This window comes from Dama dama, chromosome 20 (assembly GCF_033118175.1).
Source record: "Dama dama isolate Ldn47 chromosome 20, ASM3311817v1, whole genome shotgun sequence".
NCBI lineage: Eukaryota > Metazoa > Chordata > Mammalia > Artiodactyla > Cervidae > Dama > Dama dama.
Genome location: NC_083700.1, coordinates 88,227,582 through 88,488,690, shown reverse-complemented (window position 1 = coordinate 88,488,690; position 261,109 = coordinate 88,227,582). Strand labels below are relative to the sequence as shown.

The 261,109-nt window shown below is 42.6% G+C and overlaps 3 protein-coding genes across 8 annotated transcripts; 2 read left to right on the top strand and 1 right to left on the bottom strand.

The window, feature by feature from the left end:
• The first annotated feature begins 28,767 nt into the window (after nucleotides 1-28,767).
• TMEM61 (transmembrane protein 61) lies at nucleotides 28,768-42,477 on the top strand. Of its 6 annotated transcripts, none has more exons than XM_061121796.1 (4): nucleotides 29,286-29,910; nucleotides 33,751-33,819; nucleotides 36,252-36,436; nucleotides 42,047-42,477. In XM_061121796.1, the coding sequence occupies exons 1-4, from the start codon at nucleotides 29,896-29,898 to the stop codon at nucleotides 42,348-42,350; spliced, it is 573 nt and encodes a 190-aa protein (XP_060977779.1). In that variant the 5' UTR covers nucleotides 29,286-29,895; the 3' UTR covers nucleotides 42,351-42,477. The 6 variants fall into 6 exon arrangements, with proteins under 6 accessions (XP_060977778.1, XP_060977779.1, XP_060977775.1 ...); XM_061121792.1 differs by having other exon boundaries at nucleotides 29,292-29,910; nucleotides 36,252-36,601; XM_061121791.1 differs by having other exon boundaries at nucleotides 29,326-29,910; nucleotides 36,252-36,634.
• Nucleotides 42,478-53,339: 10,862 nt separating this feature from the next.
• On the top strand, nucleotides 53,340-64,577 carry BSND (barttin CLCNK type accessory subunit beta). Its single transcript, XM_061120023.1, has 4 exons — nucleotides 53,340-53,516; nucleotides 59,259-59,359; nucleotides 61,525-61,794; nucleotides 62,662-64,577. The coding sequence occupies exons 1-4, from the start codon at nucleotides 53,340-53,342 to the stop codon at nucleotides 63,071-63,073; spliced, it is 960 nt and encodes a 319-aa protein (XP_060976006.1). The 3' UTR covers nucleotides 63,074-64,577.
• Nucleotides 64,578-89,302: 24,725 nt separating this feature from the next.
• On the bottom strand, nucleotides 89,303-226,905 carry USP24 (ubiquitin specific peptidase 24). The gene is made up of 68 exons (XM_061121790.1): nucleotides 226,570-226,905; nucleotides 199,224-199,389; nucleotides 196,894-196,961; nucleotides 191,250-191,393; nucleotides 190,310-190,432; nucleotides 184,744-184,779; nucleotides 184,350-184,415; nucleotides 181,900-181,965; nucleotides 179,635-179,709; nucleotides 178,891-179,049; nucleotides 177,608-177,722; nucleotides 177,268-177,371; nucleotides 176,625-176,732; nucleotides 176,346-176,441; nucleotides 176,097-176,258; nucleotides 175,855-175,902; nucleotides 170,600-170,707; nucleotides 169,774-169,923; nucleotides 169,014-169,145; nucleotides 168,071-168,182; nucleotides 166,557-166,633; nucleotides 165,424-165,564; nucleotides 165,207-165,260; nucleotides 164,054-164,169; nucleotides 162,134-162,200; nucleotides 161,895-162,005; nucleotides 161,097-161,195; nucleotides 160,832-161,005; nucleotides 157,783-157,868; nucleotides 157,518-157,611; nucleotides 155,123-155,278; nucleotides 152,225-152,322; nucleotides 145,938-146,033; nucleotides 145,593-145,821; nucleotides 144,752-144,911; nucleotides 143,730-143,885; nucleotides 141,488-141,558; nucleotides 140,414-140,574; nucleotides 132,077-132,138; nucleotides 129,766-129,957; nucleotides 128,679-128,796; nucleotides 126,368-126,512; nucleotides 123,856-123,975; nucleotides 123,102-123,227; nucleotides 122,372-122,470; nucleotides 121,326-121,408; nucleotides 120,804-120,945; nucleotides 120,462-120,581; nucleotides 119,827-120,047; nucleotides 119,257-119,381; nucleotides 118,077-118,218; nucleotides 117,398-117,548; nucleotides 116,332-116,427; nucleotides 115,357-115,460; nucleotides 114,815-114,928; nucleotides 110,362-110,458; nucleotides 108,200-108,316; nucleotides 107,721-107,813; nucleotides 105,889-105,991; nucleotides 104,625-104,746; nucleotides 103,667-103,780; nucleotides 101,681-101,746; nucleotides 99,634-99,700; nucleotides 98,126-98,204; nucleotides 93,861-93,936; nucleotides 93,368-93,454; nucleotides 92,939-93,049; nucleotides 89,303-91,953 (listed from the first exon to the last, which is right to left on the bottom strand). The coding sequence occupies exons 1-68, from the start codon at nucleotides 226,888-226,890 to the stop codon at nucleotides 91,891-91,893; spliced, it is 7,860 nt and encodes a 2,619-aa protein (XP_060977773.1). The 5' UTR covers nucleotides 226,891-226,905; the 3' UTR covers nucleotides 89,303-91,890.
• Nucleotides 226,906-261,109: the final 34,204 nt, after the last annotated feature.

The window sequence follows — 261,109 nt, the reverse complement described above, 5'->3', positions numbered from 1 at the left end:
TTTACAGTTTGGCCATGTAATACTCTTTCTAAAAATGTGAGTCCTCATTTCTTGCTTAATGAATAGACCCTAAACAACACAAATAATTTTACTTATTAAGGAGCTCAGTAAACACCAGAGTTCTAACAAAGAGCATTTTATTATATTTTTACAGAACAACTACTGAGATCATTCTGGTCTTTATAATCAGTCTGAGGACTGGCAATGCAGAGAAATGTTAATCTGAGTTTTTGATAAATGGGGACATTCAGACATAGAGAGCTTGAGAAGACTTGCCTGATCAGTGTCTTAGTCTAGTGAATAGAGAAGTCCAGATATGGCTCCCATCTTCTGGATCTTTCCATCACTTGAATCTGCTGCCTTGATTATTATGTGAAACATCATTTCTTGTGCTTAGGATCTAGATATACAAAGTGGAAGCTTTAGAATAGAGTTTCTTGAAGTGTGTTCTGAGACAATCCACATCAGATTACTGGCTAAAATGCAGATTCCTGGATCCCACCACATCCCACTGAATCAAAATCGCCCCAGGTGAGGCCCAAAAATCAGCTTTTTTAAAAAGTCTCCAAGTCATACTTACACATGCTAACATTTAGGAGATTGGATTAAATATGTATTGACTCTGAAATGTCTCTAAGAATATTATCTTTGTTTTTAAATGAAGCCCTAGTGAGATTCTTTTTCCTTGCAAAGTGCAGCTTTTGCCTGAAAGTCCAGTTTATCTAGAAAACTATAATAAGAAATAAGATAACTGTAGTCTAGCTTCTAGATTATCAAGACTTTGCTTGTTTTATCACCTTGAGTGTCTTAAGAACAGTGAGCAGTTTTTGAAGTCTCCAGGACAAGACTTTAACTCCATTCTAGGGGAGTTGGCTTTCTTATGCTAGTGGTCAGTCATTCATTCTTTTGTTTACTCAGTCTGTCACTGGTGATGCTTTCTAACTCAAGCACCAGCAACAAGGGTGTTTATTCTCTCATGTAACCAGAAGTCCTAGTGTAGATTGATCCAGAGTTGGTTAAGTCATTGGCTCACTGACAGCTTGAAAGACCTTATTCTTCCTATTCTGCTTATTCTGTCTTTCCTAGGTTAGCTTCCCTGATAATGGCTAGAGTGGTCATGGTTCCAGGAGATCCATCAGATATAGCAACATCCTGGGGGGAAAAGGGGAAGCATTCTTAGATGGATATTAACCATATATTCAATAATTGTTGACATGCAGTAATTGTGCAATATACCGTAGTGAACTAGATACAGTTGTGAAGGATCTGGCAATTGTGAATCAGTGTGTTAAGTACTATGATAAGGAATCATAGGGTTCTATGGAAGCCCATGAAGAGTTGTAAGTATTTTATACATATGTGTGTATATACAGTTGACCCTTGAACAACATGGGTTTGAACTGTGTGAGTCCACTTATATGTGGATTTCTTTCACTAAATATATACTACAGTACTATCTGATTCCCAGTGGGTTGAATCTTGCATTTCCCTCAAATGGCTCATCATCAAGAGACAACTAAAGTTCCTATATTCATAAACATCTTCCTAGATATACCTCTGGGCCCATATACATATACATACATACATAATTCCCTAAAGGTCAACTCAATGTAAGCTTTACAATTTGCTTTCTGAAAAATGAACCATAAGCTATAGACATTTAAAATGGTTTCCTTATATTCCAAAGTGTGTGTGTGTGTGTGTGTGTGTGTGTGTGTGTGTGTGGCTTAACAGGGACTTCATGAGCTCCAAAGCGTCTTACCTAAAATATGGTTGTTGGACTGACAGCATAGAAATCACCTGGGAGATTGGTAGAAATGCCGAACCTTAGACTCCACCCCGGACTGACAGAATCAGAATCTTCATTTTAACAAGATCTTGTCTGGGGGAAAAGGGGACAGTTTGTCTGACAAACCTGAAAAGTGAACAGATGACACCCAGGCAACAATTTGGGGTGAGACTGGTCAAGATGGAGGAGATAGCCTCTTGGAAGGAAGGCCTTGGGCCTGGGAGGACCTATAGGAAGAAGTCCTGTGTGGCTGGAGCTTAAGGAAAGAAGAGTGGAGGAGGCAGGCAGGAGCCAGGCCATGGTACTGATTCTGCACTTCACTTGAGGGCCAGAAAAACCATTAAAAATTTCAGAGTAATATACTCAGAATTTTATTTTAACAAGTAACCTATAAACAACAATATTTCCAGATTTCGTTGCATCTAAGTTTTCTCTTTTTTGGCTGTGCCACACAGCTTGCAGACTCTTAGCTCCTTGACCAAGATTGAATCCATGAGTGAACCTCATGAGTGGTCCAATTACACAGAACACTTAAAAAGGAGAGAAATTTTTCTGGCAGAACAAGAAGAAGAGAAAAAGGAGAGGAATTGAGCACCTATTGTATCAGGTCAGGCATGACATCCATCATCTTAATATAACCTTCAAAACAATACTGAAAATTAGGCATTGATGTGCCCTTGATGTGTCAGTGTTTGGAGAGGTAAGGGAGCTGGACAAGGAAAATAAGGTGCTGGGCACTTGACCTTCTAAGAAAACTATCATGAACCAGGAACACACAACTGGTGTGGATCCTGGCTTTGTTCAATTTCAACAAAGGCCACAAGCATATAGTTCAACAGACCAAAGCACAGTAAAAGTTTTTAACAAAATAAGCAGTTTTCTGCCTCTCCCTTCCCATATCCAGCCCTGCTTTCTCCTCTTGCAACTGGACTGTGAGTTCCTGGAGACAACAGGCTGTTTCCTAGTTGCCCAGTGCCACAGAGCCAGTGTCTCCAAGTCAGCTGTTCCCCAGCTTGATTCTTGAATCAAATCATTTCCATTTCTCCCAACAAAATCAGAACGTCTCTTTAAAACTTATCAGCAAATTAAGTATCACTACAAAACTAACATCTATGAATCTTCGTTTAGTCAGTGCTCAGATCTCCAGTCACTCACCATTGGAAAACACCTCTAAAGGCAGATGGAAGTGTTAGTTGCTCAGCTGTGCCTGACTGTTGGTGACTTCATGGACTGTAGCTTGTCAGGCTCCTCTATCCATGGAATTCTCCAGGCAAGAATACTGGGGTGGGTAGCCATTCCCTTCTCCAGAGGATCTTCGCAACCCAGGGATCAAACTCAGGTCTCCCACATTGTGGGCAGATTCTTCACTGTCTGAGCCACCAGGGAAGTCTGGAGTAGAGGTTAGCAGTACCAGCTTCATTTCTGTAGTTCTGCCTCCTCCATGTATTAACCGTGGGCCAGTCACTTGACCACTCTAATTAAGTCCTGCCATGTGGTAAATTCCCAGTGAATATTATCTTATCATCTTCCAGAAGATAGGGGCAAATCTCTTTGACTGTGTTCTAGGCCTATGGCTTCATTCCTTGGCAGAGATAAATGGTCCCAAAGTCACAGTCACTGACTTAATGTATAAAATGAAACCACTGCTTTAATAAGCTTGGTGGTGTAACATTCTTTGGGCAATAGGTGAAAGCACAGGCAACAGCGAGATGGGGGTGAGAGGGATTACAGAGGGAGCAGGACAGCTTACACATAACAGAAAAACAGTCTGGGTTGTTTAATGAGGGACAAATGGTCCTTCGCTAAGCAGCCTTCCTGAGGGCATGGTTGTGGGCTTGACAGCTCTTTACAGTAATAGGTTGCTTAATAATCACTTGAAGCATCAATACAAGGTCAAATATGTTCTGAGTAAGCTGTTCAGCCAGGCAAGGAGGCGTGTAATGCCTTTTTAAAATTCCCCTGAGCTTAACTTTGGATGGCACCTCTTAGAGAAACTCAGTCTAAGCTCTCATATGCACAGGAGCAGTATGTCCTGGATTTTAGAAGTACACGGACCAAAAAGATGTTTTTAAAAATTGAAGACCACGACCAGGGCTGCCAACTTGTTATTTTGTGGTGTTGGAGAAGACTCCTGAGAGTCCCTTGGACTGCATGGAAATCAAACCAGTCAGTCCTAAAGGAAATCAGTCCTGAATATTCATTGGAAGGACTGATGCTGAAGCTCCAGTACTTTGGCCACCTGTTGTGAAGAACTGACTTATTGGAAAAGACACTGATGCTGGGAAAGATTGAAGGCAGGAGGAGCAGGGAACAACAGAGGAGGAGATGGTGGGTTGGATGACATCACTGACTCGATAGACATGAGTTTGAGCAGGCTCTGGGAGTTGGTGATGGACAGGGAAGCCTGGCATGCTGCAGTCCATGGGGTCGCAAAGAGTCAGACAGGACTGAGTGACTGAACTGAACTAAACTGAAAGAGACCCAGAAACAAACTAATGAGAGAACCACCATCTGTTGTTATTTTTCCACGAAAGGAGGGAAATTATAATGTCAGAGAAAGTAGGAAAATCAGTCTCAGACTAAGGGACCATCCTTCAAATTGAGCACATTTGGTATTGCAAAACTCTTGCTTGCTGCATTTCATGATTTTTCTGACTTTCCTACACCTTCTGGGAGCATTGTTATGGAACAACCAGGTGGACCTGGAATTTCGAAACTACTGCTTTCTGGAGCAGAAATTCGCCAAGTGTGGGCCCAGGCCAGCAGTAACACCACCACTTGGGAACTGGTTACAGGTGCAAAAATGCTGGAGGTAGGCCCAGCAGGCTGTGCTTTCACAAGCCCTCCTCCATGCGATGTTGACACTCAGGTTTGAGAACCATAGTTGCGAAGTGTTGCAGAGTCCAAACTCACTCTGCTCACTGCAGTATTTATGATATACAATAGTATACATGTTTTTCTTAGTCCTAGGCTCATGGCTATATTTTGCCCATTTATTTAATATAGGCCCCAAAGGTCTCTGCTTCGGGATAGATGGAGTACTTCCTATTTCTATAAGTTTGATAACACAAAACACGTAGGCAAAAACCAACAAAAATGACACAGATTCCAAAATCAGTTCCCAGCTCAGTTGTAAGGGTAAATAAACTTACCCTATAAAACAAATAAACAAATTTCAATCAGGCTGCCTACCTCCACAAGAACCAGTTCCCCAGTGAACTGGTTAGATCAGGTACAATCAACAATTTACCTCTACAACAGGGTATTCCAATCTAATTGGCTTGTCCCATAAAGGAAAAGCCCAAATTGAGGGGGAATGTCTTCCTGGTGTTCATACCTGAGTGATTTACCCTACATTATCAAGTCTATTAACTCATAACACAAAAGAGCACAGAAAACCACAAACAAAGGAATCGACCACTGAATTGGGTGGACTTACCCTAAGAAATCGAGTCCGTTGACTCATAGACATTTGTTGGTTCCTTGCTTCAACTGCCAAGTGCTGGGGCAGCTGGTACTGCTACAAGGAATCTTGAGGGAAAGATCCTCAGGACAAATGGTCCTGGCAGCTGCTAGACGTTGTTCCAGTGTTTCTTGACTAGGGAATGCTCTGACCAAGACTCCTGGCTGGTGTTGAGGCAGTCTAAGTGTGAGTTGGAAAAGAATTCCCAGACACAGAATATTGCAGAAAGGAGTGAGTTTATTAAGAACAAAGAGCAGAGATGACATGGGCACTGTGAATTCAGTGGGCCAACAACTCCTGACAGGCCAGGGAGAGCTGACAGTTTTTGTGGGTTGGTAGACAATTTTTATAGCCTCAGGACAAAGGAAATTCCTGTTGGAAGGTTGGCATTAGTTAATTGGTTAGGGCATTTTAGGGTGACTACCTGGGTGGGCAGGTTTGCCTGATTTGGGGTCAGGAAGCCTGCTTGTGAAGATCACAGGTGTTTTCGGCAATGGTTACAAAGGAGCTCAGTCAGCTTTGGAGGTGACCTTTGTTCTGGGCTCTGCTTCTGTGGCTTTAGTACAAGGGCTCATATCTGTGGTCTTAAGGCAGGATTCAACATTCACCCCTCTTTTTATGTATAGGCCAAATCTTTGGCCCCTCAATACCCTTCTCTAGTCTAACTATCTGCCTATGCTTGTCTTGGGTCATGGGGACCCAGATCATTAGGGAAAGGGGTGAAGACCACTCTGACTTCTTCCTGCTGGACAGGAGCATCATGGGGTCCTGGGTCCTAATACCTGCTCTCTGTCAGGGTGCATTTGTGGAGGGAGATGAGAGTTCATGGAATGACAAAGCAGCTTTTTCCAGCAGAGTCCATGTATCAGTCAGCTGATGTCATTGTTGTAACAGCATCTGGAATTGAGTCCTGTGAATCTGTTGGGAGGTGAACTTAAATAATGTGTTAATGATGCAGGGACCAAGCAATAAAGCAAAGGCTATTAGTATTAATAGCCCCAACAAGGGCAACATCCATGTTTATATCTGGATCCCCATAGAAGATAGAAGACTTGAGAGCCACCTGGGGCCCTGACCTACCCTCTGTTTTAAATCCTCTATTAATCTGATATTTGTCTTTAGAATTTGAAGGTCTTCTTCTACTTGGTTGGAGGTATTAATATATTACTAGAAGAAGCATATCTAATTTAGTTGGGCACAGACACCCCTGGCCTTGTCTGCTATCACGTCAAGAGCCCTCCTATTCTGTAAAACCACCGCAGCTAGAGAGCCTAGAGCTGACTGTTGTTCCTCAATGACAGCTAACTGTAGCCTTCCAAGATTTCTGGGCCATGTTCGTGAGATTGAGGATGTTCCTCTCTAAGAGGGCTATGCCTGCAAACCAAAAAAAAAAAAAAAAAAAAAATCCTCTAAAGACACTATGGATTATTTCAGGCCATTCAAGAATGGATCTGTCATGAGCATGTCCTCCCCAATCAGTGGCTCATCTCTGTCTCTCCTGGATGGGTCTTAGGGCTTCCTCGAGGAATGACCCAAGATTGGGAATGTTTCCTGAGGAGGGCAAGTCTTTTGCAGACATAATGAATGCCTCTGGAACCACAGCAAAAATTGTGCAGGTGCTCCTTCAGTGTGTGGGAAGATCTAGATATACCCTATTACCACATAGGAATGAAAATCTGGTGCCCGTTAAAGATACCACCATGTGGGTCCCCAGAGACAGGCCTTGACTTATTGGGGATCTTTCTCTGGAAATATGCTGCGATCTCAAGGCCTGGGACTATAATGGGGAAGGCCAAACTCTAAGGAAATAATTATCTATACACAAAGGGGAGAATGTGGATTCTGATTGATTATGAATGCAATGGGGAGGTTGGCATAATATACCTCTGAAGCTCAACTGTATTATGTTATATCTTGGAGGAGAACATGGTTGGGAAGATAGGCTAAGTCAGTGTCTGGTGGTCATACCTATGCCTACATATTTAATTCTCAGGGCCCAGCTGTTTATGGAGATGTGGTCCTCATTAATATAGTTCTTGGTTGCATTTTTCCTCAAGTTTCCCCAATATAGAGCGAAATTACCTTTATGCATACTGTATTTATTATCCTCTGACCAGGGAACCCATTCTAGACTAGTCTGATTAAAGTTGAGAGTATAGTCGCAAAGAGAATCATTTAACCAGACCAATATGGGTCTCCATCCATCCGGGTTTTGAAAACATAGTTGTGCCTTTCCTGAGTTTGGAGGCAGTGCCTACGTGGGCAGCTAAACCTGTGGCAAACGAGTGATGTCTAACTTGCCTTTGACCTCCATATAAAAGATAATCCGTCCCACGATATTGGCCTGACAGATTATGTAACTGTTTGATGGAGATAGAGAGGGCCAATAAATAGAGTACCTTTAGGTCTTGCATTGCCTTGGGGAAAATCCAGCAGTCAGTTGTGTTACTTAACTTTGCAACCTGATTTAAAGTGGGTGTCAGTGGATGGTGAAGATATGGAGAAGTGAAAGGAAGAAAGCAGAGTCCAGTAACTATAGCAGCGTCATATTAAGAGAACGGGAGGCAGCGTCCATCTTGTGACAATATGTAGAATGGAAGGTGGGCAAGCAAAAAAAAGGCTCAGGACATGTAGTAGTAGGCCTATTAAATTGAAGATCTGTAGAATCCAGGTTTAACAAGCAATGAACATGGTCTGGTCAATAGTACTGGAAGTCCCCTTGGAGGATTTTGTCCAATGTTAGTTGTCATATGTATTGTCTCTGATAGTGTGGGGGCTGTAGGTGTAACTGAGGCTCCTGGGAATTTATGTCTGTCCGCAGTGCCCAAAAGAAATCAAATTCAAAAGGCGAAATTGAAAACTGGTGTATAGGGGTTAATGGAAAGAACAGATTTAGTAGCCATCTTGAAGCGTACATTAGTATTCAAAGGAAGTGAAGTTATTGTTATTGGAGTCAGACCCATGCCACTTTTGAAATGCCTTAGATATCTTAACGAGGCAGTCCCTGGAATACCAGGGGACTGTATCACAGGGAAGGGCGACAAGTACCCAAAGAAGTGAAATTGTCCAACAAATGACAAGGAAAATAAGAAAGTTGAAAATCAGTTTTTCAAGATCGAGAATGTAAGATAAATAAAAGATAATAAAAAGATCATCACATGATCTTTTTTTAAAATTAATTACTTTTATTTTTGGCTGTGCTGGAACTTCCTTGCCACATGGGCTTCTAGTCACAGTGAGCAGGGGCTACTGTTTGCCGTGGTACGTGGCCCTCTCATTGCAGTGACTTCTCTTGTTTCAGAACACAGGCTCTAGGGCACACGGGCTTCAGCAGTTGTGGCACGTGGGCTCAGCAGTAGTGGCACATGGGCTTTGTTGCCACTCGATATGTGGGATCTTCCTGGACCAGGGATCGAACCAGTGTCTCCTGCATTGGCAGGCAGATACTTTAACACCAAGACACCAGGGAAGCCCCACCTGATTGTTTTTTGAAAAGGAGGTTGAGGACTTCCAGAGGCTCACAGCTATATGCTAGGTCCAGCAGCTTTTCTGCTCCCAGGGGTTTGGTTCCTCAGGGGAGGAGCTGTTTTCAGTCTGGATGTGTGAATCCAGCGGGGTGAAGCCTTGGACCTTTGCTGCTGTGGAGGTGCTCAGCAGGACTGGGTGTGGCCCCCTCCAGGTCGCACTTAGCGGTTTTTGATTCTGTGGAAGAGTTTTAACATATACTCAATTACCAGGCAGTAAGTTTTCAGATGTGTCTGTGAAATTAGAGTCTGGTTTGGGTCTTGATATTCCCATACATTTTTGAGAGTTAATCCTAATACTAGGAGATATTGAGCCAGATAGTGAGTTTCTGGATTGACTAGGAGATCTGTGCTCAGAAATGGCCTTCCATATAAAATTTCATATGGGCTCAGATGAGCTTCCCAGATGGCACTAGTGTAAAGAACCCAAAGTTTGATCTCTGGGTTGGGAAGATCCCCTGAAGAAGAGCATGGCAACCCACTCCAGTATTCTTGCCTGGAGAATCCCATGGACAGAGGAGCCCAGGGGGCTACAGTCCATGGGGTCACACAGAATCGGCTATGACTGAAGTGACTTAGCACACATGCATGCATGGGCTTAAATGGATCTTAGATGTGGGGGTTATTCGGGTCCTCAAGAGGGTGATGGGAAGAAGAGCAACCCATTGAGTTTGATGAGTTTCCACAGCCAGCTTAGTTAAATACCTTTAGAGAGTCTGATTAGCTCTTTCCATCTTCCCAGATGCCTGAGGGTGCTAGGCTGAATGGAGGGAGTATTTAATTTGTAAAACTTCACTTGTGCCCTGAGTTAAACTGGAAATAAAAGCAGGCCCATTGTCAGATTGTGGAGACTGTGGAAGTCCAAATCTAGGTATAACATATTCCACTAAGGCCACAGTGACTTCTGATCCTCTGTCTTAGCTGGAAATGCCTCTATCCATCCTGTGAATGTTTCTACCATGACTAAGAGATATTTGTAACCCTTGCAAGTGGGCATGTGAGTGAAGTCTATTTGCCAGTCTTCCCCTAGTTGATTCCACCACCTCTGGACTGATTGAAGTAATGCAGGAGGCCTTACAGCTCCCCCACCTCCCCCGCCGCCCCACCCTATGGTAACCTGGTGACAAACTGGGCAAGCCTGTGATACAGATTGGAAGGTCGAGAGGATTCCTTTTCCAGAGAAGACAGTAGCAGTTAATTTAAAGAGAGATTAGGCCTCTAGATGGGTGGCCTGGTGGATGTTTGAAATCTTCCACTGAGATGCTTCTGGTAGGAGGAACTTATCATCTGGGTATTTTAACCATCCTTCAGGGGTTAAGGGGAATCTCTGTTTTTTCCCTTCCTCCAGTTCTAGATTAGAGCATTGGGGTGGGGTGGCACTTAGATTTTGGAATCAAGGGAGCTTGTAAGGTTCTTTGAGCGGCCTTCCTAGCTTCGTTGTCTGCCTTTGCCTTGCTGTTGCCCTTGGTTACTTCTGAGGAGTCCGGTTTATGTGCCTTGCAGTGAAGGATGGCTACTTCTTTAGGGAGTTTGATTGCCTCTAGCAAGTTTAACCCTTCTAGCCCATGTTTAATTGGGGTATTATGTGTTGTCAGGAGTCCCCTTTCCTTCCAGATGGCAGCATGATCATGGACTACATGGAAGGCATAGGCTGAGTCTGTGTAAAAATATTGAGTCGGAGCCCCTTCCCCAGCTCTAAGGCTCTGGTTATGGCAAAGAGTTCTGCTTTTAGGGAAGAAGTAGAGGCCGCATAAAGTGGGCCAGACTCTATTAGTTTTTCTCTACTGACTGTGGCATAGACTGAGATTCTGTATCTCTCTTTCAAGAAACTACTGCCATCTGTGAACCATTCTGCATCCGGATTGGGCCAAGGCCTATTTCTGAGATGTGTTTTCACAGTGTAATTTTGTTCTAATGTTCTAGGCAAGGGTGTAATAGTGGAACCCTGGTATATGCGTTAGGCAGAAAAGTCGCAGGGTTTAATGTGGTGGCAGGGTCTAATTGAGATCCAGAGCCTTCCACAAAGAAAGCTTGGTATTTCTAAATTCTGCTGTCTGAAACCCAGTGATATGCTTTGGAATTCAGAACATCTAGAAGCTGATGAGGAGAAGGCAATGGCAACCCACTCCAGTACTCTTGCCTGGAAAATCCTATGGATGGAGGAGCCTGGTAGGCTGCAGTCCATGGGGTCGCTAAGAGTCGGACACGACTTAGCGACTTCACTTTCACTTTTCACTTTCATGCATTGGAGAAGGAAATGGCAACCCACTCCAGTGTTCTTGCCTGGAGAATCCCAGCAGCAGCGGAGCCTGGTGGGCTGCTGTCTATGGGGTCGCACAGAGTCGGACACGACTGAAATGACTTAGCAGCAGCAGCAGCAGACCCTGATGAGGAGTATAGACTGTAAGGGGCTGTCCCAAAGTGAGTTTGGAAGCTTCCTCTGTTAACAGTGTGGCAGCAACTAGGGCTCTGAGACAGGGAGGCCATTCCTGGGATGTTATATCTGAACTTTTAGATAAATGTGACACGGGATACTGGGATGGTCCCAGATATTGGGCTATTTCTTTCCTTTCATGGCTGAAGAGGGAAAAGGGCTTGGCTAAATCTGGCAGGCCTATAGCTGGGGCAGTGACAAGGGCTTCTTTCCTTTGTCTAAAAGCTGTTTCCATTTCAGCAGTCCACTCTAGAGGGAGGTCTTCTGGTCCCTTAAGGGCCTCATAGGGTGGGTTTGCTAACAGGCCATAGATTGGGATCCAAATTCTGCAAAAGCTGGTCATTGCCAGAAAAGTTATGAATTGCTGTTTAGTATAATTGCTGTTTAGTGGCTGGGAGGGCCATGTCTAGGATTAGAGACTTCTGGTGTGGGGCAATACTTGTTTTTCCTGGGATTCATATTAACTTCAGCAAAGTGACCCATTGGAAGGAAATCTGACCCTTTGCTGGGGGTACTTGATATCCTCATTCTTTTAAGTGTTTGAGACTAAAATGGTGTTGTTATCTGAGGTTTGTTTATCTGGGCTACAGGTCAGGAGATCATCCAGCTGTTGGAACCGGCAGCTTTTGCCTTCCAATTGTAAAGAGGAGAGGTCCTTTGCTAGTTGCTGGCCAAATAAGTGAGGACTGTCTGAACACCTGGGGCAACACTGTCCATGTGACTTGTTGAGAGTCTGTTTAGTGTCTTGGTCATTCCATTCAAAGGCAAATAGGAATTGAGATCAGGATGAACTGGGATACAGAAAAAAAGCATCTTTTTTTCTAGGACTGAATACTTTTTTCTAGGACTGTATACCATTGAGTTCCCAGTGGAATTTGACTCAGGAGTCCCTAAGGGTTTGAAACTGTAGGGTGAATGAGGATCACAGCCTCATTGATTGCCCTCAGATCTTGGACTAAACGGTATGTGTCATCAGACTTTCCAACTGCCAGCATCGGGGTATTGCATGGGGAATTGCAAGGAGATAAAATGCTGTTTTTGAGAAATTTAGAAATTAATAGCTGTAGCCTCGTTAAAGCTTCTTTCTTAAGAGGGTATTGTGGGACCCTGGGAAAGATACTGGGGAGGCATTGGTAGACCTGCCAGGAGTAGAGGCGCCCCATACTGTTGGAGGTACCTGATGGTAATATGGGGTGGAATACTGTCTGGAATGGATTCAGTGTTTAGAGCCATAGTTATTTGAATGAAAGATAGGGTGGCTTTGAGTCTCGTTAGAAGGTCTCTGCCTAACAAAGGAGTGAGACAAGCCGGAAGAACTAAAAAGGAATGTGAGAACAGGATATTTTCAAGGTAACATGGCAGTGGGGGTGTAAAACTGCCAAGGCTAAGCTGTCCATTTAATCCTGTTAGGAGGATCGGGGAATAGCGAGTGGGACCAAGGAAGAAAGTTACAACTGAATAAGTAGCTTCTGTGTCGATTAGGAAAGTTATAGAGGCCCTTGTCACATCCAGGGTTACCCAGGGCTCCTCTGGTCTTATGGGGACCTTTGGGGCCTGAACATTGAGCCCCAGGCATCGTCAATCGTCTCCCTCCAAAAGGTCAAGACCCAGGAGACTGTCTGGCTCCTTTCCTGGAATCAATGATCACTGACAGTGGCAGTGGGGTCTGAACTTTGTCTGAGGCATTGGGTCCTGTCTTGCCTTTGACACTGGGAATCTTGGGAGTCGGCCCACCCGCTTGAGGGTGGAAAGGACAGCTCTGTTTCCAGTGGCCACCTGCTAGCAAATAGGGCGAGGAGTACTGAGTGGTGGAATGGAGCAGTTTATTGAGTGTACCCAGGCTGCCGTCTATGGAGTCTCACAGAGTCGGACACGACTGAAGTGACCTACCAGCAGCAGCAGCCTGACCACATTGGAAACAGGGCATTGACAGCCTCTGGCCAGTAGAGGGCGCTCCCGGACTAGCCTGCCATGAGACGGGTGGGGAAAGAGCAAGAGCCGTCTACTGAGCATGCCTTTTATTTTTTTCTTCCTCTCTCTGTTCCTTCCTAGTTCTGCATGTTTCCTCCCTATTGTTAAAGACCTTAAAGGCCGTGTCAAGTAGTACAAGAAATGGTGCCTGGAGAACTTGGTCTAGTTTTTTCAGTTTTAGTCTAATGTCTGGGGCTAACTGGCTTATGAAAGGAAGCACAAGAATAACCTTTCCATCATTAGTTTCTGGGTCTAGCTATGCCTGGAAAAGGGTAGGGTTTTCAGAGGGGTCCTGAGTAAATAACTTCCCTAAGGTGAAAGTGAAAGTTGCTCAGTTGTGTCCAACTCTGCGACCCCATGAACTATACAGTCCATGGAATTCTCCAGGCCAGAATACTGGAGTGGGTAGCCTTTCCCTTCTCCAGGGGATCTTCCCAACCCAGGGATTGAACCCAGGTCAGATTCTTTACCCAGAGAAGGCAATGGCAACCCACTCCAGTACTCTTGCCTGGAGAATCCCAGGGATGGCGGAGCCTGGTGGGCTGCCATCTATGGGGTTGCACAGAGTCAGACACGACTGAAGCGACTTAGCAGCAGCTGCAGATTCTTTACCAGCTGAGCCACAAGGGAAGCCCAAATAATTTCCCTAAGCTTGCTGTAATTAACAGGTTTGATGACTGCTTTTCTCATGCCCTCTAGTGCTGGGTGATCAAGTTTGGTTCAGTTCAGTTCAGTCGCTCAATCGTGTCCAACTCTTTGCAACCCCAAAGACTGCAGTATGCCAGGCCTCCCTGTCCATCACCAACTCCCGGAGTTTATTCAAACTCATGTCCATTGAGTTGTGATGCCATCCAACCAACTTATCCTGTCATCCTCTTCTCCTCCTGCCTTCAATCTTTCCCAGCATCAAGGTATTTTCAAATGAGTTAGTTCTTTGCATCAGGTGGCCAAAGTACTGGAGTTTCAGCTTCAGCATCAGTCCTTCCAGTGAATATTCAGGACTGATTTCCTTTAGGATGGACTGGTTGGATCTCCTTGCTCTCCAAGGGACTCTCAAGAGTCTTCTCCAACACCACAGTTCAAAAGCATCCATTCTTCAGCGCTCATCTTTCTTTATGGTGCAACTCTCACATCCATACATGACCACTGGAAAAGCCATAGCCTTGAGTAGACAGACCTTTGTTGGCAAAGTAATGTCTCTGCTTTAATAAGCTGTCTAGGTTGGTCATAACTTTTCTTCCAAGGAGCAAGCGTCTTCTAATTTCATGGCTGCAGTCACCATCTGCAGTGATTTTGGAGCTCCCCCAAAATAAAGTCTCTTGCTATTTTCATTGTTTCCATCTATTTGCCATGAAATGATGGGACTGGATGCCATGATCTTCATTTTCTGAATGTTGAGTTTTAAGCCAACTTTTTCACTCTCCTCTTTCACTTTCATCAAAAGTCTCTAGTTGTTCTTCACTTTCTGCCATAAGGGTGGTATCATTTGCATATCTGAGGTTATTGATATTTCTCCTGGCAATCTTGATTTAAGCTTGTGCTTCATACAGTCCAGCATTTCTCATGATGTACTCTGCATATAAGTTAAATAAGCAGTGTGATAATATACAGCCTTAATGTACTCCTTTCCTACATGATCATGTAGTTTCTCCTAGTTCATCTGCCTGCTGGCCCCTAATCATTTGCCTGGTATCTATGTCCAGGATCTGCTCTTGGGACTGCAAATGCCCCTGCTGGATTTTCCCTGGGGTTTTGAGCATGCCCCTCATCTGCCCACATCTGGGCCAAGGCCCAGATCCTGGCCTTGTCTTCATGTGTACAACAAGCAGTTAGAATTATATGAATGTCCTCCCAGGTTAGGTCAAAAGCTATGGTAAAAGCCTGAAATTCCTTAATGAAAGTGGTGGGGTCCTGACGGAAGGAACCTAATTTGCTTTGAATATGTGAGATGTTAGACATGGGAAAAGGAGCATGGACTCTGATGATGCTCATGTCTCCATCTGCTACTTCTTTTAAGGGAAGTGTGTTAGAATCTGTTTCCTAGCATTGTGCAGTCTTTGATCTTGAATGAGGAAGGGAATGGGGCTTTCGCAATGATAAGGGGGTGGCTGTTGAGGAGCTATGGGGTGCTGTGTGGGTTAGGGTTGTAGTGGAGTTGGACAAGAAAGGTCAAGGAGTGGGTCGTCTAAAAGATCTGATGGAGGGAGAGATACAGAAGATTTAGGGGATAGGGCATCAACAGAAAGATACAGGTGATATGAGTCCCTCAGATCTGAATTCTGACTGAGTGCCATAAAGGTTTGAACATAAAGAATGGCAAAAGATATCAAGTTGGAGGACTGTGTTATAATTTAGTGTGCCATTAAAAGGTCATTTTTATGGTTCCCCATTTTGTACTGACTCCCAAGTTTTGTTGTAAAAGAATAGGAGCCTCTTCTTAACAAATTTTTCCAGTTTCTGAGATTACAGCCTAGAAGTGAGTCTGAGGGAGGTTCTCGAGACATAATTGAGCCCATTTTTAGAATGGGGGTAAAAAAAATTTTTAAATAAAAAAATAAATAAATAGAATGGGGGTACTGAGAGTTCACCGGCCACAGAAGGCATCCCAACGAACTCTCTGCATTGACAGGACACAGTGCAGCTAACAGCACAGATAGCCAACCATCCCAACAATCGCATCTAACAATGAGAGGTGAGATGTGAGCTTGTGACACAGAATGGCACAAACCATATGTTTAGGCATGTCTAGTCTTCCCAGGTGGCACAGTTGGTAAAGAATCTGCCTGCCAATGCAGGAGACTCAGGTTCAATCCCTGGGCAGGGAAGATCCCCTGGAATAAGAAATAGCAACCCACTCCAGTATTCTTGCCTGGAAAATTCCATGGACAGAGGAGCCTGGAATTGCAAAGAGTCCATGGAGTTGTAAAGAGCTGGACACAACTGAGCACGCAGGTACAAGCCAGTATACAAACCATACGAAAATGCTCCCAGCAGCGAGGGCAGGAAGGAACAGAAAAAGAGATTCCCAGAACCAAATGGGTGGCTCAACTTCAGACAATTCCCTGGAACATGGAAGGCTGTCTTTGGGATGACTCAGGGGCAATTCCTAGGCTCCTGTAAATTAATCCGGACCAAGGAAGGAAAAGTAAAAGTAGCAGAGAAGATAGGCTGAGGAATCTGTCCTGTAGTCCTGCTGGGAAGGCAGCAGCCAGGGGAGTGGGCTCAGTGTTTTGCTTGAACCAATATATACCTGATGTTGCACAGAAGTTGTCTTGATGGGGGCAGGTGCTCAAATAGCTTGCGCAAATAGCCTATTTGCCAGATGTTCAAACAGCTCAAATGAGGAGCCACTGCAGTAGATGCTGTCAGTCAGGACTGCCTTATCCTGTTATGGGAGTCTTCAAACAGCAGGTGACCGAATGAGGTTTTTTAAGTGCCTGACCTGTGCACGCACAATTTTAACTGGCCTGGTCCTCAGCTTAAGGGAGAAGGAGGGAAAAGAGGAAAGGAGAGCCCTCACCTGCTTGGGTGGCAGGTACTGGGGCACAGTGGGCAGTGGGACCTTTGGAACACACCAGAGAGTAACCCTGGCCAGAGTTCCTCAATTGCTACCACAGTCATTTGCCTGTTCACAGAGGGTTCAATGAAAAAGAAAAGAAAGAGGAAAGGAGGGTGGGGGAGAGTCCCCTGATAGTAGTCCCTGTATGTGCCTCCAGATGTTGAGGTAGTCTAAGCACGAGTTGGAAAAGAATTTCCAGACACAGAGTATTGCAGAAAGGAGTGAGTCTATTAAGAACAAACAGCAGAGATGATGTGGGTGCTGCGAGTGCAGCAGGCTGACAACCCCTGACAGATCAGGGAGAGTCCACAGTTTTCATGGGTTAGTAGCCAGTTTTTGTAGCCTCAAGACAAAGAAAATTCCTGTTGGAAGATTGGCATTAGGAGGTTGGTTAGGGCATTATAGGGTGACTACCAGGGTGGGCATGTTTGCCTAATTTCAGGGCAAGAAGCCTGCTAGTGATGATCAGAGGGTTTTTGACAATGGTTACAAAGGGGATCAGTCAACTTTGGAGGTGACTTTGGTTCTGGGCTCCACTTCTGTGGCCTTGTTGCCTTGGGGCAGAACTCAACAGCTGGCTAAGCCAAATTTGTTACCAAGTTCAAGCTTGCACTGCTCACTGCACAACAGACCAGTAAATCAGAGACTGAAGTGCTGAGGCAAGGAATACAACTTTATTTAGAAAGCTGGCTGACTGAGGAGACAGCAGACTAATGTCTCAAAACAACCAGTTTATCAGGGTCTGGATGCCCGGTTCTTTTATAGATCAGAGATGAGGGGAGGAAACAAAACAATGTTTATTAATCTTGCAAATATCTCCTAGAATGGCAAGCCTGAGGCAGTGGATGAATTAATTTCTCCCTTCCTGCCATCTGTAGGTGGACAGGGTCCTGAACAAAGGCACTTTAATTTAATAGTCAGGCAGACAGGCAGGGTTCCCTGAGGCAGGCCAGTATGATTATAACAAATGAAGACAGAAACGGCAACCCACTCCAGTATACTTGCCTGGAAAATTCCATGGACAGAGGATTCTGGTGGGCTACGTCCATGCAATTGCAAAGAACCAGACACTACTGAGCATGCATGCATAATAACAAAAGTAACAAAAACAAAGAAACAGTTCCAACATATTGTCAGAATTGACTTTCCCCCACAACAAAAGCATTCCTTCTGGTCTTTCTTTCTTTCTTTCTTTTTTTGGCTCTACTTTGTGGCATGTGGGATCTTAGTACCCAGACCAGGGATTGAACACATGACCCCTGACTTGGGAGCTTGAAGTTTAACCAATGGACTGCCAGTAAGTCCTGGAAGCATCCATTCTAGATGGATGGCGTGGATGTTCTCTGGAAACCCTCCAGTGACAGGACCCATCACATTATAAAGAAGCCTGTCCCAATGTGACTCACCTCAGGTGCTAAGAAACTCCTAGACAAACCTTGATGGTCCCAGTTCTGCCCTTTTGAGCCACCAGAATGATTTTCCTTGTCTCCTGGCATTTGACAACACAGTTTACATTTGAGGGTGATGATTATAGCTCTCTTCTCCAGGTGAGCACAGTCACTGCTCATCACTGGTCCTCACATGGCTTGATCTCTAGTCCTTTCATCAGCTTGGTCACCCTCATGTGAAGGCCCTTTTATTCTTATTATTAACAACCATCATTTATCAAACACTTGATACTATGTGCCACACAATGCCAAGACATTGGCTTTTCAATTTCATATAATTATCATCTATCACAAAATATTATCCTGTTTTTGATTTGTTTCCCAACCATTTACAAATGTAAAAACTATTCTCAGTTCCCAAGCTGTACAAATACAAGAGGTGGGCTGGACTGGCCCTATGGCATGACTATTAATGGATGGTCAAGAATTGCTTTTCATCAGTGAATGTGCTTCATGCTTTTGTTACTATCTGGAAAGTTTCCAAAACTTTTTCAAACCTTGTACAGAATGATTTGTAATGATATTTGGTGGTATCTAGGGGCACTCTGGGAGGGCGTCCCTGGTAATTCAGCTGGTAAAGATTAAGCACAGCACACAGCACAGAGGCAATCTGGAAACTCAACTTGGGCAGACTGGTTTCAGGAATGTTTTCCTGGGGGAGATGACCCATGAGCTGAGTTTTGCAAGATGAGTTGAAAGTGCGGTGCAGGGATGAGGGGCTACAAACTAAAATGTGAAGCACCCCTGTACACGTAAGGAGCTAGAGATGGCTAGAAATAGGTGCTGGGGCAAGCAGGCAATGTGAAGAACTGAGACTTGATCATAGCCTTGGAGACCAGGCAAAAGGCTTTATTCCAAGGCATGCGTGTGTGCATGCTTGGCTGCTTCAGCTGTGTCAGTCTCTTTGCAACCACATGGACTGTAGCTCCTCTGTCCATGGGAATTCTCCAGGCAAGAATACTGGAGTGGGTTATCATACCTTCCTCTGGGGATCTTCCCAACCCAGGGATCAAACCCAAGTGTCCTGCATCTCCTGCACTGCAGGCAGATTCTTTACTCACTGAGCCACCTGAGAAGACTATTATTCCAAAGCAGAGTCTTAATTTGAGGTCCACAAACTGAGTTTCAGAAGGTCTACAAATCTCTTGAAGTTGCATGCAAAATTTTGTGAGGATATTTATTTTTCTAGGGACGTCTATGCCTTTGATAAAATTCTCTAAGTTGCATGTGACTTCAACTTAGAAACAGGTGAACACTAAAATGAATGAGGAGCCATTGCAGTAGACACTGTCAGTCAGGAGGCTACCTGCCTGGCTTGGTGTTCCCCCTGAAGGTATACACAGGGATGGGCCCTCACTACCTGACCCCACTGCCTGGCCACAGTTGACTGGTCCGGGGGCTGGGGCGGGGGGCACTCACGCAAGTGACGGTCCCTGGGATTTTTTTAACCTAGAACCAAAAGTGGTAGATGGTGTTGATGGTATTAGAGGCTAAGTCTTGGGAGTGGCAGGTGGCCATGTTGCCCCATCCTGTGGAGGAAAGTAGCATAATTAGGAGAGAATGAAATCAAAATACCAGGAAAAGCAGAAGCACAAAACCTCAAGTGAGAATTTTGCTGGTACTCAAATCAAGGCACCTTGACCTCCACTCTTGCGCTTTTCACAGTTGCTTGAGATGATCCAATGTCCTAACATTAAATTGATTCTTGCCTCACCTAAATCACACTGAATTTTGACAAACAAAAGGATCTCAACAGAGGGGGATGACATGAACAGAGTTGAATGGAAACTCTAGCTGCCACAAAGGGGATGAACTGGACAGAGGAGGCAGGGCCAGCAAGGAGGCTGATGCAGTGTCCCAGGGAGCGATGAGAGGCCTGGGGCAGAACTGGCAGTTTCAGTGTGGAGAGGAGAGGGATGGGAGATGATTCATATTTTCCAAGGCAGAATCAGCAGACATGATTATTGATGAGCCATGGAGGGTAAAGGAGGAGAGGGGATGAGGATGGATGCTGGGGCCTCAAGAGGATGGTTAGGTTATGGCCACATGGTGATTAAATCCAGGGCAGGGTATCTGGGGCTTAGTGGGGAGGTTCTGGGCTGCATATGAAGATTTATCTGCTTGGAAGTAGTAACTGAAGCCATTGCAGTAAACCAGGTTGTCTAGGACAATATAGAAAGGGCCGAAGCCTGCTCTGCTCAATCCACTGTGGTCAGAGGACATCTGGTCACCCAGGGGGTGAGGGTCACAGACCTCTGCCCGGGGATCTTGGAGTGTGAGGCTGGGCTATATATTCCTTCTCCAAGGTGGTGGTGCCCTCCTCTGCAGGTAGTGGAGAAGAGGAAGCCCAGGCACACTTGATGAAAAAGCATGGGACCACACAGGTAGTGATGATCTGTGCCTTTTGGGAAGAAAGGGGGCCATCAGAGACATGGGCTTAGAGGGTGTGGAACAACAGGGCCAAAGGAGAGATCTAAGGTAACAGAATATCCCTACCCAGCCCAAAGGGGTCAGAGAAGCAGGGGAGCAGGTCGGTGTGCATGGGGCCATGTGTGGGTGGAACAAACAAGGACGGGTTGTGATGCCATTCTGGTTAATTCGTCCCTCTGAGTTTCTCCATCTATGAAGCAGGAATAATGATTGCTTTTTCTGCAGAACAGGTATGGAAATTAGAAATAGCCAATAGTTCAGGTATCCTTTGCCATCTGAATACTTGTGATGATGACCTACAAAACTGTTATGGAATATCTGTCTGATAACTTGGCTTGTGCACTGCTGACAGCATTTAAGTCATGGGTGAGCCCTAGTGAGAGTATGTGGTTGCACTCAAGTCCTGCTTCAGTCTTTTCTCCACAGAGCACACCCCCTTAGAGCATTGTTCAAACGTGCTGGGCATCATTGCTAGCATCTTCCTCACATCTTAAGTGAAAATACTTTCTAGGAAATGGAAAAACCTGGGACGAAAGTGGGTAGGCCTAAGTGGCTGCCTTCATTAGCAGAAAGAGCAGAAGTGACAGTGGTTGAGATTAGGGGCACATAAATGGAATGAACATGGCCATGACCATGGGCCTCTCAGCTGTGCCTGGGTCAGGCAGGCAAAGTGACTGTGATTACAAGTGAGTGTGATCATGACACGAGCAGATGTATCACATTTAAAAATTCAAGGAAGAGAGACAGTCCCCAGAGCTGTATAACTATAAGCCAAGGAAAAGCAAGCAGATGTCCACTGTGATTTATTGAAACGATTCATCTATGGCTTCAGGCACTGGGTCACAGCCATCCACTTTCTGAGCTTTAAGTGTCAAGACAAGAAGGGTATCCACTTGTTCCTTTGATGTGAATACACACTGACCTCAGGCAACCTTAACCTACCACTTACAGCTGCCTACTTCTCCTCTCACCTTGCAACTCACTCAGGTAACTTAGTAATCAATGTGTGACTTCCCTGGTGGTCCAGTGGTTAAGAATCTGCCTTTGCAATGCCAGGGACATGGGTTCAATCCTGATCTTGAAATTAAGATCCCACATGCCTCGGGGCAACTGAGCCCATGCTGCAACCACTGAGCCCGGATGATGGACCGAAGATCCCACATGCTACAGCTAAGACCTGATGCGGCCAAATAAATCGTCGGTTAGTGTGGTTACTCACACTGGCTTATTTTATTATGTTGAATGGTTCTTGTACTGGAATCATTGAAATATATCATTTCCTTATAATTTACATTACATGCATGTTTATTGAAAGAAAAATATGTTGTTGTGTTGTTGTTTAGTCACTAAGCTGTCTCTGACTCTTTGCAGCCCCATGAACTGTGTAGCCTGCTGGGCTCTTCTGTCTATGGGATTTTCCAGGCAAGAATACTGGAGTAGGCTGTCATTTCCTTCTCTAGGGGATCTTCCCAAGGGATGGAACTTGAGTCTCCTGCTTGGTAGGTGGATTCTTTACCACTGAGCCACCAGGGAAGCCCAAAAATTTGTATCCAATACTTCACAGGATCATTGTGTGTTAAGAACATCCAGTGAGGTCAATGCTTCATGTTAAATAGAGGTTATATACTTCATGTTATGTAATAATCCCGCGATTTGTTAAATAGACGTCCAAGAGAGTTTTAGTGACATTCAGAAAACTGGTCTTTTATGGTGGGCTCTAAATACAATATTAATTTTCCTTTTGAAAGTAATGGAATATAAGCTCCTGCTTGCCAAGTTTTCTCCAGCCATCAGGGGAGACACAGTGATTAAGGGGCCTTCAATTGTTCTGAGGAACAATCTGGAAGCTTCCAGAGTGATGAGAGGAGACAAACATATCTGGGAGTTTTTATTTAAATGATTTAAGGGATCTGTTCCCAGAGTCCCGGGAATGTCAAGGGCAGGGAGAGAGCAGATAAGCCACCCTCCCCATCTGACCTAAGCCTGGGAAGGGACCAGCCCAGGGTGGCAAGATGAACCAATGACTAAGGGAAGCCAGATCTCCTGCATTCAACATTGGTGCTTTTTTCCACCTCGCCAGACCAAAACTGACCTGGTCTAATCACCTCAATTACTGATGCGGAAACTGAGGTCAAAGAGAAGAATGACGTGACCAGGGTTACTTCACAGGCTAATAACAGATTTGGAGTAAAATCAGAGAATTCAGGCCCGTCAGCAGCCTAAGCTACTGTCAAGGGCAAGCACTCATTTAACTGTTGATAAGCCAGATCCAGAAAGGGTAGTGATTGTTTTGTTGCTGCTGGTGGTGTCCTCGTTTGGGTGAAGTCACTGAGCATTGACTACAGGAGAAAGGGCATCTTAGGGGGTAAATGGTGCTTTTGTTGGAATGGGCTGAGGGGGCGGTTCTTATGGGACATGGGGCATTGGTTGAGTGGGTGGGGTTGGTGCAGAAGGAGGGATTTGAGGCACAAGATGGGGCTTTTCAGAAATGCTGGGCTATATACCCTGAAGAAACCATAACTGCAGCACTATTCATAAAGTTAGGACATGGAAACAACCTAGATGTCCACTGAATGTGTCAGACGAGTGTATGTTCCTCGGTTTTTGTCTCGCCACAACAAAGATTTGGAGTGACGGACATTAAAGCCCCCTCAGCGTGTTATAGCTCTCGGGTCTTGGACAGACCATGTTATAGCTCTCAGGTCTCGAACAGACCGTGTTATAGCTCTTAGATAAATCAGTGTTATGGCTCAGTGTTACAGCTCTATTTTATTTAGAAGATAGCAGGGAAATCCATCTTCGAGGCGTGAGGGCATGTCGACCCAAAGACGCAAAGAGAAGAGCACCCCAGCACGCGGGAGAGAGAGAGAGAGAAGAGAGCTTTGGCTCCTCTTTTTATATGTTTCTCTCTCCCTGGGCCTGTCCTATGTAAATTGGGCCAGCCAGGAGTGCTGTTTGTTTTACCTGAGGTTCTCACTCCGGTCCTCGGACCTTCCTTTGTTCTATTTTCAGGGGCTTTTCCCTTCCAGGTCTTTCAGCCACCACCATTCTGGACTCCTTTTCCCTATTCTAACTACCTAACAAATGGATAAGGAAGTTGTGATACATATAAACAATGGAACATTACTCAGCTATAAAAAGGAATGCATTTGAGTCAGTCCTAGAGCCTATTATATACAGAGTAAAATAAGTCAGAAAGAGGAAGGCCAATATCATATATTAACCCATATATATGGAATCTAGAGGGCTTCTCGGGTGGCTCAGTGGTTAAGAATCTACCTGCAATGCAGGAGACCCAGGTTCGATCCCTGGTTTGGGAAGATTGCCTGGGAGAAGGCATAGCAACCCACTCCAGTTCTCTTGCCTGGAGAATCCCATGGACAGAGGAGCCTGTCAGGCTACAGTTCCTAGGGTCGCACAGACTGGGACATGACTGAAGTGACTAAGCAGCTGCAGCATGGAATCTAAGGAGATAGCACTGATGATCCCACTTGCAGTCAGCAAAGGAGATATAAAGAACAGACTTTTGGACAAGGTGGGGGAAGGAGAGGGTGGGATGATTTGAGATTGAAACAGATATATTACCATATGTAAAATAGAGAGCTAGTGGGAGTTTGCTGTATAATGCAGGGAACTCAAAGCCAGTACTCTGTGACAACTTAGAGGGGTGGATGGGGAGGGAGGTGGGAGAGGGGTTCAAGAGGGAAGGGACATATGTATACCTGTGGCTGATTTATGTTGATGTATGGCATTACATCAATGTTTATACCACAACATTGTAAAGTAACTATTCGCTAATCAGAAAAAAAAGAAAAGAAATGCTAGGCTACAGGGAGACGATTCCAAAAGATCCTCTATAGACCTGCAAAAAAAGCGCTGCATCTATGAACAGAGTCTAGGATTGCTATTAGACTTGGATGGGATTAGTAAATCCAATTCAGAGGAGGAGGGAGGAGACGAAGAGAGAATTAAGCCTCAGAATAGAGTCGAGAGCTTCAAAGGACTCCTGATTGTTTCTAGGTAGGGCAATGGAGACTGAGAGGGGACAGAGACTCGGCCAAGGCCACGAGTCTGAGTCAGGACCCAAAGCAGCCCCCCCATTCTGTGAGGGCAGCTCTCTTCCCTCATGCCCCATCTCAGCACACAGAATCATGCTCCCCACCGACAAGACAGCTTGTGGTATCTTTCCCGGGATCTATGGGAACAGAGGGAACAGCTGGGTCTTTCCCAGAATCTGCCTCCTTTTATGTGTCTATTCCCAGAGGTCAGCCCTGGAGTCAAGGCTGCCGCCAGCCCTCCATCCACAAACCTTTGTTTGGGTTCCCAGACCACATTTCCTCCCTGACTGGCGTGCATCTCCTCCACCCTTCAGGGCTGCTGGCCCAGCCTCAGCCTGCCCAGAACAGAGGCCCCAGAATAGCCCGGGGCTGGCTCACTTGGGCAGAAAATGCCTTCCAAGGAAGCTGAGGCCTTGAGGTTCCAATCCTTTTCTTACCAACAGACAGCATTTTCCTTTTTTAGAACATGAACTCAGTGGATGTGGCTCCCTGCCTCTTCATGAATAGACTCTCTCCCAGGCACAGAATTCCAGGAACCCACGGGGCCACCAGAGACAACGGCCTCTCAAGGTTGACTGCAGGGGGAGAGTGTGTCCCTTGTTGTGTAGCTGGAGAGGGCTCCAAGGGTCTGAAAACTTCATCCTGGCACCAAGTCTGGCCCAACTCTGGACCCAACAGGAATCTTGAGGATTTCCCACAACACCACTCCTCTACCCTCAAATCATCCACACTTATTCATTCTGCCCTTCATGCAACAAGTGTGTATCAAGCACCCACTATGTGCTAGCTTCTTTGAGGCAGTAAAACTTTTTGGACATATCAGATAAAACAGACAAAATCCCAGCTCTGAAGAAATCCATATTTTAAGAGGGCAATGGTTAAAAGAGACCTCTGCACATTCTTTTACATATATATATATACATTTATTATAATATATACATACAAAATAGGTTTAAATAAACAGAGCAGGTTTAAACTTAGGCCCATCCAGCACCAAAGTTCTCTATCTCCTGTCTCTGGATATATACCCACACACACATTATATATATTATATATAAATATAATATAATTTATATTTATAATATAAATACAAAATAATATATATTAATATATATAAATATATAAAAATATATTATATATTATATATATATTATAATAATAATATATATTATACATATTATATAATGTGTGCATGTGTTAATTGTTCAGTTGTGTTCAACTCTTTGCAACCCCATGGACTCCTCTTTCCATGGAATTCTCCAGACAAGAATACTGGAGTGGGTAGCCATTTTGTTCTCCAGGGAATCTTTCCAACCAGCAACCGAACCCGGGTCTCCCACATTGCAGGCGGATTCTTTACCACCTGAGCCACCAGGAAAGCCCTATATTATATAATACATATCATATTATATAATATATATAATAAATTTATATAATATATAATAATTATATAATAAATATATCCTGCTTCTAGATATATATTTATTATATATAATAATTATATCATATAAATGTATAATAAATATTACATATCACTATATATTTATATAAATAATATAACTATTAATATATATAATTATATATATAATATATATCCAGAGGCTTTGGTGTTTTATATATATATATATATAGAGAGAGAGAGAGAGAGCTTTGGTGTTAGGTGAACCTGAGTTCAAACCTGCTCTGTTCTCTGATCTTGGGTGGCCGTTTTAACTTCTCTGAACCTCAGCTTCCTTGATGCTAAAGTGGAGATAAAAAGATAAGAAGTCCTGTGGAGGCTTGGGAGAGGCACCACATAATTCTCCTTTGGAACACTGAGGAGACGTCACCCAGAGAAGGGAACCTGTGACCTGTCTTAAGGGAAGTGTGTGAGTTCACTGGGTGAAGCTGGTAAAACGGGAGGGCCTTTGTAGCAAAGATGTGGTATTGCGTTTGGGACACGGGGGACAGTAGTTCAGGAGTGGCATGAGAGGCGTGCAGGCAGTGAAGCTGGTGTCATTATTCTGAGGGCAGTGGGAGGCACTGAAAGGTTTAGGTAGGTGAGTCACACTGATAGGGGTGCTGGTCTGGAAGCTCAAGCTGGTACGTGATAGAGGGCAGACAGCCTGGGGGCAGAGAGGCCAGTGAGAGGTGGGAAGCAGCAGTCCAGGCCTCTTCTCCACTGAGGAGAGGCCAGTGTGGCAAAAAAGGAAAAATACATGTGGGTGTGGAAGACTCAGACAGATGTGGACTTCAGCACTTCCTCTGCCACTCCCAACTCCCAGCCCCCCACTTATTAGCTGTGTGACCCTCATTTCAGTTCAGTTCAGTTCAGTTGCTCAGTCGTGTCTGACTCTTTGCAACCTCATGGACTGCAGCATGCCAGGCCTCCCTGTCCATCACCAACTCCCGGAGTTTACTCAAACTCATGTCCATTCAGTCAGTGATGCCATCCAACCATCTCATCCTCTGTCATCCTCTTCCCCCTTCAATCTTTCCCAGCATCAGGGTCTTTTCGAATGAGTCAGTTCCCTGAGAAGGTATTAATATTTCTCTCTCAGCCTTGATGAATTAGCTGAAGTGGCAGCTACATGGGAAAAGCCCTGTTTGGTGACGTCTGGTAAGTGTGAGACCCCTCCCCCATACCTGGAGGCAGAAGTTGGTGACTGATTTTTTCTGCTCTGAGCTGCCCAAGGGTGCCAGGGAAAGCTTGAGGTTGATTGTTCAGAGAGGATCCGCAAGTATTCCCAAGCCTGCATGGTCCCCACAGTGCCTGGGCATCACAACAGACTCGGGGGCTAGTATCAGAGCCTCCAAAAGTAGGGGAGAGGAAAATGGAGCCAGAAGAGCTGGGCCAGATCTTTGGGTTCAAGTCACCATCCAGTCCCAGTCCCCTCTGGTCCTGGCCCTGCTCCAAGTCACATCTGCTCCCTGTCCTCAAGGAGGTCACCATCAACTAGGAGAGATTCACAGACTGGGGCATTGTGTAATGCAACAGCATACCCAAGCCAGCTCCTCATGGTCAAGGTCTTACTAAACCACTGAGCCCTCATAGCTACCTTGGGAAGGAGGTACCATGGTCTCCACTTTATAATAAGGAAACAGCAGCTTAAAGAGAAGGATAAGACCAGAGTCGTCCAGCCTGGAAGTGACTGAGTCAGAAAATCACAACCTGACCACCTCCAGAACCCAAGTGGCCAGCCTGGGCCAGGGGACTTGGGTTTCAGCAAGTTCAGGGGTGTGCCAGGACTTGATCTCAACATTATCAACCTGAGTTGTTACCCTGGGCTTCCCAGCAGGGAGGAAAAGGAGAGTCTGGATCAGCGAAGGGCCCACATCTGCATGGACCCAGACCCCTGCAGAACTGAGTTGGGGCTGACAGCTTCACGGCCTCCAGCTGTTCACTCATACCCACTGTGGGCAGGCCTACAAGGACAGCAAGAGGGGTGCTTGTCCCCACCTCCAGGTTAAGTAAAGTAAAGCTGAAGGAGGTCTTGGTTTGAGGTCTAACTGTCCCCTTGTCTCAGCTCAGCCTCTTGTGAGCTCTTTAGACTTGCACGGGCCTTTGCCCCTCTCTGAGCCTCAGCTTTCTGTCTGTAAAATCGGAACACTTACACACACCACACACACTGTGAAAATGAAACGAGATAACCTGTAAAAGGACCTCACCAGTCAGAGGAGTCGGTGTGCAGAGAACGCTAAAGCTCTCAGGTGGCATATTTCCGTGGAGATAAGGAGTTTAAGAATTAGCGGCCTGAACCCTGCTGCTGACCTGCTCTATGACTCTGAGACAGTGGTTTCCCCTCTCTGAGCTTCAGATCTCCACTGGGCAGGCTGCTCTAGCCTCCTGTGTCCCTGGGCTGGAAAGGGAGTTGGTTTCCATCAGCTCGGTGGGGAGTTCTAGGCCCCTGCTGAAGGAAATCTGCCCAGCCCCCTGGCTCGTTGGAACAGCAGGAAAAGACACAAACAAAACCCAGACCCCAGTCAGTCCAGAAGTGCCTCCCTCTGACCCAGGTGAATTTGTTGAGGTCTAACCTGCCTATGACTTTGTCCACCCTCTGCACATGCTGCTCTTTCAGCCGGGAGGCTCCGCCCCATTCCTACCCTCCACAACTCAGGAGTCCCCAGCAGAAGTTTTCACACACACGCTTCACCCATGCTGACCCTTCCTCCAGGCTCCTGAATCACTTGTCCACAATAATGCCTCCAGCCTGCACCCGTGAAAGGGCCGAGCTCGTCCTAACTCATTCAATCCCTGAAGACCTGTAGGGTGGGGTCCCAGCCCTCCTCTGATACAGGAGTGGGTAAGTTCAGAGAAGCTGCGTCACACGGTAGGTGGGAGGTCTTGTTCTCCAACTCCACTCTCATGGCCTCTCACCGGCTGGGGCAGTGACTTGATTTCTGTAGAGGCTGGGGAAGCGCTTATAGTCAGGCAGTTATTTCTGAGAACGCTTATCTCCTGGGGATGGGAGGGTTCGAAGGACCTGTGGCTTGCTCAGGATGCCACAGCCCTTTCAGACTGAGCGCAATGGCTCTTGGAGGAGTTTCGTTTCCCGTTCCCAAGCCCGCTTCGTGGGGCAGTAGGGGCGGGATGGCCCCCCCAGGACCGCGGGTTGCCGACAGTTCAGGGCCGCTGCCCCCACCCACTTCGCGCTGGGAAACCCCAACCCCAGCCAGCCGTCTCGCTGTTCCTTTAAAGTCGGGCGCGGCACCTGGAGCCACCCGGAGCCGCTCCACCCGGGAGTCTCCGCCCGTCCGGCGGCCGGCCCTGAGGACGCGGATCCGAGGAGAGGTGGGGCGGGCCGCGCCCCGGAGCCCGAGCGCAGGTTCCCCGCAGCCGTCGGCCGAGCCCTGAGCGGGGGATGGGGGTGATCATCACCCGAGTTGACAGCTAAGCGGGACTCCGTGCGCCCGTCAACGCCCCCACCCGGTGGCCGAGCCCTTGCGCGGTGAAGGGGGTTTGGCACCGCTCCCACTGGAACCGGGGACGGGACGGACGGCGGCGGACTAGACCCTCGGACTCGACCCGCAGCCGGACGTTAGCGTTTCTGCGGGGGCGTGGAGAGCAGGGCTGGAGGACGGTCGCCAGGGCCGCCCCTAACGCTAGGCGCCCCCAGCAGGCCGGAGGGACCGCCTTTCCCAGGTTCGCGCTGCCCTCGGGCACGACAGCCACCATGTCTTCATCCCTGGTGGATTCGTCGGGCTCCCCGCGCCGGGACCACGCCTGACTCGACGGCGCGATGACTGCGCCCAAGGTGGGTATAAACTTAACCAGCCTCCGCCCCGGCCACCCTCCCCATCCCTGCCCCCGCCGCGTCTTCAGGAGCAGCTCGGCTCCTCCTAAGCCAACCCCGCCGGGTCCCCTTCCCTTCACCTTGACCTCAGTGGTTTAGTGCGCAGAGTCTGGACACCCAAGTCTCCTCCTAACTGTGTTGTAACTCGCAGGGTGGCCTTGGGCCATGGTGCTTGGAGACTCAGTTTGCCCCGGGGTTACAGTGAAGATAGTTCGGAACACTCTTGTTCAGATGGTTTAGTTCTTTACAGAAAACTGGCACCTAAAGTTCTCTTGTTGGTAGCTGGGACAATAGGATATTATTGTGCCCATTTCACAAGGGAGGAAACTGAGGCATGGAGAATCTAGGCAACTTACCCAGTGTCGGAGCCAGGGTTCCTCCTCTGTCCAGCTGTGTCATTGCTTGCCAGCCTCCCATTTCATCTTCACAACTTGCTCCTCCCTGGGAGGCAGTAATTTGAGCTCAGAGATGTTGAGCAGCCTGATCAAGGTCACAGAGCAAACAGAGTGGCCATAGTCAAAGGGACATTATTTACCAACAAAGGTCCGTCTAGTCAAAACTATGTTTTTCCAATAGTCATGTATGGATGTGAGAGTTGCACCATAAAGAAAACTGAGCACCGAAGAATTGATGCCTTTGAACTGTGGTGTTGGAAAAGACTCTTGAGAGTCCCTTGGACAGCAAGGAAATCAAGCCAGTCCATCCTAAAGGAGATCAGTCCTGAATATTCATTGGAAGGACTGATGCTGAAGCTGAAACTCCAATCCTTTGGCTACCTGATGCGAAGAACTGACTCATTGGAAAAGACTCTGAAGCTGGGAAAGATTGAAGGCAGGAGGAGAAGGGGATGACAGAGGAAGAGATGGTTGGATGGTATAACTGACTCAATGGACATGAGTTTGAGCAAGCTCTGGGAGTTGGTGATGGACAGGGAAGCCTGGCATGCTGCAGTCCATAAGGTCGCAAAGAGTCGGACACGACTAAGTGACTGAACTGATAGAGGGAGTGATAACTCTAGCTGGTGGGAGGTGGGGGTGGTAGCAGCAGAAAGACTTCTGAGAGGATGTGGTGTTTGGCATGGGTCTCAAAGCGGGTTGTGAAATGAGGGCCCTGAGTGGGGACAGAGGGCTCCCCGAAGGGAGCAGTAGGTGTACAGGACCCCAGGTGGCAGGAACTTGGGTGCATGGATTGGAATAGGAGGGAGCTGGAAGGAGGGGGCCAGCCTGGCAGCCTGAGTGCTGGATTGGGAATGGCACTTCTCTGGGGCTGGACTGGGGTCATGCCCTCCAGGGCAGGGACCCCTTCCTTCCTTCCCCACTCCCCTCCCCATCAGGGTCCAGGGTGCACTCCTGTGAAGGGTGAGTAAACTGCCTGGAGACCACCTCTCTGAAATGGACCAGGGGAAACTTGGGTGAGGACATCCTGCTGGTAATCCATCAGATTATTATGGGCTTCCCTGGTAGCTCAGACGGTAAAGTATCTGCCTACAATGCGGGAGACCCGGCTCCAATCCCTGGGTTGGGAAGATCCCCTGGAGAAGGAAATGGCAACCCACTCCAGTATTCTTGCCTGGAGAATCCCATGGACTGAGGATCCTGGTAGGCTACAGTCCATGGGGTTGCAAAGAGTCAGACATGACTGAGCGACTTCACTTCACTTCACTTCACTTCATCTAGCTGTGCACTCACAGGTATTTGAATTAGACTCGTGTGTGTGTGTGTGTGTTAGTTGCTCAGTTGTGTCTGACTCTTTGCAACCCCATGGATTGTAGCCCACCAGGCTCCTCTGTCCATGGAATTCTCCAGGCAAGAATACTGGAGTGAGTAGCCGTTCCCTTCTCCAGGGGATCTTCCCAGCCCAGGGAGCAAACCCCGGTATTCTGCATTGCAGGCAGATTCTTTACTATCTGAGCCCCCAGGGAGTCAGAGTAGACCTGGGTTCAGATTTGGCATTGACCTCAGACAAGCTGTCACCCTTGCAACTCCAGTGTCTTCGAGACCTAGTGCTGTTGCAAGGATTAAGATGGGGGACACCTGTAAGTGCTGGGTGTGGTTCCCAGCCCCTGTAAATGCCCGGTACACACCAGCTACCACTATCATTAGGTATGCAGGCCAAAGGAGGAGGACCCAAAAGGAAGCATCCACTGTGGATCATGCTCATCTCTGACGGGCAGCATTAATGATATTTGCATTTTTATTCTCTTATGTGGCTTCCTCCTTTCCTCCACAATGAGGAACTATTGCTTTTATAGAAATTTAAAAGCATTGTAAAAGCCCATCATACAGAGTGAAGTAAGCCAGAAAGATAAAGACCAATACAGTATACTAACACATATATATGGAATTTAGAAAGATGGTAACGATAATCCTATATGCAAAACAGAAAAAGAGACCCAGATGTACGGAACAGAATTTTGGACTCTGTGGGAGAAGGTGAGGGTGGGATGTTTCGAGAGAACAGCATCAAAACATGTATATTATCTAGGGTGAAACAGATCACCAGCCCAGGCTGGATGCATGAGACAAGTGCTTGGGCCTGGTGCACTGGGAAGACCCAGAGGAATCGGGTGGAGAGGGAGGTGGGAGGGGGGATCGGGATGGGGAATACATGTAAATCCATGGCTGATTCATGTCAATGTATGACAAAAACCACTACAATATTGTAAAGTAATTAGCCTCCAACTAATAAAAATAAATGGGAAAAAAAAAAAGCATCGTAAGTTACCTTACGATGCAAGGGTTGACACACAAGCTGTATGCTGCTTTGGCAAAGTCTCTCACCTTCCTGGACTCAGTCTCAGTTCAGTTGCTCAGTCACGTCTGACTCTTTGTGACCCCATGGACTGTAGCACGCCAGGCCTCCCTGTCCATCACCAACTCCTGGAGGTTGTGCAAACTCATGTCCATTGAGTCGGTGATGGCCTCCAACTATCTCATCCTCTGTTGTCCCCTTCTCCTTCTGCCTTCAATCTTTCCCAGCATCAGGGTCTTTTCAAATGAGTCAGTTCTTCACATCAGGTGGCCAAAGTATTGGAGTTTCAGCTTCAGCATCAGTCCTTCCAATGAATATTCAGGACTGATTTTCTTAGGATGGACTGGTTGGATCTCCTTGCTGTCCAAGGGACTCTCAAGAGTCTTTTCCAACACCACAGTTCAAAAGCATCAATTCTTCAGTACTCAGCTTTCTTTATAGTCCAACTCTCACATCCATACATGACTACTGGAAAAATCATAGCTTTGACTAGATGGACTTTTGTTGGCAAAGTAATGTCTGTGTTTTTTAGTATGCTGTCTAGGTTGGTCATAACTTTTCTTCCAAGGAGCAAGCATCTTTTAATTTCATGGCTGCAGTCACCATCTGCAGTGATTTTGGAGCCCCCCAAAATAAAGTCTGTCACTGTTTCCCCATCTATTTGCCATGAAGTGATGGGACCAGATGCCATGATCTTCGTTTTCTGAATGTTGAATTTTAAGCCAACTTTTTCACTCTCCTCTTTCACTTTCATCAAGAGGCTCTTTAGTTCTTCTTTGCTTTCTGCCATAAGGGTGGTGTCATCTGCCATAAGGGTGGACTCAGTCTAGTCATTTGCAAAACAAGAATTTCTTTCCCTGCCCTGCCCATCTGCCTCAATTATGGTCAGATGAGATGCCAGGTGTGAAGGGGAACTGTCAAGTGCCAATACATAGGCGAGGGGTTACTGTTACCGATTGGCTGGGGGTTTTTTTCTTCCAGTTTTTCCTTCTGATAGCCTCTCCTCACTGTCTTTGGAGAGAGTGTAGTAAGGTTCTTTTTCTCCCCCAGAGAAAATGCCTTGAGCTGGAGACAGGAGGTACTTGCCCCATTGACAGATTCACAGGAAGATTACCAAAGGTAATTTACAAATGGCATGTTTCTATATGCTTCTGGTAGCCTGGAGGCTCAGAAAGATTGGGGTTTACTCCTCGAGCACCTCATTTAATGTATACATTTTCTTTTTCTCACTCACGTGTACATACACACACATACACACTTTTAAAAAAATTTTTATTTATTTTTTAATTGAGGGATAATTGCTTTAAAGAATTTTGCTGTTATCTGTCAAACCTCAACATGAATCAGCCATAGGTATACATATATCCCCTCCCTTTTGAAACTCCCACCCATCTCCCTCCCCATCCCACCCCTCTAGGTTGATTCTGAGCCCCTGTTCAGTTTCCTGAGCCACACAGCAAATTCCCGTTGGCTATCTATTTTATACATGGTAATGTAAGTTTCTATGTCACTCTTTCCATACATCTCACCCTCTCCTCCCCTCTCCCCATGTCCATAGTCTACTGTCTATGTTTCTCTGTTGTTGTCCTGTAAATAAATTCTTCAGTACCATTTTTCTAGATTCTGTATATATGCATACACACGTTTTTAAACACATCTGAAAACAAGCCCTTTTGCAATCTAAAGTCTCACCTACTAGACCTTGAACACTTTGCCATGTTCTTCAGCTCCCCGAGGAGTGTGTCTTTGAATGACTGCACAGCAGTGCGTCGTTCAAATGTACCCTGTTAGGCTGGGCAAGCCCCATTTGGAAGGCTGACCAGTCTTCCTGAGGTCTATGAGTCCCCGGCCCTCTCCTTCGCTGGCTCAACTTGTGGAAGAGGAGAGGGGGACTCTGTAAGTTTTCCTGGAGAGCATGCCCTCTGTATGGATGCCCTCTATATGGAGACAGGTCAGGCACAGTTGGAGGCTTATCCCAGGACACGGCTCGCGAGCTGCAGAGTAAGGACCAAAACCAGACTCCAAGGCTGGGTGCTGCAGCAGCTGGCTGTATTCCCTTCCCTCTCCCAATCCCTCCCAGCTAGGAGAGGGGCTTTTCACTCAACAAGGTTTATTCAGCAACACTATTTCTCATTTAGGAGAATCTCTTCAACACCTGTTTATGGAGCAGCTACTAGGTGCAAGGCACTGGGGGATAGAGGTGTAAACAAGGTGGGTGCAGACCCTGCCCTCAGGGAGCTTGCTGTCTGGTGAGGACAAGACAGGAAGAGAAGTCAGACAGACAGATACCAGCTTGGTCAACGAAGGCCCAGGGAACTCTGAGTTTAAAGTGTCCCCTTTGAAGGCTTCTCGGGTGAGAGTCAAGCTGAGCGTGGAGAGGACATTGATGATAGCAAGTTACCAGGGAGAGGGAACAGCATGTACAATGACCTGGATGTTGGTTTTGGAGAGATCCCTTCCTGTCTGTATAATCTGGAGCCAGGGTTCCTCCCAGGTGATTTTTTTCCACCGCCCCTGGGCATTTTGTTTTTCCTCATTGAGATAACACCGTGTGCTTAATTTGGCAACTAAGTTGGAAAAAGTCAGATATCATAAGAATTTCCCCCTGTTGTTAAATATCTGTGCTGAGCTTGATTTTTTTTTTAAATTAGTCATGAATATTCCATCTAGATTTTATGCCATGGTTTATTCACTCTTTTCCTAGAGTTGGACATTTAGGCTCTTTCCAAATTATGACCATTAAAAAATAAGGCCACAGTAAACATCTTTTTGGGTGAAATTTTGCTTTGTGTTGTGAATTTCAGCTCCAGGCTTCTCAATGCTCTTTCCCCCTAGCGCCTGTACCCGCCCCCGGTTTCACTGTCTTCCTCTGTCAAATGGAGATTTGTTGTAGCTGTTGTTTAGTCACTAAGTCATATCTTACTCTTTTACAACTTCATGGACTGTAGCCCACCAGGCTCCTCTTCCAGGCAAGAATATTGGAGTGGGTTGCTATTTCCTTCTCTAGGGTCTCTTCCCAACCCAGGGATCGAACCCAGGTCTCCTGCATTGCAGGCGAATTCTTTACCAACTGAGCCACTGGGGAAGCCTATCAAATGGAGATAAGAGCATCACCCTTTCGAGACTGTGGCCTGGGTGAAGTGAGACAATGCATAAACAGCAAGCCCCTCTCCTGGCAGGCCTGGGGGACCCCACAGGGTTCACTCTCCTCCGTCCCAGCCTGCAGGAGACACGGAGGGGAGTCTCACACACCAGGCAGATGAGGCCTCTGAGTCCTGGGGGGAGGCCAGGCAGGAAGGAGCCACACTTAGTCCTGCCAGGTCCCAGGTGTGGAGCCAGGACCTTGGGACACATGACCCGTGGCCTTCAGAGCAGCCCTGGAGAGTTGGGAGCATCACCTCCAGTCCACAGATGAGGAAACAGAGGCACAGAGGGGTCAAACGACCCCTCCGAGATTGCGCAGTGATCTCAGGCAGGACTAAAACCTACGTGTGGTATCCAGCAGGCCTCTCACAGGGCTCATTTCTTCTTTTCTCTCCTTTTCTGTCCAGACTTGTGACAGGGCCCGCGTGGCCTCCACCCTACGCTACTGCATGATGGTCAGTGGCACGGTGGTCCTGGTGGCTGGGACCCTCTGCTTCGCCTGGTGGAGTGAAGGAGACGCAGGCCCCCCACCCAGCCGGTTAGCCCCACCCACTGGATGCCCTGAGCCTGCGGCCCCCGGTGCCCTGCTCAGGTCGGTCAGCTTCTTCTGCTGCGGCGCAGGTGGCCTGCTGCTGCTGTTCGGCCTGCTGTGGTCAGTCAAGGCCAGCACCCAGAAGCTGCCTCGATGGGACCCATACCACCTCTCCAGGGACCTGTACTACCTCACTGTGGAGTCCTCAGAGAAGGAGAGCTGCAGGTCAGATGCAGCTGCAGGGAATGGGGGCCACAGGTAGGGCCCGGTCACACCATCAGGCATTTACTCAACAAACTCCCATGGGGTTTCTCCTCTGGTCTAGGCTTTACCTACGCTTTGGGGTCCTGGAGGCTGATCAGCACTCCTGAAAGGGTTTTAAGTCCCTTGACAGAGGCAGGCTTTGACAAATCAGAGTAGTTAAAGCTGTGAAAGAGGGCAGACGTGGGCCTATGGGACCATGGAAAAATCCAGGAAGGCTTCCTGGAGGAAGTGGCAGTAGAGATTAGCATGTTATTGGGCAGAGTAGTGTAGGGGTTAAGAACTTACCCACAGGAGTCAGACCCATAGGGATCCTCTCCTGGTTCTGTTACTAACTAGCTATGGGACTTCAGGAGATTATGCAACCCCACTAACCCTCAACATCTCATCAGAAATAAAACAGGAGTCATAAGAATGACAATTGTAGCAAATGCCTATAATGTAATGTAATGTAGTTGCATGGTGTTGAGTTGCTAAGTCCTGTCTGACTCTTTGTGACCCCATGGACTGCAGCACAGGCTTCCCTGTCCTTCACTATCTCCTGGGGTTTTTTCAAACTCATGTTCATTGAGTCAGTGATGCCATGCCATCCAAACACCTCATCCTCTGGCTCCCCCTTCTCCTCCTGCCCTCTATCTTTCCCAGCATCAGGGTCTTTCCCAGTGAGTCGGCTCATAGTACTTACCTGAGATGATGTATATGAAGAACTCAGCCCAAAGCCTGGCACACAGTAGGTGCACAACAAATGTCAACTTTTCCTCAAGTGGATAAGTTGGAGAGAGGTGTCTTAAGCAGGCAGAAGAGTATGTGCAAAAGCCCAGAGATGAGGTAGGGAATGGAGAAAAAATCTTACATTTACATAATATTTCTCATGTTTTTTTAAATCACTCCCTCCCAGGAGACTATTCAGGCCTTTTTTCCCTTAATCCTCCCTCATGGAATGTTAATACCACAGATATACTGTATATTTGGTCTGCATGTATATCTGTGCTTTATACATAAACACAGTATCAGCAAGATTCCCAGAACCAATTTTTACCCTGTTGAGAATGCATGTATCATACATGCTCTTGTCATGTACTTACTGTTTCACCAAGTGTCTGCTGTGCCTGCATATATCAGGGGCCTGCATGCACGTTCCCCAGTCCAGCCCACCTGCAAGGTAAGAATTACTATTTACAGAAAAAGAGGGTGAGGGTTATACAGCTAGAAAGTGGCAGAGCCTGCTGGCTGTGAGGTGTGCGTTCCCCTATATCACTCTGTAAGCACTGGATTTGCATGCACTAAGGGCTAAACCAGATATCCATGAGTTGGCCTGGGACCTGGGCACTCTTCTTCCCTGAGTTAGAGAGGAAAATGCATCTTGAGTTAAGGAAGGTAACCGATTAGTCCCTGCTACTGGCCTGTGGCTCCCTGAGGTCACAGACAATAGAGTGTTCAACGGAAGTCCCTTAGTCCGGTGGTCAGGCCTTGGTTTGACTTTAGAGGGAAGGGCAGGACCTTGCGGCCTCTTCACTTCTCAGATGAGAAACCTGGGTCTCAGAGAGACCAGTGACCTACCTGGTCACACAGTGAGTTATTGGTTGGAACCAGATCATGCCTCAGGGTGCCTGTCCTTCCCCGCCCAGCCTGACCTGAGCACAGAGAGTGGGTGTTGTCAATACACACAGTCGTGTTGACCCAACAGGGTCTGGGCCACAGCTGCATGTCAGGCGGGGGAACCCAGCCTTCTTTCCCAGCTGGGCCAGGGAGGAACTCATCCACTGCAGGGCACTCATGGCCCATCAAGTTCAGAGACCATGTCTTAGGCTCAGAGCCAGAGTGGCTTCATGTTGGGGAGGCTGCTTCTGCTAATGGCTCTGTCTTTTCCCTGGGGCTGAGCCGTCCTGGCCCTCCTACTGAAAGCCCAGCATCTGGGCCCCATGGGAAGGTCACTTAGCTGTCCCTGCCTCCAGCTGCCTTGCTGTCTGTGGGTAACTCCAGGTTAGAGACAAAGACCATCTAGGCTGATGACTTGGGTGGGCCCATTTCCCTCTTGGGGCCTCAGTTTCCTCATTTATTCATCTGCTTATTCTTTCATGCATTTCACCAACATTTACTGAGTACCTAATTCTGCAGGGCACTGATAATGAAGCAGTGGACGAAATAGACAAAACCCCTACTCTCAGGGGCTCCCGTATGAAATGTCAGCCCTACATGAAGTGCCTGGGTGGGAGGCCTCTGAGATCCCCCACCCCCAACCACAGTGAGAACAGCAGAAAAAAGCATGGGTCTAGTCGGACATATGGCTGTCAGTGTCTACTCTTTCCTAAGCTGTGTGTTCTTGAGCCTGTTACTTAGACTCTCTGAGCCATATCTAGTTTTTCCCGTCAATCCTGGAATTTTCCCTAGGTTTGCCGTTAGGCTCAAATGAGATGATACGTGGGGAGGTGTAGTTACTGCAAAACTCAATCCTCTTCATTTGCTTTCATTTGATGATGTACTTTCATGCCCACTGATTTAAGCCTCGCTGCTTAAAAGGCAATGTAAGGTCCATTTTACAGATGAGAAAGCTGAGGTATGGAGAGATTAGGGATCGGGTAGGGGAGGTGTGATGGTTGGCGTTGACAGGGGCTTTGCTGCTTGGTTGATGTGCGGCCCTAGTTTACCTGTGCGATGACTGACCAGGCTTGTCACAAGTGTGAAATGAGATTAGAGAGCTTGAGTGTAGGAGCAAATAGTGCTTCACCCCTGGTCCCTTTCCCCTTTCCTGACTATAGATGGTTGTCTGACTCTGCTGAATGGTGGAGAAGCTGATGCTAGGCTCAGATTGTCTGTCGCCGCCAGGCTCAGTGAAGCTTCCTGAGCACGGGGACCACAGCGGCCTGCCCGCCACACCCAGCTGCAGGGAGCCACGTCCAGAATACGCCATGAATGGGTCTGCCCCTCAAGTGTGTGATGTGGTCTCCCTGCCTTGGGCTTCATGTTTACCAAGTTTCTGGCTTTCGGGACCATGACTGTGGTGACCTGGGGCTGGGTGGGCCCAGCTGGCTAGCTGAGATGGTGTGAGGGCTACTGCACCTCTGCCCTCTAAGCAAACTTCCTGCTGTGGGCTGGTCTCACCTGGCAGCTATGACCTGCCCTGCCAGCTGTTGCCTGCTGAAGCAGTGCCAGGAGTACCCAAAGCCTGCCTCATGTCTCCTGGGCTTGGAGAAGTAGGGAGTGGCTGGGGCATGGCTAGGAGGTGAGCAGGGCAGGAGATGTGGGCTTCTGGAAGCCTAATCATCTGTATTTTCCTGAGTGTTGTCAAAGCATTTTCCATTTTCCCTTTCTCTGAATCTATAAAGTAGAAATTGTTATCCTCATTTTACAAATGAGAAAAAAGAGGGTCAGATTGGGTATGAACATAGCCTAGGTCACATAGCAATTGAACCTAGCTTGCCTGCCTCCAGGAGCAATATTCTTTGTCTGCCCTCGCAAATGACACTGTGAGTCAGAGGCGGGTGGGACCCCTTATCAGCTTCCTTGACCAAAGTGCCCCTGTATTATCTCATTTAATCTTCACATGGTCCTGTGAGGTCGGTGCCTATATTGTCCCGTCCCCGTTTACAGATGGGGAAACTGGGGCTCAGGTTAATAGAATGACTTGACTGTTTGCAAAAGTTTTCACTTTCATCTCAGGTTCAAAGGATTTGTTAACAAAATAAGCCACTCGTTACATACAAATAAATAATACAGATATTTATTAGAGAATTACCTAACTTATTTTCAACATACTAACATTAACAGGAAAGAGAAATAGACCAGAGACTACATCACCAAATTGGGTTTTGACCAACATCCAGACTTGAACAGCGCTGAGAAGTCCCGTGTCACAGCACATTTAGAGTCCCAATTGGGAAAGGGTCCCAGGCAGCGCGTCGGCTCTGTGTGTGAGACTTCAAAGAGTGCAGTTTGAAGTCCCATTTATAATCCCAGGATGGTGGCAAACTGATATCATCATCAATATGTGACCAAATTGCAGCTCTGGCTTCATGTTAATGCTGTTTATTTTGTCTTGTGAAACTTGAAATGTGGTTCAGCCTGGGGCTTGGTTGGCCACATCCCCTCTAGTGGCTCAACAATCCCAAGATTTCTCCCCCATCTTATCTATGGTGCTGCAAGTCTTGCGCTCATAGCAGTCATTCACAGTAGGGGCAGTGTCCAGGCAGGTTAGAAGCAAGGTCAGAGGCCTGCTCTGCTTTGTCTCTGAAGCCTGAACATGACTATTCATTTAATTTCCCTAACACTGACCCACGATCTCCCACTGAGAATGTGGCTGGGCAGGGAGCTGAACTGGCCAACGCTGTGACTCATAATCAATCCTAGAGATGCTTGGGGTGGGAAGGGACCTCCAGAATCACCTGTCAGCCCCTGTATGTGGCAGTATCTCCCCAAAGCAGAAGCACCCCAGACATAGGATCAGTGACATTCCTACCCCCAAGGTCCTGGGCAGGGAAGGAGCACTGACTCCCTACAGGTGATTCTCCAGGGCCCTGAGAGGACAGAGGGTCAGCCTCATTTTCATCAGCTCTGGTGTGACTGGGATGCAAGTGATCTATTCTTGGAATCTAGAGGGCAGAGCCTGGTCAGAAGAGCCTGGAGGGATCTCAAGTCCCTCCAGGGTGGTTTATCTAGGGGAGGTGGGGGAAAGTCACAAGAAAGCCAAGCTGCTCAGAGATAGATATGGTTGTCTGAGTAGATAGTGAGCTCCCTGTCTCTGGAGGTATGCAAGCAGAGGCAGTCACTTAGCAGACTTACCATATCAGGGCCTCAAGCATTCAGATGGGCAGGGGAATTGAGGTCTCCTATCTTGCCCTGAGCAGCTGCAACTCCAGACCTTGTAAGGGAGATTACAATAAGATGGAAGTCTTTCTCCCCATGGATCATCATTTAGTTTTTCAACAAACAACCCCCCCCCCCCCCATCCCCAGTATCAATCCCTGGACACTTAAAGTCAGTCCCTGCCCTAGGGGACCACCAGGTGGGGTCAGCGTCGTGACGGGGGGAAGAGTCCTGTGGGGGCCCAGAGCAGGGAGTGGGAGCTTGGTGAGGGGAGGTCAGCAGAGCTCTCCAGAGGAGACTCCAAGGACAGGTGGGAACTGATAGGGAAGCAGGGAAGGTGTGAGGGAGGTGGGAAGGACTTTCCCTGCATAGAGAATTGAGGAGACAGAGGGTGCGATGAGGCCGGGTGGAGAACTAACGGAATGGAGATCTGACTACAAGGGAGGGAGAGTACAGTCGAGGAGCTGAGGGGGCCAGGCGCTGGTGGCTGTCACGCTCCCGCTGTGTCTGCGGGGCCAGGGAACCCCGTAGCCTCCCTCCCCCCCTCCCTGGTGTGCATCGGGTTTTTCCCCAGCCCTGCTGATAGCCTCTCTTCGGTCCCTCTAGGACCCCGAAGGTGGTTACCATCCCCACTTATGAGGAGGCTGTGCGCTGCCCACTGGCTGGGGGGCTCTCGACACCACCTGCGTCCCCTGTGGAGGAAGACCTGGAGCGCAGTGCCTCGGAGGATGCCCTGCCTGGGGCTCAGCCCCCCTTGCCTCCACCCAGTTATGAGAGCCTCATCTTCGCTGCTGGTGGCATCTCTGGAGAGGCAGCACCTGGGGCTGCATGCTTCCTTGCGGGCCCTGTTCAGATTACAGAGGGTGGAAGTTCAAGTCTTCTAGCAGGCCTGGAAGCTGGAGACCAATGATGGGCTTCTTCTAAGTGTCTGGCCCAGTGCCCGGTACACACAGGCAGTCAACAAATACTGCTGAATGCTGTTTTGTTTTTTCGATCGCTGTGTAACAAATGGCTGAAAATAAATCCATTTTATGATCTCTCATGGTCCTGTGGATTGCCTGGGCCCAGCTGGGCGGTTCTACTGCCCTTTGTGTGTTGTTGGGGCTCCTGTCCCTGGGGCCCAGTGCGCCCACGATGGCACTTTCACATGGCTGGCAGTTACTGTTGGCTGTCAGCTGGGAAATATTCTTGTGCTGATGAGGAAATTGGGGCCTAGAGGCAGAGCCAGGACTGGCCCAAAGTAATGCACTGAGTTTTGGTTATACCAAAAGAACATGAACTCTGAATTCAGGCCATCTGCGCATGAGTTCCACAGGTACCAGCTGAGTGACTTTGGATGAGTGACCATAACCTCTCTCTGCCTCAGCTTCCTCATCTGTTAAATGGGAATTACAGAGGCACCAGCCCCTACCTTAGAGAGCTGAGTTTTGAGCATTAAATGAGATGATAGCAGGTGACATTATGAGATCACACTGAAGCTGCAGGCTCAGTGTTAACGCAGCAAACAATAAATGCAGACTTCTGAGCCCAGTGGCAGTGTCTCTTAAGTATGCAGTGATTGTTGGATTTTGTTAGTAGAGGTAACCCCCCTCCAGTAGGTGCCTCTGCTCCTAGACCTCCTGTGACAGGGAGCTCCACGCCTCTTCTTGTATTCCAGATATGATAGAAATGTCTGCTTCCAGAATGTCATACCCCATTCACAGATGAGAAAACTGGCCCAGAGAGGTTAAGTAACCTTCCGAGGGTCATTCCGCAAGCAGGAGTTCCAAGTCCTGGGGCTTAGTCAGTTTTGTAGGTACAGCATTCCCCGAGGAGCTTCCCATTTACCAGGCCAGGCTCCCTGCAGTTCACATCCTCAAGGTGTTTGCTACAGGTAGTGTCTCCATTGAACAGGTGTGGAAACTGAGTCTAAGAGAGGTAAAATCACAGAGAATAAGTTTTTCATGTAAATAAAAGTTTTCATTCAGGCCTGGTTGGACTCGTCTTTGGATCCTCCCATTTAGGCCTGGACCAGCTCGTTACCTGCCATCCCGTCTCCCTGCTTCTGCCAGGGTCCGCTGACGTCTCTTCAAAGTTTAGTGGAAAGTGTTAGTTGCTCAGTTGTGCTGACTCTCTGCAAACCCAGGGACTTGTAGCCTACCAGGCTACTCACCCACGGAATTCTCCAGGCAAGAATACTGGCGTGGGTGGCCATTCCCTTCTCCAGAGGATCTTCCTGACCCAGAGATCAAACTCGGGTCTCCATTGCAGGCACATTCTTTACCATCTGAGCCACCATGGAACTCCACTGAACAGAGTGAGCCTGATCAAACTCAGATCTGTGACACCCCTCCTGGGCTCAAAACCCTGAGTGGTTCCCAGGTCACTTTGAGTAATGAAATCTCTAATGAGGATGGTGTGGGTGGGTCTGGATCCCTGCCCTCGCTCTCTGCTGTAATCGGCCCTCCTACGGGCCTTGATTCCTGTCTTCTATCTTTGGAAGTTTTCCTCCAGGCTTACTTCTACTTCTTATGCTCCTCACATCTTTGTCTGAACCTTTCTTCAAGATGCCATCTTGAGCCAATCTGATAAAACTATTATTCCACCCAGCACCTTGCACTCCCAGCCTCCTCCCTGCTCTACATTTGAGTAACACCTGTCATCATTTAATATTTCACCTTTAAAAAATTTGTGAGTTTGTTTATTATGTTTCTACTCACCAGCAAGCTCTCTGAGAGCAGGGATCTTCTTGCTTCTTTCCTTTACTATTATATACACACAATATACACAATTATACAATTCCTTCACCTAAAGCTTAGAAACAGTGCCTGGCCTGTGGAAGATGCTCAGTAGATATTTGTTGACTGAGAATGAATCAAAACAGGTCAGCTATCCTGGTTATTCCTGGGCCCTCTCTCAGCCACCTGAGCCAGATCTTGTGGTTCTTCTCATGGATCTTGTGGATCCTCTCCCTTCCCCATCACCAGATCCTGGATCCCTACCCTGTACTCCTTTCTCTCTTCCTTGTGTGTGCCTTGTATTTCCTGCTATGATGGAGATGCAGGTTTGAATTCTGCCTTGGCCTTGACCTTTCTGTGGGACCCCGAGATGCGCAGGTGCAGGCACATGCGTGTTCACACGCGCACACACACCAGCTTTCACTGTGTACCTTGGGGATTTGGCTGGGGGTGGTGCAAGGGACTCATCAGGACCTCTGCAATTCCTATGGGGTTAAAGGGGTTCCAGGCTGAGAAGCAAAGCCCAGCTTCCCTCCTACCTCCAAACCGAAGAATTTCCCCCAGGCAGGTGAGTTAATGAGTTGCAGGTGTGATTTGGAGGCACCACATTTGCCAAGCAGGAGCTGGAAGAGGCAGGGGCTGGGGAGGGCTGGAAGACTGGAAAAACTTTTTCTATAGTCCTAAGTCATCTGCGTCCCAACTGAAAGTCCTCGGGAGGGGCAGTGGTTTGCTCAAGGTCACCAGCTCCTTGCAGGCCAAGCCAGGGCCATGGAGCCAGTCTCCTGACAAGCCAGGGTCCCTTCTGAGCTGCAGTGGCCTCAACTGTGAACTGGGAAGGGCTCAGGTTGAGCAGCCCCATGAGGCTGGGTCTGTCAACCCAGCCCCCAGGAGGCGCTGGTTCTCTTTCTGGTCTCTTTCCTCCTGGGCCCGGCTGACCAGTTTATTCGTCCATCCCCCAGAGCTCACCTCTGATGCCTGTCACCAGGCATGGGACATCAGAGACACTCTTGTCTCAGGCCTCACCCCCTCCTTGCACTGGGCTCCTCTTTTGACCTGGTTTCCTCTGCGTTGACTGGTGACCCCACCCCCTGGGGCTCACCACCTCAAATCAGTTGGAAAATTCCCTCTCTCTCCATCCCTTCAGCAGCTCTTTTAAAAAGTGTTCATTTTAATCTTTATAGCCCTAGGTTTCTGCTAGAGTCTGGTGACTGCCCCTCACTTCTACCATCTCCTTTTGCTTCTTCCAACCTGATCTCAGACCCAGAGGATGGATACAAAATGAAAATCCAACCCCGCTCCCCAGTGTCACTCCCCACATAACTCCCTTGGAGACTCCCCACTGGCCTCTGAAAGATGCCGGCTCCCCTGGCCTGACCCCAGTTCTCCTGCCTGTGCTTCCTCTCCTGCCTCCCTCTCCTCTGGAGCTGACAGTCATCCCTCCATTCCCCAAATATGAATTGAGAGCCGACCAGGTCTAACCCCTGGAGATCCAACAATGAACAAAACAAAGCCCCAAGCCTGTAGGAGCTCGAGTTCTAGTGGGGGAATTCAGATAAGAGGTGAGATTCATAAATTATGTGTAGTGTAATCGATGGTGCTGAGCACTATGGAGAAGAGTAAATTAGGAAAGGAGGGCAGGGGACACCTGGGGGAGGGGCGTCCTGCAGTTTTGGATGTCACACCAGAGAAGGCTTCATTGTGAAGCTGACATCTGCATATAGACTTGAAGGAGGTAAGGGAGGGAGCTGTGCAGATATCTGGAGAAAGAGCCTTCTAGATGGAAGGATGAACAGGTGCAAAGGCCCTGGGTGCTTGTGTATTCCCAGAAAAGCATACAGCCAGGATGAATAGGGTAGAATGAGTGAGGGGAGGTGTGGCAGGAGGCTATCTCAGAGCAGTGATAGGCTGGGCAGATTATCTAGGGTTTTATAAGCCATTTTAAGTCCTGAGTTTTACTCTGATAGGGAAGGGAACCATTGCAGGGCTCTGAGGAGAGAGGTGACATGGTCTAACCTGGCATTTGGGTTGGGAAGACTCTGTAGCCAGCAAGGGTAGAAGCAGAGACCACTTAGAAGGATAGACAAGATGGGCCTCAGACCAAAGTGATGGGCCGTAGTGGGAGTGAGTGGAATTCTCCAGGCCAGAATATTAGAGTGGGTAGCCTTTCTCTTCTCCAGAGGATCTTCCCAATCCAGGGATCAAACCCAGGCCTCCCACATTACAGGCAGATTCTTTATCAGCTGAGCCACAAAGGAAGCCCAAGAATACTGGAGTGGGTAGCCTATCCCTTCTCCAGCAGATCTTCCTGAGCCAGGAATCGAACCGGGGTCTCCTGCATTGCAGGCAGATTCTTTACCAACTGAGCTACCAGGAAAGCCCTCTGTCCCAGAGGCAGGGCCAATAGCATATGGATGAGAGAGAGGAAGTGAGGATGGTGGCCAGGGTATCCAGGTGGTAGAAGGATGGAGCTGAATGGAGGCGCAGGTAGGGGACGGGGGAGGATGATGCAGTGTGGGGGTGGTGTGCGCACAGCCTTTAGTTTTACCTCCAGCCATGTGTCAGTGCTCACTTGCCTCTGGGCCTTTGCACATGTTGATCTCTTTGCCTGAACTGCTTTTCCTGCCCTGACAGAAGAATGCCAGCAGGCTTCTCAAGAGTTCCTCCTGTCTTCTTTGGAGAAATGTTTGTTTAGTTCTTTGGCCCATTTTTTGATTGGGTCATTTATTTTTCTGGAATAAAAGATGCTCAACATCACTCATTATCAGAGAAATGCAAATCAAGACCACAATGAGGTACCATTACACGCCAGTCAGAATGGTTGCTATCCAAAAGTCTACAAGCAATAAATGCTGGAGAGGGTGTGGAAAAAAGGAAACCCTCTTACACTGTTGGTGGGAATGCAAACTAGTACAGCCGCTATGGAGAACAGTGAGGAGATTCCTTAAAAAACTGGAAATAGAACTGTCATATGACCCAGCAATCCCACTCCTGGGCATACACACCAAGGAAACCAGAATTGAAAGAGATATGTGTACCCCAATGTTCATCGTAGCACTGTTTACAATAGCTAGGACATGGAAGCAACCTAGATGCCCATCGGCAGAAGAATGGATAAGAAAGCTGTGGTACCAGCAATCAGAACAGAAAAAGAAGTAAAAGGAATCCAGATAGGAAAAGAAGAAGTGAAACTCTCGCTGTTTGCAGATGACATGATCCTCTACATAGAAAACCCTAAAGACTCTTCCAGAAAATTACTAGAGCTAATGAATGAATATAGTAAAGTTGCAGGATATAAAAGTAACACACAGAAATCCCTTGCATTCCTATATACTAACAATGAAAAAACAGAAAGAGAAATTAAGGAAACAATACCATTCACCATTGCAACAAAAAGAATAAGATACTTAGGAGTATATCTACCTAAAGAAACAAAAGACCTATACATAGAAAACTATAAAACACTGATGAAAGAAATCAAAGAGGACACAAACAGATGGAGAAACATACCATGCTCATGGATTGGAAGAATCAATATTGTCAAAATGGCTATTCTACCCAAAGCAATCTATAGATTCAATGCAATCCCTATCAAGCTACCAACGGTATTTTTCACAGAACTAGAACAAATAATTTCACAATTTGTATGGAAATACAAAAAACCTCGAATAGCCAAAGTAATCTTGAGAAAGAAGAATGGAACTGGAGGAATCAACCTGCCTGACTTCAGACTATACTACAAAGCCACAGTCATCAAGACAGTATGGTACTGGCACAAAGACAGAAATATAGATCAATGGAACAGAATAGAAAGCCCAGAGATAAATCCACGAACCTATAGACACATTATCTTTGACAAAGGAGGCAAGGATATACAATGGAAAAAAGACAACCTCTTTAACAAGTGGTGCTGGGAAAGCTGGTCAATCACTTGTAAAAGAATGAAAATAGAACACTTTCTAACACCATACACAAAAATAAACTCAAAATGGATTAAAGATCTAAATGTAAGACCAGAAACTATAAAACTCCTAGAGGAGAACATAGGCAAAACACTCTCCGACATAAACCACAGCAAGATCCTCTATGACCCACCTCCCAGAATATTGGAAATAAAAGCAAAACTAAACAAATGGGACCTAATGAAACTTAAAAGCTTTTGCACAACAAAGGAAACTATAAGTAAGGTGAAAAGACAGCCCTCAGATTGGGAGAAAATAATAGCAAATGAAGAAACAGACAAAGGATTAATCTCAAAAATATACAAGCAACTCTTGAAGCTCAATTCCAGAAAAATAAACGACCCAATCAAAAAATGGGCCAAAGAACTAAACAGACATTTCTCCAAAGAAGACATACAGATGGCTAACAAACACATGAAAAGATGCTCAACATCACTCATTATCAGAGAAATGCAAATCAAAACCACAACGATGTACCATTACACGCCAGTCAGGATGGCTGCTATCCAAAAGTCTACAAGCAATAAATGCTGGAGAGGGTGTGGAGAAAAGGGAACCCTCTTACACTGTTGGTGGGAATGCAAACTAATACAGCCGCTATGGAAAACAGTGTGGAGATTTCTTAAAAAACTGGAAATAGAACTGCCATATGACCCAGCAATCCCACTTCTGGGCATACACACCGAGGAAACCAGATCTGAAAGAGACATGTGCACCCCAATGTTTATCGCAGCACTGTTTATAATAGCCAGGACATGGAAGCAACCTAGATGCCCATCAGCAGATGAATGGATAAGGAAGCTGTGGTACATATACACCATGGAATATTACTCAGCCGTTAAAAAGAATTCATTTGAACCAGTTCTAATGAGATGGATGAAACTGGAGCCCATTATACAGAGTGAAGTAAGCCAGAAAGATAAAGAACATTACAGCATACTAACACATATATATGGAATTTAGAAAGATGGTAACGATAACCCTATATGCAAAACAGAAAAAGAGACACAGAAGTACAGAACAGACTTTTGAACTCTGTGGGAGAAGGTGAGGGTGGGATGTTTCAAAAGAACAGCATGTATATTATCTATGGTGAAACAGATCACCAGCCCAGGTGGGATGCATGATACAAGTGCTCAGGCCTGGTGCACTGGGAAGACCCAGAGGAATCGGGTGGAGAGGGAGGTGGGAGGGGGGATCGGGATGGGGAATACGTGTAACTCTATGGCTGATTCATATCAATGTATGACAAAACCCACTGAAAAATAAATAAATAAATAAAGGAAAAAAATAAAAAAGAAAGCTGTGGTATGTATACATGATGGAATATTACTCAGCCATTAAAAAGAATACATTTTAACCAGTTCTAATGAGGTGGATGAAACTGGAACCTATTATACAGAATGAAGTAAGTCAGAACGAAAAACACCAATACACTATACTAACACATATATATGGAATTTAGAAAGATGGTAACGATGACTCTATATGTGAGACAACAAAAGAGACACAGATGTATAGAACAGTCTCTTGGACTCTGTGGGAGAAGGCGACGGTGGGATGATTTGAGAGAATAGCATTGAAACATGTATATTATCATATGTGAAACAGATCAGCAGTCCAGGTTCCATGCATGAGACAGGGTGCTCAGGGCTGGTGCACTGGGATGACCCTGAGGGATGAGATGGGGAGGGAGGTGGGAGGGGGGTTCAGGATGGGGAACACATGTACACCATGACTGATTCATGTCAATGTATGGCAAACCCACTATAATATTGTAAACTAATTAGCCTTCAATTAAAATAAATAACTAAATCCCTCCTGGGACTCCATCCTTTCATTCCCGCCTTGGGCCACCCCCTCCCCAGTCTCTGCCTCTGTCTGCTTTGTGCACTTGCTGGACCTCAGATGTGTCTCAGAGTCTTTACCATGTTGTGCCCCGCGAAATAGGAAAGAAGGTGAAAGTGAAGTCGCTCAGTCGTGTCCGACCCTTTGGGACCCCATGGGCTGTATTGTAGGCTGCCAGGCTCCTCCGTCCATGGGATTTTCCAGGTAAGAATACTGGAGTGGTTTGTCATTTCCTTCTCCAGGGGATCTTCCCGACCCAGAACTCGAACCCGGGTATCCCACACTGCAGGTAGACTCTTTACCATCTGAGCCACCACCAGCCATCACGCTGAAAAACCATGTTCTCAGCTACCCACACCTCGGAGTGAGCTACATATAGCAGGTACTCAACAGGACTGACTTGGGGCCTCGTTTGAACCCTGGCTCTGCTCTTTACAGGCTCTGCGATCTTGGGCCGCTTATCCTGCCTTTGAGAGCCTCAGTTTCTGTCAAATGGGTGTGATATTTCACCGACCTGCAGAGGCAGTTGTTGAGATCTTGCAGGGACGCTGAATTCTGTAAACGGGGAAGAAAACAGTGGTTAGCGCGCCCTCTGCTGCAAGATGGTAGACTCTGCAACTTGCTCCTCAGGCTCACCCCGCTTTGCAGGGGTGGAAGGCAGAAGTCAGAGGCAGGTGGGAGGCGAGTGGGAACCGCGCATCACCCAATACTTCCAATGCGCTGTACACACGTGTCCCCACTTCACCACAGCTCTGTGAAAGAGGTTAGATTAGACCCATTTTCCAGACCACCTACTTGTCCCAGAGCTTCTTACTCTTGTCACTCCCAGCCCCCGACCTATTTTAAGGAGAGAAAAGGCGGAAAGGGGGTGAGTAGTGGAGAGGAAAGAAAAGATGGGGAAACAAGGAGAGTGCTGGGGTGACCAGGAGGCTTCTCAGGAAGCCCTAAGGACCAGATTCATCTACAGTGGGACTGGGGCTGCGCGTTCAGGTCCGCGTTCAGCCCCCAGTTCAGTTTGGGGAGATCTTTGGAGAGATGTCCCCGGACTCAGTTTCCTCGCCTGTGAAATAGGCAGGGTAACCTCTTCCGGTAACCTCACGGGGTTGCGGGACTCTGGCAAGACCTAAGAGATGTGAAAGCACCGAGCCAAGCGCGTGCTACGATGGCCACCAGGGGGCGCGAGAGGCTCCCGCTGGATTGCGACCAAGGAGACCTATTCCCGCCGCGGTGGACCCTCTCCAGCACCAGAAAGGGCAGGCTGAAGGCCCTCTGGGCCGCGGATTCATTTTCTGGGAGGGGCGTGTAGCTTCCCTTCTCTGAGCCTGTATAAAATTATGATAGTAGTGTTTCCCTGGAGAGTGTGTGCTCAGAAGTGTCCGACTCTGCGACCCCATCAGGCTCCTCTGTCCATGGGATTTTACAGAGAGGAATACTGGAGTGGGTTGCCTCTTCCAGGGGATCTTCCCGACCCAGGGATCGAAACTGTGACTGCTGCGTCTCCTGCATTGGCAGGTGGATTATTTACCACTGAGCCACCTGGGGTTCTGCCCTGTAAATAATCCCGGTTTACAAAGCGTTTTTCCCTCTATCATGTCACCTCCTTCCACAACCCCTGGGTGGTAACTTGATAGCACGTTCAAAGATGACAAACTCAAGGCCAGAGCAGAGCGGCCAGGCCAAGGTCACCCTGGGAAACAACACACGTAGATGTGACCCTGTGCCTTTCAGCCCTTTCTCCTCTCTCAGTCACCTCTCACTGGAAGGGTCACCTGAGTTCCGCTACAGGACACCTCCTCTGCAAACTGTAAAGTGCTGGCTGGATCTGAGGACTGGTGAAAGACAAACTGCTTCATAATGAAACGCCAAGGCACTGTGGGCAGTGACACCAGAGTGTATCATGTGAACATAGGTGTGGTGTTGGGAACCAGTACAGCCTGCGTTGGGGGCGGAGGGAGCGGGTGACAACAACAAACAGGAAGATTCCCCAAGCCTGTGAAGTCAGGATGCCAAGTGAAAGCCTTTTATCCTGCAACACCAACTCAGAGCCAGTTCAACCCCGTACGAACAAGTGAACGCTTTCTTTTAGAGATACTCTTGACCAGCATTTTCTTATAATCCTCTGTGAGAATCTGATTTTTCCCATCAGCCTCCTGCAGGACTGAAATTCCACCATTAGAATGTCATTCTTAGAAGGAGGGCATCTTCCTTCAACCAATCACACCCTAGAGGGGCACTGCTCACTAGAGCCTTTCATGGCATGATTCAAGACAATCCAGGGTTTGAAACCAGAGTTCTTGAGGGCTTGCTGCCTGCCAGGCACACCTGTATCCCTGGTGAAGTTCAGCATCCATCCTGAGCTTTTCGGTACCTCTGAAGTTCATGTGTCCCAGCTCATGACCAGTAGGCCCGGATGGATCACAGAGCATGGGAAGTGGGGCAGAGGCACCCAGGGAGGCCAGGCCTGGAGACAGACCTAGTCCTGCGAGTTGCTATTATTATCCGCACTGTAGAGAGCAGGAAGACTGAGGCACAGGCGGTAACTGGATCAAGACCACACTGCCCCACAGTAGAGGAGCCAGAACCCAAGCCAGGAAGTCTGTATGACCATCAGAGCCTGCACTTTTAACCTTTGTGCTACAGTTGGGCAGTTTCACCCGGGGATAATACTAGGTTCAAATGCCAACTACCCTGTCTTTTCTGGCTGTGTGACCTTGACCATATATCCGTGTCTTCATTTATAAAGTGCGGATAGTAGTGTCTACCTTACAGGGTTCCCTAAATGAGTTAATACGTATCACATGTTTAAAATAGAGCCCTGCATGCAGGCATCGTTGGTAACTAGTGGCCAGGTGAGCACATGACCTTGAAGAGTCTAAAATTCTTCAGGATTCTAAAATGCCAGCCTGTGGGATCCTGGAATCCCCCAGCGGCATTCTGATGTTTTTGGGCTGCAGTATTTACCTGCTTCCCCTGGCTGGATGGTGCAGGCTGCCTGTTTGCCCAGCTCAGCCCCACACAGGGAAATGAGGTGATGTCAAAGCCTGGGCTGGGGCCCAGTCCCTGGAACCTCCCCTTCCCTCCCTTGTGTCTCCCTCACTCGGATTCCCACACGCTCCAGAGGGCCCAGAGGGAAGGTGAGAGGAGTGAAGGTGGGGGCACGCAGCCACCTGCGCGTAACTCCTCCAGCCTGGAGAACGGGGTGTGCCCCGTGGCTGGGCTGGACCTGAAGGGAGCCTGCCTCACTCTCGGCTTAAGTCCTGATCAGCAGTGATCCCGGAGCGTCACTCCTCAAGTGTGAGTGCGTGTGTAGGTAGCTGGCTGGTTTGCTGGCGCCCCTCTGCAGGTGGCTCACAGGCCAGGCCTGGCCAGGCAGCCATGACTGATGAGAAGACCTTCCGCATCGGCTTCATTGTGCTGGGGCTCTTTCTGCTGGCCCTTGGCACATTCCTCATGAGCCATGACCGGCCCCAGGTCTACGGCACCTTCTACGCCATGGGAGGCGTCATGGTGATCGGGGGTGTCATCTGGAGCATGTGCCAATGCTACCCCAAGGTAGGTGGGAACAGTGGGAACAGGTGGGCTGGGGGCCAGGGCCCAGGAGGGTCTGGGGCTGTGCCTCTATTCCAGGCATCAGTCCCCCATCCTTCAATCATCTTGTCATCCTCTCCCCTTTACCTTTTCTTTTCTTATCTCCACTCTCCTGAGCATCCATCCATCTATCCATCCATCCATCCATCATGCTTCCATCCATTCCTTAGCATAAAGATTAATCAGAAGTCCCCTGAATCTGGAGCCCTGAACTAGGTACCATGGGGGAGACACTAGGCTCCATGTCTAGGTACCTAGGAGAACTAGGTACCATGGGGGAGACACAATCCAGGGTCTTGAAACCAGAGTTCTTGAGGGCTTGCCGCCTGCCAGGCACACCTGTATCCCTGGTGAAGTTCAGCATCCATCCTGAGCTTTTTGGTACCTCTGAAGTTCTATGTTTATAGTGGAGAAGCCTGAGGCTCAGAAAATGAGGTTCCCACAGCTCCTGGGTATCAGAGTTGGGATCAGAGCTCAGATGCGTGGTGTCTAAAGCATAACCTTCCTCAGGAGGACGGTCCCTGTGTCCCAGAGCTGCTGAGAGTTCTGAGCGAGTCAGCTGGAACCTCATGGCTTGGGCAGTGCTCTCTCTTTTGGAGTTTTAATGTACTCCTAGCCTAATGAGTGACTTAATGATGGGAAGAGCACTGGTTTGAGAGTCTTGAGTTCTAGTTCTAGCTCTGTTCCAAAGTCTCCATGTGACCTTTGTCTTTCTGAGCCTCGGTTTCTTTTATCTGCAAAATGAGGCCCTGGGCTCCTGTTTCTCCCAGCCTCATGGTAATTATGGAGAACAGAGAAGAGATGAACACTTTTGTGAACTGTAGAGTGTAATATTTAGGTGAAAAACTGTCACCCTTACTGCTATTGATCCTCCCAACAAACCTGTGGAATGGGCATATCAAGTGTAATCTTTTGGTGCCCAGAGAGGTTGAGTGGCTTTTCCAAGGTCACACAGCAGCTGGTCAGCTAGATCCAGGGAGACAAGGAAAGAAGCATGGATTCTAACTTGCACTCTGCCTCTAATTACCTGGGAGACTTTGGTTACGCCCCTTCCCTCTCTGTTTCCACGTTTGTAGAATGTGTGAGTCAGGAAGAGGGGGTGGGAAAGAGGGTGTATCTTAAGGACCCCGCTGGTCCTGCCATCTGGGGTTCCAGTTCCCAGGCAGCCGCCACCCCCTTTTATCTCCCCCTACCCCCCGCAGCCCCCTCCTCACCTCTCGCCTGGGTGGTTCTGCTGGGGTTTGGGAGGAGGGAGGAGGCTCCCAGGGCCTGGGTTAGGCTCTCCCAGCCCTGCTTCCTCCGCGGGCAGCCCCAGGCTGTCAGAGCGTTTATTCAGTGCTGGGGCGGTCCAGGCTGGTTTGTAGTCATTTACTGAGCAGTTTACAGTCAACCCGACTCAGTGCAATGCCCTGAGCAGAGGTCACCGGGAGAAGAAGGCCTTGGGGCCGAACCACCCACGTCACCACCGACTTCATCGTCATCCTCCCAATGAGGAGCCTGGACCCTGGGGGACGGCAAGGCGACGGCTGTGGGGGAGGACGTGGGGAGGGTCCTTCTTGCCCTGGCCCCCTTCACAGAGCTGGCTGTGGGCGGGAAAGGGGAGGGGGGCAGAGTGGCGGTGGGGATGAGGGAGAGAGATCGGGGACAGGGAATATTCTCGAGTATTAATGAGTAACTGTTGACGGATTCACGTGTTCCTGTGCTGCAGAGGCTGCATGGTGGGGTAGAAAGAGCACAGGTTTCAGCGTCCGCCGGGCCCAGACTCAGATCTCTCCTCCCTGCGCCCCACTTCTGTGACCCTGGCAGAAGAATCCCCTTCCTCCCTGAGACTTACATGGCCGGGTGGGAGGAACCAATACGGTTTTGTATGTGGGGACCTGGCATCATGCCTGGCCTGGAGTCAATTCGAAGGCGGCCATCTCAGGATCAGTGTTGTGGCTTTGAGCGGGTCTTTGTATGTGTCTGCAGGTATGCGAGCACAGATGTGGATGTGTGTTTCAGGGCCACAGGCTGTTAGGGTGGCACATTAAGGGAGAGAAGGCAAGTGTGTTGTAAACCAGGGAGGTGTGCTAGACGAGGGTCCCCTCTCCCACGTCATCTCACTGGAGCCTGGGCCACTGGAGCCCTCAGCAAATACTGATGCCGATCTTCCCTGCCAGATCCTCTCCTGCCTCAGAACCTGACAAATGGGAATTTCCTGGATTGACAGAAATATAAATATAAGGGAATAGAATTAGACAATTATGATATGGGGGTAAAGTAAGTAAGTAAAGTTGTTCAGTTGTGTCCCACTCTTTGCGATGCCATGAACTATGCAGTCCATGGAATGCTCCAAGCCAGAATACTGGAGTAGGTAGCTTTTCCCTTCTCTAGGGGATCTTCCCAACCCTGGGATCGAACCCAGGTCTCCCGCATTGCAGGCTGATTCTTTACTAGCTGAGCCACAAGGGAAGCCCGATATGGGGGTAATACCAGTGTGAATTAAGCTGCCCCTGTCTTTGGGGGACTGGGGGGTCTCATGGAGGAGACGATTTTCTACCTGCTGGGGAGGAAATGGGTTTCACAGAAAAGATGACTTGGGATTTGTAGGTAAAGTAGAAGTTCACCAGGCAGAAAAGATGAGGAAAGACATTCTGGGTAGAAGGAACAGGGTGAACAAAGACATGAGATGAAAGAGCAAGGCAAGTGGGTCGACGTGACTGGAGGGTGCGGGGAGCAAGGGAAGGTGGAGAGGGAGTGGAGCTTGGGCCCGTGGGGCCTGGATGCCATGCTGAGGACTTCAGACCCTACATTGTAGTTGATGGGACAAGAAGGGGACATGAGCAGCTTTGCAGTTCAGGAAAGTTATCAGGCTGACATCTGGGAGGAGGAGGTTTCAAAAGCAACCAGCCAGTGGCAGTGGCGGTGGGCTGGGGGGTGGTGCTCCTTCTCTGGTCCAGGTGAGAGGTGATCATCTCCTAGATTAAGACAGAGCTTGATCCCAAGGCTGTAGGAGTGGAGAAGACATTTCCAGTTCATCAAACATACAGTACCTGCTGTGGCTAGGTGTGGCCCTGGTACTTCCAGCTTGCTTACCTTATTGAATTTCCGAAGTAGACTTGTACAGATTTAGTGGTCAGCAGGGTTTCGGGCTTGAGAGGAGGAGGAATCGGGACAAATCTAGCTGGTGGGACAGTCAGGGATGCTGTGCTTGTTAACCGAGGTGGGGCAAGGAGAAGGATTGACTGGAAAAGCTGGACCTCTTTGCCTGGCTTCTGCTTCTACCCTCAAGTTCCCCACTCCCCACTCCCCACTCCTGCCTGCTCTGCTGGAGCCCAGGACCAGACCCCTGATTGGTGACTGATGGGTTGACCTCTCCATGGGCCTCCCTCCATCATCCCTCTGTTCCCTCCCTCTGGGAACTGCCCAAAACTCTGCCCAAACACAAATCTCTCTGTGTCCTCTCCGGCTGAGAACTCCTCCAGGGCTCCCACTGCTTCTGGATAAAGGCTGAATTTCTTAGCCTGGTGCTTTGCGGTCTTCATGGTCTCATCTCCCCTTCCCAGCTTCAACTCTGCCTGTCCCCCTCTCTTAAAAGATTTTGTGTTGTGAGATGCTCAGGACTTTCCTTCTCCTCCAGGCTTCCACAGTGGCAATGACAATGATGCTGTAGGGTGATAATGCTGCTGCTGCTGGAGGTGCTGGTGCTGATGGTGATGATACGATTATGATGTTGATGGAGATAATGGTGGTGATTATTACGATGAAGAGGAGGATGACTGGAGGAAGGGGAAGCTTCTGGGAAATACAGAACCATCTGGCAAATGCAGGACATATTTAGATGGAAGATACCCAGGGCCCTCCCTCATTTGCAGACATTTGGGGGAAAGGTTACTACTCACAGGTGTTCTAAGAACCCCTCCGGCTATCATTCCCTTCTCCCCATCAGGATTGGGCTTTGATGGTGCAGACGAGTGTCTTTCACTCACTGTACTCTGTGGGAAGGGAGAAAGGAGGCTGCTGCTTATGAACCTGGTATAACACTGGAAAGTGAAGTGAAAGTGTTAGCTGTTCAATTGTGTCCAACTCTTTGTGACCCCATGGACTGTAGCACACCAGGCTCCTCTGGGGCTCCTCGGTCCATGGGATTCTCCGGGCAAGAATACTGGAGTGGGTAACCATTCACTTCTCGCCAGGGGATCTTCCCCACCTGGCATCGAATCCAGGTCTCCCACATTGCAGGCAGATTCTTTACCCTCTAAGCCACCAGGGAAGCCCAAGGGTTTTATCAAATATTTGTTGAGGAAATTTTCAGTTGAGGAGAACAAGACTCAGAGAAGTCTTTGATAGCATCGAACTATGATTTACAGAGCAGCTACTGTGTGCTAGGCACTGTGCTGGGGGACCCCTTATGTATTACTTCATGGAATCCTCACAGCCAGGAGACAGGCAATACTAATCCTACTTTAAAAAAAAATTAATTTATTTATTTGTTTAAACTCTTAGTTTCGGCACATGGGATCTAGTTCCCTGACCAGGGATTGAACCCAGGCCCCCTGCTTTGGGAGCACAGAATCTTAGCCACTGGACCACCAGAGAAATCCCCTAATCCTACTTTTTTAAATTGTGAAATATACATAAACTAAAATTTACCACCTGAACCATTTTTAAGTGACCTTTTCAGGGTTAATTACATTCACATTGTTATGGAACCAGTTTCCAAAATGCTTTTCGTCTTGTACAACTGAAACTCTATACCCAATAAATGGTAACTCCCCATCCCCCCTCCCACCTATCTGTGGCAACCACCATTCTCCCTTCTGTCTCTATGAATTTGACTATTCTAGATACTTCATATAAGTGGAATCCTATGGAATTTGTCTTGTGACTGGCTTATTTCCTCAAGGTTCATCCATGTTGTAGCACATGTCAGAACTTCATTTTTTTTTTAAAGGCTGAATACTCTTCCTTTGTGTATATACACCACATTTTGTTTGTCTAGTCTTCCATCAATGGGTACTTAGGGTGCTCCCACCTTTTGGCCATTGTGAACAGCACTGCAAATATCTCTTCGAGGCAAACCCCATTTTACAGAGGATCACAGATAGGCTCTGGGAGGAGTGATGATCTGCCCAAGGAGGGCTGCTCACCCAGCCTCTCAGACCCCAAAGGCAGGGCGCCTCCTGCCTCATCCCACTGCCTCCTCTGTGATCTGCCTCCCCTCCACTGCCCCGTGCCCACCTGTGGTGTGGCACCTGCAGAGACCTCGAGATCCCGGAAAGTTCAGGTGTCAGGGCTGGGCACCACCTCACCCATCCCCTTCTCTGTCCTCTGTCTCAGCCTCTGTCGGTGCCAGGAAATACCTGACACCCATTCACCAGGTGTGGATGAAGGGCCTGTGCATGTCAGGCAGGACAAGATATGACCTCCCCCAGGGAAGGGGTGCTTGTCTCACTCACTCACTGCTGCCCCCTAGTGCCTGGAAGAGTGCCTGGCACACAGCTGATGCCCAGGAGTGTTTGCTGGGTGAATGAAGGGCAAGTGGGAGCAGGAGCCCAGAGGTCCAGACAGCCACCAGTGCTGGGCCCTCCTGTCAAACAGGGGGCGCTCCCTTGTGAGGTCTCTCTCCCAGGGTAGGTGGAGAGGTTAGGTCTGTGCTCTGGGGAAGCAGCAAGTACGAATGTGTGCGGGCAGCTTCAGCGACGCCTTCTCCCCTTTGCCCTGCAGATCACCTTCGTACCTGCTGACTCTGACTTCCAAGGTGTCCTGTCCACGAAGGCGAAGGCGCTGGGCCTGCTGGAGAACAGGCTTGCTGCCGAGATGAAGAGGTGGGTGCTGAGCCCTCCGGGTGGAGTGGAGGGAGGGAAGGGTTAGTGACCCCTCAGGCTGAGGAGAGTGAGGGGGTGGGGCAGGAGCAGAGGGGCAGTGTCTCCCCTCTGCTGCAGGCTCTGGCTTTACCTTCCTACTTACTGAGAACAGACTCTCAGAAATCATAGATCGTTTTGGCCTCTCAATTCTATGAGGTGGTCATTATTGTTCCCACTCTACAGATGAGGAAACCGAGACTTGGGGATTTTTGTCCTGCCTTACAGCGAATTAGTGGCAGCCAAATAGATGTGACCCTAAATCCCACACAGTGGTGACAGCTATTACTCTAGCAAACAAGAGGCATAATGATGGCCAAGGCACAGCCCTGGGGCCCTGCCACTTTTTGGCTGAGTGACTGGGAAATTGACCTGTCTCTCTTTGCCCCATCTTCGAAATAGATACTAATAGTACCTTCCTCCTAGGCATCGGTGGAGGGGCTAAATGAGATAATAGTCATCTCTTGGCATCTGTGGGGAACTGGCTCTAGATCACCCTCAGACACCAAGATCTGCAGATGCTCTAGTCCCTTATATAAAATGGCATAGTATATAATGTAATATAATGTAATGTAATGGCATAATCTTATAGTGTAAGACATCCTCCTACATACTTTAAATCATCTCTAGATTACTTCTAATACATAGCACATAAATGCTATGTCAGTAGTTGTCAATATAATGAAAGTGAAAGTGAAAGTCGCTCAGTCCTGTCCGACTCTTTGTGATCCCATGGACTATACAGTCCTTGGAATTCTCTAGGATTGTATGATATAATATAAATGCTATGTAAATAGTTGCTGGTGTGTGGCAAATTCAAGTTTTGCTATTTGGAGCTTTCTAGAATTTTTTTCCTGAGTATTTTCAAACCACAGTTAGTTGAATCCATGGATGTGGAACCTGTGATATGGATGGCAGACTTTATAAGTCAAGCACTAAGAACAGAGCCTGGACCATAGCAGGCCCTCTATAAGCCTTTGCCATCACTGGTAGGAAGCGCTTCCAAAAGCATCAGAGACCAAGTCAGGCATTTTGCGCCCATGACCTCTTTTGGTCTTCATAGGAATCTGTGAAAGGGGTGGTGTCAGGCCTTTTATACAGATGTGGAAACTGAGGCTCAAGAAGTGCAATCACAAACCCAAACCTCACAGAGAGTCAATACCAGACCATACCTGCCTTCATCCTTGGAAGTGCCAAGTGCTGTCTTGCCAAAACATGGCAGCCCTGGAAGGGTGACTTGATCAGCCATCCCCCCTCCCACCCCTGAAGCCGTGATGATTGTGCTCAGAAGTCCAGGCTGCAGATCCAGGATCTGTGGCCAGGACTCTGGGACTTTCTCTGTTTTGCTTGGGGAAGGAGGTGGTGATGGTATTTTCTGTCCCTGGCACCCAGGTGACCAAATGTCCCAGGGGACTGAGGCAGATAGACCCTGGATGGGTATTGGGACCAGCCTCAGGACTGGTCACACACAGAGAGCTGTTGGAATAGAGCTGGGGCTCAGGTCACCCTGAGCCTGGGCTCCTCCCCATCACTCCCCAGCCCTGGATTCTGGAGCAGTGGAGAAGGTGGTGCTTGGAGCCCCAGCACCGGCCCTAGGCCTGAGTCACCCAGGCAAGCCAGCCAGGGTCTGTGCCTCCGCCTCCCCCAGCAGCTCCCAAAGTTCCGGCAAGGACTCGATGAGCTAAGCCATACAGCCCAGCTCACAAGGACCACTCAGTTGCTGGGCCCTTACTGCTGCTGTGTCCTCATCTGAAAAATGGGAACGACCACTCTGTTTCAAGGTGTTGTTCAGAATAAACAGCATAAAGCCTTCAGGCCACCGTCTGGAACCTAGCAAACTCCCAGTTAATGCAGACCGACCTTCATTTGGTGGTTGCAGCCTTGGGGTCCACTTTGGAGACATGGGGTGAAAGGAACACTGGCCTGAGTGTCTCAGCTCTCCCACTCAGCTTACCTTGCCTGGCCTCAGTCTCCTCATCCGTGAACTGGGTACAGTAGCCACTCCCAGAGGCTTCTTGGAGATCAGGGGAGACCCAGTGCTCAGAACAGGTGGGCCAGGGGACAGCACAGGGCGACTCTTTCCCTACCTGCCTATTCTCTCTCCTGCTGTCCCCTGTACCCCCATTCAGCCCCCAGCCCCCCTACGTCAGGCTATGGGAGGCAGCCGCCTACGACCAGAGCCTGCCTGACTTCAGCCACATCCAGATGAAGGTCATGAGCTACAGTGAGGACCCCCGCCCCCTCCTGGCCCCAGAACCCGGACAGCGGCAGCCAGAAGCCAGCGATGGAGGAGAAAGTGGCCCTCGTGACCCTCAGGCCTGGTTGGAAGCTGCCGTGGTCATTCACAGGGGCTTGGACCAGGATGAGGGAGAAAGAGACCCAAGTCAGGGCAGGTTCAGGTGAGTGTGCAGAGCAGAGGGGTTCTGGGGTGAAGGAGGAGGGGGTGTGGGCCACTGAGGGTGACTGGAGACCCTGGGCAGGAGAGAGGCTGGGGACACCCTGAGGAGACGCGTGGGTCTGGGCTTAGTCACCTGGGCCTGGTTCAAGCCCCAGCTCCTTTGCTGTTGTAACCTTCAAATGCTCCTCACCTTGCCAAGCCTCAGTTTCCTCACGTGAGAATAATCACTCCTACCTCAGAGTAGTCTGATCTCGCACCATGAGGAGCCAGGCAAGGAGCCAGAGGACCTGAGTTCAAATCCAGGCTCTGCTGCTGACGGGCTCTTGGCCTTGGGCAGGTCACTGCATCCCCTCCCCCGCCCCCTCCCCTGTCCCCAGCCATTCATGAACGGGAACGTGAATATTCCTCATTCAAACCTGTAGCCACTCACCCACCAGCATCCCTGGGCACACTCCCTGCCAGGCCTTAACACACCACCCTGAGGGAGCCCCTCATCCAGTGGGGGAGGCAGACGAAGGGACAGAAGGTGACCCAGTGTGACAGGGACTCTGGGAGGCCCAGAGCAGATCCCTGAGTGGTTGGAGAGGCAAAGGAGTGACCTGGTTTGGATAACATAACTATGGTCCATTTCTTGAGCACCTACTATGTGCCAGGCCTCTTGCAAGGTGCTTTGCACTCATTATCTGCTATAAACCTCAGGGAGAACCATAGGAGTGAATGCTGGTATTTCCCCCATCTTACAGGGGAGGAAACTGAGGTCCAGACAGGTGAACTCACCTACCCCAGGCCTTGCAGCTAGTGGGTGGGGTTCAGACCCAGGCAGTCTGACTCAGTGCTCCCCTCACCCTCTCCACCTTTACCCCTGCAGCCCCCCGACCTGTCCCCAGGGTCCTGCACCCTTGGCTTCCTTCCAAGATGACCTGGACGTGGGCTCCAGTGAGGGCAGCAGCCCCAGCCCGTCTCCACCCGAGGGAGTGGAACCTCAGCCCCTGCCTCCAGAGTCCTGGACCTGCAGGTGCCAGCTGGACCGCTTCCATGACTTTGCCCTGATTGATGCCCCCACGATGGAGGATGTGCCTCCAGAGAAACAGCGGCGGGAGGCAGCTGTGCCTAGCTCCCAGCAGAGGTCCCCAAGGACAAAAGAGGAGGAAGAAGCTTCAGACACAGGCACAGAGGGGCCGGCACAGGAAGAGGAAGACCTGTACTACGGGCTTCCCGATAGCCCCCGGGATCCCCTCCCAGACAAGGAACTGGGCTCTGAACCTGAGGCCCAGGGCTGACATGGAACTGCTCCTGGGGTTCCAATCTGGCTCCACCACCAATCTCCATGTGACCTCACAGGGCTTCCATTTCACTAACTGCAAAATGGGGTTTGATTTTGTAGACTCTCAGTGGGCCGAGAGCATTTTGAGAACCACACAGAGAGGAGATGATTACATTACTGGGCCATTGCTGTTTCGATCATTAATACTTTTTGTGGAGCTTTGAAGGTAATAGGATTTGTTGAGAAGATTTGCAGCAGCCAGAGCCCTCAAGTGCCTTTTTAGCTTCACCTCAAAGCTAGCTTCTGACCAGGAACCCTCCTTGGTGCTGGCCCTGGGTCCCTCAGCCCCTGTGAAAGCCCCTCAGGGTCCTCATTCCTGCTGAGTCTTTTGGTCCACTTGATGGATGGTGAAATAGGTCTTCATTCAGAGCTGACATCTGGACCTGCATCCTTCCTGTAGCTTCTGTTGTTCTGGGATCCAAAACCTCCCATGAGTGACCTCTGCTGATCTTCCAACTTTCTCCTGGTCAGCCCACCCCCCGCTCACCCTGCGCCTTATGCCTCTGCCAAGCTGTCTTCTCCACCAGGATGCCCTTTGTCCCTGTCTGCCTGGCACATTCAGGCTCATCTTTCAAACCTCTGCAGAGACATCCCCCTTCTGAAGGCTCTTCCTGATGTCACTGCTTTTGGACCGAGTTAGTCCTGGCCTCTCTGTGCCTCCTCTGGGCCTTCCACGTTTATCTTGGAGTGTGGCTGCCTGCTCAAGGCCAGTACTTTTGCTTCACTCGCCTTGGTCTCTCCTGTGCCCAACTCAGGTGGTCCCTGAGGTGGTATAGAAGTGACCAGAACCCAGAAGGTTTTTGCAGGGAATGCCCCATCCCTCATTCCGCTGACTCTCAGACTCCTGACTTAACTCATTTGGCCCCGGTGGCATTTATGGAGCATCCACTGTGTGCCAGATGGTAAGCTGGGATCTTTAGGTGGAAAGAGACACAAACTGATGACAGTTCTCACCCTCAAGGGGCTCACAATACTCTGAGCCTGGCATCTTGTAAGTTAGACACAGCGTGCAGAGCAGAAACTGAGGTGGGAACAGAGCAGTTAAAAAATTGTCCCAACTGAGTGACACCCACACAACCACTGTGGCCATGGACTCCAGGAACAAACACCTCTTGCTGTCTGAGCAGCCCCTGAAGTTATGGCAGCATCACTGAGTGATGCTTTCTTGGGCTGATCTCTGCAAAGCCCCTCTGGGCCCCGGCATGGGTGGTACCACCTCAGTGGTGGCCCCCACATTCAGAGCTGGCACCCTGGGCCTCTTGGGAGGGCTGACCTTCACCTGGGCTACGCCTCTGGGTTGGGATTGGGGTCATGGCAGAGGGAAGGGCATGCCCCGGCACCCTCTCCATCTCCTTTCTGGGTGGTTGCCACCTCCAGTAGGAGAGCCTCTGCTATAACAGCTGTTCCCGGCTCTGCTCACTCACGCAGGGGAGGGGTGACCTGCATCAAGAGGACACCAGTGGGAGGTTCAAATAAAAAAGTTTTCAGTGTTTAGAATGGTTATCTTCATTCATCTGCAATTTCTTTTATGTGAACCCTCTTCCCATACCCAACGCCGCTTCTGCTATCCTCCTGGGCAGGATAACCGAGGGGATTCAGTGAGGGGACTCTCTGGAAAGTGAACATGAGACACAGCAGTGTGGCCAGTAGGACAGTGTGCGGGTGGAAACTCGAGAGTGGCCCCTGCCTCCACATCACACTGCAGGGCACCCCCCAGGCCTCAGCAGAGAACCAGGAGCGTCTGGCTGCCAGCCCGGCCCACAGGGAGAAACCTGTCCCAGGGAGGGAGCCCGAGGACTGAGGAAGGGACACAGATGGCTGGGCCGGGCTTCCACTCCAGACCAGATCTCCCTTCATCCTGCTGCGTGATTGGGAGACCACATGCCTGGCCTGCCCTGGACAGCCCTCGTTCCGGCCCACTGTCCCTGCCTAGTTAGACCTTTTACCCTCAAATTATCCCCTCAGGATGATAAATATTCACCCTACTCTGTGACCTTGGGCTTGGACCTCACTCTCCTCACCTGCAAGAGGCAGGTGCTGGATCCTTGTCTTTGCATTTTGCAGGGTTGGTGGGAGTGGTGGGGTTGGGGTTTGACGGGATCCTTCTGCCAGTGCCCTGCAGGTGAGGGCCACCAGGAGCTCACCTGTGGTGGTTTGTTGTTTAGTCGCTAAGTCGTGTCAACTCCTTGGCGATCCCCATGGAATTTCCCAAGCCAGAATACTGGAGTGGGCTGCCATTTTCTTTTCCAGGGGATTTTCCTGACCCAGGGATCGAACCTGCATCTCCTGCCTCTCCTGCACTGACAGGAGGATTCTTTACCACTGCTCCACCTGTGGTTAATTGTTGGGTTTGCTACTCACTGCGGGCTTCGCAGGTGGCTCAGTGGTAAGGAATCCACTGGCCAATACAGGAGACATAGAATATTCGGGTTTGATCCCTGGTTCGGGAAGATCCTTTGGAGTAGGAAATGGCAACCCATTCCTTGCCTGGAAAATCCCATGGACAGAGGAGCCTGGTGGGCTACAATCCATGGGGTTGCAAGAGTCGTATATGGCTGAGCACGCATGCATTTGTTACTCATTGCAGAGGGGAGAAACCTCATGGGAACTGTGAGGAGTCTCTGTAAGAGGCTGTGAGAAGGGACTTAAGGGATATGGGCTTGTTTGAGGTAACTGAGGGGAGGGTCTATGAAAGTGGGTCTCTGCTCTAGACTGGATGCTATTGGGAAGTGGGGCTGATCCCATGGTGGGGTGTCTTAAACAATCCTACATGGAAGACCGAGCTAAGGCTGTAGGTGACAAAGAAGCAGAAGTCACGCTCCAGCCAGGAGCGGCTGTGTAGTCGCTGATGTAATTTGACAGTGTTCCTGTTTGCTGTGTTTCCTGTGTTGCTGTTTGCTGTGTTCAGCCATGGCTACTGAGGGGTCTGGACGTGTTATGACCCATCACAGTCAGAGTGTTTATCTGATGCTGATGTTCTGTGAAATTATTCAAGTTCGTCAGACCATTGGGGCCCAGCTGTGAGGGCCCTCGCATTGGCTGATTAACTGGGAGGGCAAGATCTTCATGCAGGTCCCTGGGGGTGGGGGTGGAGCCGAAAGGAATGACCTTGGCAAACCCTGGGCTTCCTGCTCTCAGCCTCAGGCTCCAGATTGGCGTACCATGGCAGACATTCCTGCTCTTTCCACCCCCTGTCAGCTCAGAGGCACTTTTGGAAGTTTCCATTCTCTGCAGAGGGATAGCCCCTGACCTTTACTGGGGAAGAGTGATTCCGGGGGCGGTGAACTTCGGCTCTGTGATTACCCGCTGTGACCTTGGGCATGTGGCGACCCTCCCTGGACATCTCTCCCTGTTTTCTATATGATTAGATGGAGGTGGACAAGATTCCTCTTCTACTCTTGGTCCTTAAGCATGATGCCAGACACTTTCACACCAATTTCCCCATTTAGTCCTTGCAACGGCCCTGAGGGACAAATCGGTCAACCCCACATTGCATATGTTTGCTCTAAATCCCAGACTCTGGAGCCAGAAAGACCTGGGTCTGCACTCAGCCTCTGCCAGCTCCTTGTTGTGTGAATTTGGATAAGTTACTGCCCCTCTCTGAGCTTCAGTGTCCGCGTTTATGCAGTGGAGAAGATACTACCAGCCTCTCAGGACATCGTGAAGAATTAATGGGTATGACGCCTCCGACACATCATAGGTGCCTGAATAGTGTCCGTGTCCTCTCTCCTCATCTGCACAGTGGGGATTAACTCTGTCCCCCTAATAAACAGGACAGTAGGTGAGTGGATTTGCCAGGGAGAACATGCGTGTGAAAGCTCTTTGCAAAAGGTACAGAACACATCCGATGTCCCAGGTGCTTGGGGCAGGGGAGCTGACAGCAGGCAACAGGGAGCTAAAAGTCAGGGAGGAGAGCAGCATCCTGAGAGAGGGGCAGGATCCCAAGAGCAAGGGCATGGGTGAGCAGGACTGCTTGTGCTTGGGCAGACGAGGCTGCCAACAAATTTACTGTGCATGTGCAACGTATCCGGTGCTGCCTGAATGGGACCCTCCCACCAGCCCTGAGAGATGGGCGTCCCAGGGCCTGGGCTGGGACTGGAAAATGGACCCCAGAACCTGCGCTCTTCTTCCAGTGCCACTGGGTCCACACGTAACAAGACCCATAATCACCTATGCTGTGCTCACCTTCATTTCTCCCTCACAGCCTGCAAGGTTGGTGTGTATACCCAGGTTACAGATGAGGAAACAGACTCCGAGAGGCTGAATAATATGCCCATCCTCCCAGAGAAGGGTTAAATGGAGGAGAGGAGGTGTTGCTGTAGGGCCTTCCATTCCTGGCAGGAATCATCCTGTTTCAGTCATCCCAACCCTGGGGAGGACAGGAGACACACCCCAACAATCCAGGCAGCAAGGTTGCACTGAGTGTCTACTCGTGCTGGCCCTCAGCGCAGACACACCCCAGCTCCCACACCTCTCATGGCTCTCTACACCCACAGGATCAGGCCAGACTCCTCAGCCTGGAGCTGAGGCCCTTTTCAGCCAATTTTTCCTCCACTTCCTCCAGTTCTGTAGCTGCTGGAAACCTGTCTGTCCAGCAGATCTGCTTAATGCCCTTTCTCCCTTTCTCTATCTTCTCTGCAGGCTGGTGCTTGGAGCCTGAGCTGGCCTTGCTCTCCCTCCTGGGGCAGAATCCCACACTGTCCTGGCATCCTTCCCAAAGGGTGTGCACTGCTCCGGTCTCAGTGCTCCTAGTTGTGTGTGTGCCTGGGCTGGGATGTCCTCTGAGGACAGGGACCTCTGCCTACCCATGTTTCGATCCCCAGGACTTAGCAAAAGCAAGTGGCAATAGTGCCGGTGGAACAGGATGGAACTGACCCACATTGAACGGAATCACATGGCCACTCTGAAGGCTTGTGGCTCAGCTGCATAGACTACATAGCACAGGGATGAGGAACTCTGGCTTAAGCGTAACCAGTCCTGAGTTTGAGACTGGGCTTCCCCCGAAAGCTGTGTGACTTTGGTTAAGAGACTGACCCTCTCTGGTCCTCAATTTATTTATCAATAAAATGAGGTTAGCAATATCTACCTAACTGCCTATGAAGGTTAGACGAGATCATGCATATTGAGGGCTCAGAGTGTACCTGGTGAGCCCTCAGTAAATGGTAGCTCTCATTTGCAGAGAAGAGGGGAATGTGCACAGTGTGTAGATATCAGGAACCAGAGCAGACTTGGAGTTGGCATCCAAGCACCATACAACCAGCACTTCCCAAATGCAGGTCAATGGACCCAGCTGGGCTGGTGGCATCAGACTCTCCGGGAAGTCTTTAAAGGCCCAGTGCCCCAGAACCCCCATAGAGGTTTGGGGTGGTCTGAAATGCGAATAAGCAAGCCAGGTAATTCTACAGGGGAGAAGGGCTTAGTCTTTTGTTTTGATAACAGATTATTAAGGACTGAAATGGTTGGAAGAAGACCCACAGAAGGTGGGGGTGGCAAATCAGGAATTATATAGGTAGGATGAAGGGGCAGGTGTATCTCAGGCAGAAGGCATGGTACAGGCAAAGGTCCATAGGAGAAAAGGAGGAAGGATGGTCCCAGGAACCTGAAGGAGCCCAGCCTGGCTAGAGCAATGGTGGACGGAGTCAGAGAATGAGGCTGGAGCTTGGTTGTGGGGCATCTTGAATTTCTACTGCAGAGCTCACATTCCAAGTGATGGACAAGTGGAATCCACTGATGGTTCTTAAGCAGAGGAGAGACATGAAGAAGGGAATCGTTAGGACATATTCTAGTTAGTAGGTGCAAAAGAGAATGGAAGGGCACATATCAGTGGCAAGAAAGCTAGCTTGTGGCCTGTGGCAGGGTTTCAGTTCCCAACCTGACCTATGAAAGGTTTTTTCCACCGTGAAGGGAGAACTGAGTGAATGACTGAGTGGTCATGACTGAAGCTTGGTGGAGCCAATGCCCCAGATTCCTCATTGCTGACTACAAGCCCAGCCCAGCAGAACAGGAGACCATGTGGCAGAGGCTGGACCTTTAATCCAAGTCTCCAGAGCCCTGTCCAAGACAGTGTTCAGTTCAGAGATAGCCCAGGGGAAGGGTGGGTGAGGGTCTGAGTGATGCAGGAAGTGCCCAGGTCAGATAATGAGCTCCACAGGTGATTCTGCAGATGGAGGAAACTCCCAAGCCACCTGCACATCCTCATGTTAACCTTGAAGAGAGCAGATCTAGCTAGGGTGGTGGGTAAGTGGGCAACTGCATGCTTTGGAGCCTGTTCTGCAGCCTGGAGTCAGGGAGGGGTCAATTTCATTCAGTCACCCATTTGTTACTCCATTCACTCATAAGCACACTCTAATCACTTGCTTGGTGCCAGCCTCTGTGCCAGGCACTGGGGGCAGAGAGATGTGTGTGACCCAGGACTCTCCCGCTAGAGCCCCCGCTCCCCTCCGGTAGCTGCAGAATGAGCCGTGACAGGTCAAAGTGGTTAGTGCTGGGCAGAGGGAGGTACAGCGGGGTCTGATCCCACCTGGAGAATCAGTAAAATCGTCTCAGATTTGTCCTGAGCTACACCCTAAGGGTTCACTCAGGGAGAGTAGCCTGGACAAAGGCTGGAAGCCCCGAGTCACCCCAAGACAGCTGAGGAGTGACCAGGGGTAGATGTGAACGGAGCTTAGGATGGAGAGGATGGTTGGAGAGGACACTGGTGGGTGGATGGGGATTTGATCAGGAAGGGCTGTGGATGCCACCCCAAAGGAAGTGGTTGAGACCCAGGGGGCTGGAGGACAAACACACAAATACAGTCTCCGTAGGAGGAAGACCTTGTAACACACAGAGGTGCCCAAAGAGTGGCGGCAACATCTTACAGAGCTCACAACCCTTCAACATAGAGAGAGAGCGCCACAAATCAGACAGGAAAAGAAAAGGAGCTCACTCACAGGAAAGATCTGTGACCCCATAAAAGAGACAAATGAAAACATGTCAACCTCAGAAAGAATCAATGGAATGCACTTTAAAACATCAAGAAACCATGTTTCACCCCATAACATTGGCAACATTTTACAAAGACAGTAACAGATGATGTTGGCAGAAAGCGGAGGAATAGGGCAATTTCTTACCTCGCTGGTGGGAACAGAAACGATAGGAGGTTTGTGGGGGAATGTGGCAGGCAGCCGTGCTAAAAGCCTCAGCACATGGGTGCCTGAGATCCTGCACGTCCATGCGAGGGAACTTATCCTAAGGAAATAGACGCACCAAGATGTACTTCAGTTCAGTTCAGTTCAGTTGCTCAGTCGTGTCTGACTCTTTGCGACCCCATGAATCGCAGCATGCCAGGCCTCCCTGTCCATCACCAACTGCTGGAGTTTACTCAAACTCATGTCCATCAAGTTGATGATGCCATCCAGCCATCTCATCCTCTGTCATCCCCTTCTCCTCCTGCCCCCAACCCCTCCCAACATCAGGGTCTTTTCCAATGTGTCAAGATGTACTTAGGGAGGTGTTTACTGTTGCAGTGTTTATTGTAGCTCAAACATGGGAAGAATCTAAACCTCCAGCCATAGGAGAAATGTTGAAACAATGATGCTACAGCTCTCTGAGGGAATGGTGCATGGCCTTTAAAATGGGGACCCTCCTGGCTGACTCACACCCCCTTCCCCGACCTCTCCTTGGGAGTGTGTGGGATCATTGTACTTGTGAATTTCGGGGATGACTTTCTGCATTTCCCGTCTGATGCTAAGCCCCGGGAAGGCCAGTTCTTTGTTTATTATGTTTAATATTGTGTCCTTGGTACTGACCTCAGGAGTTATCAAATGACTAAGTCTGTACTTATTTTTAGTGTGGTAAAATACCCATAACATAAAACTTACCATCTTAAGCATTTTCAAGTGTACACTTCAGTGTTATTTAGTACATTCATGTGGTTGTGCAACGATGTCTACCACCTGTCTCCTTACTCATCCACTCAAACTGAAATCGCACCCGTTTAACGTAACCTCCCATTCTTCCCTTCCTGCTCTCCAGTAACCACCATTTTACTTTCTTTCAATTTTTCCCTTTATCCCTATCCCCCTGAGTCTGTATTTATTTATGCAGAAAGATGTTCATGGTATATAATTAATAAAAAGAGAGATTATAAAGTAGAAAGCAGCAAATATTGCTAATTCCCTCCTTCCTTGATTTTGTTTGGAGGGATCACATATCTGCAGCCAGGTGATAAACGATGATTGACCCAAAGTCGATCATGTCAATCCGATTCTCTATCGACAGTTCTAGCCAATGAGACCTAAAAAGGAATTTGTTGGAGTCACTCCTGAAAAAAAACTTTTACTCTCTTCATTAGCAAGGCAGACGTGATAAGCTTTGCTGGCCTTGAATACAGATGCAATGGTTGGAGCTGCAGCAGTTGTCTTGCAACCATGAAGGAAATGCTAAGAGAAATACCCTGAGATTGGCACCCCCAGGCCTTCTCTGATGAACGGCCTGCCAAGCAGGTTCTCAGTCAGCTCTAGGGCCAATGACCATATAACTGGGAAGAAGTGCCACTCTGGGACCCCCATGGGCCTGAGGCCCCAGGAGGATGGAGCGGCCATGGAGGCTGCAGGTGGGATTGATGGTCAGGCAGCACCTGTATTGGCTGTAAACACATTTACCCAAGCAGCCCCGTCATCTCTTCCCACAATAAACGCAGATGATCTCTGTGAAAGTGACCCTGGGACAAGGCAGAGGAAATCACACTAAAGGAGCACTGTTGACACTCTACTCGGCAAATGTCCCCAGGGTTGCCGCTGCGCCGCTGGGGACATGGTTGTCCGGACAACTGCCAGCATTGTTCTGTGTGCCCGACCGTGCCCTCCTCAGCCATGCACATGTGCTGGCTCATCAGGTCTTCACCCAGGGGCAGTGCCTTCAGAGATGCATCAGAGGAAACTGTCCTGGAGAAGCAGGGGCAGAGAGAGCACCAGGGACCCTTAAGGGCAGCAGGATTTTTTCCTGGGATGGGAGGAGGCTGGGCCATCAGGGTGGTTCATACCAGCATCCCCTCAGGTGAGGAACCTGGGTATCAGCTCTGTCTCCACCTTCTCCTTTAGAATGTAGACCAGTCTGGAGCAGCTTGACATCCCAGTAACCCCAGTTTTCTTACCTCTCTTATCTTCCAGCCTCCTCTTTTCTCCTGCCTCTTTTATCTTCTGAGTTCTGATGTTCAGTCGTCTGCCTGAGCTTCAGTTTTTCCCATGAAATGATAGGGAGCTGGCCAATGCTGCCCACCTCTTCCCAGGGAACTTTTTTTTTTTTTTTGGCTGCACTGTGCATCTTGCAGGATCTCAGTTTCCCCACCAAGGATTAAACCTGGGCCCTGGCAGTTTAAAGTCTGGAATCCTAACTACAAGGTCACCAAAAAATATATATATGTTTTAAAATTTTGGCCATACCATATGGCTTGCAGGATAACTACAAGGCCACCAAAAAATATATATATATATGTTTTAAAATTTTGGCCACATCATATGGCTTGCAGGACCTCAGTTCCCTGACCAGGGGTTGAACCTGGACCACAGCAGTGAAAGCATGGAATCCTAACCACGAGACCACCAGGGAACTTCTCTCAGGGAACCTTTTGATCTCCTATCTGGAGAAGGGGAGCCAGATCCCACCCCTTATCCCCTGTAGGATCTGCCCTTGCCTCAGTTTCCTCATCCCATAATGGATCAGTAGCACCATGTGGCTGATGTAAGGCTCAGGAGGGGTTAAGGTGCTTACTGCTGGACTAGGCTTCAGGGCTTCTGGCCCTCCTCCTGCCTCAGATGGCTGCCTTCCCTGCCCCATTAACACCCTGACCAGCAGATGATGGAGATATTTTGGCCTGAGCATGAGGGTTAATGGCCAGGAAGCTGCCAGGAGCACATTCCTCCTGGTCTCCACTCCTGGTCCTGGGGCTGCCTCAGATTCTTTCACTCCAGACCTTTGGACACCTGACGCCAATTGAGTGCATACCTTTGGGGTCTTTAGAATCAAATCGCCAGTCCATGATACAGTTAGGTGTTTGTATGGAGGGGGGGTGGTGTCTGCCATCCAACCATTTACACCTCCCATCCACCTTCTCCCTCCATGTGTGTCTAATGTGATGAGGCTATAAAGCATTTTCAGATCTGTCATCTCTTTTGGCCTCACATCTCCCTGGTAAGGTTGAAATTATTGTCACCATTTTACTGATGAATCAACTGGAGCTTGGTGAGCAATGACCCACCTAGGGTCACACCATGAGTTCAGTGGTAGAGCTGGAGTTAAAATGGTGCTCCAGGTCCCGCCCCACCTGTTGTCCAGGCCTGCCTGTTCTGGGAGTGCTGGCTGGAGGAGGTGACTCTGAGTGGGTCTTAAAGGATGTGTAAGAGTTATCACCCGAGGAACGCTGGGAAGGGTGTTCCAGAAGGGAACAGCGTTGCATGGAGGCATGGAACTGCCTGGTGGCTGCAGAGTGGAGCTGGGCAATCTGGACCACGCTAAGCAGTGCCGCATCTTCAAGGAGTAAATCTGTGACTGCGTGCTTTGAGGCTACCTCAGACTCTCCTGGACAGCTCATGACATGCAGATTCCTGCCTGGGCTTGTTCCTAGAGATTCGGGGTCAGTCTGAGGAATCTGCACTTCTCACAGACGGGGGCTCCCACAGCTCCGAAGCAGTGTCCTTGGGTCAGTGGAGAAGCACAGAAGGGCTGCAGAGACTGAAGAGAGCAGCGGGCAGGGGCCCAGGGGAGGCTGGGGGTGTGCAGCCCGTGGGTGTGCTGTTGCAGGAGCAGCGTTGGAGCAGACCTTTTTGGACCTCCCTGTTTAAAAATGCACCTCCACCCTTCCCTTTTCTCTCCTCTCCACGGCTTTAAGTCAACTGCACACGTGACTTGGTGGTTTCTTGTGTTTTACTCTCCAAGAGGGAGAGCAACATGAGGGCAGGAGTTGTGTCTCTCTTGTTCACTGATGACCCAGCACCTAGAGCGGTAGCTGGCACATGTAAGGGGACCGTGTTCTGTTTTGATTATTTCATTTATCTTCACGGTGGATGATCTCTGAGCATCCTCAGAGGCTCACAAGCCTTGGTGCGAACAAGTTGGGGACAGAACATCAGAGGGCATTTCCTGGAGGAAGCTGAGGGAAAGGACGGGCCCCTCAACCTGCTGGACTTCTCCCTTCAAACCTGCAGAGACAGAGCGAGGTGGGGAGGTAGTGTAGGAGACCAGTGCCGCTGGCCTTCATTTCCTCCATGACATGCGTGCAGGAAGAGGTGGAGGGGTGGGGAGGCTCATGAATGGAGATGAGCCTAGAGTAGTTCCTGAGAGGGATTCCTTGGGGAGCAAGTGAAAGCGTTATTGGGGCTGACACTCTGGTCACCTCTCTCTTTTGTTCAGAACCTCCCAGGAGCCCTCCACCCACTAGAAGGGGCCATACCCTTCCTTGGCCTCAAGGGAGACGTTAAAAGCTAGCCTGCTGTCCCAATGTCCCCAACGAAGCCATGCACTGCTCACTAGACATGTTACCCCATTACAAATGGACCAAAAATCCAGAGTTGTTTCCTCCAGGAAGCCTGCCTAGATTCAGTGTCCATCGACCAGTTTCCATAGAACCTAGCTTTTCTCTCCCTTATGTAACTTGTCTCCTCCTGTCTCTCATCACAGAGGCCTGAGCTCTTACCTGCCTTGCTGTGGGCTCACCAAGGGCAGGGCAGGGTCTGCTGCATCTCAGGGGCTGGAGCATCTCAGTCCTGCCAGCGATGCCTGGACTATGCTTGGCCTGGGTGGTTAGCCATGGGCTCTCACGCTGGGTGCCGGGCGCCTTCTGCTGGCGCAGCTGGGCATAGCCACTGCTTGCAAGGAGGTGGAAACTTCCGGAGATGCCTCTTTCTCTGGGCCCAGCCCAATATATTAAAAGAAACATTTTTTTTCTTTAGTAAACAATAGTCTTTATTTTTACACAAAGCAGTACAAAATGAGGCAGTTCCTCAAAGGGTGAATTGAAACTAGAAAATCCATCCTGAGCATGAAAGCATTAGTGTTAGTTGCTCAGTTGTGTCTGACTCTTTGCGACCCCATGGACTATAGCCTACCAGGCTCCTCTGTCCATGGGATTTCTCAGGCAAGAATACTGGAGTGGGTTGTCATTTCTTTCTCTGCCCAATATATTAATAATCACTCATTTTACAGGTAAGGAGACAGAAGCATTGATGGGGGGAGGGGGATGCAGAGCAGTGCTAAGTGACCTGCACTAGGACCCCATGCCCTCAAGCCCCCAGAGACCCTGCCTTGACTACATCACCGCTTCTCCTTTCTCCTCACATCCCCAAGCCTTCTCCCATCCCTCCTCCCAGCTCATGCCGTAGGTGTATCCTGAGAAATTTCTATGAGAAAACAGATACAGCAAATAGAGACCCCAACCCCCCAGCAGCTCCCACTCCACACAGACCCAGCTGCTTGCGCCTCTGCCCCCTTCTCCACCTCCACACCTGTTAGGATAAAGTGCTTCTGCCCTGTCTCCACTGCACCAGAAAACGCTCCTTCTCACCCACCTAAGAAATTCTCCCCCTCTTGTTGCCAGCTTCTTTCTCTTCTCTGCTGTAACATTCCCGTCAGCTCATAAGCTTGCTTTACAAGTTCCAATCTAAGGAAAAAACCTTTCTTGGCCTCATACTCTCTCTGACCGCAACCCATTTTTCTGTGCCTTTTATAGGCAAGCTGCAACCCACTCTAGTATTCTTGCCTGAAGAATTTCATGGACTGAGGAGCCTGGTGGGCTACAGTCCATGGGGTCACAAAGAGTTGGACACGACTGAGTGACTATACCCACTCACTCCTTAAAGGAGCTGTCTGTAAACTCTGGCCTTCTTAGTTCCCGTCCCACATTCTCTGTGAGTATATGCTATGCTATTTCAGTCGTGTCTGACTCTGTACAACACTATGGACTGTAGTCCACCAGGCTCCTCTGTCCTTGGGATTCTCCAGGCAAGAATACTGGAGTCAGTTGCCATGCCCTTCTTCAGGGGATTTTCCCCAACCCAGGATTCAAACCTGGGTCTCTTACATCACCTGTATTGAAAGACAGGTTCTTTACCACTAGCGCCAGCTGGGAAGCCCACATTTTCTCTAGAACCCTCCTTATTTAAGCCATTCTGGTGCTAAATCTGACCTTCAGGTCTGATCACCTGAACTGTTAAATCAAATTTCTGGGCTCACCTTACTTGACCCGTGGGCTGTGTTTGACCTGGACGGTCACTTCCTCCTCTTGGGAACACTCCCTTAGTGATCCCTAAGAGTCGGTGGCCTTGGATATCATCGATAAGCTGACAGCTTCCAGCCAGTGTCTCCCTGAGCTCAGGTCACGTGTCCCACCATTGATATAGCGACTTGGTTGTTAGGTGAAAGCTCCAAACAAGGGCAACCAAAATCCTGCAATTGCCCTGCTAAGCCTCTCTCCCTGGACTTCCCTGCTGCCTAATGACAACTCTGTCCTTCCAGTAGCTTTGGCCAAAACTCGGAACCTTCACTCTTCTTTCTCTTGGGTTCACATCTAAATTGTCCGCAAATGCAACAGCCTTTATCTTCAAAACACATCCAGAATCCAACCACTCTCACTGCCCCAGCGCTCCCCCGGGTTCAAGCCACTAGCAGTGGCTCACAGTCTTCTGGCTGGGTTTCTCTGCTTCTGGCCTTGCCCCCTATCATCTGTTTTCTAACCAGCAGTCAAAACAATCCTTTAAATCATCAAGGCATTTCACTCCTCTGATCAAAGTTTGCCTTTGGCTTCTTGCCTTATAAGACAGAAGCCAGAGTTTCCAGAATAGTCTACACGCTCCTATGGATCTGCACCCCAGTCCTGCGGTTACCATGCTGTCTCCGGGTCACTCTGGGCTGTGCCCTTCCACGGCTGGTCTTGTGCACCTGGGGTTCCCTCTGTTTGGAGTGCTTTTCCCCCACCCCCATCAACACGGCCCATTCCCTCAGCTCCTTCCTCCCAGTGTCTGTTTCCTCCTGAGGTCTTCTCGGACCACTCGATTTATTTATTATGTTTTGACTGAACTGTGCTGTCTGGCATGTGGGAGCCTCATTCCTTGACCAGAGATTGAACCTGAGCCCCCTTTGCAGTGGAAGCAGCTGGAATTTGGGTCTGGGTTCGCTTTGACAAGTAATTGTGTGACATTGACATAGTGCTCCCCGTCTCTGGCTTCAATTTCCTCATCTTTTAAATACAGATAATGGTCCCAGCTCAGTATGTCCTATGGGATTGGGGCAAATAGATGGTGAATATGAAAATGCTCTGTAGACGGGAGACTGTGGGCAAAGGTGAAGATTTCTAAGTGGCATTAGGTGAGACACCACATTTCTTTCACAACTCCAAACATAGAACACATAGAGTTCCCTCAAATTCATTTCAGGGTCTATAGCATTGATTTTGTTTTGTTTATGCAGAGGCAAGCATCTCTATACATACGTAACCATTTATGGAAATAAGAGCATAATCTACTTTTAAAACATGATTAATTTTGGACATCTTTCCATATCAATATACAAGCATCTGCTTCATTCTTTTTAACACCTGCAAAATATTCCACCGTGTGAACAGGCTAAAACTCGCCCCTCCATACTGATGGATACTTGCTGATCCAGTAGGAGAATTCAGTGATCGTGAATGAAAATGTGACATTGTGGCCGCTCAAAGTGAAAGTTTTATTCCAGAAGGCAGAAAAGCTGGAAGGACAGAGCTGAGTGAATCTACATGTGATTGTGGGACCTTCTAGGAGATCAGATGAGAGCTTCCCAACATGCCACATGGAGACTCACACGTGTGCAAAGAGGCATGGATAAGGTTAGGCATTGCTGCTTTGTAGCAGCAAAAGGCAGAAAACAACCTGCATCCACCAGAGACTGGAACATATATAGAATAGAATCATCTGCCACTAGAGAGATGACAAAGCAGATGTAGATGTACCAGCAAAGTTGTAACCCCCAGAATAAGACCAGAGCAAGATGATAGAGACCCCAATATTTAAAGACTAAGATGCCCCTCTCCACCTTGCCCATGTAAATAAAAAGTCAACAATGAGTCATAAATGTTACAATGTTTTAAAGTATTTTTATAAAAATATAACATCTGAAAAGTTACCCAATAAATGGGCATATTAGTTCCCTAAGGCTGCTGTAACAAATCAGACAATTTTGTACAAAGTACAGAGAAAACAATTTGGTAGTTTAAAACAAAAGATACGTGTTCTCTCAGAGTTCTGGGGCCCAGAAGTCTGAAATCAAGGCCCTGCAGCCTCTCCAGGAGAATCTCTTCCTGTCCCTTCCAGCTTCTAGTGGCTCCTGGTTTTCCTTGGTTTGTGCACCATTTCCATCTGTGCCTTTTTCTCCACATAGCCTTCTTCTCTGTGTCCCCCTGTGTCTTAACTCTCCCTCTCTTTCCTCTTCCAACAGCAGTCATCGCATTTGGGGCCCATCCTAAACCCTGGTGATCTCCTCAGGACATCCTTACCTTAATCACATCTGCAGGGACCTTCTTTCCAAATAAGGTTATAGTCACAGGTACCCGGAGATGGCAATGGCAACCCACTCCAGTACTCTTGCCTGGAGAATTCCATGGACGGAGGAGCCTGGTGGGCTGCCATCTATGGGGTTGCACAGAGTCGGACACAACTGAGCGACTTCACTTTCACTTTTCAGTTTCCTGCGTTGGAGAAGGAAATGGAAACCCACTCCAGTGTTCTTGCCTGGAGAATCCCAGAGATGGCAGAGCCTGGTGGGCTGCCGTCTATGGCGTTGCACAGAGTTGGACATGACTGAAGTGATTTAGCGGCAGCACAGGTACCAGGAGTGTTAAAGAAACCCCCTGCCATGCAGGAGACAGGAATGGCAACCCACTCCAGTGTTCTTGCCTGGGGAATCCGATGGACAGAGGAGCCTGGTGGGCTACAATCCACAGGGTCGCTAAGGGTCAGACACGACTGAGCACGCAGGCACAGGTACAGTTCTTTTGGCGGGAACACTATTTGACCTACTACAATGAGTAACAAGGAGTAGCCTTGGGAAGGTGGGGGGTGGTCAGGAATGGGAGAGAGAGAAACTTTTCTCTGTATACAGTTCTGAGTTACTCACATTAAAAAAATTTTTTTTCTTGTAGTTTTTTTTTTTTTTTTTCAAATGAGCATACACTCAAAAAGGATAGGTCCCTTCTGAAAGGGTGCATGTTCAAAATGTTGACACTGATAAATTGACCTAACGTCCACTCACAGTGGTAGTGGCTGCAGACTCCAAGTTTTCTGAGGCTGGAGAAGTAGAAGGTGCAAAGAGCAGGTTCTGTGTATTGTTCAGGCTGAGTGGGCGTCAAGGGGAGAGGGCCATTTTGAGGGATGGGGTTTTGAGGGTGGAGAAGCCTTGAGAAATCTTTCGTGGTGAAGAGGAAGAATAACAGGAGATGAAGGACTTGGAGACAGGAGCAGGAGAAGAGATTGTGGACAGAGGAGATCCCAGAGGAAGCCTGACTGGAGCAAGGGGGATGTCCTCAAAAGAGAAAGGAAGGAAGGAGGTGGGAAGGGTGGGTATTGGCCATGAGGCACTCAGATGAAGGGAAAGATGTGGAAGAGGCTCTGTCTTCCTCTGATCCCTGACTTTTTGGGGTAGGGATGGAAGTTGGTGAGGGGCACAGTGAGTGTTGGCTGGTTGTTAGCTGGCCAGATCAAAGGCAGGGTGCATCTGAGAAGAGGGAGGAGCTGACACAGCTGCTTTGGGCAACTCTTTCGAGTGTGAGTGTGTGTATGTGAGTATGTGTGTGAGTGTGTGTATATGAGTGTGTGTGTGTGGGGGGGGGGTAGGGGGGCAGGGAAAAAGCCCTGCCAAGTGGCAAGAGGCCTGGGTGGGGCTGACCCCCAAAGGGTGCCGTGGAGGATGTGGGATGAGAAGGGACTGCCTTCTGGGTCCACCCGTCCAAAAGTCCAGGTGCCTGCAGGGCTTCCTGGCTCCCCACCTCCATCCGAAGCACCCTCTGCACACTCCACAGCGCCCCCTTCCTCAGGCTGGTGACATCATGTTCCTCTGTGCCTGTGCTGGTGGGTCAGATCCCAGGGTCCCCCAGGGAGCATCAGGGAAGCTTGCTCCCACCTCCCAAAGAGGGAGGGAGGCCTTTGATGAGGAAGCTGCCCAAAGCACGTTTCAAATACAGGTCTCTTTATAGGTGACAGGAAAGGGACCGCTGCTTGCCTGCAGACAGCCACGGGCTACCTCTCTTAGTGAACAATCAGTGAGCTGCTGGGTGCCAGGGAAGGCGGAGTGTTCCACAGGAGAACACAGTGGACGAGATCCTGACATTGCAGAGGTTGCCGTCAGCCCACTGGCTGCAAAGTCATTGTTCAGTTGGCCCTGCCCTGGGAGTCAGATGTCTACAAGCCAGGAGGAAAGAGCTTGGACTTTGGAGTCCAGAGACCCAGGCTCATGGTAAGTCATGTCTCTCAGAACCCACTGCTCATCTGCAAAGTGGGATCCAGAAGTCCCCAGTTTACATGCAGTGCAGCCCTTCTGGGAGGGGTGCCTGGCCCGGCGTGGCACGTCGACCCAAGGCCTGGGGTTGCTGGCCTCCTGCTTCCTCCCTCACGTAGCAGCTGTTCACCTGACCCTTGGCAGTCGTGTTCTCGGACATGGCATTTAAAAAAAAACAAAACTGCAAACTGAATCATTTAACACACATGTGCCGCCCACGTGACTGGTGAGTAGCTGCCCTCAGCCATCATGATTCACAGCCCGTTTGGCAGGCAGGGTCTGCAACAGGACCCCTTGTGCCAGGCTCTGTGTTGGGCATGGGGACTAAAGATGAGTCAGATAGATGGTGCCCTCAAGGTCACTCAGTCTGATGGGGGAGGCAGATGCACAGAGTAGACAGGCCTGTGTGGAAGGAAGCCCAGAGGAGGTGCCTGCCCACACTAAAGGTCAGGGAAAATTTCCTGGAGAAGGGACATTTCATCTGGGGTTTAGTGGGTGAATAAAAGTTTACCTAGCAAATAAAACAGCAATTGCCAAGGCTCAGAGGTGTGAGAACAGGATTAAGAGAGTCATACTCTGGCAGTTTTTTAAGCATGAGATTGTAGGTGGTTTAATTTCTGAAGAACAGTCTGATGTGTCTATATGTGTGCATGGATGTGTGTGTGCTGGGGTGTCTGTGTGTGCCCCAGGAGAGAGTCCCAGATCGGGAAGGAGGGCTGGGCGATCCCCATCTCTCACCGCCTGCCCCATGACCAGACATTATGGTTATGATGCTGACCACCGAGCCGGAGCTCACCTGGGCTGAGCTGAGGCAGAACTGATCCATTTCTCTGCCAAAGATGTCATCAACAAGGCCTGGTTCTTCCCTGAGGACCAGCTCAGGAACCCCAACCTGGTGGCCACACTGCACCCCGCCCCCCGCACCTATGGAGCAGGTCAGCAGGATGGCAGGGTGGGCAGAGTCCAGGCTGGGGCTTGGGAGGTCTCAGGGGGTCTGTGTGACTGGGCAATCTGGCCCCTCCCTCATCTATGGAGGGAGGATTCAGCTGCCTGCTTCTGGTGACTGGGAGACATTGACAAATATGGGCTCTGATGATGTGTTTTTTTTTTTTTTTCATTTATTTTTATTAGTTGGAGGCTAATTACTTTACAATATTGTAGTGGGTTTTGTCATACATTGACATGAATCAGCCATGGAGTTACATGTATTCCCCATCCCGATCCCCCCTCCCACCTCCCTCTGATGATGTGTTTTAATGGGAAGATTGATCACCTTCTTTAAGGCCCCTCTCTCCCACGTGTGCGGGATAAGTCTCTTTAGTTGTGTCTGACTCTGGACTGTAGCCCACCAGGCTCCTCTGTCTGTGGGATTCTCCAGGCAAGAATACAGGAGCGGGCTGCCATGCCCTCTTCCAGGGGATCTTCCAGACCCAAGGATGGAACCCGTGTCTTCTGTGACTCCCACATTGCCAGCAGATTCTTCACCGCTGAGCCACCAGGGAAGTCCCCCTCTCTTCCACCAGGAGGCAAAGATCTGGAGTCCTCTGTGAGCAGAGCCCTGATGGAGACTCCCCTCCTCAGCCATCCCTCCTCAACCCAGGGCCTCTGTGAAGGCGGGCAGCTGCTTTGTAGGACTGTGTGGTCGGTGTACTCTGGGCCCACGCGGATGGCATGACTGAGGCCCACTGCACCCCCCCGAGGAGCTGCTGGGCTGTTCCAACTTCTGCAGAGGCGGGAGGCGGTGGGGCAAGTGCATCGAGGTGACCTGCGCCTTCCCACAGGAGCCTGAGGGGGGGTTCCCGCTTTCAGGCCCAGATCTGCCCGGACCCCTTCCTCCAGTGCCCCGTCTGCAAGTTAAAGCTAAATGGGGCATATCTCAGTCACTGAGTTTGGGTGCTCTAGAAGGAGCCACATTGAGGGGTCCTGGGAGACTCTGTAGGATGAGGCTGGATGGATTGCAGCCCCTGCCTTGAGGGGGTGGGGCCAGCATGTGTGCCAGGGGTTCACTGCCTTGGGGGAGGGGGAGCCAGACATGTGCAGGGGATTCGCTATCTCTGCACGCAGTGGTCTCCAGGGCCCTTTTCACTCAGACGTTCCACGGTTCTGGCAGTTGAGAAATCTTCTCAAACCAGCGAAAGAGGGGGCATCAGGTTAAGGCCAGAGAGCCTGGCACAGATGCCATCCGGTCATGGCCTTTTGGTGGAAGGGCAGCGCTTAGGCCAGGAGGACAGGAGTGGGCAACCATTTCTGCCCGGGAGACAGTGTCCAGGAGTGTGCTTGACTGTGCCCTTGAACCTGCAGGTTAGGGCATGTGGGAGAGGCCGAGAGTGGGTTGGGGCTGAGCAGTCTGGGTCCTGGCACTCGGGTCTATGATTTCCCTGTATCTGTATTCTGAAGTCACTCTCGGTGTCCAGAAGAACTTTATAATATTCAGAGTTGCCCATCTGCAGAACAGTCTGTCTTGGACAGGAGTGAGTTCCTTGTCTTCAGGGGCTGGCTGGCCCCTTGCTGGGACGTTGGAGAGGGTTCGAGGGGCTGGGACCAGGTGTCTGAGTTGGTTCCCTCCAACCCCCTCATCCTGTGTTGTAAAGCCCTTTCTAAAACAGGGTTTCTATTTTTGGCTCTCAGGCCCGAGAGGGCAGTCATGTCTGCCTGGCCCACAACGCGTTTGGGGGCGAGGGTGTCTATGCTGTGGCCAGATGCTGCCTGCCTCCCCGGGCCAACTGCAGCATCCACACAGCTTTGCCAGCTGGGGCTGGTGCGCAGACCCACGCCTGATGCCCCCAGCAGGGCTCTGTGCTCACAGGTAGGAGGCTGGGCTCACCCTGGGGTGAGGCGTCATCCTTGGCTCCTTGTGCCCCTGCTTGCATCTGGCTGGTCCCACGCTGGAGTGCAACTGTCTGGTGCGAAGGCCAGTGCTGCCCCTTCCATCCCTGGAGCCCTGAGCAGGCACCTCATCTGTCTCAGTCTCAGCTTCCTCCTCCCTAAGAGGAGCCGTGGTAGCTCCTGCTTCACTGCGTTGCTGTGAAAATGGGTAACACCTAGGGCACCAGGCCCAGAGCTTCGCAGGCACTTAACCACAGGCAGCACAGTGCAGGAGGGGTCTTTCAGGGAGAGGCTCTGAAAGTGGAACTGACCTGGGTTTAATCCTGGCTCTGCCAGTCATCCGCTGTGTGACCCACGCAAGTTACTTAACTTCTCTGTGCCTCCGGTGCCTCATCAATAGAATGAAGGTAACGGGTGCTAAGCGTTTAGCTTGGCATGAGGACATTGTGCTGGCTACCATGGTTATCACCCATTGCTTTAAAATCCATTCTTGACATAGGTAACTGTGGATTGGTTACCTTGTGTCCAAAACATGCCCCTGTGTAGGTAGCATGTGGTCATAGATGGGGACCTTGCAGGGGATCTGGGGATGGAGCCCCTCAAACCGGTGGAGGGACTGAGCTGTCCTGCTTGGTGGGAGCGTGGGATGTCCTGGGGAGAGTTGAGGGAGGGGGCAAGTAGTGGGTCTGAAATAACTGGCTCAAGAGTTGATTTTCCATGGAGTTTCATACTGGGAAGCCACTGAAGGTTGAGGAAGAAGCTGACAAGGGCGAGTGACAAGTTAGGAGCTGGCTGTAGGAGTGGCTGATGAAGGCGGCAGGATGGCTTTGCAATAGAAAGATGAGCCCAGAGAGGTGGAGAGGCTGGGACAGGCCCAGTGGGCCACCGGCCATCTCATCAGGGTCCTGGCTTGATGTTGGAAGACCACGTTTTCTGGTGACTCTTTGGATCACCCAGCAGGTAAACTCCAGGACACGTGCCAGTTTGAAGGCATCGGGTGCCATAGAATCCACTACCTGTAAAGCACGCCCTAAAGAGTCCCACTTTACAGTGAAGGGGAGTGTGCCTTGACCTGCTGAGTGCCTTCCGCAAGGCCCCTCAGCTAGCGCCCAGGGATTCTAGTGACCACGACCCTAACACGAGCCGAGCCCTTGCCCAATGCCAGGCACTGTGCTGGGCTCCACGTGCCTTTCCTCGTTTCATCCTTACAGCCTCCCTCTCCACTTCACATAGAGGGACACTGAGGCTTGCTCTAGCCCAGGACCAGTCTCTGAGGTGTTATAGCCAGGGTGTGTGCCCAACTCCCAAGCTCTGGAGGGAAGCCTAAGTCTCCCAGGGAGACATTAAGCTCACCCTGAACTTCTGTCCTGATGGCTGGGTTACAGCAGGGTGTCCCCTCTCCTGGTCTAGCAACTCAGGCCTTGGAATCCCTTCCCTGTTGCTCCCCATCTTGGGGTGAGAGGAGATGATGTTTTCCCTGAGAGGCTCAGAGAGGGTGTATGGCTTTCCTAAGGTCACACAGCAGGCCAGCAGCAAGGTTGAGTTGAGAATGCCGGAGTCCTGTCACTCAGCTTAGTGCCTCTTTCCTGCCCTGACTTGTTTCTGGATTTCCCAGCTTCAGAATCAGACCCTAAAAAGGTGGAGACTGATGAGGCCTGAAGAGGAGAGACAGAAAGTCCCTTCGCACCTGAGTGTCTGAGCTGGTCCGCCTCTGCCCCAGGCTGCAGCTCCCATGGGAGGTGGAAGACCCTGGCACCGGTGGTCAGCTCCTGTGACTGTCCTGGCCCGGGCGGTGGGGCTTAGCCAGGGAGGGAACGTGCAGGATACTGGGCCCTGGGGAGGAGCCCACAGCTCTGATGGACTGGCTGTGGTGGGGGCCATGGAGGGGGGCTGCCAAGGTTTTTGCTTTGCCCCTGACAGGGATGGTGAGAGAAGCAGGAGGCATGGTGTCAGGGGAAGAAGAGGAGCTCGCGTTGGCCTGCAGACACTCGCTTGTGCCCTTTGGGCCTAGCTTGCAGAGTGCCTCACGTGCCCTTTCTTTCGTCCCGGGGCCCTGGACGGTCACCGTGGCCTGGCAGAGGGCTGGACAGTGACTGGCTGTGGGACTCACCTGGAGGCCTCCCACACCATGGGGACCTACGTGGTGGACAGCACGTGTGTGACGTGGGGCTGGGACGTCGGTGCGGGAGGCAGGACTGCTGAGGAGGCTCCTGCAGCTGTCGTCATCTGCTGCCGGAGCAGGCCGTCGGGGAGAGCAGGCCTCTTGCGAGGCCCAGTGACTGCCCTGCCCAGGACACTTGCACGGGGAAGGGGTCCCAGGCCTTGGCTGAGCCTTGAAGTGGTTCCTTCTTCTCCCTCAAGCCCTCTTCAGCCTGCACCCTGGGGCAAGGAGGCCACCTCTTCCTCCTGGAACTCTGGTGCTGGCACTCGGGGTGTGCTGGCTCCCCACCTGGGAGAACCCCAGCTCTCGGCCTGCATCACCCCGCCCCAGGCCTGAGCTGGATGGAGGCTGATGGAGCAGGGCTGCAGGCGCCAGGCAGGCCCCCCCTCACCGCGGGGCGGGGTCCACACCCCCCCCCCCCGTTAGCACAGGCCAGGCTGTGTTCAGCTTCCCGCCAGCCACTCCCCAGATGCCAACGTTGTGGGCAGAATGACCTTTCATCGAGCAGTCAGTCAGTGCTCAACCCTCCATGCAGGAGGTGGTCATCCTCCGGTGGGGAGACAGCGAGGTGCTTGAAGGCTGAAGAGGCCAAATATCAGTCAGGGGAAGTGAAAGGTAGAGATGGTCCCTCACTTCCTGCCCGCTTTGGGGAAGCCCCGTGAGGCTCCCTGATTAGTGGAGGATGTTTTCCCTGCCTCTGAGGGTACTGGGTGGCCTTGATAAGGGTGATGCTTTTCAAAAAAGGCCTGTTTCAAAATGTCCAAAGGGCTTCTCCACCCAACTTCTCACAGGGTTTCAGAACAGCCCTGGGGCAAAGGCAGGGCCTATGCTACCCGCTGGATAGAGGATGTTGTGGTCCAAAGCACCAGCCCAGAGTCAGCTGCCAAGTCTCTTTGGCTTAAGTCCTTGCTCTTTTTCTAGAGAGACCTCCATCAGTTTGATCTCCACGGGGCCCTCTCAGTTCTGCCATTAGGACTCACCTCCTGAAGACAGCTTTTGTTGATAAAATTCCTAACTCTCCAGAGAACTATAGCCAATATATAGTAATAACCTATAATGGAAAACAACTTCAAAAATAATACATGTGTATATGTGTATCTGAATCACATGCACAAAAAAGAATTCTTTTTGAAATTTAGTAATGTTTATCTTCTTGCCAATTTTTCTAAATGTCCTATGGACATCTATTGACAACATATGAGATATAAAATTTTAAGTGTAATTGTGTAGGATATGATTAATATGGTGGTGTGTGCTCAGCCATGTCCAACTTTTGCAACCCCATGGACTGTAGCCCTCCAGGCTTCTCTGTTTGTGGGATTTTTCAAACAAGAATACTGGAGTGGGTTGCCACTTCCTCCTCCAGATCTTCCCAACCCAGGGATTGAACCTGCATCTCCTGCAACTACTAGGCCACCTGGGAAGTCTATGGTTAATATAAATTAATTAAATTTAAATCTATTACATTTAATTAATGACATCATTCAAGATGCTCCTATTTTTTTCTGCACATGATAAAATATTCTCAGAAAAAATGTTAATATGTCTCACTATGGTTTTCTTTTCCCTTATATTTCTTCTGATTTTTGCTTTATTATCTTTGTTGTTAAGGTGTCTAATGGTATATGATGATGTCTCTCTTCTTTGTGACTTGTATCTTTTATCATTAAAAATGTTCATCTTTGTTTCATTAAAAAAAAAAATCCTCTTTTACCCATACCTTGAGCCCCCACCAACAGCACGACAGATGCAGCCAGATGTGTCCCAGGTGATCACGGGGCCATGCCTTTGATTATCTTAGCTGTTCTCCCCTTGCTCTGGTCCAGGTTTACAGCCTACCTGGCATCAGCCTTCAGGGGGATATCACCCAAAGGCTGACTCTGCATTTGCAGTGGATGCAGCTCCATCCAGCTTCTCACCGGGTCCACGCACCTACCATAGCACACACTGTCATCCCTGCTTCAGGAGGAAACTGGGAACCAGAGATGGGGAGGTGGGTGCTCACCTAGCTCACCGAGCCAGGACATGAAGTAGTGCCACGATATAAACCCAGACTTGGCCTTAAAGTCAAGACTTTTTACTGCACCTGGTTGGGCCACCTATCTGCAGAGCCGAGACTCAGAAGGGGAACACAGACCCTGTGAGCCAGCATAGAGCACTGGGACCTGAGCGGAGAGGCCTTTGGAGGGATGGAGGTGGGAGGCGGGAGGTGCAACTCTCCCTCTTTGAGCTCCCTCAACTCCACCCCTAACCCAAGCAAACAAGCATGCACCTATCTTTTTGGTTTGTGTTTGTCATCAACCCTCCATTGCCTTTTTACAGCAAGCACCTTTTCTAAATCTGTTTTCCTTTTGTAACTTAAAAGATATTTATTCTGGGTTTTGTGGCAGTTTTATTACATGGTGACTGTTTAAAATAAAAATAAAAACAACTTAGTCATGACTCTTGCCTGAATTTGACTGTCTAGGATGAGACCTTGCTTATATGAGGTGCTAGATAACTGTGGGATGGTTGAGCAAATTGAGCCCTTGAAGAGTATGTGTATTTTGAATGCAAGTATTTGAGTACTTAAGCCTGTCCTGGGATAAAATTGGAGTCTGTCTGTAATTTCCAAGTCCCCCCCAGCAACCAGGGCTCTCCCTCCTTGGCATCCTGTGCCTCACGTTCTAGATGCTCAGGGTCCCTGTGTCCTTCCATTCTCTTCTCCCAGAGCCTGGCACAGAGTTGATGTTTATGGCAAAAGTTTAAATGAGTGGCTGAGGCATCTGTAATGAGAATTATGTCCAGGGTCATTTTTCATGATTTGAAATTAAGAAGTCTCAAAACTTTCTACTTTGCAAAAAGAATAATTACCTCATGCAATGTGGCCCCCCATTCCCCAGCCCCACTTTGAGGCTGGTGAGTGTAGCTGTCTTGAGCAAGGCCTAGCTCTAAACAGCTCATATTATACGTGATCAGAGAACTGACCTGCAAAGGCAAAAGTCCTCTCAAACTCGGACAACTTAGTGTCTCGGAAAGTGTTCAAAACCTGCCAGCTGCTAAGGACCCGACAGTCAGAGAGTATCTGCGTAAGTGGGCCCACTGGCACCCTGCCCGTGGTACATGCCAGAGACCCCTCTCCCCATCACCCAAGAGCCGGGGGTTAGCTCCTTAGCTGTTCATACCCAGAAGGCTCTAAGATTTGAGAAAAGGGAACACCTGACTTTTGCAGAGGTTGGTAGCTGGTCACTGGGAGCCAGGAAGGAATGGGTGTGGACTGCAGAGTATCTGGAGCAGCAAAGAGCCCAGGAGAGGGGAACCATGTGGGCAGAGGCAGGGCATCAGGGGTGAGGCTGAGACATGTGGGGTCCAACAAGAAATCCAGCTTGACCGGGGATGTGATTTATGCTGGAGACTGCTGGGAGGCCTGAAAGATATGGGGGAGACAGCTGCAGGCCACTGGTCTGAGCTCTGCACATCCTTAATCCAGCTTTGCAAATGAATCCTGAAATGGTCAGGATATCCAAAGCAAGAAATAGTAAAAAGCTTAGAAAAAGACCCACTGCCCTTCATCATTAAAGAATGGGCCCTATTCACTTCATCAGTCCAAAGTAGAAAAGGAATCGGCACTATTTCCTTCCAGGTCACCGGCCCCTGTCACCCCTCCCCAACCACAGCCATTTTCTGATTTACACAGAAAAATGCCAGTGAGCCTCCAACTCTGTTTTTGAAAAATTTATTTTACACCTTTAGAAGCTAAGAACTCTGCCACTCAGTGAACCAAATTTAGAATGAAGATTCTCCCTTAGTTTATCTACTTCTTTTCCAAATTGTATAAACAAGATTTTGTACACAAGAGGTAGCAGAGGAAAATTCCAGTCTGCCTGTTCCAAGCTCAAAAGGTAACTGCACACACCTTGATGTTCGCAGGGAGGGTGGAGCAAGATAGGGTGAGCCTGGTGACATGTGCTCTGGGCCCGTGTGTGGGCTCCAGGGGAAGTCACAGGCCGGGGTGCCTGTCCGAAGGCTCCTTTGCTTTCTTTCCCAGGATGTCTCTAAGGGACTGACTTGGCCATCCTAAGAAGGATCTCATGAAGGGAGCTTCTTGAGGACACACAGCATTGGGTTTAGTTGTGCAATTCCTATTCGACTTGCAGACCATTTTGAAAGATTTATAAAAACATCTTCGTCCAAAAAGATTGGCAGTAAAAATGACACCTCTTCCAAGGTAAGCCTGTCGTAATTGTCACTTTGTTGTATGACATTAAAAAAAAAAGTCATCAGCAGGTTGGTAGACTGCAGCCATGGGGAAATCAAGGTTACTGGCAAAGGGAAAGTGACGTTCACTGCAGCAACAACGTGAGCAAAACCGACCAGGGTGCCTCGTGTCAGCGACAGGTGGTCCTGGTCCCGATGCACGCTACTGTGAGGACAGCAGGTGCTGGGGGCTGTGGAAGGCATTGTTTCCATAGGAAATAAGGGACAGAAGTGGCAATTTCACTCCTGAATCTGGGCTCCTGAGTGCAGCTGCCAGCGCCACATCCTCGTGGCTGGCATTTCAAGGTCACATCCCGAGGGGTCGCTTTGTGAGGAGGGCGGAGAGGGGGTGGGGGGCAGCAGGGCGTGGGTATTCATGGACTCAAAAATCCACTTTAAAACATCACATTTGAATTTGTAAGAACATCAGAATCACATAAAATCAGCCAAGGACCTCAGACCCTTTCTCAGGGGCGCAGCTCTGCTCTGCTCTGAGGTGCTGGCCCTCTACCCAGCTGGTGTCTCTTGACAGACATCACCACTGGCCAGTCATGCAATTACAGACTGCAGCCTGGCCGCACTCTAACTGCACCCTCGACGGTGAGGCCACAGGGTCTGCGGTGCACGGCAGGAGCCGCTGTCAGCCCTGTCACGGGTCTGCTGCTCCTCTGACTCTGCAGATCCTTGCCTGGGGCCGCCCAGTGCTTCCTGAGGCTCCCCTAGTTCTGTGCGTGGGGAGGACAGAACAAGGCAGAGCACGCAACCAAAGACAAACAGGATTGAAAATGTGTGCAGTGACTCAAAACCCCAAACATACACAACATATAAACTATGTCGGCATCCTCTCTCCACTCCAGAAAAAGGAGTGGGCTGGCAGCTAACCTGAAATGAGTGAATGGTGCCGAGACCTGGGAAACACAACTAAATGGGTGGGTTGTTCAGTGGCTTGCTAGTTATTTCTTATCCTTATCTTTTCAGTGTCAATTAATCACGCTGAGGAGAAACCAAGTCTCCTGTTCCTTCTCTGTGGTAAAATGTCCAGAAATTCACAAAGCAGTGTCTCTCAACTCAAATATTTAACTTCATAAACAACCAGTACCAAGGGTTTTAGTAATTAAGTTTCCAGCAAAAGCAAATGATTGCAGGTCACATGATTTAAGACTACAGTTTATTCAATATGTCTCCAAGCAGTAAAAAGATTTTATGAAGTCAAACTCAATAAAATCATATCTTAAAGTGCTTTTTATTTTGCTCTTTGTAAAATTTGTTTTGGGAACAATTAGTGATTGATGTCAAAGAATGCACTCTATACTTCTAGAGAACATAGCATCTTTTTATTGCTCTTTCAATCTCAATTTTATCAGAAAAATACCTTAAAGAGCTTAATTTCCCAATTTTTGATCCTGGTAACATATCATCAAGATCTAAGTTTATGCCCAGGGCTCTCATCCAGACCCACCTGAAATTCTATACAAATAGGGAGACATATTAAATACAAAGGTCTGTGTAAACTGAATTCTTTAACTACTATTTTACAGTGAAAAGGAATTTTTATCACATATTTTTACATCATTTTAAACTTGATATTTCTATTCAATGTTACTGCAAGATTAAAAATTTGCCCCCATATATCTAAAGGCAGCTTGCTTTTTTTTTTAATATATAAAAACCAAAGGAATTTCTTTTATAGCATTATTGAGAAAGCAATAGCTTTATCTTCACTCACTCCTGTATGTTCATGTAACAAAACAGTCTGCCACCAGCTTTACTTCCTAAAATCTGTACAGAAGTGTCAGTCCACATGTGGACCATGCCCCAGGTAAGCTGAACTCCACAGGCTGGAGTCTTCCCACTGCCAAACAGCTCCCAGGCCTTCCCCGGGGGCTGAAGAGTGCGTTCCTTAAAAACACGGGCTCCTCCCCTCATGGTAGGTTCTCCCAGTCCAGCCTCCGGGCTCTGCTAAAGGGTTCAAGAATGAGATTCTGATTTCAAAAAGGTGCTGAGCATCCAGTAACCGTGACATGACTGCTCATCACTGCTGGGCACAGCCCCTAGGGATCCACATCGTCCAGATCACTTCTTAACTCGCCGATCATCATGGGTGATTCAGAACCCTTTGGGAAATGAAAGGAATAAATACATACTTAATAACGTTAAGAGAAAAAAGTTTTTTCCTGTGCCAACTGACTTAACTGTGTTCTGCAGTTTAACATGTCCTCATTTAACTACTTAATGTTTATCAAAGGGCAATAAAACATAACAAGTATATGTTTGACCTCATATTTGACAATTCTTGATTATGCAGAGCTTCCACTTCTAGGTTCTTACTGAGTTACAGGAACAATCTAGTGACTTGCCTACAGGCATAACATAGCCTTGAGTTAAATCAAATCACTATGCTGAGTGTCAGTTTCCTTCTGTGAAATCAGGGGAATGGCGACCTCACTGGTTATTACCAGGATCCCAAAGATTTAAAAACAAACAAACAAAGTGGCACACAGAACATCAGCAAATTCATTTGACGAGGCCTCTGTGCACTGTGATGGAGCTACGGAGAAGGTCTTTCAGAAAGTTATGGACCGGAGGGAAGAAACGATACATGTCATTACATTTAAACCTGCTGCATTCTTCTACATAGTAAGCGTTCAATAAATAATTCATTCTTTTTTCTACTATAGTGATTAGTATTGAAAAATACTTAAAAATTTGATGCCCCTGACAAGCACACAGATTCCAATGGCATAAGGCCCTTCTTTTCAAGCATATGTGTTTCTAGGAAGGCTGGTGAGAGCAGAAGGGGAAAGTGGTGATTTTTTGTAACCCAACAGAATGAAGTACAATCTGGAAGGACCATATCTGCAAACCGGGCTTTATCAGGATGCTCTCCAAGCTGAGTAGAACAGCCAGCAGACTGAGACCAAAGCCTGGATAAATGTCACGGTGCAACGCCGCTCTGCTTTGTAAGCACAGAGAACAAGTCCTGAGCAGAGGTTCCCAGAGGGCGGCGCTGGGGTCTCCTTTCTTGATGACCGAGGCTGTCTCTGGGAAACCTCAGAGCGGGCACTGCCCTCTCACCCAGGACTTGCCCTACAGATGTACCTGCTGTAAGTGTCTCTCTCCATTCTCATTAGCAGGACTGCTCTCCGACCCGTTACTGCTCCCTGACTGCTCCTTCTCATTCAGCAGCGCTGTGGCGTATGCTAACGTGTCCTGCCAGAGATTGAAACACAAGAAGTCAGCGTGTGCAGTGGCAGCAGGACCGAGGAAGACCACCCTTCATCTGACCTCTGGAGGCGGTGCCTTCATGTCAACTTCTGGGGCAGGTGGGGCCACACTAAATGACCCTCACTGCTGTCCTTCCAGGCAAACAACTCACTTGCTGCTTTTTCATAGAAAAATCAATCGTGTCTTCAGTCCTTACTCACTTTTAATGTATACCTCTTTTTTTAGACAGCAGTTTCTGGGAAACACACTAAAAATTCTACCTAAGGGATTTCAATCCACACAAAACCAACAGACAACTCTCACCTGAGCTGAAATTGTTCGCTGAAAGGTTTTTCCAGTTGACGTTTCATTAGAGACGTTACTCTGTGGTGTCCAATAATGTTCTGACATCTGACATGGAAGGTCAAAAAGGCCATTAGAGATGACAAATAAGCCCACATGAGTCAACGATTTCTACCAACACATATTACAGTATAAAAAGCATATAGAACAGTATATAAATTGACCCAGACTTTCTACCACATCAAGAGATCCTTTTTGATAAGATTGCACTTCTGCTTTCAAGAGTTTACTAAAATACTACCTCTTAAATAATCATCCTTACCTTTTTACCCATAAAATTCAGACAAATGTATTAAGATACAAATTACATGCATAAAGTTAGGTATCAACTGTTCCCAAAAAAGTGTGAACTCTGAAAATACTTTGACAGTCTCCAAATTAAGCCTGAGATTTTATTTCCTGATGAGATATGTTGTTGTTGGTTCCCATGAAAGAAGCAGAAAAACTCAACTACCTTCTTCTGCAGCCACTGCACAGCCCAACTCCAGTGATGGGAATTCTCCTTGAAGTACTCTTTAGCAGCAGGACACCTGGTGATCGCAGGAAATTGTTATTAGCCAAATGCCTTCTTCACAAACATTCTTGTTTAATATACAGTACTTTAAAATTCTGAAACACAAATGCTCCTTTCATTAAATGCTCCTTTCAGTTGTCCTTTCTTATCTATCTCTAACTCATCCACTCAGTTCTACTAAAACTCAAGGTTGGAAAATGAAAAATAACAAACAAAAGTAGCCACAACAAATTGTACATTTAATAAATAACCTCTTAATTATTTAAAAAAATTAAAAGTATAATTGATTTATAAAGCTGAGTTAGTTCCTGGTGTACAGCAAAATGAACCAGTTATGCACATACTTCTTCTGATTCTTTTCCATTACAGATTATTACAAGACATTGAAGACAGTGCTCTGTGCTATACAGTAGGACCTGTTGTTTATCTATTTTGTACATAGTAGTCTGTATCTGCTATCTCACAATCCTAATTTATCCTCCCTCAACCTCCTTTCCACTTTGGTAACCCTAAGTGAGTTTCCTATGTCTCTGAATCTGTTTTTTTTTTTTTTTAATAAGCTCTTTTGTACCATACTTTAGATTCCACATATAAGGGATACGACATTCGTCTCTCTCTGACTTATTTCACTTACTATGGCTTCTCTAGGTCCATCCACGTTGCTGCAAATGACAGTGTTTTTAATAGCTGAGTAATATTCCATAGTACACATGTACTACACCTTCATCCATTCATCTGCTGATGGACATTTAGGTGGCTTCATGTCTTGGCTTTTGTACAATAGCGCTGCAATGAACACTGGGGTGTATGCATCTTTTCAACAGTTTTTTCTGGATATACGTCAAGGAGTGGGACTGCTGAATCATATGGTAGCTCTATTTTGAGTTTTTAAGGAACCTCCATACTGTTTTCCATAGTGGCTATACCAATTTACTCTTCCACCAACAGTGTAGGAGGGGTTCCCTTTTCTCCACAACCTCTCGAGCATTTATTATTTGTAGTATTTTTAATGATGGCCATTCTGATTGCTGTGAGGTGACACCTCACTCTAGTTCTGACTTTGATTTACATTTCTCTGATAATTAGCAATGTTGAACATCTTGTCATGTGCCACTTGGCCATCTGTATGTCTTCTTTGGAGAAATGTCTATTTAGGTCTTTTGCCCACTTTTTTGATCTTCTGTTGTTGTTGTTAAGTTATATGAGCTGTTCATATATTTTGGTAATTAAGTCCTTGTTGGATGCATCAATTGCAAATATTTTCTCCCATTCTGTAGGTCACCTTTTCATTTTGTTTATAGTTTCCTCTGCTGTGCAAAAATGTGCAAGTTTGACTAGGTCCCACTTGTTTATTTTTGCTTTTATTTCTATTGCCTTGGGAGAGTGGCCTAAGAAAACATTGCTACGGTTTACGTCAGAATGTTTTGCCTATGTTCTTTTCCAGTAGTTTTAAGGAATACAATAAATGACCTCTTGATAAAATCAAACTAGTCTTTAATTTTTATAATTTAAATAAGAAAGAATGATATGAGGGAAAAACAATTTTAAAACCTGATTTTGGAGGATCTCTCTCCCTTTCCATTTGTATTTGCCCACCTAGAAAGCTGTCCTTATTTGAAGATAGTACCGATGGGGAGACTGCCATTAACATATGTATAAAATGGGATATGTGCAGGATATGGACGTACATATAAAGACACTACTAATATATGGACTTTGTGTTTGCTGGCATCAGAAATGCTATGTGGCCCCAACACTGGTTGGAAATACCACTCTTTTAGGTTTTTATGTCATTATGATGACATGCTGTCAGTATGAAGCCTAATTAATGAACCTACAATTGTGGCAGGATGATCTCCATCTGTGTCTACAATATTATGTCATCTGGAAAATGCATGTTCATGTGTTATTTCAATGGGGCTCTCATTTAAATCTGCTGAGGATGCTCAAATGCAGCAGATTAATCCCAACAGATTTTTCATTCTGGTATAAGTCCAAGGATGGCTAAGAATCAGGAAAAATCTGGAGCAAAATAAGTTAAGCTAAATAGAGCTCAGTGCAAAACTCAGTGATGGCAGTGCTGTCTGCTCAGTAATCCTGGGTTAGTCACATTCCTGGGTATGTATCCTGAAACACAAAAACTCTACTTTGAAAAGATACGTGCATCCCAATGTTTACTCTGCAATACTGTTTACAAAAGCCAAGACATGGGAGTGACCTACGTGTCCACTAACAGAAGACTGGTTTAGGAAGACGTGACGTGTACACACACACAGGAATATTACTCAGCCGTGCATGTGCTAACCTGCTTCGGTCATGTCTGAGTCTTCACGACCCCGTGGACTGTAGCCCGCAGGCTCCTCTGTCCACGAGATTTCCCACGCAAGAATACTGGAGTGGTTGTCATGTCCTTCTCCATACTTGGCCATAAAAAGAATGAAATATTGCCATTTGCAGCAACATGAATGGACCTGGAGAATATTATACTTAGTATCATTTATATGTGGAATCTTAAATAATATAAAAGAATCTATATACAAAGCAGAAACAGACACAGACACAGAAAACAAACTTAGGGTGACCAGGGGAAAGGGGTGAAAGGAGGGATAAGTTAGAGGACTATGGGGTTAACAGACACAAACTACTATATATGAAATAGATTAGAAACAAGGATTTACTGTGTAGCACAGGGAACTATATTCACTGTCTTGTAATAACCTATAATGGAAAACAACCTGAAAAAGTAATATTAACTGAATCACTGTTATATACTAGAAACTAACACAATATTGTAAATCAATTATACTTCAATTAAAAAAAATAACCTTGGATTAGCATGCAGTCACTCTGATCTTTTGTGGGCCAACATAATAAATAAATAGGGGAGCTGAAGTTGCAAACAACTCAGGTTCCTTCTAACATTGAGAACCTTTCCAAGGATCTACTGACAGATGAATGGATAAGTAAAATGCGGTACATACACATATCTATACAATGGAATATTATTCAGCCTTAAACAGGAAGGAAATTCTGATACATGCTGCAATATGGATACATCTTGGAAGACGTCATGCTACGGGAAATTAGCCAGTCATGAAAGGAAAAATATGATATGATTCTATTTATGTGAGGTATCTACAACAGTCAAATTCATGAGGACAAAAAGTAGAAGGATGGTTGCTAGGAGCTGGAGAGAGGAGGAATGGAGAGATACTATTTAATGGCTACAGAATTTGAGTTCTAGAAGATGAAAAAAGTTCTGGAGACAGATGATGGTGATGGTGATGGCTGCACAACGCTATAAATGTACTTAATGCCACTGAACTGTACACCTAAAAATGGCTAAAATGGTGAATTTTATGTTATGTATATTTTAGGGACTTCCCAGGTGGTGCTAGTGTTAAAGAACCCACCCGCTAATGCAGGAGACCTAAGAGACACGGGTTCGATCCCTGGGTTGGGAAGATCCCCTGGAGAAGGGAATGGCAATACACTCTAGTATTCTTGCCTGGAGAATTCCATGGACAAAGGAGCCTGGTGGGCTACAGTCCATGGGATTGCAAAGAGTTGGACATGACTGAGTGACTTAATACACACATATTTTAGCACAATTAAATAAAAGAAGAAAAGAACCTTTGCCTTGAAGTCAGTCAGCCTGTGCTCAAGTCTGAGCTCTGACAGCAGGCATGTCACTTAAACCACCCATGATATGGGACTAGTAACAGTACCTAACCTCATAAAATTGCTGAAAATGTTAAATGAGAATACAGGCGATATTTAGCACCGTGCCTGGGTTCATAGGTTGAAGTAGCTGTTATATGGTTTGGCCTCTCGAGAGACTGTTCTGAAAGTGGGGACCTCAAAGCCGACACAGCTGACAGTTAACCGAAGACATCTTGAGTGACAGTTCATGAATTCTTTCTGTTGAGGTCCCTAAACCTGCCTTGGACTCTTCTCCTTTCTGTACAAAGCCTGTCAGTTCAGCAATTCCCCCCCACCCCGGATTCCATAAGATGCTACTTTTAATACTCCCCTTTTTTGTCTCTTTGAGATTGTTTGAAGAGTTGTCTGTACCATCCAAGCAAGTATGCCCTGACTGGCTCAGATTTCCTAGGTACCAAAACGAGGGAACTTTTTTTCTTGAGTCATATCTGACTTGTAACTAAAACATCATTTTCTCAACTGCATTTTGAGTCAATACTTACTTTTGAGCAAGAGTTACAAGAAATTTGACACATTGGTAGCAGCGACTGCTGTCCACGTGATTACTGTGGTGCATCAGAGCTGAGAACAAAGGAAGGAATTTTAACAATAAAGCACTAAACCGGAAGTGGGCCCAGCTAATCAAGCTCTCCTGTTCTGAAAATTCACAGCAAACTCTCGATAAGCAGATTGGGAAATTAACCAAAGCACAGTAGTGCTGACTTAGTAGGGTTCTCCAAATTCTAATGGACAGAAACACTACTTTAAGTAGTATTCAAGAAACATACAAGGTGGTGAAGGTTTGACTTTCAGAAGAACTGAAAGGAACTAAAATTTACATTGGCTGATTATTCACCTAGAGACTTTCAAAGTTTTCCATTCACTGCAATACTGACAAAGAGTAGTTAAAATACTTCAGTGTGATAAATGGAGATTTATGGTACTATTTCACTTCAACAAATATTTACTGTTCTGTGCTTTGGGCATTTAAAGATAAATATAGCCAACCCTTGAACAACATGGGTTTGAACTGCACAGGTCCACTTATATGTGAATTTTTTTCAATAAATACATTTAGTACTACACAATCAGTCGCTGGTTGAATCCTCAGGTGTAGAACCATGGATATGAAGGGTAGACTATGGAACCTGAGCATCCATGGATTTTGTCATCCGAGTGGGTCCTGGAACCAGCGCCCTATGGTTACCAAGGGATGACTGTAATGCCTGCTCCCTGCCCTTGAGGCATGTATTGTCTGTAAGTTTCAGAGAGCCTGGGTGCTGCTCAGAGCAGAGAGCACCATTCCAAAGCGGTGGCCTAGAATGTTGTAACTACAGAACATTTTAAGCATAAATTTCTCTTCTGCAATAAAAGGAGATGCTAAAACTTCTTTTAAATAAACAGCAATATCTAAAATGACTCAAATTAACTGGGAATACAGGTGGATGGTGGGAGTTGGATAAGACGATTTTTAACTAAACTTTTTCTAAGATATAGCTCATTAAAGCCACTTTAGCCTTCTGAAAAAGAAAAGGTTGTCAAAAAACTTTTATGAGCAGATAATAAAAATTTGGGTGCATTCATACCACAGGTTAAAAGAAAAAAAGAAATTGCATTTCACGAGCGTGACAATATCCTGAGTGTAAGGTTTTAGTCTTTCCCCACCTCAATGGCTACAGAGTGGAAGAAAGGCTTCTTGTTAAAGTGGCAAACCTCTAGCTTGCTGAAGAAAGTCACAGCACCCCTGAATCTTAACCTGACCCAGTAAAAGGACCTCAAGCTGTTGTCTTACGAAAAGCAGGAGTGTTCAGGGTGGTAAGATCCTCTGGCTTTAATTCTCCTGACTAGACTGAGGGAGTCTAACAGCCCTGACCAGACCACCCCTGGATTCCTCAGCAATCCATGCCAGGCAGAGTGTGCCAGGCAAATCCTGGAGAGGAGAGGCTGGCTGGACTGATGGGCTCTCTGCACCTTTCCTGCAGGCGCTTCTTCATAAGGCAGTCATACTTGCCTAGTAATCCATTTTCTGTCTCAAACACAAACTTGACTCGTTCTACTTGTATGGGATCCTCGATGACCTGAGAGAAGCAGGAAACAAAGGCTGGTAAATGACAGAAGAAACTTGTGTTACAGCCACTGGTGTCTTTAAAAACAACTCATTCAAGGGACTATAGTTACTAACATACTAAAGCCAAAAACAAATATGTTACTGCCATATTTTCAACAATATGTTAAATTTCAAACTAAAGATGAAAAAATATTAAGTAGTATTTGAAAATCCACACATTTCCTAATACATGCTCTGAAGAACTGAATCTAGGGTTCTCTGTGGGTTATAAGGATGTGTATTTTATGATCCCAAAGATAAGAGACTTACAGTTCACAAAAAACCTGTCAAAGTTTTGATATAATACAGGCTCTACAAGTCGATGTGGAGACTCATGCCACACCACACAAGGCTGGATCTATGTCACACTATTGCTGAACTTCTAATGCCTGACACTGAACTGTGCACAGTTCAATAAACTAAGTGGGTCTGTTGTTAAACAGATGAACATCACTCAATCCCACTCCTGAGAAGCAATGATCTTACAAAAGCACTAGGACCAAAAAGAGGCAAAGGACCAGAGAGACAGGCATTTTAGAAATGGCACCCATGATGTATCTCCATATTCAAGTGTTTATTAAATGCTTAACCTGTGCCAAGGCCTTAGGGACCTAAGGGGAAGCCAGTCTTCATCCCACTGCCTGCTCTTTATTTTAAATATTTCCTGGGCTAGTCTCTCATTGGTTCACAGTCAGTCACTAAATTTCACTGACTCTCTTTCTAAACACCTGTTGTTCTGGCCCTAGCTCCTTCTGCTCTGGTCTCTCCTTAGTATAAGCCTTGGTATTTTACACTCAGATTACTGCCACAGACTCCTATATGGTTTTCCAATTCCAACCCTGCTTCCTTCTTTAGTCCATCCTTTAAGACAACTGCTGGGGGAATCTTCTAAGACATAAATCAGGTTATATCACTTTCCTGCCTCAAACCCTTCCATGGTATCCATCACTGATGGCAGAGATTACTAACTTAAATGTCTAGAGTTCAAGATGGTAAGAAATGAGCCACGTGGCAGACAACAGCAGTGCTGAGGGCAGTGGGGAACTGGAGACCACAAGCTTCATGGAAAGGACATGCTGTTACTGCTCTGGGTGGCTGGAGCACGCAGGAAACAGACCAGTGTGGCCAGATTGCCTGATTTCTGAAGACAGGTTGCAATTAAAGAAATTAAAGAACAAAACAATTTGGGCCAAACAGCCAAAACATGTGGGTGGAACTTGGCCACCAGTGTGTCGCCACTGGCCCACAGGGAGAAAGTCCACAGGCACTGGAACCGGAAACTCCTCCTGGTCTGGTCTGGGCTCCTCCCCCAGGCCCCACTAGTTTCCACTCCTTTTAGTCCTGCCTCTCCCAGTCACTGAGCAAACCGGGCGTTTGGTAGAGAGCACAGGCTCCACGGCCAGTCACTCGGCTCAGATCCTGACTGTCACTTATTGATGACGTCCTTGGCAGGTCACTCCACTAGTTTAGCTTCTAACAATACCGTATTTCACTGATTGCAGTTGTATTTTTCTCCCTGCCTTTTGTTATTTCCCAAACTGGGATGCACCCTATAGTGGATTACATTTCAGTTTTGTGGCTCATAAAGATATTTTCAGTAGCGCATGGACAGGCCGCAGAGCCAGCCATTCACCTCTCCTGGTTCTTGCGAGGTTCACACAAGATCACACTTGAGCTGAGCACCATTTTCTATGCATGGTAAGTAAGGCCTTTGCTCTCTGCACTGGAATTGCTTGTGTCCTTGTCTAGCTCCCTCACTAAACATAAGGAAATTTATTACCATTCACCTCTGAATCAGTTAAGGCAAAAAGAATGGGTGATGTGAAGAGGACTTGGTGAGTACAGACCAAATGAATGGAAAAGCAACACAAGGACATAGAGTTTTTATTTGCAAATGCATGCTGCCTAGTAAATATCTAAATGCAAGTGAATCAAAACATTCATGACTTACCAGTATCTCATGAAGTAGTTGGAATGTATTCTTTAACTCATGGGGTGGAGCTGTTTCTAGTTGGTTCTGAAATATTTTTTAAAAGCACAAAGATTCCAGTAAGTCTTTGGTGAAAAAGGTTGGAGTGGCAATCAACAGTGTTGGACTCCAGCCCAAGTTCTACCACCACCTGGCTGACCTTGGGCAAGTCATTTCCTTCTCTGGGTCTCAGTTCCCCAAATGCTAAATCTGGGGACTGAAACAATACCATGATCCTCCCTACTATAACCCTCCATGATATTTTATTATGAAATTAGGAAGGAGAGAGAAAGAAGGAGAGAAGCAGAAAGGAAGGGAGAGTTTTTAGTCACTAAACAGGCCTCAATTTATATTTCATTTATACTTATTCTGTTTTGTTGACTATTCTCAAGTAGCTGTGAGATGCTAATCAGAGTGTTCTGAGATCAACATGCTGTGAGTGAAATATAAGAAAAGTTCAGCTTAGGAAGTAGAAAAATCTGCCAGGACACATTAAACAAAGAAAGCAAGGTTGAGAAAACTCACACCCCTGTGCATTTTAATAACCTTACACATAATATGCAGTGGGAAAGGACACTGCATTACAACAGGGCATTTGCAAGGTGCCAGGTCTGGTACTGAGTACTTCATGTATCATGCCTCACTGAATCTACACAATCTGCAAGGTCTAGTCAAAGTTCCTCCTGTTTTTCAGAAGAGGAAACTGCCCTTGGTTATATAAATAGTAAACAGTAAAGAGAGGTCTCAATCAACCCTGATACAGGCAGATCTGTACAGAAAATGCTGAGGGCAAAACATAACTTTAATAAGAGCTTGGAGACATGACCCACTGATCACAGCTGCTTGCTAACACTACCTGTATCATTATTTACAAATCCTGGGGCAGGCAAGGTGTGGGACAAACTGAAATATCTCTTGTAATTTCACACAAAGAGGACTGGAAAGACACTTAACTGATGTGACAGTACTGGCCCATGGGGTAGGGGGAAGAGGAGACATGGCTGGCTGGTGATGGTCGAAATGGACTTTGCATATTTTTTCACAAAGAGAACAAAGTCAGTGTATTCTCCATGTAATTAAAAACTAAAGATTAAAAATGAATAAAAATGGTATGCATAGGCTTAAAGGTTTTTCTAATAATCCTTAGAAAGGCAGTAGTTAAGAGCACAGACCTGGAGCCACACCGCTGATATTCGAACTCCCACTCGGCCACTTAATTGTTGTGTGACACTCATGTCTTCAATATCTTCAATACTAGTATCTATCTATACCTCATAGGACTTATGTACTGAGAATTAAGTGAGTTAAATACGAAACATGCTTGGAACTGTGCTTGGCATCCAGAAAGTGCAACGTAAGTAATTACTACACACTGATCAGAGCTTCATAATGAACTACATATATCACTACTTCAGAAGGTGAGAAAAATCAACCTACTTTTGATTTTTTAGATGTGGCCTGGGGAAGTAACCTGAAACTTTAAAACCATTTTATATGATAATGGTCACCACAGCATTATCACTAACTATAAAGTATTATTCTTAATACTTAAAAATTGCACCCAATACAAATATGCCTCACTGGGAAGGGAATGGCTGAGTAAACTGTGATACATGAGAGAAGGAAATACACTCAGGTAGCTTTTAATGATACGGAAAGTACTTACAACGTCAACTGAAAAAAGAGGGCGCAAAAATCATACAGACAATATAATCCCAAGTATGTTAAAATATATGCATAGAAAATAAAAAGGGAAATGTGAGAGAATATTCATGGTGATCATCATAAATGGTGAGATTTTGAATCCTTTTTTTATTCTTCATTTAAAAAATGAGCCTATACTGTTTTTATGATTAGGAAAACAATTAAAGTTATTAAAAGAAGCAAAGTGCCTGGGAGGCAAAGAAACGCTTTCCTAGGTCTCAACTGCAGGCTTGCAGGCTACCACAGGTGTTTAGGAGGTCCTACCTTAATGAAATGCAGCATGGTGAAGGAGAAATGCTCGTTACAGAAACAGCAGTACACCACCATCTCGATGAGCGCCAGCAGTGAGCCCGTCAGCTCTCGCAGAGCAAACATTACCTAGTGAGGGTAGAAAAGGAGTGTTTCTTTTGTCACAGGTCACTGTTAAAACGCTGTTTCTGACTTTCACTCAAATCCGCTCAGATTGAGGACCATCAACACTGCCTCAAAATAGTTTGAGTCTGTCTGAGAGTTAACACAGTTTGTGCAAATGTGCACCTTTTTCTCAGGAGTCACTTTTATCAGATTTTAACAGGTGACCTCTCCCATTAAAATAACCACTGATAGGTCAAAAAAAAAATACATGATGTTAAGCTTTAAAAAAAAAAAAGAGATATAGCACAGCACTGTTGACGCAAATAAAAACCAGTATGATTATGTTCACCAAGTCATATATATATAAATCAAGTTACAGAACAAGGATTGGAAGATTATGTTCTTAAGATGTGGTAGCTCTGGGTGGAAGGGGGAGGGACCTCAACAGGAGGTTGTGAAGAGCTCACTTCCATAGTCCTGAGGTTGATAAACCCGTATGCTTCAGAGCTGTAGTATTCAGGACCAGCGACACACGCAAGATTTGGAGTAAACCCTCTGATAATAAATGGAGTGGCTAACTCGGCGTTGGGTGGTGGTGGTGGTGTATGTGTGTATGCCATATACCTCCTCCTGGGACCTGGAGGCCCAATTCTTAGTTGCAGGGAAGACTAATAATATTCTTTTCAGCTGCCTATTTCTTTCTGACATACACACAGGAAGTAAAATTAATTTGAAATAACTGCTTCTTAACTATACTCCCCTACATGAGAGTAACATACCAAATACAACTAATAACAAAAGGCATTTTTTTCCTCAAAAAGAAGAAAACAGATAAAAGGAAAATGGCTTTAGTGGAACAAGGACATACCTCTAACAGGTAAGGTTTCCCTTCAGACAAGAACAACAGGGCTTCGACTTCCTCGTGGAGGGGCAGCAGGGGGCTCGAGGGGGCAATGCTAATAGGCGGCCGTTGTTTAAACACACCCGGAGCTTTAGGAAATCAAAGGAAAAAGCCACCTCATGTTACCACGTGAAACCAACATCTACAACGTAAGGCAACTGCCTCCAGATTCACACACCGAACTGCTGAACATATACAGCCGTCTCTCACAGTCATGAGACTTGAGAAAAGGCTTCCCCTCTGTTTCAATGTATGCCTTGGACATAGGTGTAACTGTTAAATCCTTAGACTCCCAGTGATTCACAGCCAAGGTAATCCTTTTGAAGAAGTTTAAAATGAGAAAAAAAAAAAGGCCCCAAGTGCCTCTGAAGAGATCAAGGACAAGGCACTTCTGCTGCTTAAACAACTGCCAAAGCTGAGCAGAAATCTCTCACATGGGTTACCCTACATGCTAGAAAAGCAAGGACTCTCACTCTCAATTTTCTTTCGCAGACCCGTCTGAATCACAAATGAGGTAGCTTCATCTTTTAGATGGGTGAATCAGAATTTAAGAAGCACAGTCTAGCTGACGACTATACGAGAGCTCTCCCACATTGCTTCAGAGAGCCAATGGCGTCTCCAGGTCAGAGGGATACACTGCGATTTTTGATCGAGTTTCCTGGTCAGATGACATGAAAACCCTGCCATAGGCTCTGGGGTCAGAGGCTTGTGTCCCACACTGGCTGCTACGCCTCTGACCAGCGGTGAGATGTGGGAGTTACTCGAGCTCTCCCCATCTCAGCGCCCGCACACTCGGAAGGGGAACCAACCTCACAGGTTTGCTGAGGGGATTCAACACAACAAGCTGAGAGCCCCGGGAGAGGCACAGCACACAGGAACACGGAGTACCTTACAGCAGCTTCGCTGTGCTATCGCTGCTATTGTTGGTGCTGTCACCGTAAGGCCTGACAACAGTATAGAAATGTAGCCTTTAAACCCAGAGTGTTTTAAATGCTTCCATATCCCACCCCAAATAAATTATTGACTTTCTCTTGTGACAAACTAGTAAAAATAAGGTGAAGCTTAACATGAATTGAAAAAAAAATTTTAAGCGTCCCTCAAATATCAAATAGCCAAATGAGAAGCCACTAACATACATTTAATTGCCAACATTATTATTCTCTACATGTTACTGACAAATTCACCATCTCTCCAGTTCCTTGACATATTAAAGACAGGTTTTAAAGCTTACCAACATTCCTCTGGGAAGAGACATCTGAATGCAGGACGAGCAATGCCACTGTATTGTGAAGGTTTCCAAATTCTCGTGCTTGTGCAGAACTCCACCGACGGATCTGTTGTCAGAGAAAATAAAGTGGGTGTTAGTGCTCTAGTGAGAAACAAGTGACAAGGAAGGAAAAGGTATGTGGGTTCATGATATACGGAGCCACATTCTTTCTCAATGTTTGACAGTATGCGAGATCAAAGTACAAAAAACTCACAGGTTTTAGGCCAGCTTAAGAGTGGCTTAACACAGATATATATGAATTTGTATTCTAAAACAAATACAGTTATGCAATTCTATTTAGGCACTGAGCTCTCACAACGTGCTAGGTAATTTTCCTGCACCCAGTACAGTGGGGAAAGCCTGTGAGGCTGGGGGTCTGCAGGCCTTGCCCCCTCTGCCACTCACTGATCTGTGCGGATATAGGTGACTTCTCTACCTGACTTCCTTGTATCAGAACAGGGACAACCTACCCGCTACCTGTTCCACACCCACTTCATGGCTGGGAGGACGAAAGAAAACATTAAAGGTGAGAATGTTTTCAAACTTATGTGCTCCATAAATGCAAAACAATATTAATCATACAATATAACATCATTAATTAAATATTATTTAAATGACAATGAATTTAAAATAATTGTCAGTGTCAATGGAGCCTCTGATAAGGAAGAGCTGATAAGGAAAAGTAAAAAACTGATACTCAACATAATATCAGCACACAGAGCAAGTTACTGTCCGTGCATTTATTTATTTAGGCCGCACTGTGTGGCATGCAGGATCTTAGTTCCCTAACAAGGGATTGAACTTGTGCCACTTCCAGTGGAAGTGTGGAGTCTTAGCCACTGGACCGCCAGGGAAGTCCCGTTTTCAACATTAAGGAGTCAGAGTGGCTAGGTGGTATGACAGGAAGCTGAGAGGAGGCCTAAATGACAAGTCTGTCTCCCTTAATAAAAAAAGGAAAGGTTCCCTAGGCAATGAATCACATACAGTGGAAACTAGAGCTTAAGCCCCGTGATCCTGAATGAGTCACAATTTCTCTCAGCTGTAATTCTTGCCCAAGAAGGGGGATGAAACTACCTGTTTTACTGAACTGTACACTTCAGAGGTAGAGCATGAAAAGTAACCAGTTGTGTCTGGCACATAATAACTGCTCCGTACATAGTATTTATTATTACAGCATGCTGACATTTTGTGTATTTTATTTATTTATTTTTTCATTTTGTATATTTTAAATCTATCAAACAGAAGAAATATAATGATTGGAAAAAACACACCAATATAGGAACTTCAAACAGGAGAGTCATCTGAGGATATATTTGACTCTACTATTCCAAAACCATTTCCCTTTCATTTTCTGAATATGAGTATTACATCTACAGCAATGTTGCTCAGCATTTAATGGTTCAACTTCACATGTGAATAATGGTCTGTGACAGCATCCCATGTAAGCACCCCCACCAAGACCAAGCCTTGCTCATAGTCCCACAGAGTGAGTGGAGGAGGACCTGTGTCACTCTTTCTGAAGGCTTTCAAATCCCCCAGGCAGAACCCATTTTTCCTCCCAGGACACTTGGCACTTCACATTTTGACTGATGTCTGAGTTAGTTATTCCCACTGGTTATGGCATTTAAAATAAATTCTATGAGGAGGCTGTAAAAATAACTGAACTCCAAAGAATTTTAAAAGCTAAACACCACTTGTTGTATACCTGGACTCTGATGAAACGAAGAGAGACACTGTGGCTATGACAAAAACTGTAGCCAGGTCACTGGGCTGTATGAAACAAAAGCAGGCAGTACCTGGGTGCTCTGCCGGCTGGCCCCGAGGAGGAAGCTGATCATGTGTCGCAGAGCAGAATGCTTCAGAAGGAGATCCCCGGCCTTAATCCCTTGCTGTCATAAGAAACAGAGAATGACAAATTATATTCTTATCCAGATAGAAAGCTATTCCAAAAATACTGCCAAGTGAGAACCTTTAAGCAGTAAGTGTTTAAATGCCATAATTTACATATAGAAAGTGCTTGTTGAAAACCTAACAGCCCTGTGGGCCTGCACAACGGCCCCTCATTTCATCGCAGATTCCTGTTCCAACAATGAGAAATGATCCCCACCTACCTATGCTATATTCTTACAAGTAATATAACACACAGTTGAAGATTTTTAAAAAGAAACACTCATAAAATTATATCATATAGGTCCTATGTTGACCAATATAAATGTTTTGCATATATAAAATTCCTTTAGACTATAAATCCCTAGTGGAAAAAAAAATCATTTACCTTTTGCACAAAAGTGTTGAACAGGAAAAAGTACTGAGCACAGTTTTTACAATTTTCGGGGACATCTTTATCCAACAGAGCAAGCAGTACCTCCAGTAACTGATGAAGGCTCTTTAACTGGTTAGAGGAAAGATGAAATTACATAAAGAAAAAGAATGTAAGACGGACATCTGTAATAGGATTAACCTGAAGTAAATCACCGTAAGAACAAAAGGAAAAGTTTGATTGATACAATCCAGTCTCAGATTCAGATGGATTTATGCTTTGGAGAGCAAAAACAGAATTATCAATTTGATCTTCCAGGGAAGACTGGCAGAACTGTAGAAATAACGAAAGAAAAGCCTAGTTTTGTTTCCTCGCCTTCAGACTCAAGGGCACGGTTCCACTGCCTAATGGTCACATTTTCTAAAAAGCCCAGTTCTTTCTGTCTTTTAAAAACAAAGGCAGGGGTTTTAGAGGAGACACTTCTGAATCCCTCCCTCCACTTTGCTACTTCTTCACATAATCACAGATGCAAAGAATAAAAAACACAGACACAGGCATAGAGGCTAGGAACCAAGCCAATGGAGCAAATGGAGAGCAACAGCCTGACAGAATGACAACGGTAATATCAACTCAACTGTGAACTTACTTGAAAGCCCGCTGACGCCTCATGGAAAGCTTTGAAAAACATTTTATTTGTTTAGAAACCATTTTGGTTATCACATTGCTTCTTCTTTCCCTCCCACCCCAACTGCTTCTGGACAAGTCCCTGGAAATCCATGTGTGACCTGAGAATTGAGACCAGGCTTACTACTCCTGTCAGTTCCTTTCCTCTGGAGAAGGTTCCCATTGACTTTTGAAATATTCCCATCCATCCTGTCATACTCATTATAAATACAGTAAAATCTACCATGTATGTAGCATTCCATTCCAAAGTACTTTCCAATATAAAGTGGGTGGCAAGAGGCACCATTTCCGTTATGGGGGAAAATAGACATAATATAACAACAGCTGAGTATCAAGGGGAATTTACTGAGGCAAATGGTTCACATCCTCCACCGCTCCCTTCACTTTCCTCCCCCTGCAGTCCTGCTTTGAGAGGCTGGCGGGGTGACATGCTATGGCCTGACCCCATCTGTAGGTAGACTGCACTGATTCTGCCTTTATCCTTTGTCTGGGTTGGTACATGGGAGGAAGCAGGAGAGGGAGAAAGTTCTTACGTTAAATATCTCAGAGAACTTCCACAGGGTGCTTCAGAGCAACGGTATCTAAGCTGTCCTAGGCAGCTCCCAATGACCTGGTTTTTAATATTCTGCAACCAAGTAAGGTTTTGTGAAGAATGGTTCTGCTGTTTAAGCTGATCGAAAGCCACTGCCTTAGAGTAAACCTCCAACGTTTATAAGGAGCCAATTCATTCTGAATACAACATTTTTCAAAGTTTTCCATGTAGTGTCAGCTGTTTGAAACAGCAAACTTGGGAAGTTACTGCTATATTTGCTAGGACTTAACAGACTGAATAATCAGACTCATGTCATTTATGTCCCTAAGACTTAAAATTTGGGGGAAACTGAGAACGGTAATAAATACCATGTTGTTTGAGCATGTGTGGAATTGTGAACTAGAAAAAAATATGTTACAGAAAATAGGGTTAGGAAGAAGAAGAAATTCAGAATAACAGGAACAAGGATTAGGGAATAACATAGATCAAAGAAGGAACTACTGTGGCCAGTGCCCCTGGATGGGTGGCACTATCTGGTCCAGTTGCCAAATGAAGGTTCAGATCATGAACATAGCTTCTGAGGAAAGAGACAAAGCCAGGGGCGGCTCAAAATGACTGCTGGTCTAGACTACAGACTCTAGACTCAGGCTGGTCTTTACGCAGAGAGATCAAACACAAACTCTTGAGAGAAGACTCTGAGAGGGAAGAGTTCTAGACAGAAAGCCCTGATGCAGATCAAAGCAGATCTGAATTCTGAGCCTACCCTGATGTCTGGGATCTGAGGAAGAGAGTACAGAACGCCTTCCAGCCTGGCAGTGATTAGGACGTCAGTTCACAGAACATGCATTTTTATGTGGAAAGTTACCAGACTCTAATCCTAGGCTTTTCTTCTTATTATGTGAAATTTAAAACATTTGGTAAAAACAGAATGTGTAGATAGTATTTAGAAAACGAGACTGACCTTATCCTGATAAAACAAGGCACTGTCTAGGGTTTTCTCCAGGATTGTGGCCACAGCAACACGTACTTCTCTCACATTGCACTCCAACAAGAAAATCCTAACACAAAGAGAAAGAGGTGTAAAAAAGCAAGACCGGTTTCTATAACCCAACCTTCCCAACATGGGTCCCACCTACTATCCAAGGAAAAAATTACTCCAAAATGTCAGTTCAAGTCTCCTGAGAGTGTCAGCATACACAGGCCCTCGTGAGGGAGGAAGAAGATGAAAGAGGAAAAATGAGACCTTTGAACACGTAAGGTGGATTTTTTTCTGTTCCTTCCTTTCTTCTTCTAAGATGAGTATCTGTATAAATGTAAATTTGGATTTCAAGAGATATAAAAGCAAAGAACCTAAGGTTTTATAAATTCCGTTTACTCAGGAGTAGTTTTCCTTGGCACCCCTTCGATTTCTCAGAATAGGATACTAGTTAAGAGTTCTCAGTCAACACAGTACCTCCTAAGCCCTCTGTTCATCTATATTGCCATCCTTTCAACTTCCCTGTCCTTTCTTCTCCCAACTCTGACTTATTACGTGGTCCTCCTAGAAGCATGTGAGGCCGAAAATGTCCTGCTCCCTTCCTTTCTTCTCCTATGATGATGACAACGACAGTGGTTAAGGTTTACCAGGCATGTCCATTATATTTGATATGTCCAGTGCTACACTCAGACACTACACTGTTCACTGAAAAGGCACGACCTAATTCAACCCTCTGCACAGCCAGGTGGTACATGCAGCAGCCTCAGGTGTGGTGGGGGCGGCGGGGTCACCATCAGCATCCCTGGGGCTGGGTGAGAGTGGTAACTAACTACCTTAGAGCAACGAGGTAACTGCATGCATTCCCACATGCAGTGAGCCTTTCTTTCTCTGCTTCATACACTCACTCTGACATGACAACCCTTATTATAATCAGCACAGTGAAAACTCAACTGTTTCTAATATTTCTTAACAGAAAATTCTCATTGTTTCATGAGCAAGATTTAGATACAACATAATTTTGATGACCCAAGTCAAAACTGTCCTGATGAGGCACTCTTTCAGGTCACAGCAGTGAAAGCTGCCCACGTCTCTGTCTTGAGGGCAGGATGAGCTGACAGCCCTGCCCTCCTTCTCTCCATAGGAAGACGAGAGAGGAGCTTTCCAAGGCTGCTTCACTTCTGCTCATTCCAGGTAACTGTCAATGCTAAGCATTAGCTACCTAATGTGAAACTGACACAAAGGCTGTTCAATATCCACTAAGGTTCTAAGTGATAACTCTAGGAAAGTTTAAAAGATTACTTCTGTAGTATTTGGCTCTAGGGGTCTGATTAGGTTCAGGTACAATTCTTTTGGGAAGAATATTTATGGGGGTGCTCCACATTACCTATCACAGACATTAGGAAGCACTGTGAGAATGCAAAGAAACTCAGAATACGGGCAGCTCTATAGGTCGAATGACCTGTCTCACCCCAAATACATGGCATGACAGAAAAGGTGGTGGGCATACGGAACAATTACAGATTAAAAGAATCGGAAGAGACATACACACCAAATACAACATGTGAAGCTCATTTGGGTCCCGATTTGTACAAATTCAATGGTAAAATGATACTTTTGAGACATCTGGGGAAATCTGAGCATGATTGTGCATAGGATGATATGATATGAAGGAATTATCATTTGGTTTGTAATGATGATGGTAAAGTGTTTACTTTTTTTTTTTACCTTAACCTGTTAGAGATACAAGCTGAAAAATTTAGAATGAAATGATGATGTCTGAAGGTTTCTTTAAAATACCTCAGAGAATAAAGGTATGAGAATGTGTAGAACTGGAATAAGTAAACATGACTGGCCAAATGCTGACAACTTGAACTGGAGATGGGTACAGGCTGTCTACTCTGCTGTATGTTAAAAATTTCCATAGGAAAAATAAAAATTTTTAAAGATGTATAAAGTACCCTTCGGGTTAGTACTTTTATTTTTTAGATCAATTTAAAAGCAGTATTTGCTTCTAGTTTAATTTTTTACAGTTATAATCACACTTAAAAATTCCCCCTGAAGAGGACTACTACATGGAGGGGCTGATCTGAGACGACAGCCTCTTCGTGTTCACTAAGATATTAATATACTGCATATTTATTCTTCTAGTTGTAACACTGACAACTTAAGTTGTATTAAAAGTGCTAAAGAAATTAGTATTTAGAGAAAAGTGAAAGTGAAGTGAAAGTGTTGGTTGTTCAGTTGTGATCAACTCTGTGTGACCCCATGACTGTAGCCCTCTAGGCTCCTGTCCATGGGATTCTCCAGGCAAGAATACTGGAGTAGGTAGCCATTCCTTCTCCTGACCTGGGAATCAAACCCGGGTCTCCTATGTTGCAGGCTGATTTTTTTTTTTTTTTTTTACTGTCTGAACCACCAGGGAAGCCCAATTAGAGAAAAAAAGAGAATAGAAAATATTAATTCTTTAAATAACGAAAACAGAGCAATTGATAATGATGAGTAATTGGGCTTTATAAAGAAAGGGACAAAATATTTTGTAAACTCTGTCAGAAAAAATTTTGATTAGGTAATTTACTAAGATTGTTTTTATCATGTAGGAATTCTAAGAAACCAAATCATACTATCAAAGGAAGTTGCTGAGTTTCTCTGGAGATACTTAAGAGCAAGCCTGCCTGAACATAAAAGGGAGTTAAATCAATATTTTGCCATACTCCTTTCAAATGGATAGGTCTATGATGTTCTACCGCTTAAGACAATACTCAGGAGTCCTGATGGGAGGATATTTTGGAATTAAGCTGAAAAATGGGTGAAAGATTATCTTTAAAGAAAATTCTAAAAGGACAGGCAAAAATACTTGAAAGACACATTGATTTATTCTCTCTTTATGAACTATATGCATGTATGTATGCACAAATACTGAGCACTTAAGTCTGCCAGGCTCTATGTGTACAGTAGGGAATCAAACACAGGTAGCTTCTGCTCGTCAAGAAGCTGATGTCTAGTAGAGGAGACAGGCAAAACAAAAGAACCAACCAATAGGACAGACCTACTTTAAACTGGGTGGTCGGGAGTGAACACCCTCTTTGCCATCTGATGGATGAGAAGGTGTTTGCTATGCAGAGACGAGGGGAAACTGTTCTAGGCAGAGGGAATAACAGGCAAAAAGGTCTCTAAGCAGAACAAAGAGCTTAGTGTGTTCAAGGAATCAACAAGCCAGTAAATGCTAAGATAGGAGGAAGTGAAACACACAGGCAAAGCCCATATTCAAGGGAGGCCTTTTGTGTTCTATTACGGTAAAGATTTTGGCTTTATTATGAGCAGTGAGAATCCACTGAAGAAATTTTAAGCAGAGAAGTAACATGATCTACCTTGTTTTAAAAGGAACGCTTTTGTTGCTGTATGAGGTACACTGGAGTAGGGGGAGGTGGAGATACTAAGTGAGCCAAAAAATGAACGTTAGAAGCTGAGACCTAGAGATGAAAGGGAAGTGGGATCAAGAGTTTCTAGATCTTAACTTGCCAATGGATGACCAACTCCCTGTGAGAAAGGAGTGGCATATCTGAATTCCCTGTGGTCTGCTTTAAGTTGAGAGGTATGAGAACGTATTTGTATGCTGACAGCAGTGACCCAGTAGAAAATTCTGGAAGATAAAGATGCTGGAATGATAAAGAACCAACTTCCTTGAGAAGCCTTGCTCATGTAGAGAGATTCATTTTGAGAGGAGAGGACACTTCTTCCATTCTATCAGGAGGAAAGGGGAAGAAGGGAAGACACTGGTTGGTGTGTAACTTGTGACAGGGGATGGTGGGCGCTGCTGCTCATCTGCTAGACTTGTGCCTCAGTGAAACCTGAGGCAAGGCCACTGGCTAGGGTGGTGAGCCAGGACCGCTGTGGCAGAGGGACGGAAGAGGTCCCTGGGGATAAAGGGGCCTGGCCACTGAAAAACCAAGGTGCTCGCTGCTATCCCCATAGGAATGTTGAACTCTCTGAGGATGAGCGAATGAGAAGGAGCAAGGCCTAAACATTCACAGTGATTGGACCACCCTGAAAAACAAAATTACTTTTTAACTACACATACACAAGTAAATATACTATCACAGGAAACATACATCAAAAGACTTTCGAAAAAGAGTATTTTAGCCAGAATCCAAACGTACCAGCAATACTGCGGTATTACTGTGCAGTAACCCGGGACTGCTGATCTTTACCTGACACCAGACTGTGCGCCCCTGAGGGGACAGACTTGCATTTCAGAATCCCCTGAGTGACAGCAGGGGATCAGGATGTGCTTGCCTCTCAGCAACTGGCTATCTGCTTAAAATTGATTCCAACCAGAAAAGTAATTTCAAGTTGGAAAACAAAGCGATACAAGAAACTTCAGCTTTAAATCACTGGAAGAGAAACAAACTTCTTTTAACTAAAAGATACTGACACTTACTTTATCAATTCTCGTCCTTCAGAACTAATGAAGTATTCAACCAGCCATTGACAAGCATCAAAACTTTTTGAAAGTAATGCTTCAATAGTGGCAATCCATTCTTCAGTGTCGACCCTTTAAAAAAGCAAAGACAGTGATGTTAGATAGCTCGGCAAATAAATTCATGGAGTGTCTTTCACCTTAAAAAAAATTTTTTTTTAATTTTTCTAGGGAGTAGGGTGGAGGATAAGTATGTATTCAATGATTGCTGCACTAACACAGATAGTTCAATCCCCACGTCTGGATATAACTTTCCCCAGTTTCTAAACAGCATCTAAACCTTTTACCACAGTTATTTCTTTTTCTATTTTTTTCCATCTTTCCTCCTGGATTAGAAATTCCTTAAAAATAGGAACTCAAGTCGTCAGCATCAGAATGTATTAGTAGTTGCCTTCAACTATAAAAGAATGTTTTGAATTTTTGAGTGTCTGAATTTATAAATTCAACTTTTGTTTAATTAATGCCTTTTGCAGAACAGACTGTGAAAACATAACATTTCTTACCTGAGTTTTTTCTTTGTCCGTAGATAAGTTTGAAAAAGGAATTGAATGGCAAGCTGTAAGCTAACCTTTGCCATGCAAGGATAGTATGGATGCTTTAATTTAGTCTGTGAGAGAGGGAGGAAAAAAAGATTTTTTTCCCACAGTTTTATAGATTACTACGCATTGTTACAAACTGTAACAAGATATGTAACAATAATAATATATATAATAAAGTTAAATACTAGTAAGAAAAATAAAGCCAGTTATAGAAAATATTCCAGCTAAATTTTAAAAAGATTAAGAAAGATATCGTCTTCATTTCTTACATGAAGCCTTCTCAAAACAGAGACTTTAGACCACAAGATGTTAAGTAATCTACCAACAGACTAAGAAAGTCTTTCCCTTATTGGCAAACTGTGATCATGGTACTCAAGGAAAAGAAGCACTTGGAGACTAGTAATGTCTGATTACAAATTAGGATAATCAATCTCCTCACAGCATAATATCCATTTATATCACTTATGGCTATTAAATTCTTTACAAAATATAATAAGAGCACTTAAAAAAGCCAATAAGTGGAAAGCTGCACTCATTCACAATCTGCACTGTACATTCTGAATACTGCCTGTATTTGAATGTCACTCAGTAAATGACACATTTGTGAGAATTTTTTTGGCATATAATCTAAATGTTAGCATGTAAGAATAAGGATAAGTCACTGAATGCTTTGAGTGACTGAAAGTCACTTAGTCGTGTCCAACTCTTTGCAACCCCATGGACTGTCCACGGAATTCTCCAAGCCAGGATACTGGAGTGGGTAGCCATTCCCTTCTCCAGGGCATCTTTCCAACCCAGTAATCCAACCCAGGTCTCCTGCATTGAAGGCGGATTCTTTACCAGCTGAGCCACAAAGGAAGCCCACTGATTGTGTTAGTGGAAAGATTTTTAACTATGATCTTTTTAAATTTCTCTTGTAACACTCTGATTAGTACTTACAGCATTCAGTGATGCTAAAGACAAAACAAAACTGAAATAATCACTACTGTACACATCTCTATTCTTCATAAACTTGAGGTTTTCATCTCTCACCATCTACAAAAGAAAAGTGTTAATTATTTTTAAGAAACAGGGTAAAATTATTCAATATGTAGAAGATATTTTTAGTGATAAGTTAGGGTAAAACAAGTTCATAAAATACTTCTCTCAACCTTTGAAATTTTTAAAAAGGAGAGAGAAACAACTTTCAAAGATAAAAGAGTTGTAAAAAGGTGAATTATTATTCATTAAACCATCCAATTCTTCCGGGAAATTCAGGAAAACCACCATGTGAAGGACAAGTGAATTCTAATCTGTTACTCTGAGTTGAAAGGGACAATTAGAGTTTTTCCAAATACAACCAACTCCATGCTCTCCATGTATCAGATCGCTTAATTCGCTTTTTTTTTTTTTTACCGAACACTTTATATTTCTCTTAAATTTTCTGATTCTGGCTACTTAGCTCTTGATTACCTAGTGTATAAAGTCTGGACAGGGTAATGGGACAGTCTGAATTTAAATCCTGGCTCTGTGACACTGGCAGGATTATTTCTCCCTTCTGAGCTTTTTCCCCTTTTCATCTGAAAAACGGGAATAAAACCTGCTACTCCACAAGAGTGTGTTAAGAATTAGGGATTTAAGCGTGTAGCACAGGGTAGGTATTCAATAACTGACGATCATCATTGGTATTATTAGTTCTACTCAAAGGTTATGAACCGTGTTTCTCTTTCCCGATTTAATAAGCTAATTTCAGCAGTGAGTTTCTGCACTGCCCACTCCCTCCCCTTGTTTACAAAGCAGCCACAGGCACACAGCAGGCTGGTGACAGTGCTCGTCACCCCTGAGCCTACAGCCACTTCTGTGACAGGCTGGGTCAGGAGACCCTGCGCTAGACTGTCGCTGGGTCAGAAGTTCTGGACACAACTATGTTGGCAAGAAGGCTGGCAGAAGTAGTTCTGGACCTATGAGATAAGATTCTGACCTTTATCTGGGTTTTCTCCCTTAGCATTTTTTATACAGTTCTTACCTGGTATATTCGAACAGGCATTTTCTCCACAAATAGTCCTTTCTTCTCACCTTTTTTCACCAGCTTGGTTAGAATAGACAGTCGGTCATTGTTAGGCCTATGGGGCCGAGGAGATGACTGAGGTGAAATTTCTGGTGAAGATGGTGCTGACCTAAGAGACATAAATAATGTATTAGATTTAAAGATAAACTGTATAGTTTCCTGATCCAATGTATTAAAATGCAAATTCATAGAAAACAGGACTTAAAAAAAAAACCTTTCAGACGGTGCTGGCATAGTACTAGGCTCTGGACACAAAGTGCACTCAGTAAATGAGATTTTTAAAAAATCCATGGCTGATTCATATCAATGTATGACAAAACCCACTGGGAAAAAAAAAATAATAATAATAAAAATAAATTAAAAAAAAAAAAAATCTCAATTCTAACACGAAATAATTTCTATCCATGTTTCTAAATACAAAGAACTTGCCAAGGAGGTAACCACCAAGGTTACTTCCCAACTTGCTAAGGTAGCAGTGAGAAGAAAGACAGTGGGTAGAGGGATTTACTTACTTACTTTTTAGAATTTCCCTTTAGTTCAGCTAATTACCATGTTGTTTAAATACCAAACAACATGCTCTAAAGATCGCAAGATCACCTACTGAGATCACACAACAAAGTACAGAGGAGAAACTCACAGAGAGAGGTCTTCGGCTTCCTGCCGTACAACGCTGACTCGACTTTTCTTTGGTAACACTGGGGAGTTCTGATCAGACACCCTTTGGTAAAAGAGCATGTATGCGTTCCAGTATCTTCGGCGTACATCAGTGTAGGGGTTTGCTTCATAATGAGACAACAGGAAAGACTCTTTATAAATAAAAAATTTTTTCTTGACAATTTAAAACAACACAAATAAAGCGAGTAAGTACTTACTAAATTCGTTAAATGCAAAGTGTAAGTAAAGTGCGTGTCCTTTTACAGCGAGACTTAAAATCACCCAGATGGTGCTCCAGAGGGGGCAGGGAATGAGGGTGCTCTATGGTAAAGGAGTAAGGGAAAGAGGGCAAACTTTTCCAGGCAAGCTGACATTTGGTCAAAAGGCAAGTCACATTTGAAAGTAAATTCTGGGGCATAGGTTGGGGCTATAACTGGCCTCACTTAACCATTTCTGCACAAAACAGCCAAATCCAGGCAAATTTTGTCAAAGACACTATATTCAGCCAATAAAGGTTGCTACCTTTAGATACATGACTACCATGGTCTGGTATCAATGTCTAATATTATGGATCTCACACAGGGGGAAATTTTAAATCCCCTGAGACTATTTTAAAGTCAGGTAGAAAAAATGCCAAGGTTTCTTCAAATAGTAAATTCTTATGGGATTCTGTCAAGTAATGTTTTTATGTTTTTTCTTCTGGGGGTGGGGCCTGTGGAAAGATTCGTTTGCCACACTGCATAACAAATACAGCTTTAAAAACACAGGTGCTAGAAATATCTTCTCTATTAATCATACACCTCCACGTAAGTGAAAAGGAAGTTTGAACATTTTAGTGGACAACTACTTCTGAAACTATTTTTAAGGTTGAAATTCTTTCAAGTTGTTCTTTAATATTCATTTCTCACACTTAACTTACTCCTTACCCTAGGACTGTTGTAAAGAATCAAAAAAATTTAAAAAATTTTGTAAGCAGCTTGAACCTTTTCACTCTGGCTTATCAAGGAGTTTCTGGATCTATATGGCTAGAGCAGCTGTAAGTAAAATTAATAGATAAAAAAAGTTGGTTCTATTTTTATATAAAAAATACTGCTTTCAATTTGAAAGAAAAGTACATATTAAAAAATAAAACCAGTGGAAAACATACATTTGTAAAAACTTACTTTGATCATAAACTTTTGGTCTGTATTCTCCTCCAAAGCATTCATACTCCAGGGTCTCATCATTAAGGTCAAATTCTTCTATAACTGTGTCATTAAATTTATACCACTTTCCTTTTCCACATCCCCTAGAGTGCAGATTTGATAAAACAAACATAAAGTTAAAAAATCAAACTTTCATCTCCAGCATTCATCTCTATGTATTGTCTATAAAATACAGAAGGTAATTACCATTTGAAAACACCTAAGAAAAACACAGCAAAAGTTACTTCAAATTTTTAAACAACTTTTCAGAATAAAGGGATAAAACAGTTGCAACAAGTTTTAAAAATCCAATATAGAAAATAAGATCAAAGAGCAATGTGAAAGCTTCTGCTCTACATAAGGGGAAGTGTGAGTTAACAGTAGGGCAGAGGGAGCAGAAGACAGATACAGGAGGGCAAGGGGCGTGAAGGAGGGATACGGGAGGATAGAGAGTGCACAGCAGAGAGAGAGGAGGGGGAGCAGAGGAGAGGGAAAGCATGGCAGGAGGAGAGACTGCTGGAAGGGTGGAGTGGTATGAGAACCGCTTACCGCCTATCCTTGATGAAGGAATAGTAGTGGCCTGCATGCGCCTGCCCACTATGTACAATGACACCAACAAGTTCATAGTTTTCTGTGAGGGCAACTTTTTTTCGTGGAGATCCTCCACCTCCCTGATCTGTACTTCGCCCGTTTTCACCAACTTCAGAAGATGAATCTTGGCGTGCCATTCCTGAAACTGTGTAAGGCTCCATGTTTAGCATCCAGGGAAACTATTTAAAAGCAAAAACAGCACATTAATGATGGCTAGCAACATACAGGGCCACACCCACTGAATTCTGTACAAACAAGAGGGATGTGTTTTCCTAATTTAAGCAAGGAGTACCCTCCAACTCAAGCACACAATCTCACAATGGCTCACAGGTCTGAGAAAGTATAAGCAGTCTCCTGTTTAAGCATTAAGGAAAGGCTTCCTCTTCTGTCACTAGGATGCCTTCTAGATATGAAGGTTATTGTCCAGAGATCTGCCTGTGCCACAAGTAGCAGCAGCTTAAGACATGGGGCTGTGTACTTCTCAGAATGCTAAGGTTTCACATTTTAAATGGAACTTGAAAATACAGAAAAGGAAACAATAAGGAGAGTGCAGTAATAATGGTTATTAAAAAAACTAGGAAAACAAAAGTTACCCTTATCTGTTCATCATATTTAATGGAGCGTCCACTCTCCCAGTCAAATCCAAATCTCATCAGGTGAATGACTAAGACACTAGGTAATGATTTAATACAGGTCCTTTTCACTGTTGTTCTCTAAAGAGAAGCAAAACCCAATTATTTCCACGGAGATGATAAAACATCAAAGTAATTAATACAGAGGTCATAGATTTGTACAGGGCTTTACCATCTGTGTGAACACAAGTCATGACACAAACTAATGGAAGTAACAGCAGGAGGTTAATACTGATCTTACATAAAACATAAAACACGAATAACAAATTAAACCTATTTTTTTTAAAAGGGCAAATGTAATACCTTTTCTTTACACTTTTCACAGTAATATGCATTACTTCCCTCGAGAACTTCTCCTCTAACAAACTGGTCCAAAGAAATTTCCAAACTCTGACAGGAAGTAACTCCTAGATTGAGAGCCATGAAAGCTTCTTCACGCTCATATCTTGAATAGCAAACAACAGAAAAACCATGATCAACAATGGAATGAAAAAATATTGAAATTAGCACAATACTTGAGGCTAAACCTAGAACTACATTCATAATCAGTGTAATTAACACATACCTTCCCTCCTCCTTCTAAAGGTAAACTACCAAATAAAAAAGCCAAATTTTGACCACTTAGAACTGCTTAAAATTAAGAATTTCAACAAAGAAACCTTAGAAATGAAACCAAAAGAAATTTAATTCAAAAAACATATATAGATCCATTAGGAGATTATATCTGCAAGTCTCTCAATGAATAAAAAATCTACACCATATTAGAAGAATCATTCAAAAAAAGATGATGGTTATTTTTTTGATGTCAGTGTTATTTTCACTAACCTGTGAGGACAGTCTTTACAGATTTTCTGATCAGAATAGATGCCCTGAAAAGTATTCTTAAAGATTTGGTCTCTCCCCATTTTCTGTTGAAATACAAAGTTAAAATTTCAGTTGACACCGTTAGAACTTTTACGTTGTTTATACGGAATTTATTTAGACCTAAGCTAAAGCACAGATTTTAATTTACCCAACAAAATAAAATTAGTTGGCTTGGTAGTTTAAGCTGTGAACTAATGAAAGAATTACAACCCGCAGACCTACTGTCAGAGTAACGTAAATAATCAGAAAAGGAAGAGCAGAGCCGTCGGCCACACTGACAAAGGACGGCACTCTCCATGATGATCTGAGTCCTTCTCCCCTTGCCCACAGTTACTGAGCTAGCAGTAATTCTCCATGATCTCTTCTTTTTTCTTGTGGGTAGAATGCTACAGATTTATAAGTTATTTTATTTTGGGCCCCCTGCAGTAGAAGCAGAGTCCTAACCACTGGATCACCAGAGAAATCCCTGTACTTTATTTTTTTTTAAAGAAGTGGGTAACTTGTGCCTTCTGATGAGAGGAGCGGTAATGCTGGCAGTGACGGGAGGTTGTCTGTATCTTAGAAGGCGACACCACTTAGGAAGTTTGTGACATGTTTTACTGGGCAGAGATAGGAAGCTCTGGGTCACATAACCACAAACAACTTCTGAATCTGGTCCTTTCATTCCCTTTGACAAAGCAAGAAGCTCTGTGCGGGGCCATCAGTTCACTGCTGATGGCAGCACTGCTGTGAGGCAAGGTTACTTCAACACAGACACATAGTGTGTAGCTACAAATAGTTATTACTATGGAATATAGGTTAAGAATTATATACAAGTGTCAGATGAATTAAGAAAATAAATCTATAACCTATAGTGTTCTGTACATTTTGATATTCAAACCCAGATGAACTTAATTACAGTTGTGGTATTAAAGATAATCACTTTCTGATTTGTAATCCCAAATTCTAGTACTGTTCTCATGCTAGACTTCGAGAGAATGAGAGGGAAAAATGCAAGTTTTTTCTACCTTGAGGTACTCATCCATCTGATCGATGAGACTGGTGAAGAATTCATATGCATCCTGCTGTTCTCTCACATAAAGTTCTTTGTTCCACATCTTGAAAATCTATGTAACAAGAATTAAATACATTGTTGAAGGAAAAATAGCATTTTCTGAATATGGTAGAAAAGGAATGCAAGAGAGTCCTTAAATGCTTCTAAAAATCAAGTTCACTATTAGAATATAAAAGTTTTTACTGATGTGAGATTAGCTTGTATTCAGCCATCTATGTTTTTCCTCAGTCTCTTTATAATAATAAGGGTATGAAACCATATAGGGTGAGATTTAAGATCAAGGAACAGTCAGTTTCTCTCTTAGAAACTATCCAACCTATGGGGGAAATATAAGGCAAAACATAATACAGCAATGCTTTAGAAGAATATTCTTTATTTATAGGTATTAGTGAAATCCGCATATGTTCAGAGGAATAATTTGAACAAATATTTCAGACAGACAAGTAAGAATAAGGGGAAATAGCCCAAACAATTAACACTAGCAAATCTCTAGAAATTATATAAATGACTATTCTCAACATTCTAATCACGTGAAGAATGGTAAAGATATTTCTTTTATAGGTTCTTGGCAATGGCATTAGTCTAGAGTTAATAAACAAGAGACTGTTATCACTAGAGAAAGAATGTAGCCACATTCCAAATAGCTAACATCTTTCAATCTAAAGAGTTACTGGGTGAAATACCTTCCAAAAGTTCTCTGGTACATAGTACTGTAGTTTGCTTTCCATCAAATGCCCAAAAAGAGACTGCACTTGGTAGAATACACTATCATCCGGATTGTCCGTGTCATCATCCACTGAAAGTAATGACTAAAAAGAAATTAAATGTATTAAATTAGAAATATTCAACCACTTTCAGAAAACTTTGATTTCTATACCGCACGTACCCACATTGTTCTTTCAGAATGGCATGTGTGTTTAGCTGTGGCTACAGCTCTGCATATGTTTAGCTTCAACACTTCTAGCTAGTATAATAATGAACAAATCATCTCTGAGCTTCTGTTCGGTTATGAAAAACTGAAACTAATAATACTAGGATCTTTACAAGAAATTAGTATGACATAATGACAGAATATTCTCAAAACTATTTACTGCTATATCATAACCTACTAGTAGATTATTACAAAGTACAAATGATAGAGTCTAAATATTTCTAAAACAGAAGAAACATTAATAGCTTTATGGGATAGAATTTGAGAATAATTTCAGGAATTAAAAAATCACATTAGGTCAAACTCATCTGTCAAACAGGCAGTATGAGACCTCAGCAGATTTATAAAAGTTTATGAACAATGTCATCTATACAGACTTCAGAAGCTACTACAGAATCTCTAAGTATGTCTAGTTTTAGTAAACCCCAAAATTCAATATATGAATATGGAACAGTTCTCAGGCACACACGTTTATGAAACGAAACAGAAAAGAGGAAGGAAGTCACCTCTGGGAGACCAGGTTGCATATATAGCTGCTGGAAGACTGCATTCATGTAACACGTAGCACCACCATTCCTCAGCCCCACAAACCCTGAGCTGGACCTGCTATCCACAGGGGGAAGGTACTAGGAAAGAAAGGAGTAGAAACGTAGAGACAGAGTTAGTATCTCGGCCACCAGCAGACTTCCTCACAGCTCTGTCAGATATCCCACAGGAAAAGAGAGAAACTTGCAAATGTATCCATCCGGTGTATCAACGAGCTATGGTAGCAAACCCATATCCACAAAGCATCTCTACAGATGCAATGCAACTCTAAAACGACTATCTTAGTGTTTCCATTTAGTTCCTAAAATACCTCCCATATATGAAGCATGTATTTGCATATTCACTATGTAGTGATGTATTTAGTCACTTCATTATCATTCAACCAATACTTCTTTAGAGTACCCTGTGCCAGGGATATGAGAGAGCAGAAATATATTTGCTCTTTGATCTCAAGGAGCTTACATTATATAGTAGGGTAGACATTAATTAAAAATATTGATACATATTTTCAAACTGAGGTAGTACTTTGAAAAATAGGAAGGGTTCTGTGAAGTGTTTACTACGAAGAATCGTAACATGTCTGGATGGTCAAGAAAGGATCATATTCCTTCTCTTACTTTCTGAGAAGGTAACATTCTTCTACTGAACTTCCTCTAATAAGCATGCAATTAAAAAAATATGTAAATACTGTAGCATTTTACTTTAGGATGTTTTGCAATAATGCAGATTCTAATATAGTGTTTTCTAGGTAGAAATAATTTAGAAAAGGCATCCTGAATAAAGTTCAACATGGCACTTCTCCAAGTGAAAAAGGATACTGTAGTGACACACTCTGAAACATGATTATAGTAGAATTTGGTGCGAATGCTATGACCAGAACCATATTTTATCTGCATTTATCAAGCACCTGCATCCATGTAATAACTAACTAACTGACAAGACCCTGGAGGCCTTCTGGACTGAAAGGAATTGCTAAATATCATATACTTTTCATTAACATTCAACATATACTTAGAGCAAGATAATTTTTATGATCTAATTAACACTGTAATTTATTTGCAGTCTAAAGCACAGATTAAAAAAAAAGTTGCAAAACAAGAAAAACCTTGTTCATAACAGTGCTAAAAGTGTACTTATATGACAAATATTTTCTTGATTATGCTGATATAATCCCTGGCTTACTAAAGTAAGACTGTCATTTTAATCTGATTATTAAATGCATGTAAAACTTAAAGCATAGCATAAAATAAGCATTATAAACTAAACAGTTCATACCAAAACAGCTCCCAATTTATGCATACATTTCACTTTGCAAGTACTATTTCCTCTATTTAGAACACCTCACTTCTTTCCCTGCCTAACTGTTTCACAGTACTCAGCTCAGGCATCCAAAGGGGTGAGACTGCCTCTGCATGTTAGTGGAGGATGCTTTAAAAGTGTCCCTCTGCCTGGTCTGGTGCTCCAGGGCATCTATCCGCAGCTCGTTTCCCTCTTGTAGATGTTGACATAGCTTCTCATGTCTGAAATGACTTTCCCACCTTGCCTCAATTGGCTCACTACTATTAAAGGCTCTATTTTAAATGCTATAATTTCTAAGATGCATTCTAAAATACCACCATCTGGTGTCAAAGTGCCTCTGTTAGCAGAGCATTCAGGATATACCTCTATCTAAGGGCTGGAATTACATCATTATTTTTGAGCTCCAGAAGCCTATAGCGCCTCAATGCATGGTAAACTCAATAAATCTTAGTTGAATTTAAGTGAACACAGACTAGATTGTGCCAGAGCCAGTGTTTGTTTGAGTTTGTAGCCCTGTCACTGTACCGAGCATAGTTTCTCAAAAAAAAGGTTGAAATGCTAGTTTATACTGTGAATAATTATCACTTGACTTAAAAATGTCTCCTTTTTTTGGGACTTCCCTTGTAGCCCAGCAATGAAGAATCTGTCTGCCAAAGCAGAGGACATGGGTTCTACCCCTGGTCTGGGGAAGATTTCACAAGACTAGTGGCAACTGGGCCGGTGAGCCACAACTACTGAAGTCACTGCTCTAGAGCCTGTGAGCTGCAACTACTGAGCCCATGCTCCACAACTACTGAAGCCCAGGCATCTAGAGCCCCGTGCTCCATGGCAAGAGAAGTCACTACAATAAAAAGTCTGCACCTTTTCATTGTAGAGAGTAGCCCCCACTTGGCCACGACTAGAGAAAGCCCTGTATAGCAACGAAGACCCAGAGCAGTCAAAGATAAATAAATAAAAAATAAAAATTAAAAAGTCTTCTTTATTTTAATTAAAAGGGTACCATGGATAATACACTAGAGATTACAGCTAATTTGAGTATGTGAACATGATAAGCAAAGGAATAACCTGACTTTCTTTGTGACTAGGATAATGCAAACATAGTTTTAAAATACTATGTTTAAACAAGAGCTCATTCTAAAAAAAATTAAGTGCATCAAGGTCTAGAAAACTTACATCAAATTCCTTGGTAAGAGCAGGATCAGGCTGATGATGCATAGAAAGTAGTTCTTTTGTAATAATTTGAAGATTTGAAGGTGAGCTATCAGCCAGCATGACAAGGACTTCGTAGGCTGCCAATCGGCTATTCACTGTACTACACCTAAAAACAAAAGACACAAGTGAATTTCAACAGTGAATAGCTTACTTAAGTCGCTCATTAAATTAAACCAACATTTGAAATGAAAATATAAGAGATGCAATCTCTAAAACAGGGTTAACTCAGAACCCAGGAATCTAGTGGGAGGTGATCAGGTAACAAAAGAAGAGACAATGAACAGAGGAAGGATGATTGTGATTTAGAGCTAAATATCTTCTTGGCCTGATGATAAAGTAGCAAATCTTTCCATTATGACTCCAGAATACTCTTATCTAAGGGATGGATTAGCAAGAATATAAAGAGTCTGAAAACTTTACCAAAAAATAACATGGAAACAACTATCTTTCAATCAAAATAGGTAGGAAGAAAAGTTTTTGTAGATACTACCCTGAAATTCAAATATCTACATGGCAGAAAGCTATACAAATCAGAATAGATGCCCATAAACATCAAGGATACTAGTCAGCTTTCTATTTTTCTGAAAATGTGGAGACAGAAATAGCTTGCCAACTTAATGTGTTTATAAAGTGACAGTGAAAAATAATTAGCAAGCATTCTGCAGGAAACCAAAGGCTTCTTTACTACTCCCCTTTAATAGAAATCATTTGGGGGATGGACAGTAATTTCTCACTGTCACCTAAAACAACCTTGCATTTCTTAGGAGGTCACAGGTTAGGAAGGATACACAGAAAAGAGGACATCCAACCTCTGAGAGAAACAGTTATGGAATGGAGTGTAGGAAGTGTGTTCAAGAGGGGGCTGAGGGGCAGGGAGATCAGAACTGCATCAGGCACTGAGGATACAGGCCATGGACCTGGCACTATCCTCTGCTTCTTAACTGCATTTCTGGGTTGCAAAGGACAGGTAAAGAATGAATAGAAGGTACCATATATATAAATCTATACATACATTAAGAAGTTCTTTTGTTGGTGTGATACAAGAATAGTATTACTTGTGAAGAGTTTCTGTGTATTTTAAATCTCTTGCTGGCTTTAGAATTTAGGTAGTAAAAGGCTGTGAGTCATTATGATAAATAAACACCATTCAGTACACCAGGGAGCGATGAAACAAAGTGTTTCCTTTTCTATTCAAGGTACTGTATGTGATTTAAAATCACCTCCATGTTGATGGATGTATTACTTTTACAATAATAAATACAAATGGAAGGATTCATGAAAAAAAATTTCAGTGAAAACTGCTGAAGATTTGTTTTCTCTGTTCACTGAAAACTGAGATAATCACGTGTTTCCACTGCTTTAACAAAAGACTCTGGCAGACCTAGCACCAAATCTTCCAGAACAAGACTAGGGCAGGGGTAAGGACTGGGGTCACAGTGTGAAGGACACCCTGAGAGTTTTAACGAAGATTACCTAAAACAGATTTTGCTAATAAGGAATTTCTAGATAGAGAAATAGCTATACATGATAAGACACCTCTTAAGATTTCATAAAATATTGCTTATTATGCCTTGCCCATTTCAATAACTACTGAAATTGTATGGGAATTTTTTTCACTGGTTAAATACCAAATCCTCAGTTTCTTCAGGATTACCTCAATTAACTCTGGTTTTCATGAGAAAAGAACAAAGTAAGTTAGGTTGAGAGCAAATAAGATGGCAGCTTGTAGCTGCGTCCTCCTCCCAAGAACATAAATAGCACCCACGCAGGGTCGACTCTGTGAAAGGATCTTCCAAATTTCTACCCATAAAAACTGATAAAAAATTGGATTTTAAAATTACCACTGTAGTAAATCACTATCAGTTTTAATTATCAGGACACAGTCAATACTCAGCAAATTGCAGGGTTCATGCACTAAAGCACCAATGCTTTTCTCCTCACAGAATCCCTCAAGACTCAGAGCCTAATTTACTCTGGAAGCAATTCTTAAAACCTCAGTTTCTCTCGGAATTTGTTACTGATCAAGTTAACATTCTCACTCTTCCATCCTGATGATAATATCAGTACTGGCACACTTGCTCAGCAGTACTATGTGCCAGTAGGCTTTATCCTAAGCCCCCTTACATGCATTTCTTTACACAGAGGGTAATATCTTACAAGCTACACACACTCACAAGATGGAAGACAGACTCCAAGTTAAGAAAATCTTTTTGGACTAAAGTTTCGAATTAGAATTTTTACCAAAACTGAACACAACGTGCATTTTCCATACTTTGGATGAAAGTCCTGTTGACTGATGGCGGCACTGCCAGCTGGAGAATGACTATTTAAAATAATTCTAGAAGCTCGGAAAAGGAAGTCATCTAACAATGGTTTAATGAGTGATGAACCTGGAATAGAGCATAATATTCATGTTGAGGATGAACACACATTCAATTCAAAGACCCTGTCTTGCACTTTCATATCAGAGCAGCAAAGGCACCCGCGGGCACCCAGTGGCAGGACACTCAATCTACTTGATGCTTATTTTTTGAGCACTTACAGTACCTGGCAAAGCTCTGTGGAGCAGCAGGGTGGGGATGGGTGGGAGAGTCAGGGAACAGGATATTAAGATATACAAGTGCAGGTACCTTCCTTTAAGAGCTGACAATAGAGGGAAAGGAGTTACACTTTCACTTAAGGAACACAAACGACAAGAACACCACAAGGCAGATCGTTTGGGTGAATAATGTACTTTACTCTGGGCATAGGGGGAGTCCAAATAAAAGGTCTGAAAACTTTAAAAATCTGCAGGTAAAAATGATGTGCCCCATCTCACCCTGGTTTAGGATCACTCTTTTCTATGTATCCCCAGTAGCCAAGAAAACTTTTATAGAACTTAGTTTGTGTGATAGAAGTGATAATCAACATTTTGATTTGCTTTCTGAATATAATTTATAATACTGAATATGCTTTTACAAATTATATATGTATCCCACCACCCAGGGGGCGGTGGTTGGGGTCTGCCTCTCCAGACAAGAATAATCTGTAAAAGAGGTAAGATACACAATGGATTATATTTTATAAAGTATGTAACTGTAAAAAAGAGAAAAATCTATGATTTATTATTTTGTTACTAATAAGTTATGTGATCCAACTATTTTGAACACTATAAAATTCTCTATATGGTTTAATGACACAGATAAAATACACCTTATATTGGTTAGCCACTAAAATTCCAGACAGCCTCCTATTGTCTGAAGGGTGAGTTCTCTATGGAACACTTAGCACCTGTCTTATGTTCCCAATTTCACACAACACTATGGCAATACCTGAGCACTGAGGTACTATGTCACGTGATAAGATGAAGCAATAATTACCAAGCATTTCCTTTTCCGCCCCACAGAGTGAAAGAAGGGTCTTGATGAGCCGTAAGTGTCCCGCCAGTAAGATGTTGTCTGCTTCACTGGTCTCACATTCAGCTGTGCGATTGGGTTCAAAGTTATCCAGCCAGGTAATCTCATCTTCAAGCATGGTAGCTGGGCTGATTCTTAACTGCTCCATTTCTGAAGCTAAGATAGAAAAACCAGACAAAACAAAAAACACCTCATTTTGAAGAAAGAAGGATTTCTTTCAGAGTCAAATCCTGAATGAAAGTAATCAAGCAGAGACAAGTCTCAATCTTTCATCTCACAGATTAGAGAAATCGTCAGTGATGAACAGCAACTGCCCAGGGGACTATGAAGGCTCACACAAGTCCGTTCCTTCCCTGCCTCCTCCTCTCAGTCACAGATCAAACGGCCCTGAGTGCATCCTCTGTGGGTCATGGTGCTCGTGCTGGGGATACAAGCTGAAGGGGACAACCCTTGCTCGGTGGGTGTGAGCAGATGTCCCAGGGAAGGAACCCTTCCAGAGCAGGAAGTGGTCAGTCAAGAGGTGAGAGGAAAGCCAGTGGTCCTGGAGCTTTACCTATGCCTAGGGAGTGTGGAGCTCTGCGGAGGAGAGAGGGGTCCACAGTGGGCGGCAGGATCCAGGCTTCCAGACAATGAGCCAGCCTTGAGAGAACTACTCTGCTCTTCTGAATTTAGTATTTTGCTTTCCCCTCCAAACAAGGATTGAAAATAAGATTCCGTAGTGGAAGCTGGGACTAGCAGGGAGAGCAGGAGTAATCAAACTCTCTTCCCGGTGCACTGGGGCCACAGGCAAGCAGGGCCCCACGGGGCGAGATGGAAAGATACTTCTGGTGACACTGTGTGTCCTGGCTTCCTCATTCACAGAATGGGGCTATCACCTACACTGCAGGGGCTGTGTGTAAAGGGGCTAGTATAGGCCCCGGCATACGGACAATACTCCAAAAATGGCAAGACTGCTCATTTCAAAACATATTCCCACTCTGCCCTCAGTATCAATGAAGGGATCTTGGATCCCTTACTTGATGGCTCAATGGCACAGAAAAGGCTTCTACTAATAACCTGTTCATGCATTCTGAGGATGTACGTGTCCAGCCAATTCATGAGTCCAGTTCTCAAGCAGCAAAACAGAATACCCTCTACAAGTCCAAGCCACAAAGCAAATCTTTTCGGGCTGCTGCCTAATTCAACATTGGAAGCTTGGTTGAAATATGCAGTGCCAAGCTATATGGACATGTAGTTCATCCACTTCCCTAGACAGTACAGGTCTTATTCCTGAATTAAGACACAGACTGCGTCATCTCAGGTTCCAACAAAACCAATGTCACCACAGTGCTCAGAGTACTCTGTCCTCAGCTTCTGAGGGGCACTCATGAAACCCAGGATGGTGTCTGCTTTAGAGATGCTGCTGAGGCTTCTTAGTCACTCTCCCTCTATGTGTCCATTATCTGAAGACCTATGTGTTGTTTCTTTTAGGTTCTGTGTTTCTTTTGAAAAACCATTCTGTTTCTTCCTCTAGGGTACTGAGAACAACCAAAGAAATGCAATTCCCCTTTTACCTTTGTTTTTTAGGAACCTCACAACCTAATTCTAGGAGGTATTTTTTTTAACCTCCTGGGCTTGACATTCTTTTCCAATCAATGCTTTCGTTGATCCTGACTTTCATTTTATTTATATTTATTTATTATAAATCTTCCCTATAAGCTTTGTGTAAAGGGTAGGATTAAAATTAACAAACTCTTGATTGGAACAACTAAAATTCAGAGCATTCAAACGCGTATTTGCATTATATAAGAGTAAGTACAGATGATTAAAATCTAAACACTCTAACAACAGTGTTTCTAACAATGATATTGCAAGTCACCTAACACTAAACAATTACCTGACTTCCATCACTCACTTCTATTACTATCAACATATCACAACAGAGCTTCCCTCTTTTCCTTCAAACCTTCCAAACTGTCAGAATTGACTGTAATGGAGAAAGACTCTTCCTAACAATTCTGTATCAGTGTGATTAAAATATGAGCCTTTGACAATTTTTAATATCAACAAATCTCAATACATTAATGGCTGGACATATTATAGAAGAGCTAATTGGTACATGGGGTTACATACTACTGTAAAATATTTTCAAGAGAATAAAATTCAACTTCAAACAATAATCATAAAGTTGTTTATATCTCAGATATATTAAGTCAGATTTAGAAATGTCTGTTTGGCTTTCTTTTCTAGTTCTCCTCAACCCCTCCCCTGACAAATCATTTAGACATATACTTACTTGTCAGATCATCTAATAATTGGCACCTCAGATCAAAATACTCCATGCACTGGGATAACAGTCTAAAAAATAGATAGATTTGAATGATCAAAAAGAGGCTGGTTTGAAAATAAAAAAAATTCCTTATAAGAATAAATTAATGAAACATGAATAAGATAATTTTCCTAAGCATAAAATAACTACATTAATTCAACTTAAGTATTTCAGCAAGACACACACTAGTGATTTTACTTATACAGATATAATAAAGGAATAATAGTGTAGAGAAGAAATTTACTAAATCTATCACATTTTGTAATGATGTACACACTGACTGCATACATAATCCACTGATTACATTCACTGTTCAAATATTAACTGATACACACTAAGCTCCTACTACATGCTTGGAACTGTTTTAGGAGACCAATGAACAAGAAACAATGGAGACAGACAACAGATGAAAAATACATACATATGTCAATTGGTGACAGAGCTAAGAAGCAAAATAAAGTGGATAAAAGAAGAAAGAAAAACGTAAATTCTTTTTTCTAAGATGATCAATGAAGCTTTTTTTGGGCAATTACCGTAATGAAGAGCACAGGTTTACATTTTAAAGTAAGGTGGACCTTACTTTTAATCCTGGCTCCACTACTCATGGCTCAGACAGTAAAGAATTTGCCTGCAATGAGAGAGACCTGGATTCTATCCCCTGGGTTGGGAAGATACCCAGGAGAAGGGAATGGCTACTAACTCCAGTATTCTTGACTGGAGAATTCCATGGACAGAGAAATCTGGTGGGCTACAGTCCATAGGGTCGCTGAGTGACTAACACTTTCATTTTCCACTACTTAATAGCTGGGTGTCCAGGGACGATGTATTTTAGTTTTCATAGTTTCCTGATTTCTAGTATATGTGCTGCCAAAGCGAGCACAGTTTCCTGATTTCTAAATGCTTACCAGAGTATCAGAAATAGACGTGCAAACATATATACAAACATAAAGGGCTCAAGAATGCACTAATGATGAGACTACAAATGAACCAAGAATTATGATTATTAAAAAAGTGGCGATAATAAAACTGCCAAGCTCATTTGGCTACTGTGAAGATTAAATGATAAATATATGCAAAGAATTTAGCATATTGTGAGGCACATAATCAGCCCATAACTGCTATTATCACCATTATTATAGCTTACTATTTAAGCACAATAGCTTATTACTTGGAAATGGTTTACACATTTCAACTAAAGAATCATTGAGCTTACTAGTTAACAAAAGGATCATCTGATTTTAGAAACCTTTTAACTAGGAAAAACTGGAATACTAAAGTAAAAAATCTACAAGGGCAAAAAAAGGAGAAGTTTCTATAACTTTTAATCCACGTCTTTGTCAGGGAAAAATCATTCTTTGAAATTTGGCCTTACAGTATTTAAGAAGAATTAATTTTCATTACCAGAAATATACAACTAATATCTAATTTAGGTTAAATGGGGTTAGCTGTAACATAACTCTAAATTTTAGTTAACTTTTTAACTTTAAAGTCACTCAAAATTATCTTGTCTCAGAAACCAAAATCTTAAATTTCTTCCTTATTTATAAATTTATAAAGTTTAAAATAGCTTAAATGCTTCAAAACAATATTTGAGACTTAGATATGTGGGCCAGGAATCTCCATATATGAGAGATTATAAGATCGTACTATGACCAACTGTATACCAACAAATCGGATAACCTAGATGAAATGGAAAATCCTTAGAAGCATAACACTTCAGAAGACTGAATGAGGAAGAAACAGTGATTGTATACTATCACTAACAAGAACACTGAATCAATAAAAAACCTATCAACAAAAAAAATTCTTGGACCAAATGGCTGCACTGGTAAATTCCATTCAACATTTAAAGAAGAATCAACACCAACCCTTTTCAAACTTTTCCCAAAAAATGGAAGAGGAAGGAACACTTCCTAGCAAATCTAATTTGGCAGTCACATTTAAAGAATTAAACACCATGAACAACTGAGACTAATATCTGGAATGCAAGGATGGTTCAAAATTCGAAAACCAATCAATGAATATACTACATTAACAGAATGAAGGAAAAACCCCCCCACATGATTCCCTTGATTAACACAGAAAAAATGACAAAATTTAATGCCTTTTCATGCTAGAATCACTAGACAAAGGAGGAGCATAAGAATGAGAGAAAATATATGCAAATCATGTACGTGATAAGGGATTAATATTCAGAATATATAAAGAAGAACAACAAAAAATGGAAAACCTAACTTAAAAATAAGAAAAGGACTTGAACAGACATTTCTCCAAAGAAGATATACAAATGGCCAATAAGCACACAATGAGATACTCAAAATCACTAATCACTAGAGAAATGCAAATGAAAACCCCAAGGTGCCACTTCACACTCATTAGGGTAGTTATTATCAAAAGCAAAAAGAAAACAAGTGTTGGCAAGAATATGGAGAATATGGAACCCTTATACATTGCTGGTGGGAGAGTAAAATGGTACAGCTACTGTGGAAACAATGTGGTGGTTCCTCAAAAAAATCAAGCACAGAACTATTACATGACCCAGCAATTCTACTTCTGGGCATATACACAAAAGAACCAAAAGCAGGACTCAAAATGGTATCCATATACTCATGGTTGATAGTAGCATTATTTATACCAGCTAAAAGATGGAAACCAAACGTCCACCTATGGGTGAATAACTCCAGAAAGAATGAAGCGATGGAGCCAAAGCAAAAACAACACCCAGTTGTGCATGGGAATGGTGATAGAAGCAAGGTCCGATGCTGTAAAGAGCACTATTGCATAGGAACCTGGAATGTTAGGTCCATGAATCAAAGCAAATTCGAAGTGGTCAAACAGGAGATGGCAAGAGTGAACGTCGACATTCTAGGAATCAGTGAACTAAAATGGAATGAAATGCGTGACTTTAACTCAGATGACCATTATATCTATTACTGTGGGCAGGAATCCCTTAGAAGAAATGGTGTAGCCATCATAGTCAACAAAAGAGTCAGAAATGCAGTAATTGGATGCAGTCTCAAAAATGACAGAATGATCTCTGTTTGTTTCCAAGGCAAACCATTCAATATCACAGTAATCCAAGTCTATGCCCCGACCAGTAATGCTGAAGAAGCTGAAGCTGAACAGTTCTATGAAGACCTACAAGACCTTCTAGAACTAATACCCAAAAAAGATGTCCTTTTCATTATAGGGGACTGGAATGCAAAAGTAGGAAGTCAAGAAACACCTGGAGTAACAGGCAAATTTGGCCTTGGAGTACGGAATGAAGCAGAGCAAAGGCTAATAGAGTTCTGCCAAGAGAATGCACTGGTCATAGCAAACACCCTCTTCCAACAACACAAGAGAAGACTCTACACATGGACATCACGAGATGGCCAACACTGAAACCAGACTGATGATATTCTTTGCAGCTAAAGATGGAGAAGCTCTACACAGTTAGCAAAAAGAAGACTGGGAGCTGACTGTGGCTCAGATCATGAACTCCTTACTGCCAAGTTCAGACTTAAAATGAAGAAAGTAGGGAAAACCACTAGACCATTCAGGTATGACCTAAATCAAATCCCATATGACTATACAGAAGAAGTGAGAAATAGATGTAAGGGACTAGATCTGATAAGAGTGCCTGATGAACTATGGACAGAGGTCCGTGACATTGTATAGAAGACAGGGATCAAGACCATCCCCAAGAAAAAGAGATGCAAAAAAAAGCAAAATGGCTGTCTGAGGAGGCCTAACAAATAGCTGTGAAAAGAAGAGAAGCAAAAAGCAAAGGAGAAAAGGAAAGATATATCCATTTGAATGCAGAGTTCCAAAAAATAGCAAGGAGCGATAAGAAAGCCTTCCTCAGTGATCAGTGCAAAGAAATAGAGGAAAACAATAGGATGGGAAAGACTAGAGGTCTCTTCAAGAAAATTAGAGATACCAAGGGAACATTTCATGCAAAGATGGGCTCAATAAAGGACAGAAATGGTAGGGATCTAACAGAAGTAGAAGATATTAAGAAGAGGTGGCAAGGATACACAGAAGAACTGTACAAAAAAGATCTTCATGACCCAGATCATCGCGAAGGTGTGATCACTCATCTAGAATCAGACATCCTGGAATATGAAGTCAAGTGGGCTTTAGGAAGCATCACTACGAACAAAGCTAGTGAAGATGATGGAATTCCAGCTGAGCTATTTCAAATCCTGAAAGATGATGCTGTGAAAGTGCTGCACTCAATATGCCAGCAAATTTGGAAAACTCAGCAGTGGCCACAGGACTGGAAAAGGTCAGTTTTCATTCCAATCCCAAAGAAAGGCAATGCCAAAGAATGCTCAAACTACCACACAATTGCACTCATCTCACACGCTAGTAAAGTGATGCTCAAAATTCTCCAAGCCAGGTTTCAGCAATATGTGAACCGTGAACTTCCAGATGTTCAAGCTGTTTTTACAAAAGGCAGAGGAACCAGAGATCAAATTGCCATCATTCACTGGATCATTGAAAAAGCAAGAGAGTTCCAGAAAAACATCTATTTCTGCTTCATTGACTATGCCAAAGCCTTTGACTGTGTGGATCACAATAAACTGTGGAAAATTCTGAGAGAGATGGGAATACCAGACCACCTGACCTGCCTCTTGAGAAACGTGTATGCAGGTCAGGAAGCAACAGTTAGAAGTGGACATGGAACAACAGACTGGTTCCAAATAGGAAAAGGAGTACATCAAGGCTGTATACTGTCACCCTGCTAATTTAACTTCTATGCAGAGTACATCAGGAGAAACGCTGGGCTGGAGGAAGCACAAGCTGGAATCAAGATTGCTGGGAGAAATATCAATAACCTCAGATATGCAGATGACTATCCTTATGGCAGAAAGTGAAGAAGAACTAAAGAGCCTCTTGATGAAAGTGAAAGAGGATAGTGAAAAAGTTGGCTTAAAGCTCAACATTCAGAAAACTAAGATCATGGCATCTGGTCCCATAACTTCATGGCAAATAGATGGGGAAACAGTGGAAACAGTGTCTGACTTTACTTTTTTGGGCTACAAATTCAGTGCAGATGGTGACTGCAGCCATGAAATAAAAAGACGCTTACTCCTTGGAAGAAAAGTTATGACCAACTTAGACAACATATTAAAAAGCAGAGACATTACTTTGCCAATAAAGGTCCATCTAATCAAGGCTATGGTTTTTCCAGTAGTCATGTACGGATGTGACAGTTGGACTATAAAGAAAGCGGAGTGCTGAAGAATTGATGCTTTTGAACTGTGGTGTTGGAGAAGACTCTTGAGAATCCCTTAGACTGCAAGGTGACTGGATGTTCATTGGAAGGACTGATATTGAAGCTGAAACTCTAATGCTTTGGCCACCTGATGCAAAGAGCTGACTCATTTGAAAAGACCCTGATGCTGGGAAAGACTGAGGGCAGGAGGAGAAGGTGATGACACAGGATGAGATGGTTGGGTGGCATCACCAACTCAATGGACATTAGTTTGGGTGGACTCTTGAAGTTGGTGATTGACTGGGAGGCCTGGCATGCTGTAGTTAATGGGGTTGCAAAGAGTCAGACACGACTGAGTGACTGAACTGAACTGAACTGAAGGGTAAATGGATAAACAAAGTATGATATATACAAAAAGGAATTATCATTCAGTCTTAAATAGAAATGAAACCCTGACTCATGCTATAACATGGATGAATCCTGAAAATATTATGGTAAGTTAAATAAGCTAGATAGAAAAGGACAAATATTGTATGATTTCACTTTTACAAGGTACCTAGAATAGTCAAATTTATAGAGATAGAAATTAAATTGGTAGTTGCTGGTGCCTGGAGGAAGAAGGGAAATGAATGAGGTATTATTGTTTAATGGGAGAAGAATTTCAGTTTGAGATGATGGAATAATTCTGGAAACAGACAGTGGTGATGGTTACACAAAAATGTGTATGTACTTAATTTCACTAAGTTACACTCCTAAAATGGGTAAAATTGTAAATTTTATGTTATGCACATTCTACCACAGTAAAAGAAAAAAAAATCTAGTAAATCTAAAAAGAACATCATCTACAAGATTGTCTCTGAACTGTCTCATCATGTCCTTTGTCCATTTTTCTATTTGGCTGTTGGTCTTTCGTGGCTTATAATATCTCTTCTTATGTATTATCAAAATTAGTTTGCTGTCTGTCACATATGTTCATATGTTATAAGTCTATATAGTCAGTTTAACTGTCTTTTGACTCAGGTATATTTTTTTTTCATAGAAAATTTTAATTTTTTGGAGTCAAATTTACCAGTCTTGCATTTAGTGACTTCTTACTGGTGTAGACTTCCAGTTTGGAATGCTAAAGAGCTTGGCTGCACAACAAGGTGAATACACTTAATGTTACTGCACTGTACAGTTAAAAATGGTTATAATGTTAAATGTTCTGTTATGGATCTTCCCAACCCAGGGATTGAACCTGGGTCTCCCATACTGTAGGCAGATTTTCTACCTGTGCCACTAGGGAAGCCCCTATGTATATATTATTACACTGAAAAAAAAAAGACCAAGTTTGATATGTGGAATTTTTGTTGCTGTTCAGTCACTTAGCTGGGCCCGACTCTGCAATCCCACGGACTGCAACATGCCAGGCTTCCCTGCCCTTCACTGTCTCCCAGAGTTTGCTCAAACTCATGTCCATTGAGCCGGTGATGCCTTCCAGTCATCTCATCCTCTGTCATCCCCTTCTCCTCCTGCCCTGAATCTTGCCCAGCATGAGTGTCTTTTCCAATGAATAAGCTCTTCCTATCAGGTGGCCAAAGTATTGGAGTTTCAGCATCAGTCCTGCCAACGAATATTCAGGGTTGATCTCCTTTAGGATGGACTGGTTGGATCTCCTTGCTGTCCAAGGGACTCTCAAAAGTCTTCTCCAACACCACAGTTCAAAAGTGTCAGTTCTTCGGTGCTCAGCTTTCTTTATACTCCACCTCTCCATACATGACTACTGGAAAAACCATAGCTTTGACTAGATGGACCTTTGTTGGCAAAGTGCTATCTCTGCTTTTTATATACTGTCTAGGTTTGTCATAGCTTTTCTTCAAAGGAGCAAGTATATTTTAACTTCATGGCTGCAGTCACCGTCCAGTGATTTTGGAGCCCAAAAACAAAGTCTGTTACTGTTTCCATTGTTTCCCCATCTATTTGCCATGAAGTGATGGGACCACATGCCATGATCTTAGTTTTTTGAATGCTGAGTTTTAAGCCAGCTTTTTCACTCTCCTCTTTCACCTTCATCAAGGGGCTCTTTAGATCCTCTGCTTTCTGCCATTAGGATGGTGTCATCTGCATATCTGGGGTTATTAATATTTCTCCTGGCAATCTTGATTCCAGCCTAAGCTTCACCCAGCCCAGCATTTCACATGTTGTACTCTGCTACTTCAGCATTCTTGCCTTGAGAACCCCATGAACAGTATGAAAAGGCAAAGCAATGCAACACTGAAAGATGAACCCCCCAGGACGGTAGGTGTCCAATATGATACTGGAGAAGAACAGAGAAAGAGCTCCAGAAGGAATGAAGCGGCTGAGCTGAAGTGGAAGCGGCGTCCAGTTGCGGATGTGTCTGGTGGTATTTGGAGTAGCTCTAACATTTCTACTAAGGGCTTTAATTTATGAAGCATATACAAAGGAAAATATATACTGATTTCACAAATCTCTGTGGCATCTTCTAAGCCCCAGAGCAAGGGCTTGCTGGTAAAGCTGAGCTGGAGAAAGTGGCTTAAACTTGAGGTCAATGTGGGATTTCTGACTTCCCAGCCTGCGCCCACACTGGGGCACCCTTGTAGGCAGGCTTGTCTCAGGAGTAAGATGGGGCAGGCAGGATGGTTTTACTCAAGTCTCTGAACCTGGACCACAAGCCTCCTTCCATGTCCAGGATGTATAAACCCAAGAAAAAGCTAGAAGGATACCCTAGTACCTCTAGACATGGAGTTATAAAGTATGCTAAAAATGTGATGTACAGGTGTGAACTCTTTACACAGTGATCTGGCTCAAATAATGCAGTTTCTCAACCACCAGGTGAGTCTTCTTTCTGGGGTAGGTGGACCAGGTAGGGTGGAGGTAGAAGCTGGGGTGGTGGAGAGAAAGACAGCCTGGTGTTGTTTCTTCTAACTCTTTGGTCCTAAGTGGGAGGAAAACCTGAAATGCCTTCTTTCAAGGTATACATGCTGGAAGAGAGAAGGAGAGATTCTGTCATCTCAGTCATGTACTGTGGCCTGTAGGGGAGCAGCACACAGATCATTACTCCCTCTCCGTATGACGTGAATGCTTTCATCTTTATTACATACCTCTGATTGACTCCTCGCATGATACTGGTTGGGGACCAGAGAGGCAGCTGAGCAGTGAGAATCACACCCAGCAGAAACTGATTTGGCTTCTGCACATCCGGGTGGGCTGAAGTATCTGTCTGGCTCAGAGTGTACAGCTGATCGCAGGCAACACGGCGAATCTGAAATCACATTTTTAGTGGCCAAGGATGTACATCAACCAACATACAGACTGCTTAAAAAAGGATTTTCCTCCAAAGTCCATACTCTGAAGGATGCTATAAGGGTGTGAGCATTTCAATCAGTAAAGTTTACATTGAATACACTAGGGCTAATCTAAATCAAGAGTGGTCTGGATACTGATTTCCCAAATTATTCTAGTACTGTATTCTACCCTGGGCTTCCCTGCTGGCTCAGATGGTGAAGAATCCACCTACAATATGGGAGACCTGGGTTTGATCCCTGGGTTGGGAAGATCCCCTGGAGGAGGGCATGGCAACCCACTCCTGTATTCTTGCCTGGAAAAGAGCATGGACAGAGAAGCCTGGCGGGCTACAGTTATGCAGCTGCAGAGAGTCAGACACGGCTGAGTGTCTGAGCATGGCACATTCTACTCTAATCAACAGGCTTATAATTTAATGCAAATGAAAATTAGAAAACAAGCAAACAAAAAAAAAACCCTCTTCTTCATGTGTCTCAAAGTTAATTTTCAAGGTCATGTACGAAAATGAGAATTCTAAGATCTGATGAAAGTTCACGGCTTGAAGTTGGTCTTTCTTGATTTGGGCCAACAAGTTAATGTTTAATGTTGGCTGACTTGGCCAGCTATGGATGTTGAACACTGTAAGATTTTGTTTGTTATAAATAAACACAAGTTAATCATAGCACTAGTTTCTTAACTTCTGGTGAAATACAGACAAGAAAGGAAGGTGATAGTCCAAGCGGTCACTTTGCTGTCATAGTGGTCTGTAGCACTCTATATGATTCCTCAAGAGGACTAAACACCACTCCTTCTAAACTCCCCACAATGTCATAGGTATCCAGAGAGCCCAGGCAGAATAAGACCAAAGGGGTTTTGTATTGAGTAATCCTTACCTCAGCACTTGGTGATCCAAGCAGAATATCAATGATAAAATCAGCAACACAAGGCAAGCTATAGAAAGAGGCTGAAGGTAAGAATAAGGAGAATGGGGGCAGGGGAGGAAACTAAGTTAGGAAATGCATTTTCAAAATTTCAGAAGTTTAGAATAATTTCTTACCCTTAACTATCGTGGACATCATCTCTTCTTCCACACAGAATCAAATTCAGTACCTCCATAATTCCCCCGTGAGTGTCTAAGGTGCTTGGGAGCAGGACTGTGTTTAAGTAATCTCTGTACCCTCACTTTTCCCCACAATGTCTTGTGCTCACTAGTGACAGAACAGATATGTCTTGCTTTGATAAACTATCAATACCTCTGAACTACAAAATGTACTCCACAATAAACTTACAAATGATGAAAAAGCTTGAAGTTATAACTTTTCTCATCCTGATTTGAAAATATTACTGTAATCAAACAACTGTAGGAAACTGAATGAAAAGTATGGCTTATGCTCAATAGTATTTCACAGTGACTTAGACTTTTCATATATAAGCCTTTAAAAGCAAATCTGACCAAAGTAAATCATTTTTGATACTGTACTGTCAAATTTTTGATACTTTACTGTTCCATAAACATGTAACTTTTTCTGTATGTTTTTGATATCTTATATGATGAATTTGGATGTTATACCGAATAATACATAATGATCACCAATTCTATGTAACAGGCAGTCTGAACCAGTAATAACAGCAATGATTGGGCTCCATGTGTTGGTACAATTTTTATAAGTCAAGTTGTTAAGACCTCATCCCTGAATAAGTATTTATTGAGGGCCTACTACACACCACACAGTGTTTGGGTGTTAAGGATTCATTAGGAAACAAACGGGACAAAAGTCTCTGTTCTTACGGAGCTTACCATCTAGGTGGGGAGGGGATAATGACAATAAACATGATAAGCAGAGAAATCTTACTGTAGGCTGTACAGTGATAAGCGATACAGAAAAAAACGACAACAAAGAGTCTATAGGTGAATGCTGAGAGAGGTGAGAATTGTGATTTCTCTAAAAAAAGGTGGGGGAAGTGGGAATAGCCAGTGCAAGGGCCCTGAGGCAGGCATGTGCCTGAGTGTCTGGGAATAGCTAGGAAGCCAGGGTGGCTGAAGCATGGTGGGTGAGGCAGGGAGTGCAAGAGGTGAAGGCACATAGGCATCAGGGGCGTGGATGGTGTCAGGCCTGGAAGGCCTTAGGGAAGATTTGGCTTTCACTCAATGTGAACTGAGGCCACTGCAAGGCTGTAAAGAGAGGAGTGATAAGATCTGACTTACATTTTAGCGGGTCCACTCTGGTTACTGTGTGGAGAATAAACTGCAAGGGTAGAAGCAGGGAGATTAGTCAGGGCACTGCTGCTATAATCAAAGTAAGAGATGATGGAGGAGCAGAGGGTACTGACAGCAAAGGTGGCCTAAGGGGAGGAATCCAGGTAGAGTCTGAAGAAGGATGTGCTGGCAGATGAGAAGTAGGGTGTAAAGACAGGAATCCTGGAGTAGGATGACTCCAAGAACGAAAATGCTATTAATTAAGATGGGCAGTCTCTTGGGTGGTGCGGGCCAGACCAGCGTTCAGTTCTGGACATGTTAAGTTCAAGAAGTCTATATATCTAAGTAGAGATGTCAGGGGAGGGGTCCAGGCCACAGAGGCAAAGTTAAGTGTCACCAACACATATAGGGAATTTAAGGCTGTGAACATGGACGTGATTATGTGGTGAGAATGAGTGTAGACAGAGGGAAAAAAGTGACCAGGGGCCGAGCCTTGGGGAATCTAATGCTAAAAATATGTTTGGCAATAGCCCCAGTCTGTCAAAACCAACAACAAAAATAAAAGAACAAATCTTGAGTTTCATAATTTTTAATACTGGAGTTGTTATCAGTTTAGGGATTGATATACAATTCTACTTCTATAGCTTATGACCTACAATTTTGGCTTGTTTTAATTCCTCCACTAGATGGTAAGCTCTCCTGGACAGCAGACATACTGCCTTTGTAACATCAACTGTGGAACCTTGTATACAGAGGTGCTCAATAAACACTTGTTCAGAATTTAAGTACTCTAGCACTATTCTTGCCTATTCCACATGCCAACTTTCCCCTTTTCCATTTCTATTAACATGACCTTATCTATGAAAGGAAATAAATAATTCCCATCAGAAACCTGGCCTTTTCCTAAAACACGAACAGCAAGCAGGCCTCCTACATACCCAGCTGTTGGCTCCGAAGCTGCAGGCAGGTGACAAGAAGGGACAAAGCCTCTCCGGCAATCAGCGAGTCTTTGGTGGACACGGACTGTTGTCGTACACAGATGCCTGCGTGCAAGGCCACTGGGTCCCCTTCACTTCCGGAGCTGCAGTTGCTTCCTGGAAACATACAAAACAGAAGGTTATTGCAGGCTTACTGTGGATCCCACAGGACCCTCGAGATTATAACCCTTTAATGTGTCCAAAATCCTCAAGTGAAGGTAAAGAGTTCAAGAAGACACGCTGGTCTAAGAAACAAGAGAGAATTAATCATTTACTTTGACCCCCACTGCTTTCTTTGTACTTAAAACACATTTGGAAGCACTGAAAAATACATTTATGACGAAAAACTAGTTTTAGGTGCCAGAAGCAAGAACAGTGCAATTTTGGAGGCATGTGGGAGTCTTCCTGGGTTATTAGAAATGTTCCTTATCTTGATCTAATGGGCTATACTTATGTAAAAACCCTAAAACTCCTGTACATTTAACATTTCTGCACTTTACTGTGTGTGTGTCATACAGTTTAAAAGGTCTATTATTAGTGAGTTATATACACAGCAGGGAAACCAAATGAAGCTAAGAAATAAAGCTATTTATAAAGGCCTAACAGAAAATAACAGGCCAAACCAAGAAAATGATTTTTCCAGGTAAATATTCTAGATGAATTTTTATTACAGCCATAATTATTGGCCTCATGACACTTTTAACACAGCAAGCTAAAACTCTGCTTGGTTTCTCTATTTATTTTGCATTTATAAACTTTTTTCTTAGTATGACATATATAAATGGAGGATGTATATACATACATGTATACTTGAATATGCACAAATCTTGAGGGTTTATTTAGCTTGATGAATTTCTGTTCATGCTCAAAAGCAAGAGAAAAGGCTTTCTCCTTTCTGTGACTCTGAGTAACCTATACAAAGATGATTCTTATAGCTACTTCCTGTTCAATATTCTAATTATTTTACCCTTTTTAATCAGTACCTGAACTGCTGAGTCTGTTTCGAATTCCAGCAGGAAACAGAGAATTACTTTCTTTAATTGGTTGGCTACTCCCAACAAGGTCAAGCCGTCCTGCAGCTGCAGCCCATGACAGTCGCATGAAACAAGCCACGGTAGATGTAAAATCACTGACTTCCATTGTCTAAGGAAGCAAGAAAGAGTGCCGTGAATACTTGAACACGTCCCACTGACTTCAATAACCTCCTCTTGGTCTCAGTTTGCAGTCTCATTTCCCTCCAACATCATCCACAAGACAGACAGCCTTTTTCATGCTTCTGTACTGTTCAGACTTACAACTGCCTCTCTGCTACTCACAATACAGAGACCCTGCTCTGCAGGTTCTGGCTTCAAATCACCCATTTTGTTGTCACCATTTCCCCTCCTCCACACACAGCATCTGGTCTATGTGAACCACCATGTGACTTCCTACACAGGCTTCTTTTCTAATTGCTCCCACCTTCCCTTTTACCTGAACAACTTTCCTCTCTCTAAATGAATCCATGGAAATGGAATTACTAGCCATTTTTAAAGGCTCAGCCCCTCCTACATGGAATCCTTGTGACAGCCACACATGAAGGACTATTTCATTCTTCTCAAGCCCTGAAGAATGTCTTGCTTTGGTAGTCGTCTTACAACAGTTGATGTTTTCCACCTGAATTACAGTGGATTCTGCACTAGTTGATCTCTTTCTTACTTACTGTAAGCTCCTCGAGGATGACACTCACATCAGTGATTTTTATATCTGCATAGACCGCCCCCCCACCAGCGGTGCCTTCTGTACAGGAGGCCCTTGGGACTCCTTGAACAAACACAAGCCACTTACTTGTATTGCAACTCGTGCAGCAGGAATGATCTCCTCAACTCTGATGGAAGACCGGTCAGACACTGACAGCTGTCGGTAGGATGACTTCTCTGGGGTGCCACATAAGGACATCTGCCTGCTCGTCTGCCGGCTGACGTTTCGGAATGGGCGAGAAGAAAGTGCTTCTATGCCGTCTTTGGTGAGGTCTTCATCCAATAAGGTTGGCAATGTTTGTCCCACGAGTAAAAATCTTAAATGGAAATAAGCTAGGCTAAGCCAAGGTCATTTCATACTATGTTTAAAGGATGGGATCTGGAAGAAAGAGTCAAGAGTAGCCATCTGAGAGTAATCAATAGATTTACGTACCTTGCCAGTTGTAGACAGATGGAATAAACGCCCTGCCTTGTTTCATAGTCTACTTCTGATGGGATGGAATCCCTCTGCATGACATTTACAACCAAACTTCAAAAAAAAAGAAAAAAGAAAAGGCAAGGTATTTAAGACTTCTGTTTCTTTCACAGGCAATTTTCTATAAGTATTTTAATGCTTATCAATTACTTCAAATTCTTACATGATCCTTACATATAAATAGATCACACAGATTCCTATCACAATAATTTCTTATGGTACATATAAACTTCCAGATTCAGAATTAAAATTAGACTCCTTTCTTAGCCAAAAAGATAACCAATACAGAGTGTTTAGATAGTTTTCCTTCTCACTAACTTAGAGTTCACCAATCAACTGCTATGTTGGTATTAGAAGAGCTATCAATTCAAAAGTATATCCAGAATTGGTGTATTCTATAAAGCTTGTTTTTCACATCTACTATCACCTACATTGCTATAAAAGTTTCCCAACTCTTTTTCTTGCTTCTACTCTTGAAGCTTCACCTCCAAAATCTATTCTCAAAAGCTCAACCAGAATGATCCCTTAAAAGTGGGGGTCACCATGGGATTCCTCTGGACAAAATCCTCGTATGGTTTCCTATTCCCTTCACAGTAGCCTGTAAAATCCTGCATACCCTGACCTCTGGTATCTCTGTAACCTCACGCCCCCTACCCTTCTCCCCTCACTCAGCCCCAATCACACTAGCCCCCTGCTGGCTTTGCAGACACCAGGTTGACCTCACAGGGATTAGCGTGGATGCTCCTCTGGACAGCTTTCCCCAGCATCTCCATATCTTGCTCCCTCACCTCCTTCCAGTCTTTGTAAAATATCCCCCCATCAGTGAAGCGTTTTCTGATCACTGCACTGAACCAGCTACCCGCTCTTCTTTGTCTTATTTCTTCTCTACAGTTCTTATCACCACCTGACATACACTTTTACTTCTTTATTGCTTGTCTTCCTTTCTGGACTATCATCTTCACAAAGACATGGATTTTTGTTTCATCTATGCACTCCTCTGTTTCTAGTACTTAGAACGATGCCGAGCACGTACACCGACATTCAGAAATAAGTCAGAATTAAAATGCCTTTGTTAGCACAGCTCTGTAATTGGCTGAGTGATCTGAAATGAGTTTTCACCCTCTATTTCCACTTCTGTTTCTAGTCCCCTTGATCTCTGCAAGGTCTCACCCAACCTCTCTTCCCTGAAGGCCTCCAACAGAATTCCTTCAATTACCCTCTGCTCAAATTTCAAGCTGGCTTTCATTCTTTCCTTTCCTGAAGGAGATGGCATGCCCACTTTCTTTATGGAGCATATCTTCCAACTGCAGTGGAACTTAGCCCCATTGGTTTATCACCCCCCTTTATCTTTATTCTTTTCTTTTTCATTGGCCCCCTTTACCAAGCTCACAATGAGAACCAAGGCTTCTCCAAGTTAAAATCAAAACAGAAAAGCAAACTTTCTCTTCAGTTATCCTATCCTTCAAGCTTCGGTCACCTCCTTTCTCTCACTCATACAGCAGAGATTTCCACTTAATGATTCTGCTTCCCATCCTTAAACTTTCCACTCAACACTTGGCAGGGGCTCAGGCTGCACGGCTTTCTTTATACATGATGCCTCCTTGAACATCCAGTGCCATTCTCCACTTCCCTCAAGGGCATCATGTCCAAACCATCGCCTTCATGTGACTCACAGAGATCTTTTGCACAATCAAATTCACTTCTCTTGACTTTCTCAGTTTCCTCCATCTTATCTTCATTCCCCACAGGGACTGAAGAGTTATCATTCACTCATTCTCCAAAGCTAGAAATCAGAGGGCCATTTTAAAAATGTTTCCTACTCTATATCTGTGCTTGCCAGGTGGCTCAGTGGTAAAGAATCCACCTGCCAATGCAGAAGACACAGGTTTGATCCCTGCGTTGGGAAGATCCCCTGGAGAAGGAAATGGCAACCCACTCCAGTATATTCTTGCCTGGGAAATCTTATGGCCAGAGGAGCCTGGTGAGCTAGTCCAAGGAGTAGCAAAAGTTGGACATGACCTAGAGACTAAACAACAACAATCTTACATCTAATCATAAAGACTTGCCTATTTCATCTTATAAATGTCTCTCTACCACTGTCCCAAATTTAGAAACTGTCATCTCTTCTCTGGAACACTGTAACAGTTCTTACAGTTCTCCCTGCCTCCAGTCTCTTCCACCTGTATTCATCTTTTCTACTGCAGTCAGACTAACTGTTCTAGCTAACTCCGGGCTTGGACACCTCCTGTTTTTACAAGGTAATGCTGAAATTCCTCACTATGACCCCCTCTTCACAGTCTCTCTCCTTTATCCTTTGCTCTAGTCTCACCAGGCAACTGTAGTTCCCAAGACAGCCCCTTGCCTTCCAGGCTTTCACTCACCCCACCCCTCCTCTGGCTGAGAATGTCCCTACCCCTGAATTACCTAGAGAATGTGACTCATCTCTGTTTGAGCTCACATGTCACTTTCAGGGAAGCATCTCCTAATCTTATTACCTCAAGCAAACCTTACCATTTAACCACAGCTTTCTTCCCCACTTCATCCCACAAAGCACCTCTTACAAGCCTCTGTTTCAATACTGGCAATAACAGTTTGTTATTTTTTGTTAAACCCTGAGGCTCTCAGTTCAGTTCAGTTCAGTCGCGTCCGACTCTTTGCGACTCCATGAACCGCAGCACGCCAGGCCTCCCTGCCCATCACCAACTCCTGCAGTCCATCTAAACCCATGTCCACCGAGACGGTGATGCCACCCCAACCATCTCATCCTCTGTTGTCCCCTTCTCCTCCTGCCCTCAATCTTTCCCAGCATCAGGGTCTTTTGAAATGAGTCAGCTCTTCGCAACAGGAGGCCAAAGTATTGGAGTTCCAGCTTCAGCATCAGTCCTTCCAATGAACACCCAGGACTGATCTCCTTTAGGATGGACTGGTTAGATCTCCTTGCAGTCCAAGGGACTCTCAAGTGTCTTCTCCAACATTACAGTTCAAAATCATCAATTCTTCTGCGCACAGCTTGCTTTATAGTCCAACTCTCACATCCATACATGACCAGTGGAAAAACCATAGCCTTGACTAGACGGACCTTTGTTGGCAAAGTAATGTCTCTGCTTTTTTTTTTTTGTCCCTGTTTTTTAACATGCTATCTAGATTGGTCATAACTTTTCTTCCAAGGAATAAGCATCTTTTAATTTCATGGCTGCAGTCACCATCTGCAGTGATTTTGGAGCCCAAGAAAATAAAGTCAGCCACTGTTTCCACTGTTTCCCCATCTATTTGCCATGAAGTGATAGGACTGGATACTATGATCTCAGTTTTCTGAATGTTGAGCTTTAAGCCAACTTTTTCACTCTCCTCTTTCACTTTCATCAAGAGGCTCTTTAGTTCTTTCACTTTCTGCCATAAGGGTGGTGTCATCTGCATATCTGAGGTTATTGATATTTCTCCTGGCAATCTTGATTTCAGCCTATGCTTCCTACAGCCCAGCATTTCTTATGATGTACTCTGCAAATAAATTAAAAAAGCAGGGTGACAATATACAGCCTTGATGTACTCCTTTTCCTATGTGGAACCAGTCTGTTGTTCCATGTCCAGTTCTAACTGTTGCTTCCTGACCTGCATATAGGTTTCTCAGGAGGCAGGTCAGGTGTTCCGGTATTCCCATCTCTCTCAGAATTTTCCACAGTTTATTGTGATCCACAGTCAAAGGCTTTGGCATAGTCAATAAAGCAGAAATAGATGTTTTTCTGGAACTCTCTTGCTTTTTCGATGATCCAGCGAATGTTGGCAATTTGATCTCTGGTTCCTCTGCCTTTTGTAAAATCAGCTTGAACATTTGGAAGTTCACGCTTCATGTATTGCTGAAACCTGGCTTGGAGAATTTTGACCATCACTTTAATAGTGTGTGAGATGAGTGCAATTGTGTGATATTTCGAGCATTCTTTGACATTGCCTTTCTTTGGGATTGGAATGAAAACTGACCTTTTCCAGTTCTGGGGCCATTGCTGAGTTTTCCAAATTTGCTGGCATATTGAGTGCAGCAGTTTCACAGCATCATCTTTCAGGATTTGAAATAGCTCAGCTGGAATTCCATCATCTTCACTAGCTTTGTTCGTAGTGATGCTTCCTAAGGCTCACTTGACTTCACGTTCCAGGATGTCTGATTCTAGATGAGTGATCACACCATCATGATTATCTGGGTCATGAAGATTTTTTTGTACAGTTCTTCTGTGTATTCTTGCCACCTCTTCTTAATATCTTCTGCTTCTGTCAGATCCCTACCATTTTTGTCCTTTATTGAGCCCATCTTTGCATGAAATGTTCCCTTGGTATCTCTAATTTTCTTGAAGAGACCTCTAGTCTTTCCCATTCTATTGTTTTCTTATCACTCCTTGCTATTCTTTGGAACTCTGCATTCAAATGGGAATATTTTTCCTTTTCTCCTTTGCTTTTCGCTTCCCGTCTTTTCACAGCTATTTGTAAGGCCTCCTCAGACAGCCATTTTGCTTTTTTGCATTTCTTTTTCTTGGGGATAGTCTTGATTCCTGTCTCCTGTACAATGTCACAAACCTCTGTCCATGGTTCATCAGGCACTCTTATCAGATCTAGTCCCTTACATCTATTTCTCACTTCTTCTGTATAGTCATAAGGGATTTGATTTAGGTCATTCCTGAATGGTCTAGTGGTTTTCCCTACTTTCTTCAATTTAAGTCTAAATTTGGCAATAAGGAGTCCATGATCTGAGCTACATTCAGCTCTTGGTCTTGTTTTCGCTGACTGTATCGAGCTTCTCCATCTTTGGCTGCAAAGAATATAATCAGTCTGATTTCAGTGTTGGCCATCTCGTGATGTCCATGTGTAGAGTCTTCTCTTGTGTTGTTGGAAGAGGGTGTTTGCTATGACCAGTGCATTCTCTTGGCAGAACTCTATTAGCCTTTGCTCTGCTTCATTCCGTACTCCAAGGCCAAATTTGCCTGTTACTCCAGGTGTTTCTTGACTTCCTACTTTTGCATTCCAGTCCCCTATAATGAAAAGGACATCTTTTTTGGGTATTAGTTCTAGAAGGTCTTGTAGGTCTTCATAGAACTGTTCAGCTTCAGCTTCTTCAGCATTACTGGTCGGGGCATAGACTTGGATTACTGTGATATTGAATGGTTTGCCTTGGAAACAAACAGAGATCATTCTGTCATTTTTGAGACTGCATCCAATTACTGCATTTCTGACTCTTTTGTTGACTATGATGGCTACACCATTTCTTCTAAGGGATTCCTGCCCACAGTAATAGATATAATGGTCACCTGAGTTAAAGTCACGCATTTCATTCCATTTTAGTTCACTGATTCCTAGAATGTCGACGTTCACTCTTGCCATCTCCTGTTTGACCACTTCGAATTTGCTTTGATTCATGGACCTAACATTCCAGGTTCCTATGCAATAGTGCTCTTTACAGCATCGGACCTTGCTTCTATCACCATTCCCATGCACAACTGGGTGTTGTTTTTGCTTTGGCTCCATCGCTTCATTCTTTCTGGAGTTATTTCTCCACTGATCTCCAGTAGCATATTGGGCACCTACCGACCCGGGGAGTTCATCTTTTAGTGTCCTATATTTTTGTCTTTTCATACTGTTCCTGGGGTTCTCAAGGCAAGAATACTGAAGTGCTTTGCCATTCCCTTTTCCAGTGGACCACATTCTGTCAGACCTTTCCACCCTGACCCGTCCATCTTGGGTGGCCCCACACAGCATGGCTTAGTGTCATTGAGTTAGACAAGGCTGTGCGATCAGATTGGCTAGTTGTCTGTGATTGTAGTTTCAGTCTGTCTGCTCTCTGATGCCTTCTCTCGGTGCCTACCGTCTTACTTGAGAGCCTTGGGGCTCTCAAGGGCACGGATAATATCTTTGTACCCCCAGCACTAATGCCTTGCACAACATAGATTACTAACAATCAGATCCACCTTATCTCAAACTGACGTGGGAGTGACCAGAAACAGCACAGTCTCCTTTCCTCTTGAGAATTTCCCCCACTACCAAAGGGGAAAGAAACATGCTTCTGTCAGTTTTCCAAATAATCAAAAGTCATTAAAACATTTAAAAAATATTCTAAAGACAGAAACATCATTCCTTCTTATTACGACTCCCATAATAGGTCAAATAATGCCTTGTAGGCATAAATAAGGCCTGGCACGAGAAGTTAACTAAAATAACTCTATTCATTTTCTGCAATTCATATAATACAATATTGAAACTCTAACCTCAAACCTCCTGCTTTGAGGAAGTTCTCACAAAACGATTTTGCACAATTTCTTGCCATGTCATCATCGGCTGTTGGCATGAGTTTGGAGCTTAGAACCTTGGAAAAAAGATAAAGTAAAATTAATCATCCCAACATTTCCAGTAGAAATTATTCCTTTATACCAAGTAAAGCAATCAGACAACTTGAGTCAGAATCTCTTTAATTGCTGCTCTTTTCTACCTTCAGTAGTATAAGAAGGTTGATGTTTCACAAATAGTTCCATTTACTTAGCATGAAAAATCCTTCTGTTTTTAGAGAGCTAGTATGGTCCTCTTTCATGAAACCAGCAAATGTGAATGTCTCAGGCTCCCAGATTTACCTAAGAGCAGGTAACATTATGTGTTATGCTGCTATGTTCTAGAAAAAGTATATAAACTGAAGTTTTATAACAGTCCATTTATTTTAAATGCTGGATGAGTTTCCTGATAATGATTCTAACTCCTATTCACTGAGCAACTGTCTACAAGGTACTAGGCATAAAATGAAGTACTTAATTTGCTCTATCTCTTAATCTCACTCTGCAAGGCATAGGTATTTTATTCTACAGGGAAAGACTGAGACCTGAGAGGTTATGTGACCTCCCCGCTGAGGTCACACAGTTAGAATTTGAGTCTAGATGGGTCTCACTCTAACATCCATGCCCTTTTTATGACACTGCAGTATCCACCTAAAGGAAACTATTTTCACATAAATAATCAACCTGTAGTGTGAGACTACAAATTTAGCTCATATCCTAGTTTTACCACCGACTAGTTGAGAGATCTCACATATGTAATCTTCCTTTTCGCCTTGGTTTTCTCATCGGGTAAATGAGGACAATGATTACCTTTACCAGAGTATTGTTTGTAAGTAAGATAACACAAACTTAAGGTCCTTAGTATAATCACTGGCACAAGATAAGTGCCCAGTAAACAACTGCTTATTTAGTTAGACTTAAAATTTTTAAAGCTCATTGTCTCAGTTTTCCCAAGGTTTTAATCTAGATCTAATTCAAGGTCCTTTCGCTATTTAAAAAAATACGATTCTATGAACTTATTAGCAATTTTAGGAGCTTAGATTCTTAATGTGATATTTCTGTCTAAAGATGCTTTCTTCCTAAGTTGCCCTTTGGGAAACTGGTTCGCCAGCTTCAGATCACAAGCATCATTCAGGAGAATGGGAACTTTCCACTATCCTAACGCTTTCTGAGTGTTGACAGCCACAGGCACACACTCCCCATGATTAATGGACAACAACTTAGTGAGGGTGGAAGGTTTTCCCAAAGGAATGGGTCCTTCGAATATCCACTCTGAATTTCCCTAGAAGGCAAACATAAGTTAAAGACAGAAATGCAAGGACATAAACCTTTCAGGTTAACAGTAAAAGAAGTGCTTTGGGAGTGTTAGGGTTTCTACATTTTCTATAGAGCAAAAGGCAACCTATCAGAGGAATTCCCAGTTAATCTGAAGTTCTAAAATAAGACTAGGGATAATTTACACAGTCTTTTGGCTCTAAAATAATGCAATCTAAGTAGCTGATGACAAACCAGACCCACTGCTAGGTCATTCAGATTTTCGGGGTGCTCTCAAATGTGGGTGTTAAGATTTATACCTTAACTTTCTAAGACAATTATTCAAAAGCAAATAACAAATCTGGCAGCAATGCAAGACACAAATTTTATAAGACTGAATTAGCCAAAAATTTCTAGGTAATTTTGTGTTTTGGAATATTGTATGTGTTCTTAAATGTTCACAAGAAATGAGGTCACACTTTATTTTTAAAATACACACTAAATATTTTTTCCTTTTGGACCCAACAAACACTTTCACAAGAATGATTATTTTAAGGCAACTATGAAACATTATCACAGCTCTACCATACAAACATATAAATAATGAGTTAAGTATAAAAATGAGTGAATATAACTTTATACTCCCAATTAGACTGTCAGATGAAATAAAACTTTGAAAACATGTCTGAGCAGGTACCTTCTTGCCAATTATGACCTTTGTTATGATTCAAAACTTACTGAAGATAAATGGTCATTTGATAATTAAGGTTGCTTAGGCACTGATCTGGATTCCTCAATAAACAACTAACTAAATAAAACAATTTAAGGTAAAACAAAATCATTCAGGGCTTTACATTCCCTAGAACCTTAAGTGGCCTGAGGGTCTGGCCCACCACTTTCTAAAAGCAGGACAGTTTTCCACCAGCCACACCCTGCACAGAACTTTGTTACCGTTGATTCCAGCACTCAGCCTATCCAGCCTCTCCTTTGTTTTACTCATAAGAACCTGGAGCAATTATCATGTCTTTTCAACTCTGTGGTAGTTAAGACTACCACAATAATTTGTAGATGGTAAATAATTAGTAAAGTTTACTGAACTGAATCCACTAATTTAAAGCTACTGTTGGGAAGAAGGGTAATAAAAATATTCTTTTGCTCACATACTTGTAATAAAATAGCTTTTCAAAAAATCCCCAAAATAATAATGTTAAATGTGTTTCCTGACAAACTACATATAAAGAAGCTTCATTAATGGCAACAAATTGCAACAGCTTTTTTAAAAAGTTAGGATGCATTTAGTAACAAGGCTGAGGATTAATAACTGATGTTATAAACAATTGCAAAACTTCCAGAGGAAATTAATTATACATTTTTATACATCAGGCTAACTAATCATTTATTTACGTAGTATTTTATAACAACGTACACAGGTATAAGTTGGGGAGAAAAAGAGCATTTTCAAAGTCCAAAACAATAAAACACTTCAGTTTATAGTCTATTTACTTATTTCTGACATCTGAAAGCATGAATCTTCAGACCAAAATGAATCTGTCAAAATTAAATAAAAAAAAAAATGAGGTTTCCTACTTCTAAGTTGTAGAGCACTCTGAAGGTGGACATTCCTGGAGCGAAAGATCGAAACAGACTTTCTAAAATTGAACTGGCGCTTGGCTGATGCTGCTGCTTAGAAGACAGGGACGGAGACTTTGAAGACTGAGAGCTTGCTTCAGACAGCAACGTTTTCTAAGTATAAGATAATGAAAAAGGGACATAAATGAAGGAGAAACATTATCACTATATATTCTAATATTCTTTTCCACTTTAATATACTCAAATCATTGACATTTTCTAAAAGAATTAACCTCAAAGCCACATCAATCTTTAATTATTAACAAAGCACTGAACTCCATCACACAGATCATAAGTGCTCAACAGCATTCCATTCTACAGGAATGCCTCTCAGATTGTATTCTAAGCAACACTAGTGAGGTCATCCTAATTTATTTCCAGGTTTTTAAAATTTGTACTACTGAACTCTGATATTTAAATTATAAGACTGAAGAGTAATAGTTTTCAGAATTTTGGGGGGTTAGTTAGTAATATAATTTATATTAGTTCTCTTCTCTTTCAAATTAATATATAAGGTATATGTGATAAGGTTCTGACCTGATCTAAATAATAATCACTGAAATACAAAATTCATAGCTTAGTTTTAACAATTTTGTTCTAAATGAACTTATTCTGAAAATACAATTAAACTATATTATAACTAAAAGAGAATTTTACTATAAACTCTTAAGGAACAAGATTCTAAAAATTAAACAAAAGGAACTTTAAATATCAACTGTGAAAAAATTAAGCGATAACTTATTTGTGCAAGCAACTCAAACATATGCAACAATCACACTCAGAGAGGCATCATGACAGAAGAAAAACATCATAGTCGAATGAGAACTAGAGTCTGACCCTAGATGAGACACTTCATTACTCTGGGTTTGGGTTTCCCCAAAAAAAAACATGAAGGAGGGAGAAGCAGATGACATTAAAGGTTCTTCCAGTTCTAGAATTTGATGTCATTATTGACTACAGATAATTTAAAAGTCATCATGAAGTTCAGACTTCCATTTATAGCAAAGGTATTTTTCTTTTTTTTTTTTTTTTTTTTTTTTTTTTTTTTTTTTTTTTTTTTTTTTTTTGTGTAATAAAGTTTTATTAAAGTACAAAGGAGATAGAGAAAGCTTCTGACATAGGCATCAGAAGGGGGCAAAAGAGTACCCCCTTTGCTAGTGTTAGCAATGGAGTCATATACTCTCCAATGAATCCAAAGAATATCTGGAGGTTGTAAAGACCTCACCAGACCCACTCCCATAATTTACATTTTAAAATAACAGAGTTGGCCAGAAGGTTTAATCCAAAGATTGTCCTCAGGCAAGATACATCCTTGTAAAGACCAGACCTACTCCCATAATTTATGTTTAAAGATAACAGAATTAGCCAGAGGGTTTAGACTGTCCTCAGGCAGGATACATTATTGTTATATAATCCTAAGGAAAGTAGAGGGAAAAAAAAAGTTTGTACTTTCTTCCTCCTTGAATATCCCAGACCTCTCTCTCCTTGGGGACCCCTAGACTTCTTATCAACTTGCCTAGGAAATGACTCTCTCATTCCCCCCCTTTTCTTTTAGGAGAATTATGTTGCCTAGGGAAAAGGGGCGTCATTCTCATTCCATAACTGCTTCCGAGCTGACAAGGGGCATTGTCCCTAAATTGGTGAGGCAACATATTCTAATCCTCATAGTGAGGATGTCTGATCCAGGGGCTCCAAGTAATAGTTGGAGGAGGCTGTGGCACTCATAGGAGCTCGGACAACTATTTGTAAATTAAAAGCTTTTAGACGGTTAGAAAACCCCATTATACAGTTACAGATGTAAGGCAAAATAGTCATTAAACCAAGTTAAAATCAAAATGAAAAGTCACATTATGTCCATAGTTACATCAGTCCATCTTAAGGTTGTTAGATGTCATCTAAGAAGAGGCATCACATGTGATTGTTGTCGAAGGTATTCACAGACTTGGAGAAAGTCTTTTCCTTGAAGTGGAGATGTCCACCACGGGAAGCCTTCCACCGATGAAGTGGGGAGTGCTCCGCAGACCCAGCAGTTAGACCGATTGTGGAATGAAGCATAGGAGTGAGCCCAGGACAGGAAGGCATTGTCTTGAGGATCAAACGGCAGACTCAGGATTTTTGGAGTCAGCAGAAGTAGGCTCACATAGATTATCAGGCCCATCTTTTGGCTCGTCCAAACAGTCCCATTACGGAAGCGGATCGGGAAGAAAGTGAGCAAAGGTATTTTTCTAAGGAAAAAAATCTGTTATGGGAAAGATGATATCGTACGACCTTTATGTGATGCTATGTTGCACTTTTACTGAATCATGATATAAAATTTCCATGCCTGTTAAAGAACTATCCAAGATACTCATACCTTTCTTCCTAAAGAATCAAGTTGATCAAGGGCTTCCTGAATGGCTGGATCAGTGGGTATCAAGAGCAGAAGCTTTCGTACTCGTAGAGTTATCCTGAAATTTTTCAAATGTGAAATTTTTTTTCTTAAAAGCCACAGTTTCAAATAAAAAATAGTCAAAATTAGTAGGGGATGTGAAGTGATACACATTTTGAGAAAACATTTATTTGGTTCCCTAACTTTAACAGCTTGCTCTCTTGCAAGCTTCACAAACATTTCTATTTACCTTGGCTCCTCTAGATTGGCCAGCTGGTAAAGCATGTCAAATACATTACACACAAGTGCCATCACCACACCAGGGAGGGATTTCTCCTGAGGGAAAAAGCAAAACAGAGATACAAACTTACAAAAGAATTTTCTCCTTTTCTAATCAAAGGTACAAACAATAAAATGACTGGTTCTTAAAGACTGGCTACTGTAAAACTTGGGGCTTCCTTGGTGGCGCAGTGGTAAAGAATCTGCCTGCAATGCAGGAGATGCCAATTCAACCCCTGGGTTGGAAGATCCTCTGGAGAAGGGAATGGCTAACCACTCCGGTATTCTTGCCTGGAGAATACTACGGACAGAGGAGCCTGGTGGGCTATATAGTCCATAAGGTTGCAAAGGACTGGACATGACTGAGTGACTAACGCTTTCACTTTGACTTCACTGTCTTAATACTGCTCAGAGTGGGATTTCATTCTTAAATTCTTACTACATGAAGAATACGCCTGCAATGCAGGACACCCCGGTTCAATTCCTGGGTCGGGAAGATCCGCTGGAGAAGGGATAGGCTACCCACTCCAGAATTCTTGGGCTTCCCTTGTGGCTCAGCTGGTAAAGAATCAGCCTGCAATGTGGGAGACCTGGGTTTGATCCCTGGGTTGGGAAGATCCCCTGGAGAAGGGAAAGGCTACCCACTCCAGTATTCTGGCCTAGAGAATTCCATGGACTAGGTAGTCCATGGGGTTACAAAGAGTTGGACACGACTGAGTGACTTTTACTTTCACATATAAGTGTAGTTAGTTTTTAAGAAACATCACAATATTAACATTAACCTTGCAGGCTTCAGTGCTATCTATAATAAGACTATGCTCTTTAAGTTTTAAAGAGACAGCCACACAAGGATCTTACATCTGTCATTAAATGAAAGAGCTGTATATAATAACCCTCTCCATTACTTAAATATTTTTACTTCACATGAGTGCTGGTTATTATCTTACTTTCTAGACTGTAAACGTGTAAAGAGGAGAATGTCTTTTGTCAGTTTTGTACCCCTGGTGCTGAGCTCAGTTCCTGGCACAGAGAAGGAACAAAAAACCTCTACTGATTCATAAAATCATTCGATAAATACTGACTACCTATTTTGTTTCACTACTGTTTTAGGTGCTGGAAATACAGTAGTGAGCAAAACAGACAGAGGTCTGCTCTCACAGAGCTTACATTTCACTGGGGAGAGAAAGAGGGACATTAAACAAGATGAATATTTTACATGGTATGTTAGACGGAAATAAAGCAGGGAAGGGAAATGAACTGTGCAGGAGTAGGAACAGGCTCAAAGTTTAGATGGGATCGCTAAGAAGGCTCACCGAGAAGGCTACATCTGAGTGAGAGCTGGAGGAAGTGAGAAAGAACCTGGGTATCAGGACAGAGCATGCCTGGGTACTGGGGAAGAACAAGGGCACAGGCCCTGCTGTGTCTGAGGACCAACATCGAGGCCGCTGCAGCCGGAATGGTGAGAGGGAGGGTGGGTCCTGGGGGAAGACCAGGGGAGTACACCAAGTAGACCTGAAGGTCCGAGCAGACTCTGGCTCTTCCCCCTCGTGAGGTGGGAGGTGCTGAAGACTCTGAACTGAGGAACGGCATAATCTGACTGGTCTGTAAGGAGATCATGGGCTGCTGGGCGCCACACACCGGAGAGGCTGACCTGGTGTAAGGGCAGAGGCCCCGAGACCAGAAGCAGCACTCCTGCCGCCCTCAGGAGGCGGCTGGGGCGCGACGGCTGCCTGCACCTGTGTGGACGCCGCGCAGGCAGAGAAGAGGAGCTGGCTTCTAGACGTAGATGTGTTTTAAAGGTAGAGTCAAGGATTTGGTGATGCATAGAGGTATGAGAGACAGAAGGGACCCCAAGACGCAGGCATGAATCCCTAGAAGAATAAAATAGGCATTATCTGAAACAGGACGAGACTGTGGGATGAAGAGGTTTGGGGTAGGAGCAGGTGGTGGGAAAGGGGGTGGCAGCTCAGTTTCAAAAGTTAGAATGGAGTGTCTATCACACATGGAGGAGGAGATGCTGTGTTGAGTAACTGGTTCCATGTATCAGACAGTAAAGAATCTGCCTGCAGTACAGGAGACTTGAGTTCACTCTCTGGGTTGGGAAGATACCCTTGAGAAGGGAATGGTAACCCACTCCAGTATTCTTGCCTGAAAAATCCCACGGACAGAGGAGCCTGATGGGCTACAGTCCATGGGGTCACAAAGAGTTGGACTAGACAGAGTGACTAACACAACAATCTACACTTCAAGCTAAAGATAAAAATTGGGGTGTTATCAATGTACATATAATATATAAAGTTTTGAAACTGGATGAGATTCCTAAATAAGATTCCTAAATAAGTGTAGACAGAGGAGAGGTCAAAGGGCTGAGCCAAGGAACTTCTTTCCATACAGATCAGGAAGATAAAGCAGCAGCAGAGGAGCCCAAAGAGGAAGACCTAGAGAGGGATGGAGAACCCGGTGAGTCCTGGAAGACAAGTGGAGAAAGTATTTCAAGGGGAAATGATCACAAGGAATAATTCTGCAGAGATGTCGAGAGGATGAGGATTAAGAGGTGGACAAAACTTGTGGAGTCTGACTCTTCAAGAAGAGTCGAGAGAGGATGGTAAAGAGACTCCAGACTCTTTCGGGGAGCTTTGCTGATTTGAAAAGGAGAGAACTGAGGGAAACTGAAGCTGAAGTTTGGGTGAAAAAGGTACTTTTAAAAGATGGCAGTAATAACACAGCACATTTGACTGTTAATGCTAATGACCCAGTAGAGGACAATCAATGAAGAGAGATGTAACAGAGCAGCAGCAAGCAGGGGCCAGGCAGAATCACTCAGACTCAGAAGAGTCTGGTTCAGAAGACTGACAAAGTACATAGTCGTCTCTCAACTAAATCCCAGCATTTCTGCGATACAGTTCTGAAGAGTCAGGACTTATGAGGAAAGGACATAATCATCCAAATCTATATGGGCTGAAGGCAAAACTTCATGATGTTAAGCTCTTGTTTTGCACTTGAAGATTATCACTGGATACCTGTTCCATGGCGTATGATGAGCTGAATACCCCGCTGCTGCTGCTGCTGGAGCTGGTTGAGGAATCTGCGGAGCTCCCAGATGGTGTCCCACTGCCAGAAGTTTTCACTGTGAGGATTTGTTCATCAGAGAAGCCCAGCTGGTGGAGTAGTTTTTGATCTTTATTCACTGTCAGCTGCAGAAAGTGGTTTCTTAATTACTGAGAAGGAAAAGAGAGGAGAATACGGGCAACAGACTACAGTGACACAAAATTTATTTACACCTACCAGACTGTCATTTGTAAATATCTGTATACTGTCCACTGGAGAGCACAACTGCTTGGCTATCTTCCACCGGACACTCCCTATGGTTTCATTACTGTGAGCCTGTAAAATGAAGTGAAACAATATTGTAATTCGCTTATCAATGAATTTAAACAACTATTAGTGAGCACCTTATATGTACTGGGCACTGCTGCAGAAGCTGGGAACATAGCCGAGAACCAAAAGACAAGAACCTTTGCCCTCATGAGGCTTCCCCTCTGTAGTAATTAAACATTCTATTCCATATGTCACTCCCCATCATACATGTAATCAAATTTCAAATCCTTCCATTGCAGAGCCTTCCATTCTTCCCCTTCTCACCATGCTCTAGTCACACCAGCCACTTTCCTTGCCACTGAATAAGACAAACAGACTTCCACCTCAGGACCTTTGTACCTGCTGCTCCCTTGGTATGGAAAGCTCCTCCCCAGAAATAACTTGCTCTGTCAATTCATTCAAGTGTCCATTCAAATGTGACCTCAGAGACGTTCCCTGTCCATTCTAAAATATGTCATGTATACCCATCTGATTCTGTGGTATTCTTCTTAAATGTTTATAACACTCATTATCACCTGATATCATGTACTTACTTATGTATCTGCTTATACTCTATCAACTTCCTTTCACTTCAGATCTTTACTCTAAATATGTTTACTAAACAGCTTTTAGAATAGTCATTCAAGCTGCTATCTTAATCAATGATGTTCATATGAAAATAACAAGACAATATGGAAATGGCTTCAGAACTTAATGTAAACCTACCTCTACAGTGAAGGTATCTTTGGTAGACTCATAAGTAATGTTAAGAGTTAAAAGATGTCCATGGAATGAGGCACCATGAGGTAGAATAGTTCGGGGAACAGAGTAAAAATCCTTGAAAAAGACACAGCAAGTCAAACAAACAGCACAGTGCCACAGTTAAATGCTGCAAAAACACACTCCTAACAGACTGAGACTAAGTATAGGATGATAAAGTTGTTTTACAAAGAAGAGAGGCTTACCTCTATAGTGATCACGTAACGTTCTGCCAGAAGCAGTAATCGCTCAATTATTACAAGTTTAGTGGATCTATGAATTAAAAAAACATTTTTTGAACATACCTGAAATGAATTGCTGACATGAGCTGAATTTCAGTCTCTTTCACCAAAACCACAATCACATTTAGCCCTCACTGAAATCTGCAAAACTAAACTTCCCTTTTACTCAAGGGGGAAATGGTTCAAGCGGGTCACAGCTGTCACACACAGATGGAATAACAGGGCAGAAGCCGGCCCTGCCCCACATTTCCTTTTCTGTCCTTTTCTTTGTCTTTTTTTTAAAAACAGTTGTTCCACAAATAGAAGGCCTGCGCTTCTTCTGGGTCTGCAGGCTAATATGTTTATCAATTCACCAAGAATGAACAGTGAGTTTGAATCTCATAATCTTACAACTAAAATATGCCATATAATTCTGTAAACACACAGAACCTGACAAAGTTCTGAACTGCCTGAAATTTAGAAGACAAATGCAAATCATTTAGTATGCCACAAATGAGAATTGCTGTTTAATTAGCTTATGAATGAGTCAGAAGAAAAAGGCCCCCCACCCCCCGCAAAAAAAAAAAAAGTTCATCTGGTTTATGTGACTATCCTGTATAAAAAACATATGCAGAATATGGTATCCCAAGGATTTTCAAAATAGTTAAGAAATCAACACACATCAAAAGAAAGAATCATCTTTGGAAGAGAAAACACATAGCAAGGAAGTGTGGAGCTCTCAGACTCTGAAAATGAGACCTGAGGTCTCTTTAGGTCAGAGTTAAGGAATCTTACATATCGTCTGAAATAAGAGGACTCCAGTATTCAGCAGCTTATACAGTGACAGCTCCACACTTTATTAAACACTACATGTGTTAACACTGACAGATGAAAATCCAAGTACCCTCAAACACTTGATATTCCGGAAAAATACTTCATATAGGTGTATTTCTAAATCTCAGGCATGCTGATTAGCAGTACTGGAAATTTCACTTTAAAAAAGAGTTGGTTAGCACAGGGAATTATACTCAGTATCTTGCAATAACCTGTAATGGAAAATAATATGGAAAAAATATACATATATAACTAAATCACTTTGCTATAAAGTGCTTTAAAGGCTTTAAAAAGAAAAGGAACATCCCCAACTATAAATAAAGAGAAAGAAACACATAAAGTGATTCCCGAAGGAGAGACTCTATGGGCACCGACCACTGGAGGGCAGCAGAATAAGACACAGAGAGGGAGCTCCTCTGAGCACCACTGATCTGGGGCTGCTCACCAGTAATGACTTGTTAAAATCCCACAGAAGTATTTTAGCTGCTTCAATTTAATTTTCTACATATTCATCTATTCTCCTTACTATGCCAAAGAAGTACAGAAAATGCTGAACTCAAATTTCACTGACAACATCTGAAAACACTCAACACAGCAATGTGACTTAGAGGTGTCAATTCAAACTTTTAACACAATTATTTGAAAAGTAATTTTAAGTACATAACATTTTAACTATGATTATATCATAATGTACAATGTTAATCAATATGCCACTTCATTTTGCTTGCACTGTTAGTGTCATGATTTGTCTATTCAAAAAGTTATGTCTAAGTAAATATTTCAAATTTGAAAAAATTATTCTTCATATAAAGAATATATCTTGGTTCAGTCATAAAGAGTAGGCTACTCATATTACATAGAGTTAAAGTAAAATGAATCCAATGATAAAATATATAACAGGGAATATATAATTTTCAAGGATATGACTATTCGAACAATATATGAAATAAAATGAGGAGATGACTAATTAACTGAGAGGTCTCCAAAGGAAGAAAAAAGATCCCAACTTTGCTTTTAAGCTGACTCGTCTCTGCGTGTTGTGTACTCGCTGTCACTCCCGTAGCCACTCACCTGTAAGGGGACTGGACTGACGTGGCTACAGTCGGCATGGCAGTGGCTGTCAGCATTTTTGTTGCTCTGGTCACAGCGTGCGTCAGAGTGGGGCCACCAAGCGCTGAACTGGCCGCCTACGTAACGAGAAATCGTTCTACATCAGGATTTCTCAGCATCAGCTCTGCTGACATTTTGGGCTGGAAGCTGTTTTGTCATGGAAGACTGTCTTGGACTTTGTAGGATGTTTAGTGGCATTTCTGACTTGTACTCACCACCCACTGGCCACCAGGTACCGGCAGGACCTGTCTAGTGACAACCAGAAGGTCTCTAGACACTGCCAAATGTCCCCTGGGAGGTCAAATAATCTCCAACTGAGAACGACTGTTCTACACATGTTATTACTTACACAGCATCTTATTTAGTGTTTTGATGATCACGTATTTGGATGTAAGTCACAACCTGGGAACTCCTGTACAGATTCATTGCCAGCATAGATTCATTACCAGAAAATTTAACTTTTTAACATTTGAGGGCAGTAGCATTTTATGCTTTTGGAACACTCTTTATTAGGTATTAAACTTCAACAAGCCCAAATTAGGAGTGAAAAGATGAATGCTTAATGCTTTAACCATTATGCTAGAAATAAGGCACTGGAAATACATGAGACAGTATTACGTCACAAGCTACTAATGGACAAAGACAACCGATACCACCTACTACTGAATGTGTTGCTGTGGCTTTTTAATAGCATTTATGATACAAATGGAATGACATATGAGGAATGATGGGAAAAGAAGCAAGTGTGTATATAAAATTTCTGGACCAAAAAAGGAGAAAAACAATCTGTTGAAATGTGGAATGTACAGAAGACAGTTTTATACCCCAAAAGGAGGTGGGGAGTGAGGTGTGCCAGGGTAGGTGAAACAGGAAAGGGAGACAGTGGAGGGAGAAGGAATGATTTCCCATAAAGTTACGTTTATTTCTATATTGTGGGCATCAAGGCAAATGCCTGTTCCCTGTGCCAACAATATGATACTGCTGGCAAATTCTTCCAATAGGATCCAGCCACAAATATCAGAACTATACATGATCTCAAAATACAAAATTATAAATGGAAAAAAAACTTAAGGCATTTATTTCAAAAAAAGGTTAAATAAAATTTGCTACTTACTTCTAATCTCGTGTAGCAATCAGCAATGAATTTCTTATGTAATGATACAGAATCCTAAAAGGTAAGAGGTAAATGGCAAGTAATGAGTCTACCATTTAGTTGTAATCATTATTAAGGATAAAATTTCAAAATAAAGAAGCTCAACTTTCAGGTATGCCAACTTATCAATTAAAAATACATTACTTTTTGTGTATGAGCATCTTTTCTCCTTACTTACCTTCTTTAACCTAGGATTTAGATTAATGTAACTGTAGTTTATAATTAACTGAATAGCCTCATTAGCAATTTCTTCATCAGGTGATTCCATGGCTATTTTCCAAATGAAATCCATTCCTATCAATTCCAGTTTTTCTACATACTGTTCAAAAGAAAAAAAATTATAGCACATCAAGGTCACAAAAATACAATTATTTTCTGCTACATTGTAAATCCATACTTCTTACAGTTCACTATGAATTAAGGCTACAGAAACCAAGCTACACTTGACAACATTATTATACAAAACAACAGTTTTATATAATAATTTTTGAAAACAAAAATCAGCCAACAACAGAAACACTGGGCAACTTCCATGGAATCAGGACAGATAAGGAGATTTTTCTCCAGACGTTATCCTAAACTTGAGTTGCAACTCTGCCCAGATGGGGCACTGAGGCAGACACATACAGGAATAACATGGGCACCCCTGCAGGAGCTTTTCTTCAAAGGAAAGGGAGTCAAGCTAGAGGTGGGTACTAATCCTCAGGGCTCAATCTGGTCTTTTCAAGGCTCAGTTAGAAATGGCAAGATCGAGGGCTTACAAGATCTTGTAAAAATTCTAGGAAGTCAGGTCATGAATGAAACAGACCTGGAAAAAGAGTTATTTTTCACCTTTTTAAAGCTATTCACATAAATATAAACATAAGCTGTATACATTCTACAGATTCTCATTTTCCTGCTTCTTTGTCTGTTCTTAAAAATTTTCCCCCAAATCCTTGCCACTGAGACCCTAAAATTGAAGATTTTGGTACGTTCTCAGGTAACTGTGAACTGTTGGATCTGAGAGGTTAGAAGCTGGGCTAGAACTATCCCTACTCTGCGTTCACCCAGCCACAGGAGGCCACTGGCTCTCGCAGATCAGCAAAAAGCAGAGAGGAATCTGAGAAGTCACCTGTATGGGAAGGGGAATGCTCTCACACTCTGAGGAGCTCTCTGAATGATGCAGGAGACTGCAGTCAAGGAGGAGTCCATTCTTTTTAAAAAACCTCATGTCTTCTCTCAATTAGAAGACATTTTTTTTTTTTTTTTTGCTGAATATCAAGTTTTACTAGATTATCCAAATTAACTAGACTTGAAAACAATGCTACTTACCAACTGAGCTCCTTGTCTTTTTAATCGATGATCACACAGATTCACATTTTCAAAAAAAGTCTTAAATAAGTTAAAACCTGAAATTATAGAATGTCAGATAAATTCATGTACTCTTGGTACCACAGATAATCAATGAAAAGACAAAGTATATCAAGAGGTAAAACTATAAAACTTTCAGGACAAAACAGGCACAAATCTTCAAGACCGTCAATTAGGCAATAGTCTCTTAGATATGGTATCAAAAACAAGCAACAATAATGACAAAAAAATAAATCAACTTCATCAAAACTAAAAGCTTTTGTGCTTCAAAGGACTATTGTGAAAATGAAAAGCCAATCCACAGAACAGGACAAAATGTTTGTAAATCACATTACTTGATAAGGAGTGAGTATGTAGAATATATAAAACAACCCTTAAAACTCAAAACTAAAAGGGCAAATCACCCAATTTAAATATGAGAAAGATTTTAATAGACATCTTTTCAAAGGGGATATCTACGTGACCAAAGAGCCCAAGAATATCCTTAGTCATCAGGGAAATGCATATCAAAGGCCATGAGATTCCATCTCAAAACCACTAGGATGGCTAAAATAAAAATGACAGTTTATTAGAGAAGATGTAGAGAAATCAAAACCTCATATACTGCTGGTGGGATTATAAAATGGTATAGCCACTTTGCAAAAAAGATTGGCAATTCCTCAAATGTTAATTATATCATACAGCAATTTCACTCCTAGGTAGATGAAAATTTGTACATGGACATTTACAGCAGTATTATTGACAATAACCAAAAGTGGTAACAACCCAGATGCCTATCCACACAATGTGTTATATCCATTCAACGAAGTGTTACCCAGTCATATGGATTGAAGTTTTGACACGTGCAAAAACCTGGGTGAACCTTGGCCACATTATGTCTCAGCATGATCAAGAAGCCAAATACAAAAGGTGACATACTGCATGGTTCTATTTATCTAAAATGTCCAGATCAGAATAACCTACAAGGATGAGCAGATGAGAGATTGTGGAAAGGGGAGAATGGAGAGTGACTACTACATAGTTTTTTTCTGGGGTGATGAAAATGTCCTGAGATTAAAAATGGTGAAGGTTGAACAACTTTGTGAATATACAAAAAACACTTCATGTACACTTTAAAAAAATAAATTCTACGGCATGCAAAATTCATATCAATAAGAAAAATTTCAATTAAAATAAACAACTGAAAAGAGGATTTCTATACTTGGACCAATTTTTACCTTAGATGAATCCTTTTTGTACCAAGTAATTTCATGAAAACAGTTTGACAACCATTAGGCTGTGTAATTTAAAAATACCATTCATGTAAAAAGAAATTCATCTGTTTATATAAACATGTTTATATAGATGTATCTTTATATGCATAAGGCGAAGTCCAGAAGCATATACCAAACTGTGAAGCTGTTTCTCACAGTGGGCTGAGAAGAAAAGAAAAAAATTTAAAGAACTGAAAAAACAATTTTAATGTTTTTCCTTACCATTCATAGTGATTTCATATGACTCCAATTTAAGAATTTTCTCCTTGAAGAGCTGCTGCTGAACATCACTCTCAAGATCATGTTGCCCTTTTGTAAACCATTCAAAACACATCTGCGAATCAAGACAAATATCACCTTGTAACTAAAATCCACTTCAGGTAAATACATAATCCAAAAGAGGAAAGCAAAGACAAATGATTTTTAATTCTTTAGAAATTTATAATGCCTTAGTACTACTCAAACTGAAATCATTGGAACTCTGGAACTAAATGAAGCAGTTAGTTACAGCAATCTTTCTTCTAGATAATGAAAATACATACTCAGACTTTCTACTGAACCACTACACTTCAGTTTTTCCACTGACATTTATTAATAAGCCTTACGCTGTTCTAGGCACTGTCACATACTCAATCCTTCCAATAACCCTATGACGTAGCGCACATTATTCTGCAAAATGAGAGGAGGAAATAGTGATTCACGTTAGGAAGCATCGAAGCAGGGCAGTGCTCCTGGTTTAATCCACTTTCAGCTGTGCAACTGCAGATCTGTCTAGACAGCAATTCTTTCTTTAGGGTTTCTAGGGTACAACATCATTATAGGAACTCAAAGTTTCTGCTGGTTAACTTAAAATTAGTTTCATGGGAGGGAAAAAAAACTAAAGAATACACTAAGTTTGCTATACTCAGTTGAATTTGGTTTTATGCAGAATGGTTATCAAAATTACCAAAGATCTCACATGCTTGTGTATATCACATATATATAAAATATCTTTTCAACACTCTCAGCTCCTAGCTTATTATAAATGTATGCTTAGTAAACTGAAAAGTGTTTAGAATTGAAGATATGAGACATGCACAAAAACATGAGATACATACAATAAAGCAAAATACTATTTATTAGGTCACACTTTTGTCTTACTTCATCCGTAACGCTGTCTTCTTACCTCTCTATCTAATTCACAGACATCCTGGCCAGTCACAAGACACTCCCAGATTTCCTTGGCACGATTCCAACCCAAATACAGAGTAGCTTCTTGCAAGAAAAATGCCAGGAATTTAAGATGGGCCTCTAAATACTGGAAAAAGAAATAATCCTAATTAGTCAACTCCAGGCATTCGTCCGTAAAAGCAAAACAAAACAAAAAAAAAACAAACAAAAAAAACAACTGAAATTAAAAAGTAGTTTTACCTAATGCTTTCTCTTGTAATTTAGGGTAAATAAATGTGAGAAATCCATTTACGAGGCGACAATGTAGCAGAAACTACTTGTCTATTACAAACTCAGGTGTCTTTAGATGCCAAGCAATCTCAGAGTAAAACACCAGAACACAACTGATGAGTGAAGATATTTTTCTAATTTTTGGAAAACAATATTACTGACAGCTTTGAAAAACAAAAAGCCATGAGCCACAGAACTGACAATTGTATTTTTGATCAAACACAAAAGATATTCATCTTTAATACCATATCATACATATGCAGTTATGTTAGGTGATTTACTGAAAGATATACCCACAAATGTCAATTTTCTAACCTTTTACTTCAAGGTGGTTTTATTAAAGATTAAAAACTGTTCCATCATGACAAAGACACCTCATGCTTCCTCTTTAGAGTTCCTTCCAACAAATATTACTTTTATAGTTCAAACGCAAAAAGGTCAAATGGATGCTGTAAGTCATGAAACAACAGCACAATGCCAGGTACCTCCCGGTAGGTATATCGGCCATCCACTAGTGTTGAACCAGTTAAGCCTCCAGGTCCAGCCACGGCTGCTGCAAGCCGATGACAAGCTATCAAGCTTCCTGTTACCAGTTTTACTATTTCAAAATTTTTCTTCAAGTCTTGAATAATACTCTTGGTGAAAACAATAAAAAAAAAAAAGTATGAGAATGTGCAGTTACTTTGTCAGTTTAATACAAGCTTCTATTTGAGCATACAGTTGAGGAACAGCAAACATAAAAATTTTTTCACTTACATTTCCTACATAAAAGTAAATGAAAACAATCTCATATGTACACTTACTAGGGAATTACTATAGAATTAATAAACTTCCCTGCTAAATTTCTGCTTCTAAAGGAGTTTTTTGTTTTATTATTTTTTAAAAAAATAAGTCTTTCAAAAGCACTATTTCACTTCTTGCATACTTTTCCAGATCTTTCTTCCCAAGTCTCTTACATTGAGGAGCCTCTAGTTCCTTAAGCGAACTGATAGTTTTTCACAAATAAAACAAGTCTTGCGAATCTTTTCAAATTCCTACAATACTATTCTAACTTTTAAAAATTAGCTTACTTCGGTAAATTAAGGAAATAAAAAAATAAATGAGTTAGGGATATATCAAAAGAAAAGCTCCACAGAAATGAAAGCAGAATGATGCTTAAATTCAAGATCATTAAAAAATATAAATGAATTATATTAATAACCATAAAACTGTCAAACAGTCACTATAAAACTTAGCAATCTTTTGATGTTTAGTCATTACAAAAGGTTATGCAAGTAACTGCATAATAATCAAATATAGCAATCCTCTTACCTTGTCTTGCTTTTGATAGGTTTGTTTTATGAACGAGCGGGTGATTTCATGTAGCTGACGCAAAGCTGGTACCACCCATACAAACTGGGGATTGTTAATCTGAGATGACTAGAGTTAAAAAGAAGTTACATTAATTTAGAAATAAATGGCAGAATAAATTTAGTAGCTATAAAAAAGTTCCAAGTCAATTAGGTTTTACTGTTACACATTCTATTATTTTTCTCTTCACATTGCTCATTTATAGTTTATCACCATGCACTCATAATTCAGTCTCCAACTTCTTATTCTGCATGCAATCCTAAAGCCAAGAACTGCAAACAGGAGTGGATATGAAGTGACAGTAAATGTACAGGGGTACATCAGCAAAAAACAGACAACAAGGAATTAGCAACTTCAGAGGATAGATTATAAGTAGCACAGGCTGCTAGGATATGTTGACATAATAAAATAAATTAATGGCACAAGCTTAACTTGGATAATACAGAAGTGGCTGATAAGTAAAATGGTATAAAAATATGGTTTTCTGTAATGATATGATCAAGATACCAATGATATGATCAAGATATTAAGAGTGGTCTAAGTATTAAAGAAAATATCCATGATCTGCTTATTTCCTAGTTAAAACAATTTTAGAAGAGAGAATTCTATTTTCATTAATTATTACAGCCACTTTATAATTTATATTTTTCAAAACATTTTAAAATATGTTATTCCTGAAACTGGTGCATGACAATCCAGATCTTCACGCACATATCTGAAAAGTCTAATGTTCATGCACTGCTCTTTAAAAAAAGAACTGTTTTTTAATAAATGACATCTTTCAAACTATGAGATTTCATTATAAAATCTGTAAGAATGTCATGTTAACATTATTAATCAACTGATCAAGTAACTCCCTAAAAACTGAACAACAGTTAGCATTTACTTTAAAAACTATATTTTTTAAAAAAGCCTTCTTGCTTCTTCAAGTCTTTCTGTCAGATAAAGATGCCTATAGGGGCAGAAAAATACTTTTGATGTCATTTGCAGAAAATTGTTGTACTACTAAATATGTAAATGTGAGACAGCTATTGCCAAAATAATATTGGTTTTCCTACAGATTAGCCAATCAATCAGCAAATACCATATTTCCTGGATTCTAAGATACAAATTTTATAAAATTTAACATTTCTGACAGTGATACTTCTTAACAATTATATAAAAGAAACTTTTTGGCCATTAGGCACAGGAGTAAGTTTAGATATGGTTATCCTTATGTGGGATGTACAAACTTGGCTGTTTAAAAAGGTAGCTGTTCATCTACCCATCATTTCTGTTCTTACATGGCATAGTTAGTACCAAACAAGGACGGCTTTTTAATTTAAATGTAGATCACTGATTTGTTTCTTGAATGCTATCAAAGGATTACACTATGATGTGGTATTGACTAGCCCATCATGTCTATCAATTCAATTAAAAGCAAAGAAAACTGCCAGTGGTCTTAAGACTAAAGCATTTTCCAAAGCCAGGAGAATTTGGTGTGACAGACTCATACTCTGTGAAGGGTTGCATCATTTGGCATTAAACGTCTCTCTGTCCAAAGTTACAGCTTAATTCAAGAGGAACTATTTAACTTGTAGTATACACAACTTAATGAAGGAAAAAAGCAGCTTGAGTTTTACAAAAAAGACAGATACAAAACTCCCTATTTCTCAACATGCCTCAAAATTCTATACTCTCAATTTCAAAGAAGTCCAAAGCACTACATTGGATAATAGCAAGCAGCATGCCACAGTGAGGCTGTGCATACTGGATTAACCCTGCGATGCATGGTGCAATCACTGGCATCTTAGGATCAGAGAAATAAGGTACACATTAAAGGGCAACTACTTGCAAGACTAGCTAGGATATTTCTGCTAAGACATAAAAGTTGCAAAATGACAGAAACTAAAATTCTGAGGCTTAAGTCCAAACTGATACCTTCTGAAAGGATTACAAACATTGGGATATAAATATAAAACTTTTAGTAAATAATCAGGTATATTAGAAAGTATCATTATGAGTCAATTATGGTTAGATTATTTTTTTGACACTGAAAATTATCTTTTGGAATCTGAAAGGTATTTCTGATATAGCCTTTCTAGAGTTCAGCAAATAAGACAGATGTTATTTATTCCATCATGCTATGACATTACGCTGCTAAGCTATAAGAAAATTTTTAAATTACTCTTTTCCATTTACAAAAGGGGCAAGAGAATATAGTGAACAATTAAAACGAAAATATCTGATAATGTTTGATAATGAAGCTGAGGTTTCATAAGTAGCAGTTAATGGTATATCCAAACTAAGACTGAATGTCAGATGAAGCTGTAGAGGTCAACTAGTTTAGCCTGCAAACCTGTGCCTAAACTCTCCTTATTCATTTTTGTTAAAAGAGTTGTCTTCTGGTGTTTCCAGTGATGAGGAACTCAGGAGACAGTGCATTCTGTGTCAGATTGTCTTCCTACAAAGTTCAGTGATCTATGATACTGAAACACGCCTTTACCGTAACTGCTTACGAGACATAAAAACTAAGTTGAATCAAATGTCTCTAACAATTCTGTAAGTATCTGAAAGAAAGCTTTCATATTCTTTCTTGAGTTCTCACATCTCAAAGCTGAATATCCCAATTTTTCATCTGCCTTGTTTTTCCAGACTTAGCCATTTATCTAGAACCAAAGTAAAAATTTTGACAAGGGTGGACACTTTAAAAAGTACTTCCTCCTGTGCTAATCAGTCACATCACTGTGAGACTGCTGAGGGCACCTTGCTATTTTCACTTTCAGTTTCGTGTTTTGTCAAGTGGAGGTCATTCAGGTATGTGCAAATGATTTTAGTGTCTTCACAGGTGAAGCAGAGGAAAGAGGAAGGAAACCAACATTTACTGAAAGGCTGCTGGGCACTGTGCTAGGAGGACTTCATATAATGACTTAAAGATATGCAAAACCACTGATCAAATAAAAATGATTTTTTTTTTTTGGTTTAGTAATATTTTTTGGATGCGTACATTTAAACTTTTTAATTGAAAAGTAAAAAAGAAGTGAAATAAGAGGGAAAGGGTTGGGGGCAGACAGTGGAAGGTATAAAGGAAGCAAAGGAAAAGAGGACCAAGGAAGCCAAGGGTATCCTGGCAGAATCTACAGAAATAAAGTTAAGAAATAAAGGTCAGAATTTCTGAACACAACAATGGAACTGGGAATTTTAAGAGTGTCAAAAGCAGAGGGAAAGGGAATCAGTTGGAGCAGTAGAGGTAGCTGGGGGTGGGAGGGGAGTAAGAGGTGGGTGATCTTGTCTTACCCTTTGCTTAGTTTCTGTGTAGCCTGGCAGGGAGACATAATTCCCAGTCAGCCCACCTTGCTGCCTGGCAGGAAAGGGCATAGCATAGAAAAACACCTTTAGTGGCAGTATATAACTCACCCCCCTGCCTGGAGTCATGTCGGGGGCTTTGATCTTCCCACTGCCCCCCTTCAGCCACGGGTACTTTAAGAGAGTATTTGCAAAAGCTCTCAGTAAATGGAGAAGTGCTACGTAAATGCAAGTTATTATTATTCTAAATGAAGGAATGGTACATCAGAATTTCTTTACTGGGAGCAGTGGGGTATAAAAAAGGAAGAATATTTCTTTCAAGACTCACAAAATGACTCCAAAATTCTCCCTGTTACTTTTTGAGTTTTGTTGTAAAACATCAGACATGAGTGAAGTGACTGCAAAGAGAAGCAATAAAGATGCAGCGATGATACTGGCTAGAAGGGCTAAAGTAATGCTCAGCTGTAACAAGGAAGGAACAGGGGTCAGGAAGGATTTTCTGGTTTTAAAAGTCATTTCCCTGGAGGGAGGAAAAAGTCCCTTCAGCTTTGACCTTCAGACCTATAAAGAAATGTATCTGTTACAGTGAAGAAAAGACCATTTTCTACAGATACCTTTTTTTCTTATTATTAGTATCAAAAGATTTAAACTTCTTAAATAGCTCTAGATGAGTTTCAATTATAAAGACAGAGGGTGCTAAATTATTTGAATCGCTGAGCTGAGAAAACTGGAAAAATTCACATTGTATCTGAGAAGAAAGAGAGCAATGTTGCTGAATTAAAGGAATAATTTAATCATAACCTGAGAGGTACCAGCTGCAGTTTATGAACAATTTTAATGTAGAAAATTCACTTGATCAAATTTCAATGTCAGAAATATAACCCACAAAGTTCTCAAATGCCCCAAACTAAACTTTATGACCAAGCATAATTTAGGAGAATAAAAGCCTATGATTCACCAAGGGCGCTTAACAAGAGTCTCTGAATTTACCAGTGTAAATTAGCAGTATTCAAATCCTTTAAACAAATACTTATGGGGAAAACCAGGAAACTGTTAAGCAGTTAGCTATTTACTAAACCCTTTTCTTAAGTCAACAGTGGAATGAAACCCCTCTTGCTGTGAGGCTTCATGTTTCATCTGAGCAACCTGAGGGCCTGCGTGGAGGAGGATGTGCTCTAATCAGGGCTGCTGAAACCACGGAGGTAGGCTCCTGGGACTGACCACTGAGGTCAGCCCTCTCCAAGGAGAGCCTTGATGTTTAAGGACTGCAGCGACAAGAGAGCTACAGCCATTGCTGCCCATTCTGAAACCCCCCTTTACCAAGGACAGATGTGAAGTCTTCAGCCACCTGGAGGTCAAAGCCCTTGGAGGGGAGGGGCTTCCATAGCACTCGTCCCTACGCAGTTCTACCTTCTAAAATCCACTCCCAGCAGCAGGTCTCACTGAATAATCACTTTTCTAAGGAAGTACTTTAGGACCACCTCTGAACCAAGCATCCAAAAAACAACTATGTGCCAGCTCTGAATGAACCTCCTTCTCCCCTTCTTTCTCTCTTCTGACTCTTAGGGATTCCTCCATTTCTCTCTTATGGGAGAAAAATAGGCATGATATTTATTAAACGTGTGCATATTTTGGATTTAATTTTAAAAAGAGAAACTAAGTTGAAGTTCTTATAATCTTATGAAAATAATATAGTAAAACTACTCTTTGAATGGGACCCTGGATTTTTTTCCCTTTGTGAGTCAATAATTCCCCAAGCTTTAAATAATAAAGCACAAGTCATAAGAAAATATTCAAACAGCAGTCTGTATCTGAATACTACTTGAAAAAAAACACTATAATAATTTACTATTATCTTAAAATTATAACTTATTAAAAAGAATTATTAAATTAGTATACCTTTTACTTATACCTCATCTGCAAATTCTTACCTTGAATCCATCCTTCTTGTTTTTATCCAGACCTGACCATTCTCCAGGCTGAAAATTTTAAGAGAAATGTAAGTGACTTGGTAAAAGCAGTACCTATAATTTCCCAATTTTGGACTCTAAGATTAATGAGCTTCCATGCAGGACATTTAGCTTAAACAATAGGGGAGGAAAATTATTTGGTTCTAATTACTCAGACAATACTATTACTCTGACAACAAAACTAGACCAAAGGTAAAACCAACCCTTTTAATATCTTCTATGCATTTAATTATGTAGCTCCTCTTGATTGCTTCTTTCACTGCATACGCATCACTAAGGATTGTCAGATGCTCCTCCAGAGCTTGCTGAATAAGGCTACTGGGCAGCGTGGGGAGATGAGCCAGTTCCCAGAGCACATCCAACACCTACGGTACACCACACGTGATGAGCCAGCCCATATGCAAATAAAGCTGCTTTAAGGACTTATAGCTAGAAAAATTTGATTCTCCTGCCTTTCCAGAAGTGGTCTCAAAGCGAGCTTCCCGGCCTATTCGTCCGATAAGGCTCAATAGCTTCTGTCTCACTCTATCACTCTCAGTCTCCCAGCTCTGTAGAATGAAAAAGACAAGACACAGGAATTGCTCCCCAGTTTGTTTTGATCACACTGGCAAAATATGCAAAAGCTTTAAACTTGAGCTAAAAAAGTTTAAGAAGAGTAAAGTTAAATATTGCTAATGTAGAGGAAGGAGACCTCATTTTAGAAAAATTTAAAAGCATATTTGAGCACATACCTTCTGAATAAGAACAAACAAATGATTAAGCTGATCTGAATTAAACTTGACAGCTGCTGCAGCAATAATAGTATGAATGTTCTCAATCACAGTAGATGATTGTCCTGACTAGAAAAGAAGACAATGGGGAAAAAGTTAAGTCTTAGAACCTGGAAAAACACAAGTCTTTCCCCAGAGATATACAGAAGCAAAAGTAAAACAGTAACTAAGATAAATTGATTCTAGATATCAGCATACACTTGCATGATAAAACTGGTAAGACTACACGAAGCAACCATTATTAGTGGTATTCAGTTGGCCTTATTTTAATTCCTTGAAGCATTAAATCTCTAAAAAGAAAAAAAGATGAGAATCAAGTTCTCAATCTGACATATTCATTTTAAGAGGAGAACAAAATATTTTCAACTGGCTTAAAAACAATTTATACTGATTAAGTTTACAAGAAATACATACTAATCTTTCACATTTTATAAATGATCTTGAGGGCTTCAGTTTAGAGTATTATGTACCTCATTTTAAAATTTGCTCATAGATATTCTGAGTTCAATTAATACTTATTTATCCATGGACAGTAAGTCACCATCCTTCTCCCTCTCTGATAAAAAATGTCAGAAAGGGGCAAAAGGAATTCTGATCAACTTACCTGTATCTTCCAAATTTTAGTGAGCTCATCTAATGACAATTTACTGCCCAAGAGTTCAATAATTCCCTTTATACGATCACAGTATTGTGCTTGGTCTATGTTGCCTAAGAGAAGAAACACCAGAGAGGCAGACAGATATAATGAACGCTGACTTTCTAAACATGACTCTATTAATTCAAAGCAACAGTAACTTGCTGTAGGATTATTTAAAGGCTAGTACAAAATAAAGATGACAATAGAAAAAAAAGGCTAATATAGTCAAAGTAACAATTTCATGCATTTTTAACACAAAAGTATATTATTTATGAGTTAGGTAATTTTTTAAAGCAAGTTAACTTACCTTCCAATGCAATTGACAGAACTGAGTTTTCAACTAGCCAATCTAACAATCTGTCTGTATCTATAGCATTCTTCACAGATTTAGATAAAGTGCTATCTTCTATGAGTTTGGTTACCTAAAAAGACAGGATTATTGTGATTTAATCTAATGCAAATATTCATAATCAAAATCTTCACATATATCTTGTGACTTTTACAGTATTACAATGTAGTGTGATAATTAGCCTAACTGTATCAAAGGTCAGTTATTAGAAATTAATCGACTACCTATTTCTAATGTCTTTAAAAAGAACACAGAGCTCACATTCCCTGGGCCACTGATGACTGGCTCAGGGATGTACATCTGACGCAAACTTCAATCAGAGCATGTCTCCAAATTCTACACTTGGGACCAGAGAGAAAGCATCAGCCCTTCCCTAGTCATGAGAGCTACCCATGGCCATGTCTACCTTATGAAGATGCCACTCTGCATGGAGAAAGAGAACAAAGAAAAGCAGAGATAACACTTGGACAGAGTCCTGGCAGTGGTTTGGTCTTGGATTCTAGTTGGTCCTGTTGCCCACATCTGTCTCTCACCTTACAAGGTTTGGCTATTTTTATGAGATAGCCCAGCCTTCTTTTATTAAATTCTTCTTTTAATTTAAAATAATTTAAGAATCACTCAAATGATCAAGTGATTCACTCATGAATCAAGAGTCACTTGATTTTTGATCCCTGTAGCTAAGAATCCTAATTAATACAAAACTGAAGGAAAATAATTGGAATCATGGCTGAACTCTATTGTGAACTCCAATAATGAACTCCACCTATCACTCACCAAAACCAACTATGCTCATGGAAAGTTTAGAAAGCTGCAAGATCTTATTTCCATCATTTTGCTTAGACCACTCCAGTTGTAAACAAAACAAAATTTTGCCTGAACCCCAGTTAAAAGATTTGGTTTAAGTAAGTCTGAAATATAATAAAAGGAATTATACCCTTGGGGTAAAAAGTAAACCTTGAACTTCATATTTCAAGGAATTATGTTCCAGAAAAATCTCACTAAAACACTGAATAAGTACTTTATAGGATGAATTATGAACATAATATACATGAAAGTATTACTTCATTAACAGACAATTGTAAACACAGACCATTTTATATATAATCACTGTTATCTCTTTTTGTGGGATTACAAGAAATTATTATTCTTTATTTCCCAACATTTTTACATTAATAACAAGTTTTAGAAGACTTTAAGAGTATCTATACTTTAAGTCTTCTAGAAACAAGTGCAAAACTTACTTCTTTGAGGGAGTTCATTTTGGCACTGAAATGTGGTGATTTCAGCATGCGCAGCAGGATGTCTAGGCGAAGGTCGTCCACGACGGTCACCAGATCTGGTTGGAAGCGCATGCAAAGTAACTTGATGGCAGACAAGAGCTCAGGGATGCTAACCAATCTCTTTCATTTAAAAACAAAACACACACACACACATACACAGAGAAGACAAAAAGGAACCAATAAAACATTTTGATGCCAATTCTTACACACACAGGAATAAAGGACATATTCAGTAACCATGGTCTAGTGGTATCTGATACTTCACATGGTTGATGAACTACATTCTGCTTTTAATCAAAAATCAGTGCATGAGGGAGCAAAGAAAAGAGAAGGGGTCTGAGAGAAAGTCAAGGTAGACAAAATGAATCATGTTAGAACAACTATGGATAGCTTTTAGTACCAAATTGTTTTAAAGCTTCTTCAATGTTGTACCAATTGTACTACTATCAAAACCAGTATGTTAGTTAAATTCTTAACGGTGTCACTTACCAAGAACCCTACATTCATTTTATCGACTGAGGTAACACCAGCCACTCGGTACTTCAGAAAATAACATTTTTGGGGTCAGGAAACGTAAAATTAATTTAATGTGAGCTGTATGTGACCAGAATCCAAAGAGCAATGATGTGTGAACTTTGTCCCAAGTCCTGGTTCTGCTTCTGTGGAGCAACATGCGCTGCAATCACTTGACTGGAGATGCATTACCTTGTCTTTGAGGTCCTTTTCCTCCACACTCCGCACATCCTGGATTGTATTAAGGATGACTGGGTCTAGCATGGGCTGTAGGAAAAAAGTGCTAAAGTTAATAAGGACCCTTGAATCTGTCCCTAAACTAGAGAGGAGAACTTCTTCATTCACATTTCACAAAGGAGAAGGTGCAATGCAAAGATCTGAATTCTAGTATCAGACTACCACTAACTAACTAATACCATCCTAAGTAAACCCTGTTAACTGATTCTGTGCCTTAGCTTCTTTCTATCATATGGGTGCAGTTCCTCTTTACTTTCTGGGTCCTTTGAAGAGCAGCCAAAGACAACCAAACTCACACAGACTGACTGAAAGTATTAAACACAAGTATGTATCATTTGGAATAAAGTATTTTGCATTTGATTAAAAAAAATAAATAGAAGCACAGACCACAAAAATATGATGCTTTATGCACTTACTTTTGTTAGCTGATATGTAAATGAGGCCTACAGATAAGACTCATACAACATACTGTTCCTGAATGGTAGCACAGCCAGATAACTAACTCTAAGTAATATATGAGAAGTAGTGAAAAATTAGCAAGGTCTAAATGACCACTTGTCTTTAAGTAAAATAATTTTTTTTTTAAGTAAAATAATTTTTAAACTTATCTGGTGACTAGAAAATATTTGGCTGTCAAAGCAAGAACACATCAGCAATGAATTAAAATGCCATCATGCAATCATCCACATAGAATTCCCTTATTTACACTTATGCCAACTGTATAGTGAAAACTGAGGGCTGTCAGGCTAAGAGGCAAGTCACACTGCTCTCGTCAAGCATGTGGCAGCCTTACTTAGCTTTCACCGCAACTCTGTGAGACAGGTATGGGTACTGCTACTACTTTACAGATAAGGAAGCCAAGCCCCAGGGGTCACTTTAGTCTTCTAAAGGAGCACGTATTAGAGACAAGTATTAATGTACATAACTACAGCATGAATTTATTGCTAAGTGAATTTAAGGTTGGATATGTTGTTGTTTCAGTTGCTACTGCAGGAAGTTAAACATACTTTGGTTGGAAATTCATAAACTTTTTTTAAAAGAACACTGTGCTTATATATAAAACCTGGAATTCTAAAGAACTTAGTATTAATTAGCAGTTGGAATATTTGCACTAAATCTCTTTCCATGGAGCAATGCATGGGTAAAGAGTACGCATTTAAAAATTCAATCCTGGCTCTGATTATTAAAAAGCCAATTATTAAATTGCTAATATACATTATTAAATTATTAGGTCAAATCATTTTGCCACTTTATGTTTCAGTGTTTCATTACAAAACAAATGATTATATTCATATGCTTATAAGTGAGAGAACACTAGATGTCTCTAAAGACCTTAATATCAGAATGAAGAAGTAGTCACTCTGCTTCATTTAAAAAATTTTGCAGAATTACTCTGAAATCTAAACAAGGCACTTAAAACTTAGAAATAACAGAAATTTCCAGAACCTACTAAAAAAAACAAAAACAAAAACCCATCTCCCTTGTTAAAATGGCCCTATGTACACTAGACATTAGAAATGAGGAACAGTGCATACTATTTGCTCCCAAAGGACACGAAGCTTTCAAAACCATTTAGGGTGATTTTTAAAAAATCTCTGTGACAGCTAAGTTTCACAGACATATTTTTATAAAGAAAACAATACATGGAGGTATTTCAACATGACATTTAATTCAGTAATACTTGTTAACTGAAATGGGAAGGCAACCAGAAAGTGCAATGGGCCCTAGGCCTCAGAAAGCTCAACACTCACGGCTCTGACTATCCTATGACCTGCTGACGTGCAGACAAGGTGTGCTGTCAAACTGTCACTCAGATTCTCAGTGACTTGGCTGGAGGGAGCCCAGCCGGCCACTCAACACTGTTTAATGTAATGCTGAATCCTTAAAGAATCCTGTGAAGGGGGTAGGGATATATGCCACCTATTTTATAGCGAAGAAAGTGGGGGAGGGGGGAGCTATAATCTGTAACTATATTTGATAAAATGATAAACTGAAAAGATAAGTAACCTTAAATGTTTAGACATTACCGAAAACTTATTAATCACTTTTATTTATCTTCTGATAAAATTTTCACTACAAGGATAGCTTATCAGAAAAAAAAAAAAGAAAAAAGCAGTTATTCTGATAGACAAAATTCTGAACAACCTGATAAAAAGATAATTTTTACTGTCTGTATGCCTGAGATCACGTTTGAAATAAGTGTAAAATGGTTTGTCTTACCTGCACCACGGAGGGATTGAGGTACTCTGCACATACCCCTAGGGGTTGCACGAGTGCTGAGACGGCCTGAAAAAAAACAGTAAATGTGAGAAATAAATGTGAGCAAGTTACTTCCTTTCAACATTAAACAAATCCTTTTCTATATGTCAGAGAACATTTTATACTCTTGGGCAGGAAAAGCTGATATAAAGATGTCAATTCATTTAAATTATTGTAGAAATTTAATGTAACTTAAATCATACTACGCCAATAAAACTTCTTTCAAGGCTTGGATGGGATGATTCTAAAGTTCACACTGTAGAATAATAAAAATTTTTATTTGAAAAATCAAGAGAATAGCTGGGGAAGGAATAAAATGTGCCTTTAACAAAGAAAACATTTAAGACTTTCATTAAGAAATCTATAAAACTTTACAGAAATACATAAATGGTCCAAATAAATGAGGAAAGATCATGTTCTTGAAGGGAAAGGACTAGTACTATAAACATGTCAATTCTCCACACCTACGAACAGAACACAATTCCACACATGATCTTGGTGGCACTTTCTGCAGGAGATCCTGACATGTTGCCTATATTCGGAAGAATGAAAACATGAGAATGATCAAGAAAATTTGATAAAAGGAAGATGCTGAGCAAAACTGGCACTACCAATAATGAAAATAATGGAGAAACAATTATCAAAATGGCAAAGTGACCAAATAAGTGAATGACAGAAGTCCAGGAACAATTCACATATACACAGACTCAGACATTTGATAAAGACAACAAATCAAAATAGTGAAAAAAAAAACCTTGTGGAAAAAAAAAGGAATGTTCTTCAGAAGATCTTATAACAATTAGCTACCCTTTTGGAAGAAAATAAAACTGGATTTCTATCTTATGCGACATACATAAATAAATTCTAAATGAACTCAAGAACTAAGATTAAAAAATGAAATTGTTTTGAGTATAAAATGAAATGAGTGCTTTTATAAACTTTGAGATGGGAACGAAAACATCCCTCAAGCAAATCAGAAAAATTTTAAGCCATTAGGGAAAAACTGACACAAAAAGACACCATCAGCAGAAATGAAAAAGGAAGGGAAAAATCTTAGAGAAATCTTTAGCCTCAAGACATCTGGTAACAATGAGGACAAGCCTAGATTTCTATATATCCACCATTAGCCAGTTTTCTCCAAGTAGGGGAGAAACTTTGGGCTTCTGTTTGTTTGTTTAAATAAACTTTGCAGGAAATCAGTGAGTGTTTCATTTAACCTTTAAAAAAAATGAAGTCTATTTCTATTACTGCCCAGTGACCTACATAGCCAGTTCTTGAGAAATAAGCAAGCTGGGTAAATCCCTCTATCTGAATAGGTTTTGTTTTGTCTTGCTTTTTCAGTCACTACCTATTATCTTCCAGGTCAATAAAGTCCTCTCTAACACACTTGATCCGTTTAATGGGGATCAAAATGACAACCTAAGAATCTAGTCAAGGCTCAGGGCGGGAGAAGAGGCCTCTGACCAGTGTCACTAGAAGTATTCATGATCTGGCTGACCTCTGATCTTCAAGAGTAAGCAGTGGGCAGCAAGCAATAGTCTATTACCAAGCAGAGCGCCAGTCTCTCCCCTTGACTGTTGTTACTACTCTCATGCAAAGGTGGACCAACAGGGTTAGCTGATAAGCCATGGTCCCACAGAAATAATGGGTATTACTCTAAGCACAATTTGTATCACTCAGACATATTATTTTACAACATTTTCTACTCTGGTCAATTTGCTGCAGCTGGCACAGTGTCTTCTACATGACAAGTACGTAATAGTTTCTAACTGAATGATCAGAGAACAGAATGAAGTGCTTTCAGTTACAAACAAGTCAGCAGTCTGTGAAAAATTAAAGATGAAGTTATTCCCCTTACCATAAGGTTAAATTTTCTGAGAAAATGAAGTTGACATGGAAACATAATGGTACTGCACCTGAGGGGTGATTCTAAGCTCCAATTATAGCCCTTTATTACCTATGAATCTCTGTAATACCAAAAAGCTGACTGAACAATCTTAAAATATTTTATTTGCTTCTGGTACGATAAATAAGTTGTGACTTAACTGAGATGTAAGATTGCTATGTACACATATACTTGCCGCACACAGCAATTATCCCTAAACAGCAAGATAATTTCATATAACCACTACAAGTAAGGAGTTAAGAGAAAAACATCACAAAGAGAAATGAATGTGGTGGGAAAAAAAAAAAACCAAACAACACAACCAAACGCTCTACACTGAAATTTGGTTATTATGATTAAGAAAGAGTAAACATTTCTGTGGTTATCAGAACCATGGGAGCTACTCCTATAAAGATTAACTTGAGTTTTAACATTTAATTTAATGCATCCAGACAATGTCCCGGGGGTTACACAGCAACCTCAATAAAGCGAACTTCCACACTGTACATACAGTGGTTTAACTTACCCCAAGTTCTATATCTTCTGAATGGAGCTTGGCTTGGATTGCTGCAAATCCACCTAATTCTCCAAACTGAGAAGAGAAAAGGTATACGTTAATTTTAAAATACTATACTTTAATAATTTAGCAAGCAACTACGGCTCACATTCTACTTTATCAATATGCTTATAACCCTGGTCTTCAGAGTCACCACAAAGATAATTCTAATGCTCCTGTGATATACTACAGGAGATGTACTAAGTCCTAAGACTGATGTTTATCTGTTTAAACAGCCCATATAAAAAAGAGGAAAAAAGGATAAAACATATTTGATCATTCTCTGTAGCTGTCATCTACCTAAAACTCTAGGAAAGCTCATTAGAAAATGAAGAACAAGCCCATATTAATAAAAGCTGTATACCTTATTTACCAAATCCACAACCCATCCATGAGGTTCCTATGAGAAAAGAAAACAGAAATTGAAATGGACTAACTCTCATATTTCTTTTATCCTAAAACAGAAAGTTGGAAAAAAATTTAACATTTAAAAAATATTTCAAAAGGTTTTCCCAAATGTTTCTTAATGTGAATCTTTGACATTACTGAAAATTTTAGAAGTCAGTCTGTCTTTTGATGGGATTGCTACAATACAAAGCATTTATGCATTTTGGGTAGGTGAGATCAGTTGTTTAACTTTCCTGAGGTACAGGATAAATAATTATTAACTCAGAGTAGCAAATCAAGAATCAAGAGATTAAAGATTTAGTCCCAGCTGTACCATTAATTAGTGTCCTAGAGTAAGCACTTCTTTTTTCCTCCTTTTCTTCGACTTTGTTTCCTCTCTCAAGCATTCACTGTTCTAGAAGCTGCATAATGTTCCAGTGGCTGGATACAGAACAGTGATGAAGAAGAGATGTGGTACCTGCTTTCATCTAATTCATATTCCAGCAGGGTCGACAAAGACAAGTAAACCAACACATAATTCATTCAGGTTGTGCATTTCCACAAAAGGTCCTCAAATGAGAAATAAGAGCCCACTCTGTTCAGAGTGGTGGTCATAAAAAATCTCTTTGAAAAGGTGGTCTTTATCTAGAATCTTAAAGGATGAGACAGATTTAGCCATTCAAAGAACAGTCCAGGCAGAGGCTAAAATGGAAAAGGTCCTGTTTGGGGAAGGCAGAAAAGCCTACCTTCATCTGAAAATCGGAGAGGCAACTCTCCCAACTGGGAGGTGGTGAGCAGGGGAGAATGGCACAGATAAAATTGTAGAGAGAAGAAAAGCTGGATCATGCAGAAATTTGTAGACTCTGATTAGAAGGAAAGCAACAGAGGTGTTTAAAGCAAGAAAATGATACATTTTATGTTTTAAGGGGACTCTTACAATTATGTGGAGAATGGAAAGAAAACGACGAACAAGTGAAAAGCAGAGATAAAAGAGGGAAGACTAGTGTAGTAATTAGGCAGGACATGATGGTGTTTGGATGGGATGGTGGCAGAAGAAACAGAGAGACATCAACTGAAGATCTATGTGAGATTAAATCAAAGGGCCTGTTTATGGTTTGGATATGAATATGAATCACGGCTGATTCCTATGTTTTCAGCTTGGGCATCTAGGTAGATGGCAATGCCATTTATTGAAGGGTAGAGAATGAAGGCTGGGGAAACATAATGAAGTTCTGCTTCAGGCACAGTCTGAGATGTCTCTGTGGTAACCAAGTGGAGGCAGCTGGCTCTTCAAGTCTGGTGTGCTCAGGAAAGAGGTCTGGGCCACAGAGATATAAAGCGGAGGGCCATCAGCACAAAGATGACATTTAGATCTGTAAGAATGGAAGCTATTTCTTACAGAGAGTATGGTGAACGAAGAGAAGAAGGCTCTGGATGAGTCAAGAAAGGAGAGGTAGCTGAGGGGGCAGGCAGAGAGCAAGAGACTGTAGGAAGGAAGTTTCAAGGAAGAAGAAACTGTGACCACTGATGCTGACTGGGTCAAGAGGTAGTTCCTCTGGATCGAGAAGCACAGTACCTTAATGACAGCAGTGTCGGGGAACTGGTGGCAAAAGGAGGAGGAACGGAATGCCTTGAAGACCTAATGGAAACTTCGGTCTAGTTGCCCCAAACATCTCTCCAACTGAAAACAACTACATAAAACACTTAAGGGCTTCCCTGGTGGTCCAGTAGTTAAGAATCTCCCTTGCAATGCAAGGGACTCCGGTTCAATCCCTGGACTCCGGTTCAATCCCTGGTCTAGGAAGATGCCACATGTTGCAGAGCAACTAAGCCCATGCACCACAGCTACTGAGCCAGTGTTCTAGAGCCTGAGAGCTGCAACTACTGAGCTCCCATGTCCAACTGCTGAAGCCTGCATGCCTAGAACCTCTGCGCCACAGGAGAAGTCACCACACTGCAGCTGGAGAGTAGTCCCCACTCGCTACAACTAGAGAAAGCCTGCTCATAGCAACAAAGATCCACCACAGCTTAAAAAAAAAAATCTTTTAAAACATAGAACTGAGTTGGCAAAACGTCCTCAGAAGTGTAACCAAAAAAAAAAAAAAGAAAAAAAAAGAGAGAAAGTAGAAATCCTGTGAAGTAAAGAAACTGTGAGGCCAGCTTTCATACTGCAGGCATCTAAGGAACTGAGGCGATCTCTAGCTTCCATTTTCATAGCCTTATGGTGGCTCAGAAGCAGGACACATGCCAACACGGGGCTCAGAGACTAAGAAGAGGTTGCCATATAAAGTAAGAACCCAAAGCGCTACAGCCTGAGCTTAAGGTGAACTGAAATAGACTTACCTGTGGAATGGAAACAAGGAAGACTGCCTACCTTGACTCTGCTACTGGATGGTGAGGAGAAAAAAATTCTCCAGGAATTTATAAACATCTAATTGCCCTCACATGGCTTTGCTGTTCTAATTCAAATTGACTTTATGGTCTGAAAAACCTTAAGCTGAATATTCTAAAGTGGTCCCAAATCACAGTATTCCCAGGCACCCAGAAGAAGTAAATCCTTTTTGGAGGAAAGAACTTGCAACTCAGGCCTCAAAAAATGTTCCTAAATTCCAAGAAACATAAGTTCATAGAAAAATAAAGAAACAAGTATAAATATTTTTTTCTACACACACATAAACAAAACAAAGTGAGTAAAAGTTGGCAGAATCAGATCAGTTTTTAGATATCAGACATAGCATATAAGTTAAGCATTAAACAAGGAGGAGACTGAAAATATGAGTCAAGAATATGAGATAATTAGAAACAAGTAGAGTCAAACTGGACCACAGATCTGAAAAATGTCATCTCAAACACTGCACAGGAAAACAAACAGACAAAATACATGAAAGAGGTTAGGGGATATAAGGACAGAATGAGAAGGTCAAATATGTAGCCACAGTTCTAGAAGAAGAGACTATTGGGGGAAAGGCAGTATTTTAAAAGGAAATGGCTGAGAATTTTCCAGAATTGATACAAGATATACATCCTTAGTTTTGGAAATTCAATGCATCTGAAGCAAAATATACAAAAAGAATATCTCAGTTAACTGCAGTGAGAGTCAAACTGCCAAATATCTAAAAGAAATAGATCTTAAAAAATAGCCATGAAAAGAAGACTTCTTGAAAAAAACAATAGTCAGACCATCAGTCAACTTTCAAAAGCAATACTCAAAGCCAGAAGACACTGAAATGATATCTGTGATATTCTGACACAAAACTTATCAATCTAGAATTTAAAACCCACAGAAAACTAATAGAAAATAAAATCAAAGTCAGGCCATCAAAAACAAAGACTCAGCCACAAATGGACCCCTTATGAGAGGACAATTTACAGCATGTAGTCCAGGAAGAAGAAAAATTATCCCAATGGAAGGCTTGAAATACAGGTGAAATGGTACACAAAGAGATAGCATGTAAACAGGGCTGAGTCAAAGCACTGCATAAAAAAAGGTTAATGGTACCTATTTGAGGGGAAAAAAATGAGATAGAAGAGGACTAAGACAATGCATAAGAAAGACAAAAGGATGAGTCAGGTGAGGAATGAGCACACGGAACATACCAAGGTTTACATGTACTGCTCAGGGTAAAGATAGTGATGAAATGTATGCTCTGTTTAGTTTGTAAGTTAAAATGTCACAGTAAGCACTAAAAGAATAACAGAGGGAAGGACATGGAAACTTGAATTTGGTTGGTTGTGAAGAGGGAAAGAGCACAATGCTGAAGCTAGAGATGGATGAAGTATCAAAGGCAGAATTTTTAAAGATGGGAAAATATTAGACCATGTAATACACAATGGGAGTAATTGATAAAGAGAAAAAAACTGAGCATACCAAAGAAACAGCAGAAATGCTAAGGTGTAAAATGCTTGAGAAGGCAACAGGAGAGGAGAGGGTATATAGGGTCTTTGTGGGAGAGAATTCCTTTCCTGGTAACGAGAGGAAATCAGAGACTGAACGTTTCTGGTGTCTGTTGCTGCATATGTAAACTGGGCAGGGGAGAGAAAGAACACTTGCTGAGTACTTATTAAAGTGACCCACTGTGTTCAGTGTTTTTGTATACATCTGTCATTTAACAGTCATGACAATATTGAAGATGAGATTTTAATATCTTGAGAGACAAGGCTATATAAAGAATACAGACTATGGTGCTAGCTTACATAGGTCCCTGCTATAACTAGGCTTGTGAATTTGGACAAGTACTTAACCTCTGTGTGCCTCAAATTTCTCATCTACAAAATGGGGGTAAAAATAATACCTAACTCACAAAGCTGCTGTGGAGGTTAAATTCCACAGGATATACCCACTGCCCTTTCCACTCAGCTCTCACCTCCTCCCTGGAGTACTGCCTGACCCTCCAAGGTGGCAACTCCTTTCCCTATATCCCATGAATAGCACATTATTGGAGAAGTCAATGGCACCCCACTCCAGTACTCTTGCCTGGAAAATCCCATGGACGGAGGAGCCTGGTAGGCTGCAGTCCATGGGGTTGTGAAGAGTCGGACACGACTGAGCGACTTCACTTTCACGCATTGGAGAAGGAAATGGCAACCCACTCTAGTGTTCTTGCCTGGAGAATCCCAGGGACGGGGGAGCCTGGTGGGCTGCCGTCTATGGGGTCGCACACAGTCGGACACGACTGAAGTGACTTAGCAGCAGCAGCAGCACATTATTATTACAATTGCACCTGCTGTTTGTTACACTGTGATTTTTTTTCTTTCCTATTTCCTCCACTATGCTGTAAGTTAGAAACCATGTCTTATTACTCTTTATACTAAGGGCAAGAACAATCTATGCAAGAACTATTTATTTATATCTCTAAAACCTAGAATAATGCCAGACACACAGCAAATGTTCAACAAACGATCACTGAACTAAATCTCTGCTTCTACTAAAGCAATGGACAAGTTTCCTATCTACTACATTGACTTCTTTCAAATATTTCTCCAACACCAAAACAGTGTTTGATCTACAAACTGTTTGAATTATGTGCTCTTTGTGGGTAGGTTACTGGCACGTTGTAGATCTTTAAATATAAAATGAAGCTATTGGCCTGTACTTGAAAAAAAAACAAAAGCTTTAAAGCTTGTGGAGTTTAGAAGAAAATTATACATGAGATTAATTACTATTTTTTCTAGCAATAACTAGTCATTTCAAATAATTTCAAATGCTCTAGCTTCTCAAATGTCTCTAAGAAACTGGGACACCCATTAAACAGGGGTTCTGGTAATTCAATAAATAGAGCACTTTTCATGTCATGCAGTCATTTCTTATTTCACCAAACATTTCAAATCTATAAAGTTCCTCATGAAGTTAATTAACAGTTATGGAAAAATATGCAATAGCTGAAAAAACTGTTGAAATATTGAGCTATTTTATGAGCTACATGGAGTATTTGCCATTTTTCATGGGCTGTTTTAATCTTTCCATGTAAACTGTCATTTTTGTAGCAGACAAAATCTTTTTCAATACATTTATTTATAAAACTATGAAACAAAACTATGTTTACCTTTTGGAAAGTAGATACAGGTGAAATAGCAAACATATTTCCCTCTCCAAATACTTCTGCCCAATTCCTTTGAGACACTTTCATTCTGTTTTTAAAATGGTATTCATTATCAGGATTGAAAGCCTAGATTCACACAGAACAGAGAAACATTATTATTATCTATTTCTATAGCAACACATATTAGCATTAGAAAAGAAGATAAAAATATCACCTTGGACTTCCTCATTAATGGAATCTTTCAAGTATCTCAACAAAACATACTCCTTAGCAAGTGCTGAGGAGCAAATGGCCAAAGTACTACTCTCCTGCTTTGTTCAATGTTTGCTATGGGGAAAGAGATGGAGGGATTAGGACCAGAGGTCTGATCCAAGGCAAGGTGAAGCCAACACTGCAAATGTCCTAGGGCCGCCACCAGTAGAGATGGGCAACAAGGCAGTGAAGACAGAAGTTAGGAGGCAGGGACTTCCCGGCAGCCCAGTGGTGAAGACTCCATGCTCCCAGTGCAAGGGGCATGGGTTGCATACCTGACTGGGGAACTAAGATCTCAGATGCTGCATGAGACGGCCCCAGCAAAAAAAGGCAGGAGGGAACACACGAGCCCCGCTTGCTCTTGCAGCTAGTTACTAATCAGAGGAAAGCCTGGAAACCAAACTACATCAGCACCCTATATGATAGTATTTGTGATGTGAATAATAAGGGAGACAAAAGGGAAAGCTATTTAATCATTCTAATTAACCATTAAGCAATTTAATCATTTTATTCATTCTATTTAATATATTTCTTTAAAACTGAAAGCACAGAATGGCTGCTCTGCTTTAAAAATATAAGAATGTCTTTAACGATAATATCATTATGACTCATTACTAATTACTAGTCAGAAGGTAGTAGGTATTTTAAACAAAACCAAAATGCAAAGGACTTCATTTTAGACATACTGTACCATTGTAAGCACAGCCAACAGACCGGTGGGAATTGGATCTTGTTTTATTCTCTCTGCAACCAGTTCTATTAATAGCATCAACATGTTGTAGATCCCTTCATGAATTTCAGTACCCCACTTGTGAACAGCACTTGATGTCAGGAGCTATAAAAACAAAAAGGGCAGTTTACAGTCTTATTCGGAAAGAAAAAAAAATGTCTGCAGTTATGAGTGCAATCTTTACAATAATCAAGCAGTTATTATCATAATACTTTTATGCATATGACTTGCTTTAACAGACCCATAGCCGCAGCCCATTTACTTGTTCATTTATTTCAGTCAACACTTAGCTTTATTTTTTGAACTTTAATTCCCTTATATTAAAACAGTTTGTTAAAAGAGAATGTTTATTGTTTCTCTACCTTTCATTTTTACTAGGGGAGGTGAAATGGTGAAGAGTAAGAAAGAACCTGAGCTCACTTCTGGTACTACTATTTTCTAGCTGCAAGGCCTTGGGCAAATTTACCTGGGTTCTCAGAGACTCAGTTCTCCTGTCTCAAAACACACACAACTCCTACCCACTTAACAGAGACGTTACAAATATTAATACCAAAAGGTATAATGAATGTGAAAGTATCAGCAAGGCTTTATGATGAGTATGCTTTGGCTGTCACTATTAATCAACATTCCTGGAATCTAAGAAATGGATGCTGTATTTCGTGATTTGAACATGCACATTCTCTTCATATTATTTATATCTCAGAAACAGAAACGGATCTTCCCACCTGTTGACCAGATGGCAGCAGGGCTCTGAGTGGGAAAAAAATTTTTAGGAATACCTTTCCAATTTATTTTGATTGTGTTTTCTTTTCTGGTGTGCATAAAAGTTAATATTCAATTTTTTTTAAAGTTTAAGTAAATCAAAAATAGCTCTAAGTGATACGGCATTATAACACTGCTTACTTTGCAGTTATTTTTCTGAAATATAAAACACAGAGTATAACATAATGGTACATCTTATAATCAGTATCTCAGATTTAAAAAAAAAAAAAAGGAAAGAAGGAAAAGGCATATAAGAATCTAAAATCTTCATCTTTGGAGTTCACCAAACTTTGATCTAAGTCCTTGGGGAAGTCTAACTCAGGGATAACCACCAGAACAGGGAATGAGAAATCAAAGGATTCCACTTAATAAAATACTAGCAAATGGGTACAGTGGTTTCATGTTTTTGTAAGATTTCCATTGAGAGGGAAAATACTGTGGTATAAAAATTTCACCTTGGCCACACTGAGAACCACTTAACAAGAGGGTTAAGATCCTGAAATAATCCAAACTTCTTTAGCAGTAAAGGAAAACCTCAGCTTCAGACTTTCTATATAGCAACTAGCTGCACCACTTGCTCAAATGAACAAAAACCATAAGACTGATTTTATATAAGCCAATGAGTTAGTATTTTTTGCCGGAATTCTTTTGCCTGCCTATCTATCCTTCCTATACTTAAAACTTATATAATAAAGCAAAATAAAGCAGAGATTAAGATTTAAGAAGCTCCATGTAACAACAAAAATCCCCACAGACAGAGGAGCCTGGCAGGCTACAGTCCATGGGGTTGCAAAGAGTTGGATAGGACTGAGCAACTAAGCACATGTAACAAAATAAAATTTATGTGGGCTAAGCACCACTCCCTCTGTTGCCATCTCATTTGTTCAGTTTTTACTTTGAAAATGGGAGTCCTATCTACTTTCCAGATTAAGGTGGGCAGGACAAGTAGCACCCTGTGGGGAAAAGGTACACAAGGTTTAAACATCACTATGCACTATGACCAGATTTACGTGCTTTTACTAGAATCTAGGCTAGCCTGAAGATGAAAGGTGAAGAAACTAGAAATTACAACAAAACTCCTTTTCTGCACCTTATTCACACAACTGCTTATTATTTACACTCTTATTTTTTTTTTTCTGTTTTTAAAAAACAGGCAGCTTATAAGAAAAGCCCAGGGAAGAGGGCAGGGAGAGTTATCATATCAGGAAACACAAGTCTAAAGAAACAGAATTCTGTAGCTCTTCTGGTTGAGAGAAATCTTTTTAATAGCTCTAAATTCTAATAATTGAATGACAATGAACACAATGCAAGGTACTTTTGTGCTCAGAGTTTTATAGAAAAAAACTCCCAACAACCACTTGACCATTTGTTACACTTTTACAAACAGTTTGCTGCTGTTGATGCTGTTCAGTCACTAAGTCACGTCCAACTCTTTGGGATTCCATGGGCTCCACATGCAAGGCTTCCCTGTCCTTCACTATCTCCCTGGATTTGTTCAAATTCAAGTCCATTGAGTTGGTGACGCTATCTAACCATCTCATTCTCTGTTGCCTCCTTCTCTTCTCAATCTTTTCTAGCATCAGGGTCTTTCCCAATGAATCTGCTCCTTGCATCAGGTGGCCAAAGTATTGCAGCTTCAGCCATCAGTCCTTCCAATGAATATTCAGGGTTGATTTCCTTTAGAATTGACTGGTTTGATCTCTGTGCTATCCAAGGGACTCTCAAGAGTCTTTTCCAGCACCACAATTTGAAAGCATCAATTCTTTGGTGCTCAGTTTTCTTTATGGTCCAACTATCACGCCCATACATGATTACTGGAAAAACCACAGCTTTGACTCTATGGACCTTTGTCAGCAAAGTAATGTCTCTGCTTATTAGTACACTATCTAGGTTTGTCATAGCTTTTCTTCCAAGGAGCAAGTGTCTTTTAATTTAGTGGCTGCAGTCACCATCCACAGTGATTTTGGAGCCCAAGAAAATAAAATCTGCCACTGTTTCCATTTTTCCCCATCTATTTGCCATGAAGTGATGGGACTGGATGCCATGATCTTAGCTTTTTGAAACTTAGTTTTTTTTGAGTTTTAAACCAGCTTTTTCACTTTTCTCTATCACCCTCATCAAGAAGCTCTTTAGTTCCCTTTAATCTTCTACCTTTAGAATGGTATCACCTGCATATCTGAGGTTGTTGATATTTCTCCCAGCAATCTTGGATTCATTCAGCCCAGCATTTCACATGATGTACTCTGCATGTAAATAAGCAGAGTGACAATATAAAGACTTGATACACTCTTTTCCCGATTTTGAACCAGTCTGGTTCTAACTGTTGCTTCTTGACCTGCATAGAGGTTTCTCAGGAGTCGGGTAACATAGTCTGGTATTTCCATCTCTTTAAAGAGTTTTCCATAGTTTGTTGTGATCCACACAGTAAAAGGCTTTAGCATAGTCAATGAAGCAGCAATGGATGTTTTTCTGTAATTCCCTTGCTTTTTCTATGGTCCAACGGATGTTAGCACTTTGATCTCTGGTTTCTCTGCCTTTTCTAAATCCAGTTTGTAAATCTGGAAGTACTCAGTTTACATACTGCTGAAGCCTAGCTTGAGGGATTTTGAGCATTACCGTCCTAGCATATGAAATGAGTGCAATTATATGGCAGTTGGAACATTCTTTGTCATTGTCTTGCTTTGGGATTGGAATGAAAACTGACCTTCTCCAGTTCTATAGCCACTGTTTTGAGTTTTGCAAATTTGCTGACAATTTGCAATTTGCAAATTTGCTACACTCAATATGAGTGTAGCACTTTAACAGCACAGTCTTTTAGGATTTGAAATAGCTCAACTAGACTTCCATCACCTCTGCTAGTTTTGTTTGGTGTAATGCTTCCTAATATGACTTGACTTTGCATTCCAGGATGTCTTGGCTCTAGGTGAGTAATTGGGTAACAACATTGTGGTTATCTGGGTCATTAAGACTTTTTTTGTATAGGTCTGTGTATTCTTGCCACCTTTTTAAGCTCTTCCACTTCTGTCAGGTCCTTGCCATTTCTGTCCTTTATTGTGCACATCTTGGCATAAAATGTTCACTTGATATCTCCAATTTTCCTGAAGCAATCTCTACACTTTACCATTCTATTGTTTTCCTTTATTTCTTTGCATTGTTCATTTAAAAAGGCCTTCTTATCTCTCCGTGCTATTCTCTGGAACTCTGTTTCCATATGGGTATATCTTTCCCTTTCTCTTTTGCCTTTTGCTTCTCTTCTTTTCTTAGCTATTTGTAAGGCCATCTCAGACAACCACTTTGCCTTCTTGCATTTCTTCTTCTTGGGGATGATTTTGGTCACTGCCTCCTGTACAATGTTGCAAACCTCCATTCAAAGTTCTTCAGGCACTCTTGTCTACCAGATCTAATTCCCTGAATCTATCTGTCACTTCTACTGCATATCATAAGGGATTTGATTTAGGTCATACCTGAATGGTCGATCTAGTGGTTTTCCCTACTGTCTTCAATTTAAGCCCAAATTTTGAATAAGGAGTTTATGATCTGAGCCACAGTCAGCTCCCGGCCTTGTTTTTGCTGACTGTATAGAGTCTCTCCACCTTTAGCTGCAAAGAATATAACCCATCTGATTCCGGTACCGACCATGTGGTGATGTCCTCGTGCAGGGTGGTCATCTCTTGTGCTGTTGGGAGAGGGGGTCTCCCGTGACCAGTGTGCTGTGTCACAGTGGTTACATTATAAAAGGGCTGCTATTTTTAACAGCTACTGTAATTCTTAACAAAATTCTTTAAAAAGTTACAACCACAAAACTACAAAATGGGAGATGAATTCATCCACAATGAAGAGAAATCTTGATTCCATACAATACCGGCCCAAATGACAATTTTAAAAGATTTCTCCCTTTTTACAAAGATGAAGCTGTTTTCGATCCTAAAATTAGTTTTGGTCTCCCTTAAGCCTCGAATCAATGGAGATTCTGTCAAAATGCAGACAGGAATAATAGTTTGCAAATGAACAGTTTATTTTACTGGGTTTTATGATAAATACAAACTTCATCCATCTGTAGTTGTAGTAACTTACTTGCATTTGAGACAAAAATGGATGTCAAAACCCAGAACTACTGAGACAGCAGGAGACTCATTTATTCATTCAACAAAGATTTACTGAGCTCTTTCTCTGTTCTTGGCACTGGCTATATGCTGGGAAAAAACAACAGTGTCTGTGACGTTGTCTCTGCTCTTGCTGGGATTCAGGACTCAAGTCCTGCAGAGGCAGCCATGCCGAGTTAGACCACCTTCAGAAACACAAGTCCTATGATCTTCTATTCTCACTATTAAGAAAAACTGCTTTATAGGAGATGTGACCAGAATGGGGGCGAGCACATCAGTCCAGGTCCAAAAGAGATGCTGCCGTCTGCATGTTGTTTTGCCAGATACAATATTCAATCCAGTTAAACTTCCTGTAGTTTAAACATCCACTTCTGTCTCAGTAGAATAGTGAGTACAAAACAACCTATATTTTCATAAATAAATATTATCTAAGTGCCACAATCCATAGTTTAGTAAGATGTCTAATTTTCCTAGTATGAGCCTTAACCTATTCTTTAGTAGTTAAACAGAAGAAAGTAAAAGCAATATTAAATGAAGAAATGTGTAAAGAATAAATATAGAAGAAACAAATCATTTCTGAGCCCCAAATTCAGAGCTATTTTTTTCATAGTAGAGCCTTACTTAGTTGAACAGGATTCATAAACTGGGCTCACATATGAAAAACTAAAACTGAAACAAAAAGCCTGTTCAGCTTCACCCCCACCAAAAAAAAAAAAATCAGCCCAGCACATTTTTCTTACCTTTTTAAATGCTTCAGGCATACACCTATCCATAAATCTTTTACAATTCTCATCAGACTCGGAAAGACCTTAGTAAAATAAATGAAACAATATGCTTTATTGAGATTTTAGGTAGTTGTAGAAATCACATATATCATTCCAAATTCATACATATGGAACTACTTATCATAGAAACCTTGATTCTTAAGGGATTATTAAAAGCAGAAGACATACATTCTGATAAAGGAACAGACTGAGAAATAGTTACAGCATTAAATTATTTATTAATAGCAGGATATGTTTATATTATTAATATACATATTTACTAATAGTATAATAAACACTAACTAGAATTGAAATGGTTGGACTTATATTTCCATGTCAGAGTAACTGCCAATGATCTGACAAAATAGCTATTAAAACAGCAACAGCAGCTACTTATTAGCCATTATTGTTTTTCTAAACATCTCTACTAAAAACACAACTATTTTCAATAAATGCCAAGATCACTCTTCTTCCCTAAAACAAACTGAACTCTGCGCAGTAAAACACACAGAACTGTGCCTGGCATCGTGATAAATACTCGGTAAGTGAGTGAATGAATCCACTGTAAAATTATCCTTCAGAATACACTTAAAAAACCTCAGTAACAGATTTTGCTTATCAGTGGGGAGACTGCTGCATACATTTTCTTTTTTCAGGCCCCCTACTTAGCACAGTACCTGCATTCTCTCAGGCACTCAATAAATGCTGCTGCTGAGAAGCCAGTCATAAACACACCATGGAAGCTAGCCAAAATATTTCCTTTTGATGTGCCTCTTACTTAATCATGATAGTAAAGTATGCACTTCTAATAAGGAAAAAAAAATTCACAAAATAACCCAATTCTACTTATAACTGAATTCAATATGAAAAACAAATCATTTTCTCTTTAGTGAAAGTGTCAGTTGCTCACTTGAGTCCAACTCTTTGTGACTCTATGGATTGTAGCTCACCAGGCTCCTCTGTCCGTGGAATTCTCCAGGCAAGAATACTGGAGTGGGAGCCCTTTCCTTCTCCAGGGGATCTTCCTGACTCAGAGATCAAACCCAGGTCTCCTGCATTGCAGGCAGATTCTTTACCATCTGAGACACCAGGGAAGCCCATTTTCTCTTTAATATATAATATATGCATAGTATAGAAGCCTCCTTATGATGACACATATTCTCCAACCTAGTGATATTTTATTTAATAATATAATGTGAAGGTGGAAGTGTGACAGATTTCCTTTTCTTGGGCTCTAAAATCACTGTGGATGGTGACTGCAGCCATGAAATCAGAAGACAATTGCTTCTTGGCAGGAAAACCATGACAAACCTAGACAGTGAGTTGAAATGCAGACATTACTCTGCCAGCAAAGGTCCGTATAGTCAAGGCTATGGTCTTCCAGTGGTCATGAATGGTTGTGAGAGCTGGACTGTAAAGAAGACAGAACACCAAATAGTTGATGTCTTTGAACTGTGGTGCTGGAGAAAACTCCTGAAGGTCCCTTGGACAGCAAAGAGATCAAACAGTCAATCTTAAGGGAAGTCAACCCTGAATACTTGTTGGAAGGACTGATGCTGAAGCTCCAGTGTTTTGGTCATCTGATGTGAAAGGCCGACTCATTGGAAAAGATTCTGATGTTTGGAATGATTGAGGGCAGAAGGAGAAGAGGGCATCAGAGGATGAGAGGATGGCATCACCAATGCAATGGACATGAAAGTGGGCAAACTTCAGGAGATGGTGAGGGACAGGGAAGCCTGGCGTGCTGCAGTCCATGGGGTTGCAAAGAGTCGGACACGACTGGGTGACTGAACAACAACCACAAAGCACTTAAGACAGTGCCAAGCACTTAATAAGCATAATATGTTTGCTAAATAAACAGCACTTTCTCCTCTTTAGAATGTTAATTTAAATTTCCATAATATGAATTTTCAAATATATTTAATGAATCTTATACTCTAACGGAGCTAGAAGAAAGCAGCTGATTTCATACAATGCTTTTATTTCACAGGGGTTCCCTGATGGCTCAGATAGTAAAGAATCTGCCTGCAATGTGGGAGACCTAGGCTTGATCCCTGGATCGGGAAGAAACCTGGAGAAAGAAATGGCAACCCACTCCAGTATTTGTGCCTGGAGAATCCCATGGACAAAGGAACTTGGCGGGCTGCAGTCCAATTGTAAAGAGTCCGACTTGATTGAGCGACTTACGCTTTCACTAAGACTAAGAGAGTACACAATCAGAGATGGGCAATGACAGGAGCTAAGATTAAAGCCAGGCCTCCTATCAAAAAAGAAGTCTCCTCCTGTGTCTTGAGGTATGAACTTACCAAGTCTTGCTAGGTAGGTAGATGCCAACAGGCATTTGCCTAGTGACTCTTCCCGCTTGTAAGGTATAGACCAGTGATCTGTCAAAACGCGGCTTTCCAGTTCGTATAAATTTGTCGTAGGGAATTCAATTCCTTCCCCTGAGCAGTTTCCATTTTCATCATTCTTCTGACAAAAAGGGATTACAGTTTAAAGAAACAAACTAATTAGTGACTACTTAAAATTTTTTTCAGTTTAACACAAACTAGACACTTAATGGTAGCCATTAATGCCAAGAGCGTGGATTTCACATTTCTTTCTCATAGTCACATCTTACACCAAGACTGCCTGAAACAGTCTCAGCTTTTATCAGTGTAGAATCCTGACTCCCTCAGAAAGTGAACTCATCTCAGTCTTCAAGAATGAACTCTCACTATAGTACCCAATCTACCTTTACCTGCAGCCATCCCATTTCTTCTTTCCCTTTTTTCACCAAGGGGATAAATTTCTCCTTAGAGTTATTATCTATACCTGCTATCTGCATTTCCTCACACTGACTCGCTCCTGGTATTCCACCAATAGATTCCAGAGTTCCTGCTCTCCCAAGGTGGCAGTTGTTAAGGTCACCACACTGAATGCTGTATCATTCGATCCAATGGACATGTTTCAGTCCTTATCTTACTTTCCAGGAATGTCTGACCTGCACGCTTCCTCTTCCTGATATGCTAGATTCACTCCCCTAACCTCCCAGGATAGCCCGTTTCGCTCCTTTCCTCTGGGGTCTGCTGTTCCTTCTGTCTCCTATTCTTGTATATCCTCCCCTTCCGAGCTACAAACACTGGAGTTTCTCAAACCTCAGAGCTGTGCTCCCTTCTTTCCACTCAGTGAACGGTAGGTACCACATTCATTTGGCAGCACAGACAGAAATCAGGATCATTCTTAAAACCCTAGTCTTCCATCTCCACCACTAAGACTAAGTGATCAGTCCCCCTATATTTCTCTCAAACCCATCTATATCTGTCCTTCTCCACAGGGATGCTTCTATTCCTGAACTCATCTTTCTGCCCTCTTCAATCTACTTAACTCTTACATACTCTAAACTCTTTCAGAGAAAAGCCTTTTATGAACTTCTAAACATCACCAAATACCATTAATTATTTTATAACCTTATCATGCTGAACTTCTCCTTTATAACATAACTCACAGATACAATTTTACATTTATAATATTTGTGATTTATTCTATGTTTGTCCCCATTTAAACAAGTGAGCCATAAGGACAAAGACCCTGTTTCTGACAATTTCTATATCTCTAAAACCTAGTGCCTAGCACAAAGCAGGTATTTAAAACATTTTTAAATGAAAAATAATTCACACAAAGTTCACACTATCAATGGAGTAACTGTCAGACTTTCCATCACTTCTTGCTATGATAATCTGCAATAAATCAAACAGAACATCTCCTCCCAAATGGCCCAGTACCTAGTTTCTTTGAAAACCTATCCATTTTCACAATCTACTCTGTAATCATTAAAAATAAAATAATTTCATTAAAAAATTCACCTTTAGCCTCAATGAAGCAAAGGAGCATAAATATAAGACAGAAATGATTGAAAAGCACATTAAAAAAGAATTTTCAACCCCACACGAATGCTATCTAAATGAATGCAACAAATTTTTTTCAGGTTCATGGCTAAATTAGGATGAAAACAAGACAAAAACCAGGAAGGTGATAAAAATTAAAAATGGAGTAGAAGATGATATAAATTGGAGGTGAAGAGTGAGGGGTGGTGGATGACGTAAATTTAGAGTTATGATATTTGAGGATAATTGTTTTTAAAGCACAACATCTCTAAGAAATACTTTTAATTAATAAATTCTGTAAATAAACCAATTTTACTTAAAGGAGTTGAGAAGGACCAAATGTATAAAGAGTTTAAGATAGTATTAAAATTGTACACTTGTTAAATGCTTCAATTTATGAACCTAAGATCAAAGTAGAATTAAGGTATGTAAAAACAGAATTCAGTTGGATGATGGGAATATGTCATTACTATGGAATATCCACCATTAACTGCCACAGGAAGTTAACAGATCAAATCATGTATGAAATATCCGATGTACCTGGCAGCCGTGAACACTAAGAGCTTCCAAATGGGATTACTGCCCTTGTGAGAGTCACAGAAGAGCCTGTGTCCCCTCCCTGCTCTCCACACCGTAATACGGCAGCCTGGGACCCAGAGGAGGGCCACACTAGGACTCAACCATGCTGGGATCCTATCTCAGACTCCCAGCCTCAAGAACTGTGAGAAGTAAATTTCTATTGTTTACAAACCAATTACCCAACAAAACCCACCCAAAGCGAAGCGCTTCCTGGGGTGAGGGTGGAGGAAGACCTTTAACATCAGCAGTAACGACACAGACATTGTGCGCCCCCCGAAAGGATGCGCTGTAAACAGCACAGCCTCATTTCTGTGACAGTCCTGCCAAGTATGCATCCCCTGACTCTAGGCACAAGGAACCCAAAATGAGGAACAATCTAAAAAATAACCAGCCTGTATTCTTCAAAAAGGTCAACGTCATTAAAGATTGAGGCAGACTAGAGAAATACAACATGGGATCCTGGATTAGGTTGTGAGATAGGAATTTTTGTTTGTTTTTACTTCTTGGCTTCAAAGGACGTTAGTACCTGATCAGTGTTAATATCTTGATTTTGATAATATACTGAGGTTACAGAAGGGAATATCCATTTGTAGGATACACACTGAAGTATTTAAGGGTAAAGGTGTATCATGTCTTTATTCTCAAACATTTCAGAAAAAAACAAAACACATATATTAATACTTTGATATACACATGTACATTATACATATATGGGTATTTACATATACAGAAAGAAAGAATAATAAAGCGAATGTGATAAAATGTTAATATTTTAAGAACTTGAACAAAGTTTATATAAGAATTTCAGATTTATTATGGCTATTCATAAAGATTTACAGAAACGTTGCAAAAATAGTGCTATTCTTGTGCTATTCTTTGTGCTATTCTTACAACTTTTTTGTAAGCCTGGAATTATTTCAGAAGAAAAATAATTTAGTACGATATATATTAAAATACAGATTTTTGAAGAACCTAATAAATTAGAGAGGTAGGGATTCACCTGTAGTGGTTAAAAAACAAGGGTGTATGTTCTACTGAAGAACCCCATTCCATTTGGTAACAATTTGGTTTGTAAATACCTTTATGCTTTTGTCTTAAATTACCAAATAAGTAATATATATTCATTGCAGAAAATACAGAAAATATGAATAGCAAAAAATAAAACCCATCATTAATTTCACCATTTAAAAATTAATCACACTGACATTTTAATAAATATTTTTCCAGTAAAAGCCTTTTCTTTATGGATTTTTTTTCTTAAAAATTCACAAATGTGGAATTAACTTTATTTGCATCACCTCCATGGCCCATCATCATCCTCTCATTAAAGACAGTATTAATGGAGTCTTTCTTCTCCTGCTGCTGCTAAGTCACATCAGTCGTGTCCGACTCTGTGCGACCCCATAGACGGCAGCCCAATAGGCTCCTCTGTCCCTGGGATTCTCCAGGCAAGAATATTGGAGTGGGTTGCCACTGCCTTCTCCAATGCATGAAAGTGAAAAGTGAAAGTGAAGTTGCTCAGTCATGTCCGACTCTTAGCGACCCCATGGACTATAAGCCTACCAGGCTCCTCTGTCCATGGGATTCTCCAGGCAAGAGTACCGGAGTGGAGTGCCATTGCCTTCTCCGTTTCTTCTCCATCTTGATTCAAAAGACAGATGCATAAAGCAATAATTGCAAAACTGTGTTAATGGGCTTATAATAACTACAGATGTGACCTATATGATAATAACAGCACAAAGGAAGGGTGAGAGAACAGAGTTATATTGCAGGAATGTTTTGTACGCTACTGAAATTAAGTTGGCATTAACCCAAATTACACTGTTATAGATTAAGATGTTAAAAGTAATCTATGGGGCAACCACTAATAAAATAACTTTAAAAATTACACAGTGAAAGAAAAAACAAGGGAATTAAAACAGCAGACTGGAAAATATCTACTTAAAGCCAAACAGGGTGGCAATGGAGGATTAGAGGCTCAAAAGGGCATAAAACAGAAGACAAATAGCAAAATGGCAGTTGTAAACCTTGTTTTATCAAATAATTATATTGTTATAATTACCAGTAATATATTAAATGAATATGGACTAAAGGCTCTAACCAAAAGGCAGAGATTTGCAGAATGGTTTTTTAAAAGTGGACTGAACTGCATGCTGTCTACAACAGATACGCTTTACATTTGAAGACACAAAGATGTTGAAACAAAAGGATGTAAAAAGACATGTACACACAGAGGCTGGAGCGGCTGTATCAGCATCAAACAGAACCCAGGCACGCCTTGTTTCACACTGCTTTGCTTCATTGTGCTTGGCAGACATCGCGCTTTTTACAAATTGAAGGTTTGTGGCCACCCTGCATAGAGCAAGTCTATCAGCACTGTTTTCCCAAGAGCATTTGCTCAATTATATCTCTGTGTTTTGTTCATGCTATTGCTTCGGTCGTGACCGACTCTGTCCAACCCCATGGACTGTAGCCTGCCAGGCTCCTCTGTCCATGGGATTCTCCAGGCAAAGATACTGGAGTGGGTTGCCATTTCCTCCTCCAGGGATCTTCCCAACTCAGGGATCGAACCAGTGTCTCTTATGTCTCCTGTATTGGCAGGCAGGTTCTTTACCACTAGCGCCACCTGTTATTGGCAATTCTCGCCAATATTTCAAACTTTTTCATTATTGTTACATTTGTTATGGTGATCTGTGATCAGTTATCTTTGATATTACTATTGTAATTGCTTTAGGGCACTATGAACTGTGCCTGTTTGGAACAGCAAACAATAAATGTATGTGTTCTGACTGCTTCACCAACTGGTTATCTCTGGTTTCTCTCCCACTCCTCTCTCCCACTCCCACTCAAGCTACCTTGTCCCTGAGACATAAGAGTATTAAAATTAAGCCAACTAACAGCCCTGCAATCGCCTCCACATGTTCAAGTGAAAGGAAGAGTGAGTAGCACATCTCTCACTTTAAATCAAAAGTTAGAAATGATTAAGCTGAGTGAGAAAGGCAAGTTGAAAGCTAAGTCAGGCTGAAAGATAGGTGTCTTGTACCAAACTGTTAGCCAAGTTGTGAATGCAAAGGAAAAGTTGTTGAAGGAAATTAAAAGTGTTACTCCAGTGAACACACAAATGCCAAGAAAGCCAAACAGCCTTATTGCTGACAGGGAGAAAGTTTCAGAGGTCCAGGTAGAAGATCAAACTGGCCACAACATTCCCATAAGCCAAAGCCTAAATTACAGCAAGGCCCTAACTCTATTCAGTTCTACAAAGGCTGAGAGAGATGAGAAAGCTGCAGAAGTTTGAGGCTAGCAGAGGTTGCTTCATGAGGTTGAAGGAAAGAAGCCATATATAATACAAAATTGAAAGGTGAAGTAGCAAGTGGTGATGTGGAAGCTACAACAAGCTATCCAGAATATCTAACTAAGGTAATTAAAGAAGGTGGCTACACTAACAACAGATTTTCAGTGCAGACAAAATAGCCTCATATTGGAAGAAGATGACATCCAGGACTTGCACCACTACAGAGGAGAAATCAATGCTTGGGATTAAAGCTTCAAAAGACAAAGTGACTCACAGACATAGAGAACAAACTAGTGGTTACCAGTGTAGGGGACAGAGAATATAAGGGTGAGGAGAGTGAGGTACAAACTAAGAGTGTAAGACTGGCTCAAAGGTGTATTGCACAACACAGGGAATATAGCCAATATTTTGTAATAACTGTAAATGGAAAGTAACCTTTTTTTTTAAGGCATTTATGTTTCACTTTTTTTTTTTTTTCATTTATTTTTATTAGTTGGAGGCTAATTACTTTACAATATTGTAGTGGTTTTTGCCATACACTGATATGAATCAGCCATGGATTTACATGTGTTCCCCATCCTGAACCCCCCTCCCGCCTCCCTCCCCATCCCATCCCTCAGGGTCTTCCCAGTGCACCAGCCCTGAGCACTTGTCTCATGCATCCGGAAAGTAACCTTGAATAGAATTTGTATCCTACTGTTGTGTGAAACTGTATAAATCTTAATTATGTTGAATTGGTTCAGAGCGCTTTTCAGGTCTACTATATCATTCTACTTCACTGTATAGTCTATTAATTTTTGAGAGTTTGATATTGAAATTCCAACTAAAAATCTACTAAAAATATATCTATTTAAAAAGACAATTGTAATATATAGTGGAACTATATGTAACCTTGTTCTGTATTTTCCAAGTCTCCTGTAAACATGTTATCATATTTTCATAATTTAAATAAAAATGTTAAAAAAACAAAAGCAAAAAAGAAGAAAAAAATTAATGGTTAATTAAACAAGGAAATATACCTCTCTTCCACCACCAAAAAAGAGAAAAAGAAAAGAAGAGCTGACTCGCTCCTGAGGGACTAAAGAAGCTGGTGATTTGAAGTAGAAGCCAATGCTCATTTGTGATTCTAAAGATCATAGGGCCCTTAAGAATTATGCTAAATCTACTCTGCCTGTGCTCTACAAGCGGAACAACAAAGCCTAGATGACAGCACACCTGTTAATAACATGGTTTACTGAATATTTAAAACCCACTGCTGAGACCTACTACTCAGGAGAAAATTCCTTTCAAAATATTACTGCTCACTGACAATGCACTTGGTCACCAAAAAGCTCTGATGGAGATGTACAATGAAATTAATGTTGTTTTCATGCCTGTGGATATACTTTCCATTCTGCAGCCCATGGATCAAGGAGTAATCTTACCTTTCAAGTCTCATTATTTAAGAAATACCTTTTGTAAGGCTTTAGTGCCATAGATAGTTGATTCCTCTGATAGATCTGGGCAAAAGAAATTAAAAATCATTTGGGAAGGAGTCACCATTCTACATGCCATTAAGAACATTCATAATTCATGGGAAGAGGCCAAAATATCAACACTAACACAAGTTAGGAAGAAGCTGACTTCAACCCTCATGAATGACTTTGAGGGGTTCAAGACTTCAGTGGAGGAAGTCACTGCAGACGTGGTGGAAACAGCAAGAGAAACTAGAATTAGAAGCTGAGTTGAAGATGTGACTAAGTTGTTGCAATCTCATGCTAAAAGCTGAACAGATGATGAGTTACTTCTAATTGACGAGCAAAGAGAATAGTTTCTTGACGAAATCTGTTCCTGGTAAAGATCCTGTGAAGATTGTTGAGATGTCAACAAGAGTCAGAATATTTATAAACTTCGATAAAAAAGCAGTGGCAAGTTTGAGAAGATTGATTCCAATTTTGTAAGAAGTTCTTCTAATAAAATGCTGTCAATCAGCACTGTATGTTACAGAGAATCCATTCATGAAACACAGTGTCAAAACTGATGCAGCAAACTTCATTGTTCTTATTTTAAGAAAATGCCACAGCTACCCATACCTTCAATAACCACCACCCTCATCAGTAGGCAGTTATTCACAGGGAGGCAAAAAAATATATATTATGACTTACTGAAGGCTCAGATGATGGTGAGAGTTTTCGAGCAATACAGTATTATAAAACTGAGGTATGTACATTTTTTTAGACATAATGCTGTTTTTCTTGTTTAGTCGCTAAGTTGTGTCTGACTCTTTGCAACCCCATGGATTATATACAGCATGCCAGGCTCCTCTGTCCTCCACTATCCCTGAGTTTGCTCAAATTCATGTCCATTGAGTTGGTGATACTCTCTAACCATCTCATCCCCTGCCGCCCCTTCACATTTTGCCTTCAATCTTTCCCAGCATCAGGATCTTTTTCAATGAGTTGGTTCTACACATCAAGTGGCCAAAGTATTGGATAGAATGCTACTGCGTATTTACTGATGACAGTATAATATAAACATCTTTTTTAGGTACTAGGAAACCAAAAAGTTCATGTGACTCACTCTATTGCGGTATTTGCTTTACTTCAGTGGTGTGGAACTAAAACCACAGTATCACCAAGGTATGCCTACAGATGTTAAGATAAGAAATATATTACTAGAGACAAAGAAGGACACTTCACAATGACAGAAACAAAGATCAATAAAAACAGGAAGATAAAAGAACGTAAAAAGACACACTATGAAAACAGAAACCAAAAGAGAGCTGAAGTGAAAAAAAAAAGAAAAAGAAAAGAGCTGAAGTGATTATGCGAATATTGGAAAAAAATAGAAGTTATGTGAAAATTTATTACTAAATATAAGGAAGGATGGCCATAACAGTTCTAAACAAATACGCATCTCATGACAGAGACCCAAAGCACAGGAAGTAAAAACTGACCGAACTAAAGAAAAATACACAATTCAACAAGAGAGTTGGAGACTTTCACTTTCAATAATAGCTAGAACTAGATAAAGGTCAACAAAAAAATTAGTACTACAAACCAAGTATACCTAAAAGACATTTACAGAATCCTCCACTCCATAACAGCTGCAGGATATACATTCTTTTCAAGTCCACATGAAACATTCTCCAGGATACAGTACATGTTAGGCTATAAAACAAGTCTCAGTCTATTTGGAGGGATTAAAATCATACAACATATGTTCTCTGACCACAATGGAATGAACTTAAAAATCAAAAGCAGAAGGAAATCCAAAAATATGTGAAAATTAATTAATATATATAAAATGGACAAAGACATCCCAAGAAAAATAAAACTACAGCCCAATGATCCTAGGAATATAAACACAAAAATCCTTAATAATAAACTAGCAAACTGAATCATAAAAAGGATTGTAGACCAAGTATGCACACAAGGTTGGTTCAGCATACAATAGTAAATCAATACAATGTTGTGAACAGTCACAGAATAAAGATAAAAAAATACAGTCATTTCAATAAATGCAGAAAAAATATTCACAAAATCCATCACCTTGTCATAACAGTAACAGAAAAAAAATCAACAAATAAATAAAATGGAATTTCTTTAACCTGATGAAAGGCATCTACAAAAACCCTACAATTAACATCATACTTAACTGTGAAAGGCTGAATGTTTTCCTCTAAAATCAGAAACAAGGATGCCTGTTCACCAGCTTTCATTCAACATTGTACTAGAGATTCTAGCCAGGGCAATTAGGCAAGACGAGAAATCAAAGGCATTCATTCAGATTGAAAAGGATGAAGTAAAACTATTTCTATTCACTCATTACATGATCTTGTAGGTAGAAAATTCTAAGGAATTTATGAAAAAAGAAACCATTAGAACCAATAACTGAGTTCAGCAAGCTGCAGAATAAAACATCAATATCTAAAATTCAATTATATTTCTATACACTAATGAACAATCTTAAAATTAAGAAAACAATTCCATTTACAATAACATCAAAAAGAAATAAAATACTTACGAAGTACACTGAAGATTTATACACTGAAACCTACAGAACATTATGGAGAGAAACTAAGTTAAATAAATGCAAAGACAGTCCATGTTCATGGACTGAAATTTAATACTGTTAAAAAAAAAGGGCAATATTCCCCAAATTAGTCTACAGATTCAACTCAATCAGCATCAAAATTTCAGCTTATTTTGCAAAAAATTGACAGGCTAACTCTAAAACTCACATAGAAATGCAAAGAACCCTGTATAACCAAAATAATCTTGAAAAAGAATAGTTTGAGGATTCACACTTTCAACTTTCAGAATTTACTATAAAGCTACAGTAATCAAGACAATGTGGTACTGGCATAAAGATACACATACAGGGAATTCCCTGGAGGTCCAGTAGTTAGGACTCCAGGCTTTCACTGCTGAAGGAGCAAGTTCAACCTCTGACTGGGGAGCTAAGATCCTACAAGCCACGTGGCACAGCCAAAAATATAAAAAGGCACACATACAGAAAATGGAATCTAATTGAAATTCCATATATAAGCCCTTATATATGTGGCCAATTCTCCCTCAACAAGAGAGATAATACAATTTAATCTCTGACAAAGGCATAAAAGCAACTCAGCGGAGGAAGGTTAGCTTTTTTAACAAATCAAACTGAGACAACCGTTAAGACACAGGCAAACGAATAAGACTGAACCCCAATTTCACACCATATAAAAAATTAACTTTTTTTTTCTAGAGTATCAGTTACATTTATTTTTTCCCATTTATTTTTATTAGTTTGAGGCTAATTACTTTACAATATTGTAGTGGTTTCTGCCATACATTGACATGAATCAGCCATAGATTTACATGTATTCCCCATCCCGATCCCCCCTCCCACCTCCCTCTCCACCCGATCCCTCTGGGTCTTCCCAGTGCACCAGCCCCGAGTACTTGTCTCTTGCATCCAACCTGGGCTGGTGATCTGTTTCACCCGTGATAATATACATGTTTCGATGCTGTTCTCTGAGAACATCCTACCCTCACCTTCTCCCACAGAGTCCAAAAGTCTGTTCTGTACATCTGTGTCTCTTTTTCTGTTTTGCCTATAGGGTTATCGCTACCATCTTTCTAAATTCCATATATATGCATTAGTATACTGTATTGGTCTTTATCTTTCTGGCTTACTTCACTCTGTATAATGGGCTCCAGTTTTATCCATCTCATTAGAACTGATTCAAATGTATTCTTTTTAATGGCTGAGTAATATTCCATGGTGTATATGTACCACAGCTTCCTTATCCATTCGTCTGCTGATGGGCATCTAGGTTGCTTCCATGTCCTGGCTATTATAAATAGTGCTGCAATGAACACTGGGGTGCACGTGTCTCTTTCAGATCTGGTTTCCTCAGTGTGTATGCCCAGAAGTGGGATTGCTGGGTCATACGGCAGTTCTATTTCCAGTTTTTTAAGAAATCTCCACACTGTTCTCCATAGCAGCTGTACTAGTTTGCATTCCCAACAGTGTAAGAGGGTTCCCTTTTCTCCACACCCTCTCCAGCATTTATTGCTTGTAAACTTTTGGATAGCAGCCATCCTGACTGGCGTGTAATGGTATCTTATTGTGGCTTTGATTTGCATTTCTCTGATAATGAGTGATGTTGAGCATCTTTTCAAGTGTTTGTTAGCCATCTGTATGTCTTCTTTGGAGAAATGTCTGTTTAGTTCTTTGGCCCAGTTTTTGATTGGGTCATTTATTTTTCTGGAATTGAGCTACAGGAGTTGCTTGTATATTTTTGAGATTAATCCTTTATCTGTTGCTCCGTTTGCTATTATTTTCTCCCATTCTGAAAGCTGTCTTTTCACCTTACTTATAGTTTCCTTTGTTGTGCAAAAGCTTTTAAGTTTAATTAGGTCCCATTTGTGTACTTTTGCTTTTATTTCCAATATTCTGGGAGGTGGGTCATAGAGGATCCTGCTGTGATTTATGTTGGAGAGTGTTTTGCTTATGTTCTCCTCTAGGAGTTTTATAGTTTCTGGTCTTACATTTAGATGTTTAATCCATTTTGAGTTTATTTTTGTATATGGTGTTACAGAGTTTTCTAATTTCATTCTTTTACAAGTGGTTGACCAGTTTTCCCAGCACCACTTGTTAAAGAGGTTGTCTTTTTTCCATTGTATATCCTTGGCAAGCAGATTCTTTATCACTAGCGCCATCAACAAAATTAGATGTTTAAGGGAAACAGTATTATAAGCAGAGGGTTACAGAGCTTTCATATTTCAAAATGGTATTACTTTATTTTTCAAGTATAAAACTTTAACATTTTTAGCTTTTTTGACCATCTGAGGCAATGTCTTTTCTTTTTATTGTGACAGACCATCAATTTTATTTAAAATTGAAAGACATTTAAGTTTTGAAAATGCTTTACAGTATTTATGTAAATTTAGCATGTTAGGGATGCGCAATTCTGTCACTAAGGCAGAAAAGAAATGAGCTCACAAAAAAATCGTGAATATCACTTTTAACCTGAAAAATTTCTAGTAACACTGAATCTTGTGTATCTGGTCATCTAAGAAAAATAACAAATGAGTTAATGCCCCACATTATGATTCCTAAACTAGACATTTTAAGATTAGAACCAAAACAATTGCTGGAAACATAATTTAGGCTATTTCCTAAAGAAGTAATTTTACTTATGCCCATAAATATAAATTAATACAAGTATAAACAAGATCTCTGTAACTCCCATGATATTTGATAATGTCAAAAACACACTAGAAATTCATATAGTTGTGATTATAACTTCATTATTGGCAAATGATTCGGAATTACTGTTTATCTATAAATGGGCTTAGCATATAAATGGGCTTAGCACTTTTAATTACTGGAAATAGTTTTTCACAGAACTGATAAATGCTGTCTCTGTATAGTGTAAATCTACCTCCACAGAGGTAGAGATCTTTAGATTTAACATGTAGATTACCTTGACAAAAATATTTCTTTGCATGAAATCTTCTATATTTACAGTTAGACATGAGCATATATGTCACTATCCATATCTAGAAACTTGCCGTTTGAAAAATGCAGATGAACAAACATAAACACTGTATAGGCACTAACTTAATTGAGGGCTGAGTACACAAAACGGTATAATTTACCCAGCCTTTGCAACTGGCCTTTAAAATATTACTGTATAAGCATTAAGATTAGTAACAGAATTTTAATATTTACTTAGAAAACCATCTTCAAGTTCAAAGAAATTAACAAACCTCTTGCTCTTAAACTCAATTTAAACCTTCTTTGTTTAAAGAAGTGGAACCTACTGGAGTAAATACTGCCTGTTGTTCAGAGATAAGCTCTGTTCTGGTCTAGCCACTAACCCAACAAGTACAGGGAAAAAAAACAAAAAAAGACTTCAGGGATAGAAGATTGCCAATAGTGCTTAAAGTTTATGCTAATACTAAATTTGATTACTTAACTATTTTGTTAGCCAACAATGTACTCAAAAGAACTTCCAAATGTTTGATTAATGTACAGAAAAATGAAGATGCCAAACTGATGCCAAACCATTTTTCCATGATTTTTAAAAATGCATTTGTCCATTACCTATAATAAACAATTAGCACCATATATGTCAAGTCCTTAAGGAAAAAAAGATGAAAACATGAACATTTGATTGCAAGTCACTAACTTACAACTTTCTAATGAAAGTTGGGACTTCAGGCTCGTCAGTCTTATTTCAAATTTTTCAAAGCAATTCAGAGATAGTTCTATGCAAATCTATTAATATGATCTGTTATTCCAGACTAGATGATTCCTAAAATACTGCTTATTGAAGAAAGAGATGATGGACAAGTGCAGGTGGTTCCCAAGCCACTAATATACTCAAGTCTATTGGCAAATTGCTTTCTTGAAATTCATTTTCATTCCATACTATAAGCAGTAGAGAACTTCCTAACTGTTCTACAAAAGTGGATATTTCTCATGGTCCCTTTCTTTCATAACTCTTGGTGTTGATTCAATACACAAAAACAAGGTTTTCATGAGAAGTTGTCTTTGAATTCAAAGGTGGTATCTTACATATGGGCTTCCCTGGTGGCTCAGATGGTAAGGAATCTACCTGCAATGCAGGAGACCCGAGTCTGATCCCGGGGTCAGAAAGATCCCCCTGGAGTGGAGAATGGGTACTTACTCCAGTATTCTTGCCTGGAGAATCCCATGGACAGAGGAGCTTGGTGAGTTACCGTCTGTGTGGTCACAAAGAGTTGGATACTACTGAGCAACATATAGGATTTATCCTTTATCATTTAGATTTTAGGTCTGAGATTTATATATCGTTGATCTCAGGAACAAATAAGTTGGTAGCTATAGTTAGACCTTCAGTTTTAACAGACAGCAGGAAGGAGTGAGATGGTAAAGGGGGATTTAGATATATGCAGAGAAAAATGAGTGAGAGGCAAAGGAGAATTAGCATGTCTTCTGACTACTTAGCTACTCTGTGTTAGGGATGGTGCCCAACCCCACGAGGCAACGAGGCAAAATCTGTCATTGTGCCCAATATCTGTCATGGGCAAAACTGAGGCTCAAATAAGACAAGTTACTCAAATATATTTCTTATGGTCTCTTGCCTAATGCTAACAGTCACTCATGGATTCAGAATGGGATGAGAATTCAGATCAAGGTTTCTCCAAATCTCATGTTCTAGATTAAGCACTCTGGAGGTATTCCAGTTCCTCCTAAAACTGGTAGGAGGGCTCAGTCCCTAAAAGCATCACTCCAGAATGGAGGTAAATTGTTATTAAAAAAACAACCAAACAAAAATTTTATATAATGTACCCTAAGCTAAGAGTTGACAAGGTAAGAGAGAATTGATTCTCAACTGCTTTTCTTCCAAAGCACTCGTATTTCTTATAAGGTCCACTAATATTCCTAAAGTTTTAGGTAAGAGGTTTTCTAGGATAAACAAGTACCTTTTATTCTTAAATTCAGTTGAAATTTCCTTTACTATATATTCCCATGACAGATCTAAATGTTGATTCTGTCACCACCATCTGCTTGCTGTGTGACCTTGAATAAGCTTCTTAACCTCTCTATGTGCCGTAGTTTTCTCAACAGAAGGCAGAGAACAGTGCCTGCCTTGCAGGATTACTATGCAGATAGGAGAGCATCCTTGTAGAAGACCAACTACCACAAACAGGCACATCCTACCCAGTGGCCCAGACCGCTCTTCCAGCTTCAGATGAGTGTTTCTATATTCCTGTCAGACTCTTCAACTTCCACGAAGAACTCAGTGTTCTAATTAGAATATGTCTCTTCTCTGAAGAAACTATCCCTGGTCTCTGAAACTTAGTGTCATCTTCCCAACTAGTCGGTCCCCATACCACAGTGATTCTACCTCAGAAATTTCTCCTCAATAGTCCCTCCTGGCCGACCACCACCGTGGCGGAGACCCAGACTGCAGCCAACACTCATAAACAGGACTGCGTCCCTGCCACTGCTCTAGCCCCACTCTTGTGTCCTCTTCAAAATGCCAGTGATCTTTCTTAACAAAACAAAAACTAAACTAAACCAAGAAAAGGGATCTGATCCCATCGCTTGCTTGCTCTAAACCTCCTTTAGAACCCAGCTGCCTTAAGTACCTAGAAAGTAAAAGCAGGTCTCCAGCACTTGACTGGCATGCAAAGCTCTTCACCATCTGACCACAACCTACAAACAGAACCTCATCTGCTTCTCTGCTAAACCCTTCTGCTCTAACCACACTGAACTCCTAGGCCCCTGAGCACACAGGACTTGCCGTGACACCATGCTACCTCCATGCTCTTTCCTCTGCCTAGAGTGCTTTTTCTCCAACACAGTAAATTACTACTTTTATTTTGCTATAGACTGCATGTTTGTGTCCCTTCAAAGTTCATATGCTGAAACTGAATCCCTGATGTGAAGGTATTTGGAGATGGGGTCTTTAGCAGGTGAGTCATGAGAGCTCTGTTCTTTTCAAAGAGACCAGAGAGCGCTCCCTTGGTCCTTTCACCATGTGAGATTAAAGCAAGGAGACAGTTGTCCATGAATCTGGAAGCAGGTCCTCAACAGACACCAAAGCTGCTGGCACCTTGATCCTGGACTTCCCAACCCCCAGAACTATGAGAAATTAATTTCTGTTGTTTACAAGCCATCTATTCTATGGTATTTTAATATAGTACCCTGAATAGACTAAAACAATCTTTACAATCAGTTCAAGTATCATTTCTCTAATAAATTTTTCAAGATTCCTCCAGACTAAGGTATTCTGTCTTCTGTTTTTATACTGAATTCCCATTCAGTACTATCTAGAAGCTGTGAACACATCAATGAATAAGACAAACACATCCTGCCTTTGAAGCTTTGAGATAACACTACCTATCAGAAAAGACAATCACATAAGGGATTATAATTTCTTATAAGGAGCATGCTATAATAACAAGAGTATTATGAAAGTGCATTAGAAGGGGAACCTGGTTTGGTTAACATCTGGAATTTCATGGGACTCACGAGACTGAAATAGGAGGATGTTCAATATCTAACTCTGCCAACTACAAGCTTGTGTTAAATCTACTTTGTGGAGAAAGGATCAAGCACAAGGATCAAACTGATGTCACAGAGTGCTGTTGGACTAACTCTCCTGGTCCAATGACAAGAGAACTCCCCTTTTCTTAGTGGTGAAGGTTGAGGGGAACAGGCCAGGTAGAAGGAAAAGCATGTGTATAGGCTGGGAGTCATAAAAGAACCTGGCATGTTTTAAGGCTAACTTTTTTAAATGGATCCTTTAAGAGTAAATCAACACACACTATGTTTTATTTCTGTATTCACCAAAGTATATAATTAATGCAAGTGTCAGGTTTTTAAGAGTATTAATATCCTTTCAAAGTATCATTCAAAATATTTTTATTTCAAACCTACAAGTGTATAATATTTCCCAGTGGATATTTATGATAATCACTGTATTCGATACACATAGAACAAAAAGGCAGTTTTAAGAAAATAAAAGATAATACAAATTAAGCATATGTTATTCCAATAAATTTATATACTAACTATCAAGCTTACTGTAAAATATCAGTACCCATGTACAACTGTGGACACTCAGGCAGGGGATCACTAATCCTTGTCAGGTTTACAAAGATGCTAAGTAGACAGATGGAACAGCCCCTTCACAAATGACAGCGCTTCTTCAACCTTCCTCTCCTCAACCCTCACCACCTTTTATAAACTTATCAACAGCTGCTGACATTAGAAAGTGCTGAATGAGAAAGCAAGATAGACAAGGTAAGTATCTTCAAGGGGGAAAAAATGAATCAAATGTCAACTTTTTGCCCCCTAACTGAAACTAGTATCTAACAAAGGAAATGGTGGTAATGAAGATACAGCAAGCTTATGAGGAAGGACATACTAAAGATGAGTTACAAGTAAAAGACTTCCTCATGTCAGAAAGACAGTTTGGTTAAGTATACAAAATGCTTCTTGAGAAGCAGAAGGCTAGTTCCCTTCCTGACTTTGCTAATGATCTGAGTCAAGGTCCTTACCCCTAAACTGACGAGATGTAACATCACAAAATCCCGATGGTCTCTTCCAGCTTTGAAACAAATCTTCAACCTTAATCTTTAAATTTACAACTTTTAACATTTTTACTGGGACAGAGAGAGGAGAGGACAGAAAATATTCTCAGTTCTACAGATAATTGCTCTGTTTTACGAAGTGTATCTTGCCAAGTATTCTTGATATTTCTCTACTGTGTTAAAATTACTGTGAACTGGGTGAATCCAAGGTAACTCAGCATGGATTGTGATATTTGATCCCTCTTAACAAATACTTGGAACTTCTTTACCACAGACATGCTTTATACTCCAACCATAAAAACCCCAAAGTAATGAAAAACAAACAGGATTTGCTTGTTATTCTCTACAGATGTCAGCATGTCATCACACATCTCATGAACCAATTGTTTTTTACGGTACAAGTTTTATATATTACACATACATTTTTTTGCCTGATATAACTGAGAATACTGATTGCTTAACAGACAATGGCTATCTTCCCAAAACCAAATATGATATACAAGCTAGTGAAATATAGGATGATCTGTTGCTACTGTTGTTTAAATGTTTCATTTAAAAACATTTCAAATGAAGCAGAAGGAAATCTTACAAAATGAAAAGTACTAACATTTTAAAAGTATTATAGTATTTTAGTAAACAAAAAACACTCCAACATAAAACTAAACACCCCCTCACACACAAACATTGATAATAAACTAAGGATTCCTAATGTCATTAATAACAGACATTTAGCTTTAAAAACAATCTTTTTCGGGGGCTATTATCAACAGTTATAAGAGAGTTTTAGCCTTACAAAAGGCCAGTTTCTAAAGCAATTTCTCTTTCCTGGGGGAAAAAATGCACAAATATGATTTTAGGACAAAACATAATGACATTTAGGTGAAATAATTAACACCATTCTTAAAAGAGGTACTAGTTGAGAGCATCATTAAACTAATATTAAACATGCAACAAGTAAATAAACAGAAATTCTGTACACTCCATGGCACTAGAAGGAAGATCACTTGAAAAAACAGTATCACTTGGTTTCCTGGCAATGGATACTACTATAGATCAAATTACATCACAAAAAAATTCTTGAGGCACTACTCAAATGCTTTAGAGAGATCTAATCTCTTCATACTTAACCCACAACTCTTCAAGGCCTTAATTTTCTGAATTATAACATTATAATTTATTGGACACAGAGCAAAGGAAACCCATCAGCCTTGAAACTGTAACAGAGAAGGGACTCTGTGATTGGTTCACTCCTATATTCCCAACATCTACTCAGTGCCTAGCATACATTTAATGCTCAATAAAAACCTACTGAATGAAGGTAGATTTAAGTGTTTTATTGAATGGACTATTATTACCTGTCTTGCTGCTCTGACATTTTGGGTATAATGCCTGTTATTATCATTGGAATTTGATTTCTATCTTTATTTAACGTAAATAAGAGAACTCTTGTAAGAACTCTCTACTTTTTTCCAGTATTTTAAGAAAAATTCCAGAAACAGCAGTCTTGCCCTCTTAGAAATAAGTATGTAGACGTGAAAGAGTACATTAAGGTGAACAAATGACCGGAAAGAGTCATGAGTGGACTGTTTCTTGAAAACAGCTGCTGCTGCTAAGTCACGTCAGTCGTGTCTTCTTGAAAACAGCAGATGGGACTAAGTCTGGAGCCCACCAAGAGCCCAAAAATCATGAGTAGCAGTGCTCAGTTCAGTTCAGTTACTTAGTCGTGTCTGACTTTTTGCAACCCCACGGACCGCAGACCAGGCCTCCCTGTAGCAATACTACAAGTCTGGGAAATCACAGGTGACAAGGGAAGGCCTTGTTGGCTAGGTATGCATCTCTATTCCATCCCTTTGGCAAAGCAAAGCTAAACAAAAAAATCTATGCTTTAAAAACAGCTATTTCCAAGACAGAGTCATAGATCTCAGAGAGTCTCTCAAGGCTGGCAGGTTAATCTAAAGGTGAGTCCAAACATACCTGAGTCATAGACAACAAAGTCCTAAGATGAGTCAACAAGGCAAAATGCTCGAAGATATTAGGTGAGGGATGGGGGGAACATGGAGAAAAGGAGAAAGGCAGGAAAAGCAACTAAACAGAAGCTCCATTAAAGCTCAAACTGTGACTCAAATTCGAAAAGTCCTGCTGAATCACATCTTCTGAGCCAGTTTTCTTATAGCTAGATTTAGGACCTATCTAGTAAGTATATAATCAAATATGAAATTTAGATTTTAAAAAAAAGTTCTCAATTTTATGTTAGGAAGCATTATACTTTTTCCTGTTTTTCAGTTACATAAAACACAAAACCTTCCTATATTTAACTTTTCTCGGTTGCAAAGTTTTAAAACAATTTTAGAATCTAGGCAAAATTTTCCTAAGAATCATGAAATACTTTAACCAATTTTTAAAGCTATTTTCATTTTTAATGGACACCAGAGTTTGGTTTGTCTTCATTTAATAGAGTTTATATACCTTTAAAAAACTTAATCTTTTTTTAATTCAGTAAAACAGAAGAGAATTACCTGTGTACCCTATCACCCAAAAATAACAGCCATTAGTGTTTAGCACCAGTTTATTTAGAAAACCAAGTGCGTATGTTTACACATGCTATTTTCTCAAAGGCCTCATAGCTTTTAACTTCTCAAAGAGATTAAAGAATGAAAATTAACCACAGATTTAGTGTAAGATTCCCATTTCATGGATGAGAAAACTGAGGCTCAGAGAGGCAAACTGACTTGCCCAATAAACTTATAGTTAGCAATCAACAAAACCCTGAAGAGAAATGTACTATCTCCCAAATTCCTGGTTTAATATTCTTTCAAACACCATTTGATTTTTTATTTCCCTTCAGGTATTCCTTCTCCATTCACTTAGTTATTTACCCAGTCAAACACTGTGAGCCAGGGGTCTGAGAGACACAGAGATAAGAAGAAATAATACTGCTCCTCAAGTCCAGTGGGAATACATATACATACATGTAAATACACCTCTTTGTTAGCTAAAATATGATCATTTCTTTACTTGGTGTACCTACAAAATGCCATTGGGAGTATGTGGCCATGTGAGACAAGCGTGCCTTGAAGAGAAACGGCATTTAAGGTAATCTCGAAGAATAAATCCATGTTAGCCAGACAGATGCTTATTGAGGTTTGGGGCTGAGAGTGAGGGAACAGATGGCCCCTGAACTGCAAGGGAGAACATGGCACTGGAAGGCAGGAGGCATGATGGGATGGATAAGTATGGAGATCTTGAAAGAAAGGAGTTCATTTTACCTACAGGAATTAAGGAACCACCAAACATTTTTAAGCAAGGTTATCTCATAACTAAAATTTATATTTTACAAAGATCATTCTGGTACCCATGAGTGGCACAGAGAAACAGTAAGAAAGGGACATGAACAAAACCAGAGCAGTAACAGAGGGGGCAGGAGAGATATTTACGGTTAGAGTTAACAGGCTACTTGATAAGAAGACAAAGTAAGGAGTCTTAAATAAATTAAATAATTGACATATGGTGTTGCCATTGGCAGTATGGAATGCCTTCATATTTTTTAGGATCTGTATTTTAAATCACTATAATTTAAATTGCTACTAAAATGCTACATGGTAGGCTTCTAATGGTAAGTTGCAGAAAGCAATTCAATTTTCAACCAAAACTGCCAATATGAGTGAGGAATGGAAAGAAGGGAGAAAAAAAGCCTAAAAATTTTGATCTGTTTATGAAAGCTAGATTCTAAAAGAAGACAAAGTAGAATTGAAAAGCAGTGGCAACAGAGACTAACTAATCTTTCTGGAAAAGATTTTAACTTCAGAAACCATTTTGGAAGCCTGCTGATAAAGAATGTATTATATTTACTTTTTAAATAAAATATTTCTAACATAAACATCTTAAACTTAAGTGAAAGTATATCAAATGCTGTCAACTGAATTTCACAATGCACATAACTAAAACAACTTAAGATACTACAAGAAAGCAAACTATACGGGAACTTAAGAAGTGAGAAGACTTTGGTGGGCACTGAAAGATATTACTTATTTCCAAGAAGAAAAATAAAATCTTCAACTTAGCCCCAGAAAAAGATTCCACCTTCATGGCTAAAGTATTTCAATTTTAGTAAAGATTATCAAAATGAAATGCCAACTTAGTTGTGTTAGCTCTTTTCTTCAGAACAAATAAAAATACACCAAATCTAATGTCACCTACTACTAATATGAGCTTAAGAAAAAATTTTTACAACTCATTTGTGACTGAAAAATATTTCAATACTGAATAATAAAAATTCCTATTATAATAATGAGAATGAGAAATACAATCTTAAAAAAGAAACTAAAACCCCCTGGAAGGAAGGTGAGAAAAAACATCTACTCTTGAAAGTGAAGTACAACTTTCTTAGCAATGCCTCCACAATGCAAAAGTCTCAGGCTGATACGTCCCTTGTATCTCAATTTTCCAGGTACCTGAATGCTTACTTCTTTATATGCCCAACTTTCTTCTTATTTTCTTATTTTTTAAATCAAAACCGTGGTAAAATGTATTACACATTCCTGAACGTTCTTAAACAGAACAGACGGTAACCTTTTCTGGAGTGCGGCATCAGTAAAAACAGCCTCTCGGGGGCCATCAGCACACATAGCTGTTGTACCTCACTCCATACACTCTGCTTTGCCTTCAGAGTTTCCTTCCCCTCCTTTATCCCTGAGCTACGTGTCACTTCTCACTACTGTTTGCCTCCAGCAGCTCATCACCTCATGTCTGGACTACTGTAAGGCACTTCTAACTTGACAGAAAACCTAATATTAAAGCTGATTTGAACTATGTTTTTTAAAAAAAGACAAAACAGCTAGGACTTCCCTGGTGGCTCAGTGGTAGAGAATCCACCTGCCAAGGCAGGAGACACAGGTTTGACCTCTGATCCGGATCCCACATGCTGCGGAGCAACGCAGCCCATGCGTCACAACTTACTGAGTCTGTGCTCTAGAGCCCGTGAACCCTGACCTCACGCGACTCAGCTACTGAAGCCCTCATTCTCCAGAGCCCGAGCAACACAGCAAGAGAAGCCACCGCGTGAGAAGCCAGTGCACTGCAACTTTAGAGCAGCCCCCCAACTCGCCGCAACCAGAGAAAAGCATGAGCAGCAACAAAGACCCAGAACAGTCAAAAATAAAAGCAATTAAATAAATAAAATAAAAACAAACTAAAACACAAACGAGTGAAGTGCATGATCTTGAGTGCATGTGGAATATGAGGGTGTTTTGAAATGGTTTAATCTTATATATTTTACTTCTCATTTCTCTTTGGTATTTCAAATAAGAAAAACTTCTGGGAAAACTGAACTCCACAGACAAGAAAATTATTACTGAACCAAATCTTCATAAATATAATGATTCTTATTAAAAGCAACAATTTTTCATCTTTGCACTCAAATTCAAATAAAATCCATGTTATATGCTTTTTGAGCAGTAAGAACAAAGCTGTGGAATACCCTGATGTCTGCTATTTAGGTTACATTATGGTTGAAATTCTTTCCTCATATTATTAAAACATTTACTTTTCTAATGTTGTTACTGGTTTCAAATTTTAAGCTAACAGGATTATTATGTTGCAAAAAGCTATCCCTACCTACTATGATTTTACATTCATTCTAATAGCGAATGGTCAGGTAATTACAAGTCAGATGAATTCATATGCCTAGTTCGCAAATGAGACACATATATGCTAGATTATAAAGAAATTCTTATTTCAAAATTAATCTTTCAGAGTCCCTATTTTTCATGTACTTTCAACTGAATTTTGGAATTCTTTTTCCCCTTTTTTTGGCCTTGCCCCGTGGTATGCAGAATCTTAGTTCCCAGCCCAGGGATGGAACTGCATACTGCCCCTTGTATTGGGGGCACAGAGTCTTAACCACTGGATTGCCAAGGAGGTCCTGGGAATTATTTTATTTTTTAACTCTAAAACTTATAAATAGATTCCACATTCTCTAATTTAACAAGTCACAGTAGATCAGAAACTGTAAATCATATATTCAAATCACAAATAACTAAAATTTATTTATAAGATATTTACTCCACATTCAAATGAGCTAGGACTGTGTATTTTAGAGGAAAAAAAGGACATGAGTTTTAATATAAACCTTAGTATATTATGTAATATATAATGTATAATTTTAATTCACGTGTAACTACCTGCTTAATACCAAAAGAAAAAAAAAGAGGCAAAAATAAGTTAAGTAGTTACAAATTAATGTGATTTTTATGTGATTTATATATATTCTAGCAGGACCAACTTTGGGGATCTTTAACAAAAAAGCAATGAAATCATGCAAATACTTCTGACAAAATATTTCCAGAAGACTATCCACAATTAAACAGGAACCAAACAAGGAGTTCACAATATTAGTGAGATCACAGCATTAAATGTCACTTCTAGGAATAAGAATTAACATGAAACGTGACACTAAGGTCTTTCTGTTAAAACTCTACTTGCAAAAAAAATTCCATTTTAGTATTTTCTAAAGAAAAAACAAGGAAACTCAGTAACAAGTAAGGTATATTGCACAAGTGTTAAATTTTAAAAGGTGCTTAAAAGGGTTCCTGGTTCTAAGTTCTAACTCTCTGGATAGGATCACAGTTCTTAAAAGGACCAACTCTGTCCCAGCTCTAGGAGGGCAGAACCAGGGGGTATGCCCTGAATAGTGGTCAGTGGGGCTGTTATTAACCATAAAAGAAACACTGAAGAATTCTAACAGTGGGGGTGTTAAACATCTGGATAAATTATTTGGAGCAGCTGTGAGATCTCACTCTCTTTAATAATAGAACAGACTCCTACCTACTGTGGAAAGGTTGTGAAGTAATGCTATTCAAAATCAAAACTGGTGAACTTTTCAAAACCCCATCCAGACCAAGACACTGAGAATTAATATCCAGACCAAGACACCGAGAATTAATACACTTCTACACCCAGCACAACTTTCTGCAAAGCAGTACCTTTACGTCACTGGAAGATTATTTAAAAAAGTGGCTTTCTGTGCAGTGTTATGCATTCTACTAGATATCTGAGTCTTTTCTATCTGCATTCTCCTTGGTGCTACTGAACTAGAAGTTAACTGCTTTTACTTTCCAAATTTTAATTTTTAAACCAAATCCTAATTATAGCATGAGCCCAAATTAGTAAACTGATTTACCTAACTGCATGACCTTGGGAAATCACTTCTTGTAAAACTAGAGGCTTGCACTAAGATCCACCAGAATGCAACCTCCACATTCTGTTCCCAGTCCCGGAACCTGGAAGGATTAAATGCTTACCAAATGAGAGGACTGTTCCTGTTACTAAATGACAAATACAAAATAAATGCAATCATTTTTTTCTTTTTTAACAACTGGATTTTGATCTGCATATTCCCAAACATTTTTAAGAGGACACTGAAACTGAAATTTCCTATTAGGCCAATACAAATGTATATAATTTCAGACAAGGACCTCATTTTAAAGAAATAAAACAAGTAGATTATGCAAGAGCTGACAAGCTTCACCTTGTTCATTACACTTTCTTTTCTCCAACCTTTTACTGTGCCCTGTCCCTTTTTCATTTGAAAGGCAGGCAGTTGGTAGGGAGAGAGTGTACTGCACTTGCAGTGAGTGGGCCTGGATCCTAGTCCCATCTCTTTCATGAACTGACTCTGTGGGGACATGTCACTTCCCCTTTGGGGCTTGCCCACTTGCATATGTAAAACCAAGGAGACAAACTAAGCATTAATTTCTGAAGTCTTCTTTAAAAAGGTATGATTCTCCCTTCACTCTATCCATTATCCTATTCCCAACGCCTTGATTCAGCCCTTGCAATCCACATCTTTCCTAGCTTGTACAGGAACCTCAAATTTGTCTCTTTCCCTCTTTATTTTTCCTTTTTATCTTAAAATGAATTCAATCTTAAACCATGAGTTGAGCAGAATGAAAAACACACTCTCTTTGAAGTCAGAGAGACCAGTTTCAAATTCAGATTTTGCCACTAGCTAAGCATAGCTCTAAAATAGTGATGTTATTAACTACCTCACTGGGGATTAAGTACAATGTATAAAGCACCTAACAGTACCTGACACCGTATAAATGTTCAACAATGATCAGTGCTTCTCCCTATTTCCCAAGATCAAATGCCTCAGACTCCCATTGTCGACAAGGATGACCAACAAGCTGCACAAGCGGCATGCAAGTAGATTTGTAAAACTACAGAGGCAACAACTGGATTAAATATTCTCACCAGGTTCCCATGTGCCTGTATCCTTGTCAGCATGCTCAGTCACCAGTAGCACCCCCCACCTTCTACTCTGTGACCTTGCAAAATTAAACGGTACAGTCAAATCCACAAGTTAAGAAGAAATGAAAACTTGACATGGGTCTTCAAAAAGTCATAGATTCTCCAGATTTTATATGAAAGCAAACTCCTCAGCCTGTCATTCATGTGAAAGGAAGCCAGTTTCAATTCTTAGTGTTTAAATGTTCGGCGGGGCAGCTAACATTAGTATTTAAACATACATTAGTACAGTTAATGTTAAAGTACCACCAAGCATTATAATTTATTTTGATTTTGCAATTTCAGGAAATTAAAAGGCGTGATAAAAGAAAAGAGTAAATTTTTTCACAAAATGAGGATACGCTGAACTTTGAAGAACTATACAAGCAGCTTCAGAAAAAGCAGTGGCTTTCTTTTTTATTTCAAAACTGGGTCAAAACTAAAAGGAACAAGAAGAGTGATAGGGGTTTGCAAACAGAAGCTCATTTCTTAAAGTGATTTAAGTACAGTTATTTAATTACATGGGACCTTTCCCCCAAAGTAGTAATAATTACAACCTTTACTTCCATACACTAGTCAATGATACAGCTGAGTTACTGGGTAACAGAGGGCAATCAATCAAGTGTGTGGAAGTCTGGAAACCAAAGAGATCTTGTGAAGAAATGTAGTTTTTTGAAGTGCCACTTTCTTTCCCAAGCTACTTCAGCCCAAGCAAATGCCCATGCTGCCAAATCATCTGACTAAAAAGACAGAATATTATTTATGAAAAAATTCTTTCAGGAGGCTTAGCTTCATTAAGAATTATCCAAATTCACATCTCTACTTAAAAACCTAAACCACTAGAGTAAGCCAACCTGCTCTACTGGACCTTTGAAGTGTATTATGCAGCAAATTGAACCAAAACCCCTATCATGAGCTGTCATCTTTCTGCAAAGAAATTATTCACCAACACTGCTGCTTCTGGTTGATCCTTTTTTAAAAAAATGAGAGGTAAAGTCTGTTTTCTCCCTCATGTTCTTTGCTCACATCTCAAACTAAACAGAAGGAATCGTCTCCACCCAGACTTGAGATCTCTGATCAGAGCCATTCACCTAGATGGCCCTTTCTCCTTAACAGACTCCTCCAGTCCCTTTATTTCCCACCCTGTCCCTGACCCTCCGCAGAGCACCCTCAATGCTACAACCCCTTTCTCCAGTCTAGCTTTCCCTCCTTACTGACTTAATTGATTACCAGTACCCAGACCTGGTCCCGGCTTCATCCTCCAACTCCAGTCCCATCAGTGCCGAGCCCCTCCTCAGCTCTGACTCCCGTTCTGGCCTCTTATCTCTAACCTTTCTCAGTCTAATAATCCCCATGTCTTTAATACCTGATTTTATCGATGACGCCCCTACCCACATCTCATGTCAATTATTGTCACTCCTGGCCTCTGCCCAGTCCCTCTTCATTTTAGACCCCGACCAATCTCCTCCTTTTTCTGGTCCTTGGTTAAAACCCAAATCCCATCGTAACCTCAAGTCCTCCTCTGATCCCAGCAAAGGCCTTTACTCTGGCTGGCCCATCCCACTTTTTCTCTGACTCTGAAGCTGGTGCCTTCCCCCACTCCTTCATTGAAACCCTGGGCCACAAAATCTCGGGTCCTAGCCTAGTCTACTAGTACCCCATTTCTGACCGCCCGATAACACGCGCCATGCCCCATCACACACTCCAGGCCACTACGTCGATCTTCCCCCATCTCGGGGATGCCAGCTTTGAACCCTCCTCCCCATCCCCTTCCCGGGCCTGCCCGGTTGGTGACCTCAGCTCAAACCCCGAGAGACCCCTCCCCAGCCCGCCGCGCAGCCCTGCCCCGCATCCCCAACTCAATTTCATCAGCCCTCAACCAATCACTCCCCACCTGACCGCAGCCCGGTGACCTCCGCCCTGACAAGCCCGGTGCTCCATCTGCCCTTTCTCCGTGCCTCCCCAGCCCCACACGCCCTCCGCACTTCAAGCCCAGTGGGGTGTGTCCCCTCCCCACGGAACTCCAGCCCGCTGGCCTCTCCCTCGGGGGTTACGGGCCGCCCCTCCTCACCTCGGCGTCCACCACCTCGTGGTACGCGGGCGGGGGGTCGAACCCGCCGCCGCCTCCGGTGCTCCCGCCGCGGGAGGGGCCGTCGCCGCCGCCGCCGCCGCCGTCGCCCCGCGAGCCCCCGCCGGGCCCGGGGCTGGGGCCGCCCCCGCTGTCCATAGGCTCGTAGCCGCCGTAGTCGAGGCCCGGCCGCTCGTTGGTGAGCAGCGCCACGGCTTCGTTGATGTCGTTCTTGGCCAGGCGCAGGGCCTTGCGGATGGTGGCGGGGTCCGAGAAGCCCATGCACAGCAGCGTGGTCATGTGCTGCTCCTCCTCCGATTCCATGGCTCCGGCCTCCGGGCCCCGCCGGCCGGCGAGCAGCGAAGCTGCGGGTCCGGGGCCTGGCGGGCCCAGCGGCGCTGAGTATGCGCCGTCCCCGCGCCCGGGCGGGCCCTTGCGCTCCTGGGCTGCGCGCTCCGCGGCCGCCGGGCCAGGTTGGGCGCGGGCGTGGGCACCGCGAGCCGAGCTACGGCAGTGGGGCGCTCAGGAGCGGCGGCGGCCCGGCCCAGCCCTGCGCGCCGCCATGTTGGCCTCCTCCTCCGCCTCCGCCTCCTCCGGCCCGCGGGGCCGCGCCTCCGCTCCCGGAAGCCGCACGAGCCGCCGCGGGGCCCGCAGGTCACGGGTGAGGGTTGGGGGCTGATTTTTCTTTCTTTCTTTCGTTTCTTCTTCTTCTTCTTTTTTTTTTTTAAACAGAGGCAATAAGGGAGGGGCCGCGCCGCGCAGCGTCTAGGTCGAAAGGACCGCCATGAGGCCCAGGCGGAGGCGATGGAGGGTTCGCCGCCGCCGCCGCCCGCCCATTCCTCCAGCAACAGGTTCCCCCGGGAGCGGGAGGGGCGGGAGTGAAGTACAGCTCGCGGCGCGGAACGTCCCCGGGCCGGCGATCCTGCCCTGCGCTGATGGCAGTTCCCTCCGAACCTGCCCGGAGTCCCCGGCGGACTCCCGCTCCCGGACTCGCTCGCCCCGGCGCGGCCCGGAACGCACTCCATCCTAAACGCAGTGCGCTTGGCCGCTGCTGTAACCCACCCCCAACCCGGTCTGACAGGGACCGCGGTCCTCGAGGAAATCCTTCAGCCACGCTGCCTGAAATACCCTTCAGCGCCCACTTAAATTCATGCCCCAAACCGGCCAAATCGACCCACTCGGGCTGAAATGCACCATACTCTTGACCTAAATCCTTCCAACTTTGGCTGAAATCACCCTCAACTGGTTTAAGTGAATTCCCAGCCTTCATTGAGTTTGCCTTCCATCCTTGACTGACCACCACCTACCTACCCCCGGCTAACCTGAGTGGACTCCAGCAAACACATGCCAGAGTCCCCAGAGAGCCTGAAACATATTTTTACAACCGCAACTCTAAATCCCAGTGCTTTCTGTGAAAACCTCCAAAAACTCCAGACTGCATCACCCTCCTTCAGCCTCTGACTCATCCCAGCACCTTGGACCTCTGTTCCCCTCCTGATACCCACCCACCCACGTTTTACTGCATTCTTTGGCTCAGGATTCCGCCTATGTTTCTGCCTTTTGAGGGGGGACTGCGCCCCCTCTTTTCTATACCCGTTGCGGGAGGCGACCGCACCCCTGTTGATTTCCACCTTTGAGCATTCCCCTTCCCCTGCAGAGACTGCTTGCTTTGCTTTCTCTTTCCACTTTTAGCATTGTTACCCAGGGGGCATATCTTTAGGCCACTGACTTTACCATCTAAGCCCTGGTCCTTGCTGTTTCCCCGCTTCAATTTCCTTTAATTCATGCTTCTCCTAAGTTATTTCCCTACCCTCTCCCAAGATCCTGATACTTTCCCCCTATCTCACTGCATGCTAAATTAATCCATCTGCTAATACCCTGATCCTGGTTTCTTCCTGAACCATGAAGTCCATCATCTATCGAACCTTTCTCATTCTATCAAATCCTTCCTGTTGCCAACCCAGGCACTCACTAAAATCCCCATTTACTCCAAATCTTAAATTAGGGGTGGTACCCAGAAATTTTCTCTGCGTTCTATTAGTATCCTTTTCCCTGGACCATGAGCCTTACTTGCTGTCTACATTTTTAAACACCAGCAAATTGATTTACAGGGTGAATTTGTCATTGTTAGTTAACATGTAAATAAAGTAACTGTGTTTCTTGTACTATTTAAAGACTAGATTATAGACCAAAGACTAGGACTAACATGCAAAGGAAGTAAAATTTTCTAAATGTGTTAATGAAACTAGCAAAACTCCTCTCTTCCGTTTCTGAACAACAACAAAAAAGAACTTGCTAAGGAAGAATGCCTATAATTGGATCAGATCATAACGTGTATATTGAAATAAAATGTTATTAAGTGTTATTAACTTCTAGGTATTCAATGACATTTTAGATATTTATCTGTGGTATATGAAGAACAAAAGTAATCTAAATCAGCCTAATCAACCTGTCATAGAGTACCTGCCAAAGGTATTTGATTTTTGCAACAAATATATACTTAGTATTTGTCAGGTGCTAGGTACTGTTCTTGGCACTGGTGATGTGGCTCTAAACAGAGTAGATAAAATGTGATGATGGCAAGGGGATCATATTCAATTTTGCCCTATGTTTAAAGAGTTAAATCAATGACCAAATTAAGAAATAAGTTATAAAGGAAGAGAAAGTAGCAGGTAAAGAAAAAAATTGTTTGCCACTGAAATTCAAAATAGAACTCAAGAGGTAATGAGACAGAGCGCATTCAGATGGCACATAAAAAGACTCATCAACAGTGGCAGGTTCATAGAACATGACAGAGGAAGCTGTGCTGAACTGAGAAGAGGAAGCAGAGAAAAAGTCTGTGATAAAAACTGGAAAGGAGCCACAGAAGGCTACGAGAAACAAGGAAGGCCATTTTTGAACCGGATTTTGGAGTGAGTGAAAAGCCAGAGTGTCATTTGAGGATGCTAGTAGTATAATCACACTTTTTTTGCATGTAAGAAAGCAAGTGAAAACATTAAACTCTGTTGAATTAGGATAGGAGGATATGATATGAATATTCATACCTTCACTTACATTTTTATTTTTATTGCAGTAATATCTTGAAAATGTTAAAGGACCCTCCAAGATAAATATTTAATTCACATTTATCCTTATTTAGAAACTTTTAGAAGAAAAATAAATAGCTTGGTCTGGAAGAGAAGTATAATGGACTGTCTTGAAGATAAACTATGAGGGGTTTCTTGTAATAATAATTAATTTAAAAAAAAGTTATTGAATGTCAGTTTTGAGCCAGGCTGAGGACTTAGGGAGACAAATGTGAGCAAAATACACAGTTTCTGCCTGTTTAGAACTTTAAAGGCTTTACAGAGAGACAAACAGTAATCATAAAGTGTGATAGGTGCTTTGATTGGAGAATTTCATATTGAGATTTGACAATGAACAACAAAATTCTATAAAGCAATTATCCTTCAATAAAAAAATTTAAAAAGTCAGTGGGGACTTTCCAGGTGGCTCAGTGGTAAAGAATCCTCCTGCCAATGCAGGCAACATAGGAGATGAGGGTTCAATCTCTGGGTCGGGAAGATCCCCTGGAGTAGAAAATGGCAACCCACTCCAGTATCCTTGCTTGGAGAATTCCATGGACAGAGGAATTTGGTGGGCTGCAGTCCATGGGGTTGAAGAGAGTTGCAAATGATTGAGCACACATACATGCATGAGAAAAAGTCAGTGGAAAGTGGCTGGAGTGTAGAGGTCTAGAGAGGTAGCAGTGAGAAAGGAATCTAGAACAAGTGTAAACAGACACCAGATCTGAGAGGGCCACCTAAACTGTGACAAGGAATTTGAACTTTATTCTGAGGGAGTAGGAAGTCACTGAAACATTTACGTAGAGGAGAGAGGTGATGGATGCTATTTAAAAATTTAAGATCAACCTAACTGCAGTGTAGAGAATGGTGTAGAAGAGAGGAAGAGTGAAGATGGTGATTTTATTTAGGAGACAAGACCATTTAGCCTTCCTAGGTAACCTTTGAAATGAAAAGGTAGAGTTTTTTTTAGTCAATCTATGATACTTATCTTTTTGTTCTTGGTTGTGTCGAGGGGTGGTTTTCTTTGTACTTGTTTTCAGTGGAGTTTGTAGGGATTCTTGAATATGTGGCTTGAGATCTTTCATAGCTTGGAAAATTCTTGGCTATTGTTTCTTTATATTACTTCTGTTTCATTCTCTCTCTTCTCCTCCTGGGACTTCAGTTAAATAAATATGAGGCTCTTTTCATTGAATCATATCCGTCTCCTCTGCTTGTTTCTGTATTTTTTATTCTTTTAACTCTGTGCTTGAGTCTAGATTTTTTTTCTGTCCTTTCCTCTAGTTCACAAATTCTCTCTTCAGCTACACACCTAGACAGTGTATTCAAAAGCAGAGACATCAATTTGCTGACAAAGGTCCATATAGGCAACACTATGGTTTTTCCAGCAGTCATGTACGGATATGAGAGTTGGACCATAAAGAAGGCTGAGCACCAAAGAATTGATGCTTTCGAATTGTGGTGCCTGGAGGAAGACTCTTGAGAGTCTCTTGGACAGCAAGGAGATCAAACCAGTCAATTCTAAAGGAAATCAACCCTGAATATTCATTGGAAGGACTGATGCTGAAGCTCCAATACTTTGACCACTTGATGCAAAGAGCCGACTCATTGAAAAAGAATCTGATGCTGGGAAAGATTGAAGGCAAAAGAAGGGGCGGCAGAGGATGAGATGGTTAGATAGCATCAGGGACTCAATAAACATGAATTTGAGCAAACTCTGGGAGATGGTGGAGGACAGAGGAGCCTGGCATGCTACAGTCCATGGGGTGGCAGAGTTGGACATGACTTTGTGACAGAACAACAATGATAACAAAGAAACTGTACCCGTTAGCTGTTCTTATTATATCTCCTTATTCTCCCCAGGACTTCCCTGGTGGCTTAGATGGTAAAGCATCTGCCTACAATATGGGAGACCCAGGCTTGATCGCTGGATCGGGAAGATCCCCTGGAGAAGGAAATGGCAACCCACTCCAGTATTCTTGCCTGGAAAATCCCGTGGACGGAGGAGCCTGTTATGCTACAGTACATGGGGTCGCAGAGTTGGATACAACGGAGCGACTACACTCACTTTATTCTCCCCAGTGCTGAGCAAATACAAATTGACTTTCATTCTCTATAGATTTCACCTATTCTATAAAATTTATGTAAGTGGAATCTTACAATATGTGGTTTTTTGGTCTGGCTTCTTTTACTTAGTGTTTTCAAGCTTTATCTGTATTTATAGCATGCATTAGTACTTTGTTCCTTTTATGGCTGAGTAATATTTCATTATATGGATATATGACATTTTGTTTATCCCTTTGTGATGAATATTTGAGTTGTTTCTACTGTTAGGGTATTATGAATAATGTTTCTATAACCACCTATGTGAAAGTTTTTGTGTGGTCAGATGTTTTCATTTCTCTTGGGTGTATGCCTAAGAGCAGAATTTCTGGGTCAAATGTTAACTTTGTGTTTAACTTTTTGAGGAATTGCCAAATTGTTTCCAAAATAGCCTAACCAATTTATAGTCTCACCAGCAGTACATGAGAGTTTGGTTCTCCACATTTTCTCTACTAGTTATTATAATATGACTGTTTGATTATAGCCATCCTAGTGGGCATGAAGTGTTATCTTATGGTTTCAATTTGCTTTTGCCTGATGACTAATTATGCTGAGCATTTGTTCATGGGCTTATTAGGCATTTGTATATCTTCTTTGGAGAAAGGTCTATTCCAAGTCCTTTGTTCCTTTTTGAATTGGATTATCTTTATTATTAAGTTGCAAGAGTTCTTTTATATTCTAGATCTAAATCCTTTACCAGCCGTATGATTTGTAAGTATTTTCTCCCATTCTGTGGATGTCTTTTCGCTTTTTTGGTAGTATCCTTTGAAGCACAAAAGTTTTAAATTTTGATGAAGTCCAGTTAATATTTTTTCTTTTGTTGCTATGCTTTTGATTTCATATCCAAGAAATCATTGCCAAATCCAATGTTATGAAGTTTTGCATTGATATTTTCTTCTAAGAATTTTATATTTTTGACTCTTGCATTTAGGTCTTTGATGCATTTTGAGTTAATTTTTGTATTAATCTATCATGTGAGGTAAATGTCCAGTTTCATTCTTTTCATTTGGGTATCTAGTAGTCCCAGTTCTCTTTGATGAAAAGACTGTTCTCTCTCCATTGAATGGTATTGCATCCCTGTCAAAAATCAGTCAAACATAAACACATGTGTTTATTTCTGGAATCTCATTTCTATTCCATTGATCTATATGTTTATCTTTATGCCTGTACTACACTCTCTTGATTACTGTTTCTAATTAGTAAATTTTATAAATCAAGTGTGAGTCCTCCAACTGGTTCTTCTTTTTCAAGATTATTTTGGCTATTCTGGGTTCCCTGCAATTATAAATTAATTTTAGAATTAGTTTGTCAGTTTCTACAAAAAGTCAGCTGGAATTCTAATAGAGAGTGCACTGAATCTGTAGACAAATTTGGGGAGTATTACCATCTTAACAACATTAAGTGTTTCAATCTATGAACATGGAATGTGTTTTCATTTATTTAGATCATCTTTAATTTCTTTCAGCACTGTTTTCTACTTTTCAGAGTATAAGTCTTATACTCCTTTAGACAGATTTATACCTAAATATTTTACTCTTTTTCGATGCTACTATAAATGGAGTTGCTTTATTAACTTCATTTTGGATTATTTGAATGCAATTATACAATTGAATTTTGTATGTTACTCTTGTAAACTACAACCTTGCTTGCTGAACTTGTTTATTAATTATAGTTTCCTAATGTTTGTCGTAGGATTTTCTATATATAAGGTCATGTTTTCTGTGAATAGAGATAGTTTAATTTCTTTCTTTCCAGTCTAGATGCCTTTTGTTTATTTTCCTTGCCTAATTGCCCTAGCTAGAACCTCTAGACAGTCGGTGTCAAATAGAGATGGCAGTAGCAGCCATCCTTGTCCTGTTCTTGATCTTAGGAGAAAAGCATGCAGTCTTTCACCATTAAGTATGATATTGACTGTGGCTTTTTCATATATAGCTTTTATTTATGTTGAGATAGTTTCCTTCTATTCCTAGTTTGTTGAGTGTTTTATCATAAAAGGGTATTGCTACTGCTGCTACTGCTAAGTCACCTCAGTCGTGTCCGACCCTGTGCGACCCCATAGACGGCAGCCCAACAGGCTCCCCTGTCCCTGGGATTCTCAAGGCAAGAACACTGGAGTGGGTTGCCATTTCCTTCTCCAATATGTGAAGGTGAAAAGTGAAAGTGAAGTTGCTCAGTCATGTCTGACTTGTAGGGACCCGATAGACTGCAGCCTACCAGGCTCCTCCGTCCATGGGATTTTCCAGGCAAGAGTACTGGAGTGGGGTGCCATTGCCTTCTCCAATAAAAGGGTATTAGATTTTGTCAAATGCTTTTTCTTTGTATCTTGAGATAATTATGTGGTTTGTTTTTTATTCTATTGATCTAGGGTGTTGCTTTAATTGATTTTCAGACATCACACCAATCTTGCATTCTGGGATAAATCCCATTTAATCATGGTGGTACTACTTTATATATGTAACTGAATTTAGTTTGCTCATATTTTGTTTAAAAACACGATGGTGGTTCAAACAGTAAAGAATTGACCTGCAATGCAGGAGACCAGGGTTCAATCCCTGAGTTGGGAAGATCCCCTGGAAGAGGGAATGGCTACCCACTTCAGTATTCTTGTCTGGAGAATCCCATGGATAGAGGAGCCTGACAGTCTATAGTCCATGAAGTCGCAAAGAATCAGACACAACTGAGCAACTAACACAATATTGGAGGAAAAGAGCAGTTACTTTTAGAGGAACTCTTAGAGGAATCTAGATTCTGATTATTTCCTGGAAAAAAAAATCGGTGTGAAAAAATGGAGAAATCTAAAAGAAGAAAGAGGAAGAGGTCATTTTTAAGTTCAAGGTTCTTCCCACCCTTTAGTAAAGAAAGTATATTTCCAAATGAGGTGTCTTTGAAAAGTTAATATGATGTCTTTCCATCCAAAAGATGATGCAACTGACCTGATGGCAGTCCAGCTTAGCTTTTGGATAGTTTTCCAGCAGCAGCAGTGGGTATTCCTGAGCCCCCATGACTAATGGGCAGATGTATCCCCTGTGTGTGCACATTGATTCCACTGTCCCCACTTTGGGAAGTTTTTCACTTGTAGGGGATGAGCTAGGAATCCAGCAGTCCACAACATGAGGAAATGCATGCTATCAGATTGTGGTGTGAGTGGGAGATAGGGCCAAGGTTTTGACTGCCAAACTGCCTTCTCCTGAATTTGTTAGGCACTGAACAGCCATTAAATATTGTGAGTCTGGGAATAATGTGATGAAAGATGTACTTTAAGAAGATTAAACTGGCATTAGTGTATTGAATGTAAGAGATCTATAAACAGCTGTGAGGTGAGAATGAAAAGAAGTATGTAGAAGATAGAGCCTTTGGGATTTGGCAATTGGATTTGATGATCAAGGACAGGAAAGACTCCTCGATTTTAAGACTGGATGATCTGAAGTCAGGATCAACCAGAAGAGTAGGTAATAACTTAGTCTTTAGATGAATTGACAATTAAAATTAGGAAAGTTTGCCTGCAGACTTCACCAATCATATCACATGCATACAATTGGAAATAAAGCAGTTGCAGCTGATAAGCATTTATAAGGCAAGGAGACTAGAGCTATTTAATTTGGGAAGTGAAGAGATTTTACAAAAAGAGAAAGATGAAAGGAGTCATTTATTTCTCTGATGACTTAGTTCCTGGCCTTTGGCTCAGCATACCCACCTGCACATGACACTACATGGCAGCTCAAGATAGCAAAGCTTGTTCAGGCGAAGGTGCCCCAAGCACACACTCCCATTTTTATTCTGCGAGTCCTCATTTTCATCTCCCTATTCTTGGTTAGCTGGTTCTGTACTCCAACTTTGCATATTGTGGCTAATCTACCTGTGGCCTCTTGACTATAGTAATGTTTAGTACCCCTTCCTGCACGTTGGAGCCCTCTGTCCATGGGTTCAGATTTCAGTAATCTCACAATTTCCAGTACAAGACTTCCTCTGCTAGCTCAGCCTTTCAGAACCCTCCTGCTCAGGCTGACCCCAGAATTTCTATCAGGAGATAAAAATTGGGCAGTGTATCTCAATTATATTTTCTGAAAAATATACAATCATAATATAATAGCTTACAACTCTCTGATTGATTAAAATTTTGAATAAGGAGTAAGTTTACCTTGATAGTAGTGTTGAAACTCAGTTGTTCAAAAGAGAAAAATGGACACCCCACTCTGTAGGTGAAGACTCAAGATTTGAGGCTTTTAGTTCCTCTGAAACCAGGAGGACCTGGTTGTCAGGCTTTAGTGTAATTTCAACATGATTTAGAAGTCTGTTTCATTTCCCTAATGTTGACTCACCAGTGTGGATTAATTTTCCAGGGTGTTGTGCTAATCATAGGCTAGTGGAACTAATGGACTAAATCAAAATGGCAACAAGTGAAAAAGTAGCAGAGGCTCTGGGTTCTGCTTAGATGCAAATATATTTATAACTTCACAATTGTATGGTTACTACTAATTAAGAAGTATTACAGAGACCCTCAATTTTCAAAGGCGTCCACCATCATTTTCTAGTTAACCTTTCCCATCCATTACCACATCCGTTTTATGTGGAGGGTGGAGCTGATAAATTACTTGCCTGAAGTAATGTCTGTGGTAAAGCCAAAATTTTACTTTAAACATTATGAATAATGATAAAAATAATATATTTGTGGAGCATTTGCCATTTTCAAAAGGTTTCCTTTCATTCCCTTGTCATTTCATTTAGCACCTTCTAAGCACCCCTAAGAAGGCTTCCTGTTGGTTAGTTTGAGGAGAGCACTAGAGGAGAGAGTTAGATTGACAGCTCGTTGACAGCTGTCTTGGTTAAATTTGAGTAAAGAGTACAAAGTTGTTGCTCAGGATTCCAGAATTCTAAGTCATACAATCTTCACTCTCTGTCACCTCTTTCTGTTAGGTTTTCTTGGCATTTGAGGATCCACAGGGCAAACATTCAGTTACATTAACCTTTTGTTTTTTGAGTCTCTAGTTTTGTTCTATCCAAATCTGAAAGGTAGATGAGCCTAGTGCCATGACAGACCTTAATTTTAAAAGGTTGAGATGATCCAGATATTGTTATGCTAGAATGCTGGAAGAAAATCTCCAAAAACTGGACATGATTCCAGTGGCTGCTGTGAACTGCGATTGCAGTGCACCAACCCGCTCCCATTCCCCACACAACAGCCTGGGCCTTTCACAGGCCCAGTGTCCAGATACTCTACATTCAATCTCCCAGGACCTTCTACAATCCCACAAGCAGAGAATTCTACAATTGGATGGGTTCCAAAAGGTCATGGAGTCTAACTTCATCACCTTACCGAAGAAGAAGCTGAGACTCAGAACTGACGTGACTTTTCCAAGTCCCACAGCTAGTAATCATCAGAAGTGGAGTGAACACCTCGAAGATTTTTGCTCAGGTGAAAAAGGAGCCAATGATGATAGTCACAGTCTCGCTGAAGCTGTGTTGGCCACAGCGAACTAGTGAAGCAGCCAGACAGAGAGCAGTTCCCAAGATGTCTTCACAGTTGCTCCTTGACACAGGGCCCTATGGTCATGTTACTTTACCCAGTTGGGAATTCATAAGGCAAATCTGAAGACTCTGGAAAGTCTCGTGGGAAAGAATTTTGTTTAATCAAGCACTTCTCAAATTATTTCATTATTTTTTTAAACTCAAAGCCTAGAAACAGCCTGTGTAATTGGTGCTCCTTTGAATACACTGAAGAATAAATAAATAGTACTTGTTGAGAAGGGCCTGTTCCAAGCAGGGTGAAGGGCTTCCCAGGTGGCTCTGTAGTAGAGAATCCATTTGCCAATATAGGAGACATGAGTTTGATCCTTGATCCGGGAAGATCCCACATGCCACAGAGCAACTAACCCTGTGTGCCACAACTACTGAGCCTGTTTGCTCTAGAACGCACGCCCTAAGCAAGAAAAGCCACTGCAATGAGAAGGCGGTGCACCACATCTGGGGAGTGGCCCCTGCTCGCCACAATTAGAGGAAGCCCACACACAGCAATGAAGACCCAGTGCAGCCGAAAATAAATAATTTTTAAAAAGTTACTGCTGCTATTTTTGGGTGTAAATAATAGAATCATAGCCATCTAATTTGACTTCATTTTAAAGAAAAAAAAAAAAGATGGAGAGGGTAAAGAGATTTACCGAAGGACACACAGCTGGAGAAGATCTGTAACTGAACTAAACAGAGCTCACCAGGTGCTCTGGTCCAGTGCTGTCTCCTCATTCCATGTCAGCACATAGTCACACCATAAATAGGGAAGACAATGAATATAAATAACAGCATTCACTTATTATAACACTCCTGCTACTTTATTATAACTTGCTTTAACTGTTTTCTTGACCAGACTGTGAACTCCGTGACAGCAGAAGCTATATTTACTTATTAATTTACTGCTCCATCCCCAGACCTAGCTCATTGGAGACACTCAGTAAATACCTCTCTCCTCCGAATGACTAATGAATGACTGAACAGTAGGAATTCCATTCCTTGAGATGCAATACATCCCTTGCTCTTTTTGTAATTTCTGATGTGGTTTCTGTCACTCCACCCTCATTTTTCTCCCTTGGCGCCTTCTGCAATTTTCCAGTGCTCCTGTCTCATGCCAAGGTTTCCTTCATACATTATGAAGGCACAGGGACTTCTAACTCCTGGTTGATTGATGGAGCAGTGGAAATGCAGTGCTCACCTCCACTTCCCTCCTAACTCTCACTGAGAGAGTTCTAGATCCCTGGGAAAAGCTCCTCTGACCAGCCCACCCCACAGAAATTACCACTTCCTCCTCCTCATTAATGGATGCTGAAAGGGAGATAGATGTTTTCTAAATTTCCTTGAAACCCAAGCCAGCTTTGATAAAAGGAAAAGTGTTCCCCACTGTTTATTAATCAAACCAAATGTCCTGAGTCACTTGGCAGAAGGTAGCGTAGATGCTATGTCTCTCAGTTAGGCAGTTTGTATCTAATTAATCCAAAGGAAATGTTTGTGTGATGTCCTTTTCATTTACTGAAGAAGAATACGTGTTCAAACCTTTGCAAATTCACACTGAAATTAATTCTTCAAGGTTTACGTAACCACAGCTTTGTCAAATCTTCCTTTAAAACACACTTCCTTTAAAGTATGACTAACCATGATAAATTACACATATTTGTAAATGTCATCTCTCATAGTGTTGTTGTGAAACTTAGAGAGAATAAAGTATGAAAACCACCCAGCACCATGCCTGGCATATTAGTTGCCTTTCCTCTTATTCTATTTCCAGCTCTCAGGGTGGTGGAAGGCAAAACTGATGAAATTCCTATCTATATGGGCTAGGAATGGTTTTGGCTGTAAATAACAGAAAACTCATCATAAGAGTTTATGAAATAGGAGCTTTTCCCCTCATGTAACACTAAGTCTGATGGAGTCTACTGGTTTGGTTTTTGTCTGGGAGACCAACAAATCCACAGCCAAACCCACTCCAGTGTTCTTGGCTGGGAAATTCCATGGATAGAGGAACCTGGTGGACTACAGTCCATGGTGTCACAAAGAGTCAGATATGACTGAGCAGCTTTCACTTCACTTTAATATACACATAACTTCTTTAAAATCATACCAATTGAGCAAAGTAAGTTTCATAAAGGTGTTTCAGAGCTTACTTAAACCAAATTAGACCTTTTCTATCACAGAGCGTTGGACATGACTAGCAGATGAACAACAACAATCTTCAAAAATTCACAGGTCAATTTTGTTATTGTATTAGTCCAATATTAAACATTTTAAATGCTTATTCATAAGACTTGTTTTTGACAAATTTATCTTTAGTATATTGTTTTGTTTTCCAAATAAATACACCGAATAAAATAAAAAAATCCACAGCTAGTAGCTCTTCAATTCTCTTGGCCTTTGCCTCATCCATATTGCCTCATGGTTCCAAAATGGCTACTGCAGCTCCAGACATCATATCTGAGACAGAAAGGAAGAGTAAAAGATATATCTAGTCTTTTCATTAGGAAAGCAAAAAGGTTTTTCAGACCACTCTCAACTGCCCAGCAGATTCATGTTTCATTAGCAACTCAGCCTCACTGGAAGTTGAGAAAATGAGTGCTTAGCTTTTTAAGCCTGTCTAGTGGAGGTAGACAAGGGAGAGGAGGTCAGAAATGGATCTTTGGTTCACTGACTTGAAATATTGTCTGGCTCAAACTTTTGGTTTGACCCTCAATTGTTTTGCAGAGCTGAGGGAGAAAGTTGAGAGTTGCTTAGTAAGATCAACTTCACTTTCTCTTCTTGTCTAACAAAAGACCCAGTTTAGCATAGTTGGGTTCCATCTGGAACATATATGGGTCAGTTAAGCTGCACAGTAGGTGGGGTACTGGAGCTGCCTCTTACCATCTCATGAGAGCAAATTATTAAATTTTTAGGAACACTGTGAGCCAGCTGAGAAACATGGTCATTATTAACATAGAATTATATTAACTTAAAATTAAATACATTATCTTGAAAAAGGTCATAAAAGCTCAAAAAAGCTCACCATTTCCTAACATTTTAATACATTTCACTGCTAACTATGCTCTTGAGGTTATTTATGTCTGCTGTATCTGTATGGAATTCTAAAAATGTGCTACTGTGCATTTCTTCTCATCTCTGTGTTTAGTGACAACTTGGTAGCTTTAAATTGGCCATGGTGGGAGTATTTACACCACAGAAATCAGCAAATGCTACAAATCTGGTATTTTTTTTTTTTTTTTTTTTTGAGGTAGTCAGTTAGACATTTACCAGCACTCCATTGTGCATAGTCCTAGAAAATAATAATTTGAAGAGGATAGATATGCATGGACATTTGAGGTAAGTAGGTAGGCATTTTAAAACAGTTTTCAGAGCCCTGCCAGAGATAAAACACACAAAGAGATGGTTCCCTGTGTTTTAAACCAACACAATAAGAAGGCATTCTATAGGTTGCTTATTTTTTTGCAGGGATGCAAAGAGAAGTAGAATTTCTTCAGCTCCTGGTACTTGATTCATCCTCAGATCATCCTGTTCTCCTTCATTGCTACTTCATCATTATAAACATCCACTGCATACCTACCATGGATTAGATTCTGAGTTTAATCAAGGGACATTAAATATGACCTCTATTCTCAAAGAAATTATTAAAATGCAATATGCACAGAAAAAAATAAAACGAAAATCTATTCTTTTGTTCTAAATATTCAATATATTTTCTTCACAGCACTTATCTTGATTTGTATCACTCTCTCTGAGTGTGTAATATATCTATATATAAATCTTTACCTATTTTATGTTGTGTCCTTCCTTAGACTGTAAGTTCTATTAGGAAAGGCAGCCGCGTTTCTTTTGTTCACAGTTGTGTCCTGGTATCTACACAGTGCCTTCAAGATAGTAGACTCTGAATTACTGTTTGTTGAACGCATAAATGAATGAATTGAATGAAGTGAAATGAGTAATATAGACAATAAGAACTGTAGGAGGTGACAGGAAGGAATGCTTACCAATGACTGGAATGGGTGGGAAAGCTTTTTGAAGGTTCTAGGACTTTAGGAGGATATTGAAGAAAGGATAAGACATAAATAAGGTACATGGCACATTCAACAAGGACTTATATGGCTTGAGTGAAGAGTTTAATTCCCTTTTGCTGGAATTGGAGCAAACTCACTGGAACTGGTAGGTTGGGATCAGCAGGGTTATATTCAGTTGAACTTGAACTATGGTGTGAAAGTGAAAGTGAAGTCACTCAGTTGTGTCTGACTCTTTGTGACCCTGTGGACTATAGCCCACCAGGCTCCTGCATCCATGGGATTCTCCAGGCAAGAATAGTGGAGTGGGTTGCCATTTCCTTCTCCAGGGGATCTCCCTGACCCAGGGACTGAACCCAGGTCTCCTGCACTGCAGGCAGATGCTTTAACCTCTGAGCCACCAGGGAAGCCCACACTATGGTGTTAATTGGTGCTAATTGGACCCAAAAGAGGAAAATTTAATTTAAAAAGCAAATGACTATTAGGGCTGAGGATGGAGCTCAAGATTGAGAGAAGAGAAAAATATCTAATTAATTTCCCAGCTGCCAGTCTTGTTCTTCTACCTATTCTCCACAAAGAAACCAGAGCAATCTTTTAAAAATGTTTATCAACCACTATCACTCATGGATTTAGATGAAAAAGTAAATGTTCATGAATTTATGTGAAAAAGTATTCAGCAAAATATTAACTATTGGATCTAGCTATGTACAAAAAAATGTATATACTACAACCAAGTGGGGTTTATTTCAGGAATGCAAGGCTGGTTCAGTATTTTAAAATTAATCAGTGTAATACACCATATTAACAGCCTAAAGAAAATTCACAGAGTCATATCAATTGATGGCAGAAAAAGCATTTCACAGAATGCAATATACAATCATGAAAATTCTCCAATAAATAGAAATAGAGGGCGAACTTTTCAACTTGAGAAGGATCATCTACAATTCTACAGGTGGCATTATATTTAATGGTGAAAAACTAAATGCATTCCCCCTAAGATTAGGAAAAAGGCAAATATGCCCACTATCACCATTCTTATTCAACATAGTACAAGACGTTTTAGCTAGCACAACGAAGCAAGAAAAAGAAAAGAAAAGAAATACATATTTGAAAGGAAGAAATAAAACTGTCTTGATCTGCAGACAACAGGGTTGTCTATGTAGACAGCCACAAGGAATCTACAAAAAAATTTCCCCAAACAAAACAAAATCCTAGCTTTTTCCATACTGCCATAATGGTTTGCATGAATGTCCTGGATGATGCTCTCAAGAGTATCAACAATGCTGAAAAGAGAGGCAAATAACAAGTTCTTATTAGGCTGTACTCCAAAGTCATCGTCTGGTTTCTGACTATGATGATGAAGCAAGGTTACAATGGTGAATTTGAAATCATCTATAATCACAGGGCTGAGAAAATTGCTGTGAACCTCACAGGCAGGCTAAATAAGTGTGGAGTGATCAGCCCCAGATTTGATGTGCAACTCAAAGACCTAGAAAAATGGCAGAATAACCTGCTCCTGTCTCATCAGTTTGGTTTCAATGTACTGATAACCTCATTTGGTATCAGGGACTATGAAGGAGCAAGATGGAAAACACACAAGAGGGAAACTCTTTGAATTCTTTTGCTAGGGATGTAATAGAAAGTGAAAGTGAAGTTGCTCAGTTGTGTCCGACTCTTTGCGACCCAATGGACTGTAGCCCACCAGGCTTCTCAGTCCATGGGATTTTCCAGGCAAGAGTACTGGAGTGGGGTGCCATTCCCTTCTCCAGGGGATCTTTCTGACCCAGGGATCGAACCCGGGTGGTCTCCAACATTGTAGGCAGATGCTTTACCCTCTGAGCCACCAGGGAAGTAATAATACATGTAAATAAAATGCCCCAGAGGAAAAAATAAAAATCCTAGAATAAATAAGTTTAACAAGGTAGCAGTTTATAAAATGAAAACACCAGGAAAATCGAGATACAGATAAAAGTATATGGAAACTGAAATTCAAAGCACAATACTTTCATTTATTGTTCATCTAGTGTTCATTTATTGAAACTCAACATAGTAAACATTTCAATTCAACTCAAACTGATCAATAAGCTTAATGAAATTTCTATCAAAGTCCCAGCAATCATTTGTTATATTAAAAATGCATATTTCAAACCAAAAGTCCTAGAACAGCTAAAACAAGTTTGAAAAGGAAGAATAATGTTGGAAGACTCACTCTATTTGATGTTATGTTTACTATACAGCCCTGGAGAAGGGAAAGGCTACCCACTCCAGTATTCTGGCCTGGAGAATTCCATGGACTGTAGTCCATGGGGTCTCAAAGAGTCAGACACAACTGAGCGACTTTCACTTCACTTTACTCACTTACTATACAGCTACAGTACTCAAGACAGAAGGATATACAGATCAAAGGCATAAAACAGAGAAACCAGAAATAAACCCATACAAAATGTCCAAGTAATTTTTGAGAAAGTAGTAAAAGCAATTCAATGGAAGAAGGATGGCCCTTTAAACAAGTAGTTTTAGGGCCATTGGACACCCTTAAGCAAAAAGAAGGTAAATTAAAAAATAAAAGAACTTTGACCTAATCCTCACGGAATTAACTCAAAATAGGTCCAAGATTTAAATGTAAGCATAAAACCATGAAACTTTTAGATAAAACATACAAAATCTTCAGAACTTAGGATGAAGTAAACACTTTTTAGACTTCATGCCAAAAGCACAACAACCCTCTCCCAAACAAAACAAACCCAAAAGGAGAATATAATAAATTTGATTGCATCAAAATTAAATACTTTTACTCTATGAAGACTGTTAAGAAGATGTAAAGATAAGCTACAGATGGGAGAAAATATTAAGCAAACAGTCCAGTTATAAAATAAGCAGAGGACATGTAGAGACATTTCACTGAAATAAGAATGACAAATAAGCACATGAGATGTTCAATACCATTAGCTCTTAGGGAAGTGTAAGTTACAACCACAAATAAGATATCACTATATACCTAGCACACTGGCAAAAATAAAAAATAGTGATAATGCCAAATGCTGGTGAGGATACAGAAAAACTGGACCACTAATCATACATTGCTGATGGGACTGTAAAATGGTATAGTCACTATAGAAAACAGCAGTTTCTTTTAACACTAAAAAATCACTTACAGTACTATGCAGCAGTTGAATTCCTAGGCATTTATTCCAGAGAAATGAAAACTTACATTCATGTAAAAACCTGCACACAAATGTTCATATGACTCATAATACCTAAACACTGGAAACAACCCAGATGTGCTTCAGTTCATGATAAAAGGACATTTATTCCAGAGAAATGAAAACTTATATTCATGTAAAAACCTGCACCCAAACGTTCATCTTATTCATAATACCTGAACACTGGAAACAACCCAGATTTCCTTCACTGGATGATAAATTATGGTTCATACATACCATGGCATATTATTCTGCAATAAAAAGAAACAAAGTATTAACATAAACAACCAGTTGGATGGATCTCAAGAGAATTGCGCTAAGTGAAAAAAGGCAATTTCAAATGGTTATATACTGTATGCTTCCACTGATTTAGTCTTCTTGAAATGCTGTAAATATAGAGTTGGCAAACAAATGAGTCGGACTGCCAGGGATTAGGGCTTTGGGGGAAAGGGTAGGAGTGCCTACAAAGGGGTCACATGATTGAATAATTCTGCGTCTTCACTGTGGTGATGGTAAGGCAAAGTTACTCATGTTATAAAATTGCCTAGAACCATAGACACACATGGCTTCCCTAGTGGCTCAACGGTAAAGAATCCACCTGCCAATGTAGGAGACGCAAGAGATGTGGGTTCAATCCCTGGGTCAGGAAGATTCCCTGGAGGAGAAATCACTGCAACCCACTCCAGTATTTTTGCCTGAAACTCCCACAGACAGAGGGGTCTGGCAGGTTACAGTCCATGGGGTCGCAAAAGACTTACGACATGACTTAGCGACTAAACAATAGACACACACAAGTATAACTACATTATGGTTGAAATCTGGAAACGCTCTCTGGATTGCAGGAATGCCAGTTTCATGGTGTTGTTATAAATATACTATATTAATATATGTACTTTTTATATTGTATATAAATATACCGTTATAGAAGATACTAACACAGGGTGAGGAGGGGTGAAAATTCAGGAGACCTGTCTGTACAGTTTTATGCAATTCCTATGAATCTATAATTATCTCATAATAAAAAGTTAAAAATATAGAAATCAGATCATATCAGATCTCTTACTTAAAATTAGTTGGAGGCTTGCTAATCACAATGAAAAGAAAATTCAAATTCCTTCCCTTATGTCATCTGCTTCTTGCCTGTCTCTCTGACCTCATCTCACTCTCCATCTTATTAATAAAGCTGATGCCATGCAAATCTTCCTTTGGATACTCCGTGCTCTTTTACACCCCAGAGATGTTTCAACTGCTATTTGCTTCCTGAAAAGCTCTTCACATATCTCATTTGCATGTCTTGTCATCATTCAGCCTCACTTCAATGTTACCTCCTGAGAGAGCCTCCTCTTTACTGTAAGTCTAAAACATCCACTCTTTTACTCTGTGACATTACACAGTTCATTTCTTCCTAGCACCTGCCATTATCGGAATTTACCTCTGATCTTTGTTTATCAACTGTCTTCCTCCTTTGGAACTGGAGCCATGCTATCCTGTCTCTAGCTGTTTAGACAGTACCTGGTCCTCAACTCCAAGGGACTTCCCCCTACACACACACACACACACACACACTAAGCATTCCTCTAGCCCTTCAGGTTCTGAACAGTTTCAAGAAATATAATAAACGGGTAAAGACAGAAGTTAAAATAGCACCTGTATTACCAGTGAGGGTTAATTTGGAAGTGTAGCCCCGGCAAAGCTGACTGGTTATGGAATTAGGCAGCCTTACCCATTGGGTCCCAGGCAGCTCTGGGCTGGATTAAGCCCTCCTTCTCCAGTACGTGGAACAAAAATGCATGCTAAATATTTTGTGAATGAGAGAGGGAAGAAATAAAGGCTGTGACAAGTTCCTGAGTCCTCCCTTGTATTGGGTTTGGGAATGTTAGGCAGGAAGTTAGCCAAGAACAATGAGAGGCAGCTCCTTCAGTTAAATATCCAATGGCTATCTAATCCCACCTAGCAATTTACCAGCACTGCCCCCAAATACACCCCCATCAATCAGTTAGGTATTTTATCTGGAGCAGTCTGGCTATAGTTAAAAGAGATTTAAAGATGTGATTGTCAGCAGAATCAGAGGAAAGGAAGATATGTTAGTTGGAATATTCAAATATTCAATATTCAAAATGATGAGGGGTAGGGTCCAGTGATTAAGACTCCATGCTTCCATTACAGAGCGTGCGGATTCAATCCCTGGGTGGGAAACTAAGATCTCACATGCCGCGCAGCAAGGCCAAACAATTAAAAAAACAAACAAAAAAGTGAGGAAAAACTAAATTTAAAATTATTTTAAAAAGTAAAAACTAAAACAAACAAGAAAGTAGGAGGGATAAACAATACAGCAACCTTGAAACAGAAAACCTTTAAGAAAGATGAAGAGATGTCTCTGTTCTGAACCAGCACCATCACCAAATGACCACAATGACCTAATATTGCTGGATACACTTCCAACTTTCTCCTGACAGTTTCCCCATTATTTCTTCAGATACATATGTGGAAAAATAAATTTTAAAATATATCTAGTTCTATTTTTCCAGTTTGGCATATGCCCACTAGGCAAGGTGAAGCCCATGAGTATGCTCTGCTCTGTCAAATGTTTCTGTGTATGTGTTAATTTATTTTAAAACTTATTATTTTTTGTTCCATTGGTTCTTCAAGGTAGCACACAGCCCATGTGTGGGCTTCTCTAGTTGTGGTTCATGGGCTTAGTTGCCCTGCAGCGTGTGTGATCTCAGTTCCCCAACCAGGGATCAAAGCTGCGTCCCCTGCATTGAAAGACAGATTCTTAGACACTGGACCATCAGGAAAGTGTGTGTGTGTGTGTGTGTGTTTATACACTAGGAAAATAGAGGAGTGAGAAGTGTTGTGTGTAAAATCCAGATATACTGTGTTTTGGCATCATTTTAGGATTTTAAAGAGCTTTAATTGGTTGCTAACAGCTTAGGGTACTAGTTTTCTCCTTGCTTTCCTGTGGAAGAAGAGATCCAGAGCCCTAGAGTAGCATGAAAGAAGGGAAAGAAAAGAAAGTGAAAGTGTTAGTCGCTCAGTCGTGTCCAACTCTTTGTGACCCCGTGAACTGTAGCCTGCCAGATTCCTCTGTCCTTGGAATTCTCCAGACAAGAATACTGGAGTGAGTTGCCATTCCCTTCTCCAGGGGATCTTCCTGACCCAGGGAACGAAACTAGGTCTCCTGCATTGCAGGTGAAGGTGAGGGAAGACACAGATTTTTACTTTCTTCAGAATTTTACTTAGTACCTATTTATAGAAACCAATCCTTTGAAAATGAACAGACTACTCTATGTTAATGAATGTTGCTCAGTATTACAGGGAAAAAAAATCTAAATCAATTGACATTTGAAAATGTCTTTTAGTCAGAACTTTACCCACTTTAGTGAAAAACACAAGTGACACCCTGTAAGTCACAAGAAAGAGTTTTTGAGACAGATTTGGGAAATACATTTCCATAAATTAGGAAGATGGACTACTTGCTTGGTAGGAACTTAGACTTTTCTCCTGTTTGTTATGACTTGACTCATCTCTCCATTTGATGTTTCAATTGTTTATCCCTTGATAACTTGTCCCCCAGGTGTATCAGTCAGGGTCCTGGCAGGAACCAGAAGTATACTCAGGTGGAATTCAGGGGAGAATTGGACAAAGGGACTATTTAGAGAGGTAAGGGCAGGTTAAGACTTCTGGGGTCTAGCAGCAGGGTGCAGGTATCTGCCACTCCTCAGGTCCCACAGAGCTGGCATTGTGAGGGAGCAGCTCCCCAGAGGGAGCTGGGGCTGTCGAGGGAGGCTGCCTTTCCAGAACCACGTGCTGAAAGCACAGAGGGATGGGGAAATATACTGACCCCACCTTCCCTTAGCTCTCTACCTCCCTCTAGTACCTCCTGTTAGTACCTCCACAAACCCACCTGGAACCAGATGGCAAGGGACTCTGAGGACTATTGTCCATGGCAGCTAGTTCCTTGAAACACAGAGCAGGCACAGGAGGAAGGCAAAAAGAGAGAAGCATGCCAATTACTATCAGTGCTTGAGTTTCAGATGAAAGAAAAAGCTGATGCAGCAGATTCCATCTAGATCAGACCATTCAGGAAAGAAGGTGAGATAAATTTTATAGCTGTTTTTGCTCATAAAAAGCAATGAAATTGTCCAGCCCTGGATTATTCAAGGAATGAAAAGAGAGAAGATAGCACCTTCTAGACTGGTCTACAGAGATAGAAGGAAACTACCCTATATTTTGGGGTGATATCTGCCAGTTTATGCCAAAGTGTTGCTGCATTTTGCAGGGAATTCAAGCAAAGTTTGATTTAAGAGGCCTGGGTTCTCTGAGAAATTGTCTTGGCTGAAGAAGTGCAGACTTAGCTCAGGTCTTCAATCCCTGAGGACAAGCCTAGTGGCATCCTCCTCCTGGGCTGCTTCTAGCACAGCCTGACACACTCAGATCAGTGTCCCTGTGTGTTGGTCAGAAGTCATCTTGTTTAAAAACAGGACTTATCTTGCCACCAGTGCTAGCTACATGGATGAAGTTAGAGTTCTTACAAGTGGCTGAGATTTGATGGGACGTGAAAAGTCCCTTCTGAACTCCAGTGTTCTCCTTTAGAGGTCCTATTACTATCTTGTTTTTGTTGCTGTTTACTTTTTCATTCATTCAGTAAGTGTTTATTGAATGGAATGGGTCAGACAGAGCTAATTCCTCTTTCAATTATAGTATATCCTACAATGCCATAGCCTATTCTCCAGGACTATAAAGGTAGACCAGGGGTATAAAGATGAGTAAGATACGAAACATATAACGTACAACATACAAATCCAGGAACATACAATGAGTGGGAGAAACAAGTGGTAAATCACATTACAACATTGGGAGTACCGCAAAAGATACTAATCAAGTGTTAGAGACACAGGACAGAACAGTGAACTCTGCTTTGGGCAATGTAATAACCTAGAAAGTCACACATCTTCTGTTACTTGGGTTGAGTCATCAAATATCCATGCAAAAATATCAATATTTCCTGGGAGGTGGGTGATGTTAACTTTACCCATCCACAATGTTTAGATCCGTAATTATCAACCTCTTTCTTCCAATGTATGCTTCTCTGCAGCATTTAAGGATGCTCAAGCCTTGTACATCTTAAAGAATTCCCCCTAGAGTTCATTTCCCCCACTGCTCCATGTCTCCCCTTTCTCTGTGTAGTGAGATTTCACACAAGAACCGTCTTTTTTTCTTGCTGTCATTATTTTCTTACCTCCCAGTCACTCATCTCTCAACTCACTTCATCCTGGCTTCCACTCATGCCACCATCAGAGTGATCCTCCCTAAGATTAACAATGGCCTCCACATCGCTTGAGCCAATTGGCAACTTTTCAATCCTCAGCTTACCTGACCTCTCAGTAGCATCTGATGCCATGGACACCAGCTCCACTTGCTAACTTGGCATTTGTGAAGCATCCTCCTGGTTTTTCTCCTTCTTTTTTTAAAAATAAACTTTATATTTTAAGAGCAGTTTTAGGTTACAGCAGTACTGAGCACAAGAGATTTCTCATATATTTGCTGCTGCATATGCATAGCCTCCTCCAGTATCAACATCTTGCACTGAAGTGGTACCTTGGTTATAATTGGTGAACCTACATTGACCCACCATTATCACTCAAAGTCCAAGTTTACATTAAGGTTCATTCTTGGTGTTGTATACTCTATGAATTTGGGCAAATGTATAATGACATGTATCCACCATTATCGTACACAGTAGTTGCACTGCCCTAAAAACTCTCCATACTCTGCCTTTTCATCTCTTGGGGACCTGATTTCTTGGGGAGTTTAGGGCTTCTAAATCAGAACCAGAATGACAAAATGTCTGACTCCAAAGCTCAAAGCCCCTAGTATCCATGTGCTGTTGTTTTGTCAACAAACAAATACTATCCTGGTCAGTAGCCAGGCCAGGGAATTTCAGGTATACTTGTTTGAATATGGGCTTTTGAAATCTTAGGGGTTTTTCCCTTTCTTTGGCTACTCCTTCTTAGTGTCATTTGCTGGATCACCCTCTTCTCTGTGATGTTTAAATGGTGCATTTTTTTAAAATTGGAGTGTAATTGTTTTACAATGTTGTGTTGGTTTCCGCTGTACAGTGAAATGAATCAGCTGTGTGTATACATACATGCCCTCCCTCCTGACCCTCCCTCTCCCTCTATCCCACCCCTCTAGGTCATCATGGACCACTGAGCTGAGCTCCCTGTGCTACAGAGCAGCTCCCCACTAGCTATTTTACACATGGTACTGTGTATATGTCTACTACAGGTAAGTATTTTATATATGCTTGTGTATATATGTCTCTCAATTTGTCTTACCCTCACCTTCCTCTGCTGGGTCCACAGTTCTGTTCTGTAAGTCTGTGTCTCTACTCCTGCCCTGCAAATAGGTTCATTGGCACCATTTTTCTAGATTCCATATGTACGCAATATATGTTTTTCTTTTTCTGACTTACTTCACTCTGTGAAGACTATGACAGACTCTAGGTCCATCTACATCACTAAAAATGACCCAAATTCATTCCTTTTGATTGCTGAGTAATAGTTCATTATATATATGTACCACATCTTCTTTATCCATTCATCTGTCTATGGACATTTAGGTTGCTTCCATGTCCTGGCTGTTGCAAATAGTGCTGCATAAGTGGTGTAACTCTTAAAGTCTTTTCCTAGCTCTCTTTCTCTTGTTCTTCTATACTCTCTCCCCAAGTGAACTCCTCTGCATGCATGCCTCAATGATCATCCATGTAATAATAATACTCAAATGCATATTTTAGCTCAATCCTTTCTCCTGAGCCTCAGATCCATGTATGTTGACATTTTCGTTGGAATGCCTCAAAGGTACTACAACTTCAGTTTATTTAATACCAAACTCATGCTGTCCTGTGTCAAAACTGACCTTTTTAAAAAAATACAGTATCTATTTTGGCAAATAACTCCACTATCTATCCAGAAATGTAGCATCATTCTCAATATCTTCTCTGCAGTCTCCCCAAACACCAAGTCCTGTAGATTTTTACTCATATCTCTCTCCAGTCTGATCACATCTCTCCTTCTCCAATGTAATCATCACTTCCTCCTTGAATCATGGTGATGGACTGCTAATTTGTTTGCATATGTTCACTGTCATCTCTTCTCCAGTTCTTTCTCCACAGGGCAGCCACAGCCATCTTTGCAAACTAGAGCATGACCCATGTCTCTCCTTTGCTTCAAATCTTTCAGTGGCTGCTTGTTGCTTTGAGCAAAATCCTTAACAAGGCACTAAATGACCCAGCTTCATCCTCCCACATCTCAGCCCAGCTCTTTTCACTCGATCCCTTGCTCTGACGCACTGACTTTCTTTTGTGGTTCCTACTTCTGTGCTTCTGTTTCAGGACCTGTGGAGTGCTAATCCTTCCTAGAATTCTCCCTCCCCTTTTGTCACCAAATGACCTTAATTGACTTTAGATCTCATTTCAAATGCTGCCTTCTCAGGGAGTTTTTCTTGAATTCTCCACTAGATAAGAACCCTCAGCCACAGGCTGTCACAACAGCTTGCTTATGCTTTTCTGTCTTAGTTATTGCCAGTTTGTGATTGTACGCTTGCACGATTATTTGATTCCTACCTGTCTTCCCCTCTATATTATGATGCTCATGGTATCTGAGTCCACTTCTGTTTTCTCACTATGGGACTCATAGTGCTTAGTGTAGTTTCAGGCACATAGTAGGTACTCAATAAATGTGTTCTGGAAGAAAGGAGACTTTGTAATCTGGAAGGGCTCAGGGGGAGAGTGACTGAGGGTAAGTGGGTTATGACATTTGGAATGACTTGGGCAAGATGTGGGGAAAACTTCCCAAGTGGCCCTAGTGATAAAGAACCCACCTGCCAACACAGGAGTCATAAGAGATGCGGGTTCAATCCCTGGGTTGGGAAGCTCCCCTGGAGTAGGGCATGGTTACCCACTCCAGTATTCTTGCTTGGAGAATCCCATGGACAGAGGAGGCGTGTGGGCTACAGTCTATAGGGTTGCAAAGAGTCAGATATGACTGAGGTGACTTCATGCATGGGAAGGATGTAGGCAATCAGGTGGGTGGGCCAGGACAGGCCCTCTGGGCAGGAAAGAACTGAAAGGGCCTGTTGGGGACAGAGGGCATGTCTGCAGACACACTCTGAGCCTCTGAAAGGCTGTGCCCTGTGCCCAAACTGTGTCAGGAGACAGAGTTTTTAAGGCCTGGATTTGATGCTTTTCAGGCCTGGATTTGATGCTAACTAGCTGTGTGTTTTTCCCTCTCATTCTTAATTTAATTTGTAAAATAACAGAGTTACATTATTGCAACAGTCAGGGTTCTTAGTTGCAAAGAATAAATATTGCCTCTGGGCAATTTAAACAGAGACTAACTGTTTGAAGGGCTATCAGCCAGCTCACAGGATTCCCAGGAAGCCGGAAGAACAGGACAGAGAGAACTGGTAAGAACAGGGAAGATTGTATGGGCAAAGCCTAGGCCAGCACCCCACTGAGGAGCCAGGCTCCCTTGAAGCCAGCACAGCGACCATGCCACTCAATGCTAGCGTCACAGCTTGTGTCCCTGCCAGGAGTGGGCACGGGATACCCCTGTCGGCACCACTGTCTGTGCTGCCCTTGGGAACTGGATCTTGCTGTCTTTGCTTGCTACCCTCGGAAAGAATGCTCTGCTCTTTCCTTTGCGTCATTAGCTTCTGATTAAAAAACCTGAGCAGATGCATCTGCCATGCCTAGTGTGTGGGGGCAGGTGTGGGGATGGGGGTGGGGGACTGGGAAGACAGCTTCCTAGAGATGGAGGCAGGCTCCGTTGGCCATCAACCCTCCTAAAAGGGGGACTTTCACAGGGGAGGAATCAGAAGGTTCAGATCCCGACAGCCAGTCAACATCTAATGTCCAGACTTGACCATCCTGCCAGTGTTAACAATCCATGTAAGCAAAGTAAGAATGGATCCAGTCATCACCGCACCCCACCATTCCATTAACCTCAGCAACTTATAAAAGCTACTACATCATCACTTTGCCCCAGAAAACCTTCTCCAGGGTTACAAGTCCTTACTTCTAGGTACTTTGGAGACTAATCTGCATGTCCTTGCATTATATGTTTATTTGAGCCACTGAAGCCAGCCAGTATTTCCTGGCTCCACAGCCCTAAAAATAGGGCATTATTGAGTAGCCTAATAACCTGTTCAGAGCTCTCAGAATGCAGCAAGGCTTGTGCTGGTTTGTATTTTTAGCAGATGCTCTTTCTATTGGAGGATCTATTTTTAAACTCACCAAATGTTAATTCTCTCTCAACTGTCCATTGTCATTCTCAAAGACATGCTGGTTGGTTGGTTTGTTTCTTCCTGGTAGAATTTACTCTGCAGTATGAAAGGTACATTTCAGACATTGATGGTTCTTTTTGGACAGAAGTAACATTTTCTTGCCCACACTCTACAACGTCTTTTGTTTTTTACTTGACTGAGATCTAGGAGAATCAATGAAAAGGGAATTCTGGAAGGAAAGGGTCCAGGATCTTGGAGCTGATTTATGGCACCTCCTTGTAATTCAGTTTCCATCATATCTGCTTCCTTAGGCAAGTAGCTTGCATTTAAAGTCGTCAAGCTGTGGGAGCAAAGCAAGCTTTATAAAATCATTCAGTGTGAATCGCTGATTCTGGCTGAATTTGTTCCTACTCCAAGGTAACCAAGTGGTGTGAATGTTAAGTAATGTGACTGTTGCTTTAAAAAGCACCATAGAGCTTACACATCCAAATGAACATGGAACTCCCTGAAGAGCCTCCCACTTTGGAAGTCATTGTGCATGATCTGACAATATTTTTTCACTCAAAGCAGTTTTTGGAATTACTTTTCCAGAATTACCGTCTCAGGTATGGATAAGGTTCTGAAATGTCCTCAATGATCATAGCTCTATGTCCTTGGGGAGCATGGGGCATTTGCTCGGGAGAAAATGCAGTCCCATTCTGGTGGGGTGTGTGTTGGGGGGGGTGGGTTGGAAGTGTGGTCATAGTGGAACAGGTGTGAACTTTGGAGTGAGATGATTCAAATTCAGATCCTCTCCTACTTACAAGCTTAGTCAAACTGATCGGTATCTCAGAGCACCAAATTCCTTGAATGTTAAATGGAAGAAATCCCACCTTGTGGGGTTGTTGTAAAGATTGAATGTATTAATGTGTGCAGAGTTCTGGCATCTGGTAAAAATTTGGAAAAGACCCTGATGCTGGGAGGGATTGGGGGCAGGAGGAGAAAGGGACGACAGAAGATGAGATGGCTGGATGGCATCACCGACTCGATGGACATGAGTTTGAGTAAATTCCAGGAGTTGGTGATGGACAGGGAGGCCTGGTGTGCTGCGATTCATGGGGTTGCAAAGAGTCGGACACGACTGAGCGACTGAACTGAACTGAACTGAACTGAATGTTCTTCTCGATTTCACAGTTCTTCTCACACACTGTCTCTGGACAAATGAAGCTGCCTTGCTCTTCCATGCTCAAGCCTCTCCCTGGGGTTCGTCCCCATCCCATCTCCCATCTATATTCTCCTGCCCCCATCTCTGTATGTCCAAATCCTACTTCTCTTTTAAAGTTTGGCTCAAATGAAAATAATACTAATGAAGAAAGAGTAGGGACTTCTGTTGTGGTCCAGTGGCTAGGACTCCATGCTCTCAATGCAGGGGGCCCGGGTTCAATTTCTGGTCAGGGAACTAGATCCCATATTCTGCAACTAAGAGTTCTTTTCCCAAAACTTAAAGTTCATATGTCACAATGAAGATCTAAGACCTCAATGTGCTGCAACTAAGACCTGGCGCAGCCAAATAAATATTTTTAAAAAGAAGAAGAAAGAAAGTGGTTAAGCAATTTGCTAAAGATCTTACAACTCTCATGTAAGTGGTAAAGCCAGGTTTTGGGTGCTGGCCATCAGACATTAGCGGCAACACTCTACGATGTCTATACTACATTAGGCTACATTATACCTAAGTGTATAAGTGCCTCTCCCACGTCTACATGAAGCTTTCCAGATCCCTCTCTTAGAAACACCATCTTCTGTCTTTGAACACACAGACACCATTTCCAAGCTTTTCTTACGGAACATTGTCTTTCCACATGATATGAGGATCATTTTTGTGACTAGCCTTATCGCCCTGCAAGACTGAGTGCTCATTAAGTGTTCTTTTTTCCACAGTTTCTTCTTAATCATGCATAATTTGTTGTAGGTGCTCAAGAATATTTGTTGAGTGAATCGTTTAGAAAAAAAGCAAATCTGGGGACTTCCCTGGTGGTCCAGTGGTTAAGAATCTGCCTGCTGATGTAGAGGACACAAGTTTGAGCCTTGGGCTGGGAAGATCCCACGTGCTGTGGAGCAACTAAGCCCGCACGCTGCCACTATTCAGCCTGCGCTCTAGAGCCTGAGAGCTGCAGCTACTGAGCTGTCGTACCCTAGAGGCTGTGCTCCACAACAAGAGATAAGACACTGCAGTGAGAAGCGCTGTACATCAAAACTAGAGAAAGCTGGCATGCAACAACAAAGACCCAGCGCAGCCATAAATAAATAAGTAAAATGCAAATTAGATCATGTCTCTCAGCTTAAAAGGTTCCATTAACTTCAGGATGGAAACAAAAATAGTCAACACAGATAGAAGGTCCCGAGGGCTGTGTCCCTCACTTCGTATCCTTACCTGGAGTCACTCTCGCCCTGGCTCTCTCCTTGTCCAGCTCACAGTGACTTTCTGGTCACTCTTCTACCTACCCTCCTCTCTCAGGGCTTTATCACTTGCTTCTCCTTGGCCTGGAAGGCTGGACTCTTCTTCTCAGCCTTGGTTTTGGCTCAGTCATGACAGTTCTGATGACCTAGCCTTGTTATAGGACCCCTGGGTAAGGGGGGGGGAAGCACCCCTCTGGCTTGTTTAGGATTGGATTTGTTCCATCCTGGCCCAGCATGACCAGCACTGAGAGAAGGGACCTATCTGGTGCCTTCACTCTCCTGGTGGTAATGCCAGGCTGGGTAATACTTGGGGATGTGGGCCTGACCTCTGCAGGGGCCTCTGAGGCTGCTTGTCCAGTTCAGCTTGCCTTGTCACGGAGGAGGCAAGCTCTGACTCCAGGCCAGAGATTGATCTTGGCAGTGGGATTTTCTGAAGGCAACTGCACCCTTCATTTCCCCTTGGTTCATACATTCTGAGTGCCATCAGGCCTGGCTCAGAGCCATCTTGGCAAAGAGGAATTTTTACAGCCTGATTGATTTAATTTTGCTTTCTTCCCAAATTCCTATCCTTAAGCAGAAATAGTTTCCAAATAGCTTTTGTACCAAGGATGAAATGATTGGGAAAGCAAGCAGGGGAAGACCGTGATCACAACAAGGACACCTAAGCTGTAAATAGGTTAGTTCCTCATTTAATAATAATTTATTATTTCTATAATAATAGGTAACATTTATTAAATACTCACTAGGTCCCAGGTAGTCTAGGGATTCATCTATATATTAGCTCACTTAGTTTTTAAAGTTATAGCCCTTTAAGCTATGTTCTATTGTTATTCCCACTTTATAAATTAGAAAGCTGAGGATGAAGGAGGTTAAGAAACTTGCCCAAGTTAAGTAAGTAGCAGGGCTTAGTCACTCAGTGTCCATTTCTTTGTGACCCCGTGGACTGCAACCTGCCTGGCTCCTCTGCCCATGGGGATTCATGCCCTCCTCCAAGGAATCTTCCCAACCCAGGGGTTGAACCCAGGTCTCCCGCATTGCAAGCTGATTCTTTTTTTTTTTTGCAAGCTGATTCTTTACCAACTGAGCCACCAGGGAAGCCCAAGTAAGTAACAGAAGTGGGCTTAAAGCTGAAGATAGGGGAGCTGAAATTTTTGCCTTGAGGATGAGAATATAAAATTACACAGTGATTTTCAGTTAGGGGGTCTAGCAAAGAATGATAATGAAAACTGGATTCTAGAGAGACCCAAGTATGACCCAGAATATTCCCTGTAGGTTGACTTGTTAATGATTATAGACACTTATCCAGTTCACTGGGAAGCAGCCTGGTGTGAGAGACAGAACATAAGCTTTGGGGTCATGAAGACCTGGGTTTGAAACTGCATGCAACCTCTTCAGTCTGTACTGCCTCATACAGTTTATATAACCTCATTGTGACTCAGTTTTCTCATCTCTAAAATGGTTATTGTGACTCATAACTCATAGGGCTGTGAAGATTAAATCAGAAAACACAATATAGCTTTTTGTGTTGGGCCCTGGCATGGAGATAGTGACCAATAAATGGTAGCTATTAATATGGCATGAACATGAAAGCAAGCCGTGGGTGGTGTTAATCAATACTAGCCTTCCCTTCCATAGTTCATTATAAGCTGATAAATTCCACTGTTGACATTTGAATTAAGTTGTGCTATCTCTAGGAATCCTGATCACAAAGAAAATACCTCAAAGAGAAAGCACATTAAACCATGATCAATCTCAATTTTTAAGTCTTAATTAATAATTAAACTATTTATTGTGCAAGCTGGAAAGTAAGCTGGTAACTTGCAAAAAACAATCCTTAAATTATTAGTACAAGAGCTGCCTCCATTTAATTAGGGTATATTATATGTTTGATGTCTTTTATTGTTAATCCTTGTGACTACCCTGTGGGGATGGTGTTATTATCATTCTATTTATGATGCTTAGGAAGAGATTAAGCAACATGTCTGAAGCTACCTGAGGGTAAGTAATGAGGAAAGGATTCAAATAGAGGCCTAACTTCAATAGCCATATTTTCCCTATTGTGCCTTGCTACTCTTTGGCCTGGAAGTCTCACTACTGGGAAAATGTCCCAAAGTAAGTAATTTTAGAAAGAAAAGAAGGTTAGTTGTTGAAACTAAGTCCAAAAGTATTTATAGCTTATACTTATCACATAGTTCTATGACCCCAAATTGGACAGTGAAGTAGCCAGCTGCCACACATTAACATAATAGAATAAATTTTAAAAGACCAATACATGAATCATGTCAATGGAGAACATCTGAAACTATATTTAGTAGAAAGGACAGAATGCAAAATAGTACTGCAATGACTATATGCATACTTCTCAAGGCTAAGGAAAATTGATATTTGTACACCAATAGGGAATAGAAATTGTCATTTATGCAAATGATTAGTGTATGAAGGCTCTGTTGTATTTTGGGGCAGAGTAGTTTAAATATAGTATTCAATTTAAAAAAGTAAGACAGTATATTGAACCAAGTTTTTAAAAAGAGATAGATTTTAAAAAAAAACTATCTAGATTTAAATTGTAAAACTAGCATCTTGAAGACACTGAAACAACAATAAGGGATGACTGATGACTGAGAGGGATTTGTTTATTATAGCATTTTCTCATCTGAAAATTGTTTTTACATCTGAAATTTTAGGACTAATGATAGAGGGGCTCCAAATTTGTGCTGTACTTCACAAAGCATGATGGAAATTAATTACTTTTAAAGCATGTTTGATAATCTTGGCAATAGTTGTTCTTTGTTTAGTGACTAAGTCATGTCTGACCCTGCAACCCCACGGACTGCAGCACGCCAGGCTTTCCCATCCTTCACCATCTCCCACAGTTTGCTCAAACTCATGTCCATTGAGTCGGTGATGCCATTCAACCATCTCATCCTCTATTGTCCCCTTCTCCTGTCCTCAATCCTTCCCACCATCAGAGTATGTTCCAATGAGTTGGCTCTTCACCTCAGCTGGCCAAAGTATTGGAGCTTCAGCTTCAGCATCAGTCCTTCCAATGAACATTCAGGGTTGATTTCCTTTAGGATTGACTGTTTTGATCTGTCCAAGGGACTCTCAAGAGTCTTCTCCAACACCACAGCTTCAAAGCATCAATTTGTCAGCACTCAGCCTTCTTTATGGTCCAGCTCTCACATCTGTACATGACTCCTGGAAAAACCGTAGCTTTGGTTTTGCTGAACTTTGTCAGCAAAAGGATAGTTAAATTTGGCTCTGTTATCAGAAACACCTGAATTTGAATCCCAGCTTTGTTACCCACTTGTTAAGTGATGCTGGGCAAACAAATCTCTTCTGTTTGTCTGTAAACTGGGATTAATAATAATGATGCCCCTCTCGGTGGCTTACTGGGCTTCTCAGGTGGTGCAGTGGTAACCAACCTGCCTGCCAATGCAGGAGATGCAGGAGACACAGTTTTGATCCCTGGGTCAGGAAGATCCCCTAGAGTAGGAAATGGCAACAAACTCCAGTATTCTTGCCTGAAAATTTTCATGGACAGAGGAGCCTCGTGGGCTACAGTCCATAGGGTCACAAAGGGTCGGGCATGATTTAGCACACACACACAGTGGGTTATGGGCTGGTACATGGTAAGGTATCTGTAAACATTCAGCTCAGTTCAGTTCAGTCGCCCAGTCGTGTCTGACTCTTTGCGACCCCATGAATCGAAGCACGCCTGTAAACATTAGCTATCATTAAACTATAAAGTTTCTTTGCTTTGATCTGGAGCTATATCAACTCAGCACTAATTTTATTGTCTCAAGTAAATCAGAAATTTCCATTAATGATTACATAGCATTTCATTGCCAAACTATGGGAAAATGGTTGAACTGTGAGTAAATGCAGTTTGGTCAATAAAATCTTTCAAAATATGGCTGGGATAGGGGAGGAGAGGAGAAGTGGCAGGGGTCCTTGGGGATAAAATTTGAGGATGAATACACAAGATGGATGCATTTGACAAGGAAGAGGGGAATGGGAGCCCTGAACAGAGCACAGAGGTAGGAAGGCCTAGCCACCACAGGCTTTCCCAGAATCAGAGGGAGATGGTCGAGTTTTGTCAAGACCTGACCCATCCTGAAGACAGAATGCTGTTCTCCTCTGCTCTCGGTGTCAAGTTCATACTGAACCCAAAACAGGACTTGCAGAGATGAAGATGTGTTTTGAAAAGGGTTTGTGCAATATGGGTGCCAGCTGGGACTCCCCATCCCTGGGAAGTCTGAGTAACCTTGACCAGAAGCTGAATTCCACAGCCTGTGACATCACAAGGCTTCTGCATGGTTTCTCTCTACCTCTGATCACTTCCTCCGCTTGCTGCTTTGTGTTGCTCCAAGTCAAAGCAGACACAACGCCCAGTGCTTCCACCAAGTTCCACAAATAATACATAGACACAGATTCTTTCAAGAACTTAGTAAAATGCTACTGAGGATGGATGGGGGCAGATATTCCAGGTCCCGGACATATCCCAGACACATAACCTCTGCTTCCTCCCAGCTTTCCTTCCTCCATTTTTCTGGTCTCTTTCCTTCTCTTCCTTCTGTCCTGCACAAAAATTCCTCCCCATCTCACATGGGAGAGACAAACCAACCCCAGCCCAAGCACTTATCATTGCATTTTGCCAACAAAGATACTTTACCCATGTTAAGAGGAATTCTGGTCAAAATGTGTTCTCATTCACATTATCGTTATGCATATTAGGTCAATACAACATTTGTGACTCATTTTATGCAAAGGAGTGCTTATAAATAATACCGAATTATAAAAAATATTAAAATACTTACAAATAGTGGCCTATCAGTGGAATTTTGATATCACAACCCCAGTTGTGGTAAAGAGTTGGCACTAACAGTAGGGGTAAGGGGAACCTTGGACTTGCCCAGCCCCAAGCAGA

Excerpts from the sequence above, each read along its gene's own strand:
- BSND (XM_061120023.1), top strand. The coding sequence starts at position 53,340 with ATGACTGATGAGAAGACCTTCCGCATCGGCTTCATTGTGCTGGGGCTC. Across the intron at positions 59,360-61,524 it reads CTTGCTGCCGAGATGAAGAG|CCCCCAGCCCCCCTACGTCA; the intron begins GTGGGTGCTGAG and ends ACCCCCATTCAG. Across the intron at positions 61,795-62,661 it reads CCAAGTCAGGGCAGGTTCAG|CCCCCCGACCTGTCCCCAGG; the intron begins GTGAGTGTGCAG and ends TTACCCCTGCAG.
- TMEM61 (XM_061121791.1), top strand. Across the intron at positions 33,820-36,251 it reads TCACAGGAAGATTACCAAAG|ACTTGTGACAGGGCCCGCGT; the intron begins GTAATTTACAAA and ends TTTTCTGTCCAG. Across the intron at positions 36,635-42,046 it reads GCAGGGAATGGGGGCCACAG|GACCCCGAAGGTGGTTACCA; the intron begins GTAGGGCCCGGT and ends CGGTCCCTCTAG.
- USP24 (XM_061121790.1), bottom strand. The coding sequence starts at position 226,890 with ATGGAATCGGAGGAGGAGCAGCACATGACCACGCTGCTGTGCATGGGC. Across the intron at positions 152,323-155,122 it reads GAGTGCTCTACAACTTAGAA|GTTCTAAGCTCCAAACTCAT; the intron begins GTAGGAAACCTC and ends CTTTTTTCCAAG. Across the intron at positions 116,428-117,397 it reads TGCCTGTTCGAATATACCAG|ATGGTGAGAGATGAAAACCT; the intron begins GTAAGAACTGTA and ends TTTCTTTTGTAG.